The sequence below is a fragment of the Salvelinus fontinalis genome, chromosome 27 (assembly GCF_029448725.1).
Source record: "Salvelinus fontinalis isolate EN_2023a chromosome 27, ASM2944872v1, whole genome shotgun sequence".
Lineage (NCBI taxonomy): Eukaryota > Metazoa > Chordata > Actinopteri > Salmoniformes > Salmonidae > Salvelinus > Salvelinus fontinalis.
The window spans coordinates 14,834,067-15,122,424 of NC_074691.1; the positions used below are offsets into that span (position 1 = coordinate 14,834,067).

At 42.8% G+C, this 288,358-nt stretch overlaps 5 protein-coding genes across 23 annotated transcripts; 3 read left to right on the top strand and 2 right to left on the bottom strand.

Moving 5' to 3' along the window:
- Positions 1 to 83,368: 83,368 nt before the first annotated feature.
- LOC129825119 (neuromedin-B receptor-like) lies at positions 83,369 to 97,969 on the bottom strand. 4 transcript variants are annotated; one of them, XM_055884909.1, is made up of 4 exons: positions 97,435 to 97,856; positions 97,005 to 97,211; positions 92,945 to 93,290; positions 83,369 to 88,474 (listed from the first exon to the last, which is right to left on the bottom strand). In XM_055884909.1, the coding sequence occupies exons 1-4, from the start codon at positions 97,647 to 97,649 to the stop codon at positions 88,091 to 88,093; spliced, it is 1,152 nt and encodes a 383-aa protein (XP_055740884.1). In that variant the 5' UTR covers positions 97,650 to 97,856; the 3' UTR covers positions 83,369 to 88,090. The 4 variants fall into 4 exon arrangements, with proteins under 4 accessions (XP_055740884.1, XP_055740887.1, XP_055740886.1 ...); XM_055884912.1 differs by lacking the exons at positions 97,005 to 97,211; positions 97,435 to 97,856 and adding an exon at positions 97,864 to 97,969; XM_055884911.1 differs by lacking the exon at positions 97,005 to 97,211 and having other exon boundaries at positions 97,435 to 97,855.
- gje1a (gap junction protein epsilon 1a) lies at positions 97,494 to 112,639 on the top strand. 6 transcript variants are annotated; one of them, XM_055884919.1, is made up of 4 exons: positions 97,494 to 97,681; positions 108,808 to 108,899; positions 110,225 to 110,407; positions 111,164 to 112,639. In XM_055884919.1, exons 1-4 carry the CDS (start codon positions 97,603 to 97,605, stop codon positions 111,245 to 111,247), a joined length of 438 nt encoding a protein of 145 aa, XP_055740894.1. In that variant the 5' UTR covers positions 97,494 to 97,602; the 3' UTR covers positions 111,248 to 112,639. The 6 variants fall into 6 exon arrangements, with proteins under 6 accessions (XP_055740894.1, XP_055740889.1, XP_055740888.1 ...); XM_055884914.1 differs by having other exon boundaries at positions 97,498 to 97,681; positions 108,811 to 108,899; positions 110,709 to 112,639; XM_055884913.1 differs by having other exon boundaries at positions 97,499 to 97,681; positions 110,709 to 112,639.
- A 553-nt stretch (positions 112,640 to 113,192) lies between these two features.
- On the top strand, positions 113,193 to 160,440 carry vta1 (vesicle (multivesicular body) trafficking 1). Of its 2 annotated transcripts, none has more exons than XM_055884920.1 (8): positions 113,193 to 113,407; positions 130,758 to 130,852; positions 137,361 to 137,488; positions 147,491 to 147,566; positions 148,778 to 148,889; positions 155,017 to 155,232; positions 156,665 to 156,745; positions 158,854 to 160,440. In XM_055884920.1, the coding sequence occupies exons 1-8, from the start codon at positions 113,317 to 113,319 to the stop codon at positions 158,997 to 158,999; spliced, it is 945 nt and encodes a 314-aa protein (XP_055740895.1). In that variant the 5' UTR covers positions 113,193 to 113,316; the 3' UTR covers positions 159,000 to 160,440. The 2 variants fall into 2 exon arrangements, with proteins under 2 accessions (XP_055740895.1, XP_055740896.1); XM_055884921.1 differs by having other exon boundaries at positions 156,668 to 156,745.
- Positions 160,441 to 163,644: 3,204 nt separating this feature from the next.
- Positions 163,645 to 223,710, top strand: LOC129825122 (adhesion G-protein coupled receptor G6-like). 10 transcript variants are annotated; one of them, XM_055884929.1, is made up of 28 exons: positions 163,645 to 163,959; positions 167,844 to 167,932; positions 174,121 to 174,471; positions 176,563 to 177,165; positions 180,818 to 180,865; positions 182,649 to 182,714; positions 196,055 to 196,123; positions 197,093 to 197,158; positions 204,730 to 204,818; positions 204,917 to 204,969; positions 205,098 to 205,145; positions 207,273 to 207,415; positions 207,701 to 207,812; positions 207,952 to 208,040; positions 208,302 to 208,503; positions 208,752 to 208,917; positions 209,677 to 209,817; positions 210,140 to 210,256; positions 211,199 to 211,244; positions 211,881 to 211,987; positions 212,180 to 212,307; positions 212,496 to 212,764; positions 216,066 to 216,168; positions 216,443 to 216,726; positions 217,208 to 217,309; positions 217,800 to 217,955; positions 218,569 to 218,606; positions 221,369 to 221,457. In XM_055884929.1, coding segments are annotated over exons 1-27 (3,666 nt in total). In that variant the 5' UTR covers positions 163,645 to 163,957; the 3' UTR covers positions 218,586 to 218,606; positions 221,369 to 221,457. The 10 variants fall into 10 exon arrangements, with proteins under 10 accessions (XP_055740904.1, XP_055740897.1, XP_055740898.1 ...); XM_055884922.1 differs by lacking the exon at positions 218,569 to 218,606 and having other exon boundaries at positions 221,369 to 223,710; XM_055884923.1 differs by lacking the exon at positions 218,569 to 218,606 and having other exon boundaries at positions 174,124 to 174,471; positions 221,369 to 223,710.
- Positions 223,711 to 254,362: 30,652 nt separating this feature from the next.
- Positions 254,363 to 267,189, bottom strand: LOC129825123 (endothelin-1-like). The gene is made up of 4 exons (XM_055884933.1): positions 267,012 to 267,189; positions 256,692 to 256,860; positions 254,668 to 254,796; positions 254,363 to 254,559 (listed from the first exon to the last, which is right to left on the bottom strand). Exons 1-4 carry the CDS (start codon positions 267,175 to 267,177, stop codon positions 254,451 to 254,453), a joined length of 573 nt encoding a protein of 190 aa, XP_055740908.1. The 5' UTR covers positions 267,178 to 267,189; the 3' UTR covers positions 254,363 to 254,450.
- Positions 267,190 to 288,358: the final 21,169 nt, after the last annotated feature.

Here is a 288,358-nt window from a genome sequence, read left to right on the forward strand (position 1 = left end):
CTTTATTTGTTTTTTTAAACCAGGTTAGCTGTTCACTTGCACTATATAAGATGAACGAGAGTTCCATGTACTCATGGCTGTTCGAAATACTATACATTTCCTTGAATTTGTTCTGTACCTGGGGACTGTGAAAAGAACCCTGGTGGCATGTCTGGTTGGTTTCAGAGCTGTGTGTTGACTATGCAAATAATTTGACATTTCCAACACGTTTCTTATAAAAACAAGCAGTCAGTCTTTCTTCAACTCTCAGCTAAGAGAGAATGGTGCACATAGTATTAATATTAGCCCTCTGATTACAATGAAGAGCAAGATGGGCCACTCTGTTCTGGGCCAGCTGCAGCTTAACTAGGTCTTCTTTTGCAGAACTTGACCATATGACAGGACTATAATCAAGATAAGATAAAACTAGAGTCTGCAGGACTTTCTTTGTAGAGTGTGGTGTCTTTGTTATGGACAAACCAACCCTATCGTTACACCCATTGAATCTATATGTTTTGAGCATGACAGTTTACAATCTAAGGTAATAGCAAGTTATTTAGTCTCCTCAACTTGTTCAACAGCCACACCATTCATTGCCAGATTCAGCTGAGGTCTAGAACTTAGGGAATGATTTGTACCAAATACAACGCTCTTAGATTTAGAGATGTTCTGGACCAGTTTATTACTGGCCACCCATTCCAAAACAGACTGCAACTCTATAAGGGTTTTATTGATTATACGCTATATTGCAAATTGATCCTTGTCATATGTGTCCCCTGAATGAACACCTACCCTAAGTGTTATCATAGGGCTTCAGACGAACATTTTCCCTGGTGTCACTGGTGTCACTAACTTCTACAGTTGGTGGCACCAGCCCATGATTTGGTCTGACCCAAATCATGAGTAATCATCTTTTAAAGTCATTCATAGGGCTTTATTAAGAAGTGTAATAAATAGACTACTTAGATATTGAAGAAATCGGTTGTTTCATCTAACACGTCCAAGCAGGAACGCATGATTCAAGATATTTTGTGTAACCTAATGCAGTGATTGACTTGAATTTTGGGTTGACAATTAGACTATAGCTGTTATATTTTACTTTCAAAATAGGACTCCAGAATTTCCAGATTTTTTTATTGTTCAATAGAGATGAATTCCATGCATCTTTTTGTGGACTAACTCAGGGTTTCCCAAGCTTTTTCACCCAGGCCCCCCTTCCAGCATTCGGCAACATCTTGCACCCCTTCTATTTCTATGGGCACAAGCATGACACAAACTGTTCACACCCCTCTTGTTGGTGGAGAGAACATTTTGCAGGTTTAAAGCTTATTTCCTGCAATTCTACAATTTTTTTGCCATGTCTAATGTATATTCATGTGATATTTGAGTGACTCAAACATTACAAAAAAATCTATGGGCTAAAAAACCTAGCTAAAATGTTTTAATTGACATGGGCTAGCTGATCTGGACATTTCTGTCAGCTCTCTAAGTCAGGGTTTCCCAAACTGGGTCCTGGGGCTCCCGCTGGGTACACATTTTGGTTTTTGCCCTAGCACTACACAGCTGAATCAAATAATCAAAGCTTGGTGATGAGTTGTTTACTTGAATCAGCTGTGTAGTGCTAGGGCAAAAACTAAAATGTGCACGCAGGGGGGCCCTAGGAACGAGTTGGGCAAACCCTGCTCTAGGTATGCAATGACTGACATGACAAGAAGAAAATTGAGGATGCACTACCCAATTAAGAAATTCTACTATTACAACTCTTAAGCGTAAGTTGAAAGCCGGACTGAATGAAATAAAAAAAACGAAACAATTATTATTCAATATAAAAAAATATACTACCCACTTCTAGAAACCATGTATTCATTCAGCAGTAAAGGTAATGTCCTTAAAAAAAACTTTGCCGTTTTGAGTGAGGTGACAATGTAGAATGTGCTCTATGTGTTTATAAGCATACTTTCCGGACAGACCTCCCCCCATCTTAACACCCATTGAATCTATATGTACAATCTACGATCTGGGTTGTCTAACTGAGCAGGTCTCTTTGCTTGTGCCGCATTTGACTTTGAATGTGATAGGCTGAGCTGAGGTCACGAATATCAGCAAACAGGCCCGGGCCATCTTGGTAGGGGGGCCGGCAGTTGCCCACTGATCAGCCAAAGGCTCATTAAAGATTATTATAACAGAAAATATTCAAAAATCATTTAAAAAAAAAAAAGCTTAATAACAGGCCCAAGAGCCGCTGGCCATGTCACCTTTTCATTAAAAAAAAATATATATATATAAAATATATGTTTGTGTCAATTTCGACCAGCCATTTGCAAGAATTGCCAGCCGGCCAATCCGCTCCTGAACAAACAAACCAACAGCAGATGAAAGACCGAAGTGACTGGTGGTAACAACCCTCCAGCAGCATGGACTATATTTGTGACTGAGTGTATGGTTGGTGTGAATGAGTGCGTGAATGGTGTGAACCCAAGATTATCGTTGTGAATTAAAAACATATGAAACATTACGACCTTGTGTTTGTGGTGGCCTGCGATCTCCGAAACCTGTTTTTGACATTTCCATGGTAGCCAAGATCACTTTGGTGTTGTAACGCTACTCTCAGATGGTAAATATAGTTCTCCCCTAAGCAGACAGCAATTAAAGAGAGCAACGGTGAATCCATGGGTAAATGGTAAATGCAGTAGTATTCTATAAGAGGCTGGGAGATGTGCTCTCCCATACACTATGCCAGCTGTACGCTTAGAGAAGAGGTGGAAACAAACATGGTAAGATATGATGATCCATGTAACCGGGAGTGCAGAGAATCCTCAAAGCCACCCCATCTGTTATTGAGTTTAGCATGGGGAACACAATCATAAATCAGAGAAGGAGACATTGAAACGCGTACTGAAAGTGACAGGGTAGGTATAGGAAATGTTATGATGTATTGACATTTTGTCTCTTTTTCTCTCATCTCATCAATTGGTATTTTCTCTCTTCTCATCAATTGGTATTCAATAAACACGCTCATATGCCATCTTGGGAGATTATCCCTCTTGCCTGACTTGAGCTTTATTGAAAGATGTGTGTGACCTTGGGACTATAAGGTTCTATCTGTGCAAAGCATGTTCCTGAGATATTGAGCATCAATGTTTTCACATCCCAGATCTCAGAACTGTTTTGTTGTGAATTCCTGTTTTATAATTAAAGTTAATGGTAAAGTATAGAGTATCAAAATCCTTAGACATTTGTAAATCAGTTTTTTTTAGGATTCAATCACAGATAGAACCTTATGGCTCTGAAATGTCAATCTGGGTTCAACCATAAGGTTCTATCTGACAGTACTGAACTAGACATGTTCAGTATGTAGCCCTTTTCTGCAGTCAACTTACCTAGTGGCCCCATGGGTGGAAGGTTATTAATATCTTTCATCATTTCATAATTAATAAACATTATTTCAAAAAACCTGCAGAAAATCCGGTGTTTCTGCTGTATGTGAAACAGTTTAGCTTTATTTCAATCTTCTGTGATGTACAGTATATAAAGTGTAATTTTGGGATACAAACTCAAAATACATTACATTTCAACTCTATATCTGATATGATACAGGTGTTTTCTTTTTTTAAGCCCATAACCATGTGTGTGAGGTATGTACTTTTGTTTCAAAGTAGATTTGTTTAAGACTACCAAGAAACACTCTGTGTGACCCCGAGTTAGCCCACTGCAGTAAAAGGTTGTTAAGAAAACTGTAGCTATTTGAATACATAAATGATTGAATAACACTATTTTACCAAGATAATCAGAACACATCATCAAATATATTAAGAAATGTATTATGATCATCAGACGAATTAGAGTCATCACTGAACAACCACGTGACAGCCTAATTTACTTCAAGATTTCTGACAGTGTTTTCTTGTTGTTGCTTGCGAGCCGTTATTGCTGGCTAGACTAGCCTAGACCATACTTAGAGGGAGATGGCTAAGACATGTGTTCTGATTGGTCCATCTGTATTTGTTCAGGCTTGAGATTGGATTACAGATAGAACCTTACAGCACCAAGTTCAAATGGGTTTATGCAGATAGAATTTTCTAGTTTTTGTTTTATTTTCACTTAAAATTTACTTTTTACATAAATCGTACTTTACAGACATATGAAAACCATCTAAAAATCAATTATATGTTTTTAACTCAGATGGAGCCTAATAGGTCTCGATTAATGCATGTAGGGATCAATTACTCTCACATAGGGAATGCTAATAAAATGAATACTTCAATACTGTCTTTTAAACAAAATACCAGGAATACCATATTATATCAATTCTATTTACTCCTGATATTAACAATGTGTAGTTCACTGACACATACTGTATTTAGCAGAATGTCCAATTACATACTTCTGATGAGGCACATATTTTCACGACAGTCCAAACCATGCCATCACCATATCATACATCAGCCATATTAGATAAATATTACTAAACAATCCTTTACATTGAAACCATTTTCACGCTTCATTGTTAAGCTCATTGGTGGGAAAAGACTTGAAAGTATAAAAGAACATGCAAAATGATTTTAAGAAAGGCGTAATGATAAGGCGTAATGTATCTAGTTTAGTCCAGTCAGCAAAATCAGGTTGAGTACTCCAGAACAGCAAACAACCCTCATCTTATACATGCACTGCATAATGACAACGTTGGCACAGCCTCAGGCTTCTCATAAACTATGCTGTATAAGCTAGAACAAAAACAGTTACAGCTCCATTCCAAAATGCTTAAACATTTCAAACAGTTACATACTGTAGGCTCCTTATGGACATTGCTATTGCTTCCAACAATTAGGTCGTCATATGCCTTATTTGCATTACACTGGGCAGTGATTTGTTCAAAATCTGGTTGTTTTTCTTAAGGTGATATATTTCAGGAGCGTTTTGAAATTCCAGCAGTACTATTTTCTTCTAAATGTTGACCTCTTCTCATCCCCTTATTTTCTCTCAATGGCCTGTACCATCTTATCTACACCCGCGCTTATTGCAGCAAACCCCCAGAACGTATTGTCATCACTTATGGGAGTTCATTGTTGCACTACATCCAACATCTCTGAATCGTTGCCCTGACTTGCCATATGGACTTGTCATTGTTTGTTTCCAGCCGAACTCTGTTCCTCTGCCTTTAGTCACAGTCTGTCATGTTCACTCCTTAGTGACTGTATGGGCCGCTTGCCAACATTGACTCTGCTAATTCTGGAATGAGTTTATAAAATAAAACTAGGCCTCAGGATAACTATGGAAAACTCTGCATAATTCCGTAAATGGACATAGTGACAATTTTCAAACAGTTTCCCCAGTGACTGATTCTCTGTTTTTTAAGCAATGAATGTGATCGGTGGGAAATAAGCTGTGTGAAATCCTCATCTCGTAGTGCCATTCAAACTTGCAAATGACTACAATATCTATAACCACAGAGTTAACGAAATCCACACACCCTAATCTAAATGCAGAGAACTTTGCTTCAATGATTAGACGAGAAACATTTTAACAGTACAACACTTTCCTTTCAGTATCTAAATATGGATATTTCTTGTGATAAGACAGCTGTTCAACGTCATATTTGTTTCTTATTGTCCAAAATCTCTTCATTTGACCTAAATTGAAGCCTTTGAATAATATCTCTAAATAAATAAACAGAGCAGAAAGCTAAACTGAAGTAGCACTTAAAAAAATACCGAAGGCTTTCATTTACTTTCCTCACCTGCATAGTCTTGACAGGTACATTCATTTAGTTTCCATCCTCTCCACCATTTCAACCCAATCTATAATAGAGTTGTAATCAAGACTAGCTCATAGGGACTCATAAATCAAAATGTAGATGAAGTAAATTAACTCAATACAGACTCATATGTAGAAATTAATCTCTTTGAGAGACGTTCATTCATATTAATGACGCCAGATGCATATTTCTGTAGTTATTTTCAATATGAATTTGATTGGCAATTCTGTCAGGGTATTATTCACTTACGAGCTCAATTTCCTCATTAAAATGTTTTGCTTAATTTAGCTTTAAACCGATGTCTGTGGTTATGAGATAACATGCATGGGAATGTATGAGTTGCAATTTATCCCAAGGAGACATCAGTTAATATTAGCCCTACGTTAACTATGTAAATGATGTTTCAAATTGTATTCCAGCGACATAATCTGACACAGGGGAAAAACAAGACCTCGGGAGACAACGTCGTAGTGTCAACCCTCCTGTTCATTTTCTGTACATGTCAGCACCATTCGCATCTACCTCTAGGGTTTAATTAAAGTTGAAATGATGGAACATTTTTCAGAAACTGTGCAGAAGTTCGCAGAAGTCACAGAGGTGAGTCAAGATTGAACCGTAGAGTTTGGACACTTGTATAATGAGAACCATGCATACCCATTTATTTTTGACAAATGTGTTAGCATGGGCTTTGACCATTCAGGGATTTTTGCTTCAAATTGTTTTATTTCATTTGTGTAAAGATATTCCACCTTTGTCAAAGTCCAAAACCGGGCAGTATTAATGTATTGAAAGTGTTTGCAATGTTTCCCCCCTGATTTATTGTATTCCCAAGTATGGGAATAGAAGTTCAAACTGTTTTATGTATAAAGTAATACCTCCAAGGCTTAAGAGATTTTCAATTGCACTCCACTGAAATAGTTTCTTGTTAGGAGGTATCAAGGGAAGGAAAGCATTCCAAACTAAGCTCAATCAGACAGGAAAGGAAATGCAAGCCCAAAGCACCATCGGAGGTGACAATATATTGGCCAGGCATGCTTTTTCACAGGGTAATGCACTACTAAATGACTATACCAGCTCAAAATACAGCTTTTGACAGATCTCTGAAAAGGGGTTCAAGAGCCCATGAAATAGCTGTCATTCAGCCTTCAATAGGGTGACCGTGTCTCTCTGGTATCAGGCACTCCTCCATGTCACACTGTCTTCAATATGAGTAGCTCATTGATAGCAGAAAGTAAGACATTGTTATTTGACACGAACATCCCTTGAGTATGGTTAAATCACCATAACTCCACATCATTCACTGCTTCTCAGAGAAGAAAACATTTAAACATGGATACCTTAAGTTCACATGCTGATTGGCTCCAAAAAGAGATAGAGGGACCTCTGGTAAGGGAACGTCAATCCTTTAGGGGCCACATACAGCTAGAGATAAGCCTGTAGTGCTAGGCAAATACCCAATATCCATGTACCATGCAGTCACAGAACACCAAGAGAAATGACACACATATTTTTCCCAAAATATATTTTCATATAGAAGGGTAGGAGGAAACTTCACAGTGGTTGAACTATCAATTCAACCTGCACTATTGCTAATGTATGTTTTATTTAAATGTGGCGGTGATTAATAACATATCTCTGGACCTCCTGGAGCTGTTTAATTTAAACCCCCTAGAGTCGAAAATCGAATTAACATAATACACAAATCCCCATAAAAATCCATCTGTTTAAGCTAGAGATATCTGTTTTTTGCATGGGCTAAGTCTCAATCCACGCATCCGCCGATGTCGGCCTCCCTCATCTGCAGTGGAAGGTGGCAGAGCTACAGTGGTGTTTGTCAGACCAGGAGACATCCAGAAAATGTCAGTATTGTTCGAATGATCACAACGGTGTTCTCCGTTTTGCTCTACGACCCCCACAAGCGTCACTCGTCTGAAGTCGGTACCGCCAATCTGTCAACTTCTGTCTGTAGCATCTGAACAGTTTGGGCTATACATTTGACACCTCTATGGGAAGGTGAGACTCTCCCGTACTGTACATGTTGTACATGTTTTGCTCTAGGACGCCCACAAGCCTCACAAGATTCGTATGAAGGTAGCCCGGTACAAGTTTTTTTTAATGAATGGAAGTATATATGGAAGTAGTTTAGTGCCTACAAAAAGGGTGTTAAATATGGGTAGTAAAAATAATTTCCGGTACTTTCTTATATCTCTCAGATGTATGACAGACACAAACTTTCTTTTGATGTATTTTATGACAGTTTTTTCATGTATGAATCTGTTTTTCAATCACGTTTCTATGGGCTAACAGCAGTAAAGACAAATTCAATGTTTCATCAAATAATTTTTTTATATTTATTTTTATACCTAAAGGGGTCCTAAAATTCAAAATCATATAACGTTGGTCCTTGGTATGACCATTTAAAAAAAAGTCCATATGTTAGCTTAGTAGAACTCCCCAATCCCCACCCAGGCTTAGACTCTAGGGGGTTTAAGGTGAGTCTCAGAGCTGCAGCAGTGTCTCGATTGAAACACACTCCTGATGCTGCAGTCCCAACTTACTGTCTCAGAGCCTCAGGCTTTATAACATTTTCCACCAACCATGGCTCAACAGTGCACTTTCAAAACAAAGGCCGGATAACAGGCCTTCATTCAGGGTTCCAATTGAACGGACCCCCTCCCCATTAAAAATGAACTCAAGTGTTGTCAAACCCAGGTAATTGTTATCAGTTATCTTCTGTACTCTCCATTTTACCAATACAATAGTCTTGGTTCATCATAACAGATGTTGGTCATTTCGAGCTGATCATTTCAATTTACTCAAAGAGGTTTATATAAAGTGCTTATTAATAGCATAATAACTAAACAATTTATCCATGAATGATAGAGAGGAATTTCAGACTGGCTTTCTCATTAATGCTTCACAAAACAAGCCTCCGATGTTGACAATGAATACAACATGATAATAGAAAGATAGGGCAGCATTGATCATTGCATGCATCTAAAATGTAAAACACAAACCTGCAATGATACATTTTTAACACCTAAAACATTTTACCAAAGCTTGACCTTCTGTCCTGCTGTTTTTGAAGTCTGCCCTGTCCATCCCATGAGTGAAATCCATTAAACATGAAACCAGAAAACATGTTTGCTTTGAGGGCTCTAACCACTATTGTCATCAAATATTCCTCATATTCATTCAAGCATTCAGGATTGTGGAGTGCTGTTTTGTTGTCTATTGGTCACAAATGGAGTATAAAGCTTTCTGTGCGTACTGTCGTCCATATGTTTATTGTGTGCTAGAGGTCTATGTGCTGCCCTATCCCTGTGGCTACTGTGGGAGATAAGTTCGACCTGTACGTGGTTCCATCCCCATGTTATTTTCCGTTGTGAGAATGAATGTGAATCATGTTGACCTGTACTTCAGGGTTATTCGCTACAAAACTGCACGTTTAGTAACATTGTGGAAAACACTTTTTTTTAAAGTGGTTCTGCGGAACGTATCAGCTAGCAATTGCATAACAGAATGGCATTCATCCATATAATCACCACCAAAGGAACTAGTGCAGTTTTTTTAATGGTTCCTACTAACGTACAGTTGAATCTTCATCAAGTACCTAAACTGTATGCTTCATCCCTGTTGACCTCTGGACGAACTTGAATGGTTACAGAGGTTATGCCTGCAACTCTGTTACATTATTGAATTGATATACACTGTGTTGTTGAAGAAGTGACCTGTGTACAGAATGTGTGTGCATTTCTATTCATGATATTTCTTCAGCAGTGTATTTGTTGCTTACGTTTCCAGTCTGAGTCAGCAAGTGCTTGTGGGGTGACCTCAGGATCTTTTGGACACTCTGTTCCGTTTCCCTTCATCGTTTCTCTTCCACCCTGTGCATGGCCTTTCGTTTGTGAGATTTGAAAGAGATGTGAAAAAGACAGGATGTTCCTTTGAAAAGCAATGACCTCTCTCATCAATCCAAGGAGCTGGTCTTGATCATCACATTGTTAGTGAGGTTCAGCTCATTTCACCTAATTTATATTGTGCTGTATGTATGAATTCCAGGAATCCTTTCATCGCAATTCACAGGGTTAAATCTCCACTCAGAAGGAAATAGCAATGCAGAGGTGGTAAGAGGTATAGTTAAGGCTGTATGGAATGTAATTCCCTTTTTATGCACTTTTCTCTCTACACGTATTCACACCTTGAACTTAAGCATGAGAATAACATGTTACCCCACACCCACTATTTGTTTGGAGAGGAGATCAAAGAAATGAAGGTGTGGCGGAGGTGTCTACAGATACTCTGTATTCTGACCTTGACATAATTCCCTCATAATGCCACCATCTTTACACGTGAGGAAACCATGAATAAGGTCTAGCGAATCTGCCTGTTCCAAGTGGAAAAAGCATTCTCCATGCACTGTAATTTATAAATTCATAAGAGCTATTGATAAGAGCTAGGTAAATTTGTAATCCGCTTGGATAAGGGAATCGTAAATATAAATGGCTATTATTTTAGATCTAAACTCAGCAAAAAAAGAAACATCCTCTCACTGTCAACCGCGTTTATTTTCAGCAAACCTAACACGTGTAAATATTTGTACGAACATAACAAGATTCACCAACTGAGACATAAACTGAACAAGTTCCACAGACATGTGACTAACATAAATGGAATAATGGGTCCCTGAACAAAGGGGGGGTCAAAATCAAAAGTAACAGTCAGTATCTGGTGTGGCCACCAGCTGCATTAAGTACTGCAGTGCATCTCCTCCTCATGGACTGCACCAGATTTGCCAGTTCTTGCTGTGAGATGTTACCCCACTCTTCCACCAAGGCACCTGCAAGTTCCCGGACATTTCTGGAGGGAATGGCCCGAGCCCTCATCCTCCTATCCAACAGGTCCCAGACATGCTCAATTGGATTGAGATCCGGGCTCTTTGCTGGCCATGGCGGAACACTGACATTCCTGTCTTGGAGGAAATCACGCACAGAACGAGCAGTATGTCTGGTGGCATTGTCATGCTGGAGGGTCAGGATAAGCCTGCAGGAAGGGTACCATATGAGGGAGGAGGATGTCTTCCCTGTAACGCACAGCGTTGAGATTGCCTGCAATGACAACAAGCTCAGTCCGATGATGCTGTGACGCACCGCCCCAGACCATGACGGACCCTCCACCTCCAAATCGATCCCACTCCAGAGTACAGGCCTCGGTGTAATGCTCATTCCTTCAACAATAAACGAGAATCCGACCATCACCGCTGGTGAGACAAAACCGTGACTTGTCATTGTAGAGCACTTTTTGCCAGTCCTGTCTGGTCCAGCGACGGTGGGTTTGTGCCCATAGGCAACGTTGTTGCCGGTGATGTCTGGTGAGGACCTGCCTTACAACAGGCCTACAAGCCCTCAGTCCAGCCTCTCTCAGTTTATTGTGGATAATCTGAGCACTGATGGAGGGATTGTGCATTCCTGGTGTAACTCGGGCAGTTGTTGTTGCCATCCTGTATCTGTCCCACAGGTGTGACGTTTGGATGTACCGATCCTGTGCAGGTGTTGTTACACGTGGTCTGCCACTGCGAGGATGATCAGCTGTCCATCCTGTCTCCCTGTAGCGCTGTTTTAGGCGTCTCACAGTACGGACATTGACATTTATTGCCCTGGCCACATCTGCAGTCCTCATGCCTCCTTGCAGATGTGCCTAAAGCATGTTCACGCAGATGAGAAGGAACCCTGGGCATCTTTCTTTTGGTGTTTTTCAGAGTCAGTAGAAAGGCCTCTTTAGTGTCCTAAGTTTTCATAACTGTGACCTTAATTGCCTACCGTCTGTAAGCTGTTAGTGTCTTAACGACCGTTCCCAGGTGCATGTTCTTTAATTGTTTATGGTTCATTGAACATGCATGGGAGACAGTGTTTAAATCCTTTACAATGAAGATCTGTGAAGTTATTTGGATTTTTACGAATTATCTTTGAAAGACAAACTTTTTTTATTTTACCTTGTGATCCCTGTAGGCAAATGTGAAACCGGTAATATTTCCCCAAACTGAAAAGCATATCAACATGACAGGTATTTCGGTCTCTTTTCCACATTGAAGTATTCATAATTGTAATTGTAGGCCTATGGCTTAATAATTTGTGGGGATGAAATTTGGAGACCCAAGTTGTCACGCCCTGATCTGTTTCACCTGTCTTTGTGATTGTCTCCACCCACCTCCAGGTGTCACCCGTTTTACCCATTAGTCCCTGGGTATTTATTCCGGTGTTCCCTGTTTGCATTTTGCCAGTTCGTCTTGTCTTGTCAACCAGCGTGGTTTTCTGTGCTCCTGCTTTTTCTCATCTCTCTTTTGCTAGTCCTCCTGGTTTTGACCCTTGCCTGCCTTGATTCTAAACCCGCCTGCCTGACCATACTGCCTGCCCTGACCACAAGCCTGCCTGCCACTCTGTACCTCCTGGACTCTGACCTTGTTGTGATCTTTTGCCTGTCCACGACGATTCTCTTGCCTGCCCCTTGGATTATAATAAATATCAGAGACTCAAACAATCTGTCTCCCGTGTCTGCATCTGGATCTTATACAAGCCAAAGCTGTAGCCTATGGAAACCTGTGCGCACTGACAGTAACGCCGAACCTAGAGTTGATTTATGCTTTCTAGAATGTTTTGATTATATGCCAAGACTTTTCACAGCATTTTTAAAACAATTTGTATCATGTTAAAAATTAGCCACTATCGGTAGCAACTCACTGGACACAAACTGGTTGAATCAACATAATTCATTAACGCATTATGACATGGAAAATACATTGGATTTGAAAAAAGTCATAAACTGTTATTTTGAGGATGACATTTCAACCACAGGATTATGTTACCATGTTAACCAAATTTCAACAGACAAACCTTGTATAAAATACGTTGACTTTGTACCTTTAAAACAACAGCAGCTCCTCAACATTATATCCACTATCAGAAAAAAACAATAGGCTGGGCAGCACCTCCTACTGGATAAGCTACTCTTTGGTCTCCCATCCAGGGTTTTAACCAAGCCCAGTTTAGCTATCATATTAGTCACTGACTATTACCAATGTGCTATGGTCAGAAGGATTGAGAGATCTCCACTTAAACTGAATAGATTCACTGTTGCTATAGAAGTCATTCCAAAGGGTAGGTTTAACAGACCAAATTAAATGTGACCATACTTTGTCGCTCATCATCATGATGCTATTTAGGCCTATAGAGCATTCGAAAAGTCATCAACTGTCACGCCCTGACCTTAGAGATCATTTTTATGTCTCTGTTTTGGTTTGGTCAGGGCGTGAGTTGGGGTGGGCATTCTATGTTTTGTGTTCTATGTTTTCTATTTCTGTGTGTTTGGTCGGGTGTGGTTCTCAGAGGCAGCTGTCTTTCGTTGTCTCTGATTGAGAACCATACTTAGGTAGCCTTTTCCCATTTTTGTAGGTAGTTGTTATCTGTTTTGTTTCTGCACCAGACAGAACTGTTTCGGTTTCGTTCGTTCTCTTTGTTGTTTTTGTTATTCAGTGTTCAGTTTTATTAATAAATCATGAAAACTTACCACGCTGCGCTTTGGTCCACTTCTTCATGCAGTGATGGCCGTTACAGAACTACCCACCACCAAAGGACCAAGCAGCGTGGTGAAAGGGACTCCTGGACAGGTGAGCAGTGCTATCTGGAGTGTGAGACAACCTGGGAGGAGATAGAGGTGGTCGGTCGACCCAGGGAGAGTGCCAGAGCCCGCCTGGGATTCTCTAGAACAGTGCGAGGAGGGATACCGGAGAATAGAGTTGGCGACACGAAAATGGCTGGCAAGGAAGCCCGAGAGGCAGCCCCCCCAGAGTCAGGTAGTAGACCTGAGCCAACTCCCCGTGCTTACCGTGGCGAGCATGGGACTGGTCAGGCCCCGTGCTATGGGGTGATGCTCACGGTGTTGAGGCGGAGCATTCAAAGGCCGGTGTGCTCGGTGCCAGCATCCCGCGTTTGCTGGGTGAAAGCTGGCATCCAGCCAGAACGGGTGGGGCCAGCTCTGCGCTCGAGACCGCCAGTGCGCCTCCATGGCCCAGTGTATCCGGTGCCTCGGCCTAGGAAGAGGCCTCCTGGATGTCTCCCCAGCCTGGTGAGTCCTGTGCCTGCTCCCAGAGCCAGGTCTCCTGTGTGTCTCCCCAACCCGGTGAGTCCTGTCCGGCGCTGCCAGAGTCTCCCTCCTGTCCCCGCACCAGAGGCGCCACCGCGGATAGATGCCCACCCAGACCCACCTGTGTTTTGTGGGTAGTTTTCTGTTTTGTGTCTGCACCAGACATAACTGTTTTGTTCGTTCTCTTTGTTGTTTTTGTTATTCAGTGTTCAGTTTTGTTAATAAATCATGAATACTTGCTGCGCTTTGGTCCACTTCTTCATGCAACGATGGCCGTTACATCAACGTTATAATTCTACTAAAAATAGACAATGCAATAGGTTTTCAAGCTCTGGTTGATTTCAAATGTGATGATTTTAATAATTGATATGTTGGATTCATGTCTCCATCTCAACCTGAAAATATATATTTTTTTGAATAAAACTAAATAAAATCAAACCTGTATTTAAATTTTGATTTGATTTAGTCCTATTCTTTAACTTTTAGTTTTGGTTGAGTTGGAGACGTGAGTCCATGTAAATGATTAATTTCTAGCCAAACTGGCATTAAAGCCAGAGTCAGTATCTAGGTTTCCATTCAACCTTTTTATGCAATAATGTACAGATAAAAATGTCATGACAGACCTGATGGAAAAACAAACGGTAAAAGTTCCAATTGTCGACAAGTCAAAAGATGATAGACAAGGTGGGATCATTTGTGTCTGTACAATTAATTGTGCGAGAAATGTCGCTGGAAACTCATATGCTCAAATATTGAAATAATGAACATGATATCGAAGTAAACGATGTGTGGTCCTTCCCGACTAGTTGGAAAAGCATGCAGTTTATTAGGCTACAGATGAAATAAATTATGATGAACTTCACAGGGTGGTGAAAGTGCAAGGTGTTGAGCTCAATTGATGCTCCTTTCCAATAAATATCGAGGGTCTTATTCTGGTGACATGATCATCGATGCTTGGCTGACATTTGACAAATAAAAATAATCTAGTTTTTTTGTCCATAATAATCTCATAATGTAGATAGCCTACCTGCACTCTATCTGCGAGCTGTTTGCTAGAGTACGCTCGTGTCAGTATCAGTGGGCATACTCGCTATAAAAAATATATATATTTGAGAACTATCAGTTGACTTGAAAATGCGATGGTACATGGGAATTGAAGTATTTGTATGTGCACTACGTCATGCCCAGCTGGTTATCTGCAACAAGTCAATTTATTGGAAACGCATATTGTTTGTATGTGGATTTTAGAATATACACATGAAAATCAGTCGCCCATTGGATAGAAAACTAGCTAGTGGCACAGATGGAACTATCCAATAAGAACGAAAATCTTAAAATGTTGATTTTTAGTTGTGTTGACAACCAAACACAACTCAATATTACTTTTGTAATACAGTAAATAGCCAAAAGTTAAGGCTATCTTACAAACGAATGTAACATTTAACGTTTAAATGAGTAACACATCCATGGCCACATTGAGGTTACTGTTACTATACATTTCTTCTTATGTAACCATATAATGCATGCATGTTTAAGATAGCATGCACAGGTCTATGGAGATCTGCACAATTTCTGCAGAATCTCGAACGGCATTGATCACTTGCAACATGTACTTTTAGCGTAATCTCAAATGCAATCCAGGTCATTTGGTTCTGCTATCAGATAAGGCACATTGATAACACAATCTGTTTTATAAATGAACACAATATCTGACATTGTACTGCCATTTGAACTGTGCTGTGGTTTTAAATGGTTAAAATAAAAGCACAGTGAAGGACATTTGGGTGACAACTAAATCAAAAGTCAGACATTGTTTTTCATTGAAATTTGATTGTGCTTTTAGATGTTTGAAAGCATAGTGAAAATGCATTGGAAATTCAATATACTTTTTGCTGTCTTTTTGAGTTGGTGAATATAGGTTTTAATTTCACTGATCAATGTCTCAACCAAATATTACCCAATTATCCATGTTGAAATCACATGGTTTCCCCACTGGGCACCATCAGTTATATCACATACATTTATAGCTGTCACTTTAGTGTTAGTTTCCTTACATTTTGCATTATTCCATTACATCATTAGTTTACCTTTCTTTCCTCTGTCACATTCATGTGGTTGTTCCTGAGAATCTCTAGCAATAGTGGATCATATTAGGCTAACCTACAGGGTTAGAGAGCCTTTACACAAAAATATATATTGGTGAAAATATATTGGTAAACCCGGGGGTACCAAGTGGCACAGCAGTCTAAGGCAGTGCATTGCAGTGCTAGAGGCGTCACTACAGACCCAGGTTCAATCCTGGACTGTATCACAACCTGCCGTGATCAGTAGTACCATAGGGTGGCACACAATTGGCACAGCGTCGTTTGGGTTAGGGGAGGGTTTGGCAGGGGTAGGCCCTCATTGTAAATAAGAATGTTCTAAACTGACTTGCCTAGTTAATAAATACAAATGGTGGTTTGATTCCTCCTGAAAGTTACCATATTAAATTGTTCAAAACATATTGGAGTTTTTAGCCTTGTATGATGGTCAGAATTAGGGGACTAAATCAATGGAGGCCAGAGGAAAAAAAAGTGATAAAGAATTCAGCTAGGCTAGATGCTGTGCAATAATTAAACGGACACTTCTGTGTTTGGGGATTTTGGGTAATTTCCTACTTGCCGAGTCAGACAAACTTATGGATAACATTTTTATGACTGCATGTCACGACTTCCACCGAAGTCGGTTCCTCTCCTTGTTTGGGCGGCGTTCGGCGGTCGGCGCCGCCGGTCTTCTAGCCATTGTCGATCCACCTTTTATTTTCCATTTATTTTGTCTTGTTTTCATTTCCCTCATTTCATTGTTGTGTATTTAACCCTCTGTTCCCCCCCATGTCTTTGTGTGGAATTGTTTGTTGTTTGTGTATGACTGGTTTGCGCGGGGTTATGTCAACCCATATTGTGTTTAGTGTTCTTAGTGCCGTGTGTTTTGTGTTTTGTTCGCCGAAATAAAGGGCTCCATTGGCGACCCAACTTTTGCTCTCCTGTGCCTGACTCCCTTACAGCCAGTTAAGCATACCTAACACTGCAGTCCAAACATGTTATTTTTATCCCCTCAGCCCTTGCGCTAGCCACTTTCTCTCTGAGAATCCCAGTTAAAACCGGATGCAGTTTGATTGCCATCTTAAGTGGAGGTCCAATTCACTAACATTGCCCCCTTGGCCCTTGATTTAGCTCGAGGGAGCGAGTGAACAACTTTGGTCACTTACGGGGTTGGTTGTTTTTAAGCTCAACTTCAAGATTTCCACCCAGGACATTGCCTCTCCGATCATCACTCTCCCTCGCTTTGGCAAGGGACATTTAAGGTGCCCTCGGATGTGACGATGTAAAACGTCATTCAAGGGCTGAGGATTTAATTACTGAGGAGGAACTTGTGCAGTTGGATTCTGAGCGAGCACAGAGGGAGGCTGAGTCAGCGGAGTCGGTAGACGAGATACCAGGAGCAGTGGTGAGAGCCAGGTCCAGTGGTGGAAAAAGTACCCACATGTCATACTTAAGTAAAGATAGCTTAATAGAAAATACCTCAAGTTAAAGTCACCCAGTAAAATACTACTAAAATACTAGTAAAACTTTTAAAGTATTTGGTTTTAAATATACTTAAGTATCAAAAGTAAATGTAATTGCGAAAATAATTACGTATCAAAAGTAAAAAGATAAATAATTTCAAATATTAAGCAAACCAGACAGTATCATTTTCTTGTTATTTATTTATTTACGGATAGCAAGGGGCATGTTCCAACACTCAGACATAATTTACAAACGAAGCATGTGTTTAGTGAGTCTGCCAGATCAGAGACAGTAGGGATGGCCAGGGATGTTCTCTTGATAAGTGTGTGAATTAGACCATTTTCTTGTCCTGCTAAGCATTTAAAATGTAGCCAGTACTTTTAGGTGTCAGGGAAAATGTATGGAGTAAAAAGTACATAATTTTCTTTATGAATGTAGTGAAGTAAAAGTAAAAGTTGTCAAACATATAAACAGTTAAGTACAGATATCCTTAAAAAACAACTTAAGTAATACTTTCAAGTATTTTTACTTAAGTACTTTACACCACTGGCCAGGTCTGAGGGGGACTGAGGCGCATGTCAACCCATGGCAATGTTTGTGCTGCGCAGAGTAGGAGTTATTACTGCCATCGATTGGGGGGCTTGATATCTATGGCAAAGGAAGCAGCACACCCAGAGACTGTATAACAAACCCCAATAACTGTTCTGTGCTCATCAATTCTGGAATTACAGAGACATTCTTCCATATCCCAAAACTAAACTGGAAGAATCAGCCCATACCTGCTGGATGGAATGGATAGCTGTCTATTGAGTAAGTGACATTATTGTTGCTTGTCCCAGCACACAGTAACAAAATATAGAGAAGATAATCTATTGATAACTTTTGCTGTTTCACTTTGATCAAATCAAATTGTTTCTTGTTAGATTATTTGTATCTAGCCACTCATAAATAACAACTTATTTCTTCTTAGTCAATTTCAGGCTGATTGCATATCGACTGGTGTTGAATTGGGCATTGAATGGAGAGAGACTGGGACGAGGGAACAGAAGTCTTGCGTCATGTGTTGTTTGTGCCATTCGCTGCAAATATCCCTAGCCGACAGGAGTCTACATCGGATTGAAGGAGGCAGAGGATGTAATGGGCCTGTTGTAATTACACGCTGATGATTCAGCAGCACAGCCAGACATCGCCTAACCAATTTTGTCACTCTAATAAATGCTGTTTTGACCAGTACAACCTATTTTGTTCCAATTCTGTCAAATCAGTGTAATAAATGCCACTTGAACCAGTACCGTCTATTTTGTTACTATCTACTATAAGTGATTCATTACAGGATGCCACATGAGATAGTGTTGTGTATGAAATATAGCAGTCAGATCAATGTATCAATAACATTTGAATACTAAAGGTATTGGTAAAAGCCAACAAAACAGTGTAAACCAACAGCATATAATGGCATGACAATCGATGAACTGGCAAAGACAGATATTTATTTTTTTACAACACAATACAGATCACTGCACATAATGTACAATACACAGTATAGACAAGGCATTCAGACACCAATACAATCAATAAAAGGTTCAAATCTACAATAAAATAGACAGTATAACGTAGTCATGGCGGTGCTGTTATGTACAGTAGTTGCCTATAGTGAATGATAAATAAAAAATAAAAAAAATACTATAGACGCAAAGTGATAATGACCAGAGGCTAACAATTTCTGTTACAGTAGAGTGTGTTTGTATTAGGTAGCAGTGCAAGGCAAACCATGTCCGTGGATACAGCGGGAGTTGGGGGTGTCAGAATAGCCCCCAAGTGTCCTTGAATCTTGCTGTGTGTGCTGCAATGATCTTGATGTTTGTGCTGCAATTGTCTATGTGTATCAGTGTTTTGTTACTTGTTTTTTGTGGATCCCAGGAAGAATAGCTGCTGCTTCTGCAAAAGCAAATGGAGATGTGAATAAACCAATAATGACCTCCTCGCTGGGTTTTGGGATAGGGCAATGTTGGAAGCCAGACAACGGCCTCTTCCACAGGATTTGAGCTCCCAGTACTTGTCCTTGCGTCTCTGCAGGACGCACTCCATCAGGTCATTGCTGAATCCTTGAGTGGTGGGCTGATATACTGGCCGTGATTGTTCTGGGTAGATAACGTTGAATCTTGGAGTGCCATAAACGAAGACAGAGAAGAAAATCTAAACACAAGGACGTTGCCAGACGTATAGAAAGAACATAGGGGACACTTCTTGGTTTGCTACATTGAAGCAGTTGATCAGATGTGTGTGGTGTAGTGTAATGATTAGTGTAGTGGATATAGTCAGGCCGCACACTAGAAAAAGGGTGCCTCTGAGCACACTTCCACTCGTCCCCTTCCCATATCCGCACCAGGTGGTAGGCACTCCGTAGGTCCAGCTTGGAGAACGCGGTGGCCCCCTGGAGCGGCTCGAATGTCCGAGGAGATGAGTGGTAGCGGGTAGTGGTTCGATGTCGTTGAGGCCCCGGCAGTCGATGCACGGGCGCAGTGTTTTGTCCTTCTTCTCCACAAAGAAGAACCCTGTGCCGGCAGGGGAGGCAGGACTGGCAGGACTGATGAACCCTGCAGCTAGGGAGTCCACAATGTAGGTCTACATAGCCTTGGTTTCCAGACCCAACAGAGAGTACAGTCGTCCCCGGGGCGGAGTGGTGCCTGGGAAAAGGTGAATTCCGCAGTCATAGGGTCTGTGCGGCAGAAGCGAAGTGGCCCAGGCCTTACTGAACACCCCCCGAAGGGCTTGTTACTCTGCGGGAATGGCGGAGAGGTCCGGGGCAACTTCCGAGCCCGAAGAAGGCTGCAGCTTGAAAATGAGGGAGCACTGGGAGAGAAAAATCCTGGCAGGTTTTGGAATCTCCGCGTAGCGCTCTGGAGGAGGTAAGCGGGGATCTCGGAACACTGGGGTAGGATGGGAGATTACGGGTGTGACCCGCTGCCCAGTCGGAAATCCGCGGAATTGCTCCAGCAAAGTCTCGAACGCCTGGTCAAAAAAGTTTATTACTAGAACAGGGGGGCAGGCAAAACGACAGGTCAAGGTCAGGCAGAGGTCAGTAATCCAGATCAGAGTCCAAAAGGTATAGAACGGCAGGCAGTCTTAGGGTCAGGGCAGGCTGAGGTCAATAATCCAGTCTGGTTGTCACACCCTGATCTGTTTTACCTGTCCTTGTGATTGTCTCCACCCCCCTCCATGTGTCGCTCATCTTCCCCATTATCCCCTGTGTGTTTATACCTGTGTTCTCTGTTTGTCCGTAGCCAGTTCGTCTTGTTTGTAGTTGAGAAAATTGTTTATTTTTAAATAATGTTTTTCAAACTAATCAAAATATTATAATTTCATATATACTTGTAAATTATGGTTAGAGTACAAAGTGCTAACCCGGCCTTTGAATAGTTAGAAGGTCTATTTCCCTGCTACCTTCAACTTCATTCAAACTGCACGCAGAGACATAGAAATGGTATCCATGAGTTTTTCTGACTCTGGGAAAGTAGGAAATTACCCAAAATACAGAAGTATCCCTTTAAGGCTACCTGACAGGCTACAATTGAACTCATCATCTTTATTCTCAAATAAAACAATATAGAGGTAAGATAGATATCGATTTTGAGACATGACGTAGTATTTCATATTTTAGTATATGCTGTTCATATTAAAAGTTCCTGTTCTTTTTCGAAGACTCCTCACAAAAACAAGCATATCAAATCAAATCAAATGTATTTATATAGCCCTTTTTACATCCACTGATATCTCAAAGTGCTGAACAGAAACCCAGCCTAAAACCCCAAACAGCAAGCAATGCAGGTGTAGAAGCACGGTGGCTAGGAAAAACTCCCTAGAAAGGCCAAAACCTAGGAAGAAATCTAGAGAGGAACCAGGCTATGAGGGGTGGCCAGTCCTCTTCTGGCTGTGCCGGGTGGAAATTATAACAGAACATGGCCAAGATGTTCAAATGTTCATAAATAACCAGCATGGTCAAATAATAATAATCACAGTAGTTGTCAAGGGTGCAGCAAGTCAGCACCTCAGGAGCAAATGTCAGTTGGCTTTTCATAGCCGATCATTAAGAGTATCTCTACCGCTCCTGCGGTCTCTAGAGAGTTGAAAACAGCAGGTCTGGGACAGGTAGCACGTCCGGTGAACAGGTCAGGGTTCCATAGCCGCAGGCAGAACAGTTGAAACTGGAGCAACAGCACGGCCAGGTGGACTGGGGACAGCAAGGAGTCATCATGCCAGGTAGTCCTGAGGCATAGTGCTAGGGCTCAGGTCCTCCGAGAGAGAGAGAGAGAGAGAGAGAGAGAAAGAAAGAGAAAGAGAGAATTAGAGAGAGCATACTTAAATTCACAAAGGACACCGGATAAGACAGGAGAAGTACTCCAGATATAACAGACTGACCCTAGCCCCCCAACACAAACTACTGCAGCATAAATACTGGAGGCTGAGACAGGAGGGGTCAGGAGACACTGTGGCCCCATCCGATGATACCCCCAAATAGGGCCAAACATGAAGGATATAACCCCACCCACTTTTCCAAAGCACAGCCCCCACACCACTAGAGGGATATCTTCAACCACCAACTTACCATCCTGAGACAAGGCCCACAAAGATCTCCGCCACGGCACAACCCAAGGGGGGGTGGGGCGCCAACCCAGACAGGAAGATCACGTCAGTGACTCAACCCACTCATGTGACGCATCCCTCCTAGGGACAGCATGAAAGAGCACCAGTAAGCCAGTGACTCAGCCCCTGTAATAGGGTTAGAGGCAGAGAATCCCAGTGGAGAGAGGAGAACCGGCCAGGCAGAGACAGCAAGGCCGGTTCGTTGCTCCAGAGCCTTTCCGTTCACCTTCACACTCCTGGGCCAGACTACACTCAATCATATGACCCACTGAAGAGATGAGTCTTCAGTAAAGACTTAAAAGTTGAGACCGAGTCTGCGTCTCTCACATAGGTAGGCAGACTATTCCCTGCCTCCAGCTGTTTGCTTAGAAATTCTAGGGACAATTAGGAGGCCTGCGTCTTGTGACCGTAGCGTACGTATAGGTATGTACGGCAGGACCAAATTGGAAAGATAGGTAGGAGCAAGCCCATGTAATGCTTTGTAGGTTAGCAGTAAAACCTTGAAATCAGCCCTTGCCTTAACAGGAAGCCAGTGTAGGGAGGCTAGCACTGGAATAATATGATACATTTTTTTGGTTCTAGTCAGGATTCTCGCAGCCGTATTTAGCACTAAATGAAGTTTATTTAGTACTTTATCCGGGTAGCCGGTGTCACGTTCTGACCTTTATTTTCCCTTGTTTTGTCTTTATTTAGTACGGGCGTGAGTTGGGGTGGGCAGTCTATGTTATTTGTTTCTATGTTTAGGTTTGTTCATTTAGCCTGATATGGTTCTCAATCAGAGGCAGGTGTTTTGCATTGTCTCTGATTGGGAGCCATATTTAGGTTGCCTGTTTTCACTGTTGGTTTGTGGGTGTTTGTCTTCCGTGTCAGTGTTTGTTGCCACACGGTACTGTTTCGGTTCGTTCACATTTGTTATTTTGTTATTTGTGTAGTGTTCAGTTTATATTATTAAAACATGGGCACTTACCACTCCGCGTATTGGTCCTCCGATCCTTCTCGCCTCTCCTCGTCAGATGAGGAGGAAGGGATAGACAGCCGTTACAGCCGGAAAGTAGAGCATTGTAGTAGTCTAACCTAGAAGTAACAAAAGCATGGATACATTTTTCTGCATAATTTTTGGACAGAAAGTTTCTGATTTTTGCAATGTTACGTAGATGAAAAAAAAGCTGTCTTTGAAACAATCTTGATATGTTCGTCAAAAGAGAGATCAGGGTCCAGAGTAACGCCAAGGTCCTTCACAGTTTTATTTGAGACGACTTTACAACCATCAAGATGAATTGTCAGATTCAACAGAAGATCTCTTTGTTTCTTGGGACCTAGAACAAGCATCCCTGTTTTGTCCGAGTTTAAAAGTAGAACGTTTTCAGCCATCCACTTCCTTATGTCTGAAACACAGGCTTCTAGCGAGTGCAATTTTGGGGCTTCACCATGTTTCATTGAAATGTACAGCTGTGTGTCATACGCATAGCAGTGAAAGTTAACATTATGTTTTCGAATGACATCCCCAAGAGGTAAAATATATAGTGAAAACAATAGTGGTCCTAAAACAGAACCTTGAGTCACACCGAAATGTACAGTTGATATGTATGTGGTATGTTAATGGAGCACTAAGCATACCGCAAGCTTTAAATTCTCAAACTGTTCCAGTCCCGGTGGATTGCATTGATAACTCGTGGCTTTCTCATGGCGTTTTTTCTGTGCAAAATAACTATGAATTAGGGACGGATCGAAATTCACAGAATGGTTACCTGGAGGAAATTACATTTCAGTCAAGGGAAGCGTTTATTATTTTTAAAATCTAGTCCAGGGGAGGGTTATGTAATAAATGTCAATATTTTTCAGTGTTTTAGAATTAGTTGCTTATTAGGTTATATATCGATGTGTGCCTGATGCTGCCCCTCATCTCTGATTCTTCGCTGGGTGGGCAATATTAATTGCACCTACAGTATAAGCTATTTAGTGTGGTCTCAATCAAATGGTCCATAGCTTATAGGCTACGAAGTGCATGTTCGGAGAAGCAGAGCAAAGTTATATTACTAAGAGAGCTGCTGGGATGGTGTAAATAAAACTACATTTACATTTAAGTCATTTAGCAGACGCTCTTATCCAGAGCGACTTACAAACTAGGCTGCATTACACACTGCAATGAATTCTCCGAACCCTGAGCACCGGGCTGCTCTTGCTGATCAAAGACGATTTTGTGTGCTGCTTAATTAACCAATGGATGTGCTGCATAGGGCTATGACGGCAGTTCAGGAGGAGAGTCAAAGGTTTCTTCCAAAACGTTTTTGGATTAGGCCTAGTACAAAATAAAATAAAAATCACTATCTGGTGCGTGGACTAGCTTATAGCCTATGTTCTGTTCTGTTTGAGAAGGAGAGTGCAACGATGAGAAGGAGGACCCGAGGCCAACTTTGATAGCTTGCTACTACTATAATTGAATTTATTTAAAAACAATACATTTTTCTCCGTCGGTAGGCCTGCTATGTCTGGGTTGGAAAGGTATGCCTAACTTTTAAAAGTACCATGCTCAGATTCCTAATGATGTCTCAGATTTAATTATTTGCAATCAGCGACTGCTTGGTTGCAAACAAGACACACTGATTTGGCATTGAAGAAATATAATATTGTCACGATTCCCACCGAAGGTGGCTCCCCTGCCTGTTCGGGCGGTGCTCGCGGGTCGTCGTCGCCGGTCTACTAGCCGCCACCGATCCCATTTTCCTTTTCTGTTCGTTTGGTCTTATTAGTTGCATCTGTTCCTTATTGTGTTTCTTGATTTTTGTCTATTTAAGCCTGTTAGGCCCGCCTAGGTTTGTGCAGGATTGTTATTCTGTTAGTTTGTGGATGTTCGATTGTCATTTTATTTTTCCAGACATTTTGTGTCCTGTGTATGGGCCGGTCAGTTGATGTGCCTTGTGTTTGTGGCGTGACCGTTTTTTCCGGTAATAAAATATACATTTATTCAAACCCTCTGCACTCTGCGCCTGACTCCAACCCACTGTTCTTAAAGGACTTTGACAGAATCCCGCACCGTTAAATGGAGTCAGCAGGAGCAGCTGCACCTCCTCTCCCATCGATGGAGGAGCGAGTACTACATCATACGGCCATTCTCCACCGGATCGGGTCGGCAATGGACCAGATGATGGAGAGGAGTGGCCTCCCTACTTCAACCCCATCTCCGCTTCCGCCAGCACCACCTACCCCTCCTCCGGCATCCGGATCTGGTGCCCTTTGTCTGGCGCTCCCCAGGGAGTACTATGGAACGGTGGTTGGGTGCCAGGGGTTCCTACTACAGCTGGAGCTGTACCTGGCTACCGTTCGTCCGACTCCCTCGGGGGAGGGGGGGGGGGGTGAGCGTCCTCGTCTCCTGTCTGACGGGTCAAGCCCTGGAGTGGGCCAACGAATTGTGGAATGGCCCAGACTCGGCGAGGGATCAGTACCCCGAGTTCACCCGCCGGTTCCGGGTGAACGGCTGTTTCACCTGCGAAAAAAGACGAGGAGTGCGCAGGACTTTGCGCTACAGTTCCGGACCTTGGCCGCCGGGGCGGGGTGGAACAACAGGGCCTTAATGGACCACTAGCGCTGTAGCTTCTGGGAGGACGTCCGCAGGGAGCTAGCTTGTCGGGACACCACCCTCTCCCTCAACGAACTTATTGACATGTCCATCGACTGGACAACCTGCTGGCTGCCCGCGGGCATCCAGAACGGGCCCTGTTGATTCCACCTCCAGGCCCTCCCGCTCCAATCCTCATGGAGTTAAGGGGGGCCGCATCGAGGAGGACCGGAGGAGGAGGCTCCTCCTGCACCAGGTGTGGTCGGAGAGGACACACTGCCGATCGGTGCTGGAGGAGCTCGTCTGGGAGTCGGGATGGCAGGCAGAGCACTCCTCATTCACCCCAGGTGAGTCAGCACCAGACTTACCCAGAGCTCCCTGTTGGCCATATGTTCTTATTAATTTATTTTCTGTTTTTTTCTCCCTCTCTACAGCATAAGGCGCTAGTAGATTCAGGCGCAGCTGGGAACTTTATGGATTGTGGGCTCGCGTTAAGGCTAGGGATTCCCCTGGTGTCGTTAGACTAACCTTTCCCCGTGCACTCCTTAGACAGCCGACCATTAGGGTCAGGGCTGGTCAGGGAGGCCATGGTTCCACTGGACATTGTAACGCAGCGGAATAATAAGGAGTGCATTAGTCTCTTCCTTATTGATACACCTACGTTTCCAGTGGTGCTGGGAATTCCCTGGCTGGCTAATCACAACCCGGAGATTTCATGGAGACAGGGGGCTCTCCAATGGCGGTCAGAGGAGTGTTCAGGCAGGTGCATAGGAGTTTCCATTGGTGCGATGACGGTGGAGAGTCCAGACCAGGTTTCCACTGTGCGCATTCCCTCTGAATATGCCGATTTGGCTATCGCCTTCTGTAAGTAGAGGGCGACCCAATTACCACCTCATCAACGAGGGGATTGTGCGATAAACCTCCTGGTAAACGCTGCACTTCCCAGGAGGAGACAGTGGCTATGGAGACATACATCACTGATTCTCTGGGACAGATGTACATTCGGCCCTACACGTCACCCGTCTCCTCAAGCTTCTTTTTTGTGAAGAAGGAGGGAGGTCTGCGTCCGTGCATTGATTATAGAGGTCTAAATTCCATCACAGTGGGGTTTAGTTACCCGCTACCTCTTATCGCCACGGCGGTGGAATCATTTCACGCGGTGCGTTTCTTCACAAAACTGGACCTTAGGAGTGTGTATAATCTCGTGCATATCCGGGAGGGAGATGAGTGGAAGACCGCGTTTAGTACCACATCTGGCCATTATGAGTACCTCGTCATGCTGTATGGGTTGAAGAATGATCCAGACGTTTTCCAATCTTTCGTAGACGAGATTCTCAGAGACCTGCACGGGCAGGGGGTGGTAGTGTATATCGATGACATACTGATCTATTCTGCCACACGTGCCGTGCACGTGTCTCTGGTGCGTAAGGTACTTGGGCGACTGCTGGAGCATGACATGTACGTCATGGCTGAGAAATGTGTGTTCTCCAAACAAGCCGTTTCCTTCCTGGTTTATCGCATTTCCACCTCTGGGGAGGTGATGGAGTGTGACCGCATTACAGCCGTGCGTAATTGGCCGACTCCGACCACGGTAAAGGAGGTGCAGCGGTTTTTAGGGTTTTCCAATTACTACCGGAGGTTTATCCGGGGTTTTGGTCAGGTGGCTGCTCCCATTACCTCACTGCTGAAGGGGGGGGCCGGCGCGCTTGCGCTGGTCAGCAGAGGCGGGCAGAGCTTTCAGTTGCCTGAAGGAGCTGTTCACCGACGCTCCCGTGCTGGCTCATCCGGACCCCTCTTGGCGTTCATAGTGGAGGTGGACACGTCCGATGCTGGGGTGGGAGCCGTGCGATCACAGCGCTCGGGCACACCACCAAAACTCTGCCCCTGCGCTTTTTTCCGCGATAAAGCTCCGTCTGGCGGAGCGGAACTATGACGTGGGGGACCGGGAGTTGTTAGCTCTAGTCAAGGCTCTGAAGGTGTGGAGACATTGGCTTGAGGGGGCCAAGCACCATTATCTCATCTGGACTGACCATCTTAATCTCGAGTATATCCGGGCAGCGAGGAGATTGAATCCGCGTCAGGCCAGGTGGGCCATGTTCTTTACCCATTTTCGTTTTACGATTTCATATCGGCCAGGCTCCCAAAATACGAAGGCCGACGTGCTGTCCCACCTCTATGACACCGAGGAGCGGCCCATCGAGCCGACTCCCATCCTCCCAGCTTCATGTCTGATGGCACCGGTGGTATGGGAGGTGGACGCAGAGATCGAGCTGGCGTTACGGTTGGAATCTGCACCCTCCAAGTGTCCAGTATGTGTTCCGTACATGCCGCTTGGTGTCCGTGATAAGTTGATTCGATGGGCCCATACACTACCCTCTTCGGGTCATCCTGGGATCGTGCAGAGTCTTAGGGGGAGGTGTGCAGAGTCTTAGGGGGAGGTACTGGTGGCCCACGTTGGTCAAGGACGTGAGGTTTTATGTCTCCTCGACACCTTTCTAGAGGGAAGTTACAGCCCCTTGTTCCACAACGGCCGTGGTCGCACTTGTTGGTGGAGTTTCTCACCGACCTTCCCCCGTCTCAGGGAAACACCACGATCCTGGTCGTTGTGGATCGTTTTTCTAAGTCCTGCCATCTCATCCCGTTGCCCGGTCTCCCTACGGCCCTACAGACTGCAGCAGCTCTGTTTACCCATGTCTTCCGGCACTACGGGGTGCCTGAGGACAGGAAGGTGAGGTGCCGGAGGTTCCTCCGCCCCCTCTGGACATCGAGGGGTCCCCGGCGTACACAGTACATGCTATTCTGGACTCGAGACGTCGGGTGAGGGGCATACAGTACCTTGTGGACTGGGAGAGGTGCTGGGTACCGGTAGGGGACATTTTGGACCCTTCACTACTGAGGGACTTCCATCGCCTCCACCCTGATCGCCCAGCGCCTCGCCCCCCGGGACGCCCTCGAGGCAGGTGGCTCCCCTGCCTGTTCGGGCGGTGCTCGGCGGTCGTCATCGCCGGTCTACTAGCCACCACCGATCCCTTTTTCCTTTTCTGTTCGTTTGGTCTTATTAGTTGCACCTGTTCCTTATTGTGTTTCTTGATTTTTGTCTATTTAAGCCTGTTAGGCCCGCCTAGGTTTGTGCGGGATTGTTATTCTGTTAGTTTGTGGATGTTCGATTGTCATTTATTTTTCCGGACATTTTGTGTCCTGTGTATGGGCCGGTCAGTTGATGCGCCTTGTGTTTGTGGCGTGACCGTTTTTCCGGTAATAAAATATACATTTATTCGAACCCTCTGCTCTCTGCGCCTGACTTCAACCCACTGTTCTTAAAGGACTCTGACAAAGATGGACACATAGGTCTATCTCCTTGTCCATTCTTAGCCTGAAATTTCAGTAATTCGTGTTGTATTAAAAAATACATTCCAATAATATGTAAAATTACGTAGAATTTCATTAAATGTTTCTAATAGGCAGTGTTTTCTCAGACTGGAAAATACGATGATAGATTCATGCAATGCTTTTACAGTTGTCCACTATGGTCTGTGAACCTTCTGGCCTCAGCCATGGGCGCTGTCGAAATTCCTGCGTTGCCATGTAATGCCGACAGGACGAATAACAGTTTCTAAAACTGCATATCTAAGGCTATGGTCTGTCCAAGAATTGAGGGTAGACATATTCTCTGCTATCCACTTTGTTTTAATCATTATTTTGGGTATAGGGGAGGGACACTTTTTTCCCCAAGCATTCATGGAGCGTTTAGGAAAAATATATTTTGCTGAAGGGAGGGCCATCCATTTTCATTTCACAGAAGTCCGATTTTCTCCATGTAGCCCTTACTATAAATAACGTTCACTCCCTTAACGGACTTATTTTCAAATAATTGTCAACATATAACATCACATTATGTGTGGGACGTTCACTGTATTACAAGGAACAATAGCAGGTATATTTCGCTCCAGTAGCTGGCATATTCTGTCCGTTCATAATTCACCTGTGGGAAGACTAGGAAGGCTGAATCACTTTCCTTAAATGTATCCATAATGGAACTAAAATTGCATTTATTAATGTGTATGCTCCAAATTCATATGAAACTATGTTTTTTGGTTCACTGAAGAGCATATTGTTAGAACTAACTCATTTCCGTCTGGTTATTGGGAGAGACATGAATTCCATTTTGGATATTCGGGACAAATCTAATAAGACTAACTACAATACACACGCAACCAAGGCTCTCCAGCATATACTCTCTAACAACATTGATGCTTGGCAAGCCCATAATAAAGCAAAAGAGTACACGTTCTACTCAAACCTGCATAAATCATTCTCACAAATTGATTTCATACTATTTTCTACAATCAAGAAAATAGACATTTGACATGTGAGCTTATCTAACCAACTTTACATTTCTGCCAACTTTACATTTCTGAATCTCCTAAAAGAGCCACAGGATGGTGTTTCGACGTTTCGTTACTTCAAAATCCTACACTCTGTGATCAATTTGAAATTGAACTAAATTAATTCCTAATGATCAATAAAAGTTCAGTCGATGACCCCTGGATTCTATGGGATGCCACCATAAAGGTTTTATTAAAAAGAATCCAACCGCATTTGCATCTGGGTTGAACAAATCACAAATAAAGAAGATATCAGAATGTGAAATGTTGTTAACTGTGTTAGAGGGTTCTCAACAAACACTCTTTTCAGACCAGGTAGCTATTACTCTTTCCAATTTCAAAATATCAATGAATTATGAGACAGAGAGCAGAATTTGCCATTCATCGAGTTTTCTCAACAGAGGAAGCCACCTCGCTGGGAGCCCAAATATCTCTCAATGAACTCAAAACGTCATTGGATAGCATGAATATAGGCAAATCACCTGGATGGGATGGTATTCCTCCTGAGATCTATTTAACATTTCGGAATCAATTTAGTCCACTATTGCTCGAAATGATTAATACATCCGTTCACAAGGGTTAATGTAGGAGGATGTGAATACAGCACAAATTTTGTTTTTATTTCAAAAAAGGTGAAGATGCCACTCAGTGTTCGCACTATTGGCCCTATCTTTGATAAACACAGACATTAAACAGTTTTCCAAAATGTTGTCGTCCCTTCGAGACTTACTTAACCAAATTGATCCACACAGACCAAAGCTGGTTTGTTAAAAAGTGTTTATCCTCGGATAACCTCCATCGACTATTACTTATCTTAGATGCTTCATCAGAAACAACATATAGGAATTGGCTCCAATTTCATTAATATGATTAAAATACTATATGCCAATCCCTCATCCATAGTTATTACAGGTAATATCTACACTGCTCTGTTCAGAATCACTAGAAGCAGCAGACAAGGAGATCCAATATCGCCTCTGCTATTCCTAATATCCATGGAACCCTTGGCCCAGGCAATTCATCTATCAACAGAAATAACACAAATTTCTGTCAAATCTAATGATCACTTAATAATGTCATTATACGCCGATTCTATTTTCCTGTATCTAGACAATGTATCTCAATCGCACCCAAACTGTCATGTGTGCTCCCTCTCCGGCCTCTAGGTCACCAGGCTGCTCGTTATGGTGCACACCTGTCACCATCATTACGCGCACCTGGGCATCATCAGACTCACCTGGACTCCATCAGCTCCTTGATTACCTGCCCTATATATGTCACTCCCTTTGGTTCCTTCCCCAGGCGTCATTGTTTCTGTTCCAGTGTCATGTCTGTGCGGTGTTTGTGTTTCTTGTTTTGTATTTAGTTGTGTTTATTTATTAAAACACTCACTCCCTGAACTTGCTTCCCGACTCTCAGCGTACACGTTACACAAACGCATTGAAGATTGTAGATAAATTCAGCTTCATCTCAAGTTATAAAATGTATCTAACCAAATCAGCCTTACTGCCTCTCAAGTCCCTGATGGATGACTCCATCTCTATTTATGGAATCCCAATCGTTTCCCATTTTAAATATTTGGGAGTAGAGATATTTCATTCTTTAGATAAAACCATTGCCAGAAAGTTTAACAGAATGCTTAAATCAATTCAATCCGTCCTCAGTAGATGGAATCATGTCCCAGTTGCTTTAACCGGCAGAATATATGTTGTCAAAATGAATATATTGCCACGGCTGAATTTCTGTAGTTCAATGCTTCCCATGGCTCCCCCATCTGGCTATTGTGATCAAATTCATAGTGCGGTTTCAAAATGTACAGTGGGGAGAACAAGTATTTGATACACTGCCGATTTTGCAAGTTTTCCTACTTACAAAGCATGTAGAGGTCTGAAATTTTTATCATAGGTACACTTCAACTGTGAGAGACGGAATATAAAACAAAAATCCAGAAAATCCCATTCTATGATTTTTAAGTAATTAATTAGCATGTTACTGCATGACATAAGTATTGTAGAGACATGTAGAGAGAAAAGTACATAAAAAGGGAATTACGTTACATGTATGTGGCTTAACCCTAACTGACTATATTCTCCAACCATCATAGAATTTCTGAAGTGGGATAAATCATGTAGATATTGAATAGTATTGCCCCCCCCCCCCCCCCCCCCCGCATGGCATGCCAATACACTGTTAAACCACCTAGTCATTCCAGACAGATTCATACAGCATATTCCCCCCAGGCAAGAAACTCTAAATGTGCTTATTCTTTAGAGAAGGTGTTCTCAAACCTCCCTTTCAAACTCCCAGATGTTCTAAGTATTTGAATTATTCCAGAGCTAGCACACCTGATTCAATAATTCAAGCCCATGACTACTTGAAATTTGTGCTACTTCAGAGCTACAAAAAAATTGGGGTCCCAGAGGACAAGTTTGAAAACCACTGCTTTAGAGGAGATCCTCAGTTCCTATTCTGGGTTTGTACAGCCTTACTAACTTCTTATATGTTTAACTAAAGATAGTTATTCTATAAAATACTACCTTCACTTTCTCTCTGCAATTTTGCCCAGACATTGGCCAAATTTTAATGATCTTAGTTTAAGGGCTTTAGGTTTATTGTGAAAAAGGGAGCCGAGAGACATTTTCAAAAACTGTAAAACTGTACAAATGCTTATATATTTTTCAAAGAAACAAAGACAACCAAAAACCTTATAATAACCCAGGCAGTTCAGTAAATTGAGATGAGGCTTACAACCTTGGCAGGTAAGGTAATTTTTATATATCGTGTTATTAACATGCCTACGCCGTGAAATCCAGAAATTGTAGTAGACCTTACCAATTGATACAAATTGTGTTTAGCTTTGTCACCCAATGGGATTCATATAATGGGCACAATGAATGGAGATGAAAGCAGAGACTGCTGCTCGGGGTCTGTGCTGTTCTGATTGTCTGCCTGAGTAGCACAGCTGCTGAAGGAGTGAGAGGAGAGAGAAAGGCAGGTGCCGGTATGTGCTCAGAGAAATGACTCACCCTCTCACCTTTTTCCATTGAGCTGGTCCTTTGTAAAGAGCCATCTCTTAAAATGCTGTTTCCATCTCAATAGGTCAGATATCTTACAGATCTCTGGGCAGGCCATGCAGCCATACAATTTCCATTATCTTCCATCTATTTCACACTGTCAGTCTAAAGTAGATTTTTTCTGCTAAAATATTGGCAATGATTGGAAATTTTAAAGTGACTCTCTGCTGATATAATGTGCCTGCAGGGTTGGGGTCAATTCCATTTTAATTCCAGTCAATCCAGGAAGTAGACTGAAATTCCAATTCTTTCAAATGTTTTTCAATGAGGAAACGTTGAATTGCAATTTGTTTACTTTCTGAATTGACTGGAATTGAAATGGACTTGTCCCCAACCCTGGCCTAAAGTGATGAGTATAGTGTCACAAATTGATTCATTTCAAAACATCAATTGCATTTGCGTCAGTGCTCATACATGTGGGTAAATTAATTTGGAAACATTGCTTTTACAGTATGTGTAAAATCTCCAAATGCACAGTAACACTTCAAGCACCACACGTCACAGCAGTAACAAAACAGAATAAAATAGAATCCGGGTGAGCTGTTCACAAGAGGCAATTTTGCTAAGATTTCTTAACTGGAGGACAGTGGGCATTAACCAGTGGCGACCCGTCATTCAGTGCAGGTGGGGTGTTCTTCACGGGCAAATTTAGTGGGTGCCCATGGTCGGTCTCTTAGGTTCCAGTTGTTGTTGCTAGTCAACTTTCAGAGGACACCCCCATGAGTGTCTTTCAGAGCCCCTCCTAAAACCCCACCTGTTTTGTTTTGGTGGTTGACTCTTTGTTAGTTCCCCTTTCTGTTTGAGCAACTTTTTTTTTTTTGCTGCGGAAAGTTGCAAAATGGGGGCTCATCTGACATATTCTTCTCATGAGTATGGTAGTCACCTACTCTGACGCTCCGCCCAGATATTTGAGTGTTCAAAATACACTTTTGTGGTACAGTTTCTGTCATCCACCTTGAGGGGTTATAAGATTGAGGGAATTTTTAAAGTTGCATAAACACACAGGCTATTAAAATTAAAAGCCAGGGACTTTAACTTGGAGATATTTGTGGAAACCCCTACATGGGAGATGCTAGATACATGTACAAAGGCGAATCTGCTATTTCAAAGAATTGACATCAAGGTGGCATCTGGCGATCCAAAAGCACTAGTCAAAGAGTTGATCTGTACTGCTTTGGTGGAAGAGGAAATCCTTCCAGACGGGGATGATGAAAAGGGTCCTACGGGTGGTAGAGTACACCACATAGACGTGGGAACTGTGAGAGGTAGAACTAAAGGCAAAATGGGAACAACAGAAATTAGAGCTTGAGCACAAGGAAAGGGAAAGAGTGAGAAGAGATTGGAACAGAAATTAGAGTTGAAGCACAGGGAAAGGGAAAGAGAATGAGGAGAGATTGGAACAGAAATTAGAGTTGAAGCACAGGGAAAAGGAAAGAGAGGTAGGAGAGATTGGAACAGAAATTAGAGTTGAAGCACAGGGAAAGGGAAAGAGAGGTAGGAGAGATTGGAACAGAAATTAGAGTTGAAGCACAGGGAAAGGGAAAGAGAGTGAGGAGAGATTGGAACAGAAATTAGAGTTGAAGCACAGGGAAAGGGAAAGAGTGAGGAGAGATTGGAACAGAAATTAGAGTTGAAGCACAGGGAAAGGGAAAGAGAGTGAGGAGAGATTGGAACAGAAATTAGAGTTGAAGCACAGGGAAAGGGAAAGAGAGTGAGGAGAGATTGGACCAGAAATTAGAGTTGAAGCACAGGGAAAGGGAAAGATAGTGAGGAGAGATTGGAACAGAAATTAGAGTTGGAGCACAGGGAAAGGGAAAGAGAGTGAGGAGAGATTGGAACAGAAATTAGAGTTGAAGCACAGGGAAAGGGAAAGAGAGTGAGGAGAGATTGGAACAGAAATTAGAGTTGAAGCACAGGGAAAGACAAGATGAGCGTGCAGCCAAACAACAAGACCGTGCAGCCAGCCTAGAAAAAGAAGAATGTGCGCATGCCATTCGACTTAAAGAGATAGATCTGGAAGCACTCCGAATCCAGTCAGGCAATCCGGCACCCTCAACAGCATTTGATCTTGGTCGGAAAAGCCGACTTGTACCGCCTTTCAACAAAAATTAGGTTGATGTATATTTTACTCTGTTTGAGCGTATTGCCATAAGATATTTGGTCACTGCTCCTCCAGTGTTCTTGTGGTAAAAGGTCAAAGTGTACGCTGCTTTGTCTCTTGACCAGAGTTCAGATTATGACACTGTTAAAGCTGCTATCCTTGGGGCCTACAGACAACAGTTCTGTAAATTACGAAATACAGGACCTAGAGAATTTAATGACTCATACTTCTCAAGCAGTTCAATAATTGTTTTCATGAAACGGTTACTACCTACATTGATGAGCACAAGGATCTCACTGTTGAGAAATCTGCAGTTCTTGCAGATTAGTTTGTTGACACATTACCTTCTCAAACAACACACCCAATAGTTATCCCTATGAACAAAGCAATCCAGAGAAGTCACCTACTGTGAGGTTTCAGTCCATTTCCACAGTGCCCAAAGTTTGGCAGAAAACATTTTTTTTTATATCATTATTTCCGTGAGAAAGGACACATTGTCTCTGTGTCCTAAGTTAAAACAGAAAAATGAGAGAGAGAAAAAGCTGTTTATTTTTGTCAGAGCACTCCAGCCCATTAAGTCTCTAGTTGGGAATGGTGTATTTCCTGGATCAGATGTGTATGAACCCTTTGTTTCAGACGGGTGCGTGTCTCTGCAGAGCAGCAATGCTGTTAAGCAGCCGGTGAAAATACTGCGAAGCTGGGGCAGCCCAGTCCTTCATTGGAGGATGTTTTGCCTTTGTCTGAAACTTCAACTGGTTACAGTGTTAGTACAAGGTGTGGAGATGAGTTGCATGGAAGTTCCTTTGTATAACATGGAACTTGAGTCTGATGTTATTTCTGATTCCTTTGTCATTGGAGTGAGGCCTAAGTTTGTGTGCGTTAATTTGACAGAGATGTTCTGATGAGGAAAGGTGTTCTCATGCCATTTCTGGGCAAGACGATTGGCAGTGTATCAAATTGTTGTTCCAGTTACGTTTCAACAAGAGATACTGAGGTTGGCTCACAATGTTAGTATGGCAGGCCATCTTGGGGACAACAAGACGTATGACCTGATTGTATTGGTATTGGTCCTTTGGCCAAAGCAAAGAGTGTTAGTCAGTTTCTCTTAACCATCATGTGCGCGGCCACTCGTTTCCCTGAGGCCATTCCACTGACGAAAATCTCTACGGATATTGCCGGAGTTTCCCATTGAAATCCAACATGCCCGTGGTAAGGACAACGTGGTTGCTGATCAAATCAAATCAAATGTTATTGGTCACATACACATTTAGCAGATGTTATTTCTGTTCCTAGCTCCAACAGTGCAGTAATATCTAACAATTCACAAGAATACACACAAATCTAAAGTAAGAGAATGGAGTAAAGAAACAAATATAAGGACGAGCAATGTCAGTGGCACTGACTAAAATAAAGTAGAATAGAATACAGTATATACATATGAAATGGGTAAACCAGTATGCAAACATTATTAAAGTGACTAGTGTTCCATTATTATAGTCACCAGTGATTCCATGTCTATGTATATAGGGCAGTAACCGGGTGGTAGCCGGCTAGTGATGGCTATTTATCAGTCTGATGGCCTTGAGATAGAAGCTGTTTTTCAGTCTCTCGGTTCCAGCTTTGATGCACCTGTACTGACCTCACAATTTGGATGGTAGCGGGGTGAACAGGCCGTGGCTCAGGTGGTTGATGTCCTTGATGATCTTTTTGGCCTTCCTGTGAAATCAGGTGCTGTAGGTGACCTGGATGGCTAGCAGTGTGCCCCCGGTGATGCGTTGGGCAGACCGCCCTGTGGTTGCAGGCAGTGCAGTTGCCGTACTAGGCGGTGAAGCAGTCCGACAGGATGCTCTCAATTGTACATCTGTAAAAGTTTGAGAGGGTCTTATTAGCCAAGCCAAATACTGAATATTCAGTCTCCTGAGGTTGAAGAGACGCTGTTGCACCTTCACCACACTGTGTGGGAGATGTGTATGCCGAGGACCTCAAAGCCTTTTACCTTCTCCACTGCGGTCCCAACAATGTGGTTAGGGGCGTGCTCTCTCTGCTGGTTCCTGAAGTCCACGATCAGCTCCTTCGTTTCGTTGATGGAGAGGTTATTTTTCTGGCACCTCTCCGCCAGGGCCCTCACCTCCTGCTTGTAGGCTGTCTCGTCATTGTTGGTAATCAGGCCTACAACTGTTGTGTCATCTGCAAACTTGATGATTGAGTTGGAGGCATGCATGGCCACGCAGTCATGGGTGAACAGGGAGTACAGGAGGGGGCTGAGCACGTACACTTGTGGTGCCCCTGTGTTGAGGATCAGAAAAGTGGAGGTGTTGTTTCTTACCTTCACCTTAGTGCGGCCCGTCAGGAAGTCCAGGACCCAGTTGTACAGGGCGGGCTTCAGACCCAGGGCCCCGAGCTTAATTTTTCTTAGAGCATCTTATACCATTGGTTTTATACAAAGCAACTTCAATCTAGGCACTTTTTGCCAATTGCTTTTTGATGCTTGAGATGAGAGAAACAAACAGTATGATGGTTAAAGATTCAATCTCACCTTGACCCATTCTGAACTGAATATACATTTCAGTCAAACTGAATTTTGTTTTATTCTGAAACAGAGATGCATACTCAGATGCACATTGCAAGTGACCTAAAAGCACCAAGTACTGTTTAAGAGTTGGTATAGAATAGGATGTCCCTGAAGCAAACATTTTCTTCACCAGTACTGCTGTATACAAAATAAAAACTTAACACAATACATAGAATATACAAAACATTAAGAGACTGACCAGGTGAAAGCTATGATCCCTTATTGATGTCACTTGTTAAATCATTGTAGATTAAGGGAGGAGACAGGTTAAAGAATGATTTTTAAGCCTTGACCCAATTCAGACATGGATTGTGTATGTGTGCCATTCAGATGGTGAATGGACAAGACAAAATATTTAAGTGCCTTTGAATTGGGTATGGTAGAAGGTGCACACCGGTTTGTGTCAAGAACTGCAGCGCTGCTGGGTTTTTCATGCTCAACATTTTCCCGTGTGTATCAAGAATGATCCACCACCCAAAGGACATCCAGCCAACTTGACAGAACTGTGGGAAGCATTGGAGTCAACATGTGCCAGCATCCCTGTGGAATGCTTTCGACACCTTGTAGAGTCCATACCCTGACGGATTGAGGCTGTTCTGAGGGCAAAAGGGGAGGTGCAACTCAATATTAGGAAGATGTTCATAGTGTTTGGTATACTCAGTCTACATTGCATAATACTACCTATGCCATATACTGTTATATACATTGTGCACGTTTCGTATAGCCACAAGCATAATATATTTGCACACTGCCCTTACACATTCTGTCAGTGGCGTTACTAACACAGCTCAAACTTGTATCATTGCATCTATAGTGGAGTCCCAGGCCCCGAGTTGACTCTTGTGTTTCTGAGGAATGCTGAGTTCTGTGCTGCTCTAACATCTCCCATTCTGTCACACCTCTGGGAAGCAAAGGTTATGTTGTGATAACATCCTGTAGGTCTGAAAACTAATTGGAAGTTGAGGGGTAGATCAGATTTAATATTGCAGATAATATTGCTTCTATCAATATAATTGTCTGTGTGATTTCCAATCCCCCATATTTTTGTTGTAAACATATCTAAATACTTACCTTTATTTTCCCCTAACCCTGATTGGAGTAAACTACTGGACAATACTTAGGCTTCTACATCCAGCTTATACATTTTACGGACACAATGTATTTTACGACAGTTATCTTTTATTTGTTTTTAATCCCATCCTTCAGCTACCCTCAACCCCTCCATTCTATTTCTGAAGACCATTGTCACGTTCTGACAATAGTTCTTGTGTGTTTTGCTTGTTTTAGTGTTGGTCAGGACGTGAGCTGGGTGGGCATTCTATGTTGTGTGTCTAGTTTGTCTGTTTCTATGTTTGGCCTAATATGGTTCTCAATCAGAGGCAGATGTTTTGTGTTGTCTCTGATTGGGAATCATATATAGGTGGCTTGTTTTGTGTTGGGATTTTGTGGGTGGTTGTTTCCTGTCTCTGTGTTTTCTCTGCACCAGCTAGGACTGTATCGGTTTGCCACTTTTTGTTATTTTGTATTTCTAAGTGTTCTCTGTTCATCGTTTTATTAAACATGTTGAGCACTGGCTATGCTGCGTGTTGGTCCGATCCCTGCTACACCTCCTCTTCTCTTGAAGAGAAGGAAGGCTGCCGTTACAACCATCCAGATTGATTTCTATTTGCCATATATTCTAACTGTGCTGTTTCATAAGTTGTGAATCTATATACATTTTACAGACAGTATATTTATATGAGTTATTGTTGTTTTTAGTCCCATCTATCTCTTAACACAATCCATTTTTTATTTCAATTTGCCATGTTTTACACAACTGTTCTGATCCTTTCTATTCTCAGTTTCTACAGATAGTAAATTAAATGAAAAATGTTGCTAAAAGTTTCATTATACTATTGATCGATTGATTGACTTTTCAAATCACCCAGCAGTGCTACAGTATTTGCAGAGGAAGCGCCAGGTAAACGTTGGAATTCTTCAGCGACCAAAAACAAGCTACATATGGACAGTACCAAAACAAATTATCTAAAGATTCTGTGTCTTCACAGCAAGATCTGCAGAACTGGGATGGTTGCATCCCCCATATAACATTCTATTGGTTGCAAGAATTATGTATAATTTACATGGGAAAAATGTACGTTTTGAATCCACATGGGAAAAATGTACGTTTTGAATCCAGCGTTGTTTTCCGTATCAGTTCATAAACCATGTGCCATGGAATCTGAACATCAAATCTCTTCCCATCTATTTTCCAATCTGTCCATTTTTTGTTAAACTGGTATACCTTTTTTAATCAATGTTGGTCTTTAATGCAGGGCCGATAGACAAGTTCCTTACTTTTTGCGTCTCGCAGTAACGTTGAAAATAGTTGGTTGTAATTTTGGGTAGAGCAGAAATGTCAATATATTTTTGTTAGCTGCATGTGTGACATAACTGGAAGCTAACTTTACAGTAAGGCTATTGGTCAATACTCTGATTTTGATTCCAAACATGGTCAAATGGTTATCCTTGTGCCTTTCTCTTTGTTCCTGACCTGCTCTGGTGAGATTCTCTCTCCTCTCACAACTTTTAGTCTCTGACTTATCTCTCCCTCTCTGATCATGCCTAGATTATGAATGCAGTAATACCTTGTAACCTATGTTTATGCCTTGTAAAATGTATTCATTAATTTTACACTTGCATTTACAGTAGTATTTCATTTCTCAGACCTTTTCTTGATAGTCAATTCCTGTAACTCAACAAGATTCCTGATGCACAATGCTATTTATCTTATGGTCGCTTGAACTTCCAAAATCAACCTCAGTTAATTCCAGTGTCACATTTTATCATGTAAAAATATTGCTAACATTTGGGAGTACTGCAAAAATCCAAACAGAGACCAACCATATTCATGGCTGTGCGGGTGAATAATGAGAAAAGGTAGAGATCTGAAAAGGTTGTGTCCCTGCTGGTTACTGGTTAACACCGGGCCAGATCCCTGTGTAGGACAACACTTCTCATATCTGGATAGCTGCATCTCACAGGCTCAACAGCCAGACGCCAAATCTGACAACTATTGATGACTTATAGCTTAAATCCAAGCTGTCATCTGCAGTATGTGGGAATGAAATTTGATGACTTACAAGTCATCATTGTTGAAATTCTCCCCCGAGTAGTGCAGTTTATTTATTTACAGTCCAGGGGTACAAGTTCGTTGAGGTAGATATGTATATATGGGTAGGGGTAAAGTGACTATGCAACAGGACAGATAATAAGCAATAGCTGCAGCATATGTGATGAGTCGAGAGTTTGTGCAAAGGGGGGTCAATGCAGATAGTCCGAGTAGCTATTTCGCAGTCTTATGGCTTGGGGGTAGAAGCTGTTGGTTCCAGACTAGTTGCATCGGTACCGTTTGCCGTGCGATAGCAGAGAGAACAGTCTGACTTGGGTGGCTGGAGTCTGACAATTTTAAGGGCCTTCCTCTGACACCACCTGGTATAGAGGTCCTGGATGGCAGGGCCCTCGGCCCCAGTGATGTACTGGGCCGTACAAACTACCCTATTTAGCGCCTTGCGGTCGCAGGCCAAGCAGTTACCATATTAAGTGGTGATGCAGCCAGTCAAGATACTCTCAATGGTACAGCTGTAGAACTTTTTGAGGGCCGGTGCCACATTTTTCAGCCTCCTTAGGGGGAAGAGGCGTTTTTTTGTGTGTTCACAACTATGTTGGCGTGTGCGGTCCATGTTAAATCCTTAGTGATGTGGACACCGAGGAAGCTCTCGACCTACTCCAGCGATTGGGATGAGGCCATACTCAGCTTCCTGTAGTCCACGATCAGCTCCTTTGTTTTGCTGATGTTGAAAGGTTGTTCGAGGGCTCATATAACATACTTCCTTGTACTTGTCAAAGGAAGTGATGTGACCTTTTCTTTGCCTTGCATTTGGCTAATTATATACACTATTCAGACATCTGATTACAGTAATGGCACGGCACATTGTTACCTCTGATTTTCTCAGCATTTCCATGGTGGGCTGGTTAGATTAAGCACTCAGACTGTAGTTATAACACCATTCAAATATTTTATTACTTCTCAACGAGCACCATAGACAAGAAGTTGACACTCATGGGTCGTCTGACTTGCATTCGTTTTTTATGTAAATTAACAAATCGTCTTCAGAGATTAACCTCTCTTTAACCTCCCATCAGTCAGCTTATTCATACTCCCAAATTTACTTTTCATCATCTTCAAATGTAACCACTTAATTGTGAAGAAAGTCAAAACATTAGCCGCCATTCTTATGCATGCTCACACGTTGCCCACACACCACCTGGTGTTCGTGTGAATAGGCCTGGCTGCAGTCTTCCTGTACACTTATACTGTGTGAAAACACTTTAAAAGGTAAAATTAAGGCTGGTGTTTGTATTCTAGTACACTTCTGGAGGAGGTTATGCTCTACAGTTTAATCTCTTCTCATTGACAAACTGGGAATAGGATTTGCAGTTCGATGTTTAATTTGAATCTGCCTCAAATCGTATTTACTGTCAAAGCCCATGTTTACCTTCTACGCATCACTTATTTTTAATTAGTGGTACCATACACTTAATAATCTAATGATATGCTCAATTTCCTTCTATGGCATCTTTAAGGAATTGTAGTCTAAATTCAAATGTATCTAATTCCTTTTACCTGGCAGTCATTTTCATTTGGAGCTTTACCTGGTAAGGCACTTTGAATATGCCCTCATTCTTCAGAAGAATCTACACAGAACAAAAATATCAATGCCATATGTAAAGTGTTGGTCCCATGTTTCATGAGCTGAAAAAAAAAGATCCCAGAAATGTTCAATACGCATAAAAATCTTATCACAAATATGGTGCACAAATTTGTTTGCGTCCCTTTAAGTGAGTATTTTTCATTCGTCAAGATAATACATCCACCTGACAGGTGTGGCATATCAAGAAGCTGATTAAACAGCATGATTATTACACAGGTGCACCTTGTGCTAGGGACAGTAAAAGGACACTCAAATTTCACAATGCCACAGAAGTCTCAAGATTGGAGGGAATGTGCAATTGTCATGGTGACGGCAGGAATGTACACCAGAGCTGTTGCCAGAGAATTTAATGGTCATGTCTACCATAAGCCGCCTCCAACGTAGTTTTAGAGAATTTAGTAGTCTGTCCAACCAGCCTCACAACCGCAGACCACTTGTATAGCATCGTGTAGGCTAGCGGTTTGCTGATAATGTTGTGAACAGAGTGCCCCATGGTGGGGTTATGGTATGGGCAGGCATAAACTACGGACAACGAACACAATTGCATTTTATCGATGGCAATTTGAATACAGTGACGAGATCCTGAGGCCCATTTAAAAAATATACTGTATTTGACAAACAGATACATACAGTCCTGTGTCCTTTCCCAGTCCTGTGAAATCCATAAATTAGGGCCAAAGGAATATATTTAAATTCACTGATTTCCATATATGAACTGTAACTCAGTAAAATCTTTGAATGTTGCATTTAGTTCAGTGTAATACAGATGGCACAACATGAGTTCGTCAGTCTCTTCCCTTCTCCAGGTACTTGCTGTTACAAGGAGTTCAAGCCATTAACTTAGTTCAACTTTTTTTCACCACCGGCAACTTTCAATGTCAGAACATTGAGTATAACCACGTACGAGATGCATCTATCTCCTTAAGTCCTCTGGACTGTGTTCCTACAATGAACAGATACAGTACCAGGCAAATGTTTGGACACACCTACTCATTACAAGCTTTTTCTTTATTTTACTATTTTCTACATTGTAGGATAATAGTGTAGACAAACTATAAACACACATACGGAATCATGTATTAACCAAAAAAAGTGTTTAATAAATCTAAATATATTTTATATTTGAGATTCTTCAAAGTAGCCACCCTTTGCCTTGATGACAGGTTTGCATACTCTTGGAATTCTCTCAGCCAGCCTCACCTGGAATGCTTTTCCAAAGTCCAGAAAGACTTCCCACATATGCTGAGCACTTGTTGGCAGCTTTTCCTTCACTCTGCAGTCCAACTCATCCCAAACCATCTCAATTGGGTTGTGGTCGGGTGATTCCTCCAGTTCATCTGATGAATCACTCTCCTTATTGGTCAAATAGCCCTTACACAGCCTTGAGGTGAGTTGGGTCATTGTCCTGTAGAAAAATAAATGATTGTGGGACTAAGTGCAAACCAGATGGGATGGCTTATCGCTGCAGAAGGCTGTAGTAGCCATGCTGGTTAAGTGTGCCTTGAATTCTGAATAAACCACTGACAGTGTCACCAGCAAAGCACACCCACACCACCTCCTCCATGCTTCACGGTGGGAACCACACATGCAGAGATCATCCATTTACCTACTCTGCGATTCAAAGACACTGTGGTTGGAACTCAAAATCTAATTTGGACTCATCAGACCAAAGGAAAGATTTCCACCGGTCTAATGTCCATTGCTCGGGATTCTTGGCCCAAGCAAGTCTATTCTTCTTTGCAGCAATCTGACCATGAAGGCCTGATTCTCACAGTCTCCTCTGAACAGTTGATGTAGAGACGTATCTGATACTTGAACTCTGAAGTATTAATTTGGGCTGCAATTTCTAGGCTGGTAACTCTAATGAACTTTTCCTCTGCAGCAGGGTTAACTCTGGGTCTTCCTTTCCTGTGGCGGTCCTCATGAGAGCCAGTTTCATCATAGCGCTTGATGGTTTTTGCGACTGCACTCGAAGAAACGTTCAAAGTTCTTGAAATGTTTCGAATTGTCTGACCTTCATGTCGTCAAGTAATGATGGATTGTCATTTCTCTTTGCTTATTTGAGCTGTTCTTGCCATAATATGGACTTGATATTGTCAACGTCGTGTGTATAGGTGGCAGGGAAGTCAGGCGCAGGAGAGTAAACGAAGTGTATATGGAGCCTTTTAATAAATGTCCATGACATGCTCCAAACACGAGAAATATACATACATCAAAATAAAATGGGTACTAGGACCCGTCGCACACCTATACACTAATAAAACAACACTTGACATAAAACAATCTCTGACAAACACATGAAGGGAAACAGAGGGTTAAATACACAACAGGTAATGAATGGGATTGACAACAGGTGTGTGGGAAGACAAGACAAAACCAATGGAAAATGAAAAATGGATCGATGATGGCTAGAAGACCGGTGAAGTCGACCGCCGAACACCGCCCGGACAAGGAGAGGCAACGACTTCGGCAGAAGTCGTGACATTACCCCCCCCCCTGACGCGCGGCTCCAGCAGCGCGTCGACACCGGCCTCGGGGACGACCCGGAGGGCGAGGTGCAGGGCGATCCGGATGGAGGCGGTGGAATTCTTTTAACATGGAAGGATCTAAAACGTCCTCCACCGGAACCCAGCATCTCTCCTCCGGCCCGTACCCCTCCCAGTCCACGAGGTACTGAAGGCCCCTCGCCCGACGTCTCGAATCCAAAATGGATCGAATAGAGTACGCCGGGACCCCCTCGATGTCTAGAGGAGGCGGAGGAACTTCACGCACTTCAGCCTCCTGGAGCGGGCCAGCCACCACCGGCCTGAGGAGAGACACATGGAACGAGGGGTTAATACGGTAATTAGTGGGCAGTTGTAATCTATAACATACCTCGTTCACTCTCCTCAGGACTTTAAACGGCCCCACAAACCGCGGACACAGCTTCCGGCAGAGCAGGCGGAGGGGCAGGTTTCGGGTCGAGAGCCAGACCCTGTCCCCTGGTACGAACACCGGGGCCTCACTGCGGCGACGGTCTGCGCCAATTTTCTGGCGCCTTATGGCACGCTGAAGGTGGACGTGGGCTGCCTCCCAAGTTTCCTCAGCGTGCCGAAACCAATTGTCCACCGCAGGAGCTTCGGTCTGACTCTGATGCCAAGGAGCCAGAACCGGCTGATAACCTAATACACATTGAAAAGGGGTAAGGTTAGTGGAGGAGTGACGTAGCGAGTTCTGGGCCATCTCTGCCCAGGGCACGAACTTCGCCCACTCCCCCGGCCGGTCCTGGCAATAGGACCGCAGAAACCTGCCCACATCCTGGTTAACTCTCTCCACCTGCCCATTACTCTCGGGGTGAAAACCTGAGGTAAGACTAACCGAGATCCCCAGACGTTCCATGAATGCCTTCCAGACCCTTGACGTGAACTGGGGACCCCGATCAGACACTATATCCTCAGGCACCCCATAATGCCGGAAAACATGTGTAAACAGAGCCTCCGCAGTTTGTAAGGCCGTAGGGAGACCGGGCAAAGGGAGAAGACGACAGGACTTAGAGAACCGATCCACAACGACCAGGATCGTGGTGTAACCCTGTGAAGGTGGAAGATCAGTCAAAAAATCCACTGACAGGTGCGACCACGGCCGTTGAGGAACGGGTAAAGGTAGAAGCATACCTCTAGGCAGGTGTCTAGGAGCCTTGCACTGGGCGCACACCGAACAGGAGGAAACATAAATCCTCACGTCCTTAGCTAAAGTGGGCCACCAGTACCTCCCATCAAGACAGCGCATCGTCCGACCTATCCCAGGATGACCAGAGGAGGGTGATGTGTGAGCCCAATAAATCAATCGTTCGCGGACAGCAGACGGAACGTACAGACGACCAGCTGGACACTCAGGAGGAGAGGGCTCTGCACGTGACGCCCGCTCTATGGCCGCGTCCAGCTCCCACACTACTGGCGCCACCAAACACGACTCTGGGAGTATGGGAGTGGGATCCATGGGTCGCTCCTCTGTGTCATACAGCCGAGACAATGCGTCTGCCTTGACGTTCTGGGAGCCTGGTCTGTAAGTAAGCGTAAACACAAAACGAGTGAAAAACATGGCCCACCTTGCCTGGCGAGGATTTAGTCTCTTCGCCTGCCGGATGTACTCCAGATTGCGGTGGTCAGTCCAGATGAGAAAAGGGTGATTAGCCCCCTCAAGCCAATGCCTCCACACCTTCAAGGCTTTTACGACAGCTAACATCTCTCGGTCCCCCACATCATAGTTACGCTCCGCCGGGCTGAGCTTCTTCGAAAAGAAAGCACAGGGGCGAAGCTTCGGTGGCACACCCGAACGCTGAGAGAGCACTGCTCCTATCCCAGCTTCGGATGCGTCCACCTCTACTATGAATGGCAAAGAGGGATCCGGATGAGCCAACACAGGCGCCGAGGTAAACAGAGCCTTCAGTTTTCCAAAAGCCCTATTCGCCTCGGCCGACCACTGCAAGCGCACCGGTCCCCCCTTTAGCAGTGAGGTAATGGGAGCTGCAACCTGACCAAAACCCCGATAAATCTCCGGTAGTAATTGGCAAACCCTAAAAAACGCTGCACCTCCTTTACCGTGGTTGGAGTCGGCCAATTACGCACGGCTGTAATGCGGTCGCTCTCCATTTCCACTCCTGAAGTGGAAATCTGATGCCCTAGGAAGGAGATGGATTGTTGGAAGAACAAGCATTTCTCAGCCTTGACATATAAATCATGCTCCAACAGGCGACCAAGCACCCTGCGCACCAAGGACACATGCTCAGCGCGTGTAGCAGAGTATATCAAAATATCATCGATATACACCACTACACCCTGCCCGTTCAGGTCCCTGAAGATCTCATCTACAAACGATTGGAAGACTGATGGAGCATTCATCAACCCATATGGCATGACCAGGTACTCATAATGACCTGAGGTGGTGCTAAATGCCGTCTTCCACTCATCACCCCTCCTAATACGCACCAGATTGTACGCACTCCTGAGATCCAATTTTGTGAAGAAGCGGGCCCCGCGCATTGACTCCATTACTGTATTGATCAAAGGTAGCGGGTAACTATATTTTACCGTGATTTTATTAAGGTCTCGATAATCAATGCACGGGCGTAAGCCGCCATCCTTCTTCTTCACAAAAAAGAAACTCGAAGAGGCGGGTGAAATGGATGGCTGAATGAACCCCTGACGCAGGGATTCAGAGATATAATTATCCATAGCCACTGTCTCCGCTTGCGACAGAGGATACACGTGACTCCTGGGATATGCAGCGTCTACCAGGAGATCTATCGCACAATCCCCCTGTCGATGGGGTGGTAATTGAGTCGCCTTCTTTTTACAGAAGGCGAGTGCCAAATCGGCATATTCTGGGGGAATGCGCACGGTGGAAACCTGGTCTGGACTTTCCACCGTAGTAGCACCAACGGAAACCCCTACACACCTACCTGAGCACTCTCGCGACCACCCCGTGAGAGCCCTCTGTGGCCAAGAAACAGTGGGGTTATGAGTAGTTAACCAGGGTAGGCCTAACACCACAGAATACGCAGGGGAATCAATAAGGAAAAGACTAATCTTCTCCTTGTGACCCCCCTGCGTTATCATAGACAAAGGTGCGGTGACCTCCCTGATAAACCCTGACCCTATTGGTCGACTATCTAAGGCATGAATAGGGAAAGGCATATCCACAGAAACAACAGGAATCCCTAAACTATGAGCAAAATTTTTATTAATGAAATTCCCAGCCGCGCCTGAATCTACTAGCGCCTTATACTGGGAATGCAGGGAAAAATCCGGAAAAGTGACAGAGACAAACATAAGTGCAGCAGAGGGCTCTGGATAAGTATGGTGCCTACTCACCTGGGGTGATGCCAGAGTGCCCTGCCTGCCTTCTCTATTCCCAGAGGAACCAACCCGGCACCGATCAGCAGTGTGATCTCTGCGATCATAGATGGTGCTCGAGCGGGTACCCCCTCCGGTCTCCCTGCGCACCATCCCTCCCAATTCCATAGGTTCGGGAGAGAGAGTGCGGGAGGATGGAACAACCAGACCCCGATCTAGACGTCCCCGAGTAGCCAGCATGTTGTCCAGCCTGATGGACATATCCACCAGCTGGTCGAAGTTGAGGGTGGTGTCTCTACAGGCCAGCTCCCGACGGACGTCCTCGCGTAGACTACAACGGTAGTGGTCGATCAGGGCCCTGTCGCTCCATCCAGCGCCGGCAGCCAAAGTCCTAAACTCCAAAGCGAACTCCTGAGCACTCCTCGTCCCCTGCCTCAGATGATAGAGGAGCTCACCTGCTGCTCTGCCTTCGGATGGGTGGTCGAATACCTTCCGGAAATGGCAGATGAGCTCCTCAAAATGGTCCAACGCCTTATCCTCTCCACACACAGCGTTGGCCCACTCCAGGGCTTTCCCGGTAAGGCATGAGACGAGGGCGGAGCTTTTCTCACGGTCTGATGGTACTGGAGAGACCGTGGCCAGATACAAGTTCAGTTTTAGGAGAAAACCCTGGCAGCTGGCAGTATCTCCATTGTATCCCGTGGGTAGGGATAACTGGATCCTGTTCTGTTCCGGTGGAGAAAAAGCGTTCAAAGGAATTCCAGGTGGTGGTGGAGGTACTGGAAAAGCTCCCTGTCTCTCCCAGCGGTCCATACTCTGGACAATGCGATCCATGGCAGCGCACAGACTGTCAATCTCCTCTGCTTGTTCCATGACGCGTTCCTCAACCTCCATTAGCGAAGTGCCTCCTCCTGCTGACTTCATTTTTTAGGGTCAGAGATTCTGTCAACGTCGTGTGTATAGGTGGCAGGGAAGTCAGGCGCAGGAGAGTAAACGAAGTGTATATGGAGCCTTTTAATAAATGTCCATGACATGCTCCAAACACGAGAAATATACATACATCAAAATAAAATGGGTACTAGGACCCGTCGCACACCTATACACTAATAAAACAACACTTGACATAAAACAATCTCTGACAAACACATGAAGGGAAACAGAGGGTTAAATACACAACAGGTAATGAATGGGATTGACAACAGGTGTGTGGGAAGACAAGACAAAACCAATGGAAAATGAAAAATGGATCGATGATGGCTAGAAGACCGGTGAAGTCGACCGCCGAACACCGCCCGGACAAGGAGAGGCAACGACTTCGGCAGAAGTCGTGACAGATATTTTACCAAATAGGGCTATCTTCTGTATACCACCCTTACCTTCTCACAACAAAACTAATTGGCTCAAACGCATTAAGGAAAGAAATTCCACAAATTAACTTTTAACTTTTAAGGCACACCTGTTAATTGAAATGCATTCCAGGTGATTACCTCATGAAACTGGTTGAGAGAATGCCAAGAGTGTGCAAAGCAAAGGGTGGCTACTTTGAAGAATCTCAAATATAATACATTTAGATTTGTTTAACACTTTTTTGGTTACTACATGATTCCATGTGTTTTTTTCCTAGTTTTGATGTCTTCACTAATATTCTACAATGTAGAAAATAGCAAAAATAAATAAAAACCCTTGAATGATTTGGTGACCAAACTTTCGACTGGTACTGCAAATCAGGCTGTATGCCGAACAGCGATCTGGTGGAACACACATTTAATTGGTTGTGCAAGGATTGCTCGTTAGAGGTAGGGTAACGCCCCATTGAGCATTGGCAGGAATATTCTCTTTGCCCCATGAATTTATAGTTTGTGCATGAAATTGTATTTTATTGTGTGCAGCTCATTACTTAATAATGACAGCTACCAATACTAGCGTGGCAGGACATACAAATAACGGGATCCTAATGGAGGGCCTATATATAACACAGCTACTAAATAATGAGAGGAGCAGTTGTCCAAAAGTTAAGACTTGAATCTAGATCACGCCTTTTCCCACTGGGCACAGACGTCAATGTAACAATTTTATTGAAATGACATAGAAACAACGTTGATTCAACTAGTGTGTCCCCAACGGGTTGGTGCTATGGCTTTCGATTGGAATTGTCTTGTTGATGAGGACTGCTGCGTTTCTCTGTAATGAAAAGCTTTTCATTAGAGAACACCAAATGAACAAATTTCTGATTTATTGCAAGCGCTGCCATAAGCCGTATTCTTTCATTTCTGAAGCTTTATCCATAGACGCTAAAACAACTAACAATATTCGAGACTGGCAATAATTAGTCAATTCAACCCTGATGTCAATTGAGAGCTTGTAACGACTCCTACCGAAGGTGGCTCCCCTTCCTGTTCGGGTGGCGCTCGGCGGTCGTCACCGGCCTACCAGCTGCTACTGACTTTTCTTCCCCCTCCTTAATTGTTTAGTGGTTACACCTGTTTGTGGTTAGGGTGATTAGTGGGGCTTTATTACCCAGCAGCCCGGCCTGCTGAGTGTGCGGGATTGTTTTGTGTACAGGTTGTACATGCTTGTGTGTCACGGTTAAGTGTACATTGTCTCTTTGGATATTAGTGTTCTCGTTTATGTGGTGGAGCATTAATTTGGAGGGCGTCGTGTTCACCTATTTTTGTGTGATTAAATTAGAACGCTACTCTGAACTCTCTGTCTCCTGCGTTTGACTCCTTCCTCTACTACACCCCGGGCATTACAGAGCTTCAGCTTGGTTATAACATCTTGGTTATGCTGCTGTCGCTGTGAAGTGGAGGTCTCCTCAGCCACCATGTTTTAGTTTTCAAAACAAACGTTTACAGATTCTGATTACTTTCAGGGATACACACAACTGGGCGCTTGTTTTTCCCGTGATCAACAACATTGTCACAGTGAAAAATGTCTGCTGGATTTGAGAGGCGATTAAATCAGGATCTGGAGGAGTTAGGTATAAGTCTAAGACACCAGCAGGGAATATTACCAGCTTCTCTCACACAGTGTTGTTGATGCTAGTAAAGAATAGAATGTCCCTGAGTTCTGATGAATCCACTGACTAAGAATTTGAAATAAGTGACTGACTCAGAGGGCATATTATCAAGAATCAACTTTTGGGAGCAATTATAGAGTTGGTATTGGAACCAAAATACAGCTTATCTGCCAAAGATAATGTCTATTCTGGTGATATCTATAAAGGCGCCTTGAGTTTTGTGGGTCCTTCAGAAGATGAGTGATTTTGTGAACGGTCGGGGTAAGGTTATTAAGTGCTTCTAAAGTGTCTTTTGTCCGTTGTCTCAAGAGGAAACTGTATTGTTGTTTGAAGGAATGAAGTCTGCTTACACATCTGACCCTGACCGGGTGTCTAAGAACTTTGTCAAGGATTTGCCTGTTTTTCAGGGCATCATAGAAACCACTTCAAAGCATCATGTTTCAGTTTATATTTCATGTAGAGGTATATTCTGAGAAATATATTCTATTAATTCTGCACTGCAAGACACCTTCTGGCTTTGGCATCTGCATGTCTTGCATCTGTCTGGTGTTGCTGCCTCAAATAATCATTTGCGCACGTTACAGATGGCTAATACAGGACTATTAAAAGCCCAGTGCACTACTTTTGTAAGCCCTAGGGGTGCTGCAGCACCCTCAGCACCTTTACTTCCCTCGGCCATTTTAATGTGCATGAATGAGTCAGCTAATCCTCAACTCAGAGTTTTATGACAACCAAGACCCATTTCAATATTGAGTGTGGTGGGACGTATGGTCTTGACCAAGAGTACATGTGAATGGCCGTTAGACTCCACTTTTTATCTATCTACAGTAATATGCCTGGTTGATGGCCTATTCTGAAGACAAAGCTTTATTTTCTGTGGAAGAATCTTTAAAACAAAAAAGCAATTTACAGTATCAGTCACCAATTTGATTTGTAAGCTATTTTTGAACATTTGGTCTGGATTGTGGTTCTACAATAAAATAACACTTTGAATTTATCCACATTTTATACCATGCCAGAAAAGCTGTTGTTATGGTACAGCTGGTTTTGGATGGATGAATCTGCTGCCTAAATAAATAAGTGCATGCCATAGTTAAGTGACAAATACCTCGACACACACTGGTTAAATCAACGTTGGTTGTTCCACGTATTTTCAATGAAATTATGTTGAACCAACGTGGAGTAGATGTTGAATTGACGTCTGTGCCCAGTGGGAAGGCACATAGATCCTCAACTCAACCGCTTAAAAAAATGATTAAAATCTCTAAACACACCAAAGACAGCATATCAGGATAGGGGGCCGGCCCCTGACCCCAATTTTCTTATTTTATAATATTAAATAAATTAACAATTCAGTCAGGGTCTCAATTTGAGTTATAATAGTAGAATACACAAGGTGTATGTTTGAAATTTGGTTGTGCATCAGCAGTTTCTCTTGTTTTGTCAATCACTGACAGTCACTCAATTAGCCATGTCAGCCAGTGGAGACTGGTGGGAGGAGCTATAGGAGGATGGGCTCATTGTAATGGCTAGATTGGAATGGTATCAAACACATTAAGCATATGGCAACTACATATTTGACTCTATTGCATTTATTTCATTCCAGCCATTACAATGAGCCCATTCTCCTATAGCTCCTCCCACAAGCCTCCACTGATGTCAGCTAGCAATTTTTAGATTGGTAAATTAGTCTATTCGGTCTTATCATGACCGAATACCGACCGGGCACATGCCCAGGGCCCCTGACCTCCAGGGGATCCCCATAAAAAAATGTCACTCTCTCAGATATCACTAACATGGCATAAGTCATGTCAAAATGTGTAGAACTGTAGAAAACTTACTTTACAAGTGAAAACGTGTCTCTGCCCCATGGCAAAATAAGTAGACTTACATTACATTTTTTGTAAAATTGCCAAATTTGATCTCCACCCCATAGCAGAATGTGGAGAACTGCAGAAAAGTTGCTTTAAAACGACATTTTCTCTGCTCCACAGGAGGTTGGTGGCAATGGCTGGAGCTAAATGGTATCAAATACATCACACACATGGTTTCTATGTGTTTGATGCCACGCCATTCCAGACATTATGAGCTGTCCTCCACTGCCCTACTCCCCCATGGCAAAATATGGAGAATTGCAGGAAATGTAGGTGGGGGTGGCGGGGTCTTGGTGGGGGGTGGCGGGGTCCCCAAACCAAATCTCGCTCAGGGCCCCCCAAACAGCCCTTGTGGCTGTACCCTGTTTTCATCCCAATAACACAACTTTCAAAAGTGTCTACTACTACAGAGCACTGAGGAAAACACTATTTCCCTCAGTTTGATTGAGGAATTTAGAGCACAAGTCAATATTTGCTTTAAACAGCTAAATAAATAGGGCCATTAGGATTTAGTACAGCCTGGGATGATTGACCTATAGCTCAGAGGTTAAAATAAAGACTGCAGCTTTGAATATCCAACTGTACAGCTGTATTGACAAGTTGCCTAAAACATAGGGCTCTAGACAAAGTAGAGTACTGAATACGGTAGAATGCCATTTGAGGTGTGTAGGTATGTCTAAGTCAGAGCTCAGGTGTGAGAGAATAACTCCCTCCCACAGCTCAATCTCATTTCAAATACCAGCAAGGTCAAACAGACCAGAGATTGACAGATAAAGTGTCTTGGTCAGGCTTGTGATGGTATTTCTTATTCACACTTCAAGGATGCCGCTTCCCACTGCTATGGTGCAGATGAGGCTTTGGAAAGGTAGTGTTACAAAGCCTGTCACCTTGCATTACAACTAGCTACAATGCTTCAGATCATGAATATTGTAGAGCTGGGATGGGATCAGGCAGAACCCTGTCTTTGAATCATTAAGACAATACCTTTAAATAGACAGAATGACAATACCTTCAAATAGGCAGAATGGCAATAGGTCTGTCCATTAGCAGACTTGGACATTACCTTCTGTAGACTATGTGTGTCACGCCCTGGCCTTATTATTCTTTGTTTTCTTGATTATTTTAGTTAGGTCAGGGTGTGACATGGGTAATGTTTATGTTTTTGTTGGTTTTGGATGTTTATTTGGTAAAGGGGTTATGGGGTGTAAAATATGGTTTTGTGTTTAGTGTAGATGTCTAGCGTTGTCTATGTTGGTGAGTGATCTAGAAGAGTCTATGGTTACCTGAATGAGTTCCCAATTAGAGACAGCTGATGTCGGTTGTCTCTGATTGGGAGCCTTATTTAGGGTAGCCATAGGCTCTCATTAATTGTGGGTAATTGTCTATGTAGAACGTTTGTAGCCTGTATGTATGTGCACAACGTTTGTAGCTTCACGGTCGTTTTGTTGTTTTGTTATTTTGTATAGAGTTTTGTGTCGTGTTCATCTTCGTGTTGTTAAATAAAAGAAGATGGCTTATTTTCCAACTGCTGCATTTTGGTCCGTCAATCCGCCACACGATCGTGACAGAATTACCCACCATAGGACCAAGCGGCATGACCAGCGGCAACAGGAGCAATACAAGGATTTATGGACATGGGAGGAAATTTTAGACCGGGAGGTACCAGGAGAATATAACCGCCCCAAAGCTGAGCTGGAGGCAGCGAAAGCAGAGAGGCGGCGATATGAGGAGCTAGCTCGGAGGCAGGAAAAGGAACCTACAAAGGATCTGGGTTACACTACGTGGGAGGAGATCGACAGGTGGGCGATCAACCCAGGGAGAGTGCCGGAGCCCGCCTGGGATTCTCTGGCGCAGTGCGAGGAGGGATACCGGCGAATGGAGGCAGCACGACGAAGCGGTAGGAAGCCTGTGGGAAAACCCAAAAAATTTCTTTGGGGGGGGCTTAAAGGGAGAGTGGCGAAGTCAGGTAGGAAACCTGCGCCTACTCCCTGTAATTACCGTGGAGAGCGAGAGTACGGGCAGACACCGTGTTACGCAGTAGAGCGCACGGTGTCTCCTGTACGTGTACATAGCCCGGTGCGGGTTATTCCACCTCCCCGCACTGGCAGGGCTAGATTGAGTATTGAGCCGGATGTCATGAAGCCGACCCTACATATCTGGCCACCAGTGCGTCTCCTCGGGCCGGTTTACATGGCACCAGCCTTACGCATGGTGTCCCCGGTTCGCCTACATAGCCCGGTGCGGGTTATTCCACCTCCCCGCACTGGTCGGGCAACGGGGAGCATTCAACCAGGTAAGGTTGGTCAGGCTCAATGCTCAAGGGGGCCAATACGCCTGCACGGTCCGGTATTTCCGGCGCCACCTCCCCGACCCAATCCAGTACCACCAGTGCCTCCTCCACGCACTAGCTATATGGTGCGTGTCTCCAGCCCTTTACCACCAGTGTATAAACCACGCACCAAGCCTCCTGTGTGTCCCCAGAGTCCTGTGCGTCCTGTTGCTGCTCCCCGCACTAGCCCTGAGATGCGTGTCCCCAGCCCGGTGCCACCAGTCCCGGCACCACGCACCAGGCCTACAGTGCGCCTCAGCCGGCAGGAGTCTGCCGTCTGCACAGCATTGACTGAACTGCTCGTCTCCCCAGCGCCATCTGAGCCATCCGTCTCCCCAGCGCCATCTGAGCCATCCGTCTCCCCAGCGCCATCTGAGCCATCCGTCTGCAATGAGCCTGCAAAGCCGCCCGTCTGCCATGAGCCTGCAAAGCCGCCCGTCTGCCATGAGCCCACTGAGCCGTCCGCCAGACAGGAGCCGCTAGAGTCGCCAGCCAGACAGGAGCCGCTAGAGCCGTCCGTCAGACAGGATCTGCCAGAGCCGCCAACCAGACAGGATCTGCCAGAGCCGCCAACCAGACAGGATCTGCCAGAGCCGCCAACCAGACAGGATCTGCCAGATCAGTCAGCCAGCCATGAGCAGCCAGATCCGTCAGCTAGCCATGAGCAGCCAGATCCGTCAGCTAGCCATGAGCAGCCAGATCCGTCAGCTAGCCATGAGCAGCCAGATCCGTCAGCTAGCCATGAGCAGCCAGATCCGTCAGCTAGCCATGAGCAGCCAGATCCGTCAGCTAGCCATGAGCAGCCAGATCCGTCAGCTAGCCATGAGCAGCCAGATCCGTCAGCTAGCCATGAGCAGCCAGATCCGTCAGCTAGCCATGAGCAGCCAGATCCGTCAGCTAGCCATGAGCAGCCAGATCCGTCAGCTAGCCATGAGCAGCCAGATCCGTCAGCTAGCCATGAGCAGCCAGATCAGTTAGCCAGCCATGAGCAGCCAGATCCGTTAGCCAGCCATGAGCAGCCAGATCTGTCAGCCAGCCATGGGCCGTCCCTCAGTCCGGAGCTGCAGTCCCTCAGTCCGGAGCTGCAGTCCCTCAGTCCGGAGCTGCAGTCCCTCAGTCCGGAGCTGCAGTCCCTCAGTCCGGAGCTGCCATTCCTCAGTCCGGAGCTGCCCCCTACCCTGGAGCTGCCCCTTACCCTGGTGCTGCCCCTTACCCTGGTACTGCCCCTGACCCTGGTACTGCCCCTGACCCTGGTACTGCCCCTGACCCTGGTACTGTCCCTGACCCTAGTACTGCCCCTGACCCTGGTACTGCCTCTTACCCTGGTACTGCCCCTTAGTCCGGAACTGCCCCTGAATGCAATGGGGTTAAGGTGGAGGGGGGTCGTTTGGAGGAAGCCTAGGAGGTGTTTAGGTACTGTGGTGAAGTGGGGACCGCGACCAGAGCCGGAGCCGCCACCGTGGATGGAAGCCCACCCAGACCCTCCCCTAGACTGTGTATGGTGCGCCCGGAGTTCGCGCCTCAAGGGGGGGGTTATGTCACGCCCTGGCCTTATTATTCTTTGTTTTCTTGATTATTTTAGTTAGGTCAGGGTGTGACATGGGTAATGTTTATGTTTTTGTTGGTTTTGGATGTTTATTTGGTAAAGGGGTTATGGGGTGTAAAATATGGTTTTGTGTTTAGTGTAGATGTCTAGCGTTGTCTATGTTGGTGAGTGATCTAGAAGAGTCTATGGTTACCTGAATGAGTTCCCAATTAGAGACAGCTGATGTCGGTTGTCTCTGATTGGGAGCCTTATTTAGGGTAGCCATAGGCTCTCATTAATTGTGGGTAATTGTCTATGTAGAACGTTTGTAGCCTGTATGTATGTGCACAACGTTTGTAGCTTCACGGTCGTTTTGTTGTTTTGTTATTTTGTATAGAGTTTTGTGTCGTGTTCATCTTCGTGTTGTTAAATAAAAGAAGATGGCTTATTTTCCAACTGCTGCATTTTGGTCCGTCAATCCGCCACACGATCGTGACAATGTGATAAACCTGTCAAAAACATCCCATGTTTCATTTGAGAGGTCAGAGTAATTGGCAGCCGTCACTATACCTGATGAACTGAATAATCAAAAAGTTGTGAATATGAAGCAGACAGACAAACTGAGTGTACAAAACTTTAGGAACACTTCCCTAATATTGAGTTGCGTTTCACAGGGATGCTGGCACACGTTGACTCTAATGCTTCCCACAGTTGTGTAAAGTTGCCTAGATTTCCTTTGGGTGGTGGACCATTCATGATACACACGGGAAACTGTTGAGCGTTTGTCACGACTCCCACCGAAGGTGGCTCCAGAGCCTTCAGTCGCATGAAGGAGCTGTACACCGACACTCCCGTGCTGGCTCATCCGGACCCCTCTTTGGCGTTCATTGTGGAGGTGGACACGTCCGAGGCTGGGGTGGGAGCCGTGCTATCACAGCGCTCGGGCACGCCACCGAACCTCCGCCCCTGCGCTTTCTTCTCGAGGAAGCTCGGTCCGGCGGAGCGGAACTATGACGTGGGGGACCGGAAGTTGTTAGCTGTAGTCAAGGCTCTGAAGGTGTGGAGACATTGGCTTGAGGGGGCTAAGCACCCTTTCCTCACCTGGACTGACCATCGTAATCTCGAGTATATTCGGGCAGCGAGGAGATTGAATCCACGTCAGGCCAGGTGGGCCATGTTTTTTACCCGATTTCGTTTTACGATCTCCTATAGACCAGGCTCCCTTAATACGAAGGCCGACGTGCTGTCCCGCCTATATGACACCGAGGAGCGGCCCATCGATCCGACTCCCATCCTTCCAGCTTCATGTCTGGAAGCACAGGTGGTATGGGAGGTGGACGCGGAGATCGAGCGGGCATTACGGTTGGAACCTGCACCCCCTCAGTGTCCAGCAGGTGTTCAGTACGTGCCGCTTGGTGTTCGTGATCGGTTGATTCGATGGGCCCATACACTACCCTCTTCGGGTCATCCTGGTATCGAGAGGACAGTGCGGAGTCTTAGGGGGAGGTACTGGTGGCCCACTTTTGTCAAGGACGTGAGGTTTTATGTCTCCTCTTGTTCGGTGCGCGCTCAGAGCAAGGCTCCTCGATACCTGCCTAGAGGGAAGTTACAGCGTCTCCCCGTTCCACAACGGCCGTGGTCGCAGTTGTCGGTAGATTTTCTCACCGACCTTCCTCCGTCTCAGAAAACCGATCCACAACGACCAGGATCGTGGTGTTTCCCTAAGTCCTGCTGTCTCATCCCGTTGCCCGGTCTCCCTACGGCCCTACAGACTGCGGAGGCTCTGTTGACCCATGTCTTCCGGCACTACGGGGTGCCTGAGGACATCGTTTCTGATCGGGGTCCCCAGTTCACGTCCAGAGTTTGTAGGGCGTTCATGGAACGGCTGGGGGTCTCGGTCAGCCTGACCTCGAGTTTTTACCCCGAGAGTAATGGGCAGGTGGAGAGAGTAAACCGGGATGTGGGTAGGTTTCTGTGGTCGTATTGCCGGGACCGGCCTGGTGAATGGGCGAGGTACGTCCCATGGGCGGAGGTGGCTCAGAATTCCCTCCGCCACTCCTCTACTAACATGTCACCGTTCCAGTGCATGTTGGGCTACCAGCCGGTCCTGGCTCCATGGCATCAGAGCCAGACCGAAGTTCCTGCGGTGGAGAAATGGGTGCAGCGCTCGAAGGACACCTGGAGAGCCGTCCAGGAATCATTCAAACAAGCTAGTGGACGGCAGAAGAGGAGCGCTGACCAGCACCGCAGTGAGGCCCCCGTGTTCGCACCGGGGGACCGGGTCTGGCTCTCGACCCGAAACCTGCCCCTCCGCCTGCCCTGCCCGGAAGCTGGGGCCGCAGTGTGTGGGGCCACTTAAAGTCCTGAGGAGGATAAATGAGGTGTGTTATAGGTTACAGCTTCCTCCTTACTATCGTATTAACCCCTCGTTTCATGTGTCTCTCCTCAGGCCGGTGGTGGCTGGTCCCCTGCAGGAAGGTGAGGTGCCGGAGGTCCCTCCGCCCCCTCTGGACATCGAGGGGTCCCCGGCGTACACTGTACGTGCTATTCTGGACTCTAGACGCCGGGTGAAGGGCCTACAGTACCTCGTGGACTGGGAGGGGTACGGTCTGGAAGAGAGGTGCTGGGTACCGGTGGGGGACATTTTGGACCCTTCACTACTGAGGGACTTCCACCGCCTCCACCCGGATCACCCTGCGCCTCGCCCCCCTGCAGCATTGCAGTTCTTGACACACTCAAACCGGTGCACCTGGCACCTACTACCATACCCCGTTCAAAGACATCTTCTGTCTTGACCATTCACCCTCTGAACGGCACACATACACAAAATCCTTCTTTAACCTGTCTCCTCCCCTTTTACACTGATTGAAGTACATTTAACAAGTCATTGATTTCACTTGGATTCACCTGGTCATTCTGTCATGGAAAGAGCAAGTGTTACTAATGTTTTGTACACTCAGCGTATACGTATACAGAATAACGACACAGACTTGTGCTCTCATTTGACAGAAACGCATGTTCAGTCGTAATACAGAATGTTTTATTCATGCTATGGACTTCCAGAAAGTTCAAAACAATGTCAGAAATGAAAAGATGCAGTTGGAATATATCCGCAGGCCGTTGTTGAAACAGTGGGTGCCTGAATATTGAGTCTCAGTACGCAGAACACAAGAAATCATGCTGAGAGTTGCTGCTCTTACTGTACCTGAACCCTGACATCTCTTATTGCCTCTTATGGTACTTATAAATTTGCTCAAGAAGTAACTAACTGAAAGCCTATTAATGCAAAGCGAACTGTCTTGTGTTGACAAAACTGAGCAAACACACAGAGCCAACATTATGACCTAATTTATGCCTCACACATTATGGAAAGTGAAACCATAATGAAACGAGGTGCACCCTAATGTAAACAATTAAAGCTGAAATTAAAATGTACACCTTCAAGGAAAAATGTCATAATATTTGACAAACTGTAGGCTACAGTGACCTATAATTTCAACATTATGTACAGTTCAAGTCGGAAGTTTACATACACCTTAGCCAAATACATTTAAACTTAGACTTTAAATTGTTTCGGGTAGCCTTCCACAAGCTTCCCACAATAAATTGGGTGAATTTTGGCCCATTCCTCCTGACAGAGCTGGTGTAACTGAGTCAGGTTTGTAGACCTCCTTGCTTGCACACGCTTTTTCAGTTCTGCCCACACATTTTCTATGGGATTAAGGTCAGGGCTTTGTGAAGGTCTCTCCAATACCTTGACTTTGTTGTCCTTAAGCCATTTTGCCACAATTTTGGAGGTATGCTTGGGGTCATTGTCCATTTGGAAGACCCATTTGCGACCAAGCTTTAACTTCCTGACTAATGTCTTGAGATGTTGCTTCAATATATCCACATAATTGTCCTCCCTCATGATGCCATCTATTTTGTGAAGTGCACCAGTCCCTCCTGCAGCAAAGCACCCCCACAACATGATGCTGCCACCCTCGTACTTCACGGTTGGGTTGGTGTTCTTCGGGTTGCAAACCTCCCCTTTTGTCCTCCAAACAAAACAATAGTCATTATGGCCAAACAGTTCTATTTTTGTTTCCTCAGACATGACATTTGATCAGTCCCAGCATAAAGCACATAAGGTACTGTATTGTTGGTTCATTCATATTTATTTATTTAATTAATAAGGTCTCAGAATTCCAGTCAGACGTTTAATTAGAGCACATCATTCGTATTTGAATTCAGATTAAGCCTCTTGACCTTCCAAAGTATTTCCATTTTGATTAAACAGTCAGAAAATCTGGTAGTGCTGAGCGATTAACCGAAATGTCAGTTATTTTTCATTTTTAAACAACTAATTCACTGGCATCAGATCAATTATTTGAATTCCATTTCATCACCTTGTTTCTGTGAGCTCAATGCGCACATTGCACAGTTTCTCTAGAGATAAATCAGAATCAGCCTGAACTGTGCAATGTAATAGGGAGTTGTAGTTTCCAACAGGCCAATATTCTACATAGTTTAGCACATAAAACATGGTAATTAACTACAATGACCATAATCCATTGCGCATCTACTGTTTCTTCAATGCCTGATACTGAAGTGAGAAGAATGTGTGCTCGTGAGATGACAGAGAGCAGCTGTTGCTTAGTGAGGTATCTCTACCTGAAAATATATGATCCAACTAATTGAAAGTTACTATTCAGCAGTCATTTAAAAAAGTATGCCTTATTTACTTTGAACTACAAACTAGTGATATTGGTAGCAGCTCTATAGAGATGAGATTACTTAGAATTCAATAATAAAGTAATGCGATTAAATGATGGTTAACAAGTGAGAAGCATTAATGGGCAGTCTCCCATCATGGGACTTTTATTCTGTGTTACAGCATTAAAAAATATTGAAACAGTGATTATAGATAAATACTCAAAACGAAACCCGTCCAACTTCAAAAAGCACTAATGGCTCAGCCCTAAAATCTAGCAAAGGGAAAAATGCCCAGAAGGCTTCTTCTTCTCATAGAAATAGCAGTAATATACAGTACCAGTCAAAAGTATGGACACCTGCTCATTCAAGGGTTTTTCTGTTTTACTATTTTCTACATTGTAGAATAATAGAAGACATCAAAACTATGAAATAACACTTATGGAATCATGTAGTAACCAAAAAAGTGTTCAACAAATCTAAATACATTTTATATTTCAGATTCTTCAAAGTAGCCACCCTTTTCCTTGAGGACAGCTTTGCACACTCTTGGCATTCTCTAAACCAGCTTCACCGCGAATGCTTTTCCAAAACAGTCTTGAAGGAGTTCTAACATATGCTGAGCACTTGATGACTGCTTTTCCTTCACTCTGCGATCCAACTCATCCCAAACCATTGAAATTGGGTTGAGGTCGGGTGATTGTGGAGGCCAGGTTATCTGATGCAGCACTCCATCACTCTCCTTCTTGGTCAAACAGCCCTTACACAGCCTGGAGCCCTTACACAGTCATTGTCCTGTTGAAAAACAAACGATAGTCCCACTAAGGGCAAACGAGATGGGATGGCGTATCGCTGCAGTATGCTGTGGTGGCCATGCTGGTAAAGTGTGCCTTGAATTCTAAATATATCACAGACTGTCACCAGCAAAGCACCCCCACACCTCCTCCATTCTTCACGGTGGGAACAACACATGCAGAGATCATCCGTTCACCTACTCTGTGTCTCACAAAGACACGGTGGTTGGAACCCAAAATCGCACATTTGGACTCATCAGACCAAAGGACAAATTTCCACCGGTCTAATGTCCACTGCTCGTGTTTCTTGGCCCAAGCAATTCTCTTCTTCTTATTGGTGTCCTTTGCAGCAATTTGACCATGAAAGCCTGATTCATGCAGTCTCCTCTGAACAGTTGATGTTGAGATGTGTCTGTTACGTTAACTCTGTGAAGCTTTTTTTGGCTGCATTTTATGAGGCTGATAACTATAATGAACTTATCCTCTGCAGGAGAGGTAACTCTGGGTTTTCCTTTCCTGTGGCGGTCCTCATGAGAACCAGTTTCATCATAGCGCTTGATGGTTTTTGCGACTGCACTTTAAGAAACTTTGAAAGTTCATGACATTTTCCAGATTGACTGATCTTCATGTCTTAAAGTCCTTCAAGACTGTTGGAAAAGCATAGCAGGTGAAGCAGGTTAAGAGAATGCCAAGAGTGTGCAAAGCTGTCATCAAGGCGAAGGGGGGCTACTTTGAAGAATCTCAAATCTAAAATGATTTGTTTAACACTTTTTTGGTTACTACATGATTCTACATGTCTTATTTCCTAGTTTTGATGTCTTCACTATTATTCTACAATGTAGAAATTGTTAAAAATAAAGAAAAAACCTTGAATGAGTGTCCAAGCTTTTGACTGGTAGTGTATATTCTGGAATTTACAGAGGCTCACTTTTAGAATCATTTCCATAAAAATAACTAAAACATATGGCTCCATTAACTTAGAAAGTAAAGATATGTTGCATCCCAAACACCATCTGTCTCAATAGTTTCATCCTACTTGGGGTAATTTCTTAATGTTGGGCTGACACGGTTGCAGTATCTAGATGTTGGACTGATGCAAGGTTACAATATCTAGTCCTGCTTGAGCTGCGCCCAAATCAGTTTTGGTGTCAGTGGTGGGATTGTGCGACCATGGTTAATAGAAGTGTTTTATCTGACTGACCAGGAGGGAGATTATTATGAAAGATGGTTGCTTGTAGTTGTTAATGATGGTGTAATCAGTTAGACCTGACCCGTGTTATCTGCATGAACACAGGCATCCCTGCAAACAAAAATGTAATTTGGACGTCCCCGGAACATCACAAAATGGTCGTGTGGAGGTTTTTGTCTAGTTTCGGGGACATCGCCCCAAGAGGCAAACAAAATTAAAACCCAGACAAAAATTGGACCGGAAGCTAACTAAAAATAAAAACAGTGAAGAAAAGATAAAGGATCAGATAGTTTTTTTATTTTTAAGAAATATAATCGAGAGAGCCAAGTAAAGGTGTTAACTCTCCACATCTCTCAAGCCAACTGGAGTACTGGGCCAGCCACTCTTAAATATCACTTGTGCCAGCACAGGTGAAACACCTTCTGACTAACGAGATGACAAGCCAGCACAAGTGTAACACATACAGACTAACGAGGTAACACCAATCATGTGAGCCCAAAGTGCTAATGTCCAACCTCGAAATATACAGTACCAGTCAAAAGCTTGGACTCACCTAATCATTCAAGGGTTTTTCTTTATTTGTACTATTTTCTACATTGTAGAATAATATTGAAGACATCAAAACTATGAAACAGCACATATGGAATCATGTAGTATCCATAAAAGTGTTAAACAAATCTAAATATATTTTATATTTGAGATTCTTCAAAGTTGTCCCCCTTTGCCTTGATGACAGCTTTGCACACTCTTGGCATTCTCTCAACCAGCTCATGAGGTAGTCACCTGGAACACATTTCAATTAACAGCTGTTCCTTGTTAAAAGTTAATTTGTGGAATTTCTTTCCTTCTTAATGTGTTTGAGCCAATCAGTTGTGTTGTGACAAGGTAGGGGTGGTATACAGAAGACAGCCCTATTTGGTAAAATACCAAATTCATATTATGGCAAGAACAGCTCAAATAAGCAAAGAGAAATGACAGTCCATCCTTACTTGAAGACATGAAGGTCAGTCAATTCTGAACACTTCAAAAACATTGAAAGTTTCTTCAAGTGCAGTCACAAAAACCATCAAGCGCTATGATGAAACTGGCTCTCTCCAGGACCGCCACAGGAAAGGAAGACCCAGAGTTACCTCCCCTGCAGAGGGAACGTTCATTAGAGTTAACTGCACCTCAGATTGCAGCCCAAATAAATGCTTCACATAGTTCAAGTAATAGACACATCTCAACATCAACTGTTCAGAGGAGACTGTGTGGATTAGTCCTTTTTTTGGGCCTAAAATGACATACCCAAATCTAACTTCCTGAAGCTCAGGACCTGAAGCAAGGATATGCATATTCTTGATACCATTGGAAAGGAAACACTTTACAGTTTGTGGAAATGTGAAATGAATGTAGGTGAGTATAACACATTATATTTGGTAAAAGATAATACAAACAAAGAAACATGCGTTTTCTTTTTTTCATCATCTTTGAAATGCAAGAGAAAGGCCATACTTTGAGATAGGAGTCCAGGTGGAATTTGGATTTTGGCCACCAGATGGAAGCAGAGTGTGTGCAAAGTTTCAGACTTATTCAGTGAAGAATTACATTACTACACAGTATTTTGTGTCAAGTCTGCCAGGAGTTTGCCCAAATGTGCCGAATTGGTCAATTGATACATTTTCAAGTAGATAACTATAGAGAACATACACAAATGTTTACACCGTTTACACGCTCCCAGGAATGTCATACATGACGGACAATTAACTTATACACTAACTTTCACACATCTAGATGGCCGGGTGGGGTTGGTGTGGAGCCAGAGACAACAGTGTGGTGAAACTGTCGACCCCAGTTCCTACATTTGAACATAAAAATTGATTTTATCAAACAAAATTATGCTACATTTATCTCTGGGACCCTCAGGATGACAAATCAGAGCAAGATTACTGAATGTAAGAACATTATTTATCTTCAGAGGTGAATGTATCAAACCAGTTGCCTTGACAACATTTTTGTTGTTGTTGTGCACTCTTCTCAAACAATAGCATGGTATTTTTTCACTGTAATAGCTGCTGTTAATTGGACACTGCAGTTAGATTAACAAGAATGTAAGCTTTCTGCCCATATAAGACATGTCTATGTTCCAGAAAGTTGGCTGTTGAATACAACGTCATTCAAGTCACATTAGCGCACGTTAGCAACAACTGTCCTGGTTTAGGGACAGCCATCCTGTAGAGGTTAACACTTTTTTGGTTACTACATGATTCCATTTGTGTTATTTCATAGTTTTGATGTCTTCACTATTATTCTACAATGTAGAAAATAGTAAGAATAAAGAAAAACCCTGGAATGAGTAGGTGTGTTCAAACTTTTGACTGGTATTGTATATATACATTTTTATATTTAGCTCGACATAGAATTCTTGTCTCATTCCTTTTTAATCAACAAAAATGAAAGTAGTTTATACTAGTTATCATTTTTTCAGGACATCTCTCAGGCGGAGCTACCTCATCAAATGACCATGTTCACACAGTCAGCAGTGCAAGCAGAGGGACGTGAGAATAAAATCATTGTTTGTTTCAGAAATGTTTGTTTCAGAAATGTGAATGTCTCTTTTTTTAAAGTCCATTGTAGTTTTTAGCTTCTGAAGCCAGAGGGCTGACTGTGTGAACCATGACCGTTCCCTAATAGACATCAAACATTTATATCATTATACTGCAACCAAAAGGGGTCCTGTCCTTGTACGATTTTGTTTATTTGTTAGTTTATTTGCATTGTTTGTAACTTATTTATTTACTTATTTTCTACACAATGTTGCCACGAAAATAACTTCTGGACACAAGGACTGCGACTTCTTACCACAGACTGGCAGAATTATTTTTTTCTTTTAACGAGTCTGACGAGGCCGACGCAAATGATATTCAGCTCTCTCAGGAACAGGTATAGATCCCCATGATTTCCGTGAAGAGGAGACAGAGAAAAATGGGTCGGAGGGTGGGCTGCCTTCTGAGAATTCGTAGGTGATCGAATAAACCCCCACTTCCTTCCATTCTGCTACCAAACGTGTAATCTTTGGACAAGAAAATGGATGACCTACGTGTAAGATTAAACTGCCACCGGGACATCCAAAACTGTAATATCTTATGCTTCATGGAGTCGTGGCTGAACGACGGCACTATCAACATACAGCTGGCTGGTTATACGCTGCACCGGCAGGATAGAACAGTGGCTCCTGGTAAGACAAGGGGTGGCGGACTATGTGTTTTTGTAAATAACAGCTTGTGCACAATATCTAAGGATGTCTTGAGCTGTTGCTCGCCTGAGGTAGAGTATCTCATGATAAACTGTAGATCACACTATCTACCTAGACAGTTTAACTGTATTTTTTGTAGCTGTTTATATACCACAACTGTCAAAGGCTGGCACTAAGACAGCATTGAATGAGCTGTATTCCGCCATGAGCAAACAAGAAAACGCTCACCTAGTAACCGGAGACTTTAATGCAGGGAAACTTAAATCCGTTTTACCAAATTTCTATCAGCATGTTAAATGTGCAACCAGTGGGAAAAAAACTCTGGACCACCTTTACTCCACATACAGAGACGCATACAAAGCTCTCTCTTGCCCTTCATTTTGCAAATCTGACCATAATTCTATCCTCCTGATTACTGCTTACAAACAAAAATTTAAGCAAGAAGCACCAGTGACTAGATCAATAAAACATTAGTCAGATGAAGCAGATGCTAAGCTATAGGACTGTTTTGCTAGCACAGACTGGAACATGTTCTAAGATTCCTTCGATGGCATTGAGGAGTACACCACATCAGTCATTGGCTTCATCAATAAGTGCATCGATGACGTCGTCCCCACAGTGACCATACATGCATACACCAACCAGAAGCCATGGATTACAGGCAACATCCGTACTGAGCTAAAGGCTTGAGCTGCCGCTTTCAAGGAGTGGGACTCTAACCCGGAAGCTTATAAGAAATCCCACTATGCCCTCCGACGAACTATCAAACAGGCAAAGCGTCAATAAAGGACTAAGATCGCATCGCACTAACCCGGCTCTGACGCTCGTCGGATGTGTCAGGGCTTGCAAACCACTAGAGACTACAAAGGGAAGCAGAGCCGAGAGCTGCCCAGTGGCACGAGCCTACCAGACGAGCTAAACTTCTTCTATGCTCTCGTCGAGGCAAAAAACACTGAAACATGCATGAGAGCACCAGCTGTTCAAGAAGACTGTGTGATCGCGCTCTCCGCAGTCGATGTGAGTAAGACTTTTAAACAGGTCAACATTCACAAGGCCACAGGGCCAGACGGATTACCAGGACGTGTACTGCGAGCATGCACTGACCAACTGGCAACTGGCAAGTTTACTGACATTTTCAACGTCTCGCAGTTCGACTCTGTAATACCAACATGTTTTAAGCAGACCACCATAGTGGCTGTGCCCAAGAACAGTAAGGTAACCTGCCTAAATGACTACCGACCCATAGCACTCACGTCTGTAGCCATGAAGTGCTTCGAAAGGCTGGTCGTGGCTCACATCAACACTATTCACCATTATCCCAGAAACCCTAGACCCACTCCAATTTGCATACCGCCCCAACAGATCCACAGATGATACAATCTCTATTGCACTCCACACTGCCCTTTCCCACCTGGATAAAAGGAACACCTATGTGAGAATGCTATTCATTGACTACAGCTCAGCGTTCAACACCATAGTGCCCTCAAAGCTCATCAATAAGCTAAGGACCCTGGGACTAAACACCTCCCTCTGCAACTGCATCCTGGACTTCCTGACGGGCCGCCCCCAAGTGGTAAGGGTAGGTAACAACACATCCGCAATGCTGATCCTCAACACAGGGGCCCCTCGGGTGTGGGTGCTTAGTCCCCTCCTGTACTCCCTGTTCAGTCATGACTACACAGCCAGGTATGACTTCAACGCCATCATTAAGTTTGCCGATGACACAACAGTGGTAGGCCCGATCACCGACAACGACGAGACAGCCTATAGGGAGGAGGTCAGAGACCTGGCCGTGTGGTGCCAGAACAACAACCTCTCCCTCAAAGTGATCAAGACCAAGGAGATGATTGTGGACTACAGGAAAGAGAGGAACGGGCATGCCCCCATTCTCATCGACGGGGCTGCAGTGGAGCAGGTTGAGAGCTTCAAGTTCCTTGGTGTCCACATCACCAACAAACTAACATGGGTCCTCAGATCCTCAAAAGGTTCTACAGCTGCACCATCGAGAGCATCCTGACTGATTGCATCACTGCTTGGTATGGCAATTGCTTGGCCTCCGACTGCAAGGCACTACAGAGGGTAGTGCGAACAGCGCAGTACATCACTGGGGCCGATGCTTCCTGCCATTCAGGACCTCTATACCAGTCGATGTCAGAGGAAGGCCCTAAAAATTGTCAGACTCTAGCCACATTAGTGATAGACTGTTCTCTCTGCTACTGCACGGCAAGCGGTACCGGAGCACCAAGTCTAGGTCCAAGAGGCTTCTAAACAGCTTCTACCCCCAAGCCATAAGACTCCTGAACACCTAATCAAATGGCTACTTGTTGTATTGTCCCCCCCTTTTACACCGCTGCTACTCTCTGTTGTTATCATCTATGCATAGTCACTTTAATAACTCGACCTACATGTACATATTACCTCAACTAACCGGTGCCCCGCACATTGACTCTGTACCGGTACCCCCCTGTATATAGTCTCGGTATTGTTATTTTACTGCTGCTCTTTAATGACTTGTTACTTTTATTTCTTATTCTTATCCATATATTTTTGAACTGCATTGTTGGTTAGGGGCTCGTAAGTAAGCATTTCACTGTAAGACTATAAGGTCTACACTTGTTGTATTCGGCACATGTGACTAATACAATTTGTTTTGATTTGATTTATGGTCCTGAGGTTAACATCACATTTTAATGTTCCTAGAACTTTCTCAGAACGTCAGTGGGATAACGTCTCGCCGCAATCCTTAAAGGGACCTAATTGGAACATCGCCTAATGTCCTTAGATGTCCCATTTTTGCTGGGATGTCTAAACATTGACAGACCAGATCAGATCTTGACAATTACCCAAACGTGGAGCCATCAGGAACCAAAATCAATAGCCATCAATCAATTCCATTACCTTTGCCATTCAAAATACGGTGTACTCCAATTAAGGACTCCCAGCCTTTCCTTCCATTGCTAATCAATAAACGTTAACAAAGAAAGTGGCCTGTTTTCTCACTGAGCTGAGGCTTTCTGGTTAAACGAGATAGCCACACACGGTACACATGTCTCTCAAGGCAGTGGACACTGCATGCAGCGCTTCCTTTTAGTAAAGAAGAATCACAAAGATGGATAAAATCTTGGATAAATGGATGGATAAAAATTTCAAACCATTGAAATGGATATTTGACCAATACAATAACAGCTATGATGGCCTTATAAGCCACTGCTTCAACGTTCTCTTTTATACTAATTAAGCAACAGGAAGATATTACAGACAGTTTATGGATAAACTACCCGCTATCCCATTCAATGCCCCTTTGGATGTAGCAAAGCCATACAGTGTACACAGAGGCTATACTATAACGATATTATGGGTCTGTGATGCGGAGGATTAGGCATTTGTCACAGTTTTGTATTGTAATGGAACTTAAATCAGAATACATAGGAGCACCAACCAATATGAACTCCAACATCCCCCTGCCTCTCAATGACGTCCCCAACTCCCCGTCTTGGTCATGGAATATTTATAGCCTTTATTACGATGCTAGCATAATCTCCTGATGTGATACGGTGAAATAGGTAAGCAGATACAGCGCCCACCTCGCTGCTGGGGCATCAGTCCCTCTGCGACGCCCCTGATTGGGACACAATGTTCTGTGATTAGTTACACTTCTGAATGGAAGATGAAGAAAGTCACAGTGAGTCATGACTTTGTGAGCTGTAGACCCTGAATGGAGCATTTAATCGTTGTGATTACTGCTCAAACCTAATGTGAAAATGGTGTGTGTGCACTTGCAAATGAAAATGCTCTGTCTGAAATTGTTATCACAAAACTAAGGAAAATTACACCTCTAAAGGATGCAGAATTTCATGGGAACCCCGTTCTAGTGTACTTTTTTAATGACTATAAACTGCGATTCAAATGATCTAGCAGGCTATCATAACTTAGTGTGTTAATGAGGCGCTAGTGCAGGGGTCGGGCACCTTTTTGACTAAGAGAGCCATGAAAGCAAAACATTTGGAAATTTATTTCAGTGAGAGCCATATAATATATTTTAAAAGTGAATTCAACTAAATGTCAGTATAATAAGCCTCTGAATTTGTCGAAGTGCCGCTTTACATTCGACCGTTTCATCGATGTAATTTTGTCATTGCAAATTAGACACACCGCAGAACCTGCTCTCTCCACAAAGGCGAATTCTTCGGTCCATTCGTCCTGAAATGTACGATACTCGTCATCTTTTTTTCTTTTCGCCATCTTCTTCGTCGAAGGGTTAGCTTTGAGGTAACGACCGAGCAGACTGATTCAAAAGGAGGCGTTTAACTGTTTTACCTAGCAACGGCCAACGTAGGCCAGTATCATTTAATTAAAATAATGGACAATTGCTCCTGCAGCCCTGAACAGGACATGAGCAGTGAAAAATCGATGGATGGATTAAAACAAGTGAGAAAAGGCCTCCCGGGTGGCCCAGTGGTCTAGAGCACTGCATCGCAGTGCTAGCTGCGCCACCAGAGTCTCTGGGTTCGCGCCCAGGCTCTGTCGCAGCCGGCCGCGACTGGGAGGTCCGTGGGGCGACGCACAATGGGCTTAGCGTCGTCCGGGTTAGGGAGGGTTTGGCCGGTAGGAATATCCTTGTCTCATCGCGCTCCAGCGACTCCTGTGGCGGGCCGGGCGCAGTGCGCGCTAACCGAGGGGGGCGGGTGCACGGTGTTTCCTCCGACACAGTGGTGCGGCTGGTTGGAGGCGCGCTGTGTTAAGAAGCAGTGCGGCTTGGTTGGGTTGTGCTTCGGAGAACGCATGGCTTTCGACCTTCGTCTCTCCCGAGCCCGTATGGGAGTTGTAGCGATGAGACAAGATAGTAATTACTAGCGATTGGATACCATGAAAATTGGGGAGAAAAGGGGATAAAAAAATAATAATAATAAAATAAAAAAAATGAGAATATTTTGTTTTATCTGCGAGCCAGATGCAATCATCAAAAGAGCCACACCTGGCTCGGGAGCCATAGGTTCCCGACCCCTGCGCTAGTGGAATGAAGAGTGATTGAGTGAGTAATCAAACTCAAAAAGTGGAATGGTTATCCCAGGACAATGGACAGAGGAATTATTTTGAAGTCAAAGATCACAGTGGTCTGGAACCGGGAGCTGAAAAGTTGAAAGATAAAACCTCACTCCATTTGGAGTCTGACATAATGTAAACTCTGGAGGCATCCCTCCCCGGGTGCCAGTGAACAAAGAGAAGGGCTTACTCTTGATAAGAGGATTGCCAGGGTCTGATGCACACAACAGGTTGTGTCACCCAGACAGGAATCAATACACAGGCTTGGAAACAAGTTCGCAAGCCTTTAAATCCTGGACCACAAACCTCTAGTCGCCACAGACCTCACATCACACATGTCCTATACTGTGGCCTGTTATGCCAAATACTGTCCGCTTGCCCAATAGTGTCCCCCTCTGCATCACAATGGGATTCAATTAGCTCTTATCGTCTGTTGCTATTTCAATGGTGCAATGAGCTAATGCGTAGAATTTTGGAGAACTTTACAGCCAAATGGACATTCTTTTCATCCCAGCTAGCTAGATAAACAAACCTGCGCTCACAACAATTTCAATTGAATTTATCCCATTTTCCTCTTTCTTTCGACGGCACGCGCCTCTCTCAATCATAGCAATCAGGACATAGCAACCAGCATAGCAATGAACACTATCAATTTTTTACTATCGAAGTCCCTATCAACGGATGCTAATCCAATCCCGTTGTGATGCAGAGGTGGACACCATTTGAGTTACAGTACTTGGACAGGGACTGTTCTGAGCACTTATGACTTTGCCTTGATTCAGGTGTGAGGAGATGAGCCGGGGCCATCTTCCATAACCAAGGCCCCTCAGTCTGTTACTATACACTCTGATGCATAACAATGAGTCACTTATTTCCCACAGCTGTCTTGACTGAAGGAGCTGCTGATATCTTTAGCTGTACCACTGAAGTATAAGAGAACATGATGTGCACTTGTCTCTTTTGTTGGACAAAGTGTAGGACGTTCATCCAAACCCATACAGTTACAGTGTAATGCAATTTAAAAAATACATTTATTCAAATTAACCCTCCCTCCCTCAATGACGGCCTACACCGGGAAAAACCTGGATGACACTAGGCCAATTGTGCGCTGCCCTATGGGAGTCCCAATCACAGCCGGTTGTGATACAGATGGGATTCGAACCAGGGTGTCTGTAATGACGCCTCAAGCACTGAGATGCAGTGGCTTAAACTGCTGCGCCACTCGGTACCAATCGGTATCTCATCTGGTAGTTTTTCTTGTCAAATTAAACAAATGTGAATTCTACACTCAGAAAAAAAGGTGCTATTTAGAACCGAAAATAGTTATTTGGCTGTCCCCATAGGAGAACCCATTGAAAAAAACATTTTGGTTCCAGATAGAACCCTTTTGGGTTCCATGTAAAACCCTTTCCACAGAGGGTTCTACATGGAACCCTAAAGAGTTCTAACTGTAACCGAAAAGGGTTCTCCTATGGAGACATCCCCAGAACCCATTTGGAACCCTTTTCTACGAGTGTAGAATTTATATTTTACTAGCTATCAACTAACATTTTCCTTTTTAGAAATTCTTCCAGCATTGATTTTGTTACTTACATTCTGACTAAACTGCCTAGCATCTCCCTAACTCTCTTCACCCTAGCTTCCGTCCCTGCCCCATCTCTCTCGTCTCTCTTTTGCTCCCTCCCTCATTCTCTGTGACCAGACATCACAGTGTACCGGTAGTGAATCAGAGCATTGATTTAATTGTTTTTTTTAGCCTTTGTCACTTTAAATACGTCTTAACAGAAGGGCACTTGTTGAGATAAGATAAAGATAGTAAAGTTAGTGAGGATGTGAAAAGATGTCACTCAAAGTGGTAAAGCTTCGTTAGAGTGTTGGGTCTTTCCTCGTTAAGTCCCTGCAGGGACATGGCAGTGATGTCGTAATGTCTCAGATTTCTCTAAGTGACATTTTGAGGCTAGTTAGCCACAGGCTAATGCTATCAACAACAATCAGTTCACAGTCTGATACCTAGCAGGACCAAAGCATAGCACTTATTGGATCACAAAGTAACAGGCGTGACATTAAAAAACACTACACTAGATAAACACGTTTTTCCCAATAATGTTGATGCTGACTTCATCTATCCGGTGTGTGTATGTGTATGTGTGTGTGTGGTGGGGGGGGGGGGGGGGGGGGGGGCTCGTTGACATGTCCTATGTGTGTCTCCATGCTCGCACACATATACAGACACACTTTTTGCTTCTTTAACCAACTCTCTGCCTCAGGGTAGGTGGATCTACTAAACCATAAATAATTGCAGGCGCCTCAGCTCGGTACTTTCACAAGTAATGTCTGTGACAACTTTGACATAAACTTGGCACTTCATGTTTTGTCTATATTTTCTCATTCTGATGAGATGAGCTCATACTGAGAGTTACACAATAAGGTTCATTGTCCCCTTTTCTGATTTTATGCTCTGTTCAATTCAGCCCTTCTTCAGCCATGCTTTTTTTATGCTGGTGTCCTACAAAAAAGAAAAATGATAATTTAATCAAATTAATATCAAATCAAGAGATGAAAGTTTCCAACTACAGTTACCATTGTCAGAGGAAATTAGATTTAATAGACGACAGTGTCACCCTTCAGCATTATTTTTCATTAGATAATATTGCATTTCACAGATCTGCCATTGAAAATAAAATTCACAAATAATGGATTTCATTCATAAATTGAGAAAAATTCTGCAGAATTAACTTTAAAGTTTAAATCAGGTTAAGATTATTCTCTCTGTCTCTTTGAAACATTGGAATACTGTTCTCTGCAATGTTAATAGGGCAACAGTAGTGGCCATTTTGTTCCACTGGGGCCGCTAATATTGAAGTTTTGTTCACCATCCTTCAGTTATTTTATATTATTTGAATATGACTTGAATAAACATGACTTGAATAATAAGTACGGCCATGTCACAGGTTACTTATGTTCTGTATAGGTAAAGAAGGAGGAAAGACAAGTGAAATCTCATACACAAAAAAATGTTTCTCTGGACAAAATAGAATAGACATGGTTATGCAATGTAATACAAAGTAAATACTTTATAACAATGAGCTACTCAATCTTTGCTTTGAATTATAAAGCGTTTTATGTAAGTGTGACTGACTCTGACGTATCCCCTACTTATCCACTAAGAATTATTTCCAGACATAATAGCGGAACTGTCACAAGTCTGTAATCTCTATTCAGTGATGATAATGGCTGTCTTCTCTATCCATAATAATTAAGTTCACACAACATGTAATTTAGGTGTTGTTGAATACAACTGCAATCACTGTACACAACTGGAAATACATTCCCTATAGGCGCTGCCCCTGCAAACAATAATGAGTCGTGGGACGTCCCTGGAATGTTACGAAAATGGTCGCCTAAAGTCATCAGAACGTTGTCACGGTCCCTGGAGGTTTTTTCTAGTTCCTGGATGGTCCTGGGGACATCCCCAATGTCATTTTTAGGACGTTCTTGGGACGTTGTGTCATGGTCCACTGGAGGTTTTGTCTAGTTCCCAGTTGGTCCTGGGGACATTTCTAGGGCATTTTTTGGTACATTGTGTCATGGTCCCCTGGAGGTTTTGTCTAGTTCCCGGTTTGTTCTGTGGATGTCACCTGATGATCGAAAATAAATGTTTTCCCCTCCAAAAATGTTTTACCCAGGGCAATGGCACCCTACTTATATTACACATCACCACTTCTTACTGTTGCCAAGTCTCACGTTCTGACCTTAGTTTCTTTTTTATGTCTTTGTGTTAGGTTGGTCAGGGCGTGAGTTGGGGTGGGCAGTCTATGTTCTTTTTTCTAGGTTGTTTGTTTTCTATGTGTTTGGTCTGTTGTGGTTCCCAATCAGAGGCAGCTGTTTATCGTTGTCTCTGATTGGGAGCCATATTTAGGTAGCCTGTTTTCCATTGTGTGTTGTGGGTGGTTGTTTCCGTTTCAGTGTTTTCACCATTCGGGACTGTTTCGGTTTTCATTTTGATTCTCTTGTTCTTTTTGTATTTTGTAGTTCATTCTATTAAAATATATTATGGATACGTACCACGCTGCACATTGGTCCGATATTTCCTACTCCTCCTCAGACGAAGAGGATGAAAGCCGTTACACCAAGCCCATCAAGGTCCTGATTGGTGAACTACTGATCCAGTTGTTTGTCTTTTGGCAATGCTAGGAACACTCACACACAGTGCTTTTTACATACAGTGTTTTCAACTTACATCTTTGAGACACTTTGATTGTATTGTGTATGTTTATTCATACAGTAATTATTATTTAACATGTCCTCACCTGGGATTTGAACTCACAACATCTGGTTCACAGCATTCCAATATCCCTGCTACTCCATCTTGTCTGTATCAATTAATGATTTCCCTTGAAGACCTGTTCCTACACTTTGCACTTCAAAGTACAGCCCCCAATATAGTATGGCATTGGTTGAAGCTCAATGTTAAATTCACTGTTAAATTCAAATCTCCCTACCATCATGTCTAAGCCAATATGACACCAATGTGTTTTATTTTTTACAACCGTACAGCTGGCGCCCGAAGTCAGCGCGCATGCTGCTGGCCCGCCACAAAGAGTCGCTGGAGGGCGATGGGACAAGGACATCCCAGCTGGCCAAACCCTCTCCTAACCCGGACAACGCTGGGCCAATTATGCACCGCCTCATCCGTCTCCCGGTCGCGACCGACTGCGATGCAGCCCAGGGTTGAACCCGGGTTTGTAGTCACGCCATGACACCAATGTCAATGAAAATTTGCAAATCAACTCGATTGAACACAGCACACTCCCAGTCTCTCCCCTTGAGCTCTCCTGTTGTTACCGAGGACCACATACCGGATTAAAATGAGACTATAGCGTCCATAAAGTGACCCTTGGATTTAAAATTAAATTGACAAAACTGAATTGACAAAATGTATAGGTGCAACAAATGTGATTCAAATCATAATTTATCGCTCTCACGTGCTAATTTCTTATCATTAAGAACCAAAGGCGTGCTACATTTTGTAGTATTTCGGAAAAAAATATTTCAGCCGAATCTCAGAGTTCTAAAACTGGGGCCAACAACTCAGTTGCTGCACAAAAGCAGCAGCTAGCTAACAGCAGGCTAGAAACTGTAGCTAGCTAGCTAACACCAGTTCGATGAGAAGCAAGCTGCAAAGGAAGCTAGCTACCTTGATATATTGGGCTATGGAAGAGTTTTCACATGGCTGAAGTCATCTGTGTAACAAAATTAGAGCACAAACAAATAAGATAGTGAACGTACTGGGCTGCTATTAAACACATATAGATAGCCAACAACTATCCACAGGAACCGAGATTCTTCGGACCAGGCAATGTTTTTCAACACCTCAATTATCCAGTGTTGGTGATTGCATGCTAGTGTTGTCATCTGCTGCAATAGCCCATCAGTGACATTATATATATATATATATATATATATATATATATATATATATATATATATATATATATATATATATATATATATATATATATTGTAGAGGTTTCAGGAGTTGTGTGGTGGATGGGCGGTATGTGCCTGCAAGATTTCTGTGTTTTCTGGCTGCCTGGACCACGGACAGCAATGGGAAGTATTCCCCAGAGGCAGCACCATGGACAGCTCAGGGGCAAACTGCCAGACTGCAACAGAACAGCCACACCTGTCTCAGTTGTAATTAGAGACTAAACGGCAGACAGGTGAAATCAATCAGAGGCCGCTACTTAAACGCACCTTGGGTTTGCTCACTTTGACTGTTAAATTGTCATTGAGGACTGTGAATAATTTAACACATTAATATGAATTAAATAATTATTGAAATTATGCATTACTTCATTTGGTGTATCTACAGAGGAATGCTGTTTCTCAAAATACCCAGCTTTTGAAGTGCATGGTCTTATCTTTAGACTCAAGACATATGGCCCATTAAAATGGTAATTGTCATTAGAATGTGTAGATGCGCCAGAGCACCCAGGATCCAGAGCGCAGCGGATAAGAAACCTTGACATATGACAGTCTGTACAGGGCTTTCTTCAAGGTGAAAGGTGCTGTGATTGAACAATGTTAAGTGGAAGAAGTGTCAGTATGTTGTGACAGGAATCAAATGTAATTTCCTTCAATGAGGAAGTGGCATGAACACAGAGGGTGCATTTGGATTGTTTCTGAGATGTTACTAGATTAATGGAGTTGAGTTGCGATGAGTGTACTTCTGACTACATCAACTGTAAATTGAAACTTGTAAAAATTTAAATTCTTCAACCCTTACCGTGCACCTATGTTTGTACTGTGTAAAAGCGTGTCTTTGTTTGCTGAAATCCATACTTTTATAAGTTTAGTCAAATACAACTGACTGTTTCCTTGTTTCTGTTGCGCTAAGATGCCAACTTGGCTCTAATGTGCATTTGCCAATTGAATCGCAGATTACATAGGTCTACTGTACGTATTCAACAGTGGAGGCTGGTGGGAGAAGATATAGGAGGACAGGCTCATTAATGGAATAAATTTAACGGTAAACATGTTTGACTCCATTCCTTTTATGCCATTCCAGCCATTACAAGGAGTCTGTCCTCCTATAGCTCCTCCCACCAGCCTCCAAATACTCATTGTCCAATCAAATCTCACAATCTAAAGATGGTGTCGACCAATCAAAATTGCAGGTGTAAATAACTAAGTACTTGGCACAATATGTTATTGATTTGGTGCATTTTCTGCTGAGAGCAATGGTTGTGAGAGAAGTATTTGGAGAAGTCTTTATACAGGACAAACACAAGTAGGTCTACACATAAGGGTTTAAGAATATATTTTTTGATGTACAGTATATACCTATCATGTTCAGCTAAGATGAAACTAAACTGAAATATGAAGTCACATCGTAAGTATTTATTCATCCATATTTATTGAACAAAAGTCCAAATTTAGTGGCATCTACCCGTCAGTCTTTCAGCTAACCAAAGGCATTTGAAACTTTTCTTTGCCTCAAATTACTATTAGAATACAGCCATATCCTCGAGAAAAAAATATTACACTATACAGATAATGTAAGCCATGTGCTCTGTGGGATTACTCTACGTGATTATACAACACAAAATACAAGTCTTAATTCGCTTACCTTATATCTTGCCCTCTGATTAGTACAAATATCAAATATACTGAACAAAAATGAATAACAAAAAATGTTAAGTGTTGTTCCCATGTTTCATGATTTGAAATAAAAGATCCCAGTAATGTTACATACGCGTAAAGCTCATTTCTCTCAAGTTGTGCACAAATTTTCTTACATGCCTGTTAAGTGAGCCTTTCTCTTGTGCCAATATAATCCATCCACCTGACAGGTGTGGCATGTCAAGAAGCTGATTAAGCAGCATGATCATTACACAGGTGCACCTTGTGCTGGGGACAATAAAAGGCCACTCTAAAATGTGCAGTTTTGTTACACAACACAATGCCACACAACACAATGCCACAGACATCTCAAGTTGAGGGAGCGTGCAATTGGCATGCTGACTGCACAAATGTCCACCAGAGCTGATGCCAGAGAATTGAATGTTCATTTCTCTACTGCCTCCAACATCATTTTAGAGAATTTGGCAGTAAGTCCAACCATCCTCACAATCTGAGACTACGTGTAGCCATGCGTAGCCATGCCTGCCCAGGACCTCCACATCTGGCTTCTTCACCTGTGTGATCATCTGAGACCAGCTACCAGGTCATCTGATGATACTGAGGAGTATTTCTGACTGTAATAAAGCCCTTTTGTGGGGAAAAACAAATTCTGCGCGATGAACCCCATAGAACATTCTCTTGGGAACCACCAGTGGGAGGGCCTGGCTCCCAAATGGGTGGGCCTATGCCCTCTCTGTCACGTTCCTGACCAGTTTTCTGTTATTTTGTATGTGTTTGACGGTCAGGTCGTGAGTTTGGGTGGGTAGTCCATGTCATGTGTTTCTATGTTTGTTAAAGGGTGACCTGATATGGTTCTCAATTAGAGGCAGGTGGTTTTCATTTCCTCTGATTGAGAGCCATATTAAGGTAGGTGTTTTCACATTGATTGTGGTGGGTGGTTGTCTCCTGTGTCTGTGTTTGTCGCGCCATACGGGATTGTTTCGGTTTGTTTGTCAGTTCGTTCTTTTGTGTAGTCATTTTTCCTGTTCGTGAGTTCTTCGTTATATGTAAGTTCGCATGTCCAGGTCTGTCTACTCCGTTTTGTTATTTTGTTAGTTATTCAAGTTAGTTCGTTTTTTGTCTTGTTAAATAAATTCATTATGTCCTATTCCAATGCTGCATTTTGGTCGAATCCTTGCTCCTCCTCTTTGGATGAAGAGGAGGAGGAAATCTGTTACACTCTCAGGCCCATCCATTTGGGCTGCTCCCCTGCCCAGTCATGTAAAATTCATAGATTATGGCATAATTAATTGATTTCATTTGACTGATATCTTATATGAACTGTAACTCAGTAATTGTTGCGTTTATGTTTTTGTTCAGTATAATTAGTGTACAAACCATCCCATTTGTTGGTATCTCATCTATAAATTCCAGGTTGGTCTTTCGAGGACAATTGGATTTGATTCTGAAAGGATGTTTGCAAAAAAAACATGACACCTTTCGGTTTTCTCAATGACATTCAATTCAGCATTGAGAAAGGGAACATGGTTTAGGGCTCTATCCAGTCAGTATCGCTGAAGCACTAAAAAGGTCATTTCCGATTGAGCCAACATACGTAGCATTTCCATGAACGCAGTCTCCGCTAACGTCTGAACATTGCCTTTAAATTTCAATCACGCTGTAATGCTTTTAGACTAGCGTTACGAGTGTTGGGTCAGTAACTTAAAGGTCACTAGTTTGAATCCCTGAGATGAAAGTAATTAGATTACACTGCCTGCCTATCTATGTGGGATAAGCCACTTCAGGAGTGGCTCCCAGTCATCTCTAATAAGAGTGCTATTAAGTGTTAACTGACTGACATGACAGGAACAGGTTGGTTAGAGGCAGATAGAGGGAGTTAGGAAGCACACCTCCCTCATCTCCTCACACTACCACCTGTGGTGGACATTCTAGAACAGCACCTCTGGCAAGCCTCTGGTCCTGTGATGACAATCTTACTGAGTTAAAAAGTAATCCAAGAAGTAATCTAGTTTTTTGTTTCTGTAATATGATTACAATATTTTTTCTGGTAACATAACAGATTACAGTTAGTTTTTGGAAAATCAGATTACATGTAATCAGTTACTTCCCATCCCTGATAATCCTTTATATCCACCAGTGATCCAACCATGGAAGAGCATCAGTGAATGAGGACAGGAGGGTCCTCTAAGGATGGCTTCAACAGGCTCTCAGATGGATGGCATGCCAAGTCTCGTCACCCTGTCTCCACCCAGCAAACATGGCCTGCTGGAGGTCATTTTGCAGGGCTCTGGCAGTGTACCTCCTTGCTCAAAGGCGGAGGTAGCGGTCATGCTGCTGGGTTGTTGCCCTCCTACGGCCTCATCCACGTCTCCTGATGTACTGGCCTGTCTCCTGGTAGCGCCTCCATGCTCTGGACACTACGCTGACAGACACAGCAAACCTTTTTGCCACAGCTCGCATTGATGTGCCATCCTGGATGAGCTGCACTACCTGAGCCACTTGTGTGGGTTGTAGACTCCGTCTCATGCTACCACTAGAGTGAGAGCACCGCCAGCATTCAAAAGTGACCAAAACATCCGCCAGGAAGCATTACACAGGTGCCCATTTGAAGTTTGAGTGCACATAGATTTGGTGTGAGACATTTGTGCACTACAAGAGGCAATCGAGCAGGTGCACCAATACTTAACTTCTGAATGGACATGAAAATAGAAAGGTAATGAGAGTGACTGTGCTGGTGTCTTAGTATTGGACATAAGCAGTGACACACCTCATTAGCTACTTTAAAAGCCATGAAGAGGGGACCATGAATCAATAGAGGCCAAGTAATGATAACAGTACCACAAGCACAGCTACTCTCCAGATACTCTCCAGCACAGAAAGTTTGTGGAAGCTTAATTAGGGATAACAGGCTCGTGGAGTAAGCGGAATGGTATCAAACACATGGTTTGCAGGTCCATTTGCGATGTTCCGGCAATTATTATGAGCCGTTCTTCCCCCCCTCCGCAGTCTCCTGTGCCATCCAGCTTCTCTCCAGGCCAAAGGTATTAGTAGGTAACCACTGTTCATCACACAGGGCCAGCCACCTTCCAGGTCATCTTTCAGTGGCTGGTGTCACTACTGTTCAATATCGTTGAAAGTGTTTACAGTTGATTAGATTGGATAGAACATATGCAGATACCTTAATGAGGCTGCCATCGAGGAGATGTCTATGTTGCTGCTTGCTGCACGGTTGTCTTTTCTGCTGCCCGTGGCAAATTTTTTACTATTTTATCAAATGTTGAGAGTAAGAACACTTGAGACAAAATGATGCACATCTTGCGTCAATACATCAATGTGTTACATCAAACACCTAATTGTCGCACAATAATGATTCTACAGTATACTGAATATTGTACATATTTCTCCTGTGAACAATTAAGTAATATCCAGTGTATTTCCAGCAGAGTCATATTTCATGTGATAGATGCACAATAGTGTGGTGGTTCATAAACCATGTAATAGAGTAAAAGCTAAGGAAAACTGTCAGTTATGTTTCTCACTTTATGCCACAGATTTATACTGTTTAAATATCCGTGTCATGCAGGTATAACCTGTGTTGTACAAATTGTTGATGGATAAACAATTTACAGCACAATTAACATAATTCATCAGTAAACGTCCTTTATAATATGAGTCCATTTTCATTGAATACTCACCTCCTATGGCTATAAGCCCACCATGTTTGCGCTGTGAGCCACGCTATTCGGAATTCGATAATCAGGAGGAAATGAAAAGACAAACCACTGGGTTTTTCAAACCAAATCAGGCCTTGAGATGAAGCCAGCTTTTCAACAACAACAAATAATGATTAATAACAGATCCATTATCTCTACTGTGTCAAGTCTGACTGCATGTACTCTCTGAAATGAATAAAGACAGGTTGCTCACCTTATCATTGGCATGGTCCTGAATAAATAAGACTAATTAATGTTGGAATAAGTTAAGAGGCATGTCAAATATGCATGCAGACAAACATCTTGTGAGTAGAATTTATTAATGGGATCACATTTATATTATGTGCAGTAATGTAATAGCAACACATGCAAAGTAAATATTTCTGCATGTTAAATATCAATATTAAGAAAAACGCATCAGACCTGGGTTTAAATACTATTTATGGTATTTAATGTACTTTCAAAGACATGTTGAAGTAAATATTTCAATATTTTTTATTTGAAAAGACAAATAACTGAAAATTGGAATGTATTTGGCAATACACTTGGAAGGTATTTGAAAATACTCAAATACACACCCATGTATTTAACCCAGGCATTTGAAAAATATTATTTGCAAATACTTAAATAATCGGTTATTAGTAGAATTTTTTTTTAAATACTTTAAAATACTTCAAATAGAAATAGTTGATTAGGGCCACATTATTTGAAAATACTCCATTACACAGTAAATAAGTATTTAAATAACACAATCACATACACAGAACCCAGGTCTGAAAAGCATATGTATCATAACATTACAATTATTCACAGAATTTAACCTGGCAGTCGACATGACATTCTTTTAATATTGTTGTGATTATATTACATGCTGTGGATATTTATCACCCAGACACACAGCAGGAGCCTTGGAGGATCCCATTCCAATTCCCCAAGCATAGCAAATCCACAGTAATTAGGAGGCGGGCGTATTATCACATTGCATTGGTGGCAGTGAGGTAGGTCCATTATATGATGAAGAATTTCAAACACAAATGTATTTTACATTGTACATACCATGTTTCAAGTCATCACAAAATATGAAAGAAGAGAGAACTCTGGTAGAATAACACAAATCAATTTCCATGATGGTGGAAAATGGACAGACCATAGAAAGTAGTTGAAGACTCAGCCATTGAGTTTGCTTAGTGGTTACAGACACCTATCCCTTTTCCAGTGAGACACCTGTTGACTAATCACTTGAGATCAGTGTATTAGGACATATCACTAATAAACAGATAGATTGATTTGACCATTATCCTACAGAAATTATGTAAATTATAACTGCTTTCCTGATTGGGAGGATTAAGAGGAAGAGATAGGATTGGATTGGTTAATGTGAGTGGGTTTAATCCAATAATCATAATCTCTTGATAACTGTAATTAAATGTAATTGACTATAATTGATAGTTTGATTAATCCTGTTCAGAAAACACACTTTCTTAGAGCTTATTCATGTACATGTTCAATGAAGCTATGCTGTGCATGGAATTATCAAAGTTTGCAAAAGAAACCACACGATATATACAGTGCCTTCGAAAGTATTCAGACCCTTTGACTTTTTTTCCATGTGTTGTTACGTTACAGCCTAATTCTAAAATGCATTAAATAGTTTTCTCCCCTCATCAATCTACACACAATACCCCATAATGACAAAGCAAAACAGGTTTTTAGACATTTTTGATAATTCTTTTTTTTTAGCAAATATCCCATTTACATAACTATTCAGACCGTTTACATCTGTATTTGGGGAGTTTCTCCCATTATTCCCTGCAGATCCTCTCAAGCTCTGTCAGGTTGGATGGGGAGCGTCACTGCACAGCTATGTTCAGGTCTCTCCAGAGATGTTTGATCGGGTTCAAGTCCGGGCTCTGGCTGGGCCACTCAAGGACATTCAGAGACTTGTCCCGGAGCCACTCCTGTGTTGTCTTGGCTGTGTGCTTAGGGTTGTTGTCCTGTTGGAAGGTGAATGTTTTCATCAAGGATCTCTCTGTACTTTGCTCTGTTCATCTTTGCCTCGATCCTGACTAGTCTCCCAGTCTCTGTCGCTGAAAAACATCCCCACAGAATGATGCTGCCACCACCATGCTTCACTTTAGGGATGGTGCCAGGTTTCCTCCAGACGTGACACTTGGCATTCAGGCCAAAGAGTTCAATCTTGGTTTCATCAGACCAGAGAATCTTGTTTCTCATGGTCTGAGAGTCTTTAGGAGCCTTTTGGCAAACTCCAAGCGGGCTGTCCTGTGCATTTTACTGAGGAGTGGCTTTCGTTTGGCCACTCTACCATAAAGTCCTGATTGGTGGAGTGCTGCGGAGATGGTTGTCCTTCTGGAAGGTTCTCCCATCTCTACAGAGGAACTCTCGAGCTCTGCCAGAGTGACCATCGGGTTCTTGGTCACCTTCCTGACCAAAGCACTCCCCCGATTGCTCAGTTTGGCTGTACGGCCAGCTCTATGAAAAATCTTGGTGATTTCAAACTTCTTCCATTTAAGAATGATGGAGGCCACTGTGTTCTTGGGGACCTTCAATGCTGCAGAAATGTTTTGGTACTCTTCCCCAGATCTGTGTTGTGACACAATTCTGTCTCGGAGCTCTACTGACAATTCCTTCAACCTCATTGCTTGGTTTTTGCTTTGTCATGCATTGTCAACTGTGGGACCTAATCGATATAAGTGTGTGCCTTTCCAAATCATGTCCAATCAATTGCATTTACGACAGGTGGACTCCAATCAAGTTGAAGAAACATCTCAAGGATGGTCAATGGAAACAGGATGCACCCGAGCTAACTTTCAAGTCTCATAGCAAAGGGTCTGAATACTTTGATAAATAAGGTATTTCAGTTTTTTAAAATATATATACATTTGCAAACATTTCTAAAAACCTATTTTCCCTTTGTTATTATGTGGTATTGTGTGTTGATTGCTGAGGATTTTAATTTATTTAATCCATTTTAGAATGCGGCTGTAATGTAACAAAAAGTGGAAAAAGTCAAGGAGTCTGAATACTTTCCAAAAGCACTATATATATACTGCATATATTATTATTTTCATTTTTTACAGCAATGATATTGCAGCATTTGCAGTTCAACATTTTTTACACAACATGTTTTACTCAACAAAACAGCAAACATTTTTGTCACATTGAGCTTCTGAAGATAAACACTCAAACATAGCACAGGAAATGGCATTATCAAAGTGATCTAATAAACAAATTCATATGGCATTTATCCTCTTACTGTCCTGCAATAGTGGTGTACAGGTTTTCATTAACAGTTGGAAACCTGGATCACTGGTTTGAGCACTGTATGGGGTAGTTGGACAGTAGAGGAAGCTAAGCAGCACACTGATCACCAACTACTTCTCCGATAGAGTTCAGTATGTCAAATCGGAGGGCCTGTTGTCCAGACCTCTGGCAGTCTCTATGGGGGTGACACGGGGTTCAATTCTCTGTATACATCAATGATGTCGCTCTCGCTGCTGATGATTCTTTGATCCACCTCTACGCAGACGACACCAACCTGTATACCTCTGGCCCTTCGTTGGACACTGTGTTAACTAACCTCCAGACGAGCTTCAATGCCATACAACTCTCCTTCCGTGGCCTACAACTGCTCTTAAATGCAAGTAAAACTAAATGCATGCTCTTCAACCGATCGCTGCCCGCACCTGCCCGCCCGTCCGGTATCACTACTCTGGACGGTTCTGACTTAGAATATGTGGACAACTACAAATACCTAGGTGTCTGGTTAGACTGTAAACTCTCCTTCCAGACTCACATTAAACATCTCCAATCCAAAATTAAATCTAGAATCGTCTTCCTATTTCGCAACAAAGCATCCTTCACTCATGCTGCCAAACATACCCTCGTAAAACTGAACATCCTACCGATCCTCGAATTCGACGATGTCATTTACAAAATAGCCTCCAACACTCTACTCAACAAATTGGATGCAGTCTATCACAGTGCCATCCGTTTTGTCACCAAAGCCCCATATACTACCCACCACTGCGACCTGTATGCTCTCGTTGGCTGGCCCTCGCTTCATACTCGTCGCCAAACCCACTGGCTCCAGGTCATCTACAAGTCTCTGCTAGGTAAAGCCCCGCCTTATCTCAGCTCACTGGTCACCATAGCAGCACCCACCCGTAGCACACGCTCCAGCAGGTATATCTCACTGGTCACCCCCAAAGCCAATTCTTCCTTTGGCCGCCTCTCCTTCCAGTTCTCTGCTGCCAATGACTGGAACGAACTGCAAAAATCTCTGAAGCTGGAGACTCTTACCTCCCTCACTAGCTTTAAGCACCAGCTGTCAGAGCAGCTCACAGGTCACTGCACTTGTACATAGCACATCTGTAAATAGCCCATCCAATCTACCTCATCCCCATACTGTATTTATTTATTTATCTTGCTCCTTTGCACCCCAGTATCTCAACTTGCACATTCATCCTCTGCACATCCTACCATTTCAGTGTTTAATTGCTATATTGTAATTACTTTGCCACCATGGCCTATTTATTACCTTAACTCTTATTCGACCTCATTTGCACATGCTGTATATAGATTTTCCTATTGTATTATTGATTGTAGGTTTGTTTATTCCATGTTTAACTCTGTGTTGTTGTATGTGTCGAACTGCTTTGCTTTATCTTGGCCAGGTCGCAGTTGCAAATGAGAACTTGTTCTCAACTAGCCTACCTGGTTAAATAAAGGTGAAATAAATAAATAAAAACACAGGGACATAGATTTCCTGTCATTTCCTGTTGGGTTTGCAGTTTGGACAGCATGCTTCGCAGACAGTACATATCTATGCAAACTGTGTAAAGTGAAACATGTATCAGATTGACACAACAAAACATGAAAAATGGAACATTGTGGATTTATTGTATTTTTTATTTATTTCACCTTTGATATCGGAATCTCTCAAGAGATTTGTTGACAACATGTCCGTATACATTCAATTCATGGGTGATCATCTCATCAGCAGTGATATGTGGCTTTGTGGGGAATGTATAGACAAGACAGCTTCAAACAAAGCATTTTCTGTTCAACACACATGCATGACCTTTTCATAATAGTTCACCTTGTAAAGCTTTGCACGGAACTTTTTTTGGTGCCACTCCCACCACTTACATGTCATCAGGTGACATCCTAAACCTACAGAGTGACCTCCTGGCTGTTGCCATGTCCGTTGATGACAGTAGGGGTGGTCTTCTTGATGGAGGTCATTCTTATGGCCGAGGTGTGCTGCAGGTAGCTAGTGTTGCGTTCGTGGTGGGGCTTCCTCTTGCAGTGCAGTGAGCTGTTGAAGTGCCTGCGGAAGCTCTCGCTCAGCAGGTAGAGGGCAAACGGGTTGACACAGGAGCTGGAGAAGCTTAGCACCCGGGCTAGCAGGGTGATGATGAGGTGCGACAGAGAGGAGTCGATCTGACGGTAGTTGAAGGAGCGGTACATGTACAAGACATGGTTGGGGAACCAGCAAAGAGCGAAGAGGCCCACGAAAACCAGAACAATTTTGGCCAGCCGTTTTCTCGTCTCCATCTTGGAAAAAGAAAGAAAATAAATATGTAGTGTTTGAAAATACATGATGATATTCAACATAAAACCCTGTCAATCTTCCAGAAGGATTACAGAGTACAAAATACAGAAGGCCTCCCTCCAGAAGGCATACAGAAGGCCTACAAAATACAATTTGTCCAAATCACTCTCTTCTGTATTTTGCACAGGCTACAAGTAGTATGGCTATTGTCCTTCAGTTTCAATAGAGTATCAAACACACAAGCAAGAGCCACCAGTACTCCCTTAGAGAGCTGACTGAAGTGCAATCTAAGGCCTTCCCACACCGTACATAGGATTTAGCATTTTACAATTCTTACATGTCACACTGCAATGTTACCAAATTAAAATCTTGATTGTACTACAGCATGCGCTTCAGTTTTGTATCCACATTCTGCGATTTGTTTGAGGCTACATCAGCCGACATACTGTAGGCTACCTACACTGCAGAGGTGTAGGCCTATTCGTTCTCTGCATGTGCTAGCACCAGCAGCGCAAGTGCCCATTATTATGTGCAGAAACATCAAAAGAAATGAAAGGCGCAGAATGTGGACTCGCAAAATGTTGGGCAGATATGGAAAGTATGGACTTTCTACAGAGGGAATTGGAAGTAATATACCATGTTTTATTAAAGTTATAGCCTATAGTTAGCATGCTAGATACTTGCTATTCAATATATGTGTTGTTTGTGCCATGGTAGGACACAGAGGTAGGTAATACTGAAAAGGCAGTTGCGTTCTCTCCACAGCTCCAGCAATCTGACTTTCATCACCTCCGTCCGCACCGTGTGTGTTGTTTGTTGTTCCTTCTCGCTTTGCGATCATTGTTTTGGTATCACATGCTGAGTGCTCATTGGCTATTGGCAGTAGTCCTTGCCCAATCGCGTCGTAGCACTGCACATACTGCAAGATGCACGATCAAAATATTTCAGGACATCCGACAGGGGTCTGGAGAACGGAACATGTATCATCTGTGAGTCCTTCACCCGCTCAAACTACGCGAGTCGCGATATAATGATCCTAGCCCAATTTCATAGAATTTTACTCCGATCGTGAACATTTTCGGGGATGGCAAAAACGTGGCGAATTCGTGTAGTGTATCCCGACATAAGGGAGTGTCATAGATATCTTTACTGTGAGAACCTTTCACCGTAAGCGGAAATGTGAAAGTAAAATGTCCAGTCCAATCAATACTTCATTCCACAGTAGAGTGGCTGGCAAATAGTACTGATGGCAGGACTATTGCTTCTGAGTACTGCTAAGATTGTTTGAAAATAGTTTCAAGTCTACCTATTTGAACTTATCAGTGAGGTGAGCAGGAGATGGCGCTCTGAAAATCAACCCTGTGTAAGTTTAATAGCCTGGGTAAATGTCATGATTTAGCTCGCCAGTCATTGGCAGCCAGCTATCAAGTCAAGTCAAGTGATCCTGGCACTCTTCCCAAGATCCTTTTAGGTTTTTCAACAGAAGAAAACGGCACGATCATTTGACTTTATTTTGTTCATGACAGTATCTTGTATTGAAGTGGACTTCAAATTATTCAGAAGAGTATTAAAAGGTAAGTCAATAGCAAGCTGTTATATCTGGTAAGATAGTAAAGCTAACCATTGATAGGGATATCAAATTGATTAATTTTGTTTGATTTGGCACAGTATCAACAATCATTCATAGGTAAACTTAACATTTTCTGCATTGTCACATCACAGTTAGTTATTCATTGTTGTATTCGCTGGTCTCTGCAAGAAGTGTGGGGTATTAATTATAAATGAGATGCTCATGTTACATGAAGTAAAGATTTGAAAAGCAGAGGAGTAAACTAAGATTTCATAAGCTCTACATTTTTGTCTAAGTTGATGAGAACGTGGTGAACATTTCAATTGTTTTTAAGTGGTGAACATTTCAATTGTTTTTAAATGGATACTTCGGGATTTTGGCAATGAAGCCCTTTATCTGCATCCCCAGAGTCAGATGAACTGGTCTACCATGTTTATGTCTCTGGGTGCAGTTTGAAGGAAGTTGCTAACTTGCGTTAGCGCAATTCCTAACAAGCGTTAGCACAATGACTGGCCAGCTGCCATAGGCATCCCATCACAAAACTACCTCTAACTTACTGTACGCAGAGACATACTGTAGAAATGGTATCCACAAGTTCATCTGACTCTGGGAAGTAGATAAAGGGCTTCATTGAAATAGAATGTAATTGATGCGGTTAGTAAAACAGCTGTAGCATTGGATCAGTAGAAACTATTTTAATAACAGAGAAGTAGACGGAGATGTCATGCCCTCAGACCGACTGTTAGTTATCATAACAGCATAACACAGCCCCTGGCAAAGGGAGATGGTTGGACTGTATCTTTTAATTAATACATATCATGTCTGAAATCATATTCACTAGGAGTGTCTGCCTGGATAGCATTATTGTTCATATTAAATTGTAAATCTATGTAAAAAATTGGAGGGACCCATCTCTATTCCAGAGTAAATCAAAAGATTAGATGATATCTAGAAGCCCTATTTCTAATGCCTTTACTGAAAATGGACTGTACAGTAGTTAAGACCACTGTTACTATAACTATTCATAAAGTCATGCCTGTTAGATGTGATAGTGATTCAATACATATTTTGTAATGTCTTAAAAACTTACCAGAATCATGTTTAGTCTGCATATTCTCTCTCTCATCTTCTCTCTCTCTCTCTCTCTCTCACACACACACACACACACACACACACACACACACACACAAACACACACTCTCTAGCCTGTCTTTCATCAGGCTTCTGCAGCTTGTCATATAATTAATGTTAAATACATTTCTACTTTTCAATAGGGACTGATGCTATCAGAGTTTTCTTCTTAATGAAACTTGAGCCTCTACAGCCCAATCTCCATAGGGCATGTCTAATAGAACACAACCACAATGCACCACGTCAATAGTCTGTGTTGTCCTTCTAATCCAAAGGTACACCCAGATTATTAACTCATTTAATTTGATTTCAAATACAAAAAAAACATAAACAAATCTAGAGACAATAACATTGATTAGTTGGGATTACTGTGAGGCAGAGACAGTGGAAGCTTAAGTGCAATGATTCGGTCATCCTCCAGGCTTCTTGTATTTTTATGTGTCGCACCCAGTGAATCTAGTATAAATCTGTATCTGCTCTAAAAGATAGTGGGACCCAGCCCTCTTGTTGTCTAACATTATAAATGAGTGGACGGTTAGGGCTCCCTCAACTGGAGGACCTACTGACTGTAAATAAGACAACACACGGAGGCCTTCCAGCACCACTCATCACTAGTGTTTACTATGTATTGATCATTGTTGATGACAACCTCACATTGGTCAGTGTCAACAAGCTCCTGAGGCTACTTGAATATATTATGACTTGGGTTCAGGTCCAGGTCTGAGTCAGGATGTCAGTGATTGGAAGCTGGGTTTTGGTTTTGGACTGCATCTGTTTACTCATTGTTACGGCAGATTTCCTCCTCTTCGTCTGAAGAGGAGGTGTAGGGATCGGACCAAGACGCACAGTGGAAAGTGTTCATATTTTAATGAAAGTAGACTGAACACTTCAAGATACAAAAACAACAAACGTGACCAAACCAAAAACAGTCCCGTGTGGCACGAACACTGACACGAAATACAATCACCCACAAAAACCCAACACCAAACAGGTTACCTTAATATGGTTCTCAATCAGGGACAACGATTGACAGCTGCCTCTGATTGAGAACCATATCAGGTCAAACACAGAAATAGACAAACCAGACACAAAACATAGAATGCCCACCCAACTCACGTCCTGACCCACTAAAACAAACAATTAACACAATAACTAGGGTCAGAACGTGACACTCATGCTCTGGGTGGGTCCTGATCTGGATTCAAGCCCATTTGTTTGATGATTCATTGGACGTTCTTAATGGCAAAGAAGCATCTGATTTACTATGCTTTGGTCAATGGACTCTCAATTAAATGTAGTCGACCAGATCATTGCTTACATTTATGATTTACCTCACCCTTTCTCTGACCTGTCATTTATTACCCCTGTAGACAGTAAAAATCAAGCATCCATGCAACAATCAGTGATACATCTTGACAATGTCCTGTACTTGCCCTTTTCAAACTTTAAATATTTACTTGGTGTATTAGGCTACATATGGAAATATCTGCATTAAAACCTAGATAGAGCCTCCTTCCATGAAAACTCTGGAACCCTTGTTACAGGTTATGTCAAAAATAGTGAGAAAACGTGTGATGCAGTTCAGTTTCTTTGACTTCAAACGTGTACTCTCACTTAACATGCACTCTAGCAGCCAAAGACATCCAGTAAGTTACCTGATGTTCTTAATATGCCGTCCAGCATTCCAAATAACCACAACTGCAACAGCCAAACCTCATTTGTAAAATGTTTGAGATACAGGCAGCAACATGTTGCTGTTGTTGTTACCTACCTGTCTCTTCGTGTGCTCACTGATCTCCCCAGGCATGTCGTGAGCACTCTTGACCAGAGTCCTGGCGATGTGGAAGTAGTACACAGAGATGATCCCCAGGGGAATCAGGAAGTACACCAGGAATATGAGGATGGAGTGGATCTTGGGATGCATGTCGTTGGAAAGGGGATAGGGCACGCAGGCGGTGAAGGTCACGTTCTTGTCCTGGATGTGCACTACCTGGGAGAAGATGGCCTCGGGCACCGCCAAGAGGACGGAGATCACCCAGATGGACACGGCTTTCAGACATGTCCAGAACACAGCACTGGATGTCTGGATGTCCATAGGATTCACAATGGCTTTGTACCTGGAAACACAACAAAACCATAGAAAAATATTAGTGCTCCTTCATCTTGATCCTTTGAAATTACATTAAAAGCAGTCTTTTTCATGCAATTAAATGTCCAGCTGTCCTTACTGCTCTAATTTCCTCGTGTAAATTGAAATATCATTTACATTTACATTTTAATCATTTAGCAGACGCTCATTTCCAGAGCGACTTGCTATTGTGATTATATTTAATCAATATAATTAACTTTCTTCCTCTTTGCAAAATTAAGAGGCTTTGACAAAGACATGGCATCTCTGAGTCCATTGGCACAGAATAGTAGCTTCATAGATTGTTGGTGATATTGTAAACATGTAGGAGACTTATGAAGTGCATTATGATTGCACTAGCTAATTAATTACTGTCCTGACTACAACAAACCCACATTAATTACAATAATTGCCCCTGAATGAAATTATAATTATTCAACTGAAATAGCAATGTGTTCCTGCACTGCTCCCAAAGTGCATCTAAATGTTGAAACCAAAATGTTTACAAGCTGATCAATACAACTCATTTGAAGGTTAGACTTTGGACTTATCTCCTGTGTAAATCAACACTCAGTGCTATGTGCACAGAATAATCCATTCCTGCTAAGTCATATAATGGGAAGAAATATATTAAATTAGGTTGCAACAGAGGAAGTGTGCTCCACAGGGCATGAAGGTGTTTTTTATGCTTCAATGATGGAAGATTTTTCACCTTCTGACAGTTTTCTAAATGATATTTCTGCTGATAAATGTCTGGTTTGGAGGAGAATCTCCATTGGAAGCCCTTGATTGTGCTGTTACACCAGCCTCAGCTGCCCTCTGCCCCTGTATAAATCTCCCATAGTCAAAGACCATGCTGCCTCAGGCAAGAACAGACAAGCGCAGAAAAACTGACAGTCTTTGATATCTCACCAGATAAAACAAGGCTGGGCTTGTGCATTTATTGTAGTAAACCGCTGTAATCCCACTTCTTTGTGTTTTTATGCTTGAGAGCAAGCGCCCAAAGGAGTGCTAACAAGATTACATTATTTAAAGCCATCACATAGGGTAAGCATATAAATGGTGTATTTTCATTGCTGACATTACATGCTCAAATGGACTAGGCAGACCATAGAGAGAACAGCTGTAGACTGGAATCTCACCATATGGCTGTCCTAATAGCTCCTAGTGACAGGGATGACCAATGGTCATGGTCATTTCCGGTGAAGAGTGACACAGCCAAACATTTCCTCCAACTGATATCGCTCTGGGCTTACGGTCAGTGACATAGAAAGGCTAATTACAAAGCCCTGCACCATCTTCCGACCCCTATCATGGCCTGCACAATGGGGTATTATTTTTTATCAGAAAATCACATGGGCTTTAATTTGATAATAATAATTTTTTTAAATGTACTAAATCAATATTTGGCAGCCCAGGAATTTTCATTACATCAGTGAACTTTTAGCCGAGGAAGGAGCTCTTAATACCAGAAGACAAGCTATTTGTGGGGGTATAGAATGGTCACTTGAGAAGGTCAATGTCTCCAAGCACCAGTGGTCTTGGTGAGGGTATGTGGAGGAGAGGAAAGGAAAGTGGGGGCTGGGTCAAATTAAGGTCCCAAACAAAGATGCGGGCATGCTTGCCCTTTTAACCACGCAGACAGTAAATGATGCTCTGTGCAGATACTTCTGAATGTGACGCCTCCTGAATGTCTCATGTATCAATCTATTCCAATCTCAGCATTCATGCTGCTCCTTCCAGGGAAGATAAATGGCCATTTAACCACGTGTCTCACCTGAATAAAACAATATTACACAAACTGGGCTTATTGAAGTTAGTACAACCAGCAGGTGTACACTATTTGATCCCTTTAAAATAATTCTGGGGATACACTTGGTCTGTCAATCAAAAAATGAACAGATTTGTCAGTGACAATTGCCCAGCATTCAATTATGATAACACTTGGGGATGTAGTTTAGGGATCACACACTTGTCATTAAAAATAATCAGAGTCATAACAACTGATTAATCATTAATAATTACATACAGTGCCTTCGGAAAGTATTCAGACCCCTTGACTTTTTCCACATTTTGTTACGTTACAGCCTTATTCTAAAATAGATTTTTCCTCATCAGTCTACACACAATACCCCATAATGACAAAGCAAAAACAGGTTTAGAAATGTTTGTTAATTAATTAAATAAAAAACGAAAATATCACATTTACATAAGTATTCAGACCCTTTACTCTGTACTTTGTTGAAGCACCTTTGGCAATGATTACAGCATTTAGTCTTCTTGGGTATGACACTACAAGCGTGGCACACCTGTATTTGGGGAGTTTCTCCCATTCTTCTCTGCAGATCCTCTCAAGCTCTGTCAGGTTGGATGGGGAGCGTTGCTACACAGCTATTTTCAGGTCGCTCCAGAGATGTCCGATTGGTTTCAAGTCCAGGCTCTAGCTGGGCCCCTCAAGGACATTTAGACTTGTCCCGAATCCTGCGTTGTCTTGGATGTGTTCTTAGAGTCATTGACTTATTGGAAGGTGAACCTTCGACCCAGTCTGAGGTCCTGAGCAGACTAGAGCAGGTTTTCATCAAGGATCTCACTGTACTTTGCTCCATTCATCTTTCCCTCGATCCTGACTAGTTTCCCAGTCCCTGCCGCTGAAAAACATCCCCACAGCATGATGCTGCCACTACCATGCTTCACCATAGGGATGGTGCCAGGTTTCCTCCAGATGTGACGTTTGGCATTCAGACCAAAGAGTTCAATCTTGGTTTCATCAGACCAGAGAATATTGTTTCTCATGGTCAGAGTATTTAGGTGCCTTTTGGCAAACTTCAAGTGGGCTACAATGTGCCTTTTACTGAGGAGTGGCTTCTGTCTGGCCACTCAACCATAAAGGCCTGATTGGTGGAGTGCTGCAGAGATGGTTGTCTTTCTGGAAGGTTTCCCATCTCCGCAGAGGAACTCTAGAGCTCTGTCAGAGTGACCATCGGGTTCTTGGTCACCTCCCTGACCAATGCCCTTCTCCCCCGATCGCTCAGTTTGGCCAAGCGGCCAGCTCCAGGAAGAGTCTTGGTGGTTCCAAACTTCTTCCATTTAAGAATGATGGGGGCCACTGTGTTTTTGGGGACCTTAAATGCTGCAGACATGTGCCTCGACACAATCCTGTCTCTGAGCTCTACTGACAATTCCTTCGACCTCCTGGCTTGGTTTTTGCTGGCATGCACTATTAACTGTGGGACCTTATTTGTATAGACAGGTGTGTGTCTTTCCAAATCATGTTCAATCAATTGCATTTACGACAGGTGGACTCCAATCAAGTTGTAAAAACATATCAAGGATGATCAATGTAAAAAGAATGCACCTGAGCTTAATTTCGAGTCTAATAGCAAAAGGTCAGAATACCCATGTAAATAAGGTATTTATTTGTATACATTTGCAAATATATCTAAACTGTCTTCGATTTGTCATTATGGGGTACTGTGTGTAGATTGCTGAGGGAAAAAATATTTGATCCATTTTCGAATAAGGCTGTAACGTAACAAAATGTGGGAAAAGGGGTCTGAATACATTCCCGAAGGCACTGTATGTTAATTGTTCTATTACGTTAGCATGCAATTGCCATACCATTTACAATGACGTAAGTTAGGTACAGTATAAATAACAATATTGGCATTAAGGATATTTCACATTATCCTACTCTTCATCTTACCTGTCCGCGCTTAGTGCAGTGAGAGTGAACACCGAGACCCCGACTGAAGTGAGTTGAATGACCGGAATTAGTTTGCAAGCCACAACACCGAAGATCCACTCCTCATAGAAGTATCTGAACGCATCCACTGGAACACAAGTGACCAAAAGCAAAAGATCCCCAGCTGCCAAACTCGAAATAAATATGTTGGGGACGCTCCTCATTGCACTGTTGGTGATAAAAATCTTAACCAATGTAATGTTCCCCAACAACCCAATCGTTATGATCAGAATATACACAGTTGGTATGACACATCTTATGATAAAATCAATAGTTTCTCTTTCAGCAGGTATCCAATCGTCAGTAAAGTTATAAAAGACAGAATGTCCAGTAAATGATACGTTATCTAAAATATTATCCATTGCTTCTCAGGGATTTGTACAATAATCACCTTGATAAAATGGCACTGAAGATGACCGTTTTCCAAAGCAAGTCTGTGGCGCGGTAGCTGCCCCTCCAAGAAAGTGCTGAAATGTCAGTGTTGCGCGACTCGAGCCACAATGACTGAAGCGCAAAAGGAGGCACTTTTTCAACACGCATAGCGTAGCCTACAGCAACGATGACGGAAAAAGAAGTCACACCAGTTTTGCGTGTGATGTGTAGCATTGTCAATGCTACTCACATACTGTTTCATAGAGGTAAGTTTATCGAATATAAACGGAATAACTTATAGGCTATGCTAGGCTACTGAATTAGCACCAAATACAATTGTCACGTTTAGGATGAGAACTGTGCTTGGAAAGATGTGTGAATTAGGATGAGGTTTTCTTTGGGTCTACTAAGGAAAATCCAATAAGTAATTTTTCGAAACTGAACCCACTCATTGTTGATCTCACTCATTGTTGATCTCCTGTGCAGGTGTTTCATTATCAGCCCGCCGCATCTGTAAGAGCTGTATGGTGTCCTTCTTTGGGGAGAGTGAAGGGTTGTAGAAATGCCACAAATACGGAAAGCAGTGAGGGTGGTAAAGTTAGGGGACAGACTCAGAGGTAATTCGAGGGGCGAGTGAAGTAGCCTAAATCAGAACATAAACGAACGTTTCGCTGGCTTATTCCCCATACAGGAGTTAAAAGAAAGCCATTGAAGGCTGCTAAATGTTAATACCTCTGGACATGACTGATGTTAGGAACAATATAAATAGGCGAATAAATGAGTTAATAAGAGAGTTGGTCACATCTATCAAAGCGCAACTGAAAACGTAATACACATCTTATCGGATATAAAAACGGCCTATGTGGCATCGATATTAGTCAGAAACATTTATTCTAGTGTCAAAATTGACTGTGTAACTAGGATAATTTTGGTCGTAAAGTCAGTCTCGTCCAAAACAGAGTTTTGTCATGATTTATGCCTACTTTAGGGTTGGGTTTACATGTCGACAATGCTCACAGTGGCTACAGCTGCGGTGATTGCGGTCTATCCAATCCTACCACAGAACAGACAGAAGGCCTTTTCACGCGGCGTTGTTCTTAGCCTCAAGTTAAGACTGGCCCTGGCCTAGTTTATCCTGTGTTCACACAGGCATTTGTTGACCCTGGGCTAAGCTTTAGCCCTGGGCTAAGAATGCACACTTTTGTATTCCAAAGCCCTGCTAATGGACAAACACATGCAGCCAACATTCTATCTCTCACACATGACCAACTTAAAACAATAACACATTTATTAACACATTATTTCCTCTTGCTTCTAGGTTAGGTTAGCATTTTATTTCCAACAGTGATGGTTTGTATAAACCTTGGTGTCTGCCAGTCTGTCCTCGGAAACAAAGTTTAACTTTTGAAATGCCATCTCGCCCCTATACAGTGAATGCTGTGCAGGGACGAAACATCAACTTTTCTGATCCAGGCGATATCATGCAACAATATTATTATAATGGATAGCTATATCCAATTAAATGTCAAGAAAAACTATAAAAACAGATGAAAATTGAGCGTTTGCTGCCCTTCCAGCTGTAGAGTTTGTGGCTTCAGTTGAATAACTAAAGGTGCGTTCGTAAATTCACTCTGGCTATCTACCCCTGATGATAGAGCACTCTCCTCTGACTATGCCAGAGCGCAGAATAACTGATGGATTTATGAACGCTCAACACCGGTTGAATATGGCTGGTGTCAGTAAACGTCGGCAAAGAAGCATAATTCAATTGTTGCCAGCAGCACAGTTACAGTCACCAACGCTCTGGATAGCATGAAAACAGCCTAACCAGCTCTGCTAGGGCAAGTAAAATGGTCAGAGTGAGGTGTTCTCTCATTGTGTCTGGAAGTAGCTAGCAAGCTAGACAAAGTTAGCCAGTTAGCTTGGGTGCTTGACTGCCATTGTGAGGTCAGAACGGTTGGATCAACCTCCTTGGCCAGTGTCCAGTGTGCGCTCCTAGAGCGAAACGCTGCCCATTTAGTAAATTCAGAATCTGACAAGCTCTGAATTTACCAACGTCCAGTGCGCACTCTGGCACTCCAGAGTGAATTTACGAACGCACCCTTAGTGAGAACGTTAGCCAGCCTGCATAGCAACCGTTATTTTTCCATAGCAACCAATGTTTTGCATGGATGAAAGTATTTTTTTGTCAGAGGTTTTTGTCCTCAAATGTAAGTGTAGCGGGTTTTATATATACCTCAGGAGAACCAAGAATTGAAGAGCGTCACCACGGCGTTTTTTTTGGGCTTTTATGTTGATCTGCAATAGTATTGTGAAAAGACAGGACAGGAACACATCAGTCTCCAATGCACCATCTGACAAGTTGTTCTTTCTCTCTCAGAATTTTCTCGGACTCACACAAATCACATTCATACATAAAGCCATAATGTATAGAATAAAATAATAACCAGTCCTTAATACCACCAATGTATAATCTTAATTCTTAGACAATAGAACCATACCTGCAATAGTATTGTGAAAAGACATGACAGGAACACATCCGTCTCCAATGCGCCATCTGACAAGTTGTTCTATACAAGACCATGAACAAAGGTAAAATACATATCCTGTCTCACATCCCCAATACATTGCTAGCTGCTTTCAGTGTTGACAGTACCAAAATACAACAACTCATGTACAAAAACAAGTTACAATGTGAAATTGCCTCTATCCCGTTCAGACCTTAGAGGGCCAAAACTACATCTCCCATAATGCAACGCCAGCACCAGTCGGAAGCTCAGCTAACCGTCTGCATCACAGAAAGGCATGCTAGCTAGCAACAGCAGCACGTTTAGCACTCTGTAAACTATATTAATAACAATAAAACTCTGAAAGTTACATGTTTCAATAGTCTCACACTCCCTTATAACAATATCTACAGCATTAACCTTGGGATGTTCTATTTATTTGACGTTATGGACTTCTACAAAGGAGTAATCTGCAACACGTTCCTTTCTCTCTGTGTTTTCTCGGACTGAGAACGGGAGCTACGGGTAGTACCAGGGTGTTAGTAGGTGACGCAAGCACCCATTTGAAATAAAATACATTTAATGAAACAAAACCCGAAGGTGGTAACACCATTCAGCTACTGTAGCTGCCTACCTAACATCAACAGGCAGCACCAGTAGCGCAACAATTAAAAATAGACACCAAAAGTAAAGTTCCTGGCGATCATAGCGATCTGACTCCCCCTTTCTGTCTGAACTTGGAATATTCCTGTTCACGGGCTTGGGCGACTGACCCTCAACCTGGTTGTTCTGTTCGGCGTTGTGTACTATTCTAATAATTGAAGTTTGATTGAATAACCTTTTTAACTCTTCTACACACACCCCTTCTTAATTTCAGCAAACTGTAAGTTGATAGGGCTTGAATCAGGGCAGCTAGATGCTCTCTTTTGTCCGGCTCAGCAATCACTTGACTCATTGACTCTAAAAGTCTTCTGACAGGCTTCACAACTCTTCCAGTTCGAGTTCTCAAGGTGCCTTTACTGGGTCTCAGGACTGTATCAGTGAACTCAGACGTCTGGCTGTTTCTGAGCTCTGCCTCTCTCTTGTTACTCATTCTCTTCTTAGTAGATCTTATGCATCCAGAGCCGCTGACTGATGAACTTCTACTGCTGATGCCATCTAGACTGCTCACTGACGTTGCTTTTCTACTTTTGTCATCTTCAGAAGGATCACTTGAATCATCATCAGGCATCCTTGAGGAGTTTCCTGTGCTTGAGTTAGCTGCTTGTCCGGAGATCATGTCCTTCCCTGGGCTTTGAGGATCAGCCTCTCTCATGTTTACTCCATCTTCCAGTCCTGAAGATTTTTGAGCTTCAGCTTCCGTGGGCCCCTCAGGGTTCTGGCCCACGAGAATCCAGACAGCAGTCCTTAGACTCTCTGGATCCTCATCGAATACCGGTCTTTCGTCACCGCTGTCTGCGTTTATGTCCTCTTCTGAAGCAGTAGAGGCTACTGTGGACATCTCGTCTGTCTGTCCCACCGGCAGGAAGTTCACTGGCAGTATGAAGTTTCGATGAACTACCTTACTCTTCTTGGTAGTCGGATCTTTGACTCTGTAGATGTGCACAGACGGGTCTGTCCAAGTGATCACATAGACCGTTGAATCCCACAATTCGGCAAGTTTACCTTTTCCTTTTTCCTTTCGGTTTGCCAAGAGAACTCGGTCTCCAATCTCCAGGGCAGTGCCTTTCACTCTCTTGTTATACTGCCTTGCTTGCTTTTTCTGAGCTTCAGTGGTGTTGGCCTGAGCGATCCTGACAGCCTCTCACAGGTCCTTTTGGAACGCATCTTCGTTTTTCAAGGTACTTCCAAACATGATGTCCACTGGCAGCCGTGGGATTCGTCCGATCATCAGGAAGAATGGTGTGAATCCTGTCGTTTCGTGTGTGGTACAGTTGTACGAGAAGGTGAGTGTCTGTATCATCATGGGCCATCTTTCTTTTGCTCTCGCTGGCAACAATCGGATCATATTACCGAGCGTGCGGTTGAATCTTTCCGTCTGACCGTTGCCCATAGGATGATATGGAGTGGTATGGGACTTTTTGACTCCAGACTCTTGTAGCAATTCTGAGATTAAGTGACTCTCAATGTTTGTTCCTTTGTCAGAGTGTATCCGCTGGGGAAACCCATAGACACAGAAGAACTGGTTTCATAACTTCTGGGCAACCACCTTTGCTGTCTGGTTCGGGCAAGGAAACGCATGTGCCAGCTTCGTAAAATGGTCTGTGATGACGAGTACATCAACGCTCTCTCCATCCCTTCCTTCTGCTGACCAGAAGTCTATGCACACCAGTTCTAACGCTGTGCTGGTCTGTATAGATTCCAAAGGTGCCCTAGCCTCTGGCTACATTGTCTTGCCAACCACACAGCGCTTACAGTAGGAGACATACTTCTTTACTTCCTCTTCCATTCCAGTCCAGAAGAACCTTTGATGTACCAAATGGAGTGTTCTAGTCTGGCCTTGGTGGCCGGCTTCGTCATGGGTTACCCTCAGAACGATGGCTTTAAGGGAGTCTGACACCACCAGCTGGTACCTCTTCTTGACAACTCTGTCCTTAGATCTTCGGTAGAGGATCTCGTCCTTGATTTCCAGTTTATCCCAATGCTTCAGCATTCTCAACACTTGGGCAGTCTCATGAGCCCTCTCTCTCCGCGAAGGTCTCCTCCTCCTCTCAACAAAGTACTCTCGGGCCAGCACCTGATCCGCCTTCTGTTTTCTTCGTATCACATCAGAAGAAAGGACTGGAAGAGTAGCCGCTCCCCCTTCATGCTGAAGGATGCTGGCAGAATACTGGGCTAATTGGAAGTTGCGCACTGGCACACTCGCAGCCCACTCCAGACAGGATTCCAAAACTGCTTTCACTCCTTCAGAAGAGACTTGAGCCAGGATCTCAGCACCTTGGATATTGACTGACAGTTTGAATGCGTCCTGGATGGACTCTGAAGTCACATCCTCTGGGAACTCACTCGCCTTCCTAGCTCCAACGAACGGCTGTCGACTAAGCAGGTCTGCTGGGACATTCTGAGGCCTGGGGATGTACTTCAAGTCAAAGTCAAAGGGGGCCAGTTTAGAGACCCACCGTTGCTCACATGCGTCTAGCTTTGGTTTCGTCATTATATATGTCAGGGGGTTGTTATCTCTTAGGACTGTGAATCTATTCCCCTTCAGCCAATGAGTGAACTTGTCACACACAGCCCACATAAGAGCGAAGAACTCTAATCTGTGTGCTGGGTAACGGGACTGGGACCTTGACAGAGTCTTGCTTGCAAAGGCTACTGGTCTGGGCCTACTCTCACCCTCAAATGCCTGGCTAAGTACTGCACCTAAGCCACCCATTGATGCATCTGTTGGTAGGAGAAACGGTCTGCTAAAGTCTGGGTGAGCCAGCACAGCTGTTTGGGGGACTGCAACCTTTAGCTTCTCCAGCGCCTCCTCACATTCAGTCCAGTCTTCAGGTTTCAGATGTTTTAGGGCCCCGCCGTGAGGTTTTTCTCCTTTCCGCTTACTTTTCTGTCCTGCAGTCAGACGAAACAGTGGTTTGGCTAAACCTGAGAAACTCACAATGAAGTGGGAATAATAGTTTGCCATACCAAGAAATGATCTGACTTTGGTGGGTGAATGCGTTTTCCCATAATTTTCCATCAGGTCAGCTGCTGTGATGTCATTGATTGCAGACATGATTGCCGTGACGATATGGCTAAAAACTTGACAGATTTTCTGAGTAAATGTTTTTTTTCTCACTAGCTTCAGGTTGTGTTCCTTAAGGCGGGAGAACACCATTTCAAGACGGTCCAGGGCTTCTTGCTCACTCTTCCCGAAAACCAGGAGATCATCCAAGTAGCACAGGAGGGACAAGTAGTTCTGGTCGCCGAAGAGGTCATCATTCTGGCGAATGTTGCTGGGCTGTTACATAACCCCTGAGCCATTCTGTTATACTCAAATAAACCTGTGGGTGTTGTGCACACTGTGTACTTGCGGTCATCTTCATGTATGGTGATGTTGTAGAACCCTAAAGTCAAATCCATAGTACTGAAGAAGCAGTTCCCTCCCATAGCAGCGAGAGCATCGGCTTGATGGGGCAATGGGTATGCATCTTTCTCTGTCCTCTGGTTCAACCATCTGAAATCAGTGCAAATTCTCAACTCTCCTGACGGCTTCCAAACCAGGACAAGGGGGAGGCCCACTCACTACTGGACTTTAGGATGATGCCCCGCTCCTCCATTCCCTCCGTCTGCCTCAGTTTCTGGTAGTTGGATGGAGAGACCCTCCTGTACGGCAGCCTGAAAGGCTTTTCATCTTTGAGTCGGATACGGTGGATGATGTTCTTCGCTTCTCCACAGTTAAGTCGTTCCCTGGAGAAGATGCCTTCATACTGAGCAATAAGGCCCACTAGTTTTCCTTTCCACATGTCAGACACTTCACAGGACCCTGTCAACTTCTGTTAAGCCCAACTCTTCCAACTTTTGTAGATACTCCTTTGCCCTTTTCCCACTAACTGAACATTCTTCCCCAGCTTGGGTGACATTCTAAAGAGCAGACTGGACCTTACTGGGTTGGCATAGAGCTCAAGATCTTCTAGGGCTAGGCATGGGTGCACATCAGCCAACTTGGTGTTACGGCGGAGAACAATAGGGTGGTCCAACATGTTGATCACTTTCATGGGGACCCACTTGTCACCTCTCAAACGACATACAGTGCGTCCTACTAGGACATTTCTTGGTGCAGATCGTGCTATAGTGGCCTCTTTGACTACAGTACTACCAACTGATAGCGGCACCTTTTCTTTCAGTTTTCTCCAGACCAAATGTTCATGTTGAGGCATGAGAGTCACACTCTGCTTGAGCATTACAGTTCCCACTTTTTCTGGTATTTTGTCACCGTGCCAGCGGTTCACGTTGGCTAGCATGCTGAGTAAAAGTCCATGTGGATGTCCTTTGGCAGGTTTGGAGAGGCTGTCCCAATACCATTTTGTTTTCTTAACCTGTTGCATTATGTGTTGTATGGCGTTCTATCCAACTATCATGTCGTCTGTCTGTCCAGGTACAACTAAAACAGAAAGATCAATGTTCAAGTCATATTCATACTCTGTGGGTTGCCCCCACAGCCTACAAGAACTACTTAAGTTGGCTTTCTAGACTCTGGTTTTATCACATTACATCTCAGAAGTGTGTCTTCAGCTGACTCACTTAACGTGCAGGTCATAGACCCACTATCTATCAGAGCTTGAAGTTCTACAATTTCTTGCACCATTACTGGAACATAGAAAAGACTGTCATTACTCTCTATTTTTGGACAAATCGCCTCTGTTTTCATTGTGTTTCCAGTCCTTATATCTGTGGTTTTCTGTGGGGGTGTAACATGTTCACCCACACTGCCCCCCTCTTGGCGTGAGCATGTTAGTTTAAAGCAGGCCCAGGAGGAGCCTCGTAGTTGCCTCTCCAACTTTTCTTGCTGGACATTCAAAGCCTCTGTGGCCTGTTCTGTGACATTTGAAGCATAAACCCTCAAGCGTCGGGGGTCATCACAACTTCTACCTTGGCAGTACTTTGTGCCCTGTGTCTGGCTGACTGTTTGTCTCTGTGATTTGCTGTCAATCATTGCCTGCAAAACTCCAACGGTCCAATTTTCAATAGGCCTGCACCTAAGAAGGGCATATAGTGCTGGATCAGGGCAGTGCTTAACAAACATCATGGCCACCTCATGACCTGGATCATCCACTCTTTTTCCCTGTCTTTGCAAGCACTCATTGGCAAGGTCAATTGCTTTGTTCAGTCTAACCCAATAATCCAAGCAGCTCTCTGACTGTCTTCGTAAGGTTTCATAGAAGTATCCTAATGGAATTGTGGATGAGATTGCTTCTCCAAAGTGCTGCCTCAAGATATTGTATATGGCTTCAGGGTCTCTGATGGTTTCCACGGAGCCCAATTCTGACTATGTCTTTAGCCCGCTCCATCAGTCTATCCTGTATCTCTTGCCCCTGTTCTGATATACTGCATCCCTTCTTTTTCAAGTAAGCTTGCATAAGTTCTTGCCATTCAGTCACTGTGCACCGGTCTGTGCTATTACCCCGGAAGTGGGGTGGTTCTCTGACGTCTGACTTCAGAATTAGGTTGACCTTTGACCAATCGGGTATTTCTACTATTGGTTGGGGAGGGGGAGTGCTTGGACCAGCCCCTGCTAGACGAGCGGCAACTTGATTTCCTATTTCACTGTCCAGTTGTTTGACTAACTCTGCTAGGCCTTGCAATTGGGTTCGGTTTTCATTTTCACCCCATATGGCCTTCTGCACCCAGATGAAAGCACCCAGATGAAAGCACCCAGATGAAGCACCCAGATGAAATAAAATACATTTAATGAAACAAACCCGAAGATGTTAACATCATTCAGCTACTGTAGATGGCGACCTAACATCAACAGGCAGCACCAGTAGCGCAACAATTAAAAATAGACACCAAAAGTAAAGTTCCTGGCGATCATAGCGATCTGACTCCCCCTTTCTGTCTGAACTTGGAATATTCCTGTTTGCGGTCTTGGGCCACTGACCCTCAACCTGGTTGTTCTGTCTTGCGTTGTGTACAATTCTAATAATTTGAAGTTTGATGGAATAACTCTCCTACATAAGGATGAAATAGTATAGACCCCTTGGCAGTACACGACACACTGACATCATGCACAGATGCGCGCAAATCTTGGCTGCAGTAAGAAAGCCATCACCATCAATATAGCCTAGAGTTACATTTTTATTATTTGGGGTTCTCATATTCTTACATTTATGTTTGATTATTGCTTGAACAGTCGCTAAGATTATATTTGGTATTGATCTTTGCAAAATAACTTAATGCAGCAGTTGTTAGCTAGAATGCTAACATTCATTGACAGGCTGTAGCAAAATAGCCATTTTACTGATTGAGGTTGAAGTGTTTAAAATATATGTAATGCAGTTGATTTGCGATGTTGACACAACATTATATTAAGCAGGACGTTCATATGAGCCTTAAAATCCAATCAATCCAAAAGTAGTATGAAATGCACTCATAAGCAACATGTAAATAGAAGCTCTCTTTTGCTGGCATTCTATAAGAACTGTGTTCTGCCACCAACAATGTTTGCAAACACAGAAAGGGGTCTATACATTTACTTATAAAATAGCGTGCAGAACGCATCACAAGCATATGCAAATTGAGTGTGTAGCTTTTGTGATTCTGTGTGTTGTTCTTGACTTCGTTTCACACTGGCTATTTTGGCACTGTGTTTCTGGGGCTTGCCTGAAGTCTGTGCTAACCCTGCTCCAGAGCAGGGCCAGCTAGCCGTGAGCTAAGGTTGGTGCTAGCCCAAGAATGCACAAGTGTGAACAGACGCTTATCCCAAGGCTAAAATGTCCTTAGCCCTGGGCTAAGGACGTGCAGTGTGAACTCGAGACAGTCAGACAGACCTGCGTAGCGGATCAGACTTTGTTTACATAAGACAACACCTAATGCATTTTTTGAACTTAAGAAATTTGGCACCAAACACCTAAACTCCGTGTTCCCAAACTCGGTCCTGGGGACTACAAGGGGTGCCCTTTGGGGGTTTTGCCCTAGCACTTTACAGCTGATTCAATTAATTGACTCATCAATATTTGATTATTTGAATCAGCTGTGTAGTGCTAAGGCCAAAACCAAAACGTGTACCCCTTGGATTCCCGAGGACCGAGTTAGGGAAACGCTGCCTTAGCTATATGTAAAATTGCACCACTAAAAATGTCCAAATTAATTACAGCTTTCTTGAGTTATTCATTCTGACTATTTTGAGGAAGTGATTCTGGTTAGTTGCTATGGTGTCTCATGCGGGACAAATATCCAAAACTGCCACATCGAACCACCACACCCCCAAGACGGAAATTTAGTTTTTCATAATGGGCAACAGAGAAACACATGAGGAATCGGAATGTTCAGTCGTTCTTTAATGTGCTCGACTGTTGTATTTGTTGTGATGCTTTCCCAAATCGTGTGTGCTTGTTTAGTGACATCTACTGGCACATGCATCATATTAAGAAACATTTATATGGAGCATAGGCTACAGTGCAGTGCACTTGGGGCAAATCGATACTTTATAATTTACAATCAGGAAAGCACATTTGCAATTATGTAATATTCACAGTGCTTTGCCATGACTGATTAATACGAATGAAGCCATTTTATGCTAAACGTATTCGTCTCTGTCTATCCATGCAGAGCTCTGCAGTCTGCAGTGCCAATGGAAGTGGTTACAGCTGTGAGTTGCATTTGAACGTTTATTTAATAAATTGGCAACGACTGAAACCCCTTCAACTGTAGGCCTATCACAGAAACACCTGCTTTAAATGCCAATGTCTTGGAGAATGTCCATATCAATGTGGTCTACTGTTGTTTTCTATCAGTTTGTGCGTAAAACGGATTCCAATTCAGACCACTCATAGTTAATGCAGGTGTAGGCTATTCTATTTATTGAGCTATAGACCTATGCCTTGTCCTTATGTTTGTGTGTGTTACCTATCGAAGTTACCGCCTAGTGATATATATCACATATGGTATACGTCCGTGGTAGAGCAGTCATTTATGTCCCTCAGGTAGGATTTTGCTTTTTACGCTGACTGATGAGGACAGGAACAGCTGAGTGATTGCGTCGTGTGGGCCACGTGCTCTCTGGATGTTTGCGGGACTGTGTTATCTTTATTTAAGTAATAGTACCTCTGTCCATTATGCTCTCTCTCTATTGACAGATCCAAATGCCTGATCTCATTGATGCTTTGCTTATTGGTTTGTTGTTTGTGCTCTGACAGTACGCGTTCAGTAAAAGAAACGCATCCATCATGGTACTCTTCCAGCAGGTCTCTCCCTGGGAGTGCAAGAGTGGCATGAGCGTAGGACCCAAGCTCTGATTGAGAGGGGGAATGAACAGCACTCCGCCTGGATTACGGTTGGTGTGTGGACTTCATTTTATTGCCTGCTTTGTTTATTTTGTCGTGTTTTCCTGCTGTGTGTTTGCTCTAGCTTGTTGAAACTGAGACAACTTGGTGAATTATCTTTCAGATGTAGGCTACTTACAGTGCAGGGTGTGTATCGCGATGTTCCAACAAGGAGAAGTTCCTTTTGACTGCGTAGTTATATAAATTACTTGTTTGTGTGCCTCATGTCAGTTCAAATATGTCAGTGAAATTATTCCGAGTTAATTTACTCAAAGATTATAAAAGTTTCGCTGAAGTATGTATTTTATAAATGCTCCTTTGTCAGAAGCTGTTTAGTAGCTCCTAAATCACTTCTCTACAATTATCATTTCAAATGTCATCCGTGAAATTAAAAACTAATGGAGGTGGAAATTGACATGCAAATTCTTTAGATGGAGTTATAAAACTAACTTTTAAACACAATGTATCTCATATTGTTCAGTTGGAAGCTCAGAATAACACTCAAGTGCGACTATTGTATTTTACTATTTAGTTTTCTCTCCTATTGTGTTTTACAAATAATTTTTTTCGCTGACTTTGTTCAATGGGGATTATGGGCCGAACACATGCCCCGTGCCTTTGTTTTTCCTTTCTGTTGTCTTTTTTCTACTGAGTGGGTAAATTGATGAAGGCACCACGGATAAAAGACAAATATGCATTGACAAGGGCTTTCGGGCAAAAGGTCATTAGGAGCTTCAGACTTATAGTTGGCTTTGCCTGATGCCAGCAGATTGACAATGACCCCCAGGTTACAATAATTGAACTGGGAGAATAGCAGCCAAGTCATGTCTTTAAACTACATTAAGAACTTTTACGAAGGATGTGTAAGTATTGTGATACCAAGAATATATAGAATATTGGACGATGGTCGTGGTCACTTTGAGCCCAGTGAGTTTTCTGAATTATTCATTCATATCATCTACCTGTACAATAGAGTGGATAGACTGTTGCATTTGTTGATAGATGACTAAGTATTACATATAGCAAAGTAAATATCCTACTTTCAGAATAGGTTTGTGTTTGAAACATGACAGATAACCTATTACCAAAATACTCCATGCATTACTGATTAATAAGCATGTTTGAAATTGTTTAATTTAGATCTGATATTTGGTCCATCTGCAATTTTTTCATGAGGGTGGTGTATTCCAATGTGTCATCTGTTCACAAATGTTTGTGTAATTCATGAAATGATAATCATACTTCTGCTTCCTCAATCAGTTTTCACACAATTTTTTATCTTTTAGAAACAAATGCTGTTTTAAAGCGTTTTTCTGTGTCTGTGTGTTTGTTTTAGCTCAGGCCTCCGACAGTGATAGGCCAGTTCCACACACTGTTCTTTGGCTCTGTTCGGATGTTCTTTCTGGGCGTCCTGGGCTTTGCAGTCTATGGCAATGAAGCTCTCCATTTCAGCTGTGATCCAGACAGGAGGGAGTTAAATCTCTACTGTTACAACCAATTTAGGCCGATAACACCTCAGGTAAGACAGCTTCCTGCATTAACTTATCTGATATTAGAATACAAGCTAGACAGAAACTATTGGTAATATGTCAGGATCCACAAACAGTTGTGAATTTTCACTCTACCATCGTTATAATATTCTGATGATATTGTATAATGTGATTTAAACCCAACAGTATTCATTCCAATCATTAAGTTCCAGTTGAAGTCAATGTAAACAACAACGTCATTAACAGAGGGACTCAAAGTTGTGCTGTTGTTCAATGTGGACTTGTGAATAGGTTGTTTTTCCACTAGCCAGAATGTTATTCTGCTTGCAGGTATTCTGGGCATTGCAGTTGGTAACTGTTTTAGTCCCTGGAGCTGTATTTCATCTCTATGCTGCCTGTAAAAACATTGACCAGGAGGAAATCCTTCAGAGACCTACATACACTGTCTTCTACATCATCTCTGTCCTACTAAGAATTATTCTGGAAGTCATCGCTTTTTGGTTGCAGAGCCATCTCTTTGGTTTCCAGGTTCACCCACTCTACATGTGTGATGCCAGTGCCCTAGAAAAGACGTTCAATGTCACAAAATGCATGGTGCCAGAACACTTTGAAAAGACCATATTTTTAAGTGCAATGTACACTTTCACTGGGATCACGGTGCTGCTGTGTGTTGCTGAGATATTTGAGATACTCTGTAGGAGATTGGGTTATTTGACCAATCAATGACCTGTGTGTTATTTGCTACAGAGTAATTGGTCATATTTCAAATTTCTGTGTCTATCCAGGTCTCGCATGGACACCAAGGCCGAAAACTACATACCTCTGCTTTCTTTTGTTGGGAGTCGACACTCAGACACTTCTTTCCATAATCCCATTGTTTAAGTCAAGTCACACAGATTTAAACCTTATTTTGTCAATAGACTAATGATATTGTTGTGACAAATGCAGCTTTCAATCATTGGCCCACATAAGAAAGAAATGTGTTACCAGTAATTCTAATATTTTCCACATCCATACTTCAGTATTTGTACCCAGTGAAAAGTGTTATAGCATTGTTGTAGTCTTCTTAGGGGCCTATAGACAAACCTACATCCCACAGTAATGTAATCTAATTGTCCAGTACAACATATGGCCAATGTCGTGTCATCAATGGTAACATCCTGATACCCTACGACACAAGCTGAAAATGGGTCATTTTAAGGCATTTGGACTATGCCTTCAGATGAAAAAAAGGCAGGCAAAAATTTCACCTAATGAAGCTTAGATTTGATTTCAATATTTGGCCTTTATTATTTTTAGTTCATAATAAATTAGTAATTGTACATTTGTATGAATTGAAGTTCCGGACTATATAAAGGTTCTCAAATTAGTTTTAAATTTGAACGATTTTTTGCACATCCTTTGATTGTGAAATTAAGGTTTTGAAATACTATATATTGGAATGGTATCAATAACAGTTAAAGAAGATGGGTTTCCATGCTACCAGATTTATCATGCAGATTCTGCACATCACTGTAGATTTAAGTGTATATGCTGATAAGTTGCTGGTCACAGTGTGAATAGTTAACTCATATATTTGACTATTTTAAGACCCTTTTCATAGCTTGTAGTATTATGCTTTTGATTTTACCCTGTGCTGTTGCTGTACTGAAAATGATTACCTCTTTTGTTTTGTATCTGTAAGTTATTATCAGGCATCCATCCAACTTTTGTTATTATTTTCAGCTAAATGTATCATCTCAGGTACAATATGGCATACTGCTTTCTGGTATTTGTGACAGCTGGATAGTTTTAAAGTTTGCCTCTTTCATTTTGTATAAAAAGCTGCGGTAACTGTTAAAAGAAGCAATGACATTCATTTGGTTGTCAGTAAATCTGAGGAGTATTTTGGGGAAGTGGGATCAATTAGTTATCAAGCTAATTCCGGTATACACAGTCTGAAATTCTGCGGATTGTATTGTTGAAAGAGATGTTGAACTTGAAATAAGCTCAAATCCAGTTACCTTTATTAATCAGAAATCAGGCTTGATAGAAACTATGAATATCTAGCTCACAAAGTAATTAGTCTTGCATTCTGAAATACCCCACAAGGACCCATATCTGTTACGTAGGTTTTTTATTTTTACTAATGTTTGCTTGCAATGTTTACATTTCTTAGCGTAATTTCATTACATCTATTGTCTGTTTTGACTGAGTGTTCTTTATAAAATGCATAAAACTTCTCAGCTTTGTTTAATAAAAGGTGCACATTTTATGACCAACTCATATCTTAGGACAATATTGTTGTACAGTATGATGTTTCAAAAAAAAATCTGTTTGTGTTGCTTTTTAGCTCAGGATCAAACATTTTCTTACGTTTCAAAAGTATCAGTTAGATGATTTCTTTGTTGTTGTTAGAGGTGGTGCTATGCTGCAGCTTTTTTGTACTGACATTTTTTTGTATTGACAAAGCAATCCTACAATAACAGGACAGCTGCATCCCCAGTTTCAGTTGTTTTCTATACATACCCAGTGTTTATGATAGCCCCATGCTATCTCTTGGGGGGGGGGGGAGGTGAATATGCAGTGTAATCACAGCAGATCATTGTGGTGTCGAACAACTCCCCAAAACACAAGCTGCATGCAGTTCCTTGATGACAGTTTACTGCACAGGTATGCCATAATTCTCATTGATTGTTATTACATTCATATTATAATATTGTTGGCTACACAGCTCTTGAGATTACAAGTGGTATGCATTGCAGTACACAGTAATGAATATATCAATATGATGCTGTTTTGCTTTGATAGTCCTCCGGTCCTGGAGATGGCGCTATACGTATTGAACAAGGAGCAGAAGAATTCTTCGATATTAGGAACACTTTTTAGAGCTAACTAACGATCCACATTTCGATTGTTGGTTAATCTGTTATAGTTAGTGTTATTGATATTCTTAGAGATGGCTCTTCCACCACAGCTAAAAGCCATTCAGCACTATCTAAGAACTGCACAGGAACATGAGAAGAGGGATCCTGTCGTGGCTTATTACTGTGAGTTTGTACTAGCCAACTCGGCTGACGTTAGTTGCCAATCATCTGTAAACGTATCGGCATAACTATGCATCGTCAAGTCAAATAGCTAACGTTAGGTAACTAACTATTGCGAACATGTAAATCCGTAATGTTATGAGATACGTAGAGAGGTAGCTAGCTAACGTTAGCTATGGAATCATAACACCAGGTAGTTAATGGTAGCGGCTAACGAATTATCTTGCGAGCTACAACTTTGACAAGTTGTCTTGCCTACAGTCTTACTAGTGGGTAGCTAAGTAAACGCACTTCCTGGACCTTTGCTTGCCTCCGTCGGCTTTTTGCTTCCACAAAAGTAGTCGAGGTGCATAGCATTTATTACTAGTTAATGTTAGTTGTTAGCCAACTGGTTTAGAAAGGTCAGCTTTAGACAATGCTCAAAGTAACATTAGTAGCTAACGTTAGCTAGCTAACATGCTTTGCCACCTTTGCGAAAAAGCAGTTTATATGGTAAGATCATGGCTGGTTATTTGGCTTGCCAGACAGCGTAAGGAAGATATGTGCCTAACGTTGGGTACATTTTGTGACATTCCCTTTTCTCTAGAAGAATAAACATAACAAAACGTCCTCAAATTACTTGATTTAGCCCTCTCCTGCAACCTAAAATGCTTTCTGATGGATTGCCGGTAGTTTATTTACACAAATGACGTTATGCCTTCAAAATATTATGACCCACAGCCACCTAAATTTAAAACGGGATACTTCGGGATTTTGTCATTGATGCCCGTTATCTACTTCCCCAGAGTTAGATTAACTTGTGGATACCATTTTTATGTATCGGTGTCCAGTATAAAGGAAGTTGTTTTGTATGCTGATTATTCAATACAATAACAAGTTAAAGTTGATAAGAATGTCTTTACTTCAGCATCTTTGGGTAGCATGCGTACAGCTCCATTCAGTGCGTAAAGCCTAATTTAGCTCACTCCTCACTACAGTAAAATACACAACAGCAGCGCCATCTATTGGCGTGGCAATATCTCGTAACAGAAGTTAGAGGTAGTTTCGCAAACCAATGCTAACTAGCGTTAACGTACTAGCAGATACCCATAGACTTCCAGCAATTGCACTTACGCCAGTTAGCAATAGAGCTAGCGCTACTTAGCAACGTCTTTCAAACTGCACGCAGAGACATAAAAATGATATCCACGAGTCCATCTGACTGGCTGGGGAAGTTGCGTTAGGCTCTCAGGACAAAATCATGCAAAGTTTAGTAACCAAGATATATCCACTATAATAATGTATTACATTTGTAAAGTGCTTTTCATTACACAATAATATATATATATACAACAATTTTAAACGGTCCTTGGCTTGTGTGGTTACATGTGGTCTGCGGTTGTGAGGCCAGTTGGACGCACTGCCAAATTCTCTAAATGTATGTAGGAGATGTAGGAGTCAGTTTATGGTAGAGAAATATACATTCAAATCTCTGGCAACAGCTCTGGTGGACATTCCTACAGTCAGCATGCCAATTGCATGCTATTTTTTTTAATTTATTCATTTTTATTTCAGCTCATGAAATATGGGACCAACACTTTACACGTTGCGTTTATATTTTTGTTCGGAATGTGTGTGTCGACAATTCCATGGTAACAGAATGACGCCAAGACTTGAAAATGTGTCACTTTAAAATGATGCCAAACAAAAGCCATTGATTACAAAATTAAACAAACCATACAACTCTGTGCACAAGGACACATTTTGCTCAAGGACTAATTTAAAAAATGTCCAGTAAAAATTTTGCAAAAAAATACATTTACTCAAGGACAGGGCAGATGTAAAGTTTGGTAACAGAATGATGGTTAAATATCCCAAAATTTGATTTGACCATGTTTTCCAAAAACTGTTAAATATCTACTCCGAATCTAGATTCAAAGATGTCTGCAGAAGGAATGGGGAGTCAGCTATAATGACACCTTAAATTTAACTTCTTTTGGTTATTGAACACTCTATCAGAATGACATCATGGGTCCCTGATTTGTACTATACAGAAATGCATAGTTATGAATGTAATTTTCTTCATGGGGATGTGTCCTGAATAGCTACACAAACATTGAAAAATGTAATATCCTCCTTTGCATGTTTGGGTATTGTTACAAAACCAATAACTAGCCTACGGATATTGTTGCACTCGCTTTGTCTAGGACTCCTAGGCCTAGTTACGTGGTCTGTAACCTGAAAGAATGTGTGTGCTTTTATGAGAAATCAACGTTTGAGTACTGTGATGGATGTACATCTACCCAGGAGACAGCTACCTTACCTCAAGTCCAGGGCCAGCTCCGTCTTGACCTCTGGGTCGGCCAGTCCAAGTGCATTATTATTGTTCAGATGGGGACCATTCATATGTACAAAAACCAAACTACAGAAAGACTCGCTCTCACACACACACACCTTAATTGGCAGAACCTGAGTTCAGTAAATTATGGTGTACTGTACTCTACTGCAGGGATTCCCAAACTTTTTTGGCTCTCGGTCCCAGTACGCGCCTTCCCCCCGACACACATTCATTTATAATATCTATTATTGAAAGCCCTAAAACTTTACATTGATGTATACACAGAAATATTTGTTTGCATTCACTTCACACTTGTATTTGGCCATTTACAGTGCCTTCAGAAAGTATTCATGCCCCTTGACTTATTCCACATTTTGTTGTGTTACAGCCTGAATTCAAAATAAATTAAATCAAAAATCTCACCTGTCTACACACTACCCCATAATGACAAAGTGAAAACATGTTTTTAGAAGTTTTTGCAAATTGAATGAGAATTAAATTCAGAAATCTCATTTACGTAAGTATTCACACCACTGAGTCAATACTTTGTGGAAGCATCTTTGGCAGCGATTTACAGCTGTGAGTCTTTTTGGGTAAGTCTCTAAGAGCTTTCCTCTCCTGGATTGTGCAACATTTGCCCATTATTCTTAAATAAATTCTTTAAGCTCTGTCAAATTGGTTGTTGATCATTGCTAGACCATTTTAATGTCTTGCTGTACATTGTCATGTAGAACCATTCCCTGTCTTCTTGGTGAGCAACTCTAATGTAGATTTGGCCTCGTGTTTTAGGTCATTGTCCTGCTGAACGGTTAATTCATCTCCCAGTGTCTGGTGGAAAGCAGACTGAACCAGGTTTTCCTCTAGAAATGTTCCTGTGCTTAGCTCCATTCCATTCATTTTTTTATCCTGGAAAAACTCCCAAGTCCTCAACGATTACAAGCATACCCATAACATGATGCAGCCACCTCTATGCTTGAAAATATGGAGAGTGGTACTCAGTAATACGTTCTATTGGATTTGCCCCTAACAACACTTTATAATATTCAGGACAAAAAGTTAATTGGTTTGCCACATTTGTTGCAGTATTACTTTAGTGCCTTGTTGCAAACAGGATGCATGTTTAGGAATATTGTTATTCTGTACAGGCATACTTATTTTCACTCAGTCAATTAGGTTAGTATTGTGGAGTAACTACAATGTTGTTGATCCATCCTCAGTTTTCTCCTATCACAATCATTAAACTCTTAACTCATGGTGAAATCCCTGAGCGGTTTCCTTCCTCTCCAGCCACTGAGTTGGGAAGGATGCCTGTATCTTTGTAGTGACCGGGTGTATTGATACACCATCCAAAGTGTAATGAATAACTTAACCATTCTCAAAGGGTTATTCAGTGTCTGCTTCTTTTATTTATTTGTACACATCTACCCTTTGAGGAATTGGAAAACCTCGCTGGTCTTTGGTTGAGGGACCTTACAAATGTGTGGGGTACAGAGATGAGGTTAAACACTATTATTGCACACCGAGTGAGTCCATGCAACTTATTCTGTGACTTGTTAAGCATATTTTTACTCCTGAACTTATTTATGCTTGCCATGAGAAAGGGTTGAATACTTATTGACTTAACATTTTGAAAAACTATGACACTATGACATTATGGGGTATTGTGTGTAGGCTGGTGACAATTTTATTTTATCCATTTTAAATTCAGCCTGTTTATTTTTAATTAACCATTACTTAACTAGGCAAGTCAGTTAAGAACCAATTCTTATTTACAATGACAGCCTAGGAACAGTGGGTTAACTGCCTTGTTAAGGGGCAGAACAACCTTTTTTTTTACTTTGTCAGCTCGGGGGATCAACTCTAGCACTAACATCGAGTGGCTGCTGCCAACATAATGACTCAACTTCAGCTCACTTTAATAATGGAAATTGATGGAAATTGATCAAAAATGTATGACTAGCCACTTTAAACAATGCCACTTAATATAATGTATATACTGTACTCTATCATCTACTGCATCTTGCCATCTTTATGTAATACATGTATCACTAGCCACTTTAAACTATGCACTTTTATGTTTACATACCCTACATTACTCATCTCATATGTATATACTGTACTCGATACCATCTACTGCATCTTGCCTATGCCGTTCTGTACCATCACTCATTCATATATCTTTATGTACATATTATTTATCCCTTTACACTTGTGTGTATAAGGTAGTAGTTGTGGAATTGTTAGGTTAGATTACTCGTTGGTTATTACTGCATTGTCGGAACTAGAAGCACAAGCATTTCGCTACACTCGCATTTCGCTACACTCGCATTAACATCTGCTAACCATGTGTATGTGACAAATACAATTTGATTTGTTAGCAACCTTTCGATTTCTGTCTCAACGCTCTAACCACTAGGCTACCTGCCGCCCCAACGGAACAAAATCTGGAAAAAGTCAAAGGGTGTGAATTCTTTCTGAAAGCACTATACATGGGTAATTACCAGAATCTCTCTATTCATCAACCTATTCTTAATCCATCTATACTCTCTAGAATTAATGAGATGGCTGAGCCTGATGCTGGGAGCCTGATGCTGGGAAGACAGCATTTGTATGCTGGGCTTTATGCTTGACCCGGATAAACATAGTTAATCTTCCACTCGTGAGTCGTGATCATTGTTTGATTTTAATGTATGTAAGTGCGGAAAAAGTAGTTTCATAGAGATGGGTCGACACTGAAAGAATAAATTAATCCTATGCGATTTCAGATAATCCCGGGTATTCTCCTGCGATTGACAGACAGAATTCATCCAGTGAGACAAAAGCTGTGCACAGGGTCCTGCCACTGGATAGGTCCAGGAGTGAGTCTTGTAGCTCAGATGACCGGTAGATGACCGGTAGCTGGCAGCGATAGTGGCAATTAGCGATTGTTGGATCCAGTCGTGGTTTTTATGTCTCTTCAATTGAATGTACCTCCTGAAATGTCCAATAAGTCCCTGGAGGTGATGAGTGATCCTTGCTTTTGTCGCATCATCCTGGTGCAGTTCATTCTCAATAAACTTGTGGAGTCTAGTGAACGTCTCCCCACTCCCGTCCTCCACTCGCACTGCCCACCGCTCTAGCTTCTTCACAAACCCCTCGACTTTGTCGGCCAATGACATGTGGCGGCTTTTCGGGCCTTACAGTGACATGTTAAAGTTCATACAGCCTATCAAAAATGTCTGCCAGCCATTTAGTATCAGTCAAGCATTCTACATGGGGGGACTGTATGCAGTAGGAATAGGCACACTTAATCTCTCATTTCAAATAGACGCAGCAGCACTTTACCTTGCGACAACCACCTGACCTCTGTATGCAACCATAATGATTCATGCTCAGATCCCATTTCTTTGCACAGGACAAAAAAGTATTGTATTCATGGGGTGTGCCTTTATGAAGTTGACATTTTTATTTTGTAGCATGCTACTAAGCTCATTATCAAGGGCCTTGGAAGCAAGCGCTTCCCTGTGTATAACGCAATGAGTGAATACTACGTGTGGCACAATGGCTTGTACCTTTTGTCTTCAGACCCTTATGTTTAACCATCGTAGCACCAGCCCCATCTGTATACACGCCCACACAGTTCTCCCAACACAGCCCCTCATCCCACATATTTTCATCAAGGTTGTTGAATATCCTGTCCCGTGCATGTCCTCTTAAGCGTACTGCAAAATAACATATCTTCATGTACAATGAACAAAAATATATACGCATCATCCAACAGGTTCAAAGATTTACTGAGTTACAGTTCATATAAGTAGATTGGTCAATCGAAATAAATTCATTAGGTCCTAATCTATGGATTTCACATGACTGGTAATACAGATATGCAACTGTTGGTCACTGATACCTTAAAAAAAAGGTAGGGGCGTGGATCAGAAAACCAGTCAGTATCTGGTGTGACCACCATTTGCCTCATGCAGCGCAACATCTTCTTCACATAGAGTTCATCGGGCTGTTGATTGTGGAATGTTGTCCCACTCCTCTTCAATGGCTGTGCGAAGTTGCTGGATATTGGCGGGAACTACAACACGCTGTTGTGCACATCAATCCAGAGCATCCCAAACATGATCAATGAGTGACATGTCTGCTGAGTATGCAGGCCACGGAAGAACTGGGATATTTTCAGCTTCCAGGAATTATGTACAGATCCTGGCGACATGGCATTATCATGCTGAAACGTGGTGTTGGCGGCGAATTAATGGCACGACAATTCAAATTGCCATTGATAAAATGTAATTGTGTTTGTTGTCTGTAGCTTATTCCTGCCCATACCATAACCCCACCGCCACCATGGGGCACTCTGTTCACAATGTTGACACACAATGCCATCTGCACGGTACAGTTGAAACCGGGATTAATCCGTGAAGAGCACACTTCTCCAGCATGCCAGTGACCATTTGAAGGTGAACATTTCCCTACTGAAGTCAGTTACGACGCCGAACTGCAGTCGGGTCAAGACCCTAGTGAGGATGACGACGAGCACACAGATGAGACGGTTTCTGACGGTTTGTGCAGAAATTCTTCAGTTGTGCAAACCCAGTTTTATCAGCTGTCCGGGTGGCTTGTCTCAGACGATCTTGCAGGTGAAGAAACCGGATGTGGAGGTCCTGGGCTTGCGTGGTTACACGTGGTCTGTGGTTGTGAGGCTGGTTGGACGTACTGCCCAATTCTCTAAAATGACGTTGGAGTCAGCTTATGGTAGAGAAATTATTCTCTGGCAACAGCTCTGGTGAACATTCCTGCGGTCAGCATGCCAAATGCACACTCCCTCAACTTGAGACATCTGTGGCATTGTGTTTTGTGACAACTGCACATTTTAGAGTGGCCTTTTATTGTCCACAGATGCACCTGTGTAATGATCATGCTGTTTAATCAGCTTCTTGATATGCCACATCTGTCAGGTGGATGGATTGTCTTAGCGAAGGAGAAATCCTCACTAACAGGGATGTAAACTAGTGTGTGCGCACAATTTTAGAGAAATAAGGTTTCTGTGCATATGGAACGTTTCTGGGATCTTTTATTTCAGCTCATGAAACATGGGTCCAACACTTTACATGTTGCGTTTTATATTTTTGTTCAGCATCGGTGTCATTTGTCTTATTTCATGAAACAGTAAGATTAAGGCATCAGACAAGCTCAATGCATATAGTTCGATTTTTTTTTTTTAAACAAATGTGTCTATATAGAAAAATACACGTTTTAAAATTCAGCCCAAACGATTGGTCAAAAGAACAGACAACTTTCGGTCGACCAAGATTTTCTTTAGTCAGCGACAGCCCTAATTGACAGTTGATTAGATTGTTGTAATAGGGAAAGAAGGAAGTGTATTTAAAATGCTTAAATAAAGATTGGCAAAAGGTTTAGCTACCTAAGACTCTTCCTGCATGTTTATGGACGAATGAAGCTGTAGATCAGCACGCAATACGTGTGTGCGTTCTCATATCTCAAATTATGGGCAGATTTGAGTCATATTCATCTTTGTTGCTAGTCTTGCTCTTCTTGTTAGATGTTATGCACATTTTATGGCTTGGTAGCAAATGTCATTGAGCTAGTTTTCATAGTAGCAGTAAACAGCAGCAAGTGATATGAGCGATTGAGAGAGATGTGAAAGGGAGCGGAGTTACAGCCTCGCTCTATCCAATTGTAGCAGTAGGATCAAGTTATAACCCACCCATTTCTTGACAGATAGCTGAACTAGACAATTGAATTGTTTTGAATTTCGTCCGGGCAGCTGAAAAAAAAAATCACATTCTTGATCACGGAAAATGACATAAAAGGACTGCTTTCATAAGCATCTGTGATCACATCATGATGTTACGTTGTACCCATTTGCATTGAATAGATGTTGTTTTATATTCTCAAACCAACAGCAGTGCCTATATGATGTCCTTCCATACAGGCGTGGCATGCTGGAGGGGTGCTTCAATGCAAATGTTGTTGATCAGTAGACTAATATAAGCCCCAAATGGAAGGAAAACAGATTGTCATCTGCAGCACCATAGACTCCAAAACAAGCTCAATAACTCAATGCACACTCCTATTTAATATGCATTCACCTGTGTTGTGAGTTGGCCTATGCCCTCTTAATTTACCCAGTTTATCAAGAAATTTACAATAAAAAAATAAAAAAATACTGTTATGTAGTTTGGTAAAAATGAGGTCAAATGTATTGTTTGATTTTAAAATTGATACATTAATGCAGACATGGCTGTGTCTGAGAAATGTCAACAATATTCAAATGTAATGATTTTGAATATCGGCCCTCACCCTCCTTTGACTCCCAAAAATCGGTATCGGCATCGGCCCTAGCAAATGCACGTTTGTCGTTTCTACCAGGTTACATATAGGGAACCATGTGTAAAATGGACTGTTGGAGAATGGTTCCCTCACTGATCGAGTATACTGTGGCCTTGGTCCCTGCCTGGAAGCTGGAGCCTGATAGGCTCCCATTGAGAGGGGCTGCTGTCTGCGAATACAAGCTTTAACATGGCTCATTACAGAGATACAGTTGCCTGACAATGGCTGCCTTTGGTTGAATGGGATGTGCAGAACATGCTGTGAGGTGGATTAGCCAAATATGCTTGGAAACATGTTTTTCCAGTTTGGTACCGCTGCGCCGTTCCACGGCCCGCCTGGGTCCTTTATTCAAATTGGAATGGCGGGTGTGTTGGTAGAATTGAAAGGAAATTAGTAAAGTAATTGGTGTCCTTTGGATGATGTCTGTCCTGTTTGTTTTGTGTGTACTATTATGAATATTGATCTGCAAAAAAATAATGTTATAGCAGGGGGGATTGTCAGTTGATGGGGTTTAGACAAAGTGTAGTAGTGGTAACTTCGTTTTTTCTTGACTTCCAATATTGTCTGATTTTATTTAGGCTTGTTTGGACTAAAGCAAAGATGGTTGAATGTCTTTCAGCGTCAGAGCTCTTTGTTGCACGGCCAATGTGCGGCAGAGTGGACCATTAATTCAGCATGCCACTGGAGGTCAGCACCAACATGTCTCTGAATGACTCAACCATTGTCTTTGGGAGGCTGTAGAGCTGAGAGCCATAATCACTGACTTCTTCTCTCAAACTGATTCTGCCTTTTGTTTGGAAATCTTATGGTTGAGCAATCCTTCATTGTTATGAATCTATACTGAACAAAAATAGAAATGCAACAATTTCAAAGATTTTACTGAGTTCTAGTTCTTGGAAGAAAATCAGTCAATTGAAATAAATTCATTAGACCCTAATCTATGGATTTCACATGACTGTGCAGGGGTGGTCCTGGGATGGCATAGGCCCATCCAATCGAAATTCGTTTTCCCCACAAGGGTCATTATTGCAGACAGAAATATTCCTAAGGAGTTATAGGCCTACGTTGAGGCGCTCTGCTTGCTCCTCCCTTTTCAACTTCGAGGGTTATGGTAAATAGGGGTACCGACCGACCATCATCAACATCGCTGACTTCAGAGTCAAGCAAAAGCCTGCCCTGCATTAAAGACCATAATTGGTTAAAGAAAATGATGATAAATAAAAAAGTATACCAGTTCAATTTAAGGACCAAACAATTGACAGCCGTGCCATATAGATGGGAATAGATTTTTGACGTACCGATTCCATGGCACATGGTTTATGAAGGGATACGCAAAACGACGCCGGATTCAAAATTATTATACAAAATTCTTGCAACCAATAACATTTTATTTATATGGGGGATACAACTTTCCCAGCTCTGCAGATTTTGCTGCGAAGAGTCAGAATCATTAGATCATTTGTTTTGGTACTGTCCAAATGTAGCTTGTTTTTGGTCACAGGTCCAGGAATGGCTGAAGAATTGCAACATTTACCTGGAGCTAACCCTGCAGATAGCACAAATGGGCGATCTGAAAAGTAATAGTCAATCGATCAATAATATAATAATACTTTCAGCAAAAATTAACAATGAGAATAGAAAGCTTCAGAACTTTTGTGAAACATCACAGCAGTTAAAAAATATATGGCAAATAGAAATCCAATATGGATGGTTTTAAGAGATAGATGGGAGGGGTTGAATGGAGCTGAAGGTTGGGAGTAATAACAACTAATTTCAAGTAGATAACTAATGTAAAAAATACTGTGCCTGTAAAACATGTATAGGTTAAGAACTTTTTTGAAAGAGCACAGTTTGAAAGATATGGCAAATGGAAATCAAACCGGATGGACATCAGAAATTGATAGTTTAGGGTAGAGGAAGGACGAGTAAAAACAAACAAATTAGAACTATTGTAAAATAGACTGTGTCCATAAAATGTATGTATAAGCTGGAAGTAGAAGCCTAAGTGTTGTTATTCACTAGTTTGCTCCAATTGGGGGATGAATGGTAGGGTTGCAGGGTAATAAAGGAAATATATCTACATATAAAATAACTATATATATATATATAATTTTAAAAATGTCTTTCAAAAAAAATAAAAATATGGAGGATTGGAAGTGATGCAGACAATTAGATTGTACTTTCCATCATTGTATCTGTGCTATTAACCCCCCCCCCCCTCAAAACGTGCCAATTTAGCCACTTACAGTTAGTTAGCTGGTGTTCTAAATCCTAGTGTTTCCATTCCCCTTTAACCACCATTATTTAACCCAAGTGCCCCTTTTCTTGACTGTGGCACCTGTATCTTTCCTACTAGTGTAGACCCCTGCACCATGGCACTGTGCTACAATATTCATTTCTGGAAAAGGCTCTCTTTAACATTGTTTTCCCTCCCGCTTCCTGGAGTTCATCAAGCCTTCGGATTGAAATGCAGCTACATAATAACATCCTTGTAGTGAGGAGAGCGAGTACGCAGGCTAGCATTCCAGAATACACAATTCTGTTCTCACTGCAGATGTCAGTGAAAATACTTGGTCACGTCCAAACTGAGGTCTCGGCTCACACAGTTTTACATTTTATGTCTAACGTCAAGCTTGCGTAGGGGATGCATGCCAGGACAAGCATGTATTCTTCCCATTTATAACCATTTAACAAGGATGCTAGTTACATTCTAATATTTTTGAAACCCGAAAGGTTATTGATCGAATGTTATAGGCGGTTTTGTTGCTTCAAGATATATTGACATGGATGTCTTAGTGTAGGAAGGCGTAGTGGTGTTTCAACTACCACCCTCCTGTTTCTGTGAAAGAACCGTTGTAGGGGAAAAATATTAAATGACTGCTTGTAAGACTGGGAAGTATTCTTGAACATTCTCTTCGAAGAGAACTGTCTACAGTAGAGGACACTGATCCCGGGAAAATTGGCTACATAGTGCGTCATACAGGGATGATTTCTGTATTTTGACAATTTAACTATCTTGACAACTTGATTGCTGACAGTCACAAAATGTTTTGCTTATGTCAACAATGGACTAATGAAAAGAGTTATCCTTTAAGCAGCTTTCAATATTTATATATAATCAAAGTAGGCTAGAGGACGAATGACTGCTGCTGACTTGTCTAGTTTTGTGTCACTTTTTAAGTCAACATATCATTGGACACTGTACTTTGTCATTCTCCTACATCTCAGTCTGGGCGAGAGATGATTTTCAAAAACTTGTGAGAGAATGCTGTAACCACTCTGGCCATCCATGTTGTTCCCTTACTCAACATACTCACATAAAAAGTTCTGCCCGTGGCAAAATGATATTTTCCCCCTGAAGTACAGTTGAATTATGGTTTCTATTTTCATGGCCTTGTATCGTGAATGGTCTCACTGTTGCATTGTTTCACGGGAGGAAAATTGGATGTTAAGCTGTATGAGCGTAATGGCTTGACAAAGGATGAGATTGTGGGTGCCCACTGTGATGTGCTGTGACCAACATCATATGAGCAAATTGATCCCCATGGCTTTGGTTGTGGTTAACTGTTTAGGAAATATCGACAGGCATACTTTGGCATAGTTTTGCGAGACATTTTCATTCTCAGCTTGCCATTGTCTGTGGTTAAAGACAGCAAAAAAAATTTTTTCCCCTAAACTTTTTGAACATTGTTCTCAATTATGAATATTCTCCTGTTTTTTGACATGCTTTGTTTTGATAGATGATAGAGGGTGAAGCCCATTAACAATACATGTAATTATGGTGAGCATAGACAATATTTCATATCTAAACTGAACTCAATTGAATGAAATTGAATGCCTTCAGTAACCCTAAAGTAGTGACTGTATTATTATGTTCTGCTTCTGTCTCATAAGTCGGTGACCTTAACCCGTGTCCTTCCGGGGTTTTATGTTCAATTGTCATTTGAATTGAGTCAGTGTTATCGTTGGAGAGATGGAGATAACCATTTAACAGGCCCAGTCTGGCATTTTGGTTCCAGCCTCAGGCTTTTCCTTGTTCATTTTCAATGCCGCAGCATTCAGCCGGCCATACACTATGATGGCATTCCAGGTGGGGTACTGCTGTCAGAAACTTGAGAAACAAAGAACTATATGTATTTTCTCACTCTTTTAGGCCGTATTATTATATAGTTGCCTTGAATGCGGAATTTTGCCTAGATGGCCTAATTTATAATTGAAACAGACTTGCAGTGCATTGGGAAAGTATTCAGACCTCTTCACCTTTTCCACATTTTGTTACGTTACAGCCTTATTCTAAAATTGATTAAATATTTTTTTCCCTCATCAATCTACACATAATACCCCATAATGACAAAGCAGAAATAGGTGTTTGCAAATGCATACATTTTTAAAAACTGAAATATCACATTTGCCTAGTTAAATAAAAGTATTCAGACCTTTTACTCAGTATTTTGTTGAAGCACCTTACAGCCTCGAGTTTTCCTGGGTATGACACTACAAGCTTGGCACACCTGTATTTGGGGAGTTTCTCCCATTCTTCTCTGCAGATCCTCTCGCTCTGTCAGGTTGGATGTGGAGCGTCTCTGCAAAGCTATTTTCAGGTCTTTCCAGGGATGTTCGATCGGGTTCATGTCCGGGCTCTGGCTGGGCCACTCAAGGACATTCAGAGACTTGTCCCCAAGCCACTCTTGCGTTGTCTTGGCTGTGTGCTTAGGGTCGTTGTCCTGTTGGAAGATGAACCTTCGCCCCAGTCTGAGGTCCTGAGCGCTCTGGAGCAAGTTATCATCAAGTATCTCTGTACTTTGCTCCGTTTATCTGTCCCTCAATCCTGACTAGTCTTGCAGTCCCTACCGCTGAAAAACGTCCCATCAGTATGCTTCATCCTAGGGATAGGGCCAGGTTTCCTCCAGATGTGATGCTTGGCATTCAGGCCAAAGTGGTCGTTTCATCAGACCAGATAATCTTGTTTCTCATGGTCTGAGAGTCCTTTAGGTGCCTTTTGGCAAACTCCTAGCGGGCTGTCATGTGCCTTTTACTGAGGAGTGGCTTCCGTCTGGCCACTCTACCATGATTGGTGGAGTGCTGCAGAGATGGTTGTCATTCTGGGAGGTTCTCCCATCTCCACAGAAAAGAACTCTGGAGCTCTGTCAGAGTGACCATCGGGTTTTTGGTCACCTCCCTGACCAAGGCCCTTCTCCCTTGATTGCTCAGTTTGGCCAGGCGGCCAGCTCTAGGAAGAGTCTTGGTGATTCCAAACTTCTTCCATTTAAGAATGATGGCCACTGTGTTCTTGGGGACCTTCAATGCTGCAGACATTTTTTGGTACCCTTCCCCTAATCTGTGCCTCGGCACAATCCTGTCTCGGTGCTCTACGGACAATTGCTTCGACCTCATGGCTGGGGTTTTGCTGTGACATGCACTGTCAACTGTGGGACCTTATATAGACGAGTGTGTGCCTTTCCAAATCATGTTCAATCAATTTAATTTACGACAGGTGGACTCCAAGTTGTATAAACATGTCAAGGATGATCAATGGAAACACAGTGCACCTGAGCTCAATTTCGAGTCTTATAAAAAAAATGGGTCAGAATACTTATGTAAATAAGCTATTTCTGTTTTTTATTTTTTATAAAAAACTGTTTTCACTTTGTCCTTTTTGGGTATTGTGGGTAGATTGATGAGGAAAATGTTTTATTTAATCAATTTTAGAACAAGGCTGTAACGTAACAAAATGTGAAGGTCTGAATACTTTCCAAATGCACTGTAAGCTATCGGTTACTGCCTCACTGCCTCATACCTATCACTGTTGATCTGGACAAGAATGATTACCCAATTCCTTGGTCTGTAAACATTGACATTTACATTGAAACATTACATTTTTCCCACTCATAGGCTTCATACTGAGAGCAGCCTTGTATTAAAGACAGGTGCCTTTATTTAAATGAACCCACTGTATTTTTGCCATACTTAGAGCACTCCCAGCTGGGCATATTAGCTTTTTTCTTTTCTGCTGGGAATCACCGTGTTTTACAATGTAATGACTGGAAATGTGACTTTTGCTGATTTAGTCTAACTGAATATTTGATTTGACTAAAATACCTATTGATGCGCTGCTGAAATGGAAGCTGATGTTGGCTTGCCTACTTTCTGTCCTCTTCAGCTCACAGGCAGGTCTATAGAAGCCTGTTGCCTTTGAGGCAAGACAGTTGGCCAAGTAGTTGTCAAAACTTATAGGTCAGAATGACAAGTTCATCAGAGCTCAATAAAATACAGTACTTTACATTGTCATTTTTGTAACAAACATTAGCTGAAATATTGTGCTTGCTCATGGTTTGGTGTAGCCTATTCTATGATCTGCTTAGCAAATTGCATGGTCACTCTTTGAGGAATGGCAGACCCTTGTTCCATGTTCCTTGGCTAGACAGGCTATAGGCTACAAGCTGTTCTAGTGGCTCACCTTTTTTAATTTCCTTAGGGACAGCAGCATCCATCAACCTGTGTGCATTTAAATTGCCAGTGTGTGGTGGTGAAAGGTGTTATCTTCATTAAAGAGGAGGACACCTACATGGGTTCTGGGTAAGCAGAGTCCACATGCCTGCCTTTTGTCTAGCTAATGACTTTGAACTACAGCTGGAGCGATTTGTTGTTCTGTCCCGGTTGGAGACAGCACATTATTAAGGCTCTGACTGAAGTCCTTCAGGGACTCCGAGCCTCACACCTCAGGCTCTAGACTACCATTCAAAACAGTGGTATTCTGCTTTTTCTTCTACCTTTTCCTGGTTATACTCGTTTTCTCACTGGCTTCTTCCAAGTATTGTTTTGTATTATTGTTCTACAGCCTACATATGTAGGATCTTAATTTTACCAATTTCTGCAACTGGTTGATAAAATTTAAGATCCAACATAGTCATAGGTGTCACTTCCCACATCTTCATTCATGTATCACGTGTGAATAGAACTGTCAATTCGGTTGTTCCTGAATTTGCAGTAGTTATTTTTGTAAATTCAGGACCTCAATCTGCAGTAGATTTAATTGCCATTTTATTGGGGTTTATGATAGGCCCAGCCTTGGTACGAATGATGATGTTAGGCAACATGCTCTAACGGGACTGATAATGCTATTGTAGTGAAGTAGCATTGACGTTAGTTAAAATGTGCATTATAGTCGTTGATTCTTACCAGTTATTTATGCTTACTAAATATTGGTGGGTCGAGTTGTCCGTCATCATCATAGGGGTTAAGGAGAGGGGCAAAATGCTGGGGAATCATCTTGCATATCTTCTGGGGAAGAGGATCAATTCCCTTGGATGGAGGTCTCCCTCCGGTCTGAAATAACCCCCGCACTCTCCTATGCCACATCCTTTTTGGCTTTTACGTTTTTCTAACACGCCTTCATCTGATTTGTGTCCCTAGTCTCTTTAATCTGTCAATCCATTAAATATTTAGCATTAAACGACCCAGGTGTCTTCCATCTTTTTGACAGTCATGTTGTCAACTTTTTATCCTCCAGTATGTTATTTGCTTTATTATTTTTTATGGAATATTAAAACATACAATCTACTTGCAGTGAAGCCACTCAACATTTACATTACATTCAGTCATCTAACAGACTCCCATCCGGGGCGACACACAGGAGCCAGCAGGGTCAACGCCCTGCCCAAGGGCACATGGACAGATCTCTCACAAGGTCAAAAACGGGGACCCGAACCAGCGACCTATCGGCCACCGGCCCAAGCTCCCAACCGCCAGGCCACCAACCCTCCAAGATCCCCCCCACAGTTCCCCGAGAGCTGCCCTTCAATCACTCGAGCCCCCCCATACGTCACACGTCTCCCACCAAGTCAAAAAAAGAGGACCTGAACTTAGATAGTTCTTTGTTGGTTGGAAACTGCAGCACTCAAAACAGCTGTAAGCCCAGAGTTGTTGGACTTGGCAGTGATGTCTCAAACATTCAGTGTGCATCTAAAAGTTGCACACAGCGAAGACGTTAAGGCTCATGGGACTATCCTTCACCAGATGTCTGGCTGTGCGCATGTTTTAAATCTCTGAAAACTGAGAAGGGTGCTAATGGTCCAGAGTCTGGATGCATACAATTGAAGCATGCAAGGATCTGGCAACATGGAGGAGAGGGTGGACGGACAGTGTGTTTTTAAAAACATGAAAGCCAAGACTGTATATCCAGGCTGTTATGTGCTCAGTGGTACAATGCTAAGGAGACAACCGCAATAATGCTAATATTTACACAGCCTCTTTCACAGACTTGCACTGTTGAGAGGATGAATAATTTCACCCAAAGTGAGTGTCATAACTAACAGAGGAATGTGAAAACAATCAAGTAAGGCTCAAGTTTTAAGAAACTAGTAAGGCCTATTTCTAGAGGTTCTCAGACTGCATGCTTGACAAATTATTAGGGTACTTTAATTTGAAAGACCTCATCGTGAACGCAAAAATACATTTTTGATTTCCAAAACATAACATAAAGAACAATGTACCCAGTTCACCTTTGCTCTTACCATATCAACTTGGTGTTTTAAACTTAAAACATCTACGATAATCAAAAATCTCAAATGAAATACTTGACAGGTGATCAGATCTGGGAACCAGAGGGTGTTGACATTTTGATATTGTAGAGACATTTTCAGTGAAACATGAAGCATTGTGCTGAGATTAAATAGTGATACCTGTTTCCTTCTCTGTCAGGTCGGCTTTATGCCATGCAGACGGGAATGAAACTGGACAGCAAAACCCCAGAATGTCGGAAATTTCTTGTGAAACTGATGGGCCAGTTAGAAACGGTAAGATATCAGCTAGCTTACACTTTGCAATGTTTAAACAGGTTTGCTCACAATATAACAAGTCTATCTACTATTGTCCCATTGTATTCACATGATTATTTGTTGATTTTAATAGATTTTCGGTCAGATATCATAATGCACTAAACACTAGAATGTGAGGTAGGCTAGATGGAGAATGCTATCTAGTTCCACAACTCTACAAATATCCACTAAGTAAAACTTATCACACAACTTATGTCTGTGAGGGGACTCTAGTAATGAATATCTTCAAACCCATCCTGGCTGCTAAGAGCTCTTTAGGAGTATTGGCATTTAACTTTTTTTCAAAGCTAGTCAGGGACAGGCCTTCTAACAGATTCAATTTCCCTTCAGAAGTGGATTATGGCACTGCCTCACAAAAAGGCCATTAACGGCAGAGTGGCAGCCTCCCATGGTTGAGTTCTGCAGACATGATTGAAATGTCTGCACCTCATCATTTTCAATTATAGGAGTGAGATACTCTTTGATTCAACTAAACATCTGTAATGTACAGTCATTGCTGTATAATCCAATTTGAGGATGAATTCCTTGATTCACATTCGCAATGTTCTCAAAAGGCGAATGCCAAATGTTTTATTTCAGATGACAAATGTCCAGCAGTTATGATTTAGCTTTTCCATCAGGTATTCACATCTCTCTAAGATAAATAATGTAGCTCACAATTTGATTAGGTACACGTTTTAAAGTTATCCAAGGAAAATTTGGAATTTTTGAGAAAGTCGGCCCACGCATTTAGTCAAAGCTTATGGAATTTATAATAGATTAAATATTTTTTCCCCTCATCAATCTAAACACAATACCCCATAATGCCAGGGCTAAAACAGGTTTTTAGAATTTTTTGCAAATGTGTATATATTAAAGAACAACAAATACCTTATTTACATAAGTATTCAGACCCTTTGTTTTGAGACTCAAAATTGAGCTCAGATGCATCCTGTTTCAATTGATCATCCTTGAGATGTTTCTACAACTTGATTGGTGTCCACCTGTGGTAAATTATAATGATTGGAGATGATTTGGAAAGGCACACACCTGTCTATATAAGGTCTCACAGTTGACAGTGCATGTCAGAACAAAAATCAAGCCATGAGATCGAAGGAATTGTCCGTAGAGCTCCGAGACAGTATTGTGTCGAGGCACATGTATGGAGAAGGGTACCAAAACATTTTTGCAGCATTGAAGGTCCCCAGAACAAACCACCAAGACTTCCTAGAGCTGGCTGCCCGGCAAAACTGAGCAATCGGGAGAAGGGCCTTGGTCAGGGAGATGACCAAGAACTCGATGGTCACTCTGACAGAGCTCGAGAGTTCCTCTATGAAGATGGGAGAACCTTCCAGAAGGACAACCATCTCTGCAGCACTCCACCAATCAAGCCTTTATGGTAGAGTGGCCAGACGGAAGCCACTCCTCAGAAAAAGGCACGTGACAGCCCGCTTGGAGTTTGCCAAGGGCACCTAAATACTCTGGAAACAAGGTTCTCTGGCCTGATTAAACCGATATTTAGTTTTTGGCCTGAATGTCACGCCTGGAAGGAACCTGGCACCATCACTACGGTGAAGCATAGTGGTGGCAGTATCATGCTGTGGGGATGTTTTTCAGTGGCAGGGACTGGGAGACTAGTCAGGATCGAGAGAAAGATGAACGGAGCAATGTACAGAGTGATCCTTGATGAAAACCTGCTCCAGAGCACTCAGGACCTCAAACTGGGTTGACGGTTCACCTTCCAGCAGGACAACGACCCTAAGCACACAGCCAAGACAAAATAGGAGAGGCTTCGGGACAAGTCTCAATGTCCTTGAGTGGCCCAGCCAGGGCCCGGACTTAAACCCGATCGAACATCTTTGGAGAGACCTGAAAATAGCTGTACCGCCATGCTCCACATCCAACCTGACAGAGCTTGAGAGGATCTGCAGAGAAGAATGGGAGAAACTCCCCAAATACAGGTGTGCCAAGCATGTAGCATCCTACCCAAGATGATTCGAGGCTGTAATCGCTGCCAGAGGTGCTTCAACAAAGTACTGAGTAAAGGGTCTGCATACTTACGTATAAAAAAAAAAAAAAGAAGGAAATATCACATTTGCAAAAAATTCTTAAAGCCTGATTTTGCTTTGTCATTATGTGGTATTGTGTGTAGATTGAGGGGGGGAGGGGGAAACATTCAATAAATTTGAGAATAAGGCTGTAATGTAACAAAATGTGGAAAATATCAAGGGGTCTGAATACTTTCTGAATGCACTGTATGTTTTGAATAATGAATTCCTTCAGAAATGTACTTCAGAAATCCTTTGAGTGGAATTGTGAAATGGATTGAAAAATGCGTAATATCGACTTGAAGTTTCAAGCTCTGCATTTTAATGTAAGACCAGACCACCATATATTTTCCTAGAGATTTTCTAAAAAGGTTTTAATGCGCCATAGGTGGTCGAGTTGCATGAAAACTAAGATTTGGCATATGACGATGTAATGTTCTCTTTATCCATTCTCTGTCAAACATTCACTCTTTGATGTGCATCCTTGATTGAGGAACATTTGTTAGATGTCATGGAAAGGAAGCTCCAATAACAACCAATACGTTCTCATGTAAAAATTAACTGTTATATCATCTATTTACGTCATTATGAAAAAATTGCCATTTCTGAACATCTATCTTTTTAAATGGTTTCCTTTGAGAAATGTGGTGACCCCAACGTTTTGAGAGCACTGTATTCACATCAGAGTTCAAAGGACAGGGTTTATGGTGTTCCTCTAAGATGGAGTGCAGGAAGCAACGTCGGGATGCTGTTTGCTCCTGTGCCCAGGGATTTTTACAGACATTTTGGAACCAATTAAAGAAAGCCCTGGGATTTTCTTGTCCCCCGAGCCAGGTTTTACTGTTGCTGTAGTAAGATTCATTAAATGTCACAGCAACGGGATGTCTTAGCCAGCCCCAGTGGATACATCCGGTCTAAAGGGCATTTAAAAAGGTGGTGAAGAAAGCTATGAAATACACGTTTAACTTTTAACCCACTATCGCAAATTAGGTCAATATGGACTCGGTACAGATTGTAAAACTTGTCTTGCGTCTTGTATGATATTTCTGGAAGTGAATGTGGAACCATTGTTTTATTTTTCCTCCCTAATCATGGGAAAATGAGTAAGGAAGACTTTCAATCCATTCCAGAAGTGAATGCAGGGTATGAAACTGAAGAAACAGAAATCTTACACCACACCATGTGGAACTTTCTCATTTCACCAAATGACAGTTTAATTTCCACTAAAGCCACACATTTCTAGGTAAACAAACAACCAATTATTGTTATTTTGTGCAGAGAATGGATAATTAAGATGACAATCGGTATTTTGTTCTGGCATTGAAAAGCTTAATCTTGCCCGCAGCCCAGCCCTCAGCATATTGACCAGTATGGCTGGCATAGTGCCATCGCTCAGGCTGCTGATTGCTGTTTGGGCCGGGGTAGAAGCAATCTTGGCTCGTTCTCTGCATCGTTTAATTAGCTTTCGTAGAGCAGTGGATTAGGCAAGAAAGGTCTGGTGGAAGATATTGCCAGTAGTTAGGCTATACACTAATGGGCATCGGTTTCATGGAAACGGCTGTCGTTGTTTTCCTGATCGCAGCATTGGGCGTCTTCAACATTGCATGCCCAGTCACTTCAATGCACTGGCTGTTTTGTTTTTGTCCTCCTACAGTCCCTCTACAGGAGTGTCAATAGGTCTAGTTCTGTTCTGTTAGGGTTGCTTTAAGACACTTGAAAAGGGCTGCAAGAAAGACATGTCACTCAAACCATCAAAGAAGAAGCGGCCCTTCATGGAAATATCGTCCTGAACTATTGGAAATGGGTTTTTTCAAAGCTGTTCTAGTACCTCATGGATTTCTAGAGAACCCAGAGGAGTGGTGTGATCCAAACTGAATCTTTTGATTCAATTAGGAGTTTGATCCTTGACTCTTCTTTCTATAAAGTCGGCATGCTTCCTTCCAAGTTTGTTTTAAAGTCCTCCGCTACACTTTAGCACAAGTGATGTACTGTGCTGTGTATTGCCTTAAGGATAGGTTGAGATTTCATTAAAACGTGAACAGTACGTCCATTCAGAAGAGCAGAGTCCACCTGTTGAAATGTAACCAGTATTATTTGCTTTACTGATTTTACAAGGAAACCTGACGCTCTCTAGCAGACTGTAACATCTCAGAGAGCGGCTGCCTCAGCTGCAGTAAGTGAGCTTTGCAGATGCATTTTTGGGCACTGGCCACTACAAACCATTAAGACACAATAGCATTAAGACACAGCAATCATTTAATTTGTCAGGGACAAAAGGGTTGAACATATAAGAATGAAGACAAAATCAACACAATCACAATTCGGGTAGAGAAGAATGACTTCAGTTTTAAAGTCACTGGTATTGTCATAGATGACTCATTGCCATGTAAGAGAGGTGTAATAAAGTTAAGTGCCAGTTCTTGGCCACTGGCTTTGATGTTTCCGGTGAAATCCAATGTCCTTTTGGTCAGTGGTTTACTAGTGGTCTTCTGTACAAGGTTTATTGTCCAGCGTTGTTGAAATGAGTGCGGTAAAACCATCCCTTGGTTATTGTCCATGTTATTATCTGTTGGTACGTCTCCAGAGACCCTCCCACCCCACCATGCTATACTCTATTAATTATAAGAGTGTTCTGGAGTGGAATTAAAGTGTGTGCTCTCTGCTGCATCCCAGGAATCAATGAGTCACACATGGAAAGCCTCACTTCTCAGAAAAAACACAGCCATCGCAGATTTGTCACACGGTCCATGCACAGAACAGTACACAGGCTCCCTTTATGTATGCACTGCGTCTGTGTGTGCTGTTCAGCATCCAGGAATCTAGGAGGAGCACTTTGTGTCAGTTGAAAGATTTACAGTGCCTCCAGAAAGTATTCATACCCCTTGATTTATTCCACATTTTGTTGTTACAGCCTAAACTCAAAATGGATTGTTTCTTTCTCAACCATCTACACACCCCATAATGACAAAGTGAAAACATGTTTTTAGAAATGTTTGTGAATTTGAGAATGAAATATCTAATTTACATAAGTATTCACACCTCTGATTCAATACGTTGTAAAAGCACCTTTGGCAGTGATTACATCTGTGAGTCTTTCTGGGTAAGTCTCTAAGAACTTTCCACACCTGGATTGTGCAACATTGGCCCTTTAAAATATATATATATATTTTCAAAATCATTCAAGCTATAATAAATTGGATGTTGATCATTGCTAGACAACCATATTCAGGTCTTCCCATACATTTTCAAGTAGAGTTAAGTAAAAACATTAAATGTTGTCTTGGTAAGCGACACCAGTGTAGATTTGGCCTTGTGTTTTAGGTTATTGTTCTGCTGAAAGGTGAATTCATCTCCCAGTGTCTGGTGGAAAGCAGACTGAACCAGGTTTTCCTCTAGGATTTTGCCTGTGCTTAGCTCCATTCCGTTTATTTTTTATCCTGTAACACTACCCAGTCCTTAACGATGACAAACATACCCATAACATGATGCAGCCACCACTATGCTTGAAAATACAGAGAGTGGTACTCAGTAACGTGTTGTATTGGATTTGCCCCAAACATAACACTTTGTATTCAGAACAAAAAGTGAATTGCTTTGACACATTTTTTGCAGTATTACTTTAGTGCTTTGTTGCAAACAGAATGCATGTTTTGGAATATTTATATTCTTTACAGGCTTCCTTCTTTTCAACCTATCAATTAGGTTAGTATTGTGGAGTAACTACAATGTTGTTGATCCATCCTCCATTTTCTCCTATCACAGCCATTAAACTCTGTAACTGTTTTACAATTGGCCTCATGGTGAAATCCCTGAGCGTTTTCCTTCCTCTCTGGCACCTGAGTTGGGAAGGACGCCTGTATCTTTGTAGTGACTAGGTGAATTGATGCATCATCCAAAGTGTAATTAATAACATCACCATGCTCAAAGAGTCTTAGTGGTTGAATCTGTGTTTGAAATTCACTGCTCGACTGAGGGTCCTTACAAATAATTGTATATGTGGGGTACGGAGATGAGGTTGTCATTCAAAAATCATGTTAAACATGCAACTTATTATGTGACTTAAGTACATTTTTACTCCTGAACTTATATAGACTTGCCATAACAAAGGGGTTGAATACTTTAAATGTTTAATTAATTTACAAAATATTCCACTTTGACATTTATGGGGTATTGTCTGTAGGCCAGTGACAAATAATCTCAATTTAATCTAGTTTAAATTCAGATTGTAACACAACAAAATGTGGTTAAAGTCCAGGGTTGTGAATACTTTCTGAAAAACTTTCTAAGACCTGAAAAAGTAGTGAATGTGCATTTCCAAACTACTCTGTATTGATTGACCTTTTGAAGAATGTTTGCCGCTTAGAGCCTGTGGTTTTTCAGTTTGGATGTGCCTGCCTGCAGGACATAATTGTGCGATTTGATGCTGTTGTGTTTTTCAGATGAAGAAGGAGCTGACTGACAGTGACTCAATCACCCAGGAAGTGGTCGGCAATGCACACATCGAAAACTATGCCTTAAAAATGTTCCTCTATGCTGACAACGAGGATCGGTCAGGAAGATTCCACAAGTAAGGCTATGTCTTCACTCACCATTACTACCTGCGTAGCTTGTGTAGAGACAGCCTGCTGTACTGTAGCTGCAGGCCGCTCCCTGCCTCTTGAATTTCAGCATGGTAATGGACTGGTTCCAATATCGTTTTTTTCTTCATCTTCTTCTGGTTCCAATACGTAAGCCCTCATGATTACCATTTCCTTTCACTGAACCACGACACAAAATAATCACACTGTTGCTTTTGCACATGGAGTCCAGTCCAGAGTCTAAAATTAGCAACAATGCCATGTCTGTGTGAATATATTGCCACAGGGGCCAGATGATTCCTATTGGCCATTCAGGTGTAGCGTGACAGGTCTGGCTGGCATTATGAGTGTGTTGTGGGCACTGACAACAGCAGCAGGGCTGGACAGTAAAGCAGAGTCGTCCATGAACTGTGGGTGCCAGGCCAGCCAGGGTCTCCATTTATGCAGTCCGGGTCTGCACTGGAGTAGCTCCACTGCCTGTGAGAGATAACAGCCCTGTTTTACACAGCAGCACTCCCATTACTTCAGGAACCACACTCAACACTAATGCATACAGCAGGAGTTTCCAACAGGTCAATCGTGAGCTACCAGTAACGCGCAGCCCACATAGCGCTTCAAACAATTCTGAAAGTACATGCAATGGTCATGTGTGTAACGTCCTGACCAGAGTTCTTATGTGTTTTGCTTGTTTAGTGTTGGTCAGGACGTGAGCTGGGTGGGAATTATATGTTGTGTGTCTAGTTTGTCTGTTTCTGTGTCCAGCCTAATATGGTTCTCAATCAGAGGCAGCTGTCAATCGTTGTCCCTGATTGAGAATCATATATAGGAGGCTTGTTTTGTGTTGGGATTTTGTGGGTGATTGTTTCCTGTCTCTGTGTTTTGTCTGCACCAGATAGGGCTGTCTCGGTTTTCACATTTGTTATTTTGTTACTTGTATTAGTGTTACCGTTTATTCGTCTAATTAAACATGTTGAACACTAGCCGCGCTGCATTTTGGTCCTCTCCTTCATCCCAGGAAGAAAACCGTGACAATGTGTTTCACTGCAAACTGTCGTAAACGAATCTCAGAAGTATTCGCAAGCTACCATTCTAATCAACACAACATTGACATTATTCCACCCCTAGTTAGCCACTACTGGCTTAAAAAGCCAAACCTAACACAAAACGTGCCAATTAATTTCCAGCAATATTGCCTGTCTGTGTGGTGCACGCATTTGTCTCACTCCATGTGTCTCACTCCATGTGTCTCACTCCATGTGTCTCACTCCATGTGTAGCCAGTTGATGTGATAACCGTCTTGTGTGTTGACAGAAATACTTTCCTCAATACCTTCTCAATTAAATGTTAACTGCAAATGTTACCTGGCAGAAGTATATAATTTGTATGTATTATTTGTTATTTACAAACTTTGCCATGAAATGAGCAGCAGTACAGAGCCATCACTAGACCGGTACATTAGACACACATTCTTCTCTCGCTAGATGCACAATAAAGAGCCAGATGAGCAATTAAAGGGGAATTGCACAAAAAAATCTAAATGTATTAGTTTTCTTCCAGACCTAAAACAAGAATTGTTTTCAGATGTAATTCAAGCGTTGACTTGGACTTATAACATCCTATTTAGTTTTTTTTATCTATGAACAATTTACATTTTAAGAGCGATTTTAAAAATTATTATTATTATTTTTTTAAATAATATAAAATCTAAAACCAGCAAAAATGTAACTGAGAACATAATTTGGGAAAATATAAAACAGAAATGTGGGGGACAAAAACACAGATCTTATCAGGTATATTGACAGGAAAAAAACCTGGGCAAGAGTTGCAGTGGAGAGGGGAAGAAAATAATGTGCCAATTTATAAGTAGCTCTCATGCTAGAAAAGGTTGGAGAACCCTGGCGTACAGGATATTGTCTCCTATGTGGTGACTCCAGGCCCCAGATACAGTGCCAGCCACAGTCCTGAACACTGGAGAGAAGTTTAAAATGTTAGTTTAGCAGGTCTAATTAAAGACAATCCGTTTTGCATATGTCTATCTCCCCCATTCATCCTGTGCAAGGTAGCAATTTATATTTTAAAGACGTTGCGCCCATATTTTACGCTGACAAGTTTTCACTAATCCGCTCATTTTTTTCTAAGCAACAAGCAATGTTTTTATTAAAGCCTCATTAAACTCACTCATCACTTGAGTTGCAAGAAAAATCGACGGTTCTGATGATTCATATCCTGTTCTCAACAAGTTAACTGAAACAAAAGTAGCTTCCCTAAATGCATAATTTTAAAAATATTTTTTTCTTCTGTTGATTGCCATTGAGTGTGTACATAACTTAGTCTTTAAATGGTGGTAATTGCAGGAATAACAGCATGGTCAAATATTTTAGGGAATCCATTGAGTATAAAAGGGAAATAATTTAACAAGCATTTGACTGTTATCCTATTATGTTTCTGTCCAGTTATGGGCTTTGATTTTCAAAGGTTTATAATCTTGTCAGTACCAGTGTTAATCTCGCCCACCAGCTGGCTCTTTCTCTGTCAAACCGTCTGGTTTCACAATGCCTCAGAATGGAACTTGAATGAAAGCCTATGGCAGGAGTGGATGAAACAACTGCTGGTTTTAATTGGCTGATCTCGCAGTCCATTACCATCTAGCATAACCCTTAGAACCTCCCCCCTACTGTACAGTCGCGGCAAAAAGTTTTGAGAATGACACAATTATAAATTTCCACAAAGTTTGCTGCTTCAGTGTCTTTAGATATTTTTGTCAGATGTTACTATGGAATACTGAAGTATAATTACAAGCATTTCATAAGTGTCAAAGGCTTTTATTGACAATTACATGAAGTTGATGCAAAGAGCCAATATTTCCAGTGTTGACCCTTCTTTTTCAAGACCTCTGCAATCCGCCCTGGCATGCTGTCAATTAACTTCTGGGCCACATCCTGACTGATGGCAGCCCATTCTTGCATAATCCATGCTTGGAGTTTGTCAGAATTTGTGGGGTTTTGTTTGTCCATCCGGCTCTTGAGGAGTGACCACAAGTTCTCAATGGGATTAAGGTCTGGGGAGTTTCCTGGCCATGGACCCAAAATATCGATGTTTTGTTCCCCGAGCCACTTAGTTATCACTTTTGCCTTATGGCAAGGTGCTCCATCATGCTGGAGAAGGCATTGTTTGTCACCAAACTGTTCCTGGATGGTTGGGAGAAGTTGCTCTCGGAGAATGTGTTGGTACCATTCTTTATTCATGGCTGTGTTCTTGGGCAAAATTGTGAGTGAGCCCACTCCCTTGGCTGAGAAGCAACCCCACACATGAATGGTCTCAGGATGCTTTACTGTTGGCATGACACAGGACTGATGGTAGTGCTCACCTTGTCTTCTCCGGACAAGCTTTTTTTCCGGATGCCACAAACAATCGGAAAGGGGATTCATCAAAGAAAATGACTTTATCCCAGTCCTCAGCAGTCCAATCCCTGTATCTTTTGCAGAATATCAGTCTGTCCCTGATGTTTTCCTGGAGAGAAATGGCTTCTTTGCTGCCGTTCTTGACATCAGGCCATCCTCCAAAAGTCTTCGCCTCACTGTGCGTGCAGATGCACTCACACCTGCCTGCTGCCATTCCTGAGCAAGCTCTGTACTGGGGGTGCCCTGATCCCGCAGGTGAATAAACTTTAGAAGCCTTCTTCACAACAATTGAACCGCTCTCCTTGAAGTTCTTGATGATCCTATAAATGGTTGATTTAGGTGCAATCTTACCGGCAGCAATATCCTTGCCTGTGAAGCCCTTTTTGTGCAAAGCAATGATGACGGCACGTGTTTCCTTGTAGGTAACCATGGTTGACAGAGGAAGAACAATGATTCCAAGCACCACCCTCCTTTTGAAGCTTCCAGTCTGTTATTCGAACTCAATCAGCATGACAGAGTGATCTCCAGCCTTGTCCTCATCAACACTCACACCTGTGTTAACGAGAGAATCACTGACATGATGTCAGCTGGTCCTTTTGTGGCAGGGCTGAAATGCAGTGGAAATGTTTTTGGGGGATTCAGTTCATTTTCATGGCAAAGAGGGACTTTGCAATTCATCTGATCATTCTTCATAACATTCTGGAGTATATGCAAATTGCCGTCATACAAACTGAGGCAGCAGACTTTGTGGAGGTTAATATTTGTGTCATTCTCAAAACTTTTGGCCACGACTGTACATTGGGGACTTCAAAGTGGGCAGTGCAAGTGATTTAAACAAATAAGTGCGTTTAGAAAATCTCAAAGTACGCATCTTAGAAATATTTTTCACGTTTAAACTTTATATGTCCGAACTCTTGTGAGGATCTCTGTCCAGAGCCTTTGACATAATGCATGTAAATAGCCCGAGGCAGGCCCAATTCCTGTCCAATGTGCTGAACAGCCAGATAAAAGCCATGAAAGCGCACACTTGTGTTGAGAATATAGGCTGGAATGTGCTGTAAATGAACCTCCATGGTGTTTCAGCCCTTTCTGTTTTCACATTTACCTCCTCTTCCCCACGACCCACCCTCTGCGTCATGACATCAAATGCCAACGACGAACACATCTGAGAGTTGAACAATCTGCAATAGGCCTGGGTCTCTATTTGCCAACGTAGGCTAGTAGTCTTACTGGCAGCCATGAATTGTTCCTCAAGATGCATTTCGTTTTTCTTTTTGTCTCACCATCTTGTTTCCACAACACCACAGTGAGATGAACAACAAACCCACAAAAACATTGCACAACCTTCAGTTAGGTCTGCAGACGTAGCGGTCTGGCCTTGAATCGTCCTCTCACTGAATCCAATCTTAATTAACCTCAGGTTTAGGTGAGCCGGTGTGGAGGCATTTACTGTGATTGTTCCAGACATAAGGATGGTTTCCACGGCGCTGTGCAGGACTGGTTTTTAGAGAAGCAGTCCATTAAATGGGAATGGATGAAATGTGGTCAGCCTGGATTAATGATGGCCACAGACAGAGAGGGAGTGAGTGGCTGCTCTACACTGTATATTGAAGAAATATACTGGTTATACCTGGTTTCAGGGTCACACGTTTTTTTTATAGGAAATTGAAGACATTAAATGAACCCAGTGTCTAATAATTGAATGCACTTGAGGCCAATATATATATATATATATATATCTCACACACACAGTACCAGTCAGAAGTTTGGACACATCTACTCATTCCAGGGTTTTTCTTTATTTTGACTATTTTCTACATTGTAGAATAATAGTTAAGACAAAAAACTATGAAATAACATATGGAATCATGTAGTAACCAAAAAAGTGTTAAACAAAACAAAGTATTTTATTTTTGAGGTTCTTCAAAGTAGCCACCCTTTGCCTTGATAACAGCTTTGCGCACTCTTGGTGTTCTCTCAACCAGCTTCATGAGGTAGTCACTTGGAATGCCTTTCCAACAGTCTTTATGGTACAATGGCCAGACGGAAGGCACCTAAAGGACTCTGTAAGACCATGAGAAACAAGATTCTCTGGTCTGATGAAACCAAAATTGAACTCTTTGGCCTGAATGACAAGTGTCACTTCTGGAGGAAACCTGCCATCATCTCTATGGTGAAGCGTGGTGGTGGCGGCAGCATCATGTTGAGGGGAAGTTTTTCAGCAGTAGTGACTGGGAGACTAGTCAGGATCGAGGGAAAGATGAATGGAACAGAGAGATACTTGATGAAAACGTGCTCCAGAGTGCTCAGGACCTGACTGGGGTAAAGGTTCACCTTCCAACAAGACAACGACCCAAAGCACACAGCAAAGACAACGCAGGAGTGGCTTCGCGATAAGTCTTTGAATGTCCTTGAGTGGCCCAGCCAAAGCCCGGACTTAAACCCGATCGAACATCTCTGGAGAGACCTGAAAATAGCTGTGCAGCAACGCTCCCCATCCAACCTGGAAGAGCTTGAGAGGATCTGCAGAGAAGAATGGGAGAAACTCCCCAAATACAGGTGTGCCAAGCTTTCAGCGTCATACCCAAGAATACTCAAGGCTGTAATCATTGCCAAAGGTGCTTCAACAAAGTACCGAGTATAGGGTCTAAATACTTATGTAAATGTGATATTGCCTGTTTTTTTTTTTTTTACTGTTTTTGCTTTGTCATAATGGGCGGTCTTGTCTTTGGCTATGCCAGATTAATTGCGATGACATACTATTCTATAAAATAATTTCTCCGTAATTAATATTACCTGATTGAACTAATCATGTAAATGTAATTAACTAGAGAGGGCCACCACGAAAGAATATTTATAGAGCTGTTATCTTCCGAATAAACTCTTAAAGATTTTGTAATATTTTACGTCAATAGCAGTCAAAACTAATCGTCATCTCATTCAGTCTCATATTCTGAAAGTTGTAAACTCTTGGTTATCTGCAAGAATCCTGGCTAACAAGTTGAATCAGCAATACAAAATTGGGTTTAATTATTTATTTACTAAATACCTAACTAATCACACATACACAATTAAATCATAACTTGATTACAAATTGCCGTCATAAAGGAAAACGTCCCTAGCGGGCGGAACAGATATGACAGCTTGTTACACAAAGAAAAGGGGCGGGATTTTAGTGAAAGAGCGGGAGACTGGAACAGGGGCGAAGCTGTGCTATCGTCAATACAGTATCTTATGCATTCTAAATTTCCGCCCATTTGGAAAAGGAAAATGCAATAAATATTTACTCTGAGCTGCGCTTCAGTAGGTTGGTGGTAGATTGAAGACCGTCTTGCCAAACCGAGTCCTCTGTCCTTTGAAGAATGTCTCTGGTGGTCACTGGATACGTTGGAGTAACGTCGTTGTGTAGTAGACGGGATACTCTGACTGTCCTTCCTAACCTGCGTTTGTAGCAGCTGTTGCCAACTCAACGGCTAGGAGGTATCACTTCTGTAGTGAATACGAGTTCAAAGTTCATACCATTCACAACCAAAGTCCATGCTGATGTTGGCTTAGTTCTGTAGTTATTATCTGAACCATTCTGACATCGGATCGTCATCCTAATATACCCGGAACAGGAAGTTTATATTTTTGTCAATGGCTTTATATAGTGGAGGGAGAGGAGTGTGTCTGAAAAGTTTGTAACCCATGTCTCTTCACAGGGACGGGCCACTGGTTGAGCAGAGCCCTAAACTTATGAAAACCCAAATCTCTCATTTGGAAGCTAAAATTACATTTCATCTCTTCACAAATAATTTCATATTCAAACATTTGAATTAAACAACAATTCCATGTGAATCCGATACCTCTGATGTTTAGACTTTCCACAGTAGAGTTTATGTCATTCTATCATTGATGAGAATGTGTCAGAGGGCAACCGAACTGACATAATATACCTTAAGTACCACCGCATATGTTCAGTTGGTCGGATTACCAGAATATAGTTAATTTCCCTCCAACTTCTGATGTTCCCAGAATCTCTATGTTAACCAAGGGGTTTTGTCACATCAGTTATAGTAGGGAGAGGGAAAAAGAAGGAAAGAGGTATTTATGACTGTCATAAACCTACCCCCAGGCCAACGTCATGACAGGGGTATTGTGTGTAGATTGAGGGGGGGAAACCAAATTAATACATTTTAAAATAAGGCTGTAATGTAACAATGTGGAAAAAGTCAAGGGGTCTGAATACTTTCCAAATGCACTGTAGATGGAGATGGATGGGTATATGGATGGATAGATTGTCATAATTTCTGTCTGTAGTGAAACTGGTGCCATCAGTTATATGTAGAACCACATTTGGGAAAAACTTTGAAAATACATGTTGGTATTACGAGAATTAGGCTATATTAATATTCTACTCCGACACAAAAAGTCTTGATTTACAAGAAACTGGACCTATATAAACAAGCCATAAATGTTACGTTATGTCATGTGTGGAGGTGCAGAGTTGAATGTTTATGGGAACTAACCCTGAAATAAGAAACTTCCTTCAGCTTTTCAATACATTGGTCTACTTTCCGCTCTGCACTGCTCTGTACGGCTCCAATACAAGGCTTACATTGACATGACACACCTCTGGACTGGAAGCCCCCAGAAAGCAAGCCACTATGTTTCTGCATTTTTTACATGCCTGTGTTTATGCTTTCTGGAACCAGCTGTGGGATTTGATGACATGTTTACCCTCCCTGGTTCCGCTCGTGTGATCTACACTGAATGCCCACAAGGGGTGTCCTCTCTGAACTCTAGCTCCAGACCCACAGTCCTCTCTCTTAGTGGCATGACTAATGTTGTATCAGGGCAAATAGTTTGCTATTTGAAGCCCAAGACAGTTAGTTTAGTCATTCTGGACCTGTTTGGATCCTTGGATCCAATCATCATGCAACCACATAAGAGACAAACCCACGTAAACTCAGCAAAAAAAGAAACGTCCTCTCACTGTCAACTGCGTTTTATTTTCGGCAAACTTAACATGTGTAAATATTTATATGAACATAACGTGATTCAACAACTGAGACATAAACTGAACAAGATCCACAGACATGTGACGAACAGAAATGTAATAATGTGTCCCTGAACAAAAGGGGGGTCAAAATCAAAAGTAGCAGTCAGTATCTGGTGTGGCCACCAGCTGCATTAAGTACTGCAGTGCATCTCCTCCTCATGGACTGCACCAGATTTGCCAGTTCTTGCTGTGAGATGTTACCCCGCTCTTCCTCCAAGGCACCTGCAAGTTCCCGGACATTTCTGGGGGGAATGGCCCTAGCCCTCAACCTCCGATCCAACAGGTCCTAAACTTGCTCAATGGGATTGAGATCTGGGCTCTTCGCTGGCCATGGCAGAACACTGACATTCCTGTCTTGCAGGAAATCATGCACAGAACGAACAGTATGGCTGGTGGCATTGTCATGCTGGAGGGTCATGTCAGGATGAGCCTGCAGGATTGGTACCACATGAGGGAGGAGGATGTCTTCCCTGTAACGCACAGTGTTGAGATTGCCTGCAATGACAACAAGCTCAGTCCGATGATGCTGTGACACACGCCCCAGACCATGACGGACCCTCCACCTCCAAATCGATCCCGCTCCAGAGTACAGGCCTCGGTGTAACGCTCATTCCTTCGACGATAAACGCGAGTCTGACCATCACCCCTGGTGAGACAAAACCGCGACTCGTCAGTGAAGGGCACTTTTTGCCAGTCCTGTCTGGTCCAGCGACTGTGGGTTTGTGCCCATAGGCGACGTTGTTTCCGGTGATGTCTGGTGAGGACCTGCCTTACAACAGGCCTACAAGCCCTCAGTCCAGCCTCTCTCAGCCTATTGCGGACAGTCTGAGCACTGATGGAGGGATTGTGCGTTCCTGGTGTAACTCGGACAGTTGTTGCCATCTTGTACCTATCCCGCAGGTGTGATGTTCGTATGTACCGATCCTGTGCAGGTGTTAGACGTGGTCTGCCACTGTGAGGACGATCAGCTGTCTGTCCTGTCTCCCTGTAGTGCTGTCTTAGGCGTCTCACAGTACGGACATTGAAATGTATTGCCCTGGACACATCTGCAGTCCTCATGCCTCTTTGCAGCAGGCACGTTCACGCAGATGTCTTTTGGTGTTTTTCAGAGTCAGTAGAAAGGCCTCTTTAGTGTCCTAAGTTTTCATAACTGTGACCTTAATTGCCTACCGTCTGTAAGCTGTTTGTGTCTTAACGACCGTTCCACAGGTGCATGTTCATGAATTGTTTATGGTTCATTGAACAAGCATGGGAAACAGTGTTTAAACCCTTTACAATGACGATCTGTGAAGTTATTTGGATTTTTACGAATTATCTTTGAAAGACAGGATCCTAAAAACGGGACGTTTCTTTTTTTTGCTGAGTTTATTTGAGAATTATTGAATTATCCATGTTCTGTGAAGCAGCATTTCTTGTTGTAGACATTTGTCACAATTGGCTGGCAGGTTTTCAACACTTGAGTTTAATGGTCTCAGTATGCCTTAATTAAGAATCCAACAGTGTGATGAATTTTAACATTTATTAAAAAATATATTTGTCTTTCTTTGCAGGAATATGATTAAGTCCTTCTACACATCTAGCCTTTTGTTAGATGTCCTGTCAGTTTTTGGCGAGTTATCGGAGGAGGTAAGTCATCAATATAGAATACACTTATCCTACCCTATAGGCCCTATAGACTATATTGTAAATACATCTACCTTTTTATTTCAGCACATTAATACATTTACACTGTGTGAATGAGTCTGAAGTATTATGAACTGGCTATCCACATTTTCATCCTTCCATCAGTCCACAGCTGCTCTCAAAACCATAAAAAATCCAAGACATGGAAAGAATAAGAGGGAGAAAATAGTGAAGACTGTAACGTATAGCCTCTCCAGTCCAGGACAGTAGACAACTAGACAGCAGATGCCTTTTTTAAAGCATCTCCATGGGTCTCCATGGCTGCAGATGTACTGTGGCAGATGACAGACAATGTTTCATTGAATGGCTGCTCTCTCCCCCCTAAGGGCCAGGCATTTTCCCTCTGTAGAAAGCTCATTGGACAGGCTGCTTTAACACGGAGCTTTCTCTCTCTGTAACACTAACCCAGACAATGGTGCCTCAGAGTCCCCCACTCGCTGATTACTGGAGATACGTTTTTATACAAAGCATGTCACAATGCATTGTGGGAGATTGGATTTCTTACAAAAAAAGGGACATTTCAGCACCAGAGAGAGGAGGGACAAAACTTTTAGTGGATGGTGATCTAGAGAGCTTCCTCAGATTGTATGTGAGCCTGTTAAATCGTAGCTATCATCAGTCCTAAACCTTCCCTCAGGTCTAGTATATTGTCATCTCCAGGAGTAGATTAGAATTATGATAGTGTTAGTTGCTTTAGAAATTACTTGACTTTTAGTTTTCATTGTACCGTGCAGTTACGTCTGCGACCCTGTGCATGTGACTGATAGTCATTTAATGAATTGTGGTAAATCAGAAACTACCTGGATTTACTTGTTGACTAAAGTGAATCTGTAGTTTAGTGAAGTTTTTCACTAGCTCCTCCAAAGAATTTCCAGTTAATTAATCCACAGATAAGATTACCAAGGAGGGAACTTTCAAATGAGGTCCATAGAACTTCTAATGAATTTCGTGACCTGGGTGTTAGAAACCACAGCAATTTCTTCACCTTGTCCCCATCCCTCCACCGTAAACGAAAGGATAATCAAAACAGTCGTATCATAAGCCCTTTTCTCCGGTCTCCATTGTTTATCTAATTGCTTTTAATTCACTTCTCTTATCTTGATTATTTCTGTGTTATTCACCACCACCTCCCTCTCTCATTACCCTTTTTTCAGAACATCCAGCACAGGAAGTATGCGAGATGGAAGGCCACTTACATCCACAACTGTCTGAAGAGTGGTGAAACCCCACAGGCTGGCCCTGCTGGCTATGAAGAGGAAACATATGGTAAGGACTGATATTCTATCAGCACAGCCACCCAAACAAACTATGACCCATTAAGAAAATACCTCTTCTCCTGGCCTTTCCTTCAGGAGCCTTTTAGACCCGCTTTCCTCCGTCTGGGTGACGTGCTGCTTCAGTCAGTAAAGGTTGGCCGTCATTGTGTGCCTTATCAAGTCTGAGGGTGCAGCCTCGGAGGCTCGCTGTGGCTTTGTGTGTGTGTGAGAGAGAGCTGATATTTGTTTAATGATTTTTTTTCAACCCCTTATCCTTAGAGGGGCAGGAAGGGCCCAGGGTAGGTCGTTTTACCCCGTGGCTGTGGTGTAAGAAGTATATGTTACTAAACCTTTGGATTGAAGGTTGCGGCTGACATCCACTGGTTAAGAACAGTCTTAAAATTAGTGTGTATTATTGGGGTACATATGTCAGTCTTATGTTGGTTGTGTGTGAGGGGCCATGTGTGTCTGTCAGTGTACATTTTAACACCCTTTAGAGACCAAGACTCCCTACATCTCGGACTTAGAACTGAGTGGTCGGCCAGGTGGTACGGATGTTGCCTGTGGTGGACAGGGCCTGGGGACCCTCCTAACCACCGGTTAGAGTGTGATATGAAGCAGAGCATGGCGCGGTTAGATCACTGTGCTCCTCTCTGAACATCTGCTGGGCGTGATATTGTACGTTTGACCTGAGCACCACGTGTCAGCGATGAAGTCATCTCTGGAGCCCTCCACTCTACTGCGACCCAACCCGCAGCCAGACTGAAACTATGGGGACAGGGTCTCTAAATCAACATGCGCCTGGTCTGTCCCCTATTTCATCTCTTGTTTTAGCCACACGATTGAATAGAAGTTACAGTATGACTGTCTGAAGGCTAGTTTTAGACGTAGCCTACTTTCTGGTGTAGTTCAGCTCTTTGTGTGGGGAGAGTAACATCGCTCCCCTCCCTCCCGCCTGTTTTGAATGTGGGCCTCCCTCTGTAGGTGGTGACATCATGCATGGTTATTCCCACTGATGTGTAACATTGCCAAGAAAAAGCTGATATCATACTCGCTCCTCTCCCTCGTATTGAGTCTAACTCAGTCCACACACATCAGGATCTTATCACTGCATCTCACTGTTTCCACATGTCTGTCAAACAACTCAGGAAGAGGGTGGCCCGTTGCTCATTATTACATGAAAACAGAGTGTAAATGGAAAATAAAATAGGATGTGTTACAATGATGAGCAGAGACTGTACTTTGGGTGTTAATTTGGGGATTTTTGGCTTTTTACTCTTGATTGGTTTTACTGTATTTTGATATGGGATAGATTTTCAGATTTTTCTATTAGCTTATTTTAGATTCATAGCCATTTTGACATTTTATTGGTTTTACTGTCTTATATTTGACCTGTTTAGTAGGTTATTGAAACCTACGTGTGGGAATAAATCTTGCTTTGTTTCGGGCCCACAGTGACTGCATTGTCTCAGATACATATTTGCTTGACTTTCCACTTCCAAGGAGGAAGAGATGATTAGCAAGGGGAACGGAATGGAGGAAAACACTGTTGAAATGACAGAGAGCCAATAGGAAGCAACTTTGTTGATTAGCATATTTTCCCCAAGCCTCAACCGTGGTGCTGAACCCTGTCCCGATTGAAGAGTGAGCCAGAGGCAGAACAAACAAGTGCAAGCTGCTTGCCATGTTGCCCACAAGTCCAGTCCAGTCAGTGAAGGCACGCTTATTTTGTAGCCATGCCACCAAACGATGGAAACTAGTACAGACGTATTTGATTCCTTAACATTTCGCGAAAAATAAGGTCACATCTCAAATAAGCAATGTGTTGAGGGCAAAGCATGGAAAGTAGTGTTTGACTCCAATTCAACTTCACAAGCTACAAATACAGTCAACGTTTTCTCACAGGGCATCAGTAATGTGCTGAAGTGTCTTTTTCAGTCTATCATTAGGATTAGGGACTCTTTCAGAACATTCAGTACCTCTGCAGTCGCCAATCAATTACATTATCCATCATCTGCCATGTTTGAGAGTTGTCCTTTTGGCCAAGTAGAAGACTGTCACCAGCTCAACTCTGATAAGAAGCAGCACAAAAATTGCCTTGCGGCTACTTTGTTTGAATCTTATTATTGGTTTAAAATATATATAATTTCGGAGTGTCATTACGAGGAGGAAAGTTTTTATGCAGTGTTTCACTGGGCTGTGACTGTAGGACTGAATTTAATGCATATCCTTTCAATCTTTGGGATTGTCTGTCCTATGCACAAGGCAGCATTCTGAGCCTTGAGACTTGCATTCGATAAAATCTTTCCATCTGTTTACTATCCCTTCTTCACAGTCTCTGTCACTCATTATCCCTGTGCATTCTTTCACCCTGCTGGCCATTTATTGGGTCCGACTGAACCAAGCCCTTGTGCTAGAGTCACTGTCAACACCCATTTAAAACGCCCATCACTCCCAACTGTTATTGGCACAAATCAAGATTAAGTGGGCCATTGGCGAAACGCTCAACTACAGCTCCTGTCTCTGCTCCTTTCACTGATTCAGACATAATGTGAGACTTTCTCTTTACTGTCTGTCTCTCACGTGGCTCTAATCGTGGGTGTTTCATCTGATCCAAAGAGAGGAGCGAGGTAGGGGGGGGGTTTATCTCGGAGCAATCAAGATCCCCCTCTGTAAGTAAGTAGGATACAATGCGGCTCAGTGTGTGAGGCTGAGGCTGTGCAGAGCTGGGCTGTGAGTGACCAGAGCAGAGCAGGGAGAGTGTCTGCAGGGAAAATACCCGGTTCCTGTTACACAGCTCCATAGTTCTCCATATCTCAGAGAGTTGTTCTGGTACCAGGCCTCCCCATCCTCATGTGGCCTACTCCCTCCAATTAGCCCCTCAATCCTCTGGGTCTTCCCGTAGACTAACGGCCTTTCGCACCACGACAAATGCCGACGTTGTCACATAAACCTAGACGGTTTATTTGTGTTAGGCCTCCTCCAGCCATATAATTTCACCTTGGGTCTGGGGGAAAACGGGACAATATGCTAGAGAAACACTAATATTGGCAGAGGAAATGGTTTTAAGACTGACACAGAAACATCTATGAAAATGTGTTGAGGTCTGTTTTTCATAATGTCATTTTATGGAGGTTAGGGATCTATGTCCAAAGTGGTGTCAAATATAGCACATGTAGGCACATACAATGTATGATTTTTTATCTCAGAAAATAAGTTTGGGATTAATATTTTCTTTAAATTAAATCTGGTCACTCCAAAATATGTTTTGAGCGTAGTATTAATTTTAATGAGTCTAACAAACAGGCGCCATACCCATGAAATGGAATTTCCTACTTTTTTTCTCTCTGCATTACAGGATTTAAGCTTGTTCTTCTGGGATTTGGCTCAGTGTGCTTTAGAAACATATGGTGTATATCGCAGCTTAAAGACTGAGTAGATAACCTTTTCCTGTTAAGCCCATTGAAGTTCAGTACACACAAAACACTTGACACTTTTTGAAGTCTTGTTTTTGTCTGAATAGTCTTTTAAAGTCAAATATGTTTAGTCTTTTATATGTTGTCATTACTCAAGTACTTCTCTTTCAATCTTAGGTTTCATCTTTGCATAAGAAAACTTAGGCTCAATGCCTGGTATGTTTCTCCACAACTTAGTGTTCACATCGTTCCGTTTGAGCAGTATGTCGGCACTTGGCACATTGCCCCAAAGTGGCCATCTCTAATTCATCTCAGCCAATCCATGCCAAGAAGCTGTCCTTGTGTGTTGGAAGCTCAGATCCACTTCCATGGCTGTAAGGTTTCCTGTAACGTTCCTTTGCATCACTGGTTGCATGAAGGAAAAAAGGGCCTCCTTGGTGACTCATTCCTCCTGTTTGCACAAGACGGCGTGAGGAGGGGATGGCTGGCCTGGGACCTGGTGGTGCACGTAGTTTCATCTTGAAGCATACCCACGCCACGGTTTCCACAGTGACAAATGAACCAATCATGGTCTTCGGATTAGATTTAAGCATATTGCGAATTGAAGCTTCAGAAGTAAAATCCACGTGATTGGAGAAGAAACAAAATGTGTGAAATGTTTTTGAAAGGGATTTACCAAGATAAAGTGTAGCATCCTGTTGTGCTTTGATGAAAAAGTGTTTGTGACCTATTTGGTTGAGTTATTGTTGTACCCTACAATCTTGAGTCAGCCTCTAATATTGTTGCCACAGCAAGGAAATGATGTAACTCAGTGGGCAGTATATCTGCATGTTGTCCTCTGACTTCATCCGCCGTAATATATTTTATTGGGTTGTTTATAGATTTATACCTCATATCAGTACTTAACATTCAGTCTTGCGTAAGTTCAGTCTTATCAGGTGATAACTGACGGGATATGGGGGCAGGCCAGTTGTCCATTGTCAACGTGAAAGTTTAGTATAAATCTGTGTGCAAACAACATGAGCTCCATGACTGAGGTCTGAGGGACTGCAAACTACATACAGTTGAAGTCGGAAGTTTGCATACACCTTAGCCAAATACATTTAAACTCAGTTTTTCACCATTCCTGGCAGTTAATCCTTGTAAAAATTCCCTGTCTTAGGTCAATTAGGATCGCCACTTTTATTTCAATATCGTGAAATGTCAGAATAATAGTAGAGAGAATGATTTATTTCAGCTTTTGTTTCTTTCATCACATTCCCATTGGGTCAGAAGTTTCAATACACTCAATTAGTATTTGGTAGCATTTCCTTTAAATTGTTTAACTTGGGTCCAAGCCTTCCACAATCTTCCTACAATAAGTTGGGGGAATTTTGGCCCATTCCTCCTGACAGAGCTGGTGTAACTGAGTCAGGTTTGTAGGCCTCCTTGCTTGCACACGTTTTTTCAGTTCTGCCCACAAATGTTCTATAGGATTGAGGTCAGGGCTTTGTGATGGCCACTCCAATACCTTGACTTTGTTGTCCTTAAGCCATTTTGCCACAACTTTGGAAGTATGCTTGGTGTCATTGTCCATTTGGAAGACCCATTTGCGACCAAGCTTTAACTTCCTGACTGATGTTTTGAGATGTTGCTTCAATATATCCACATCATTTTCCTTCCTCATGAAGCCATCTATTTTGTGAAGTGCACCAGTCCCTCCTGCAGTAAAGCACCCCCACAACATGATGCTGCCACCACCGTGCTTCACGGTTGGGATGGTGTTCTTTGGCTTGCATGCCTCCCCCCTTTTCCTCCAAACATAACGATGGTCATTATGACCAAACAGTTCTATTTTTGTTTCATCAGACCAGAGGACATTTCTCCAAAAAGTGCAGTTGCGTGTGCAGTTGCAAACCGTAGTCTGGCATTTTTATGGCGGTTTTGGAGCAGTGGCTTCTTCCTTGCCGAGTGGCCTTTCAAGTTATGTCGATGTAAGACTCATTTTACTGTGGACATAGATACTTTTGTACCTGTTTCCTCCAGCATCTTCACAAGGTCCTTTGCTGTTGTTCTGGGATTGATTTGCACTTTTTGCACCAAAGCACGTTCATCTCTAGGAGACAACGCGTCTCCTTCCTGAGCGGTATGACGGCTGCGTGGTCCCATGGTGTTTATACTTGCGTACTATTGTTTGTACAGATCGACGTGGTACCTTCAGGCATTTGGAAATTGCTCCCAAGGATGAACCAGACTTGTGGAGGTTTACAATTTTCTTGGTCTTGGCTGATTTCTTTTGATTTTCCCATGATGTCAAGCAAAGAGGCACTGTGTTTGGAGTTAGGCCTATAAATACATCCACAGGTACACCTCCAATTGACTCAAATGATGTCAATTAGTCTATCAGAAACTTCTAAAGCCATGACATAATTTTCTGGAATTTTCCAAGCTGTTTAAAGGCACAGTCAACCTAGTGCATGTAAACTTCAGACCCACTGGAATTGGGATGCAGTGAATTATAAGTGAAATAATCTGTCTGTAAACAATTGTTGGAAAAATTACTTGTGTCATGCACCAAGTAGATGTCCTAACCGACTTGCCAAAACTATAGTTTGTTAACAAGAAATTTTGTGGAATGGTTGATAAACGAGTTTTAATGACTCCAACCTAAGTGTATGTAAACTTCCAACTTTAACTGTATCTTAAATTCCTCCCTTCTTTTCTCCCTCCTCGTCTCTCCAGAGGAGGAGTATGGTGCTGAGGGTGGAGGGGGACCCTCCTCCCAGTCTGCTCAGCCCCAGTCTCCACCTCATTCCCAGCCCGGCTTTGGGGATCCAAACCAGGGGCCTGGGTCCATGGGCGGTCTCCCCTACCCCCCCACCAACTACAACAATATCCACATCCCCCCTGGAGCCCATTGCCCAGCCAACACACCTGCAGAGCTCCCTCCACCTGCAGGTACAGTATAGTAGCTTTACACACCACCCTGTCATCCACAACACTCATCAGAGCCTTTAGATTGCTACTCATGAGCTATTCATATCTTTAGATGGATCAGTGCAGTTTTTCTTTGTGATTACAAGCATGATCAGCTCTAGCAGAGAGACAGAATGGTCATGATGAAAACTACATAGACTTGACTAATTATTTGCCTGCTTAGTTTGACTAGGCTAATTCTTCATCTGACCATTTTTCGCAAACTTCTCCTGATGTATAAGAGAGTGGTGTTCCCCCTGGCATAACTTGAGTACAGCTCTGCTCAAGCCTATGGGATACACTTTGCCATTATACCCATCTTGTATATTTTGGCATTTTTCCTTGGCAGGTCTTTTGTGAGCGGAGAGACAGGATTGTGTAATGAACCCTAATGACTGCTTTCTTTGCGGCTGACTTGTTGTGTCCCATATCACCCAGGGGACAGTTGCCTCACACAAAGCAGCCAACACTCAGTCATTTGTAACGGCCCCACCAGACAAAGACCAACGAGATATGTTTGTTTATTCATTCTTTAGTGGTTTTTATTAATATGCCACAGGCTCATTAAGGTTGCTGTTGAGGATAAAGGACATCAACATAGGTTGTGGATGTAATATGGACAGTTGAGATTTATCATAGTTTCCTTTATTGACTCAGTCTTGGCAGGCCGTGGGCGGCAGAGGTCTGTCCTGGTCTTGGCCTTGCTGACTTTACCCTGCGTGTCTTCCTGTTTTCCCTGCTATCACTCTCTCGCTCTACCTTTTTAAAGATCAGAGCCAGAGCAGAGCCAGGGGTGAAGGCAGGGGGTCAGTGAGAGCAGGGTCCATTCTGAAACCCTGATAGGGTGCTTTCCCCCGGAGGCCCAGGGCCTGCCTGTGTCCTCTGTGATTAGCCCATTGGCTCCCAGGCACAGAGGAAATGACTGGTCTCCACCCAGTGACCCCAGAGGTGTTCAGGCGCTAATTGAATCGGGGGCGGAACGCCACGCTGCAAACTCCAGATCCTGCAATACAAACACATGAAATATAGCTGCACAGATTTCCCCCAGGACTTTCCTTGTTTTTTTGGACCAATGTAGCTGGAACCTGTTTCAGGAGTCTATACATTGGCTGTGAGGAGAAAAATGAACATTGTTCCAGGTTATGATCATCAAATGTGACCTTGTTTTCATCATAGATCAGCAGTCAATCATCCGTTTGGCTGGAGTGAATGGACTGAGGACTGGTCTCCAAGTGCATTCAAACCACTTGTCTTTATACATCATAAAGTCATAACCCAGCGTTAGCCAACACATTTCTTGGTTGTGGCGTAGCAGAAGTTGAAAGTGCCCTGTGCTGTTTTTCCTGGACTCTAGAGGTTCTGGGTGGACTAGAGAGGTGGACTGGACTAACTCTGCCCTGTTCCCCTGTGTTAGCAGGAGAAGCCATTAAACCAGTGCCTGTTCCCCGAAGTATTCCAGCGGTCGACCCCTCACTGCGGAGTGCCACTCAGGAAGGTAAGGAGTAAGAGCAGGAAGGTAAGGAGTGAGAACAGGACAGGGACCGCATAGTACCCCCTTCCCTTCACCAGGCACCCTGGGGCTCAACTCGCCTCACCCACACCCCAAAACCACCACCTCCTGGCTGTGAGGAGATGAATGGTGGGGGGGCGTGAGGGGTGGAGAAAGACTGGCACACGGCAGGTCTCCTCATAAAATGCTTTATGGAAAACAGACTTCGGGCTCTTGGTTTCCAGCACTGGTGGGAAAAATATGACCACAGACAAAACTCAAATAATCACTGGCTGATGAAAAGAAATTGACTACATTACCAATTGCAGTGTCATGACAATGCAGCCTTAATAAATGTTAATGAATAGAGAGCAGAAAACACAGTGTTTGGTTGGCATGAGAGGTGATAATTACAGAGCCAGTGTGATAGTGTTACACAGGACGTACGGTGCATTCGGAAAGTATTCAGACCCCTTGACTTTTTCAACATTTTGTTACGTTACATCCTTATTCTAAAATGGATCAAATTAATGTTTTTCCTCATCAATCTACACACAACACCCCATAATGACAAAGATCAACGTTTTTTTGAATTTTTTGCAAATGTATTAAAAATAAAAACCGCATACCTTATTTACATAACATTACCAAATACACTGAGGCAAAACATTATCTGCTGGAAGTTTATAGAATAAAAGTGTACAGTATAATATTTACACAATGCTGTACACCTGTGATTTGGCCTGATCTATTCCTAGCACTAGCGCAATTGCTAACTCGCGTTAGCGCAATGACTGGCATGCTAGCAGATACCCTTAGACTTCCAGTCATTGTGCTAATACTAGTTAGTATTGGCTCGCGAAACTACCTTTAACTTCCTTTAATATTGGACACAGAAACATAAATATGGTATCCACGAGTTAATCTGACTCTAGGGATGTAAATAAAGGGCCTCATTGCCAAATTCCTGAAGTATCACTTTATTTTCTGACCTTCAAAGCCAAGCAAAATAAGAAGAAACAGATAAACATTAGAATATTGACATTCTGTTTCTCTATTTGAGGAGGCTTTAGGCGATGTTTTGAAAACAGTTGAGAGGGCAATGATGGTCTTTGACCAGACCATTTAACCTGCCCCTAAATATTAAGTAGAGTAACCACCCTCAGAGCTGTGCAAATCTTTCCTCAGATGGAACATCATTTGCATAGTGGTATATTCTGAAGGGCCAAGGTTATAAAATTACCTTAATGCCCACTGCCTTGATTTAACACAAGTGTTCAGAATCTACCCAACCTCAGCCTAACCCTATCATTTAAATGCCTGGTGGTAAATGGGAGCTTCTTGTGGCAAGCCACAAATGTATCCCTTGCCATGTGGCTAATACATGAATACTTTTTGCCCGTAATGTTTATTTAATTTTTTTTGTAAATGGGACAGTCACCGGTAGACAATGCAAGATTGAGGAAATTTGGTCCATGATCATCATATTTTAGTATATCACTCACTGTAGCGGAGTGAAAGGGTAAGCAATTATCCTGAATCATGTTATTTTTCACCTCAGTTTTTCCTCCCTCTAGTTTTTAACAAGTTGCAAAACCACATGTTCTTAGTCATTGTCCATACCGATAAATAGCCATTAACATTACTTAACATATACACAAGAAACCTATCATTTTGAAACACACCATTCAATGTTTATGTTCATGTTACCACAAATGTGCTTTAAACCATTTTGAATTCTGAAGAAATTGAAAATGCTTAGCATATGTGTCTAGACCGACATGGTTCTTTAAGAGTTTTAAATAGTGTCTTATATTGTTAAAATGGTCATGGGACTCATGGCCAGTGTCTCAAATTCTGGTGATATTGCAGAGTGTGGTTGGATTTGTGAAATACGTTTTGAGTTAAGGGAGAAATCGGAGAGCTGTTTCAGGCTGGTCTGCCTCAGACAATTTATGACCTAATAGGGCGGGTCAGTGAGGGAGTAAAATAGGAGCGGGGTGTGTTACTCACACACAATCTCTCTTAATTAAGAGATCACATTATAGAATGTAACTTTTGTTTTCAATAGTTACACTTGTCTCAAAGGAACTCCTTATTCTTTGTCTCGGCAGGTGACGTGCACCTCACACCAGAGGACTACACCAGAGCTCAGAAGTACTGCAAGTACGCCGACAGTGCACTGCAGTATGAAGACGTGGGCACGGCGGTGCAGAATCTGCAGAAGGCCCTGAAGTTGCTTACCACTGGCAAAGAATGAGACCCATTGTCCCCCGGCGTCACTGTATCACTATATCGCTGATCTGGCCCAGAAGAACTGAGACCGTTACCCTATAATCTACAGCAACCCCAGCTGTATCCGTCTGAAGAAAGCAATTCTGTCCCAACATAACGTAAACAACAATGACATCTGTGTCTCCATATTGGACTCCTGCTGTGGAGCTTCCAACAAGGCTGTCCATAACTAGTGAGTTGCTCATTAAAGACTTCCTGAGCCTGTGTTAAAACAGTGCATTTATCCCCTGCTAATATACTGCTTATATTAGTTTACACAAACAGCCTGTTCACCTTAGTTTGATAACACTTTTGTGGAACACACATATCACCTTTTGTATGCATGCACGTTTTGGGAACGTACTCATTTTGCAGTTCAAAAAATACCACATTTCTCATCAATTTTACATACAGTAAGTAGCCCAATGCTTCAAGTAGACAGTAGATATAATCCCCTATTTTCAGGCGACATTGATCTGCCCTTTACTGTGTTTTCAATACAGTATCTATTTGTCTTATTTTCTCGGGTGAAAGGACTGTCATTTCTGCATCAACACAATTTAAATAAAATGTGTAAATTGATTGATGGTTGGTGACCTGTTTGTATATACTGATACTGTCTGCTTTAGTAAACAAAACTGTCCAAGCTAGAGGAGGACTTTTGTTTTTGTTCAACAAGAAGGGGACATATACGGTTAGTTTCTTGTACATAGGTTTAGCCTAGTCCTAGACTAAAAAGCTATTTTAATGGAGATTAGCCATTGTGCATTCTTTTTAGTTTGGGACTAGGCTTAATCTGTGTCCAGGAAACCGCCCATAGAGAAGTAATGTCACTTTAGTTGAAAGCCCTTCCCTTCACGAAACTTGTACTTTTGTATGCTCTTATCTTTGACTGAGCAGTAGATCGGTCCATCCTCAAATATGCAGAATTTTCTGAGTGAATGTTGTGTTTCTAATATTTCTAAATTGTTCATTTAATTTATCGATGTGTACTTAAATGAAGGACTCATTTCCCTGTTATTAAAACACATCAATTAAAGTATTTAGGTCATTGTTCATCATTTTATACATTTCCATAGTGATGTTGAACTGGGAAATATTGAAGCATGCCAGTGCTCCACACCGTAGAGACAGCAACAGTCTGAGTTTTTTTTTTAATAGATTTATCCAGAACGCAACATCCCTCTCGACTGCTGTCTCCACTTGAAATGTATTTAACTAATTTGCTCTGTTTATGTAGCCAAGCTTTGAAGATGACCTCCTCTTCTCCCTTTTAGTGTTCGTTTGATAACAGTAATTGAACTGTAATGTACAGCCATTGGCGATTATTAAAATGTGCTGAAACTCTAAGAGCAGATAATTGAGTGGACCTCACTGTGGAATGTTCACTCTGAAGGCTCATCATATTAAATAAATGTTTAAACGTGTATATCAATGAGATGAAAGGAGTGAACAATTACATTTAGAGCATTTGTAATATCACCAGGTAGTCCCCTGCTGCATTACAAGGGCCATTGAAATAAAATGCAGGAAATTAAGCCTTTAATGAACTGCATGATCCCTGACTGACATTTTTGAGTCCTGCATTTCCAAAATACCACACTGATACCTTCCAGCACATTTAGTTTATTCAATCAGGTTACACTCCATTAAAATATGAATGTGACAGGAGAAGTACCATGAATACCATGTCCTTTGAGTGTCCTTAGGCTTCTACTCATTCAGGTAATAAATATTTAGTCGTCTGGGGTGATGTTCAGGTTTGCTCAACCTGTTCAATGTGATTACTATGCGTAGTTTCTTGCTGTCATCACGCTCATTGTTCTTCTTCATTGCCTGTTGCCTTAAGAGTTATACAAAGGGCATTGGCCCTTTATCTCTCGACTGGCTGAACTATCACCACCAGCATCTGTATTTGCCTGAGTCCCTTCCTTCCTTGTTGATAGGCATGGTGTTGATGCAAATGAAAATCAGGTGGATTCCTTCTACCTATTTTTTCTAGCTGTAAAGTTTATGGGGGAGAAAAGTCACACGTCAATTGAAATCGGTAATATTCTCTCTGTGACCGTGAACAACTGCACCTTAAATCTGTGCACCATGTCCAGTCAGCCAATGAGTGGCTTGAGTTATGGTAAGTATTGGAGGTGATGGGGACAAGATGCGGACATGTGTTGCTTTCCACAGTTATTTTGCAACATTTCCATTTATATTGTTGTGATGGTTAGTATACCACCCGTACACACAATGTAAACACTGCTCACATGACATCAATACTGGCCCTATTTAGCTCACATGACAGTACTGTGGGAACATCAGCTGGGTTTGATCATCCCTTTGTCATGATTCATTATGTACTGGTAGGAGAACAGCTACTTCTTTGGCTTTTGTAATAGTTTAAAGCCTCCCCGCCGTTATAAAACAGCTGTGTCCCCAGCTGTAAAGGTCACTCACAACTGGAAATGGAATCACTTTTGCCAGGCTATTGTCCGTCATTTAGGGAACCATATCTGAAAGTTAGTATATAGCTGTATTGTCACCCAATAAAACTCTCAATGTTCTATTCTATTTTGGGATGTTTTGGAAGATGGGATAAAGTGATTCCCATAGTTTCATTCAAAGATCTGTCATGTCTAAGTATCTTAATAGAACCTTCCGACCCAATTAAGGAGCTACAATGAAGTCAATAGTTTTATCAACAATAGAATACATATGGTTTTGTATTTTGGCTGTGGTTATAGCTCAACTACACAAAAGTGATGGCTTTGGAGAACGAAAAGATGAAAAAGTGTATAAGGCATGCAAATTCAGCAACCTAGACTAAGCATTTTGTATTATTCTGTACGTGAATCCAGGACACTCCATTTAGTATGATTTATTATGGTTCATATGGTAGGTATTCATTTGTGGATGTCCATCCATTTTGTACACTATGTTACAAATTACAATTCGTATGATATATTACGAATTTGCTGAACTTATATGTTATGAATTCTACTTTGTTGTGACTAACGTTAGCTAGGGTAGAGGTTAGGGTTAGGACATGGGTTAGCTAAAAGGGTTAAGGTTAGGGTTACGGGAAGGGTTAGCTAACATGCTAAGTAGTTGCAAAGTAGCTAATTAGCTAAAATTATAAAGTTGTCCGTGATCAAATGTGGATTGCTAGATGTTCACGTAATAAAGACACCCACCCTCCTTTCGTTTTTGCCTTAAGTAACCTGTCTTATGTAACCAAACATAACATATCGTACTAATTTGAGTGTCCCAGATGTATGTTTACTATGTTACATCTAGTCTATGAGACCAGGCTGAATTCACATATCCAACCCTGTTAAGTTATCTCAAAGGAAGATCATTTTAAACTGCCATTGAAAGTAAATTACTTGGATCATTCATGACCTACATACTAAATTCCACCACGCAGGAACTTGTTTCAGTCCTGTCCTCCCTCAGTTCAATAGATTCCATAAAAGATGCACTGTGCAGAAATCACTCAGCAATTTCATAGTTACTAAAATTCTAATAGTTCATTTCAGTTTATGTTGCAAAACAAGCAAGTATAGTATAGAAAATCATTGTACCATCTAAACCGTGGTGAAATATATTTTCAATAACCAACAATATTGTATTTTCAGCTGTTTGAAGCTGGTGTAAAGTAAAACAGGCGAAAACTTAAGAACGGGAAGCATAGAAATAACGCACATAGAATGCTACTTAGACTTGCTTTCAATGAGAATGACAGAACTATAACACAAGTTTTGGGGTTTTGGGTTCTGATGGTGTTAGACGGTTGAACTAAGCTCATTAAGCATTTATAAGATATTCTTCAAAACATTAGGAACATGCTATATCCATGACATAGACTGACCAGGTGAATCCTGGTGAAGCTATGATCCCTTATTGATGTCACCTGTTAAATCCACTTCAATCAGTGTAGATAAAGGGGAGGAGACAGGTTAAAGAAGGATTTTTAAGCCTTCTGACAATTGAAACATGGATTGTGTATGTGTACCATTCCGAGAGAAAATGGGCAAGATAAAATATTTAAGTGCCTTTGAACGGTGTATGGTAGTAGGCGCCAGGTTCACCAGTTTGAGTGTGTCAAGAATGGCAAAGCTGCTGGGTTTTTCATGCTCAACAGTTTCCCGTGTGTATCAAGAATGGTCCACCACTATTCTTGATACCATCCAACTTGACACAACTGTGGGAAGCATTGGAGTCAACATGGGCCAGCATCCCCGTGGAACGCTTTCGGCACCTTGTAGAGTCCATGCTATGACGAATTGAGACTGTTCTGGGGGCAAAAAGGGGTGCAACTCAGTATTGACTACTCTTTTTATAATGAATTTTAAAGTAAAATAAAATATGTAGCAATCGCAGATTACCCCTTTAAAGAATGTTTACTTTCTTTGTGGCATGGCCTACTGTCAGTCCATGCTGCAACAGTAAGCATCACAGACACAGAATAAAACAATTATCATGGGACCTAATTATGTGGAATCTGTGAATGTCCAATTTGTCAATTTTCACAGTGTGGTGGAGAAGCAACTGCTGTAAAATTCTGGATGGGTTTGCAGCATTTTGAGCACATTTTCTTAACCCCTGGGACTTGCCTGCCTGGCTTTAGTTGAGGGTGGGGCGCCAGAGGGAGAGAGAACGTCCTCTAGCTGTGTGCAAGGACACGGCCCTGAACGGTAAAACAGCTTTCAAGCATCTTGCGGGACGGGGAAAAGGTTCATCAATCGATTTGAGTTTCGACTTTGGGATAGGTGCGTGTTTGCGTTTATACACTGAATTGTGATTGACTGAATTAAGTTTTCAAACGTCGGCGTCTCACGAATTTGAAGAAGTTTCCAAAAGTTTTCCAAAACTGCAAACTCCAGTCGGACGACAGGAGAGGAGATAATATGATTCTTCAAAGAGACCAGCTCCTTCTCCAATAAGATCATGTAAGTTATTTAAAAAAAAATATTGCTCATGGCGTTATTGTCAATGCTTGACTTTTTCATTGTCTTAGAGATTGTTCTGAGTGTGACCAGCGGATAACTTCATGGATGTTACATTGTTACACTTTGTGTTTATTTACTAAATGTATTAATTAGCCTATTGACTTTGAGAGTGGTCATAACGTTTTCAAAACACAGTCAACAACTTGTTCTGTATAGTTAACCCATTTGACTGCTAATGTAACGCCGCTGGCCATATTGCTATAGGGTTTTCATAAATTCATGTTTAGTAGCACTCAAGACCTGGTAAAGTATTACATGCTAAATGCAAATTGCATGATTATGACACAAAGTAAACTCAACTACTTTAGAGGAAGTGAAAGTTGCTTACATTATAGGGAACAGCTTTTTCACTAACATGGATTTTCTGCCTAGCTACTGAACACACTACTGACATTACTGAACAATAAAATGAGTGAAATTCCTATTATTTCCTCATCTCTCTGGATGCTGTATTGATGTATACCACGTAAAAAATAAAAAAATAAAAACATTTCTACCAGATGTTGTATCTTCATAAAGACTATACATTGACATGTGCTGTCTTCTGAAGTGTAATCAGCATGTGAGAAATTGCTGTTGAATGAGTGTTCTTATAATGTTCTTCACTGGTGTTACGCAACCCTAGAATGTGTTCCAAAAGGTGATGTAAACTGAACGATTACAGACTAAACTCACAGCTTCCAGCCAGTTCCACCAGGTCCTCAATGTGGGACTTCTCTGACAGGACAGCAAATATTAAGAGATGTGAAATGAAGTCACAGAGAATCTGTTGAAAAGAAGATGAATAGCCTATACCTGCCCCAGGTGGCTGATGTCAGTCACTCCAATAAACTGGAGGATTTAATTAAAAATCAAAGTCTTAATCTGATGGCTCTCATATCCTGAGACCCACAGCTCAGTGATGACACTATACCATTATAAGGCATCCTCAAAGGAGAGCTCTGTGAAGGGTGAGAAAGACAGGCCTTTAGCTATCATAATGAATGTGTCTGAAGATGGTTCATGACTCTTGTTCAACCAGTCTTCTCTACTATAAGTACACTTTAAACATGTATTCCTACTAGTTTGGATATTGATAATACCGTCTTCATCTATGTTACTACTGCCCATTTTTTATTATGAGGGCCTGGCATCATGGATGTACGTATGTACAATGAAATGGATGGATGGATGTACGTACAATGAAAATCCACCCTAGCCATCAGATGAATCAGTCTTTATGTGTTCTCCATGGGACCCAAAGCACTGACCTCTCTCTGCTTGTTTTGCATTCATATTTACATATTTTGAGAGAAACAACTTTCAACAAAGAACACTTTTTCTCTAATGTCAGGAATTGCATGAATTAATGTAATAAGCAAGCAATTAATTGAGTCTTGTTCTCTAGGCCTAATGCTATAAAATATGTGTAAAGATGTAATTCACTTCCTTATTTTTTTCTTGTACATTTGAAAGGCTACTGTCTACTTGACTGTTTAGGCTACTAAATTTAAAAAAGGGGATTGTTAGAAATGTCAACTTTATGAAGGGGTTTCCTTCCTTTGTACAACACACAATCATATCCAATCATTTCCAATAACCATATTGGTTACTATTTGAATAGTCAAAGTAACAATGGATGACTTTAGAATTATGAGAAAGTATATACGTGGCTTTTTTTGTGTGAAATTTGAATAGTCTACTTTGCCATATTTTTACTGTTTATACTGAGTCTGTTCAGAAAGAATATTGACTGTCCTATGAGATAAGGTCGTGGAGTTATAAGGTCGTGGAGTTATAAGGTCGTGGAGTTATAAGGTCGTGGAGTTATAAGGTCGTGGAGTCGTAAACACGCCAGTTCTTCACTACTGAGTATTGTTTTCTGAATGACTGTAAGATACGATTTTCCTTCCTTCTCTTGATGAGATCACCTCTCTTGATCTTTGTTTCCTGATAGCCATGATGAACGGGATGGGGTAAAATACTGTTGTCTGAATAAAATATGACCAGGGATCATGGCCTTTGTGTGGTTGGCCTATATATATACTCCATATCACTTCTCTCGGTGCTCCTTCTGCTTGCGAGGAAGTTGAATTGCAATACTCATCATCTTGTCTGAGTTCCCCGGCAGGGCTTTGAGTTAGGACGCAGTGAACTTGGGAGGGCACACAGTGAACAAAACAACAGTGGGTCAAGTTTAGTGAATTTTGTGAATATAATGATGTTATTTAAAGTCTTCATTGAAGCAAGGGAGAGGGTTTGCTATTTTTCCATACTCTGATGCTGTCGCTGCGAAGATGCTCTGAGTCACCAGAATCACATGGATGTCAGTAAATTACTATCCCGTGACTACAGTGATTGCATCTCTTGAGGAATCATTCACTGGGTGATACCTACTGCCTACTGAGAAAATGCAACATAGAAAGATTCACAGAAGCTTTGAAATGTTATTTTGAATCTTCCTCCAGCACCACCCAGAGCTCAGGCAACACCTAGAGTAATTGGTATCAATTAAGCCCAGACCAGACGTGGCTATTGGCTAATGAAGGTAGTGTTTGGTGAAGCGGAAAAGCAGTCCGTCCAGATAGAGTCTTGCTCAGTGTAGTGGAAGTTAACAGAGGAGGCCCTTTCCTCTCCAAGATTGAGGAGGCGAACAGGGCCTCTTGGCAGATGCTCCATCCTGTCCATTATAGTTTAGGACCACAGCAGCTCAACCATATGAATAGCTAATAGTAGCTAACCCAGCTCTGTGAAATGACTTGGGTTTGGAGTATACTGTCATTTCCTGACTGACTGAGAGGGTTGTTTGTGTGGCCTTGAGTTGATTGGGAGAACGTTAGAAAATGAGGTGATATAGAAATGTTAAAATTACTCAGATTCAGATTCCGATGGGGTCATGGGTCACGTGTGAATTAAGAAAAAAATGACACCTAGAAACCAAAGAGAAACATCCTCACATGACAAGAGGTTGATTTTGTAGTATCTCTGTAATAATCCCACATCGATGGACAGTATCTGGACAGCAGAGACCCAGCAAAAAAAATGTGTTAAGAAGAATGGAATGACTCTGCTTGCTATTTTTCTCTCCTCTGTTCCCATCACATTGCATTTTTCATTCTGTATTCTTGCTGTGAACCTGGTTTAGATTTGTACTGTTTGATTGTTTTGTTAGTGATTTATCGAATTCACTTCCGTACATGTTAGATAAGATTACAGTGAATTTATGCTGACTAACTTGTGTATACATTTTTATGTATCGATGGTGAACTCCTCTCAGACAATGTGGATGTTTCATATGTAATTGTTTTATTTATTTATTACATTTTAAAGACACAGCTTTTATCCATTAATTGAATGATATTCCTGGAATGTAAAGTCTACAGGCAAGAGGGTTGTATATACTGTATGTACCCAGAGATCAAAACAGCCACATTGGTTATTATGGACATGGCTAATGACAGTAATTGGTGTATTTTCCTTTCGTTATTATAATACAATTTTCATGTTAAATTCAAACAAGGAGCATTGAATGAACCACCACACTGATGCAGTCTGTCGGATACTTACCACTGGTGCTGTCTAACTGGAAGTCATTACAACTGACATGGGATAATTATTTAGCATTATAAAACAAAACTGCATCTGCTTCGCCGTGGTCCCTCGTTGTGCAGAAAAATATGTTTCCATACCACAAATACATCATTTAAACTTTCAAAGTGGACTCAAATTGCAGACCCATCAGTATGAATAAAGATACTGTAAGTGTGTGTGTATTTATGTCATTTGTATGACTATAAGACGATAACCAGTATGTCTCCGTCCTAATTGTGATTTGTGATTGACAGGGAGTCTTACATCCGTGGAGGATGGTGGCGATGGAAGTTCCGTAACGTCCTGCCAGTTGCCCTGCTGTTGATGTCTGTGCAAAGACAAGGTACACATTGATTATACTATTGCCATCGCTTGTGTTTTCTTATGTTTTGAATAGTATGCCTCCTGAAATAAAAAATAAAAATGGATTTTGATTTCTGATTGTTTCATTATGATTGTTAAACTGTATACATTGCTTTCTCTCAACATTGCCCTCCTTTCATTCTGTCTTTTTTTCTGTTTCAATGATTGTGCTTGTTGCGCTTCTGCTTTCTCATGTTCGTTGCTTCTGTTAACACTGGCACTCGTTGTTTCACATATGTACCTTCAGAATGATTGGACACCGAAAGGCAATTGTTATCCACAGTACAGTAGTTTGGTATCAGTAGCTATCAGGCCTATTTGAAAAATTTGTTGCAAGTCAAACTATGCATTGGGCAGAAACATTGGTGTTACCTATTAATCCGTTCATTGGTGATAACTAATATACGAGTAATGTAGATTCCATGAAAGCACAAGACAGTCATGATATCTAAAGAAATGTCTTACAGTACATGGGCAGTTAAGTCTTGGATAAATACTTGTGGCAGTACCCGTGATGGATAAATGCAGTCATTATGCAGTATTGGATAGTGTCACTTTAAACAGATGACAAGACACTTTTTATTTATCACCACCAGGTAATCCCAAAAGGGGATTTAAATATGTGTTTCATTACCCTAACAGACTCTGAAACAGGGTGAATGTTTCCCAAATGACAAATAAAAATGTTTATGACTTCGCTTTAGTGCGTTTTCATTTTGTCACGTGCGATGCTTGACAGCAAAAAAATATATATAATTTTGCCCGAGAGTGCCGTTGGACGTTCTGCTAAGAGTCTTTAGGCTCAGGATGTGTGTAGGTCTTGGCTAATGTGTTTACCACGCGAGCTAGCCCTGTTGAAGCCAGAAAAAGGCCTCCACTCTGTTCCAGTTCAGGCTTTATAAAGCTCACACCACTTCTCTCACCTAAGAGATAAAACATTGTTTTCCTGCATGTTGTAAGCCTGACTGACTTGGGTATTTTATGCAGTTCTGTGTGTTCTGTAGTTTTTCTTTTAGAAAGCATAGTCTTTTTTCTATTTGTTACATGTCATAGCTGTCTGTGTTGGTTGGTATTGGCAGGCAGACCTGAAGCAGAGACATTCATATTAATAGTTCTGGTTGGTGTTCAGATAAGGCTTGGATCATAGGAGATTCAGTGGCGGGAAACAGGGCGTGTTTTAAGTGTTTTTGGTGCCAGAGAGAGAATCAACAGAGTGATCTCAACTCACAAACAATTATTATCATAAAATGCTGCCCCATTTTTACTATTAAATATATACCATCTATCACAAGAAACAGGGGAGAAAGATATTTACTCACAAAAAAGAAGATTCAATTGAAGATACAAGGAAAATGTCAATCGAGTTCCTTTATTAAGTAGGACATCAAGAGAGGAATTTTGACTCAGACATGTCAACAGTTTATGATTAAATCCACATGGGTATCTGACACCACAGGGCAGAGAACTCCCATTTCTGTTGTATTTGGATTGTGATAGGACACTTCTTACAACCACAAATGAACAGAACGTCAAGTTTCCCCCCATCAATTGGCATTCCACAAAATATGATCTATGCTATGTTAAAGTTTTGACATTGTCATAACATGCGTGGGTGTGTTCCTGGTGATGAGCTATGGTCTCAGCAGACCTTTGAAAACAAAATACAAATTGGCAGAACTGTTCTGTGCTCCGCCATGTTACAGCAGCACTGTACTCCCGTGTGTTAAGAAGATGGGGTCATATGTGATTAAACTGCATGGGCCTCACTCCCCCACTCAATTAGCCCTCTCATGAAAGACAGGGGCGGGACAGAGACCAGCTGAGATACAGGTATCCCAGGTGTGCTGCCAGGAGACCAGGAGGGGGCCACTTGAAAGCAGCCGAGTAATCTGGAGGATTAAACTTTCCTCAGAGGTCCTCCATCTGAAAGAGTCTATTTTTAGGCGGTGGGAGTGTCAGTGAATGTTTGAGCCCCTTTCTGCCCGTCTCTGCGTATCTGGCATTCCATCCCTTGGCACCATCCCACTGCAGCCTGCCCTGCCGCCTCTCAAAGGAGCTTTCTGATCAAACCCTGTTTTTTAGGAGCTCTCTTCACTGACCTTCATCGCCCTTCACATTTCAGTCATGCTGCAGCAACAACACCGTACGCATTTCATTACAGGTCAGCGTCTTCAGGTTTATACAGTAACAATGGGGTTTTGTGTTCTTATGCTAATGTCTCATTAAGATTAGAATGCTTTTAATCATGGAAATGCAGATTCCCATCTCTTTGAAAGTTAAATGTATGCAAATGTTGCTCTTTTAAATTCTGTACTGTACACATTCACTTTTTGAAACCCGCAATTATTGAACACATTGCCAGTCAGAATGGAAAAGACTTTGAAAATTGAAAAACAAAGATGCCTTTTTTATTTAACATAAAATTACTTTCCAGGAGTTGCTGCACATGATGTGCTGAAGCCAGCTATAGTTGACTCTCACATTGGCAGAAATGAGTTGTAGTAATTATGTTCATTGACTTGCTTCATAAACTGTATTAACTGAAAAATAGATACTTCGATGTGGGTCTAAATGTGTACGTGTGCATGCGTGTGTGTGGATGTGTGTGTACTCTGGGCCATGTGAGTACAGAGGGGCCTGGTCAGTCCCTCAGCAGCGGTCAGGGCTTGGTGTTTCTAGTGTTTCTTTTTGACATACAAACTGAGTAAACATCATTTGGCATGTTGTTTTTCCTTTTGCGCACCACACACACACCACACCAGTGGCTGACAGCATCACACACACACACACACAAACACAGACCCAGACCAGTTGTCAAACGTTGATCCCATTACTTGTTTATTCAACTCCTTAGCGTGAAGGGAGTTTGTTCATGCTGTTGTTTTTTCTCTGGACCCTGCCAAATGTTATGAAAATGCCACCATTTTGTTGGGAGGGATTCTAGTTGACTCCACTTAATTATAACCACAGTTCTGTTGGTATTCTTGTTGTCTATGTTGTATCATATTCTGAGGAATCACTCTTGTTGTTTAATGTATCTTCTTTTTGATGTTGTGGAAGTAAAACAGAGATGGTTCGTCGGGACGTCCTGGCACACTCTCCAACATGTGTTCACATTTTCAATAACATGATTTCATTACATGGAGTGTCTGTTTTGCATTAGTTTAGTTAAAGCTTTATACTTCATGTTATTCTCATAACATGGAAAAAGGGAGAAAAAAACCATATTCAAAGCAGAGTGGATCCAGGTAATTAATCTTATGGCAAACCACTGTGTTAGAACTCCCTACTGGTGGCAGAATCAAGAAAGACGTGCCAACGTGCTAAGTGGTACATTTAGGAGCGAAGGGTAATACAATAAATGACCTTTATTCCTTGCAGTTGTGCTTGTTCCAAGAGTGTCCAAAATCAGTATTTTAATGTTTACACACTTTTTACTTTTCTAATTCAGTCGTATTTTAATCTTATTCAAGTGCTGGCATGACATGTGGAAATAAATCAGACTGATACTGCTTGTCAAATGTTTTATTAAAGTTGTATGATTCTCAGAGGCCAGTTTCCTATTACATAGAAATGTGGGGATCCCACATAATGTAACCTACAGTGTAGCTAGATACTGAGGCTAAATGCCTTGTGCAATTGGAACCACAGAAAATACCAAAGCCTACATTCTGAGAGTAAATTTGCGAGGATAAATCATTAATACTTGTTGGATTAAATACCTCTGGGACTTATCTCTTTTAGTTAAGAACAACATTTACATTTAGATGTGTTTATGTTTGGTTTACGAAAGAGATAATGGAATTTCATAGCATTTAAAAATTTGAATAAATAATTAATACATGTCATTGTGACAATTGTGTTCACTAAACAGTTACCTACAAACACGGATCACGCTTTTGTTATGGCAAGTATGTAAAAAATACCGGTCTGTCATCATTGAGGTTAAGAACTTGGTTGTTTCTCCTTAGATCAATCTAGAAACCATTTTGCAAACCCAATCACAACTCCTGAGCTCACACATGTGCGCCATTGTAACCTTAATTCCCTTTTTACATGTCTCCTATCGATGGCTATCACGGTCATCATTTGCATTGGTGTTACTTCCTCACCACTGTTTGTTCATCTCACTGTCCCTTTGTAGCAGTTTGTGTCATTGTAAAGTCATATCACAACACCCAATGTCATCCTTCGTATTTCTCTCTGTTTGGGCATAGCTGGTAAATCACTAGCGATTCTGACTGGTTAAAAGAAGACACCCAGCCACTTTATTACGTCACTTATCTTAGATTTGTGGGACTGTGCCCAGGGTTATGACCCTGATGAATCATAGAGGCAAATGAGAGGGGCTCTCGCTTGCTCTGTCTTTCATCTTTCACTCAAACACTACTAATGAAACCAGTGCACAGCGCCAGTATGCCACATTCAATTATGTTTAGGACGTTAATTGGACTGTTTGATAATCCCTTACATCCATACGAATATAATATCTTTCACTTGAAGCACTATAATTGTATCAATCTGTGTTTATTTTGTAGATACGTGTGGCTGTTACTTAGTAGCTAGTCTGGCTAGTCTGCCATGATTATCTATCATGTGATATGTATGAGAATGCTTGAGACGTTGTTGGCTGTAATATTTTTTTCTTTGACTAGGCCTCACATATTAGGAGGTGTTTTTAGACAAAGGAACAGCCACTCTATGCTGTAATTCGGTCAGCCTGAGTGAGTGGATTTAGTTTTTAGGGCTCTCTTGACCCTCTCAGCTGAGAAGAGGGCACATGTTGGCAGGTATAACAGTGCCACAGGAGGACCAGGCTGTAATCTGAACCAGCATCAGCCATCCATTGTGGGGTGCATAACACTTCTAATGAGTCGATTTTCTGAAGCAAGAACAACTCTGGCCTGGAATCAGGTGATAAACAAAAACGTGTGGTTTTGGTAGGAATTGTTTCCAGTAATTGGAGATTTTGCTCTTACTGTTATAGAGAATTCCCTCGATCCTCTCCAAGGGTAGAATTCTCTGGATTGTTGCCATCCAGGTTTCCTGATCCCTGATTTGATTCAGTTTGTAGAGAAATGACACCGCAAAGGTAGCATTGTTCCTGCCTGTAAGCCATCAGCCACCAGAATCAGAGAGTTAGGCGAGCAAACGAGAACACCCAACATAACCACTGCTGATTTCCATTGTATGGGTTTTGTCCACGGTTTGGCTTTTGATGTGTAATCCACATTTTACTGACATTTCATAGAGAAAGACTTACAGTTACAGAACATTTACTGTTGCTCACAATCAAGTTCAAAAGTTGGATCAAGAAGCTTATGGAGAAGAGACAAAAACGATTACTGGCCATATTGAGATTGCGGAATTTAATTCTGTCTTATTAAAGTTCTAGAAGACTGTATTACATAACCGAGTTAAATGACTGTTAACAGTTCTGAAAGAGATCCCGTCATTATGCAGGCTTTATGTGTTTTCTGACTGTACTACTTGTTTGAGTTGCGCTTATGTTTAGATGTCTGCAGACCGCTCTCATTTTTATTCACATTTAATGTTTGTTTATGCTAAATAGAATAGGCGGTCTTGTACTTTGTGTTGGATGCCGATCAAGAACGCCACTTGACCAACTTTAATTGCTCCGCAGTGGGTTTTTGCTCTTGAATGTTTCTGCCCCACTCCAATGTTTGCTATGGTTTTGGCTCACATATTAGACTGGCCTGGGTAAACAGGAGTCATTGTTTTCTGAGTGAAGATTTCTTTCCAGCCTATTAAACATTTTCTCTGCGCATAGTCTTCAGGTTACCTTTAAATCATAGCTTTGGTATTTTATAATCTCAACATACATTTTTTCAACTGCATGTGTAGTATGAGAAGCTTTTTCTACTGACTTACTCTTGAATCTTTGCTACTCCTAATCGAAATCTCCTGTGAGTCTAAACCTGAGATGGTCCCTGTTGTCTGACTCTGTTACTGGTCCACTAACACAGTCTCTCTGACCTCTGACCTTATTACCTGGCCTTGCACTGTTGCACTACTGACCTGACTCCTCCTCCACTGCCTTACTTGTCCCTTGTCCTGTCCTGGTGTCCTCTGGTGTCTCCTGGTGTCTTCCTGTCCTCCCTGGTGCTGGGGTGTAGTAGTGACAACATGTCCCTGTTTTTGGTTCAGCAGTGTTGAGCTGTAGTAACTCCAACTGCGTTGTGGTGCTCACGGACTCCCAGGGTGCATTCACCTCCCCCTGCTACCCACAAGATTACCCCAGTAGTCAGGCCTGCAAGTGGACTCTGCAGGCTCCAGCTGGATTCATTGTGCAAATAACCTTCCTCGACTTTGAGCTTGAGGAGGCCCTTGGGTGCATCTACGACCGCATCATTGTCAACACGGGCAACCAAGATGTTAAGTTTTGTGGCTTAACAGCCAACGGACTGACGCTAAACTCCACCGGCAATGTGATGGAGGTGTCATTTAACTCAGACTTTAGCGTCCAAAAGAAAGGATTCAGTGTCAGTTACAGGCAAGGTATGTTTTAAAGCAGGCAAGTTTTCTTTTCTGTTTACTTACTTCTGTTTTTACAGGTATATTTTTATGGCTATTTTGATTGTTTAGGTTATTATGATTATTATGATTCTTCTTATGTTTGTAGTTTGAATGTTTTTACATGACATTTTCTTCTCTATTTTCACCATGCTTATTTAGATGTTAATGTTTAGCCGTGTCCTATGACTGTTAGCTTCATGGTATTTATAAGTCATTCCCCAAAGAAACATTACGCAAGCATCAAACATCTCCGCCCTTCTACTAACCAAACAGCAACATGGCTCGGGACAAACATGTCTTCCATCCACTATGCTAACTTTAAAAATTACACTTTTTCTCTGACACAATGCTGTGCTTCTCCCTTCTATAATATTCCGTTCCCTTTTCTCAAATAGAAAGAACCCCAATAAGCACAGGTGACATTCTCAATATAGTAGTCAGAGAAACCAATGACAGGGTGAGTGAATTATAAAATTGAGTGTTTTATAGTGTTTAGCCTATGCTTAGTTTATAGAATCCCAGTCCAGCCTTTATCTAGGCACCATAAACCCTCCACATCAAAGAGGTACACTAAACGTAATCACACATAGCTCCTCCACCACATTATCCCTTCACATGGCCTAATCAATTAAAATCCCTCCCAGCGTGAATAGAACCTCGTATTCACAACGAGTCCAAGTGTGAATGAAGTGTCAGGGAATGGTACCGTAGCTTTCCAACGCCTTCAAATGTTTCAATAACATTTTCACAACATTTTACTGTGAGAGATTTTCAGCCAGCCATGTTGGAACATGGTATGCTTTGATTTATGCAAGCAATCTTGCTGTGAAACACCAGGGAGGCTAAGGAAAACTGGCATTGGGAGGTTTCCACAATGCTTGGTTCTAGTTGGCTCCTTTGTCATCGCCAGGCATTGGGTATCAATTTAAAGCCTGGACATTAGATGAGTTAGATTGAGTCATTTATACACCGCATCACATTAACCTATATTCTCCCACACCCATCAGTTGGGGTCTAAGCTCCTATTGGGTTTGGGCTCTGTGGTGGTATCCCAACAGGCAGGCGAACCTATTGAACTTGGCTTTCAACCTGTTGGCAGCCCAATGTCCTGACTGGAGCTCTGGAATCATATGACGTTGTCACAGTAAGCCCTGGTCTTTCCGTACGGCTCGCAAAGCAGATCGGAGATCAACAACACAAACAAAGCCCTGCAGGACATCAAAAAGGGCCTCTCAGCTGTGTCAAATCCTGATACCACATTCAAAGCTGAGCTGTGTTTTTCCATTCCAAATTGGCTGTCACTCTGGCAATGGGATGGCCAACAGCAACAAACCCGCCGACCAAATCTGAGCTTCATTAAATGAAATGTCAGAAAGTATGGCATGAGCATATGTACATTTAAAAAGGAATAGAACACTATTCTTCCTGTTGAAAAGCCTCATTGACTGGTGGGAATGTGGAAATGGAGTGCTGGTTGACATTTAATCTTAGTGATAAGAGGTAGGCCTGAGATGTTAGAAGCTGAGGTCCCTGCCTAACTGGCACCGTTCATCCTCTGGGCTGTGGAACACTGTCTGGAGTCAAACAATGATGATGTGGAAACGGTGTCTCGTTAGATGCAAATAGTGAATAATGACAGACAGCAGGAGAGTGACAAATGAGATTTATTCAACCTGTAGCCTTTGGATTCACACAGCATGAATTGGCCTGATCATTTGTTTTGAAGTCAATCAGAGTATAGCAATAATGGCAGGTAAGTGGTGTGTTTACCAAGACATACTGTATGTTATTAGTCGCATCGGGTTTTAGACAAGATGTCCTGTACAGTTTGTTAGAGCCCCTGGTTCTACTGAACATCTGACAGTCATCTAATGCAGTGGTTCCCAACTCCAATCCAGGAGAACCACAGTGCTGGTCTTTGTTCCAGCCCAGCACTAACATTGATTCAACTGATCAAAGGCTTATGATTAGTTGATGACTTGATTGGTTGAATCAGGTGGTTGTGAGTCCTTAGGCCTGTATTTGAACAACACTTTGTTCTCTAATGCTCTTCTTTCTACCTGTGTGCTGTAGTTGCCGTGGCGCTAAGGAACCAGAAGGTCACAGTGTCCAACGGCGCAGGCAAAGTGGTCCAAGTCTCCAACTTGGTGACCATACCTACCCTTCAGCAGTTCACCGTGTGCTTCGAGATAGCCCAGCCTAACCAAAAGAGCAAGGAGACTATCTTCTCTTACACCTGGCAAGAGAACAGCAGTGGTGAAGCAGCCCTCAGTTTCGGAAATAACCAGGATGGAGTGGCGCTGGTCATGAGTAACGAGACATGTCTGCTAGACTCTATCCGCAACGCCTCGGACTTCACTTCCACCATGAAGCAATTCTGTCTCACGTGGGCCTCCACCACAGGCAAAGTGACCCTCTACTACAACAGCAACTACAGGGTCAAGACCTGCTCCAACACGATTGGGCGCTCAGTGGGGGCTGGGGGGCTCTTCAGGCTGGGGTCCCATAGCAGCTTTGATGGGACCATCTATAACTTCCGCCTGTGGGATTACGCCATGGACATGAGACAGCTGGTCTCCCTTACCTGTGACGCCGTCGGCAACGTCATCGACTGGGACAACAGCTTCTGGGACATCCCCTCTTCACTGGCACAGACGGACAGCACACTGAGCTGCAGTAAGTATTCCAATATAGTCATCCTCAACACACTGGTCTATTGTATTTATGATTACTGATTTCCAGTCAGCAGAACATCTGAAAATAATATTTGTTATTATTCAAAAGAGTTTGACTGACAATAGTCTTTATGTTGTTATTGGGACAATTTCATGGTTCGTTAGTAAGAGTTAATGCATACCAGTTATGAGAGTGACGAAAATGACATCAAAATCCTTAGTAACTCAAACAGTCCAAGGTTATCTAAACTGCTTAGGGAGATGAAAGCAGCAGGACAAAGATATGCTCGATGTCTCTAACAATGATAGTATTAGGAATCTGTTTGTAGCGATAGGAGGGTAGCCACAGCGAAGGAGCCAAGGGTGTCGGGGTATGTCTGCCCAACCGCCCGGAGCCGACTAGAAAATGGTGCTGTGTGTGGTTTAGCTGGGGAAAGTATGAAGTGCAGAATCATGCATTTCTCCAACCCATTGTAAGGCTCACAGGAACACACACACATAGGCCCCATGGCTGAGGAAACGTTTTACCTAGCCCCATTCCTAAAACACTATCTGCTCTGCCACAGCTTTGGCCTGAGAGCTTGTGAAAGAGAGGGGTGTTCAGAGGACTTTTAAGACCAAATGGTAGGAGTTCCCTTCCCAGTGCTAAGCTCTCCCTTTCACAGAGGTGCACAGAGAAAGATGCCTGTCTCTCTGAACATTAGCTCGCTCTGTGTTAGTCTTGGAACTGCTCATGGGCGTGGATGATCTGGAACAACCAACTCCCCTTGGGTACTCTTTGAGTTTACATCTCTGCTGCTGCTCCAGTTGAAAATCATACATACCAGATGTTAAAACCGACAGGCTAGTTCTACTATACTGTACACTGTTTAGAGGAGTAGGGTAAACAATATACTGTTGTTAGGGCTGTGACGGTCATGGAATGTTGGATGACGGTAATTTGCCAGCCAAATGACCGTGGTCACTGTTATATCCGTTTGAATAGCAAAAAAATATATAATAATTTAATAAATATATGTTCTACTTTGGTCTTGACTGCATGTGCCGCCATAGAAGTATAATTCATAATTTGGGCGTCCCCATTCTAGTCAATGATGTCATAATGGGTGGATTGGTGGCCATTCCGAGTGTACCCATAGGAGCAAAGCAGGAAGTAAAAGCAGGAAATGTACCCATCATGTGTGCTGTGATTTGTTGATTCAACTGACATTACAAAAACTACACTCAATCGCATGAGCCATCAGTTCGCATCAGTTAACATCATTTGAATGAACATTCTACATTTCAGCAAGGAGCAACAAAGTTTCATCAAAGATGATATATTATATTGACAAGATTGCCGGATGACCGCTCTAGAAATGGAAATACATGCTCTCAATGATTTAAGGCAGGCGAGATCAGGTGGGACCACTCTAGCCAATGAGAGGACAGATACACGTGTGAACAACAGGCAAAACGAAGTAATTTTTCTCAAAGTTGCCAGAATGCCACGTGCATCCACTTACAGTATATCAGTACATTTGTGATAGCCTAAACATTACGAAATGTATATTCATTCTTATAAGCCTCAAGTAAGTCATAGACCTCCATACAAAAAAGGGGCTTATCTCACGCAGACAGATTTTGGGTGGAGTAAATCCTCTTGCTTCGCCTTTTCCTCTCTGATTTCATCAAGTTCTTAAGAGTCCATGTTACTGCAGAAACGGACTCAACCGCACTAATGCCCCGCCACCTGTCTTCAGTCAGCTGTTCATTTCACACAAAAATAACAAAATAAGCGGTTATGACGGTTATTTATTTTCATGACAGTCTTTTTTCATAACCGTCGGTTACACAGTTATATTGTAATTGTGCCAGCTCTAACTGTTGTTTGAGTATTGTCGTGGAAATTCTTACTCAGGGACAGTCGAAGTCAATCTTAATGAATCATTGTTTATTTGTCAGCGCGCTGGAGAGGTTCCAACCAACTCAATGCACCATAGTACACATGTCAATCAGGAGCTCTGCCTGGGCAGACCCAGCAGTTGTCTTATATTAGCTCTATACACAGTGAAATTATAGTTGCATGGTTTAGCATACATTTACATTTACATTTAAGTCATTTAGCAGACGCTCTTATCCAGAGCGACTTACATTTAACCTTTTTTTTTAACTAGGCAAGTCAGTTAAGAACAAACTCTTATTTTCAATGACGGCCTAGGAACAGTGGGTTAACTGCCTTGTTCAGGGGCAGAACGACAGATTTGTACCTTGTCAGCTCGGGGATTTGATCTTGCAACCTTTCGGTTACTAGCCCAACGCTCTAACCACTAGGCTACCCTGCCGCCCCGGCAGCATAATTAATGAATCATTACAGTTTTGTTTCATTCATGTGACAGACCAACACCTCACAAGGCTTCTTCTCTCTAAGCCGAGACCTTGAATCTGAGATATCTTTCGTTCGTTCTCAAAACAAGGTCTGGGCGTACTGCCAAATTGCAGCTACTGATAGTGAGGATTTGTACAGTCGCCACTTGCATGAACACAGAAATTGGTTTATAAAACAGCACATGAATAGAACACAGAAATGAGTTATAAGAGAAGCACAAACATTAGTAGCGGACTAAACTCCCCTCCATGGTAAAGGAAGTTTCAGAAGGGAGCAGAGACAAGGCTTTGTGGAATTCAGCTCCAACTACATCGCCAAAGGTTAATAATTCAAAAAATGTAAATTATGAAATACCCACTGTAGTTGTATGCCTTTCTTTGTTTGCTGAAATACATACTTTTTCTATAAACGTTAGTCAAATACAACCACTGACCGTTTGCTCATTGCTGTTGCTCTAAGATGGCAACTCAGCGCAAAAACGCATGTGCCAATTGAATCTCAACAAGGAAACTGTTGCAACCCCGGTTAAAGGAAGCGGGTTATTTTTAGTTCTTGCAAAGATAAACTCGACAGTATAAAGCATTAACATCACGAAGATGGTTATTTCCAACATGACAGCAGATTCAACATAGCCTGTTCCAAGCTGAGTTCATCTGCACCCTCTCAAAGGTTGAATACCCTGGCCAACAACCAATGAGGACCTGCCAATTAAGCTATGCATATCCAATCAGATACATGTTTCCAATATCACGCACTGAACACGCGCATACTATTTTAACCAGATGTGCATAATAACATGCTGCTTATCTCTCAAACTCTACACAAACAGTCAGTGGTTATATTTAATTAATATATATTGAAAAGGTATGGATTTCAGCAAACAAAGAAAGGTACGCAACTACAGAGGACAAACAGGTAAATAGTAAGAATTTCATAATTTACATTTTTTTTAAGTATTGACCTTGGGCAAATCAATGTAGTCTGAGCTGAATTCCAAAAAGCCCGGTCTCCGCTCCATGAAGTCGGTGGAGTTCATCAGAAACTTCCTTCACCAAGGAACGGAGTTTAGTCCTTGTGTCCTTGTTTGTCTTTACATAAACACCTCCATGTTTCATTGTGGTCCATTAGATTATTAAACATGTATTAACTTATTAATTAGTCAATAAATGCTTTGCTCTGCCCACATGAATTTGTTTACATGTCATTGGCTGATGCAGCTGCTGCTTAATAATTGCCTGTGTCTGATTGCTACGATACCTACTAATGTCAAGTCTTCTCTTTACAGTCTGTTTCCCACATTGCATACACTTAACAACGGCTGCTCCATCTAGTGGTGAGTGTGCTGCTAACAACCTGATTGCTTCGTGAAAGCTGCTTGCTTGAGTACCATGCAAGAGGATGCATGTGAAATACGGTGCTAACCACTATAAAGTGTAGACTTTAGGTTTCCCAGGAAACAGAGAGTTGCATTAGTCATATTATGGATTCACTTTTTACCAAGCCTCTGGACGTAACATGTCAATGATACATTCTAAGTTTGATTCATCTACAGTCAATAGGCCAAATCTATACACAAATAGACGATTACTTAGTCTTGTGTCATGCATCGAAAGCCTCCATTCAAGACCAACCAGGTAAAGTTATAAGTGTTTTTTTGCTTGCAGACTTTGTGTCGTGACATAACAAGGCTCTTCTGCATGACGCAAGTCGACCAGCAGTGATACTCTTGCTTATTGTCCGTCCGTCCTTGCTTTGAATAACATCAATATACTGTATCTGCCTGCCTCATCTTTCCAGGGCTTCTCCTGCTGGAAGAACATTTACTTTTTACAAGACCAGACAGTGACTTCTTAGGAACTAGCATGTAAACCCCCCCCTGTACACTGTGAACGTCAGTAGAGGCCTATGATGTTGGCAGGAGGCTGAGGGGCCCAAACTTTAGTTTAGGTAGTCTGGTTGGTAGTCTGGTTGGTAGTCTGGTGGCGCGCAAAGCTATAGCTGTAGTCTACCTGGGCTAAACTATCTCTGGGCTAATTATCAGGCTTGTGAAGAGGACTGGCCCAGTGAAGCTCTTTGGGTCTCCTTTCATCTCTCTGTGAGGTCAGTGGGGGAGTGACTGTCTGCATGGCTACACTCTGTCAGAGATCCATTACCCGCTGAGTCTTCACATTCCTCACAGTTCTGGCCCAGGCACGATGTGGTAGTTTAGTCTTGTGGGTCTACTAGTTCAGATATATGGAATAGCACTAGCCATTCATCCACATTCCCTAAAGGCACAAGACCTTTTGGGTGGGAGTTATGGGTACTGGCCTGGGAGTGACAAGTGAGAGTAGTTTCTTAAGTTTCACTTCAATGATTGCAACTCAGCAGTGCATGAGGTAATAGTTGAAGATTGAAGACTGGAATCCACGGTCCACCAGAACAATGGTTCACTGGACCATAGTACAGTCCCAATAATGACAACTCACATCCACTAACTGATATTAAAGATGCCCTCTCTCTCCTCTGACAAGTCATTACTTTTCATTGCCAGCGATTATCATAGTTATTAGCCATGTCCATCGAGTCCAGGTGGGTCTGTCTTGCAGTGTTCTGCTCTGAACACTTTTGTGTACAACAGCATTAGCAAAAATGTGAGGGGGGGCAAACAAAGCAGCATTCATCGCTGTATCACAAAGTGCTGCATATTTTATACGACAGAGGAGGTGTTGGCGGTAGGAATGGGCACAGCTTCAGAACAGTGGGTAAAAGATCAAACTCCCTGCCCTTTTCAACAAGATGACAAATATTCAGGCTCATGAAATTCCAACATTTATTTGGCAGATCATACTGAATATTTATTAAGATTTCTGGGTCCCATACCAGCCTGAGAGCATGTAGCTAGCTGAGCTGAGCAGCTGCTGAGAATACTGTCAATCCTGTTACAATGGAGGTACCTAATTCCCAGGGCCGAAGTCGTGCCAAATCTTTATTTTTCATGAATTTATCATGTGTGGGATTGTACTGATATTAATATAAAACTGCATAGAGTTGTTTAGGTTCTCTTTAACGTCTTACCATTGGAAATGCTGTTGATAATGGTGATTTAACATGTTTATTTCCAATCCACTTTGAAGGTACCTCTGTACCCGTCAATACATCACAGACCACCAGCTGTGCCTCTCCTGGACTGGGCTGCCCAGGTAGGAAACCAATGACTGTTACACATGTCAATCATTTACAACAGACCGTACAATGGTTATTAAGCACCCCCCAATCATACACTATCATTCTTATTAAATATGAGTTCATATTGATTAACAACCAACAGACATACCATTTTACCCATCTCACCTCTAATATGTGTTTGTGTGTTATCTCCCTTTTTCTCTTTTATTCATCATATTATCTTAGACATATTGACATACAGTATGCCATCGTGTTAATAGGCACACGGTACATCAGTCTTTCTCCTCAACGTCACTTTGCAGTCTTGACCACGGTATCGATTCCATAACATGACTTTGACGTCATTTTATGCAGTCTTTGTGAAAAAACGACACCTCTAGCGTATCAACCCACTATCTCATTCACCCAGTAGTGTGTACACTGGAAACAAAACTCTTTATATCCATTCACCCAGTAGTGTGTACACTGGAAACAAAACTCTCTATACCCATTCACCCAGTAGTGTGTACACTGGAAACAAAACTCTCTATACCCATTCACCCAGTAGTGTGTACACTGGAAACATACTCTCTGTACCCATTCACCCAGTAGTGTGTACACTGGAAACAAAACTCTCTATACCCATTCACCCAGTAGTGTGTACACTGGAAACATACTCTCTGTACCCATTCACCCAGTAGTGTGTACACTGGAAACATACTCTCTGTACCCATTCACCCAGTAGTGTGTACACTGGAAACATACTCTCTGTACCCATTCACCCAGTAGTGTGTACACTGGAAACATACTCTCTGTACCCATTCACCCAGTAGTGTGTACACTGGAAACATACTCTCTGTACCCTGGTCTCCTTGTTAAGGGACCCTCCAAACCTTGTCATTTGCCATAAAGCTTCCAAATTCAACTGAAGAACCATGAGAAGTAGACCTTCCATTCCGTGGGGAGAGAGAGGGAGTAGCGGGGAGGGAGGGAATGGGGAAATTAGTGTTCCTGTCCAGTTTGACCCCTGTTCTGGATGAGGTCGCAGCTGCAGAGATGATGCAAGGTTTATGGCCTCTGCTCTTCATAGACATCAGCCACAGATGCATGTTGACTGATAAGAGACACTTCCCCAAAAGTAGGTTCTCTCCCAGGCGAGCAAATCTATTAAGCGCTGTGAGATGATGGATTTAGACAGCTATTTGAAGGTTAACTCTTATATGCTTTGCTTACGAGAAAGAAAGACCCCTGTGACAGACTTTGCTGTAGAATCAACAAGGTGATTGGATGGAAATAAATGAGACTAGGAAGGAAGAGGGTGACCTGTTTAAGACCAGCACTGTGGCTTATGATGGCCCAGAATATACAGTTGAAGTCGGAAGTTTACATACACCTTAGCCAAATACATTTAAACTCAGTTTTTCACAATTCCTGACATTTAATCCTCGTAAAGAATCACCACTTTATTTTAAGAATGTGAAATGTCAGAATAATAGTAGAGAGAATGATTTATTTCAGCTTTTATTTCTTTCATCACATTCCCAGTGGGTCAGAAGTTTACATACACTCAATTAGTATTTGGTAGCATTGCCTTTAAATTGTTTAACTTGGGTCAAACGTTTCGGGTAGCCTTCCACAAGCTTCCCACAATGAGTTTGGTGAATTTTGGCTCATTCCTCCTGACAGAGCTGGTGTAACTGAGTCAGGTTTGTAGGCCTCCTTGCTTGCACACACTTTTTCAGTTCTGCCCACACGTTTTCTATGGGATTGAGGTCAGGGCTTTGTGATGGCCACTCCAATACCTTGACTTTGTTGTCCTTAAGCCATTTTGCCACAACTTTGAAGGTATGCTTGGGGTCATTGTCCATTTGGAAGACCCATTTGCGATCAAGCTTTAACTTCCTGACTGATGTCTTGAGATGTTGCTTCAATATATCCATACAATTTTCCTCCCTCATGATGCCATCTATTTTGTGAAGTGCACCAGCCCCTCCTGCAGCAAAGCACCCTCACACCATGATGCTGCCACCCCCGTGCTTCACGGTTGGGATGATGTTCTTTGGCTTCCAAGCCCCCCCCTTTTTCCTCCAAACATAACGATGGTCATTATGGCCAAACAGTTCTATTTTGTTTCATCAGACCAGAGGACAATTCTCCAAAAAGTACGATCTTTGTCCCCATGTGCAGTTGCAAACCGTAGTCTGGCTTTTTTATGGCGGTTTTGTAGCAGTGGCTTCTTCCTTGCTGAGCGGCCTTTCAGGTTATGTCGATATAGGACTTGTTTAACTGTGGATATAGATACTTTTGTACCTGTTTCCTCCAGCATCTTCACAAGGTCCTTTGCTGTTGTTCTGGGACTGATTTGCACTTTTCACACCAAAGTACGTTCATCTCTGTTCAAATATTTTGTATTGAACACACACAAGAATGGTGTATAGATATAAAAGACAAGTATGCAATTCTTATCTAAACATAAAAGAGCAGACAGAAACAACAAGACCCAGAGTTCTGGGTACAAAACAAATATTACAAAACAAGACATACAGAACATGGACAGGTAGAAAGAAAGAGGGTAGATGTCACCCCCTCCATCCCCCCCAACTGCTCGGGTGCCGGGGCAAGCACATGCTGCCCAATGGTAGATTAAAATATTACAATTGAGAGTGCGTTAAAATGTACAAATTCACAGCGCCGACTGGTCCAAGTAAGAGAGGAAAGGCTGCCAGATTTGTTCAAATGTTGATAATTTATTGTTCAGATTATATCTAATTCTTTCAAAGTGTACAGTGTTTACCAGAGGGAACATCCCTCCTTTTCCAAAACAACAAGATTAATTTCTTTGTCGAAATGAGACTGTAAGAGATTAGTTGTTTTGGGGGGTTGGTTAATCCGTTTAGGGAATCAGACACTCCCAGGATTATCAGAAGCGGGTCTGGGTCAATTGAAGTCTCCAGAACTTCAGAGAGGATCCTAAAAATTCCACACCAATAACCATACAAGTTAGAGCATAGGGCAAAGCAGTGGAGTAGTGTACCCTGCGCAGCCTGACATTTATCACACATAGGGGATGTATCAGGAAATATCCTTTGCAGTTTAGTTTTGGAATAGTGTAATCTGTGTAATACCTTGAATTGTCTGGAGTTAATTGAGCAGGTGTGGATATACTCCAAGCCATCTTCCCAGTCTGCCACAGAAATGTCAGTCCCTAGTTCTTCCTCCCATTTTTCCTTAATGGCATCTGTAGAAGGTATGCTAACAGATTGAAAAGCGTCATATAGACGAGATATCAGTTTGTCTGAGGTGGGGCATATTTTTATGCATCCGTCAAACATGGAAGGTTTAGCATTCCCAAATGTTGGGAGGTGTTTTCTAACATAGTCTCTAATTTGTAGGTATCTGGAAAAGTTACTTATGGGAAGATTATAAATTTCCCTCAGCAACTCAAAGGAGGCAAAGGTCCCTTCTACATATAGATCCCCTATGGTATTTATCCCTAGCTCTCCCCATCACTCAAAAGTGTTGTCAAGGTTAGAGGGGGCAAAGGAGGGATTCCTCGCAACAGGGAGCATGAATGGTATTGGTCTATGGTCAAAGTGGACTTTAATTTACTTCCAGATCCGGATTGTGCTATGTATAATAGGATTGTTACTATAAAGTGACATCTCCAGATTGACAGGCGACAAAATCACAGTGCCAATAGAGAAGGGGTGACACTCCTCCCGCTCCATACTAAGCCAGCTGGATGACGGAGGTGCGTCATCCAGCAAAAACATAAAAGCGCGGAGCATAGCGGCCCAATAGTAAAATATACAATTTGGGAGAGACAATCCTCCTTCCATCTTGGATTTGCAGAGGTGTTTTTTACCTATCCTGTGTGTTTTATAATCCCAGATGAAAGGATTGATTATTGAGTCCAGTTGTTTATGAAAGGACTTAGGTATGAATACTGGGATGTTCTGGTATAGGTAGAGCAGTTGTGGGAGGAAGACCATTTTAATGGCAATAATTCTTCCGAGCAGGGAAATTGGGAGTGTTCTCCAAAATTGTATGTTTGTCTTGAGTTTTTGCATCAGAGAGGGGAAATTCTCCTTAAATAGTGAGGAGTATTGTTTGGTAACTACAATTCCTAGGTAGGTAAAGTTTTCTGAAGATAACTTAACTGGAAGATATTCTAGCCAAGAGGTGTTTTGCAACCGTATGTGAATTAATTCGCTCTTATTCCTGTTTATTCTGTAACCCGAGAAGGTACCAAACAAATTAATCACATCAAGAATGGCTGGGATACCAGTTTGAGGTTCTGTTACATAGAGGAGAATGTCATCTGCGTATAGGGAATTCTTTTTAGAGTATCTTTAGTATTATAGCCGTGTATTGCTGCATGAGATCTGATCGCCTGAGCGAGAGTGTCACGTTCCTGACCTGTTTTCTGGTGTTTTTTATGTGTGTGATGGTCAGGGCGTGAGTTTTGGGTGGGCAGTCTATGTTTTCCGTTTCTATGTTGGTTTTGGGTTGCCTGGTATGGCTCTTGATTAGAGGCAGGTGTTTTGCGTTTTCCTCTAATTGAGAGTCATATTAAGGTAGGGTGTTCTCACTGTTTGTTTGTGGGTGATTGTCACTGTGTCTGTGTTTGTTGCACCACACGGTACTGTCTCGTCTCGTTCGTTCGGTCGTTCCTGTTTATGTGTTCCTCGTTTCATGTAAGTTCATAGTTTAGGTCTGTCTAGTTCGTTTTGTTGTTTTGTAAAATTATTCAAGTGTTCTTCGTGTGTTTAGTTTCGTCTTGTTAAATAAAGTTCATTATGTATTCACAACCCGCTGCGCCTTGGTCAACTCACTCACCGAAAGAGAGCCGTTACAGAGAGGTTCAATAATTAGAGCAAAGAGCATAGGTGACAGCGCACAACCCTGCCTTGTCCCTCTATAAAGGTTAAATCAGGGCGACAATGATTGGTTAGTGAGTATTCTCGCAAAGGGCTTCCTATATAAAAGCTGGATCCAATTTATGAACCCATCTCCAATATTACATTTCTGTAGGACCTTGAATAGATAGGACCACTCAACTTGGTCAAAGGTATTTTTGGCATCAAGAGATATAACGGCAAGGTCCAACGTTAGGTAACCTCTGAGAATACATAATGTTGAAGAGGCGCTGTTAGGAATAAAGCCGGTCTGGTCTGAATGGACCAATTTGCCAATTAAAGTGCTAAGCCTGTTAGCCAGAGTTTTTGCTCAAATGTTTTGGTCTGTATTAAGGTGAGATATTGGTCTATGACCCTACCTCTTCTGGATCTTCACCCTTCTTATGTATAATTGTAATGAACGCCTCATCCAAAGTAGGTAGGAGAGCTCCATCCCCATGGCCTGAACCAACATTTTGTGCAGGTAGGGAGAGAGCATGTTGCTGAATGTGTTATAGAATTTACCAGGGTATCCATCTGGGCCTGGGGTCTTGCCACTCTTTAGAGATGTAATTGTTTCTCGAATTTCTCCAAGAGATATTTCCTTATTCAGGAAGTTAGAATCTTCCTGGTTCAAGGCAGGGAGATTACAGTCCTCCAAAAAGTTTTGCATAATTAAGGGGTTAGGATCCGCTTTAGATGTATATAGAGTCTCGTAACACTGACGGAATCTGCCATTGATGTTTTTGGGGAAGAGAGTAATTCCCCAGATGCAGATTTAACTTTGTGAATCATTCGGTCACTCACATTTTTTCGAAGTTGTCTGGCGAGTAATTTGTGTGGTTTGTCACCATACTCAAAGTATTTTTGCTTGGCATAGAGAAAAGATTTAGAAATTTTAGCTGAGAGAATCTGATTATATTCAAATTTTAAAGAGGTCATTTTTTTATGTTTCTCCATAGATGGATGGCTAGCATTCTCCCTATCCAGTAAGTGAATTTGTCTCTCCAATTCTACCAATTTTTCTCTGTTTTGCCTACTCCTGGCAGCCTGAAAGGAGATGATACAGCCTCTCAAATAAGCCTTCAGTGTTTCCCACAATAATGCTGGGGAAGTCTCTGTGTTGTCGTTGGTATCAAAGAAAAATTTAATTTGGTCTTTAAGATGTTCACAGAATGTTGGTTCTGTGAGGAGCTGAGGATTCAACCTCCAGACCCTCTCGTTTGGTACGATGTCACCCAATCTCAGGGAGAAGGTGAGTGGACTGTGGTCAGAGATTATAATATCATGATACCTCACATTACAGGTATAGGGGAGTAATTTTGCATCAACCAAAAAGTAGTCAATTCGAGTATAAACATTGTGAACATGAGAGAAAAAGGAGTATTCGCTACCCGTAGGGTTAGAGATCCTCCATATATGAAATAAGTTAGAATTTTTTATGTAGGTTTTCAAGAATTCGCTTGAATAGGAGGTAGGGGTACGCCGGGTAGAGGATCTATCCAAATATTGGTCTAGCACACAGTTAAGGTCCCCTCCAATGACCAAATTAGTATGGGAGATATCTGAAATCAAGGCAAGGACTCTTTTGAAAAAAGAGGGGTTATCGATGTTTGGCCCGTAGATATTTAGTAGAGTTACAGAAGTAGAGTGGATCTCTCCTATTACGATCATATAACGACCCTCTTTATCCGCAATAGTGGTTTTATGTAGAAAGGGAATTCCTTTCCGTACCAGAATCGCTGTGCCTCTCGTTTTGGCGGAGAAGTTAGAATGATACACTTGACCCACCCACCTACATTTAAGTCTGCTATGAGAATTGTTTTTTAGATGGGTTTCTTGCAAAAATATATCAGACGAGAGTGCTTTCAAGTGGGCTAGGACCTTGCCTCTCTTAATTGGTTCGTTTAAACCCTTGACATTCCAAGAAGTAAATGTAAGCCTCTCGTTTGTAGTTCCTATGGTGGCCTGCATAACATGTAACTCACTAAAAAGGTAAGAGAGCGCACCAAATCATCACGATCAGCATATGTAGCACCTACACCCGAGCAGTATCCAACCGACCCCTCCCGATCCCGGCAAGCACCTTTGCTCTCCACCCTGTCCCCCAACTTTCCCCAACCTTTACCCCCCCCCCCCCCAACCCACATTTAATAGGCATACACAAATAGGAGAGAAAAAAAATGAAAAATACAACTAATAAACACATTGTCTGGCCGATGCCAAAAAAGCACAGCGCGACCTCAAACGAGGTAAAACAAAAATAAAATCCCAACTATACATTCACCTCTCACTATCCTAGCTGAAAGTCCGTATTGCCCAGCGACAGCCCCGAAACCTGAAGGATCTGGAGAAGGTTTGTATGGAGGAGTGGGCCAAAATCCCTGCTACAGTGTGTGCAAACCTGGTCAAGAACTACAGGAAACGTATGATCTCTGTAATTGCAAACAAAGGTTTCTGTACCAAATATTAAGTTCTGCTTTTCTGATGTATCAAATACTTATGTCATGCAATAAAATGCAAATTAATTACTTAAAAATCATACAATGTGATTTTATGGATTTTTGTTTTAGATTCCGTCTCTCACAGTTGAAGTGTACCTATGATAAAAATTACAGACCTCTACATGCTTTGTAAGTAGGAAAACCTGCAAAATCGGCAGTGTATCAAATACTTGTTCTCCCCACTGTACATACACACATACATACACACATACATATCTACATACACATACATCCATATACATACATACATCTACACAAACATTCATGCCCCAAAATAATAATCTACACTAATTTATAATATACACATACATAATAATAATAAAATGCTAAGAGAAAAAAAATATTATAATAATAAAGTACAAATAATAATTATATGTACGCACATCTGCACATAGACACAAGCACCACAGAAGGCTGGGGGGAATCTAATTGGGAGAGCGGCCCACGGCTATGACAGAAGCAGAACAGCACAAAACACCAACTTGCTATCCGGGTGTCTGTGTCTGCCCCTCCCCAACCACCACCTCCAGTCCCCTGCAAGCAATAAATAAATGGTATGGTAAAAAGAATAATGTAGAAATTGAGAAAGAAATAATGAAACAAAGCAAAAATGGTGGAATATAAGTATATCCATCCGAAAGTGTCAATGATCAAACCTGGATGGCCACCCAAAACAGGCATCACTCTGAACTCCAATGACAGGTCAGTCGTCCAGCCGGAATTAAAATGAAATTAACGTTAAATGAGAGCTCTGACCGCCCTCCATTGGTCGGCTCAGCGTCTTACATGTTCGGTAGCGACAATAAACCTTCAGTCGGTAGCCCTTGCTGAGACACTTTAATAAGGTTTCACCCGTTATGGTATAGTATGGATTCGAGTACATGAGCAGACCCTAACACACAATGACAAGGCGCTCTAACCCGTACGGGTGTCACGATCGTGTTGACATGAACGAGAGGACCAAGGCGCAACATGATTTGGATACATCTTCTTTTTAATAACGACGAAGATGAACACGACACACTATTACAACAATAACGAAAAAACAACAAACGATCGTGAAAACTTCAAACGTAAGTGCACACACAAACTACTTACGTTGAACTATACATATACACAAACAATGACCCACAAACAGCTAAAGCCCATGGCAGCCTTAAATATAGCTCCCAATTAGAGACAACCGAAATCAGCTGTCTCTAATTGAGAACCCATTCCGGCCACCATAGACTTTCCTAGAACTACACCCAACATAGACACAGCTAGACACATACACTCAACACCAAACCCATATACTACACCAACAACCCCTTTACCATAGAATCACCCAATACCAACAAAACACAAACATTCCCCATGTCACACCCTGACCTAACTAAAATAATAAAGAAAACAAAGAATACTAAGGCCAGGGCGTGACATAACCCCCCCCCCCTTAAGGTGCGAACTCCGGGCGCACCATTACACAGTCTAGGGGAGGGTCTGGGTGGGCTTCCATCCATGGTGGCGGCTCCGGCTCTGGTCGTAGTCCCCACGTCACCACAGTCCCTAACCGCCTCCTTAACTTCCTCCAAATGACCCCCATCCACATTAACCACACTGCATTAAGGGGCAGTTCCGGACTAAGGGGCAGTACCAAGGTAAGGGGCAGTACCAGGGTAAGGGACAGTACCAGGGTAAGGGACAGTACCAGGGTAAGGGGCAGTACCAGGGTAAGGGGCAGCACCAGGCTGAGGGACTGCAGCACCGGACTGAGGGACTGCAGCTCTGGACTGAGGGACTGCAGCTCCGGACTGAGGGACTGCAGCTCCGGACTGAGGGACGGCCCATGGCTGGCTGACTGATCTGGCCGCTCATGGCTGGCTGACGGATCTGGCTGCTCATGGCTGGCTGACGGATATGGCTGCTCATGGCTGGCTGACGGATCTGGCTGCTCATGGCTAGCTGACGGATCTGGCTGCTCATGGCTAGCTGACGGATCTGGCTGCTCCTGTCTGGTTGGCGGCTCTGGCAGATCCTGTCTGGTTGGCGGCTCTGGCAGATCCTGTCTGGTTGGCGGCTCTGGCAGATCCTGTCTGGTTGGCGGCTCTGGCAGATCCTGTCTGGTTGGCCGCTCTGGCAGATCCTGTCTGGTTGGCGGCTCTGGCAGATCCTGTCTGACGGACGGCTCTAGCGGCTCCTGTCTGGCTGGCGGCTCTAGCGGCTCCTGTCTGGCGGACGGCTCAGTAGGCTCATGGCAGACGGGCGGCTTTGCAGGCTCATGGCAGACGGGCGGCTTTGCAGGCTCATTGCAGACGGATGGCTCAGATGGCGCTGGGGAGACGGATGGCTCAGATGGCGCTGGGGAGACGGATGGCTCAGATGGCGCTGGGGAGACGGATGGCTCAGATGGCGCTGGGGAGACGGATGGCTCAGATGGCGCTTGGCAGACGGGCAGTTCAGTCATTGCTGTGCAGACGGCAGACTCCTGCCGGCTGAGGCGCACTGTAGGCCTGGTGCGTGGTGCCGGGACTGGTGGCACCGGGCTGGGGACACGCATCTCAGGGCTAGTGCGGGGAGAAGGAACAGGGCATACTGGACCCTGGGGACGCACATAAGGCCTAGTGAGTGGGGCCGGAACTGGTGGTACCGGACTGGGGACACGCATCTCAGGGCTAATGCGGGGAGCAGCAACAGGATGCACAGGACTCTGGAAACGCACAAGAGGCTTAGTGCGTGGTGCCGGAATTGGTGGTACCGGGCTGGAGACACGCACCATAGGACGAGTGCGTGGAGGAGGAACAGGGCTCTGGAGACACACTGGAAGCCTGTTACGTGGTGTATGTACTGGTGGCACTGAACTGGGGCGGGGAGGTGGCGCCGGAAATACCGGACCGTGCAGGCGTATTGGCTCCCTTGAGCATTGAGCCTGACCAACCTTACCTGGTTGAATGCTCCCCGTTGCCCGACCAGTGCGGGGAGGTGGAATAACCCGCACCGGGCTATGTAGGCGAACCGGGGACACCATGCGTAAGGCTGGTGCCATGTAAACCGGCCCGAGGAGACGCACTGGTGGCCAGATATGTAGGGCCGGCTTCATGACATCCGGCTCAATACTCAATCTAGCCCTGCCAGTGCGGGGAGGTGGAATAACCCGCACCGGGCTATGCACACGTACAGGAGACACCGTGCGCTCTACTGCGTAACACGGTGTCTGCCCGTACTTTCGCTCTCCACGGTAATTACAGGGAGTAGGCGCAGGTTTCCTACCTGACTTCGCCACTCTCCCTTTAAGCCCCCCCCAAAGAAATTTTTTGGGTTTTCCCACAGGCTTCCTACCGCTTCGTCGTGCTGCCTCCATTCGCCGGTATCCCTCCTCGCACTGCGCCAGAGAATCCCAGGCGGGCTCCGGCACTCTCCCTGGGTTGATCGCCCACCTGTCGATCTCCTCCCACGTAGTGTAGCCCAGATCCTTTGTAGGTTCCTTTTCCTGCCTCCGAGCTAGCTCCTCATATCGCCGCCTCTCTGCTTTCGCTGCCTCCAGCTCAGCTTTGGGGCGGTTATATTCTCCTGGTACCTCCCGGTCTAAAATTTCCTCCCATGTCCATGAATCCTTGTATTGCTCCTATTGCCGCTGGTCATGTTGCTTGGTCGTATATAGGTGGGTCATTCTGTCACGATCGTGTTGACATGAACGAGAGGACCAAGGCGCAACATGATTTGGATACATCTTCTTTTTAATAACGACGAAGATGAACACGACACACTATTACAACAATAACGAAAAAACAACAAACGATCGTGAAAACTTCAAACGTAAGTGCACACACAAACTACTTACGTTGAACTATACATATACACAAACAATGACCCACAAACAGCTAAAGCCCATGGCAGCCTTAAATATAGCTCCCAATTAGAGACAACCGAAATCAGCTGTCTCTAATTGAGAACCCATTCCGGCCACCATAGACTTTCCTAGAACTACACCCAACATAGACACAGCTAGACACATACACTCAACACCAAACCCATATACTACACCAACAACCCCTTTACCATAGAATCACCCAATACCAACAAAACACAAACATTCCCCATGTCACACCCTGACCTAACTAAAATAATAAAGAAAACAAAGAATACTAAGGCCAGGGCGTGACAACGGGGGATTGGTGTATATTCCTGGATAAACTTCTCTGCATCCAAAACCGAGCAGAGCCAAATCTTCTCACCGGAAGGAGGGTTAATTCTGAGTTTAGCAGGGAAGAGCAAGGCTGGGCGAAGATGGAGTTTGTAGAGTTTGGTCAAGTCATCTCTGTAGCCGGCACAATGCTTTGCCACATCGGGCACATAATCCTCAGAGACACGGAAGGGATGTCCTTTATGTAACAGGTTACCCCTCATTCGAGCCTCGCGATGGATAAGATCTTTGGTCTTGAAACTGTGACAACAGATGATTACTGGGCGACTGGGACAAGAGTGCGATGTGCACGGTCCAGCTGGGGATCCGAAGCCAAAACATCCGATCCCAAAGTATTCCCTCAATAGTTTGACGAAGAAGTCGGTGGGGCGAGAGCCAGCCTGCACCCCCTCTGTCAGACCAACAACGCGAAGGTTATGACGTCTGGATCGGCCCTCTAGGTCGACCACTTTCACAGAAAACCTCTGCACACTATCCTGCAAGGACGTGCATAGCTTCTCTAACTCGTCGATCCTACCAGCGTTGAATTCAGAAGCTTTCTCAAGGTCCACAATACTCTGGCCCTGCGATGCAACCGTTCGAATGGTGCTCTCGATTTTGGTGTCCAGTTCAGCAATAGTAGCCTTGAAATCCTCAGCTATAGCAACATGTAGTTCTCCCAGAGCCCGGGTAAGTTCTGTAAGTGTCACGTTGTTACCTGTGCCTTCCACCATGTCTGTCTCGTTGTTTGGTGGGGAGGAGGCCTCCGATGAGGATTTATTGTCCTTTGGTCGCTTATTACTCGGCATGTTCACATAGAAAGTCACAATATTGTATTAGAAAGAGACGTTTGTTGTAAAAAGTGCCGTAAAGTAGGTTAAGTTAGATTGTTTAGCAAAGAAGTTGCAGGAGCCTCTCACACACAGACGTTCACTCCAACATGCTATCTCCGCCCTGTGTACGTTCATCTCTAGCAGACAGAACGCTCCTCCTTCCAGCTGCGTGGTCCCATGGTGTTTATACTTCCGTACTATTGTTTGTACAGATGAACGTGGTACCTTCAGGTGTTTGGAAATTGTTCCCAAGGATGAACCAGACTTGTGGAGGTCTACAATTTCTTTTCTGAGGTCTTGGCTGATTTCTTTTGATTTTTCCATAATGTCAAGCAAAGAGGCACTGAGTTGGAAGGTAGTCCTTGAAATACATCCACAGGTACACCTCCAATTGACTCAAATTATGTCAACTAGCCTATCAGAAGCTTCTAAAGCCATGACATCATTTTCCAAGCTGTTTAAATGCACAGTCAACTTAGTGTATGTAAACTTTTGACTCACTGAAATTGTGATACAGTGAATTATAAGTGAAATAATCTGTCTGTAAACAACTGTTGGAAAAATTACTAGTGTCATGCACAAAAGTAGATGTCCTAACTGACTTGCCAAAACTATAGTTTGTTAACAAGAAATATGTGGAGTGGTTGAAAAACGATTTTTAATGACTCCAACCTAAGTGTATGTAAACTTCCGACTTCAACTGTATTTGACAGAGAAATATATTTCATCTCTTCATCTGGTGATCCTATCCTGGTAGAATCCACATTATACTGAATATTATTACAACTTGTAAAGCTTTTAATCGCTTTTAAATCTACTGCATTACACAACTCCACAAGATTTCTCTGCAAATTTGTATTCATATTCCTCATGCTACACTTGTATTCATTGCCTCATCAGTCATCTTGCATTTGTGTCTTCTCACTCGACACCCAGTTAATCCATATGTAACCTTTCTCCATCCATCCCTGCAACCAGCAACATTAACTTCCACCAGCTCATCCATTGTCACCACTAACATGATTGCTACTAATTCAACAACCCACGGTAAGCATCCATCCCTCATCCCCATTGTTTGTAATGAGCACATGTTATTTTCAGCCTGTCTTGTTATTGTGAAGGTAAACCAATACTATCTACTCCACACAGAGTGCAGCTGATGGGTGTTCTAATCAATATGGAAAATGGCCACTCTAACTGATTGAGGGGATATTGACAGGTGGCCCATTAAACTAGAGATATTTCAGTCTTATCCAAAAATGGTCTCAGTGATTGCTCTCATGGCTCCCTCTAAAAAAACGCACAGCCATTTCCAGTCTATTACACCCACATAATACTGACTCCACTGTTGGCGGCATGGAGGTGCATTCACTTAAACTTCTACCTAACCTAAGAAAATGAGTTAATGAAAAATATTTGTGATTTGATTAACCCCGCCAGAGGCGCATCTGCAAACACTTCATTCGTTTCTAAAATATAGTTAATTTCCCAGCCCAAATAAAATAAAGATTTATGAAAAGCAGCCACCAGTTTTAGCATGTGGGATTCCATACTGTGGGAAGCCTCTTAATAAAACATGTTTGATGAAAAAATTAATTGGCCATTTGGTGTTTTGGAGGCCATATAGTAGGTAAACACCATGCCTCTGATACTGTACTAGCTAATAGTTTTGCGGCAGAAGATATTTGATCTCCATCTCTCTCATATCTGACCCTTCCTTGAAGTAAAGCAAACAAGGTCCTGGGGTTTCCATTTGAAGTTTGGAGCCACTATTGGCATGGCATCAATTGTATGGAGGAACAAGATTGATTTAACTCACTGTAGCTAAGTCCCTATCCAAAACGGAGTACACTGGTTCATTTGACAGTCAAATGTGTAACTGGCCTGATAGTTGATCAGATGTGGATGCCTCATGGCCAATTCATAACTCCATGATCTCAACCTCAGCTCTCAATACTTCACCTTCCTTTACTCATCTCATCTCATACTGTGTCTGCTGTCCATCCTTTTCACCAGTTCTCTCTGCTACCACTTCATCTGCCACCACTACTAGCATGCCTCTATCTACCAGCTCATCAACTGGTAAGGTGTCATCTTTAGTTCGCAACATTATTTCCCCTCATTATCTAACCACTGTGTTATTATACCTTATTTTTGCTGACTTGTGCTGTAAATGTCACCAGTTCAAACCACTACCACGACCACTACTGCAGCTACAACTAATGTGCCGACATTACCCAGCACAACCACTGGTAAGGTATCTCTAGCAATGGCTAGATTAGAATAGAATGGATCTGATCTCAGTTGATGACAATTTGATCTGATTATCGTTATAGTGCAAATATCCTTTTTCTGAATGCTTCAATTTGATACCTTCGTATATGTCTACGGAGTTTAGTCTGATCACATGACATTTGGCAGTCACTGCATTGTCATTTACCTTCAGGAGAAAAGGTAGAGATGAGAGATCTTGCCAGTGGTGTTGTTTGTTGTTTTTTCCATTTGCGTCGTATACTTGAAAATTGCATGGCAACGTGTTGACCCATATAAACCCCATGCATACTCTAGAGCATTGCTTATTGTTTGTGTGTGTGTTCATTTCACTCTTTCAAACCATTTAGTTCACATTTGCTGTCCTTGTCACCAGTTACTCAAACCATTATCCCATCTGCAGCAGCCGCTACTAACACAACTCTATTCTACAGCACAACCAATGGTAAGATGTGTTTTTGTTTTTCCCTTGTTTTGTACTCATGGAAACATCTGCTTGTGGCATTTTTCTTTATGTGTGGGGAATGGGTTTGAAAGCGGTTCCATCCTTGACCAACTTGGAACTTTCCAGATGGATTAGGCTGAGAAGCAATTGTCATGGCTTCTCAATGGGAGTATGGTATGTTTGCTCATGTAGCTTGCTTTAAACAATGGACTCAGTAGTGAATGCTGTCTAAGTGGTTCTTGATACGGCTTCTATTTTTGAAAACACCTATAGTAGCCACCTATTGGAGCCCTGTACCATGTGTTTTGCCGTTATTGCGTTCCATTTTTTTTGGTAACCATTTTGCACCCCCCATGTTCTACCAGCACTGACAGCTTCTGCTACAACCATTGTTTCAAACCCAGCTACAACTAACTTGCCTACCACTAACAACACAGAGCATGGTAAGACACCCCACTTTTCTCTTTTGCCTGTTATTGACTAAGGAATGACTGGGGAGAATTCCATATTTTTTGTACTTTTTTCTCAAATGTGTTATTTTTCATTTTGAATAAAATGTTCTGTCCCTTTTCTCTTGCTAACAGTAACGACTACTCCCCCATTATCCCCTACTACTAACACCCCAGCTAACATCACCACTACCCCGGGTAAGACACACCTGCTGTCTTTGTTCAGTACAATTTGCATTTGTCACTGTAACTTTCAAACACATTGTGCAAACAGATCTCAAAGTGTAGGAAATGGACTGTCCATTTTTCAACGTTTTGCATCTATGATACAACTATAGAATTACTAAAATAACCAAGGTAGGCTACCCGATAGAAGGGTTTAGTAAGTGTTTAAAGGTTCACAACTTTCAACTTGTCATCTCCAGCACCACCCCAATATCAACATGTGTGACAATGGTGCATTTCTATGTTTAGTAGGAAAAAAGATAGAGGAACTGTTTCCAATGACATCATCAACCACCAGTGGTGGAAACAGTATCCAGCTTTCTTTATTCAAGTAAAAGTAAAGATACCTCAAAAGAAAATGTCTCAAGTAAAAGTGAAAGTCACCCAGTAAAATTCAACTTGAGTAATAGTCTAAAAGTATTTGGTTTTAAATGTACTTTTACTATCAAAATTAAATGTGTAAATCATTTTTTATTCCTTATATTAAGCAAATCAGATGACACAATTTTCTTGTTTTTTAAATATACGGATAGCCAGGGGCACAGTTTGTGTTTCGTGAGTATGCCAGATCAGAGGCAGTCGGGATGACCAGGGATGTTTGGTTGATAAGTACGTGAATTAGACAATTTTCCTGTCCTGCTAAGCATTCAAAATGTAATGAGTACTTTTGGGTGTCAGAGAAAATTTAAGGAGTAAAAAGTACATTATTTTCTTTAGGAATGTAAGTGGAGTAAAATATATAAATAGTAAAGTAAAGTACAGATACCCCAAAAAACAACTTAAGTAGTACTTTCAAGTATTTTTACTTAAAAGTACTTTACACCACTGTCAACCAATTAGTAGGCAATTCCTACTCGTAATTGGTTAAAATCGCATGATGCACACCAGTGATGTAATTGGAAACAGTTATCTTCCTCTATCTTTCTTCCTACAAAACATAGAAGTGAACCATTTTCACATATGTTGACGTTGGGGTGGTGCTGCGATGAATATGAATTTTTTTGAATTTTTTTTAAATGTCCCTTTACGTATTTCAGAAAGGCTTATGAGTAGTTACTGTACACATCTTCAAAAAAAGAAACGTGATTAATCACACATATAATAACTACACTTTTTCAGTAGTTGAAGTTTTTACATTATTGTTGGTTTCTTCTACTGGCATGTCTTCTAACATTGCAAAAAATTCTGCTCAGCTGGGTAAGACGTACACATGGGACATCTTGAGATGCTCTCCTTGCTGACTTAGTTGTATTGTCACTCTTGCTAACAGTGTCTGAAGCCACTACTACCCCACCGTCCTCGACTAACATGTCTCCTACTGTCATGTCCACTAACATCATCAAGCTGGGTAAGACACACACACTCACTAAGCTTGTCCTTGTCTTGTCTGTAATGAGACTCTGCAGCTTCCTGTTCTCTCTCTCAGCCTGCTTCCACCTGTCTGCTTCCCTCTCACTCCTACTCTATCCTATTCTCAGCCAAGATGATGTTAACAATATCAGGGAAGGCCTAGTTGACTGCTGTAAATATAGGTGATCCAAATACTGTATTCTTCCATGTTTTGTATTTGTTTATTCAGCTACAGTATAAGCTAGAAGACCCTGTTTCTAAAATCCGTCTGTATTTAAAATATGTAACCTGCTTTGACCCCTCCGTTTTTATATTGACTGGACTGAGGCGCCACAGAGAAGGAGAGAGCGGTGTATCTGTGGTCTGTGCTCCGGCTCACCCCCCGTCCAGTGACCTCCTCCACCACCACCACCCCCCACACCAGGCCTCACGTCCTGCCTGGCCCCCGCAGCTCTAAAACCTCCCTGGGCTACATCTCCACCCCACTCATCTGGCCCGTGAGGAAGAAACCTGAGGCCTCTGTTACCCGCCTCCCAGTCAGACCCATCCTCTATCTAACCAAGCCTCATCCTGTACCAGCAACAAATATGTCTCTCAGGCCCAAGGTGACTACAACAACAACAGCGCCCGTGGCCAGGAAAACACATGCCGTATCCAGGGCCGTGACCAGTCCCCAGGGGTTGTTCCCATGGCGACCGGTGGATGTTGGGAACAGTAGCGATGCGGAGGACGTGGAGTCATTCCCAGCAGCGGCGTCAGCATCACTCAGCAACCGTAAGAAGAATAAGCCCTTGGCTCCCCCCCACTGGATCCCATTGAGTCCCAGCAGAGAGAACAGCAACAGCAGCACTGTGAACTGGACTGAGCCCCTGGAGGAGTACACATCAGGCTCTGAGCCATTCATTTACGACCTGGACCTAGGGGATGACCCCTTTAGCCTTTTCCAATATGACTCGTCCTACTCCCTGGATGAAGGCCTGGCTCTGGCCGCCTCTGGCCCACAGAACCTTTCCCACGCTGGGACTGGAGTCAGTACTGAGGGCCCAGGTCGTGTGACTGTGAGCGACCCTGTTACCGCCGTGGGTGGAGGGGAACATTTACACAATCAATCAGAGCCCAGTTTGCCCCAGGAGGCGTTGGCAGGAGGCGCGCTGGCAGAGGCTGGGAGAGAGGCTGGGAGAGAGGCTAGGACCGGGGAGCAGGGTGTGGTGGTGGCAGCACACAGCAGCTGGGCTCAAATCCCTCCTTTCAGCACGACTCCAGAGAGGACAGGTGTGCAAACGGATCAGGCCCGGCCCGGCAGCGGCTTCAGTGAACAAACAGCAGAGAGAACCACTCAGTCCCTCTCAAACATCTCCACACAGTCTCCCTCATTATTAACAGTAGCCAAGCTCTGTTTCTCTGAGAGGGTCGGGATTACCACTGACAATGACCCCACATTGGAGGTCTCTATACCTAAAGACTACACACTCACACCCAGTCCCATATCCATACCTACCATATCCATACCTACCACGTCTGCTATGCCAGATAGCCTATGGACAGCTGTGATCACAGAGATACCGGCCCCTAACTCCCTCCCCACCACTCCAACCATACCTCTCCCCACCTCTCCCCATCCTGCGTTCTCCCCCTCTTCTGTTCACAGTATGGAACAAAGTGATGTTAGTCATTCAAGACACGTCAGGCCAGCTGCCACTGAGACAGAGACATCGCTCCCTTCCATGGAGGTTCAAAGACATGTATTAATGCGTGAGGGCACAAGGCTCAGTCCACTGTCTCTGTCAGTCCCTACTGATGCCGCTACAGCTCTGACACCCGTCCTTGAGAAAACATACCTCTCTTCCTCTGACAAACACCACAGTGACCTGGTTTTACCCTCTTTGAGGAATCAATTAAGTTCCTTCTTGACTAACTCTCATCCTGTGGACGGTATGGTTCCCAGTGAGAGTATTGCCTCTGAGTCAGGTAGCCAGAGTGAGTGGATCAGTTTATATTCACCTCTGGCTCTGGAACCATCGTCGTATATGAGCAGTGTGTCAGACAGTGTGTTGTGCAGCTCAGAGGGGCAGGAGGGCTTTAATCCACTCAGTTCTAACCTGAGAAGTTTTTCACGTACATCCCATCTTTCTGTCACTCCTATCACAGAGCAACTACACCACCAGGACCTCCTCCCAGCCACCGTGATGGACGAATGTACTTTCTCCCAGTCCTCACCTCCTAATAAAATCTCCCCAAGCAGACAGGAGTGGAGGGATGCATTGCACACCACGTTCAGCTTGGTCTCTCTCAGCTCTGACCTCCTGTCTGTGACAGACTTGCCAGAGCAGCTTAATATCAAAACGGTTACTGAATGGGAAAGTGCAGATGGGATAGAGAGACACTCGGCTCGACCGGAAGGAGAAGAAGTCCACATGTCACCCATAAGTGCCTCGTCCTCCTCGCCATCACTGATCTCGCTCTTTCGCCCCAGCACACAGAGCGAGCCATCTGTAGCCCAGCTTGGACACCATGGGACCTCACACATCAATGATGATGGATCTGAATATCTCTCCCAGACCAGCCTCCACCTCTACTCCTCCCTGCTAGCCCCCTCTCGTCCTCTGGCTCTGCCAGCGCCACTCATCAGCAGCACAGCTTCAGAATATGACAGTGTTGTTACTCATGAACCCAAGCGGCATGCTTACATGCATGAATTAGGCTGGAAACGGCCGGTCAGTGGTCTTGGCATTGTGATTCACACAGACACACACATCCCAGTGTCTGAGCCGCTCTCCACCATGACCTCCAGGGCAGACCAGCTCATGTCAGACGCTTCTGAAGCCCTCTTATTCCACAGACCGATGACAACAAACCCTCCTCGTATTAGAGAGGAGAGGCTGCTCCCCGCCCCTACCCCGACTCCCCTTCCCACCCATATCCCCCCTCTGAGTGGGACATTGTCTGCCGGAGCAGCCAACATGGCTGATTCGGGAGCTGGCGCCTCACTGCTCACCCGATCAACGGCTGCATTCCAACAATCCTCCACACTCATTGGCAGCCAATCAAAGCCCACTCAGCCTGCTGGAACTGACGGAACACTGGCCTGGCATGGAGAGAGCAGAGAGAGCACAGTATCACCCGCTGCCCCAGACACACAGCTCACTGCTGCTGCCTCCAGTAACCCCACCATTAGTGCTGCAATTATACAGCCCACCGCTGTTACCAGAAATATCCTCCCCCCTTCTGCCTCAAACATACAACTCACCACTGACAACAAACAGCCAACTCTTTTCCCAAATATCCAGTCCACCTCTACCTCCAACAGCCAGCCTCCTATGGCCCTAAACACTTACCTTGCTGGGGCTGGCCCTTTATCAGTCCCCTGGAGGTACAATCACAGTGAGGACACACAGGGTGGTAAACATGGACCGGCCCTCATCGATCACCCACCCTCCCCTGCTGCAAGCACGTCAGTAAGCAGTATGGGCCCTGGCAACAATGTGACTGTGAATCAGAACACCAACACAGACCGAGAGACCGAGACACAGAAAACTCCCGTCATTGGCATGGATGAGCAGTCTTTTGTAGCCACAAAGGGCCCCTACTTGCCTCTTACCACTCCACATAGAGGGGTGAATGCAGGCAGTGGCACAGTGTCCACCACACACCCCACCCCACGGACCTCAGCGGGCACCCCTGTTATTGCCCCATGCCAATGTAAAGCTCGCTTTCATTTATCATGTCTGTGTGGACTTTCAACCGGGAACAGTATGTTTTGCAATAACAACGTAGATGTAGAAACAAAAAGATAGAGAGCCTCTCGACCACCTAATCTCTGCTTTGAATGCTACTGTTGTAGTGGTGGTATGTTGATAGGGGAAAATCTAATCTGGTGAAAATGGGGTGCCCTGTTGGAGGAGGTTGATGATTGAGGTTGTGTTGTGATTTTGGATGGGGCGTAGAACATTAACACAGGCGTGTACTGTAGTTTACCAATCATTAAGCTCTGTAGTGGCCTCTGCTCGGCTGATGGGGCGTCCCTCATGGGGCGCAGCTCTCTTGTGATTTTAAGTTTTCAATCATTCCTGTTTCTTGGGAGACTTCCAATGCTGTTATCATTTGATTTTAGTGTAAATAACTGCTCATCTAAATGTAATCTGTTATTGCTATACTATAGCAAATCAAAGGAAAAGAACGCTCTTGATCAACAAAGATTAACCACATACATTTTGGATACTTCAAAACATTCTGAGGCGGCCTTCCTTCCTGATCGGCAATCACTGGAGTCTCTTAAGAACAGTCTTGGCATGGAGTAGAAACAGTATCGTACTGTAGCTAGTTCAGCACTAACAACAGGAGAGGCTTGGGAGCCATCTTGTGGTGCCTGTGAGGCATAGCAGCAGACCACCAACAATCAAACAGAGTGATGTACCACACAGTATATGCTCCACGGGAGGTTGGTGGCACCTTAATTGGGGAGGGTGGTCCCGTGATAATGTCTGGAGCGGAATAAGGTTTGGTTTCCATTCCATTTGATGCCATTCCATTTGCTATGTTCCAGCCATTATTATGAGCCGTCGTCCCCTCAGCAGCCTCAACTGATATGCTCCCATTTACAATCACCCATTTGGCCCGTGAATACACATCAGTCAGCCATTAGTTCCATTTTGTGTCATCTAGGATGATATCCTCTAGGATGATAACAGAGTATTTTAATTGATCCTTTTCCTGATGAAACACTCCCCCCACATGTTTTATCTGTGGAGTAGCAGCCTTTCAACATCATTTATCATATGAAATTGGATTTTAAATGACAAAATTATGTCTCAACCCCTGCACTCCTGCTATGCAGCACAGACAAATGTTCCATTAAGTGTTGTAAATTACCTGTGTCAAATATAGATCGTTTTTTTTCTGCTTTTCAATTGCAGAGGGTCTTTTCTACAGGATCTCCTTTGTTGTCAATGACAAGGAGGCCAAACTAACGGAGTCTGATGTTGAGAAAACTGTTGCACAATGGGTAAGGCTTGTTGTCATGTTCAATTCATCTTGGATCAAAGCATGGATAGAATACCAGAGGACCTCACTGAATTGACTGATTTACTGATTCATTAACAGCTCAATCAAACATTCCAAAACTGGACACATGTGGTCTATGTCGATCATTTCAGGTAAGCAATTAGATATTTGTACCATCATAAAATGCACCTACCTCCATGCCCATTCAATGTATTATTCTTTAGAGTTGTATTACAGGTCAATAATAATGTCCACCCTAATTTGTTTATCTTGTTTCCAGTATCCAGCCTAACAGTGACTCACAGCTTAAGAGGAGTGCCAGTAAAAAGTAAGGCCAATTTTTACTATGGTATACAGTAGTAGGTAAGGATCGGAGTTTTTCCTGACCACGTCACGTGACAAAAAAATTATAGTAATTTATTAGGCCTGCCTTCCATGTGTGTTAAGTCTCCTGCTATTCTTCCTCCTCTTCCTTCTTCCCCACCCCTCCTCCTTCTTCCCCACCCCTCTTCCTTCTTCCCCACCCCTCTTCCTTCTTCCCCACCCCTCCTCCTCTTCCTTCTTTCCCACCGCTCTTCCTTCTTCCCCACCCCTCTTCCTTCTTCCCCACCCCTCTTCTTTCTTCCCCACCCCTCCTCCTCTTCCTTCTTCCCAACCCCTCTTCCTCTTCCTTCTTCCCAACCCCTCTTCCTTCTTCCCCACCCCTCTTCCTCTTCCTTCTTCCCCACCCTTCCTCCTTCTTCCCCACCCCTCTTCCTTCTTCCCCACCCCTCTTCCTTCTTCCCCACCCCTCCTCCTTCTTCCCCACCCCTCTTCCTTCTTCCCCACCCCTCTTCTTTCTTCCCCACCCCTCCTCCTCTTCGTTCTTCCCCACCCCTCCTCCTCTTCCTTCTTCCCAACCCCTCTTCCTTCTTCCCCACCCCTCTTCCTCTTCCTTCTTCCCCACCCCTGCACCTCTTCCTACTTCCCCACCCCTCCTCCTCTTCCTTCTTCCCCACCCCTCCTCCTCTATCTTCTTCCCCACCCCTCCTCCTCTTCCTTCTTCCCCACCCCTCCTCCTCTATCTTCTTCCCCACCCCTCTTCCTTTTCCTTCCCCACCCCTCTTCCTTCTTCCCCACCCCCTCCTCTTCCTTCTTCCCCACCCCCACCCCTCCTCCTCTTCCTTCTTCCTCACCCCTCCTCCTCTTCCTTCTTCCACACCCCTCTTCCTTCTTCCCCACCCCTCCTCCTCTTCCTTCTTCCCAACCCCTCTTCCTTCTTCCCCACCCCTCCTCCTTTTCCTTCTTCCCCACCCCTCTTCCTTCTTCCCCACCCCTCCTCCTCTTCCTTCTTCCCAACCCCTCTTCCTTCTTCCCCACCCCTCCTCCTCTTTCTTCTTTCTACACCCCTCTTCCTTCTTCCCCACCCCTCCTCCTCTTCCTTCTTCCCAACCCCTCTTCCTTCTTCCCCACCCCTCCTCCTTTTCCTTCTTCCCCACCCCTCTTCCTTCTTCCCCACCCCTCCTCCTCTTCCTTCTTCCCAACCCCTCTTCCTTCTTCCCCACCCCTCCTCCTCTTCCTTCTTCCCAACCCCTCTTCCTTCTTCCCCACCCCTCCTCCTCTTTCTTCTTTCTACACCCCTCTTCCTTCTTCCCCACCCCCCCTTCTCTTCCTTCTTCCCCACCCCTCTTCCTTCTTCCCCACCCCTCCTCCTCTTCCTTCTTCCCCACCCCTCCTCCTCTTCCTTCTTCCCAACCCCTCTTCCTTCTTCCCCACCCCTCCTCCTCTTCCTTCTTCCCCACCCCTCTTCCTTCTTCCCCACCCCACCTCTCCTCCTCTTCCTTCTTCCCAATCCCTCTTCCTTCTTCCCAACCCCTCTTCCTCTTCCTTCTTCCCCACCCCTCCCCCTCTTCCTTCTTCCCTACCCCTCCACCTCTTCCTTCTTCCCCACCCCTCTTCCTTCTTCCCCACCCCTGCACCTCTTCCTACTTCCCCACTCCTCCTCCTCTTCCTTCTTCCCCACCCCTCTTTCTTCTTCCCCACCCCTCCTCCTCTTCCTTCCATCCTCCTCTTCCTTCTTCCCCACCCCTCCTCCTCTTCCTTCTTCCCCACCCCTCTTCCTTCTTCCCCACCCCACCTCTCCTCCTCTTCCTTCTTCCCAATCCCTCTTCCTTCTTCCCAACCCCTCTTCCTCTTCCTTCTTCCCCACCCCTCCCCCTCTTCCTTCTTCCCTACCCCTCCACCTCTTCCTTCTTCCCCACCCCTCTTCCTTCTTCCCCACCCCTGCACCTCTTCCTACTTCCCCACTCCTCCTCCTCTTCCTTCTTCCCCACCCCTCTTTCTTCTTCCCCACCCCTCCTCCTCTTCCTTCCATCCTCCTCTTCCTTCTTCCCCACCCCTCCTCCTGTTCCTTCTTCCCCACCCCTCCTCCTCTTCCTACTCCCTCCTCCTCTCCCTCATCCTCTTCCCCCTCCAGATTCACTTGCCAGGCCCTGCTGGTCTATCAGACCACCACCAATGTGACCCTGGGAGAAGTAGCCATCTCCACCAAGATGGTGGGAAGCAGCCCTAACATTGGCAATGGACTGGAGCTAGAAGCTGTCGCCGTGCAGTCTGTCGGTAGGACATGATCTCACCCAGACCCGCTTTAATCACTTCAATGCCTCTCTTCTTACTGCAGAAAGTGACTGTGGAAAAATACACTCCCACAGCCCAGATTATTATTTTTTTTTTACGGTGCACTGTCGCACCACGGATTCTAAAGCACCTCCTAATTCGATTAGGTTTGAAATGTGAATGCCTCTAACGTTTCCCAACTTCCTCTTGTAGTCATTGGACATTAATATATTGCTGATGTGCGGTGTTAACATTTTGAAGTTGCACGGTTTTCTCTCTCTCATTCAGAGAACTGCCCGGAGGAAACTCCCCTCCATTATATCTGGCCAGAGAGCAGACCAACGGTCACTCAGTATGTCCCCTGTTTCCCCAACAAAGACCAGACTACATCCAGAACATGGTGAGACTGACACATCTACTATATCAAACTATGTCAAACTATTGATATGCTGACATTGTCTGCATGAACTTGTTTGAGGTAATTCATCTTGGATCAATCTTAAAATACTAGATCTGATTTTGTGTTGATTTGTCCCCAGTGAGATCAGCCGCCTGAATTACACAGCGTTTTGGGTCGGCCCAGACCTCAGTAATTGCACTGATATCGATTCCATCAATGTTTCAGCAGGTAGGCCACCGCCATCTTAAATCACTTTAATGATTCCACAGCAGATAGAATCAAAACAGCTGCAAGAATGAATACTTGAGATATATTTGATCTCAACACGATAGAGGGACAGAGATGCCCACTGAGATGCAGTTTTAGAGATAAAACGTGTTTACAGCCTCACCATGGCAGAGAGTGGACAGTCAGCAGACAACTAATAATGATTATCTATTGACAGCCCTCATCTAGTTGTTTTCTCTCTGCCTAACTTTCCCCAAACAGAGAACGCTGCTGAAGTTGCCGACCAGCTTGCTGACATCACCAACAACGAGCTCTCCGTAGACGAGGTGTTCAAGGTGGTGGGCAAAGTGAAGCAGCTTGTCAACGTGGCCAAGATCAACACCACTCTGGCCACCACCGTATTGAACATCATCTCCAACGTGATGACCAGCTCTGTGTCAGCCCTGGCTGTAGCCTCAGAGAGGTAAGATACCTTCTTCTCATCTTCCCCCTGTCTGCTCCCACTGCCGTGGTCTCTCCTCTTCTCAGAACCCACCTCTTACTGTGTCCAGCATGCTGGGAGTAAGCATAATTGAGTTATGACTATATCTCCCAGGTAGATGTACTGTATGTTCACTTTGTGTTGTTTCTTTGTACCAAAGTAAAGCACTGTGAGACCCTAGTGAAAGTCACTATCCAGTCCATTAGTATGATAACTCTATCTGCGTGTAGGACATTGAAGACGGTGGATGAGCTGGTTCAGAAGTTAGAGTTTGATGGGCCTTCAGTGAGCATCACCTCTAAAAATCTGGCTCTGGGCATCTCAACACTGAACCATGGCAAGTTCAACGGGACCTCCTTCAGTGCCTTCATACAACCCAACACCACAGACCTCCAGGTACGGTCAGTTAGGGTCAGTGTTATACATAAGTGTTATACAGAAATCAGTGTTATCTGCTGCACTGCACTGTACTGGGCAGTGTGGTACTATATATGCAAGGACTGTTCATAACATACATACTTGCCAAGATGAGAGCTGAGGTTATTGTCTCATTCAATGTGCCTTGAGAGTAAATAGGGTATGTTAAGCCTCGCTCCTACTGTGTGTGTGAGCCAGTCCTACCAGTCAGGCAGGGCTTCCAGGAAAGCCTTCCTGTGGAAACTCTAGTTGTGTGTTAAAGGTGACTCACAACCCATCAGGCCTGTTGAGTCCATTCAACATAAATGGCAGGATGTCTATTTGTTTAAGTCGTTAAGAATGTTTTCTGTACCCACAACACACTCGCAACCTTGTGACACACATGGACGGAGTGGGAGTCCTGTCATTTATCATTCTGCAAGGTTTGTAGAGTTAAGCGAACACGATACAACTGACTAACGTCAAGTCCACCACAGCCTTCCCTCTCGCTCGGTTTCATGTGTTTTACCCTATGCCCCTGCCATACGTGTCAATGCTGTGCCAGCAGAAGGGGCACGCTTTAGTCATAAGCCACCTGTCCACCACAGAGGTTTGGAAGTGACCTCCAGATGGTACAGCAGGGGACTCATTATATAATCAGCATAATAATCAGCATACCTCTGTCTACGTTGAATAATCAAATTCAAATTGTTAATGGCAAACTAACTAACTTAGTCTAACTAACTCCTCTCCCACCAGATTGACTTTGAGTCTAACCAGCTGAATCCCCTGGCTCAGGTCACACTGCCAGCTACTTTGCTCAGAAACCTGACCGACGCTGAGACCGCTGCCATCTCCAGGATTAACTTCATGTTCTTCAGCAAGATAGGACTATTCCAGGTTTCTACCTCTTTTTGGTGGAATGTATCTGATTTAGTGTCTTTTCAGGATATAACAGTATGTCTTCTTTTCTCACACATCCTTTCCATGGATGGTGACTCATGTGTCTGGTATGTGAATCTATAGATTTGAGTGATATTTTCAGGTTTATGCCTCTTTCTGATGCAATTCAACACTACTGGTGTGTCTGCTTAGCGTGTTGTGATTTATTTTCTTGTTTCCTACTAATGCATGGTGATTCGTATGCCTGGTATGTGCATCTATAGTTTTAAGTGTTATGTGTTTATATTTCAAAATCAAACTTTTCTTTTATCATTCTCAGGATGAACAGGACGGGTTGTCTCTTAACAGCTATGTTGTGGCCAGCAGTGTGGGCAATTACTCCATCAGTAACCTGCAGGATCCCGTGGAGATTGAGATAGTACATCTGAACTACCAGGTAGTCTACCCGCCCTCCTCCTCTCACCTCTATATGAAGAGTTTCATTCCAAAATGATATATCCATTTTCAGAAAATATTGGTAAATTAGCTTATTTGGTTTAAAGAAATTCTTAAAAACATTGGGGGTTTTTAATGACATATTATGTAACTTATTTGGTTAAAACCTATCACTTGATGGTTTCATTTCAGAGAGGCAAATCATATTTTGGGGTGCAAAATACTATATATCCGCCTCACTCTCAGAGAAATGAGTAGTACTGCTAGGCTTTGCACAGTCAAATGTAACAAATAACTACATTTTTAATAAAGAACTGTGCAAATGATACATTTTTGACATCAATATTTAAACCATTTCAATACAGTAATATGAAAGCTGTATGCAAAACATTTACATTAGACATTTTAGTCATTTTAGCAGATGCTCTTATCCAGAGCGACTTGCAGTAAGTGCATTCATCTTAAGAAAGCTATGTGAGACAACCACATATCACAGTCAAATATACAGGATACGAATATTCCATTCCATCTAAACAATGGATATATATAACGTTTAGAATTTTTAAAAATAAATTCATCCACATTTAAAATCTAGGAATTATACATCTGAGAACAGTAATACTTTACACACACATAAAGGTACCCATAAGCAATAATTTGGATGAAAAAACACAAATGTGAAAAAATAGCATTTTGGAAATAAACTTCATATAATCTGTTCCTTTCTCCTCTCTTTGCTTCCCTCCTATCCCCCTGTTGTTTACTTTTTGTCCTCCCTCTCTTCTTCTTTTATCATTCCACTTAGGTAAAAACCTTTTGTCTGTAACCACTCAGTTGATGATAGTTGATGCCTGATGGTAGTTCAACAGTTAAAGTCGTAAGTACAATACAAATTAACGCCTGGAACATCTACCTGTAATCAGACAGTGATTGTGTCTTTCAGCCAAAGCCAAAGCCAACCTGCATGTTCTGGGATTTTACCATGAAAAGTAAGTTGGGGAAAAAAACTAATATTTTGCTTGTTGAAATATACACTGAGTGTACAAAACATTAAGAACACGTTCCTAATATTGAGTTGCACCCACTTTTGCCCTCAGAACAGCCTCAATTCGTTGGGGCATGGAAAGTGTCGAAAGCGTTCCACAGGGATGCTGGCCCATGGTGACTCCAATGCTTCCCACAGTTGTGTCAAGTTGGCTGGATGTCCTCTGGGTGGTGGACCATTCTTGATACACAAGGGAAACTGTTGAGTGTGAAAAACCCATCAGTGTTGCAGTTCTTGACACAAACCGGTGCGCCTGGCACCTACTACCATAACTCATTGAAAGGCAATTAAATATTTTGTCTTGCCCTCTGAATGGCACACATACACAATCCATGTCTCAATTGTCTCAAGGCTTAAAAATCCTTCATTAACCTGTCTCCTCCCCTTCATCTACACTGATTTAAGTGGATTTAACAAGTGACATCAGTAAGAGATCATAGCTATCACCTAGATTCACCTGTTCAGTTTATGTCATGGAAAGAGCAAAATGTTTTGTACACTCAGAGTATGTCAATCTCAATTTAAGTTAAAGCCTTACAATTGTAGAATACACCAGAGAGTTTGTCTTTGTCTCCACAAGATGGTTCAGGTGGCTGGAACAGTAAAGGCTGCAGGGTTAGTCCCATGTCCAATGGAAACAAGACTATCTGCCTCTGTGACCATCTCACACACTTTGGCATCCTAATGGTAAGACTTGTGTTCACATTAAACCAGTTGGAGACTCTTTCCCCTTATAATTGTGACTCTCTGATTCATTTAAACCAGCAGTTTGTCCTTGTATAGTATGAATCTTACAGTATAACTTGGAAGTATAGCTTGCAAGTCGAACTTGACTTGCTTGTTTGGTGGATACTTTTATTTTCTGTATTCTCTGTGAAGGATATCTCTGGATCTGCTGAACATATTGATGAGAAAAACACCAAGATTCTTACCTTCATCACCTACATCGGATGTGGCATATCGGCCATCTTCTCTGCTGTAACGCTTCTAACTTATATTGCCTTTGAGTGAGTATATTGCCATTTTGGACAACTCCAACATGTGACCAGGAAATACTCCTATAACTAGTCTTATGAATTCTTCCTGTCTACGTCAGGTGGACTATTGATCCTAGTCATTGGCCATGATATTATAAGAAAGACAACCAGAACTGTAGTAGTCAGACAGTGTTATTCAGTGTCTGCCCTCTCTACAGGAAGTTGCGTCGTGACTACCCGTCCAAGATCCTGATGAACCTGAGCACGTCACTGCTCTTCCTCAACATGTTGTTCCTATTGGATGGCTGGCTGGCCTCCTTTGAAATGGACGGCCTGTGTGTGGCTGTGGCTGTCTTCCTCCACTTCTTCCTGCTCACATCCTTCACCTGGATGGGCCTTGAGTCCATCCACATGTACATCGCCCTGGTCAAAGTGTTCAACACCTACATCCGGAGGTACATTCTCAAGTTCTGCATCGTCGGCTGGGGTAAGTGGCACTAAAGTTGGATAAACTAATTACTATGCAGTATGCTGGCTATGTCATAGACCAAATTCCTATTAAAATGCAAACGCATGGTATGCATTATTCTCGCTATACACTGAATTTCAACATAGTTTGTACCTAGGGTTGCAAAACTACCGGTAATTTGCCAAAGTTACCAGAACTGTCTCAAATGTTTTTAATTAACAGGTAATCTATGGCAATCTATGGTAACTTTGGTAATGTATTATTGAAAATACCTTAATTAATGAAAAAAGCATCTAATCAACAATGAGTCATTCCACCTCAAAAAGCACATGAAAGAGGATTTCAATACCCACCATCTCAGATTGTTCTGAAACGGTTTCTATAGTTAGAAACAGATAAGATTATAATTCCTGAAACATTATTTTGTTGAAAGACAATTGAACCCAGATTGGTTGTTTCAATTTATAGGATTCATCTAATATTCAATAAATGTAGTACCCAATATCCAAAATGGACCAAACCTCTTTTTAACAATAAGTAAGATGTGAGGAATCCAAATAAATGGTCAAAAGCCATCCACGAACCCCCAAATGCCACATCCCTCACCAAGCCCACCCAAAATACCACATCCCACACCAAGCCCACCCCAAATACCACATCCCACTCCAAGCCCACCCCAAATACCACATCCCTCACCAAGCCCACCCCAAATACCACATCCCACACCAAGCCCACCCCAAATACCACATCCCACACCAAGCCCACCCCAAATACCACATCCCACCCCAAGCCCACCCCAAATACCACATCCCACCCCAAGCCCACCCCAAATACCACATCCAACACCAAATACTACATCCCACACCAAGCCCACCCCAAATACCACATCCCACCCCAAGCCCACCCCAAATACCACATCCCACCCCAAGCCCACCCCAAATACCACATCCAACACCAAATACCACATCCCACACCAAGCCCACCCCAAATACTACATCCCACTCCAAGCCAACCCCAAAAACTACATCCCACACCAAATACTACATCCCACCCCAAGCCCACCCCAAATACCACATCCAACACCAAATACTACATCCCACACCAAATACCACATCCCACCCCAAGCCCACCCCAAATACCACATCCCACCCCAAATACCACATCCCACCCCAAGCCCACCCCAAATACCACATCCCACCCCAAGCCCACCCCAAATACCACATCCCACCCCAAGCCCACCCCAAATACCACATCCAACACCAAATACCACATCCCACACCAATCCCACCCCAAATACTACATCCCACTCCAAGCCCACCCCAAATACCACATCCCACACCAAATACTACATCCCACACCAAATACCACATCCCACCCCAAGCCCACCCCAAATACCACATCCCACACCAAATACTACATCCCACACCAAATACTACATCCCACCCCAAGCCCACCCCAAATACCACATCCCACCCCAAATACCACATCCCACACCAAATACTCCATCCCACCCCAAGCCCACCCCAAATACCACATCCCACACCAAATACTACATCCCACCCCAAGCCCACCCCAAATACCACATCCCACCCCAAGCCCACCCCAAATACCACATCCAACACCAAATACTACATCCCACACCAAGCCCACCCCAAATACCACATCCCACCCCAAGCCCACCCCAAATACCACATCCAACACCAAATACCACATCCCACACCAAGCCCACCCCAAATACTACATCCCACTCCAAGCCCATCCCAAATACTACATCCCACACCAAATACTACATCCCACCCCAAGCCCACCCCAAATACCACATCCAACACCAAATACTACATCCCACACCAAATACCACATCCCACCCCAAGCCCACCCCAAATACCACATCCCACCCCAAATACCACATCCCACACCAAGCCCACCCCAAATACCACATCCCACCCCAAGCCCACCCCAAATACCACATCCCACCCCAAGTCCACCCCAAATACCACATCCAACACCAAATACCACATCCCACACCAAGCCCACCCCAAATACTACATCCCACTCCAAGCCCACCCCAAATACCACATCCCACACCAAATACTACATCCCACACCAAATACCACATCCCACCCCAAGCCCACCCCAAATACCACATCCCACACCAAATACTACATCCCACACCAAATACTACATCCCACCCCAAGCCCACCCCAAATACCACATCCCACCCCAAATACCACATCCCACACCAAATACTACATCCCACCCCAAGCCCACCCCAAATACCACATCCCACACCAAATACCACATCCCACCCAAGCCCACCCCAAATACCACATCCCACACCAAATACCACATCCCACCCCAAGCCCAACCCAAATACTACATCCCACTCCAAGCCCACCCCAAATACCACATCCCACACCAAATACTACATCCCACACCAAATACCACATCCCACCCCAAGCCCACCCCAAATACCACATCCCACACCAAATACTACATCCCACACCAAATACCACATCCCACCCCAAGCCCACACCAAATACTACATCCCACACCAAATACTACATCCCACCCCAAGCCCACCCCAAATACCACATCCCACCCCAAATACCACATCCCACACCAAATACTACATCCCACCCCAAGCCCACCCCAAATACCACATCCCACCCCAAATACCACATCCCACACCAAATACCACATCCCACCCCAAGCCCACCCCAAATACCCCATCCCACACCAAATACCCCAAGCCCACCCCAAATACCACATCCCACACCAAATACTACATCCCACCCCAAGCCCACCCCAAATACCACATCCCACACCAAATACTACATCCCACACCAAATACCACATCCCACCCCAAGCCCACCCCAAATACCACATCCCACACCAAATACCCCAAGCCCACCCCAAATACCACATCCCAACCCAAGCCCACCCCAAGCCCACCACAACGGATATTTCATGCTGAAACTCTCATATTAAACACCAATGGTATTCACTTAGTTGATGGTTTATATCTAGAATAATATTTTAAAGCTTTGTCATTCAATTTATTTTATTTTCAAATAATCTCATTTAATTATTTTAAACAAGATGTCCAGAGATAATTACAGAAACCTGTTATAATCTGAAGTACCCTAAAAGGCCGCTATATGTCATGTGATACAATAAAAAAATTACAATTGAAAGTTACCAAAATTCTGGTAGTTTACTGGTGAACTTTGAAAGTTACCAGTAATATACCCTCTCTTTGCAACCCTACATATACCTGAATGTTCAAAATATATAATTTCCCCCCATGTCTCACTTCCAGGTCTGCCTGCTGCGATAGTTGCTACAGTGGTAGCTATTGACAAAAACTCCTATGGGAAAATGGAGTATGGAAAGGGGGAGACTGGACAAGGCTCTTCTGAATTGTAAGTCCCGCATCAAGTTCAAGAGATAGCAGAGAAATATATGACATTCTGTATGTAGATGTAGTCTTAGACTTGTGTAATCCAAGTTTATGTCTTCCCATATGTCAGTTATAGGACCAGGACTATGTACTATAGTGCATAATGTATGTAATATATGTGATATTGGCCCAGCCTTCCAGCTAAAACATGTAAGTTAACCAACGGCAACCAGTTTTACTAATGTCTCCTCTCTTGGCCCCTTCCTCCTCCCCTCTTCCTTCTCCTCTCCTCCTAGCTGTTGGATCCGGAGCCAGGTGGTGTTCTATGTGACGTGTGTGGGCTACTTCTCTGTCATCTTCCTCCTGAACGTGGCCATGTTCATCGTGGTTATGATCCAGATCTGCGGTCGTAACGGGAAGCGCAGCAACCGCGCGCTGCGTGAGGAGGTGCTGAGGAACCTGAGGAGCGTCATCAGTCTCACCTTCCTCCTGGGCATGACCTGGGGCTTCGCCTTCTTCGCCTGGGGACCCGTCAACCTGGCCTTCATGTACCTCTTCTCCATCTTCAACTCACTGCAAGGTACAGGGCCACCCTATGGTGCGCTGTGCACCTTAAAGGAAAATACACAGTAGTATTGGTTACTAATATGTGAATCGAAGGTGTATTTTGTTTGTTTTTAAACTCTTGTACGAAGCAGGTCTCTAATGTATTATATGTTAAGACCAAAGGGAGGTTGGTGGCACCTTAATTGGGGAGGACGGGCTTGTGGTAATGCCTGGAGCGGAATAGGTGAAATGGTATCGAATTCATAATGCCATTCCATTAGCTCCATTCCAGACATTATTACGAGCTGTCCTCCCCTCAGCAGCCTCCTGTGGGTAACAATAATAAGTCTTCTACTCATTGTCATGTCATATACTATTTGTTCCACCAGAGGTCTCATTGGTACAACATCTGGCAACTGAAGACGAACCAAACTTGCTCTCTTATATTTGTCCTCTCTGTCATCTTCCTTGTTATTAAACAGCCTTTTCCTCCATTGTTCTTTTCTGGCTAACAGGTTTATTCATCTTCATATTCCACTGTGCACTGAAAGAGAATGTCCAGAAACAGTGGAGGAGATACTTGTGCTGTGGCAGATTCCGCCTGGCAGACAACTCAGGTAAAGATCTAACAACAAACAGACAACAAAGAGACTTCTCCCTCTCAGGAAAAATATCTGGCCTGATATTCAGAACACTACTATCATAACTGGTTTTAGGATTTGAGGGGCGAAGTTGCTGTACTTGTACATTGCTAATAAAAGTCCTATGTGATTGTGATAAAGATTATAAGCTAAAAATCTTGTTGAAACATTTTCAGTTGACATTTTACATTGCATCTTGTCTAATGTTAATAGAATTCCTATTGAAGTGAAAGTCACTGGAATATAAACTAGTACATATCTGCACAGGAGCCCGTTAAAAGTGCCCTGTGGACTCACAGTAACAAAGAAAAATGGTTATTAAAGTATACAACCCGGGAGGTCTTAGCTTTATACGCAGTCAAATATGATACACAGAAACTCCATAAAACCCTGAAGTATCAAAGATCACTTCACTGTTAATTTTGACTGAATAAGTATGTGTGAAATGTTTCTTGTTGCGTGGCAGACTGGAGCAAGACGGCCACTAACAACACCAAGAAGGTCAGCTCAGACACGGTGGGGAAGTCCCTGTCCTCCAGCTCTTTTGGCTCCAGTACAGCAAACTGGACTTCCAAGGCCAAAGCAACTCTAAACCCCTTTGCAAAGCGCAACAGTAATGCAGGTAAGACACTATGGGAGGGTCTAATATTGAGCGGCACACAGCGGTTTGTTTACTTTCAGTTGGTCTGTTTCATTGAACCACATTTTGTTCATACCAAAGTTTACTTCTTGTAGTTATGCAAAGAAGAATACTTTACATTACTTTTTCTCCCCTTCATTTTTATTCACAAAAAAATATACAGTACCAGTCAAAAGTTTGGACACGCCTACTCATTTTCTTTATTCATTTATTTTGACCATTTTACCATTTTCATTGTAGAATAATAGTGAAGAGCCAAGAATGTGCAAAGCTGTCATCAAGATAAAGGGTGTCCTACTTTGAAGAATCTCAAATATAAAATATATTTTGATTTGTTTAACACTTTTTTGGTTACTACATGATTCCATATTTGTTATTTCATAGTTTTGATGTCTTCACTATTATTTTGCAATGTAGAAAATAGTAAAATAAAGAAAAACCCTTGAATGAGTAGGTGTGTCCAAACTTTTGGCTGGTACTCTATGTCTACAAGGACTGTGTGAAACATTTATTTTCTTGCTTTTAGTGTACAATAGTTATTCCTGGGCTACATGGTGGCTGATCTCCTGTATGTATTTATGTTTGTGGTGTGTAGATGTAGCCCAACAATAGCACGAAGGAAAACCTCCTGAGGTAAACTGAACTGCATCAAAGCTAGCCTGACTCCATGCTTCCTCACAGTGTGATGTGATGTTGTGTTATTGGCCTTTCCCCTTTTGAACATGAAGGCCTGGATTCAACCTAACAGCTGGCAGTTGCACTTTTCCTTAACACTGGTGTGTCTCACAGAACAATAACAAATTTTACCGTTTAAAACAGAAATATTGTGTTGACATTAACACAAAAATTGGCATGTGTGCATTTAGTTTCGATGCCAAATGCTTCCTTTGATAGTTAGATTGAATCCAGACTGAATGGTGACATGAAGACCCTGTATGACAAAGACCTCTATTCTGCCATTGTTCTCTCTAAAGTCATTGAAAAACATTTAGAGATTTGCAGCAAAGATAATATGCTATAACAACTTAATAACATTCATGTTTAACTTGGTTTAAACATGGACATGAAGTAATATAAATACAGTTGTAGTAATATCATCTGACCAATAAGAGAGTTTGGCAGATGAGCTGCTTTGCCTTCTTCTCAGTGGTTCTGGATGTCACTCTCATTCACTCATACCACACTAATTCCGCTCCCCTAGGATGCCTCTGTTTTCTGCTAGCAGCAATGATACCACAGTTAAACACACAGCTTGCATTTCAGCATTCAACTGTCACATGGAAAACTGTAGACGTGTGTATGTGTGTGCATCCCTGACCTATTGAATGGAGATAGTGCTATCACCCTCACCTATACTTTACAACCAAATGCACAATTCAAGCATGATGTTTGTGCCTTATTACATGTGTATACACAGACCTTGTGATAATAAGATGATTAATGACCTAATTTATCTAAGTTTCACGGAGATCTCAGGTAATGTGAAAGATACTTTGTCAAGAGAAAATCATTGTGCATCCGTGTCAGGCGTGCAGTGCAGTGCAGTGCACTATCCTATTGCTTCCAGATGTGTGCCTTGGTGAGATAATCTGCAATTTACCCTGTGATGTTGTCATATTGGACTGATCCAACGATTAATGGCATCCCTCGGCTAATGGACTAATCTAGTCTGACAGAGCCTATAAAGCAGTGGGTGAGAAACAAAGGGGTGAGAATCGTGCGTGAAGCTGCCAACGAGGTGTCCTCCAATACCTTACTTGACATAGCAGCTCAGGGACTTAGCAGAATAAACTTTGTTTTATTGTGGACACACTTTAAGGAGTAATAGGATGGGCTCAGTGTACACACTTTAAGGATGACCTTACATTACCTCATCAAGAACACATGTGCAATGTGAGGACTAATGAGTGTATGAGATGAGTTGATAACTGGTTTGGTGAAATAACAGTGGGATCAAAGTGAGGATGCCATTTCATGATTAACCAGTGATTAATATGTGATCGTGATTATAGCTGTTTATCTCTCAAACTGAAAATAGACATACATATTGTGTCAGGAGTGAGGAGGCAGCCAGCGCTTCTGTTACTAAAGATGCCAAAGGCTTTGCATAGCCTGTGTTCGGTGCTTAATTGACCCACTCAAGTCATTCTATTCAAAACTGCAATGGATGTTTTAGCCCTGACATTATCAAATGTCAAAGACCAACCCAATGTATTATCACTTGGCAAACAAAACAAGAATAAGACAAAAACAGATGAAAACGGCTCAAACATGTCGGAAAGATACACAGATATGTGTAGTTGTCCGTTGTGTCAGGTTGAATTTCAAGATTGTTTGAATGTGCATGCATGTATAGGAATGAATTCTACAAGAATGCAGAGATGCATGAGAATTGTTGCTCAGAAAATATTGGGACTCCATTTAAACAATAACTAGACATAAACCTAAACTTTAAACATTTTCTAAGCTAAAGAAACATGCTGTGTTACAGGAAAACACAGGCAAATCATCTTGGCAAAGCCTATGCATTAGAATTGTTTAAAATGAGTGCCACATATTCAACCTACAATCATATATACACAATCATTGTATATAGATTTAGGGCCCAATTCAATCAGATCCGCTCTGGCCAACATCCGCATAACTGATGTTTTGATGGTGTCGGAGGTGGAACTGCATTAGAGCTGTCAAATCCACAAGCGGCTCCAGGCATTATACCTAAAGAGGACATTTCCATTGGCTGCACAGAGTTGCATTAAGAGAAATCTCATGCAGCCTTGTTTACAAGTTCGAACAATGGTGTAGATTACATTTCACATTTCAGTGTTCGAACTTGTAAACAAGGCTGCATGAGATTTCTCTTAATGCAACTCTGTGCAGCCAATGGAAATGTCCTCTTTAGGTATAATTTGTCAAAAGTCAAAATAATTTGTCTCAAATTGAAAAATCATTAAACTCATTTATAAGGATTTCTATGATTTTTCAATTTGAGACAAATTATTTCTATATAGCATACACTTTCTTGTTCTGAACTTCTACCGCGAGTGAGCGGTGAGCGGCTTTGTGACAATGATGCAAGAGCAGCTGCTCACCGATTTGACAGCTCCAACACAGTTCCACCTCCGACACAGCCAAAACATCTGCTAATCGGGTGTCTGCTATCGCCGGTCAACGCTTGATCTGATTGAATCTACGCCTAAGATCTACTTTGTGTATGTGTCCAGTGATGTGGTTTTCACTTGCTTATTTTTCAATTGACTTTTGCCATTAGTTTTGTGTCATTGTGAGTTTAAGGAAAGAAAATAATGAAATGTACTGTGCACTATTGTTAAAGAGCACAAAGATCAGTGTGTTGTTTCTGAATCTTGACATTATCTCTCCTCACCTTTGGACAGGTAAAGGTTACTCCAACCAGACCAATCCTAAAAGTGTCTCCTTGGATGGTGAGGCCTCCTCTTCCTCCTCCTCCATCATCCCAGTGCACCAAGTCATTGACAAGGTCAAGGGTTACTGCTCGGCGCGCTCTGACAACTTCTACAAGAACATCATCATGTCGGACAGCTTCAGCCACAGCACCAAGTTCTAGCCCACCCAGCACTTCTCTTCCTCCTCCTGCTTTTTCTGCTAGCCCCTAACCAGTGGTGATCTCCCCAGTCCACAGTGTCACCCCAGGGTTGTAGCTTCCAGAGCAACAGGGCTGTATTGTTTTTACTGTACAATATTTGACTTAATCAGCTGGTCCAGTCAGTGAGATGTACTGAAAAGGGAAGTGAGGAAATGCATAGTTCTGTAGAAAAGGGAATGGCTAAGCGGAGAATGGAGTTTGGGATTTACATACTGTGACATTAATCTTTAACTGGCTATGTGTTGTGTAAATATTTATGGTATATCTAATACGCCCCCTATAATTGATTCTCAGTTGGTGTTGCACATGCCTTGGGTTTTCAGTAGGGTCACCTTTCCTGTACAGAAATATCAACAATCTTAACTGTTCTGTTCTCATTCTGCAATCTGTAGAAATCCAGTATGAGCAACAGGGAAGCAAAATCCTCCAATCTGGACCAAATATTCAGGCTTAGGCCTATATTTCAAACCCAAAGACTACCAAACATGAGGGAGTTTGTAAAAGCTGTAGCGTTGTCAATGTGTGCTCAAAAGGAACAGGTTGAGGTGTAGTTCTGGTTTTAGTCATCTATTTGTGAATCCTGTGTGTGTTTATTTGCTGGAAAGAAATGTTATGTTCCTTTACAGTGCCTCGCATGAGGAGGTTTTGCATAAAGTACTTTATCTTGGTCAGCCTACCAACATCATCATCAAGACTATGTTATATTTGTCATGTATATATTTTTTAAACCTTCAGATGCTCTACTACTGAATAACACATGCAGAAATGGATGTCTGGTATTGGTCCATTCACTACTACTTCATTTTGGTCACTTCGATTTAGGACAACCTCTGTGGGTGATCTATGTTTAAAGTGTCATTTAGTCTGACTCTTCTATGGATAGAGGTTACCAGAGCCATGTATTCACAATAAATATATGTCTGTAGAGGTTACTAAACCCGCAGCCATTAAACTTACATTTGGTAAGATAGTTTCATAAACATTCCACATTGAATTATTCCACAATACAGCAACTCACAACAGACTGTAATGATTGAAAAGGGACGACAAACACTGGCATTATTTGTTCATGCACGTTCATGCCAACATTTTAAAATGGCAACATGTTAATCTGCTCTTCAGTGTTGCTTTAGTTCACTTAATATGGTTGTCTTATTGTCCCACCAATAGGGGAACTGAATATATTGCATTGTGTTAAATGTTGCTGTGTGAGCTATTGTTGTTTGTGTTTGTGAAGCGATGGAACAATGTTGTTTAAAAGTGTCTTTATATTTATTTCTATAGAGCTTTTTGCATTTGTTGTTCCTCTTGAATCCCCAATGCCAGTTGATCAGGACTATGCCCCTGGATAGATAGATATACTGGTTTTGGAAAGATGTAACTTGGTGGGTAAACAAAGCATCGCTCTTGACCTGGGCAGGCGAATAGGGTCAGTTATATTTTGGAAGCAGTCAGTGTTCTCAACTGTTCTTTTCCAGCATCAGGAAAATAATTGGAGCATCAATGAGAAATTCCCTCAGGGGCCAAAGTTCAAGAGGTAATGTGGTGTTGAACAGATTTGGGGTCTTCATTTCAAGAACGTGTGGGAAGGGATTACAGTGGTTTGAGACCGTAAGATGGAGTTCTCATCTTTACAATGAATTGGAAAATGACTGCTGGCATCATCTTTATACATATTTGAATAAGATATTCCAAAATACACATTTCCAAATATTCAAAAAAGTAGTTATCAACCTTTATCAAGTAATGTTATTTGTTATAGGCTATTATTTAGAGGTGCACATTGTTCTATCAATGCAGAGAGAATCCAGACATCATTTTCTCTGATTCATTTGTACATTTCCCTAATAATTAAATCATGTTTCCAGGACAAAGAGCAAGGAAATTACGATGCTTAGATCCAAACCAATATTCTACTTAAGATGTATCACTGATTTAATATGGATGGTCTGGGTCTATTTGACAACATTCTCCAAACCCTGTTTATTAGTTTTTCCACAACTTTTGTCAATAATATATTTTCTTAAAGCTGTCTCTGTATGTCTCAACACCATTGATGAATTGTGTTTCACCAATAAAGGGAATTAAAAGAACTGAAATGTACAAAGGTGACTCTGGCTAATTGTTTTAATGATAACCCTAATATTTGTCATATACGGTCAAATACAGTGCCTTGCAAAAGTATTCATCCCCCTTGGCGTTTTTCCTATTTTGTTGCATTACAACCAGTAATTTAAATCGATTTTTCTTTGGATTTTATGGAATGGACATACACAAAATAGTCCAAATTGGTGAAGTGAAATGGAAAAAATTACTTGTTTTAAAAAAATTCAAAAACTGAAAAGTGGTGCGGGCTTATGTATTCAGCCCCTTTGCTATGAAGCCCCTAAATAAGATCTGGTGCCACCAATTACCTTCAGAAGTCACATAATTAGTTAAATAGAGTCCACCTGTGTGCAATCTAAGTGTCACATGATCTCAGTATATATACACCTGTTCTGAAAGGCCCCAGACTCTGTAACACCACTATGCAAGGGGCACTACCAAGCAAGCGGCACTATGAAGACCAAGGAGCTCTCCAAACATGTCAGGGACAAAGTTGTGGAGAAGTACAGATCAGGGTTGGGTATAAAAAAAATATCAGAAACTTTGAACATCCCAAGGAGCACCATTAAATCCATTATAAAAAAAATGGAAAGAATATGGCACCACAACAAACCTGCCAAGAGAGGGCCGCCCACCAAAACCAGGCAAGGAGGGCATTAAATCAGAGAGGCAACAAAGAGACCAAAGATAACCCTGAAGCAGCTGCAAAGCTTCACAGCGGAAATTGGAGTATCTGTCCATAGGACCACTTGAAGCCATACACTCCACATGGCTGGGCTTTATGGAAGAGTGGCCAGAAAAAAGCCATTGCTCAAAGAAAAAAATATGCAAACATGTTTGGTGTTCACCAAAAGGGAGATTCCCCAAACATATTGAAGAAGCTACTAATCACATTAGACTAAAATTGAGCTTTTTGGCCATCAAGGAAAACGCTATGTCTGGCACAAACCCAACACCTTTGATCACCCCGAGAACACCATGTTTTTAATGGGCAGGGACTGGGAAACTGGTCAGAATTGAAGGAATGATGGATGGCACTAAATACGGGGAAATTATTGAGGGATACCTGTTTCAGTCTTCCAGAGATTTGAGACTGGGACGGAGGTTCACCTTCCAGGAGGACAATGACCCTAAGCATAAAGCAACACTTGAGTGGTTTAAGGGGAAACATTTTAATGTCTTGGAATGGCCTAGTCAAAGCCCAGACTTCAATCCAATTGAGCATCTGTGGTATGACTTAAATATTGCTGTATACCAGCAGAAAATCATCCAACTTGAAGGAGCTGGAGCAGTTTTGCCTTGAAGAATGGGCAAAAATCCCAGTGGCTAGATGTGCCAGGCTTATAGAGACATATCCCAAGAGACTTGCAGCTGTAATTGCTGCAAAAGGTGGCTCTACAAAGTACTGACTTTGGGGGGGTTGAATAGTTATGCATGCTCAAGTTTTCAGTTTTTTTGTCTTCTTGTTTGTTTCACAATAAAAATATTTTGCATCTTCAAAGCGGTAGGCATGTTGTGTAATTCAAATGATACAAACCCCCCAAAAATCCATTTTAATTCCAGTTTGTAAGGCAACAAACTAGGAAAAATGCCAAGGGGGGTGAATACTTTCGCAAGCCACTGTACATAGGTACCAGTTTAACTTGATGCAAAACATAACAACTACGAAAATGTCATTTATTTAGTCCTTTTTTGTCTTTTTTAATTCAATCCTTTCTCTCTTTACTCTTACTGTCTGCTCTTCTCTGCACAATCAACAGTCTTTACAATGTGGTTTACTCAGAAGATCCAATATGTGGTTTGGTGCATACAGTGAGGTCCAAAGGTATTTGGACAGTGATACATTTTTTGTTGTTTTGGCTCTGTACTCCAGCACTTTGGATATTAAATGATACAATGACTGACGTTAAAGTGCAGAGTGACAGCTTTATTTATTTTTTATTTTTTTATATATATTTTTTTATTTTATCCCCTTTTCTCCCCAATTTTCGTGGTATCCAATCGCTAGTAATTACTATCTTGTCTCATCGCTACAACTCCCGTACGGGCTCGGGAGAGACGAAGGTTGAAAGCCATGCGTCCTCCGAGGCACAACCCAACCAAGCCACACTGCTTCTTTAACACAGCGCGCCTCCAACCCGGAAGCCAGCCACACCAATGTGTCGGAGGAAACACCGTGCACCTGGCCCCCTTGGTTAGCGCGCACTGCGCCCAGCCCGCCACAGGAGTCGCTGGAGTGCGATGAGACAAGGAAATCCCTACCGGCCAAACCCTCCCTATCCCGGACAACGCTAGCCCAATTGTGCGTCGCCCCACGGACCTCCCGGTCGCGGCCGGCTGCGACAGAGCCTGGGGGCGAACCCAGAGACTCTGGTGGCGCAGTTAGCACTGCGATGCAGTGCCCTAGACCACTGCGCCACCCGGGAGGCTAGTGACAGCTTTTTTTGAGGGTATTTTCATCCATATCAGGTGAACCATTTAGAAATTACAGCACTTTTTGTACATAGTCCCCCCATTTTAGGGAACCAAAAGTATTTGGACAAATTCACTTATGTGTGTATTCTAAATGAAGGTTTAGATATTAGTAACATACACTACTAAACTTTCATACATGTACATAAGTATGGGTGGCCTATAGCTCTCCAGTTATCTGCCTGTTGTCCTGACTTGTTTTACAGTAGCCTACCTGAGACTGGAGGGTGGCTCCCGGAGAACAAACAACAATGACAAAAGGCAGTCAACATTGTCGGGTTTTAAAATAGGTACCTAGAGCTGTGGAAACATTTAGCCTTCCCCATTAATCTCAACCATAATTTTGCTCCTGTTTGATGCCAGGGCTCCTTGGCACAGACACTTTTATTGGCCTGCAGCAGCCCTACCTACTCTTCCCCCTCCTCTCCTCCACAATGTGGAGACAGGGTTCACTCACAACAATTATCTGTAATGAATTCATTCCCCGACAACTTCAACTGGCTGTGTGGGAGTATGACGGTGTCTGTTCTTCCCCAGACATGGCACTGATGTGGTAGGTGCAGTCAGAGTCAACAAAGTATCAGCAGCCAAAAAACATCATGGAAGAAAGGAACTCAGAGAAATGGAAGGGTAATTACACAACCAGATGATTGGGCCATTTAGAAACTCAGACTGGCTAGACAGACAACGTTACTGGTTACACTGATCTGCAGGTCACATGTGTTACTCACCAAGGTTACTACAATTGTATGTACCGGTTGTAACATTCTATACATGCACTCCAAGATGTATTTATTTGGACAGTGAAGGTTAAACTTTTAATTTGGCTCTATACTCAAGCATTTTGGATTTGAGATCAAATGTTTTATATGAGGCAACAGTACAGAATGTCACCTTTTATTTGAGGGTATTTTCATACATAACTGATTTACCATTTAGAAATGAATGCGCTTTAGTCCCCCCAGTTGAAGACTCTGACTTAGGAAATGTACGCCTTTCTTACGTAAGCCTTTCCTATGCACCTCTCAGTTGGTATTCAGACTTACCTTATGAAGGTGCATAACAGGCTTTGTAGGCGTGGTTCCATTGCGCATGCTGAATACTTTTAATTTAGCTGCTGAAAACTCTCCCACTTGATTGCCAACAGATTTTATTGTGTAGTTTTCATTCAAATAGGGGTTTCAGTACATTTATATTAAGCCAACCCTTTATTAAATATGGTGTATCTCATGCTTAAGTTCTAGGTCAGAATAGGCATAGAGAGAAAAGTTAATACAACTCGGGTTCAAATCGGCCCCTTATAGTGTATTAAATTTAGTCAAAAGTTGTATTTGGTCCCATATTCCTAGCACGCAATGACTACATCAAGCTTGTGACTTGTGGATGTTACTGTACCATGATTATGGATAATTCTGAATGAATTGTGACTAATAATGAGTGAGAACGTTACTGAGGCATAAATATCATACCCCCCCAAAAATGCTAACCTCCCCTGTTATTGGAAATGGTGAAAGGTTGGCATGTCTTGTTGTAGCCTCTGTTATTGGAAATGGTGAAAGGTTGGCATGTCCTGTTGTAGCCTCTGTTATTGGAAATGGTGAAAGGTTGGCATGTCCTGTTGTAGCCTCTGTTATTGGAAATGGTGAAAGGTTGGCATGTCTTGTTGTAGCCTCTGTTATTGGAAATGGTGAAAGGTTGGCATGTCTTGTTGTAGCCTCTGTTATTGGAAATGGTGAAAGGTTGGCATGTCTTGTTGTAGCCTCTGTTATTGGAAATGGTGAAAGGTTGGCATGTCTTGTTGTAGCCTCTGTTATTGGAAATGGTGAAAGGTTGGCATGTCTTGTTGTAGCCTCTGTTATTGGAAATGGTGAAAGGTTGGCATGTCTTGTTGTAGCCTCTGTTATTGGAAATGGTGAAAGGTTGGCATGTCTTGTTGTAGCCTCTGTTATTGGAAATGGTGAAAGGTTGGCATGTCTTGTTGTAGCCTCTGTTATTGGAAATGGTGAAAGGTTGGCATGTCTTGCTGTAGCCTTTGTTATTGGAAATGGTGAAAGGTTGGCATGTCTTGTTGTAGCCTCTGTTATTGGAAATGGTGAAAGGTTGGCATGTCTTGTTGTAGCCTCTGTTGTTGGAAATGGTGAAAGGTTGGCATGTCTTGTTGTAGCCTCTGTTATTGGAAATGGTGAAAGGTTGGCATGTCTTGTTGTAGCCTCTGTTATTGGAAATGGTGAAAGTTTGGCATGTCTTGTTGTAGCCTCTGTTATTGGAAATGGTGAAAGGTTGGCATGTCTTGTTGTAGCCTCTGTTATTGGAAATGGTGAAAGGTTGGCATGTCTTGTTGTAGCCTCTGTTATTGGAAATGGTGAAAGGTTGGCATGTCTTGCTGTAGCCTTTGTTATTGGAAATGGTGAAAGGTTGGCATGTCTTGTTGTAGCCTCTGTTATTGGAAATGGTGAAAGGTTGGCATGTCTTGTTGTAGCCTCTGTTATTGGAAATGGTGAAAGGTTAGCGTGTCTTGTTGTAGCCTCTGTTATTGGTAATGGTGAAAGGTTGGCATGTCTTGTTGTAGCCTCTGTTATTGGAAATGGTGAAAGGTTGGCATGTCTTGTTGTAGCCTCTTTTATTGGTAATGGTGAAAGGTTGGCATGTCTTGTTGTATCCTCTGTTATTGGTAATGGTGAAAGGTTGGCATGTCTTGTTGTAGCCTCTGTTATTGGTAATGGTGAAAGGTTGGCATGTCTTGTTGTAGCCTCTGTTATTGGAAATGGTGAAAGGTTGGCATGTCTTGTTGTAGCCTCTGTTATTGGTAATGGTGAAAGGTTGGCATGTCTTGTTGTAGCCTCTGTTATTGGTAATGGTGAAAGGTTGGCATGTCTTGTTGTAGCCTCTGTTATTGGTAATGGTGAAAGGTTAGCATGTCTTGTTGTAGCCTCTGTTATTGGTAATGGTGAACGGTTGGCATGTCTTGTTGTAGCCTCTGTTATTGGTAATGGTGAAAGGTTGGCATGTCTTGTTGTAGCCTCTGTTATTGGTAATGGTGAAAGGTTAGCATGTCTTGTTGTAGCCTCTGTTATTGGTAATGGTGAAAGGTTGGCATGTCTTGTTGTAGCCTCTGTTATTGGTAATGGTGAAAGGTTGGCATGTCTTGTTGTAGCCTCTGTTATTGGTAATGGTGAAAGGTTAGCATGTCTTGTTGTAGCCTCTGTTATTAGTAATGGTGAAAGGTTGGCATGTCTTGTTGTAGCCTCTGTTAATGGAAATTGTGAAAGGTTAGCATGTCTAGTTGTAGCCTCTGTTATTGGTAATGGTGAAAGGTTAGCATGTCTTGTTGTAGCCTCTGTTATTGGAAATGGTGAAAGGTTGGCATGTCTTGTTGTAGCCTCAGTTATTGGTAATGGTGAAAGGTTGGCATGTCTTGTTGTAGCCTCTGTTATTGGTAATGGTGAAAGGTTGGCATGTCTTGTTGTAGCCTCTGTTATTGGTAATGGTGAAAGGTTGGCATGTCTTGTTGTAGCCTCTGTTATTGGTAATGGTGAAAGGTTGGCATGTCTTGTTGTAGCCTCTGTTATTGGTAATGGTGAAAGGTTGGCATGTCTTGTTGTAGCCTCTGTTATTGGTAATGGTGAAAGGTTGGCATGTCTTGTTGTAGCCTCTGTTATTGGTAATGGTGAAAGGTTGGCATGTCTTGTTGTAGCCTCTGTTATTGGTAATGGTGAAAGGTTGGCATGTCTTGGGGGCATGATCGTTTTGCATCTGTTTCATCATTATTCACCATTTATTATCCGTAATCATGTTAGCATCCACAATAATGTACAATTGTTCAGAAACATATTTTTTTTCTTATTTACAATAAAAGTGACTCCAAAATGACACAATACATTATTTACCATGAATTTCTATTAGGCACAAAATAATCTGAAACACAACCAAAACAAACTGCAGATGTGATTTGTTTCAGGAAACTAGGCATATAATGCGCGTCACTACTTCACAGGAGAGTCATTTGAACGTAATTTATTTAAATAAAAATGCCCCAAAAAAATAAAAAATTGGCAGAAATGCCTTCTGCAACATGTGTACTTTCATATGACTTAAAGCAAATCAATCAAATGTTATTGGTCACATACACATTTTTAGCAGATGTTATTGCGGGTGTAGCGAAATGCTTGTGTTCCTCGCTCCAACAGTGCAATAGTATCTAACAAATCACAACAATACACACAAAACAAAAGTAAAAGAATGGAATTAAGAAATATATGAATACTGGGACGAGCAATGTCGGAGTGGCATTGACTAAAATACAGTAGAATAGAATACAGTATATACAAGTGGCCAGTGATTCCATGTCTATGTATATAGGGCAGCAAGGTTGAATAACCGGCGGGTAGCCGGCTAGTGATGGCTACTTCACAGTATGATGGCCTTGAGATAGAAGCTGTTTTTCAGTCTCTCGGTAAAAGCTTTGATGCACTTGTACTTACCTTGCCTTCTGGATGATAGCGGGGTGAACAGGCAGTGGCTGTGGTGGTTGATGTCCTTGATGGTCTTTTTGGCCTTCCTGTGACATCGGGTGCTGTAGGTATCCTGGAGGGCAGACAAGCAGACCGCACCACCCTCTGGACAGCCCTGCGGTTACAAGCGGTGCAGTTTCCATACCAGGCAGTGATACAGCCGACAGGATGCTCTCAATTGTGCATCTGTAAAAGTTTGTGAGGGTCTTAGGGTCCAAGACAAATTTCTTCAGCCTCCTGCAAACTTGATGATTAAGTTGGAGGCGTGCGTGGCCACGCAGTCATCGGTGAACAGGGAGTACAGGGAGTACAGCTGAGCACGCACCCTTGTGGGGACCCTGTGATGAGGATCAGCGAAGTGGAGGTGTTGTTTCCTACCTTCACCACCTGGGGCTAGCCCGTCAGGAAGTGGAAGAATCGTGTCAGGATTAAGCTGTCCCACTTTTTGCATTTCCGTCTTCAGTAACCTCTTTCGACCTTTATCCGGCATAGTATTATCCCAACACAAGATGCATTTCTGAAATCCTCAAGATGATAATATAACAACAAAGTGTGAATTGAATTGTCATTGGGATACAATTAGGACTATATTAATGGTGACCCAGTTTATTACCCTGCTGTCCCAGTTCACTAAATGCAAACTGAAAATATGATTTTGGCTAAGTATACACAAATGGGTGTGTAATGCCTCTTGTGAATATGATATAAACATTTGATATTTTTGTGTGATTTGGCAACAACTTGGGCATTTCAGAAATGTATCTTGTGTGGGGTTCATTTGTTGGATAGATGTCAAAAGATGTTCGAGAAGACAGAAAGGCAAAAGTGTCACATTTTTTCTGAATTCACCCTACTGCGTTGACTGCATTCACAGTCAACGCTGTATACTGTACGTAGGCTCAAACGGAAATGACCATGACAATTTAACATGGATCGTCTGCGATACTTTGGCAATACGGATGGAATCCAGCCCTTAATGTCAGCTCTGTGTTGGTGTTGTAAAAAAGGAATAATTTCCAGACAGTAAAATATAATTATCAGCTTAGCTGTCTCAAGAGAGGACGTCACCGTAGTTCATAAGGGTGAGCGATTGCTGTCTGGCTGCAGTACTGTGCAACATGATCATAAGGACTTGACATTTGGGCAGTGGAGTATATTCATAGATTTGAAGGGAAGCCAGGCTTCCCCAAAAAATTGACAAGAAAAATATATAAAAATATACAAAATAATTTTGCTTTTGTCTCTGTGTTTCATAAATGTCCTTCAGTTCGCAAGAAGCTGAATATACAGTTGAAGTCGGAAGTTTACATACACATTAGCCAAATACATTTAAACTCAGTTTTTCACAACTCCTGACATTTAATCCTAGTAAAAATCCCCTGTCTTAGGTCAGTTAGGATCACCAATGTATTTTAAGAATGTGAAATGTCAGAATAATAGTAGAGAGAATGATTTATTTCAGCTTTTATTTCTTTCATCACATTCCCAGTGGGTCAGAAGTTTACATACACTCAATTTGTATTTAGGAGCATTGCCTTTAAATTGTTTAACTTGGGTAAAACGTTTCGGGTAGCCTTCCCACAATAAGTTGGCTGAATTTTGGCCCATTCCTCCTGACAGAGCTGGTGTAACTGAGTCAGGTTTGTAGGCCTTGCTTGCACACGCCTTTTCAGTTCTACCCACAAATGTTCTATAGAATTGAGGTCAGGGCTTTGTTATGGCCACTCCAATACCTTGACTTTGTTGTCCTTAAGCCATTTTGCCACAACTTTGAAGGTATGCTTGGGGTCATTGTCCATTTGGAAGACCCATTCGCGACCAAGCTTTAACTTCCTGACTGATGTCTTGAGATGTTGCTTCAATATATCCACATAGTTTTCCTCCTTCATGATGGCATCTATTTTGTGAAGTGCACCAGGCCCTCCTGCAGCAAAGCACCCTCACAACATGATGCTGCCAATTTTTCAGAACACAATGAGAATTACTCAGAATGACAGTTTGTTTTACACCACCGTGCTAGTACAGGATAAAGTTGAGCTGAAGGGGATGTTAGATAGTGGGTCCATGGCTACTACTCTGCACGCAGATATTGTACCTCGGGTGAGGGAGGAAGGAGTGGTAGAGGGAAACTTTCTAGCTCCTTCAGACATCATACTGGTGGGTTGTGGTGGGACGCAAACTAGCCCAGTGGGCATGTGTGACTTAAAAATACAGCTTTATGGCTTCGGTTATGCAGTCCCAGTGCTTATTGTAGATGGGCAGGTTGATTAACTCATTGTGGGCACTAACGTGTTGAAGTCTCTGATTAGACAGTTCAAATCAAATGACAGCTAGTGGCGGGTGGTGGGTACGCCAGGTCCTTCTGGCCAGTGTGATGAAAGCCCGTTCCTGCATCTCCTATCAAATCTGGAGAGATGGAGAGGAGACTCCATCCCAGATAAAGTGGGCACCATTAAGTTGAAGAGAGCAGTAACGCTCCAACCCATGAGTGAGCATCTGGTGTGGGGCCGCCCACCCCCAAAGACAAAACTCTCTGTGGGCAGTACTGTTGTTGTCGAGCCCAGCACGTCTCGTTGTGTGAATCGACACATACTAGTAGGGAGAGTAGTTACGCCTCTGTGGGGGGATGGATGGCTCCCTGTGAAGATTGTGAATCCAACAACTTCGCTAGTTACCCTGAGACGAAATGCTAAAGTGGAGGATGTGTACCTTTGCATTGCATTGGAGGATTTTGATGATGTCAAGCAGCAAGCAGCTTACCAGAACGTGGCAAAAGTACAATGTGACAGCTCATATAGCAGTCTTACAGCTAAGAGTTCAGTTTGTGGCAGTGTAGTTAACGGCAACAGTACACTGAGCAATCTTGGACTTCAAGGCCTGTCTGTTGAGGAGTGTCCAGTTTCACAGTTCTGGAAAGACAAACTTGTCGGTTTAATTGAGAAGTATGACACCGTGTTCTCTAGACATAGCCTGGATTGTGGAGAGGCAAAAGAGTTCTGCCATCGCATACGGCTGACTGATGACCGCCCATTTCGATTACCTTATCGTAGGCTTTCTCTAGCTCATTACCAAAAACTCAGGGAAACACTGGATGATATGGAGGAAAAGAAAATCGTCAGAAAATCCAGCAGCGAGTATGCCTCACCATTGGTGCTGGTATGGAAATAGAATGGGGACTTGCGTGTATGTACTGACTTTAGGTGGTTAAATGCCCGCACAGTAAAGGATGCTCATCCCCTGCCTCATCAGGCTGATGTACTGGCGGCGCTGGGAGGTAATGCCTTCTTCAGCACAATGGACTTGACATCAGGGTACTACAATGTGCCACTGCATGAAGAGGATAAGAAATACACTGCCTTTTCCTCTCCTTTAGGTCTGCACGAGTACAATCGTTTACCTTAAGGCCTTTGCAACAGCCCAGCTACTTTTATGAGAATGATGCTGACCATCTTTGGGGACCAAACTTTTCTAAGTCTCTTTTGCTATTTGGATGATCTGATGGTTTTTGCTAGGACGGAGGAAGAGAGTCTGCAGAGACTTGAGATGGTTTTTCAGCGGTTGCAGGAGCACAATCTTAAACTGTCTCCGTCTAAGTGCAAGTTTTTTAGGAGGTTTGTTAAGTTTTTGGGCCACATCATTTCTCAGGAGGGTGTAGCCACTGACCCTGCTAAGGTTCAAACCATTTTAAATGTGACTGAGAGTGAGATGATGGAAGCTGATGGTGTCACTCTGTCTCCTAGCAAAATCTGTTCATGCCTTGGTATGGTAGTATACTATCAACACTACATTGAGAATTGTTCCATGGTTGCTAGGCCATTGTTTCAGCTGACTACAGGTCAGGAGAAGCCTAGGAGAACCAAGGGCAGAAAGAGGCCTGGTCCCTCTCGCAGGCTCACTGCTGTGGACTGGACTGCCGAATGTCAACTCGCTTTTGAAGCTTTGAAGGCAGCACTAGTTGACCACGCACTGCTGGCTCATCCAGATTTTTCTCAGCCATTTTTACTTTCTGTTGATGCATCTAGTAGTGGTTTGGGAGCTGTACTATCCCAAGTGCAAGATGGGAAGGCCGTAGCTGTAACGATAATCCTCCTCCTCTTCATCCGAAAAGGAGGAGTATTGAGGGAACCAAGGTGCAGCGCGTTGAAATGACATGATGAATTTATTTAATAAGACAAAACGAACTATACTTGAAAATGATACAAAATAACAAAACGAAAGTAGACAGTCCTGAACGACGAACTTACATACAACGTGACGAACGAAATGAACAGGAACAGACTACATGAAATGAACAAACCGTATACAGTCCCGTATGGTGCAAACATTGACACGGACACAGGAGACAACCACCCACAAACAAACACTGTGAACCGCCTACCTAAATATGACTCTCAATTAGAGGAACGCCAAACACCTGCCTCCAATTGAGAGCCATACCAGGCAACCCTAAACCAACATAGAAACAGACAACATAGAATGCCCACCCAAACTCACGTCCTGACCAACTAACACACAAAACTAAACAGAAAACAGGTCAGGAACGTGACAGTACCCCCCCCACAAGGTGCGAACTCCGGACGCACCAGCACAAAGTCTAGGGGAGGGTCTGGGTGGGCATCTAACCACGGTGGTGGCTCAGGCTCCGGGCGCGGTTCCCACCCCACCATAATCCATCCTAACTTCCTCCCACAAAGAATGTCCACCCTCTTTCTTCCCCCACACAATTCTCTTAATAATATATTAAATAAAGATAACACCAGGACAGAGAGATAAATCAAGATAGAGGGATAGATAAGACTATAGAGATAGATGAAGATAGAGAGGGAGATTAGGATAGAGGGGCAACTCTGGACTGAAAGGCAGCTCCGGACAGAGAGACAGCTCTGGACTGATGGGCAGTTCTGGGTATCCAGCCTTTTCAGGCTGAAGGGCAGCTCATGGCTGACTGACGACTCTCGATGCTCATGGCTGGCTGACGGCTCTCGACGCTCATGGCAGGCTGACGGCTCTCGACGCTCATGGCAGGCTGACGGCTCTCGACGCTCATGGCAGGCTGACGGCTCTCGACGCTCATGGCAGGCTGACGGCTCTCGACGCTCATGGCAGGCTGACGGCTCTCGACGCTCATGGCAGGCTGACGGCTCTCGACGCTCATGGCAGGCTGACGGCTCACGACGCTCATGGCGCTCTGACGGCTCTGGCTGCTCATGGCTCTCTGACGGCTCTGGCTGCTCATGGCTCACTGACGGCTCTGGCTGCACATGGCTCTTTGACGGCTCTGGCTGCTCATGGCGCTCTGACGGCTCTGGCTGCTCATGGCTCGCTGGCGGCTCTGGCAGATCCTGTCTGGTTGGCGGCTCTGGCAGATCCTGTCTGGTTGGCGGCTCTGGCAGATCCTGTCTGGTTGGCGGCTCTGGCAGATCCTGTCTGGTTGGCGGCTCTGGCAGATCCTGTCTGGTTGGCGGCTCTGGCAGATCCTGTCTGGTTGGCGGCTCTGGCAGATCCTGTCTGGCTGACGGCTCTAGCGGCTCCTGTCTGGCTGATGGCTCTAGCGGCTCCTGTCTGGCTGACGGCTCTGTAGGCTCATGGCAGACGGGCGGCTTTGCAGGCTCATGGCAGACGGGCGGCTTTGCAGGCTCCTGGCAGACGGATGGCTCAGATGGCGCTGGGGAGACGAATGGCTCAGATGGCGCTGGGGAGACGGATGGCTCAGATGGCGCTGGGGAGACGGATGGCTCAGATGGCGCTGGTGAGACGGATGGCTCTGGCCGGATATGGCGCACTGTAGACCTGGTGCGTGGTGCCGGAACTGGAGGCACCGTGCTAATGATAAGCACCTTCCTACTAGTGCGGGGAGCAGGGACAGGGCACACTGTATCCTCAAAGCCTACTCTACCCCTGATGCGTGGTACCGGCACTGGTGACGCCGGGCTGAGGACAAGCACATCAGGATTAGTAGGGGGAGAATATATAGTGTGTACAGGGCTCTGGAGACGCACTGGTAGCTTAGTGCGTGGGGCCGGAACTGGAGGCACCGGGCTAGATGCACGCACTACAGGGAGAGTGCGTGGAGGAGGAACAGGGCTCTGGAAATGCACTGGTAGCCTAGTGCGTAATGTAGGCACTGTAGGTACTAGGCTGGGGCGGGGAGGTGGCGCCGGAAATACCGGACCGTGCAGGCGTACTGGCTCTCTTGAGCATTGAGCCTGCCCAACCTTACCTGGTTGAATGCTCCCGGTCGCCCTGCCAGTGCGGCGAGGTGGAATAGCCCGCACTGGGCTATGCAGGCGAACCGGGGAAACCATGCGTAAGGCAGGTGCCATGTATGCCGGCCCGAGGAGACGCACTGGAGACCAGACGCGTTGAGCCGGCCTCATGACACCTGGCTCAATGCCCAATCTAGCCCTACCAGTGCGGGGAGGTGGAATAACCCGCACTGGGCTATGCACACGTACAGGAGACACCGTGCGCTCTACTGCGTAACACGGTGTCTGCCCGTACTCCCGCTCTCCACGGTTAGCCTGGGAAGTGGGCGCAGGTCTCCTACCTGCCCTTGGCCCACAACCCCTTAGCCCCCCCCCAAGAATTTTTTGGGAATTACTCACGGGCTTTTCGGGCTTCCGTGCAAGACGCGTCCCCTCATAACTCCGGTTCTTCACTCCAGTAGCCTCTGCTCTCCTCAGTGCCTCCACCTGTTCCCATGGGAGGCGATCCCTTCCAGCCAGGATCTCCTCCCATGTGTAGCAACCTTTACCGTCCAATACATCGTCCCAAGTCCATTCCTCCTTCTTGCGCTGTCCCTTACTCCGTTTAAACCGCTGCTTGGCTCTGGATTGGTGGGTGGTTCTGTAACGATAATCCTCCTCCTCTTCATCCGAAAAGGAGGAGTATTGAGGGAACCAAGGTGCAGCGCGTTGAAATGACATGATGAATTTATTTAATAAGACAAAACGAACTATACTTGAAAATGATACAAAATAACAAAACGAAAGTAGACAGTCCTGAACGACGAACTTACATACAACGTGACGAACGAAATGAACAGGAACAGACTACATGAAATGAACAAACCGTATACAGTCCCGTATGGTGCAAACATTGACACGGACACAGGAGACAACCACCCACAAACAAACACTGTGAACCGCCTACCTAAATATGACTCTCAATTAGAGGAACGCCAAACACCTGCCTCCAATTGAGAGCCATACCAGGCAACCCTAAACCAACATAGAAACAGACAACATAGAATGCCCACCCAAACTCACGTCCTGACCAACTAACACACAAAACTAAACAGAAAACAGGTCAGGAACGTGACAGTAGCCAGGACAATAGCTTTTGCTAGTAAATCTCTTAATCATGCACAATCCAAGTATCCTGCTCACCGGCTGGAATTTCTAGCCATGAAATGGGTCATTCATGATAAATTCAGCCATTGGCTCAAATATATTCTTACAAAGCCGAAACTTGATGCCTGCAAGCAGAGATGGGTTGCAAAGCTGGCACCCTTTGATTTTGATATCCAGTACATACCAGGGCCCAAGATTGTCGTTGCTGATGCTTTGAGCAGAGAGCCATTTGTCCGCTCCAAAGTTCTGCACCGACTGACAAGAATTCCATATGATGTCCTGCTGGAGGAAGCCAGAAGTCTTCGAGTGGATGATGTACAAGACATGTTCCGCCTCTCCTGTGAGCAGCCCGAGGCTGGCTGTAGAACATCTATGGCTCCTGGAAGTAAGTTGAGTAGAGCTGGATACGATGTCAGTTGGTTGGATTCCTGTGAAGAGGTGTCTGCTGTCCTCCATGCTCACCAACGATGGGATGATGGTGCCACAGTGAGGGCAGTTTCACATGTGCAGCATCTTGAGAAGTTGATGTCTATGGGTCAGAGCCCTTTACCTGTCCTTACACACAAGGAGCTGTATGATAACCAGTCACTGGATCCTATCATCAGCAGAGTCATGTCCATTGTAGATAGAGAACGGCGCCCATCTAGGAGAGAGCGAGTCCTTGAAGCTAAAGAAACAGTTTATACTCTAAGACAGTGGGGAAAACTCACTATGCGGTTAGGGATTCTGTATCGTGTCTCAAAACACCCAGTGAGTAAGAAGAAAATATTCCAGTATGTCGTACCTGTGTCTTTGAGAGGCCTTGTGTTGAAGGGAGTTCATGATGATGCTGGTCATCAGGGTCAGCAGCGCACATTGTGGCTCACTAGACAGCGGTTTTACTGGGAATCTATGGAGAAGGATGTCAAGGAGTACGTGGCCCACTGTAAGAGATGTGTGTTGAGTAAAGCACCTGAGCCTGAAGCAAGAGCTCCACTTGTCTCCATTGTGACAACGACACCTTTAGAACTTGTGTGTATTGATTTCTGGACTGCAGAAGATTCAAACAACAAGTCTATTGATGTGTTAGTAGTGACTGATCACTATACTAAGCTGGCCTGTGCATATCCATGTCCAAACCAGCCTGCTAAGACTGTTGCTCGTGTTCTCTGGAATAATTTCTTCTGCATTTATGGGTTCGCTGATTGTATCCATTCTGACAGGGGTGCTAACTTTGAGAGTTCACTTATTGCAGAATTACTTCAGTTAACTGGTGTTGAAAAGTCCCACACCATACCTTCTCATCCCATGGGTAACGGTCAAGCAGAACGTCTGAATCGCACACTGGGTGTGATGATTAGAGCTCTGCCAGCTAGGTCCAAGGCTAAATTGCCTCAGATGTTGAACACATTGACATTCTCCTATAACTGCACTGTTCACGAGACTACAGGGTTTCCGCCCTTCTTCTTGATGTTTGGACACACCCTTAGGTTGCCGGTAGATGTTATGTTTGAAAGTGTGCTGTTGGATGGGGACACAGTAGATGTGGATAAGTATGTCCAGTCTCTGGGTGAGGATCTGAGAGAGGCCATGACATTGGCTCAGCAGCATGCCAGTAAGCAACGAAAGAGACAAGCCGAGGTCTACAACAAACGGTCTATGGGTCACTCGGTGCAGAAGGGAGACAGAGTTCTACTTGCTAACAAGGGAGAGGGGCAAGAAGAAACTGGCTGATCGCTGGGAGAGTGTGGTGTACATAGTTATTGTGAAGAACAGCTCACTGAACACATATTGTATCCAACACCATACCACTGGACGCATCAAAACTGTGCATAGGAACCTGATTATGCCAGTCAACTTTCTGCCTTTGCCTTCGTGGGGGGAACCTGAGGGTCACGGATCTCTATCGAGTGGTGACATGACCTCTGAGATGTCTGCAGAGTCCAGCCAAATGGATGGGAGTTTTGCCAGGATTGTCCACTGGGTAGCAGGCCTTCCTGAGTCTTCTGGGAGGATACTCCAAGAGGATGGTGAAGTCCCAGCTGATGAAAGTGAGGTGGAACAACTGTATGAAGTCCTCTTAAGTGAGGTGTGCTCAGCAGAAGTGGACCAGAGAGATATCCCCGAAGCCTACAAGAGTTCTGATTGCGAAACTCCATTCCGTGTGGATGATGCTGTGACAGATAATGTTACCTTGGTTGAAGATGCTTCGTCAGTGTGGTCTGTGACAATCTACCAGGATTCTGATCAGTCGTCTGACACTACTAGTGTTGAGTCGGTAACTGAAAGTGTGCTGGCTCCGGATATGCGGATCTGTAGTACTCCCCATCCTGAGGTCAGACCTCTGAGCAGGGTTAGTGCTGTCTGTGACATTCTTGCTAGGTTTTTGGGTGAGGGTGTTTGGACTAGACTAGGTAGATTTATTAAGCCAGTGAATAGGCTAATCCAAACTATGTCTACACAGGAAATGAAACAGTTCTTGGTTTCTCAGTGACAGTAGGATATTGCCTACCTTTTTTAAATGTTTTATATATGTAGTAATCTAAGCGTGTTTTAGAATGATTTGTAGGTTTGTCTAATATTTTTGATAATTCATGTAACTTTGTGTCTAGTCCATCGGCATAAAATGTACATGCCATTTATCGTATACGGTTGAATAAGGGATTAGCTACCCCTTATTTTTCCTAATCCTTCGCGGGATAGCTTTTCAGCTGATCAACCATTTGTGGGTCTAGAATTAAGGGACTACACTGGGTTACTCTGTCGCCCTGTGGGTGTGAAATGTATTTTTTTTTCTTTGCTTTGTTACTTTCGAGGTAATGTGTTTTGTTTTGTGCCTATAATCTAGTGTAAAATATTGGGGCTGAATGTGTAGCAGTGTGATGTTGTTCCATTAGATTATGCACCAAGTTGCACACAAGGACCAATTCAAATAGGCCAGGTCAAGAGGGGATATTAATAATTTAATAATAATAATAATTCAGTGTGTTTTTTAAATTTAATTACAGCTGCATAGCTAATGTTATTCTTTGGTGTACAAACACTTTTTCATATCAATATCCCATAATCCCACTCCCCCTAATATCCCAGCAGGCCAGGCTCCTCAGCAGCCTGGCCTGCTGAGGAGTGACGGACTCCATTCTAGCTGGAGGGGTGCTCTCATCTTATCTACCAACATAGACAGGGCTCTAACTCCTCTAGCTCCACAATGAAATAGGGTGCAGGCCAGGCAGCACGCTGTTAGCCAGCCTGCCAGCTTAGTGGGGTCTGCCACTAGCACAGTCAGTGTAGTCAGCTCAGCTATCCCCATTGAGACCGTGTCTGTGCCTCGACCTAGGTTGGGCAAAACTAAACATCGCGGTGTTCGCCTTAGCAATCTCACTAGGACAAAGACCTCCTCCATTCCTACCATTATTGAAAGAGATCGTGATACCTCACATCTCAAAATAGGGCTACTTAATGTTAGATCCCTCACTTCAAAGGCAGTTATAGTCAATGAACTAATCACTGATCATAATCTTGATGTGATTGGCCTGACTGAAACATGGCTTAAGCCTGATGAATTTACTGTGTTAAATGAGGCCTCACCTCCTGGTTACACTAGTGACCATATCCCCCGTGCATCCAGCAAAGGCGGAGATGTTGATAACATTTACGATAGCACATTTCAATTTACAAAAAAAAAAAAAGACGTTTTCGTCTTTTGAGCTTCTAGTCATGAAATCTATGCAGCCTACTCAATCACTTTTTATAGCTACTGTTTACAGGCTGGGCCATATACAGCGTTCCTCACTGAGTTCCCTGAATTCCTATCGGACCTTGTAGTCATAGCAGATAATTTTCTAATTTTTGGTGATTTTAATATTCACATGGAAAAGTCCACAGACCCACTCCAAAAGGCTTTCGGAGCCATCATCGACTCATCGAGTGGGTTTTGTCCAACATGTCTCTGGATCTACTCACTGCCACAGTCATACTCTGGACCTAGTTTTGTCCCATGGAATAAATGTTGTTTTTCCTCATAATCCTGGACTGTCGGACCACCATTTTATTACTTTTGCAATCGCAACAAATAATCTGCTCAGACCCCAACCAAGGAGCATCAAAAGTCGTGCTATAAATTCTCAGACAACACAAAGATTCCTTGATGCCCTTTCAGACTCCTTCTGCCTACCCAAGGACGTCAGAGGACAAAAATCAGTTAACCACCTAACTGAGGAACTCAATTTAACCTTGCGCAATACCCTAGATGCAGTTGCACCCCTTAATAACCTGTTGAGGCTGGGGGTGCTGTTGTCACTATTTATGGTAATCTTGTAATTTTTGAAACGGCTTCCTACAAAACTCTTGATCGTACAATATGCATATTATTATTATTATTGGATAGAAAACAGTCTATAGTTTCTATAGGAGTTGAAATTTTGTCTCTAAGTGGAACAGAACCCATTCTACAGCAATTTCCCTGACATGGAGTCAGATTTCAGAAATTTTGGCCCCTGATCTGGAGTCAGTTAAAAGGCCACTGTTATTGCTATGAGTATACGGACACTGCTTACGTCTTCCCCTGGATGCCTTTACGTGATGCGATTTGAATGGGGTCGATTGCGCGTTCACAGGCACTATAAATTAAAAAACCCTGTAGCTAGTCACTCTTTTGGAGCTGCGTTATGCGCGTGGAGGACACCGACCCGCACCTGTTCCAAGCATTAGTGTTGGGAGTAATCTTTCTCCGGTCATGTTAAGACTCGTTATAGGAGTTAAAAACATCATAAGGTAGTTAATTTAAAGCGTTTTATAGCAATTTATATCCGTTTAGTGCGATTTTGGGACATTTATTTCTGAAACGCTGTGAATCGCCGGGCACGCTTCCAGTTCATGCTGAACGCAGTTGGCATTTCCACATGGCAAGAGGACAGCTTTCCACCAAAAGACGATTAGACCCAAGAAAGGATCCTTTGCCCAAGATACTGATGGAAGAACAGCTCAAAGTAGGACATTTTTATTATGATAAATCGTGTTTCTGTCGAAAAATGTTAGTGGCTTAGGACGCCATGTTTTTTGACGTAGCTTCGCTTGGCGCAAACTGTATTGAAAAGTAAGGATAATTTAAAAAATGTAATTCCGCGATTGCATTAAGAATTAAATTCTGGATAAGAGCGTCTGCTAAATGACTTAAATGTAAATGTAAATGTAAATTGTCTATCAATCGATGTCCACCCTATATTTTTTAGTCACGTTTATGAGTATTTATGTATAAGAGTAGATCACTGTCTAATATGGCGCATGGACATTTTCTCACCAGCTGGGCTACTTTCCCCATTGTCTAACCATGATTTTGGTGGCTAAATATGCACATTTTCGAACAAACTGTATATGCATGTTGTAATGTGATGTTACAGGGGTGTCATCTGAAGAATTCTGAGAAGGTTAGTGAAAAAAATAATATATTTTGGCGATGTTGACGTTATCGCTCACTTTGGCTAGAATTAATGCTGGGGTAATGTTTGCACCTGTGCTATGCTAATATAACGATTTATTGTGTTTTCGCTGTAAGACACTTAGAAAATCTGAAATATTGTCTGTATTCACAGGATCTGTGTCTTTCGATTAGTGTATGCTGTGTATTTTTACGAAATGTTTGATGATTAGTAAGTAGGTAAACACGTTGCTCTATGTAATTATTCTAGTCCATTTGTGACGGTGGGTGCAATTGTAACCTATGCCATCTACCTGAAATATGCACATTTTTCTAACAAAACCTATCCCATACCATAAATATGTTATCAGACTGTCATCTGATGAGTTTTTTTCTTGGTTAGGGGCTATAAATATCTTAGTTTAGCCGAATTGGTGATAGCTACTGGTGTTGGTGGACAAATAAAAGATGGTGGATTATGCTAATGTGTTTTTAGCTAATAGATTTACATCTTTACATATTGTGTCTTCCCTGTAAAACATTTAAAAAATCGGACATGTTGGCTGGATTCACAAGATCTGTGTCTTTCATTAGCTGTATTGGACTTTAATGTGTGAAAGTTAAATATTTAAAAAAAAAAAAATTTGGAATTTAGCGGCTCTGCCTTTTCAGTGGGGGGGGGGGGAGTGCCGCTAGCGGCACCCTCATCCTAGACAGGTTAAAACAAAAACATTTGTCATAAGAAACTAGCTCCCTGGCATACAGAAAATACAAGCTTCCAGAAAATTGGAACGGAAATGGCGCCACACCAAACTGGAAGTCTTCCGACTAGCTTGGAAAGACAGTACCGTGCAGTATCGAAGAGCCCTCACTGCTGCTCGATCATCCTATTTTTCCAACTTAATTGAGGAAAATAAGAACAATTTAACATTTATTTTTGATACTGTCGCAAAGCTAACTAAAAAGCAGCATTCCCCAAGTGAGGATGGCTTTCACTTCAGCAGAAATAAATTAATGAACTTCTTTGAGGAAAAGATCATGATCATTAGAAAGCAAATTAAGGACTCCTCTTTAAATCTGCGTATTCCTCCAAAGCTCAGCTGTCCTGAGTCTGCACAACTCTGCCAGGACCTAGGATCAAGAGAGACACTCAAGTGTTTTAGTACTATATCTCTTGACACAATGATGAAAATAATCCTGGCCTCTAAACCTTCAAGCTGCATACTGGACCCTATTCCAACTAAACTACTGAAAGAGCTGCTTCCTGTGCTTGGCCCTTCTATGTTGAACATAATAAACGGCTCTCTATCCACCGGATGTGTACCAAACTCACTAAAAGTGGCAGTAATAAAGCCTCTCTTGAAAAAGCCAAACCTTGACCCAGAAAATATAAAAAACTATCGGCCTATATCGAATCTTCCATTCCTCTAAATTATTTTTGAAAAAGCTGTTGCACAGCAACTCACTGCCTTCCCGAAGACAAACAATGTATACGAAATGCTTCAGTCTGGTTTTAGACCCCATCATAGCACTGAGACTGCACTTGTGAAGGTGGTAAATTACCTTTTAATGGCGTCAGACCGAGGCTCGGCATCTGACCTCGTGCTACTAGACCTGAGTGCTGCCTTTGATACCATCGATCACCACATTCTTTTGGAGAGATTGAAAACCCAAATTGGTCTACACGGACAAGTTCTGGCCTGGTTTAGATCTATCTTATCTGTCGGAAAGATATCAGTTTGTCTCTGTGAAGGGTTTGTCCTCTGACAAATAAACTGTACATTTCGGTGTTCCTCAAAGTTCCGTTTTAGGACCACTATTGTTTTCACTATATATTTTACCTCTTGGGGATGTCATTCGAAAATATAATGTTAACTTTCACTGCTATGCGGATGACACACAGCTGTACATTTCAATGAAACATGGTGAAGCCCCAAAATTGCCCTCGCTAGAAGCCTGTGTTTCAGACATAAGGAAGTGGATGGCTGAAAACGTTCTACTTTTAAACTCGGACAAAACAGAGATGCTTGTTCTAGGTCCCAAGAAACAAAGAGATCTTCTGTTGAATCTGACAATTAATCTTGATGGTTGTAAAGTCGTCTCAAATAAAACTGTGAAGGACCTCGGCGTTACTCTGGACCCTGATCTCTCTTTTGACGAACATATCAAGACTGTTTCAAGGACAGCTTTTTTCCATCTGGCCCAGGAGTGTGAAGGTGAACGGAAAGGCTCTGGAGCAACGAACCACCCTTGCTGTCTCTGCCTGGCCGGTTCCCCTCTCTCTGTTTCAAGGACAGCTTTTTTCCATCTACGTAACATTGCAAAAATCAGAAACTTTCTGTCCAAAAACGATGCAGAAAAATTAATCCATGCTTTTGTTACTTCTAGGTTAGACTACTGCAATGCTCTACTTTCCGGCTACCCGGATAAACCACTAAATAAACTTCAGTTAGTGCTAAATACGGCTGCTAGAATCCTGACTAGAACCAAAAAATGTGATCATATTACTTCAGTGCTAGCCTCCCTACACTGGCTTCCTGTTAAGGCAAGGGCTGATTTCAAGGTTTTACTGCTAACCTACAAAGCATTGCATGGGCTTGCTCCTACCTATCTTTCCGATTTGGTCCTGCCGTACATACCTACACATACGCTACGGTCACAAGACGCAGGCCTCCTAATTATCCCTAGAATTTCTAAGCAAACAGCTGAAGGCAGGGCTTTCTCCTATAGATCTCCATTTTTATGGAATGGTCTGTCTACCCATGTGAGAGACACAGACTCTGTCTCAACTTTTAAGTGTTTACTGAAGACTCATCTCTTCAGTGGGTCATATGATTGAGTGTAGTCAGGCCCAGGAGTGTGAAGGTGAACGGAAAGGCTCTGGAGCAACGAACCGCCCTTGCTGTCTCTGCCTGGCCGGTTCCCCTCACTCCACTGGGATTCTCTGCCTCTAACCCTATTACAGGGGCTGAGTTACTGGTGCTCTTTCATGCCGTCCCTAGGAGGGGTGCGTCACTTGAGTGGGTTGAGTCACTGATGTGATCTTCCTGTCTGGGTTGGCGCCCCCCCTTGGGTTGTGCCATGGCGGAGATCTTTGTGGGCTATACTCGGCCTTGTCTCAGGATGGTAGGTTGGTGGTTGAAGATATCCCTCTAGTGGTGTGGGGGCTGTGCTTTGGCAAAGTGGGTGGGGTTATATCCTGCCTGTTTGGCCCTGTCCGGGGGTATCATCGGATGGGGCCACAGTGTCTCCTGACCCCTCCTGTCTCAGCCTCCAGTATTTATGCTGCAGTAGTTTATGTGTCGGGGGGCTAGGGTCAGTTTGTTATATATGGAGTACTTCTCCTGTCTTATCCAGTGTCCTGTGTGAATTTAAGTATGCTCTCTCTAATTCTCTCTTTCTCTCCTTCTTTCTCTCTCTCTCGGAGGACCTGAGCCCTAGGACCATGCCTCAGGACTACCTGGCATGATGACTCCTTGCTTTCCCAAGTCCACCTGGCCGTGCTGCTGCTCCAGTTTCAACTGTTCTGCCTGCGGTTATGGAACCCTGACCTGTTCACCGGATGTCCCAGACCTGCTGTTTTCAACTCTCTAGAGACCGCAGGAGCGGTAGAGATACTCTTAATGATCGGCTATGAAAAGCCAACTGACATTTACTCCTGAGGTGCTGACTTGCTGCACCCTCGACAACTACTGTGATTATTATTATTTGACCATGCTGGTCATTTATGAACATTTGAACATCTTGGCCATGTTCTGTTATAATCTCCACCCGGCACAGCCAGAAGAGGACTGGCCACCCCTTATAGCCTGGTTCCTTTCTAGGTTTCTTACTAGGTTTTGGCCTTTCTAGGGAGTTTTTCCTAGCCACCGTGCTTCTACACCTGCATTGCTTGCTGTTTGGGGTATTAGGCTGGGTTTCTGTACAGCACTTTGAGATATCAGCTGACGTAAGAAGGGCTATATAAATACATTTGATTTGATTTGATATTGTACATACATGTGATTGTAAAAGTTTTGTATATTTTGGTTTGGCCCATCGCGGGTTATCTGTATTTCCGTATCCCCTCTTTTGCCTGACCTTCGGCATAGCAAGATATGTTGTCCTTGGCTCCGAAATTGTTCAATATAAAACCGTGGTAATGTTACACAATGTGCTGTTATGTAACCATACGTTTGTTACAATGTGGACAATATAAAGATTTATGTTAACAAGTTTCACCGAGCTCGCTAACTAGGGTACCTATTGTAACTTGTGAGTACTTGGGACAGTGTTTGAGTGAGTGTCCATGTGCTTGCGCAGGTGCCAGAGAGCTATGACTGCGCCAAGGGCTAACATATTATGTGTTGTCTCTTCGTGTGCAGGGCAAATAAAAATAATTCAACCAGCAGACTTCCAGTTGTGGCAGTGTCCTAATTAAAAGTACACAACGCAGAACAAAGCACGCTACACATGCACAAAGTAGATGTCCTAACCTGACTTGCCAAAACTATAGTTTGTTAACAAGAAATGTGTGGACTGGTTGAAAAACGAGTTTTAATGACTCTAACCTAAGTGTATGTAAACTTCCAATTTCAACTGTATCTCCCCTGGAGAAAACATCCGAGCGAACGAAACAGTGCCCCTCTGTCTCTGTATCTATAGCCCATTTATCTGATTCTGTCTGGTCAGAAGAGTATGACATTGTTGCCGCCGTTACCATTGAATGCAAGGGAATCCAGCGAGCATTTGTGACCCACTGCCCCGATTCGGTCTTATGTAGCAAAATTTGAAATTGTGTTTATTACTTTGGATAAAAGTAGAGACTCAGAGTTACAAAATGATATATCATACACTGCAGTTGAGGAACAATGGGAAAGTAATTCTGCTTTGAAAGTTTATAAACTTGAAACCCCACTTTTGAGAAAATGGCCCTTGAATGTTTTGGTACACTTATCGGAGAGCTCTTCTTTGTCTACACCTATTTAGCATTGTTCACACCCTCTTAAGCCTTAGCCCCACCCATCTCCTCAAGATTCGCACGTGAGGCCATGTGCTAAATAGAGTGAGTAAAGTAGTGTAGTAAACAAACAAAGATTTTGAGACTAAAAGTGGAGGAAGTAGTAGCCTACACTAAGTAAACATACACTTTATTTAGTCCTTGGCCTATACCCTAATCTGACTTTAAAAGTGTCCAGAAAAAATATTTGATCATTATTAGATGATGCTTACCCAGACACACATTTCTTTCACATGATGGGTCATGTGAAAGAAATGTTATAACCGCCCCCAGCCACATCTAGCTAAGAGGGTGGGTCACTATTGTCTAGACATGTACTCATGGAATACAATAGAAGGCCGTAATCACCCCCAGACACACCTGGCTAACTTGATGGGTCATGTAATCATTCTCTTGCGAAGTGGAGTCTTGTGTTTAGATATGTACTTAGTTAGCTAGTTAGCTAAACAATTAACCATAATTCCAACCCATAGCTACAGTACAAATGGATTATCATAGCTAACCACTATGCATGAAATTCTGTAATATGAATCTGCAGGTAGCTTAAGCTTAACCAACAAGGTTCAAGAAGGTGTAGGTAACAACACAACTGCCGCGCTGATCCTTAACATGGGAGCCCCTCAGTGGTGCATGCTCAGTCCCCTCCTGTACTCCCTGTTCACTCATGACTGCATGGCCAGGCATGAATCCAACACCATCATTAAGTTTGCCGATGACACAACAGTGTTAGGCCTGATCACCGACAACGATGAGACAGCCTACTGTATAAGGAGGAGGTCAGAGACCTGTCCGTGTGATGCCAGGATAACAACCTCTGCCTCAACGTGATCAAGATAAAGGAGAGGATTGTGGACTACAGGAAAAGAGGACCGAGCACGCCCCCATTCTAATCAACTAGGCTGTAGTGTGGCAGGTTGAGAGCTTCAAGTTCCTTGGTGTCCACATCACCAACAAACTATCATGTTCAAAACACACCAAGACAGTCGTGAAAAGGGCATGACAAAGCCTATTCCCCCTCAGGAGACTGAAAAGATTTGGCATGGGTCCTCAGATCATCAAAAAGAATTACAGCTGCACCATCGAGAGCATCCTGACTGGTTGCATCACTGCCTGGTATGGCAACTGCTTGGCTTCCGACCGCAAGGCACTACAGAGGGTAGTGCGTATGGCCCAGTACATCACTGGGGCCGTGCTCCCTGTCATCTAGGAACTCTATACCAGGCGGTGTCAGAGGAAGACCCTAAGAATTGTCAAAGACTCCAGCCACCCTAGTCATAGACTGTTCTCTCTGCTACTGCACGGCAAGCGGTACCGGAGCACCAAGTCTAGGTCCAAAAGGCTTCATAACAGCTTCTACCCCCAAGCCATAAGACTCCTGAACAGCTAATCAAATGGCTACCCAGACTCTTCCCGAAGTCCAAACATATTTAAGCACTTATATTACATATAAAACAAAAGATAAAACAGTACATCATATAACATTATCACACCACTACATATCTACAATACAACATGTTTAGTACCACCATACAACAATATCACAATGTATGCGTATGCATGTGTCTGTACCTTTGTGTGTGTCTTTTCACAGTCCCCGTTGTTCCATAAGGTATATTTTTACAAGTTTTTTAAAATCTGATTCTACTGCTTGCATCCGTTACCTGATGTGGAATAGAGTTCCATGTAGTCATGGCTCTATGTAGTACTGTGCGCCTCCCAAAGTCTGTTCTGGACTTGCGGACTGTGAAGAGACCTCTGGTGGCATGTCTTGTGGGGTATGCATGGGTGTCCGATCTGTGTGCAAGTATTTTAAACAGACTGCCCGGTATGTTCAGTTTGTCATCACCTCTTAGAAAAACAAGTAAGGATGAAGTCAATCTCTCTTCCACTTTGAGCCATGAGAGATTGACATGCATGCCATTAATGTTAGCTCTCCATGTACTTTTAAGGGCCAGCCATCCTGCCCTGTTCTGAGCCAACTGAAATTTTCCTAAGTCCCTCTTTGTGGCAGATGACCACACTACTGAACAGTAGTCTAGGTGCGACAAACCTGCCAAGTTGATAGTGTTGTTCAGAAGGCAGAGCAGCGCTTTATTATGTGAAGACTTCTCCCCATCTTAGCTACTGTTGTATCAATATGTTTTGACCATGAAAATTTACTATCCAGGGTTACTCCAAGCAGTTTAGTCACCTCAACTTGCTCAATTTCCACATTATTCATTACGAGATGTAGTGGAGGTTTAGGGTTTAGTGAATGATTTTTTCCAAATACAATGGTTTTAGTTTTGGAAATATTTAGGACTAACTTATTCCTTGCCACCTTTTCGGAAACTAACTGCAGCTCTTTGTTAAATGTTGCAGTCATTTCAGTTGCTGTAGTCGCTGACGTGTATAGTGTTGAGTCATCTGTATAGATAGACACTCTGGCTTTACTCAAGGCATATGAATATAGAGCAAACAACGCATAGGTTGTAATACTGCGTTATTATGTATTTTTTGTATCTAAGGCCTGCATTTAAAGTGCTGAATAGGCCTTTCTCTTCGTCTCTGAAGCACCTCCACGGGATCGGTGTCCCTAAACCGGGACGGTTGTTGCTAACGTGCGCTAATGTGACTAGATTGACGTTTTAAGTAACAGCCAACTTTCCAGGACATAGACATGTCTTATATGGGCAGAAAGCTTCAATTCTTGTTAATCTAACTGGACTGTCCAATTTACAGTAGCTGTTACAGTGAGAAAATACCATGCTATTGTTTGAGCAGAGTGCACAAAAACAACATGCTTTTATCACGGCATCTGGTTTGATATATTCACCTCTGAAGGTAAATAATGTACTTACATTCAGTAATCTCGCTCTGATTTGTTATCCTGAGGGTCCCAGAGATGAAACGTAGCTTTGTTTTGTTTGATAAAATCAATTTTTATGTTAAAGTGTAGGAACTGGGTTCTACAGTTTGAACCCCTGCTGTCTCAGGACCTGAAGCATATCCTTGCTTCAGGTCCTGAGCAACAGGCAGTTAGATTTGGGCATGTCATTTTAGGTAGAAATTGAAAAAAAAGGGTCCAATCCTTAACTGGCATCACCTGCTAAACAACTCCCTGGCACTGACAGCATAATATGCAAGTGATTTTATAAAGCATTGCATTTTGTTTAGCTAACATTTACATAAAATCATAGCATTTTAAATGATTAATGCCTTTGCATTTATAACGGTGCAATATCCAAGAAATCTGGTATTGGAAAAACCTTGGCCAATTTGGTCTGATAAGAAGCAGATGTGAGTTCTAGTTTCACTTAAGCTCCCTGGGCACACTATAGATCTGACCCTGAAGACCCATCTGTAATATATGGCCCGATGGGATCTGTCGACAGGAGACATTTGTTTCCACCTCTCCATTTGTACGATTTTCTGAAGGTACAGTATGCAATTCTTTCATTTTCCAAGGAATTGTTCAAAAGAAAAGGAATTATCATGGTGCATTCAGAGAAAATTGAGAGGCTTCTGCTTTATATTAGGTATAAATTGTGTTGTGTGTAGAATTTGTCCTACTTGATTATTCTCATGGGACGATTGGATGTACCGCAGTAATCTAAAACAAAACATTGCAAACAACACTGTAAACAATATGAGCGCAAAGTCGAGGAAATTGCAGTAGCATAAAGCCATAAATCATGCATTGAGACACCATAGGTCATTATCCATCGGAACAGAGTTATTTTCCTGTGAGCGGTGAGCAGAGCATTGTGGGAGAAGACTAGACAGGGCTGAGGGTGTAATCATGTTCAATCCAGCGGTTCTGCAGGCTTCTTCAGGCTGACAGAGCAATGGTCTGCAGGGAGCACAAAGAGGACAAGGTCCATCTCTGATCCCCAAAGCAATGGGCGACCTGACCATAAGGTGAGCAGAGGAAAGGAGAGGAATGATGATTGGATGACAGCCACTCTTTTCTTCTCCATAAATGCTGGACTGACTAGGGTGTTCAGCCAATGAGTTCCTCCATTGTAAGGTATGCATGCTGTACATACCACACACACACACACTTCTTAGGCTGTGCCTAGAGGGAACATTTCACAGGCAGATATAAACTCAAGGGGTTGATGGAAGATCACTGTGACAACTAAGGTACTGTGTAATAAAACCGCAAGCATCTAGGGTATGTTGTCATGTATTAGCTATAAAATCATCTTTGAAAGAATATACAGTTGAAGTCGTTAATATACAGTTTAAAATTCCCTGTCTTAGGTCAGTTAGGATCACCAATGTATTTTAAGAATGTGAAATGTCAGAATAGTAGTAGAGAGAATGATTTATTTCAGCTTTTCTTTCTTTCATCACATTCCTAGTGGGTCAGAAGTTTACATACCCTCAATTAATATTTAGTAGCATTGCCTTTAAATTGTTTAACTTGGGTCAAATGCTTCAGGTAGCCTTCCACAAGCTTCCCACAATGAGTTGGGTGAATTTTGGCTCATTCCTACTAACAGAGCTAGCGTAACTGAGTCAGGTTTGTAGGCCTCCTTGCCCCCACAACATGATGCTGCCACTCCTGTGCTTCACGGTTGGGATGGTGTTCTTCGGCTTGCAAGCATCCCCCTTTCTCCTCCAAACATTACAATGGTCATTATGGCCAAACAGTTATATTTTTGTTTCATCAGACCAGAGGACATTTCTCCAAAAAGTACGATCTTTGTCCCCATGTGCAGTTGCAAACCGTAGCCTGGCTTTTTTTATGGCAGTTTTGGAGCAGTGGCTTCTTCCTTGCTGAGCGGCCTTTCAGGTTATGTCGATATAGGACTCGTTTTACTGTGGATATAGAACATATTGTACCTGTTTCCTGCAGCATCTTCACAAGGTCCTTTGCAGTTGCTCTGGGATTGATTTGCACTTTTCGCACCAAAGTACGTTCATCTCTAGGAGACAGAACGCGTCTCCTTCCTGAGTGGTATGACGGCTGCGTAGTCCCATGGTGTTTATACTTGCATACTATTGTTTGTACAGATGAACGTGGTACCTTCAGGCGTTTGGAAATTGCTCCCAAGGATGAACCAGACTTGTGGAGGTCTACAATTTTTTTTTATGAGGTCTTGGCTGATTTCTTTAGCTTTTCCCATGTTGTCAAGCAAAGAGGCACTGATTTTGAAGGTAGGCATTGAAATACATCCACAGGTACACCTCCAATTGACTCAACTTATGTCAAATAGCCTATCAGAAGCTTCTAAAGCCATGACATTTTTATGGAATTTTCCAAGCTGTTTAAAGGCACAGTCAACTTAGTGTATGTAAACTTCTGACCCACTGGAATTGTGATATAGTGAATTATAAGTGAAATAATCTGTCTGTAAACAATTGTTGGAAAAATGACTTGTGTCATGCACAAAAGTAGATGTCCTAACCGACTTGCCAAAACTATAGTTTGTTAACAAGAAATTTGTGGAGTGGTTGAAAAACGAGTTTTAATGATACCAACCTAAGTGTATGTAAACTTCTGACTTCAACTGTAAATGTTTTACTTTTGGATATGTCATACAATAACCCACCTGTCCTAGATCACACAGCTTATTTCCTGTCTGGTTTGGCATATAACTCACTGTGAAGAACAATGAACAGCATTGCTTTGCATCTACGGCATCTTTCACTTTCAAACTTCATGACAGAAAACATGTCCAAAGGATGTAAGTGGTCAAAACATGTTAAAATGACAGATACTTTTGACAGAGATACAAGACATTTACATATACTCTCTTAATACTGATCATTTCTGCATTAATGTAACAATATCTGATTTCAAAATGATGTTTGTACTGTATGTTGTAAAGTAGAAATATATATGTACAGCAATAAAATCATATAAAAATTATTCACAATGACAAAAAGAAGGCAAAGTTACGGCATAATTTCATAAATACACTTCAGACACAGACCACCATTGTACAATGTTCTTTTGCATCGTATTGTAAAAGACACCAATGAAAGTGGATGACACATGGAACTAGGATGATATCCATTCTCTCCTTTCAGGTTTCTTGAATTAGTGTGTGTTGCTTCCTTTCATCCGAGATTCCAGCCTTATATCGCTTCTTAAACTTTGTCGCAAACCTCCTCTTGACCAAATCATTTTCACCTCTATGGAAATTAGGACAAAAATGACAATTTAAACTCCTTTCCTCCCAACATTTGACATGGCATAGCAATGATATTAACACACCTGAAATGTGATTCAAGAACACTTACTCTTTGAGTGTACGCAAGGCAGAGCAGAAGTGAAGACACTCAAAGTCATTTCTCTCCGCGCAGAAGCATCGTCCCACCTCTCTCCTCAGTCGAACAGGGAAAGAGCCCACTCCATATGGCACTATCTGACTAGAAACAGAGTTAGGGGATTGATGAGCACATTTTGTACATGGAAGGATTAACAATATCTTTGAATTGAATGGATGTGTTTCTTAACCTACAAAGGGTACTCAGTGTTTTGTTTTATTTTATCACAGCACAGAATGTCTGGAATTTTATCTTGAAGCTCTCATAATAGCTCAATATCCTATCACTATTGGCACTCACAAAATGCTTTCACAGAACCAATTAAGCAGATACCATATACTGTATACAACTGCATGGCCCTGAAAAGCTGGGCAAACACTGGTGTCTAATGAGCCTCGAGAGTATAATGTAATAAAACCTGTCTTACAGGACACAGAGAGGACGGCAGTCTGTAATAACCCATTTATATCTCCTGAAGCTGCTCTTTCATTGCTCTGGGAATTAACCTTTATCCTGATGCCAACCAGAGCATGTCTGCCTGCCCGCCATTATGGCTCGATGCCCATCTCATGCCTGGAACATGTTAACAAGACCATGCACACCGTCAACTGATTCCAGATGCCATGCACGGCTCAAAGCATCCCCATCAAACAGGGTCACCTCCTCCCTGTGTTCTCCACACACCATCACACACATGCACTCATCCCTCGCACGCTGACGTACACACTCACACACATGCTCCCATCTATCTGTCTGTCTGTTGGTCAGTCGGTCGGTCTGTCTGTCTGTGTCTGTCAGAGCAGCCTGCTCTTTAAACACTAACACATCTGCATTCCAAACTGTGTTTTTGGCAGCTGTTGAAAGGTGACCCTTTTTTTTCTCATCTCTTTCTCCCTGTTGTAGTTTTTTGGACGGTGAATGCCTGTCTCTATGACTGCCAGTAAATGTCCCCAAATTTTTAGGAACTGTGACCTGTCGTAGTTGCTAGAGTTGGCGTTGGAAGTAGATAGCTTGAGTCAACAGAGTTTAATAGAAACCACACATGAGTTTCATAAAACCCTATGCTAATTTTGGAAATGAATGGTTATTTGCGAACTTTTAATATGAAATGTAATATCAGTTCCTAACTGCTGATGTCCATCCCTTTGTCTTAATAATGTTTGGTAGGCGGACGTGTGGTATTACCAATGATATGATAATGATAACAACAAGGGATTACATAATTGCATACTACTACTGTGATTCCATGTTTAAACATAGCACAGTACCTAAAATGTATAGGCCTTAGTCTTTAGTAGCTGTTTTTGGCTAACCATGGGGAAGTACAGCCTAGTGGCAAACTTATAGAAACCTGGTACTTCCAGAACACATATGAAAGCTCTTTTGAGGAAACAAGGAATTAACAAGAGGACAGATTCCCTAATCACTGCTCCAACTAATTGGATGTGGGATATTTGGGTCAGGAAGTATTTTCAGATACATCTTATTGTAGGTTGACTAGTAAATGTTGAAGAGTTACACTACTTGTTTTTGGAAAATGTGAGTAGATATCTTTTTTTATGTTACACAAGAAGCTTCAGCAGGAAAGAGTTGAGAGACAGTCTGAGTTGATGATAAACAGTAGCTGCCTCTTATTTTACATTAAATCCTTGACACTTTGCGGTTTTGAGATTTACAGAGTACCACAAATCATCCAGCTCCTTACACCCTGATGTGATAATGAATCGCAAAAAAATATTAAAAACCCTGTGGCTTCTCATTGCGCTGTCACAACACACCATGGCTCAATGCAAAAATATGATACAGCATGAGAATTTATCATTCAAATGTCACGCATTTCCACCTTTTCAATCCAACAAAACTATGTAGAGATGTAGCTCTGATTTTACAACACAGAGATGTGTCTTCAAGATCTTTCTAGCTATGGTATGTTTATGAGGGGGTGAATTGCAGTTTTGCTGTGTGATGTTCGTGTGTGATTGTGTCGATGGACTCACCCAGGAGTGTTGACCCAGACGATGCCGATGTGGCAGAAGTACACACATTCTTTATCTTTCAGGTTCTCACAGGAACAACGCCTCTCCCGCCGATGGGGCCTGTGGTTAAGCAGCTTCACGGGGCCCTCCTCTGGACCAGTCCCAGGGATAGAGGTGGAGTCTGAGTATGCTGGGAGAAAGGGAAAACCCATGAATGAAGCATTATATCAATATAAGAAACGCTAATGAAACTTTTACAAGGACATAGGGTACAGAATTGTGAGATTGCGGTCACTCCATTTGTATTCGTTTCTGAAGAACAGTGTGTACTGTAGCTCATTTGGCACTGCTAATGTGGTTATAATCGTGACACATCCATCCTATTATGTGCTTCTCATAGGGGCCAATAGTCTATAAAACAATTCACTTATTGAGTGTCCTCCAGCCCTCTCACCGTCTATAGGCCATCTTACTGCCACTGGGCTACACTGGGCAACAGACAGGCTTTTATCCAGCCCTCAGAAAGACAATGATCAGCACTGGTTATTCATTTGATGTCAGTCAGACACACAGTTGAAGTCGGAAGTTTACATACACCTTAGCCAAATACATTTAAACTCAGTTTTTCACAATTCCTGACATTTAATCCTAGTAAAAATTCCATGTTTTAGGTCAGTTAGGATCACCACTTTATTTTAAGAATGTGAAATGTCAGAATAATAGTGGAGAGAATGATTTATTTCATCTTTTATTTCTTCATCACATTCCGAGTTGGTCAGAAGTTTACATACACTCAATTAGTATTTGGTAGCATTGACTTTAAATTGTTTAACTTCTGACCCACTGGCCAAATTGTTTAATGTTTCAGGTAGCCTTCCACAAGCTTCCCACAATAAGTTGGGTGAATTTTGGCCCACTCCTCCTGACAGAGCTGGTGTAACTGAGTCAGGTTTGTAGGCCTCCTTGCTTGCACATGCTTTGTTCAGTTCTGCCCACAAATGTTCTATAGGATTGAGGTCAGGGCTTTGTGATGGCCATTCCAATACCTTGACTTTGCTGTCCTTAAGCCATTTGGCCACAACTTTGGAAGTATGCTTGTCCATTTAACTTCCTGACTGATGTCTTGAGATGTTGCTTCAATATATCTACATAATTTTCCATCCTCATGATACCATCTATTTTGTGAAGTGCACCAGTCACTCCTGCAGCAAAGCATCCCCCACAACATGATGCTGCCACCCCCGGGCTTCAGGGTTGGGATGGTGTTCTTTGGCTTGCATGCCTCCCCCTTTCTCCTCCGAACATAAAAATGGTCATTATGGCAAAATAGTTATATTTTTGTTTCATCAGACCAGAGGACATTTCTCTAAAAAGTACGAACTTTGTCCCCATGTGCAGTTGCAAACCGTAGTCTGGATATTTTATGGCGGTTTTGGAGCAGTGGTTTCTTCATTGCTGAGCGGCCTTTCAGGTTATGTCGATATAGGACTCGTTTTACTGTGGATATAGATACCTTTGTACCTATTTCCTCCAGCATCCTCACAATTTTTGTTTGCTTTTGTTCTGGGATTGATTGGCACTTTTCACACCAAAGTGTGTTCATCTCTAGGAGACAGAACGCTTCTCCTTCCTTCCTGAGCGGTATGACGGCTGCTTGGTCCCATGGTGTTTATACTTGCATACTATTGTTTGTACAGATGAACGTGGTACCTTCAGGTGTTTGGAAATTGCTCCCAAGGATGAACCAGACTTACGGAGGTCTACATAATGGGGGGACCTGGATCCCAAGTGTGTGGGCTCAAGTGGGCCGTCACAGGCCCACCCAAGGCTGTGCCCGTGCCCAGTCATGTGAAATCCATAGATTAGGGGCTAATGAATTTATTTAATTTGACAGATTTCCTTATATGTACTGTAACTCAGCAAAATTGTTGAACTTTTTGCATGTTGCGTTTATATTTTTGTTCAGTATAGAAAGCTGTGAAAACGACCCAACATGTTTCTGATCAGATTTCAGTTCTGCTTGGATGCATATTTTATGTGGTTGAAATACGATCAGCTTTTATGATGCTGATAAAGGAATCACCTTTACAGAAGGTATCTAACTGCGCATTCATTCATATTCACAGGATTACCGGGGATATAATCTGTGGTAGTTCATAACGCTACATCCAGAACTAATCTTGTTAAAACAGGGCCAGGGGCTCTGACAATGTTGCCTCAACATTCTGCCGGAGATCGCTTCTCACTTAATGGGTTGGTATGGATTAAATAGTAAACTCATGGATGTCTTTGGCAATCAACTGAAACGCTAAAGCAGTGAACTCTCACTTCTCCAAACAGGTCACTAAATAAAATGTAATCTCAGGAGGCACGCAAGGCTTGTATTGTAACATTTCCATAGTAAATGCCAATACAGTATAATCCATGGTCCAGGCTCTGTTTGGCGGAGTCTGTAAGACCCCAACCTTTAATTTCCTTGCTATAAGTCTAAAGCAAGATATCCACCATTAAAACAGTTCCCTGATCAAAAGATGATTTACCTTTAACTATTTGCATCAGTCAAAGCTACTTATGTAAATCACTCGACACCTGTATGATCAGACTCTCTGTTGGGGCATTTTCCCTGAGACTTGTTAATAAAGAGCTGAAGAGGACCGCTTTGGTGTACAAGGGAAATCTGGTTTCCTTCAAGTGATAAAAAGTCAAACCCCAACCCAATTATCAGAAGCTGCACTCGTGGCTTGCCCCAACAGACGCCTGAATGCACTGCATGAACTTGCAGGGAACACGCATGGTACAATGTGGTTGGCCACTGATTCATTGGAGTGCTTTAAACCCAAATCCACATGGCATTTGGGATTCTCCACCACTTGAGCTTTGTAGCACATGTATTAAACTATTGACCTTTACAGGGTGTAACAGTTTGATACAATTTACAAAATAAAATATAAAGCGTAAGAAATATATTAGGGTTAGATGTGGGAAACATAAGAACGTAGCTATGTGTAGACAGTGTCATTATCAGAAAATAAATCCCTGTCTATACTGGACATACAGTGGCAACCTAATCTAGGCTTCATCTGGGCTATCAGACTGTAATAATACAGTTGAAGTCGGAAGTTTACATACACTTAGATTGGAGTCATTAAAACTCGTTTTTCAACCACTCCACACATTTCTTGTTAGCAAACTATAGTTTGGCAAACCGTTTAGGACATCTACTTTTGTGCATGACACAAGTAATTTTTCCAACAATTTTCTACAGACAAATTATTTCACTTATAATTCACTGTATCACAATTCCAGTTGGTCAGAAGTTTACATACATTAAGTTGTCTGTGCCTTTAAAAAGCTTGGAAAATTCCAGAACATGATGTCATGGCTTAAGAAGCTTCTGATAGGCTAGTTGAAATCATTTGAGTCATTTGGAGGTGTACCTGTGGATGTATTTCAAGGCCTTCCTTCAAACTCAGTGCCTCTTTGCTTGACATCATGGGAAAATCAAAAGAAATCAGCCAAGACCTCATAAAAAAAAATTGTAGACCTCCACAAGTCTGGTTCATCCTTGGGAGCAATTTCCAAACGCCTGAAGGTACCACGTTCATCTGTACAAACAATAGTATGCAAGTATAAACACCATGGGACTACGCAGCCGTCATACCACTCAGGAAGGAGACGCGTTCTGTCTCCTAGAGATGAACGCACTTTGGTGCAAAAGGTGCAAATCAATCCCAGAGCAACAGCAAAGGACCTTGTGAAGATGCTAGAGGAAACAGGTTCAAAAGTCTCTATATCCACAGTAAAACGAGTCCTATATCAACATAACCTGAAAGGCTATGAAGAAACCACTGCTCCAAAACTGCCATAAAAAAATCCAGACTACGGTTTGCAACTGCACATAAGGACAAAGATCGTACTTTTGGAGAAATGTCCTGTGGTCTGATGAAACAAAAATAGAACTGTTTGGCCATAATGACCATTGTTATGTTTGGAGGAGAAAGGGGGAGGCTTGCAAGCCGAAGAACACCATCCCAACCGTGACGGACGGGGGTGGCAGCATCATGTTGTGGGGGTGCTTTGCAGGAGGGACTGCTGCACTTCACAAAATAGATGCCATCATGAGGAAGGAAAATTATGTGGATATTGAGGCAACATCTCAATATATTGAAGCAACATCACAAGACATCAGTCAGGAAGTTAAAGCTTGGTTGCAAGTGGGTCTTCCAAATGGACAATGACCCCAAGCATACTTCCACGGTTGTGGCAAAATGGCTTAAGGACAGCAAAGTCAAGGTATTGGAGTGGCCATCACAAAGCACCGACCTCAATCCCATAGAAAATTTGTGGGCAGAACTGAAAAAGCGTGTGCAAGCAAGGAGGCCTCCAAACCTGACTCAGTTACACCAGCTCTGTCAGGAGGAATGGGCCAAAATTCACCCAACTTATTGTGGGAAGCTTGTGGAAGGCTACCTGAAACATTTGACCCAAGTTAAACAATTTAAAGGCAATGCTACCAAATGCTAATTGAGTGTATGTAAACTTCTGACCCACTGGGAATGTGATGAAAGAAATGAAAACTGAAAGAAATAATTCTCTCTACTATTATTCTGACATTTCACATTCTTAAAATAAAGTGGTGATTCTTTACGAGGATTAAATGTCATATATTGTGAAAAACGGAGTTTAAATGTATTTGGCTAAGGTGTATGTAAACTTCTGACTTCAACTGTACATCTGTGTTTCATTTTCAATAAATGCGCAAACATTTCTAAAAACAAGTTTTCTCTTTGTCATTATGGGGTATTGTGTGTAGATGACTGTCCCACAACAACATGTGGAATAATTCAAGGGGAATGAATATGTTCTGAATGCACTGTATATGGTACAATACAATATAAGGGTGGCATGTTACCATAAGCAACAGTTTTGCTGTGTATAATGGTTTAAATGGATTCCAGACATTGCTGAACTAACAGATGTTAAACTCTTATTATCATATATCAGAAACAATAAACCATAGAGTGTACTTTAACAACACCCATAACACAGGACATAGTTTTTAGAAGTATCTATCTAATAAAATCCATCATAATAATCCACAATAATAATCCATGTTTAATTTGTGTTATCAATTATTATTTTTTTGCTTTCATAAAGTCTTGACCTTGATAAATAGTCTACAAGGTCTCCTTCCCCATACAATTAGGATTGACGTTAATAGAGAATGTTTTCCTGGTTCAGATCATTGGGCGGTTAAATCTCAGCCCACCACCAGAGCTGAATCCCTGTTTCCTCCAGCTAAAGCCCTCTAAACCAGTGAGGTGTTGCCTGGGGGTCTCCATTATAAAACTGACTTACTGTATGCTCTATGGTTCCGAAGGGAATTTGCAGCAGCAACACATGACGTAGAAATATTCAGACCAAAAGAACAGTATATTTTTTATATTGGGCTAAATGAGTTGTCCAAATTCCTGAAAAGAACTGTGTGATGTAATGCAACAGCCCCATTGTGAACACCTGTTGCATTGTATCTTTTGATCTAGAGATATTACAAATCTCGAGGAATCTATAGAAATAGTACACATCTATAGAGAGTACGTATCTCTAGATAGTTACCTCTTACTTTCATTTGTGTCCTGACCTAAACTTATCCGTTTTTTCCTTCTTCAATCAAGGAGAACGTAGCTAGGTGGTTTGAACTTTTCCCTCAGATTCAAAAAAAAGATGGCTATTTTTTAACCCCTTGTAATTAGCATCAGATGTTTGGCTACCACAGCAGGAGAGTGGTTAAGGATTCTTCATGTATAAAAAACACACTCATTTATGTAACGGTCCTGACCTGTTTTATGTTGTTTTTGTATGTGTTTAGGTCAGGGCATGTGTTTTGGGTGGGCAGTCTATGTTATCTGTTTCTATGTTGGTTTTGGTTGCCTGGTATGGCTCTTAATTAGAGGCAGGTGTTTTGCGTTCTCCTCTAATTAAGAGTCATATTTAGGTAGGGTGTTCTCACTGTTTGTTTGTGGGTGATTGTCTCCTGTGTCTGTGTCGATGTTACACCATACGGGATTGTTTCGGTTTGTTCGTGCGTTTTTGTAGTAAGTACTTGTTCGTTCGTTCTGCGTGTGTTATGTCAGTTCGTCGTGCTAAGTCTGTCTACTTTCGTTTTGTTATTTTGTTAGTTTATTCAAGTATAGTTTGTTTCGTTTCGTCTTGTAAATAAAATTCATCATGTATTCACAACCCGCTGCGCCTTGGCTCGATCACTACTCCTCCTCTTCTTATGAAGAGAGAGAGGAACGCCGTTACAGAATCACCCACCATTCCAGAGCCAAGCAGCGGAGTAAATGGAGTAAGGGACAGGAAAAGAAGGAGCAATGGACATGGGACGATATATTGGACGGAAAGGGTTGCTACACATGGGAGGAGATCCTGGCTGGTAGGGATCGCCTCCCATGGGAACAGCTGGAGGCACTGAGGAGAGCAGAGGCTACCGGAGAGAGGAACCGGAGCTATGAGGGAACGCGTCTGGCACGGAAGCCCAAAAAGCCCGTAAGTAACACCCAAACATTTCTTGGGGGGGGGCTAAGAGGTAGTGGGCCAAGAGGTAGTGGGCCAAGGGCAGGTAGGAGACCTGCGCCCACTTCCCAGGCTTACCGTGGAGAGCAAGAGTACGGGCAGGCGCCGTGTTACGCAGTAGAGCGCACGGTGTCTCCTGTACGAGTGCATAGCCCAGTGCGGGTTATTCCACCTCCCCGCACTGGTAGGGCTAGATTGGGTATTGAGCCAGGTGTCATGAGGCCGGCTCAACGCGTCTGGTCTCCAGTGCGTCTCCTCGGGCCGGCATACATGGCACCGGCCTTACGCATGGTTTCCCCGGTTCGCCTACATAGGCCGGTGCGGGTTATTCCACCTCCCCGCACTGGTCGGGCGACCGGGAGCATTCAACCAGGTAAGGTTGGGCAGGCTCAATGCTCAAGAGTGCCAGTACGCCTCCACGGTCCGGTATTTCCGGCGCCACCTCCCCGCCCCAGCCTAGTACCTACAGTGCCTACACTACGCACTAGGCTACCAGTGCGTCTCCTGAGCCCAGTTCCTCCTCCACGCACTCTCTCTGTAGTGCGTGTATCCAGTTCGGTGCCTCCAGTTCCGGCACCACGCACAAAGCCTCCTGTGCGTCTCCAGAGCCCTGAACACACTGTATCTTCTCCCCCTACTAATCCTGATGTGCTTGTCCTCAGCCCGGTGTCACCAGTGCCGGTACCTCGCATCAGGTATAGAGTGGGCTTTGAGAGTACAGTGTGTCCTGTCCCTGCTTCCCGCACTAGTAGGAAGGTGCTTATCCTTAGCCCGGTGCCTCCAGTTCCGGCACCACGCACCAGGTCTACAGTGCGCCGTATCCGGCCAGAGCCATCCGTCTCCCCAGCGCCATCTGAGCCATCCGTCTCCCCAGCGCCATCTGAGCCATCCGTCTCCCCAGCGCCATCTGAGCCATCCGTCTCCCCAGCGCCATCTGAGCCATCCGTCTCCCCAGCGCCGTCTGAGCCATCCGTCTGCCATGAGCCTGCAAAGCCGCCCGTCTGCCATGAGCCTACAGAGCCGTCCGCCAGACAGGAGCCGCTAGAGCCGCCCGCCAGACAGGAGCCGCTAGAGCCGCCCGCCAGACAGGATCTGCCAGAGCCGCCAACCAGACAGGATCTGCCAGAGCCGCCAACCAGACAGGAACTGCCAGAGCCGCCAGCGAGCCATGAGCAGCCAGAGCCGTCAGAGAGCCATGAGCGTCGAGAGCCGTCAGCCCGCCATGAGCGTCGAGAGCCGTCAGCCCGCCATGAGCGTCGAGAGCCGTCAGCCTGCCATGAGCGTCGAGAGCCGTCAGCCTGCCATGAGCGTCGAGAGCCGTCAGCCTGCCATGAGCGTCGAGAGCCGTCAGCCTGCATAGACCTGCCAGAGTCCCTCAGCCAGGATCTGCCAGAGTATATCAGCCGGGACCTGCCCCTTGTCCCGGTGTTGCCCCTTGTCCCGGTGCTGCCCCTTATCCCGGTGCTGGTCTTTATCCTGGTGCTGCCCCTTATCCTGGTGCTGCCCCTTATCCTGGTGCTGCCCCTTATCCTGGTGCTGCCCCTTATCCCGGTGCTGCCCCTTATCCCGGTGCTGCCCCTTGTCCCGGTGCTGCCCCTTGTCCCGGTGCTGCCCCTTGTCCCGGTGCTGCCCCTTGTCCCGGTGCTGCCCCTTGTCCCGGTGCTGCCCCTTGTCCCGGTGCTGCCCCTTGTCCCGGTGCTGCCCCTTGTCCCGGTGCTGCCCCTTGTCCCGGTGCTGCCCCTTGTCCCGGTGCTGCCCCTTGTCCCGGTGCTGCCCCTTGTCCCGGTGCTGCCCCTTGTCCCGGTGCTGCCCCTTGTCCCGGTGCTGCCCCTTGTCCCGGTGCTGCCCCTTCTCCTGGTGCTGGCCGTTTATTTAGGGGATGTGAGTTTTAGGGTGGTCATTGGGAGGGGAGGACAGAAACGGGGAGTGACTATGGTGGTGTGGGGACAGCGTCCAGAGCCGGAGCCACCACCGTGGTCAACTGCCCACCCAGACCCTCCCCTGGACTTTGTGCTGGTGCGCCCGGCGTTCGCACCTTGAGGGGGGGGTTCTGTAACGGTCCTGACCTGTTTTATGTTTTTGTATGTGTTTAGGTCAGGGCATGTGTTTTGGGTGGGCAGTCTATGTTATCTGTTTCTATGTTGGTTTTGGTTGCCTGGTATGGCTCTTAATTAGAGGCAGGTGTTTTGCGTTCTCCTCTAATTAAGAGTCATATTTAGGTAGGGTGTTCTCACTGTTTGTTTGTGGGTGATTGTCTCCTGTGTCTGTGTCGATGTTACACCATACGGGATTGTTTCGGTTTGTTCGTGCGTTTTTGTAGTAAGTACTTGTTCGTTCGTTCTGCGTGTGTTATGTCAGTTCGTCGTGCTAAGTCTGTCTACTTTCGTTTTGTTATTTTGTTAGTTTATTCAAGTATAGTTTGTTTCGTTTCGTCTTGTAAATAAAATTCATCATGTATTCACAACCCGCTGCGCCTTGGCTCGATCACTACTCCTCCTCTTCTTATGAAGAGAGAGAGGAACGCCGTTACAATTTAGAATGTCCTGCAGACCAATACTAGTAGGTCACACAATCAAATGTTGTTTGGTTGATGAACGTAGTCCAATTGAGGATATGTTACATTAAAGTAAAATGTTATGTAATGAGAAATGTGGAAGTTGTGATTGACGGCTTATCTGTGAGCCATTTTATTAATTTACTTGACCTTATTTTACCAGGTAAATTGATAAAGCAACAACCTGGGCAAATGCTATAGGGAAATTGAAGGAGTTGCCAACTGGAATGTGGAGGTGTTAAGGTGTCCTTGAAGTTTAAGTGTTGGAAAATAAATCAGAACACTATGGTTTACATTAGCTGGCATCTAACTCTTATGGTCCATGACATGGGCCTCAAGAATAGATAAGGCCTTTGGGTAGTCAGAATGTCCACATTTCTCCCCTTTATATGTACGTATATAATACAATTCTAAAGTGGGATGCTGCTTTGCTAATACTGTAGTTTAAAGTATATGTACATTTCATCCATTGGAGTTTTTTGCTATTTTTACACTTTAGTCTTTTAGCAGATGCTCTGATCATGAGTGACTTACATTAGTGAGTGCATACATTTTCATACCGGTCCCCCGTGTGAATTGAAATCACAACCATGGCAATGCAAGCACTATGCTCTACCAACTGAACCACGCAGGACCATGTTTTGATACTTGTAATATATAACACTCTCCTCATTCGACATCAGCACAAAAATTAGATCAGTTCACATTGCATCAGCAGCAAAGATTATATCAGAGGTAATTTTTATGCAAACAATTTCTTTCTAATCTCGTACAGAATATTGTGACTCTTGAGCAGGGGATACAGACATCTCCTTCATAACAACTGTAGTAATGATATAAAATAGGCTTTTTTGTTCCCAAGTAGATTCAATAAATCAATTTAGCACACTGCTCATTTGAAGAACATATCAAAACAGACAGAGATAAAAGCACACAGTTAAAGCTGACAGCTGACCCTGGTATCTGCTCACAGGCATGACCAACATGAGCGCTCGCAATCACCGACTACATGTTATCTCTATTAAACCACAGCTCAGGTGCAACAAGTATACCCCACAGGATAGTAAAGCACACTTTATGCCGGTTAAAACAAAAAGTGCAAGCTTCTCATACGGTCTCAATAATCATTGTAAATTAGAATTTGTTCTTAACTGACTTGCCTAGTTAAATAAAGCATAACTAAAATAAAACAGTAGGAGAAAGGTCTTTACCTTCATGCTCCAGTATCAAAACCAAAGTAGTGGTCAGGAAGTAAAAAGTGGTGAGATCCATTATTCTGTTCCAATGTTCCAAACAGCTGTGAGTACAAACAGCTCCAAATTCAAAAATAGTAGTGACAATATTTCCAGAAGCAGGGATCAGTGAGAAGTGAAGCATGGAGAAGTTCTACAGTCAGTCCCAGACACTGGTCTGGAGCAGCAGCACCTCAGACACCAGTACACCCTCCCTTCCTCCTCCCCAGATTCTGTCTCTGTCACTACTTCTGCCTCTCCTCTCCCCCACAGTCCCACACATGGACAACAGCCCTACACTTGTGTGTGTGTGTGCGTGTGCGCAGCGATACACTACACTAAGTGTATACATCTCTGCTATGTGCTGCAGGCCTGCCTGTTACTGATAACATACAGCAGGAAAGAGCTGCCTTGAGAGAGGATTGTTTCTGACCACATCCCGAAAGGTGTGCTGAAGGTGTTGTCACAGGACCAAGCCAGTTGGGATTAGAATAGAGCACTGTGGTGAGTCCAGCACCAGAGCACAAGGAAAGCAGATGTTTTAGTGGGAAGGGAACTGGGGGAATAATTGGTTGTCAGATTCCCAGCAGGCAGTGGATTTTGAGGATATGTTTGGCATAAAGAGGTCTAAAGAACAAGTCCATGGAGCTAGAAAAAAAAGTATTTTGGAGGAAATCCTCAACTTCATATGGGGAAGATGTTTAGCACCATGTCTTTTAGCCAAACCAAGGGAAACCCATTGTGGCAAACCAACATTTTAATTAAAAGAATAAAGAGTCCATTGAAACATCTCAATTAACGCATCTGTGTGCCAGACATTTTGTTAATTGCTCTAAGCCAGGGTCCTGTATTGGCCTTGTATTAGGTAAAGTTTTGCTGCCTTCAAAATAGTTTACAGTACTCACATATTCCTCTCTCTAACCTGTGCTTTTTGTTTGTTAGAGTGTTTATTTATTTTCCATCCTTTGGCTATACCATTTGCACATCACATTTGGATCCTATCTAAGCCCAGATGCACTAACATCATCGTTGTGGTTTGTGTTGTTGGAGGTTGTGTGTGATATCTAGAAACTGTGAAGGTGAGTGAGTAACCTAATGCTTAAAGACCCTCCGTGTGAAAGTTTCCCTGAGCACTCTTCATTGGGGCTTGTAACATGATCACAGTAGGTATACTGGAGAATTCTGAGTCCCACCACAGGGGCTATTTCTTCCTACCCTCACTCCCATTTAGCAGAGTTTTAGACTTCTCATTAGTTGAGATTAGGCTTAGTTTTGCATTCAGGAGAGATAATTAAAGGCTTGGTGAAACACAAAACAACATCTTTGCTCACTGTGCCCCTGGCTACAGCAATTAGATACTTGAGGTGAGATGGGGTGGGAATGGATGAAGAGGAAAAAGGGAGACAAAAAAACTTCAGAGACTTTTCAGCCCAACTTCTCTCCCGCAAAGTCTGTGGAAGATTTAATGAACAGGTTGTCATCAACTGTCAGTAAATATGGCCACTCACTCACTAGGGCTCCCAGGGTTCGCGCTGCAGGAATATCTCAACAGTGCGTGCAGAATGTAAAAACTAAATTTACCCTACAAGTCTCTCTAAAGTAAAGGGCATAGCTTACTGGTACGTTTTGATCAAAGGAGGGGCAGTAAGAGACATTTAATTTATTTTTTAAGAGGTATGGGTGAGGGGCAATTTTGTGTTGTGACTCATAGGTGTGATCCCTTGGCTACGCTTTCTACTGGCTCAGGAGACATGACTTCACGGTCCATTTCTCATCATTTCAGAAATTGTTTGACACAATACAGATTTTTTTTGTAAGATGTTTTTGTCTTTCTCTCCTCCTCTGTTGAATATGGTTTTGTCTGAATCGTTAAAATCACAAAGGCCATCTTGTAAAATGTCAAATAGAACTTTGACTTCAAGTTTTAAGTCAAGATAAAACGTTATAATTTCTTATTGCCATTATCCAGACTTAACTGACTTGCGGAAAAACAAGAACAAGAACCTTGTGGATGATCATTAGAGCAATGAGAACAGCATGACTCCACCCTCCATTTCACCCTCCAACCATCCTATCAGGGCTACACAATGTGCATTATGAACCCTAACCCTAGCTTCATGTCCACACCCCAGGCTCAACCAAAATCCTAACCATAATTCTAACCTTAAACCAAGCTAAATGTCCACACCCTCGCTAAACCCTATTTCTTGCCATAACCCAATAACTACATGTATCTAATTCTAAGGACACTTACAGTAAGTGTGTTCCCAACACAGATGGTTCCAACTAATTTATCTTGGCACCAATGCTACAGCTGGAGCTTCATTCTTTCTGCATCGATACTTAGATAACAGGAGCCAGTTCCTGAAGTGTGACTAGGAGTGTAGGGTCAGCTGAGGGAAATGAATGCTAATTATATCATATTTTCACCTTCTTACCTCCTTCTCTGGGGGCAGATAGACTGCTAAACTTTCAAATTTGCAGTGGAAAGTTGATCTATGAATAGACTGAAAACATGAGCGTCACCACTAGAATACTAGACAAAATGGTCCAAAGAATGTAGATTAACTGCCTGGACTGACATCAGAAAGCACAAAAGGACACTATTGGAGAGCGATTCAAGGCAAATAAAACAGGCGAATCATGTCAGAAAACAGTTGATAAATAATGTAATCTACAAAGGGAAGGACTAATCCTTAAATATGTGACATGTCACAAAGGCAGGACAGCCATCGCAACGTGTGCCAATAGTTTAGACAGATGTGTTTTAGTGACCAGGCAAATGGTCTCATAGACTAGACGTAACATAGAAAACGTAAATCCGAGAAACTCGAATTAGTATGATATGTTACATTTGGTATGGTTACGTAAGACAGAAGTTAACAGAAAGGCACAAACGAAAGTGGGTAGGCTTATAATGTGAACCTCTAGCAATCCAAAGGTTGCGTGTTCGAATCTCATCATGGACTTAAGCATTTCAGCTAATTAGTAACTTTGCAACTGCTTACTACCTTCTATCTACTTTGCAACTACATAGCATGCTAGATAACCCTTCCCCTAACCTTAACCATTTAACCTAACCCTAACCTTAACCGTATGGGTGGGCGTATAATGTGAATGTCTAGCAACCCAAAAGTTGCGTGTTTGAAACTCATCACAAACAACTTTAGCATTTTAGCTAACTAGCAATTTTGCAACTATTTACTACTTTTTAGCTACTTTGAAATTACTTAGCATGTTAGCAAACCCTTCCCCTAACCATAACCTTAACCCTTTAACCTAACTCCTAACCCTAACCTTAACCCTAAACCTAGCCCCTAGCCTAGCTAATGTTAGCCACCTAGCTAACGTAAGTTACAACAAATTAGAATTCACAACATATATGTTTTGCAAATTCGGAACATATTATACAAATTGCAATTCGTTGCATATTGTACGAATTACAATTTGTAACATATTATACAAATTATAATTTGTAACATATCATACAAAATGGATAATGGACAGCCACAAATGAATACATACTATATGAAACGTAACATACTGTATCATACTAATTGGAGTGTCTTGGATTTACGTCTACACCGACATATAGGTTGGATGGGTGTGTGTGCCTGTGTGCCTGCGTGTGTGTGTACGTTCCTGCGTGCGCAACACACTATCACAGAATATCGTGAAAAATAAACAAATTACTTATATGATATATATGTGACAGGCACACGGTTTTCTTCATAATGCATTCTGTCCAGTAGGGGAGAGTATGGTAAATTGAGCCTAATGGGTTAGTTGAGCAACCCTTGTTTCTAGGAAACCATACACAAAATGTATAATTTTACCAAATATACAGGAAGAGATCATCATTTCATGGAGTCTGTAAAGGAAGAAACCACATGGACAAGTTAGGTTCAAAAACCAATTTTTAACAATTCAAATTAATTTATTGTGTTATCAATTTATTGAGGTTTCATGATCCTTGTATCTACACCAAAGAAGATAATTTTAAGATTGGGTTCATCAGTTGGCGTCTCTATAAGTTTCAATATGAGGTCCTATACCTAGCATGAAAGTGCATCCTTGTAGCTGTGTGGGGTAAAATAGTCAAAATGGTTGCCTTGGGGTAAGTTAAGCCAGTGGTTGAGCTAATGGCAAGATGAGCAAAGTGTTTTCTTCCTAGGCATTATTGTTGGGATATGAGATAACAACAGGGCCTGGCCTATTCTAAAAGTGTAAAAAAAAAAGTACAAAGTGTTTGTTAGGTGTTAAATGTGTGCTAAAAGATACATAAAATTATTAATTGACAAAAAATGTGATTGTGATTGTGTTGAATTGTGTTTGAGAAATAAAGATATACATGGTTTTAAAAAGGTAGTGGTAATATTTCATTCAGTACAGAAATTTGTAGGTGGCTTAACTTATCTTGTTCCGCGGCTCAACTTATCTCATACCCGGCATAAATTGTGCCAAGAGACCACTTTTTTTGGACAAGCTATCTTTTCAAAACTGTAATCATTTACATGAATTCTGATCATTTCCAGGAATTCATGTAGATGTATTTGTTAGAAAGAATAATATATTTTCATTGACGGAGTGATGCTGAATGTAAACAATGGCTCCACTCTTGTTGTGGCTAAAGGCCTCCCCATACTAGGTTTGGTTTACTCCAGGCAGAGCTCAGCTAGGCGACATGAATGTCTGTGCCTCCCATTCTTCCTCAAAAAGACATTCGCTTGTCTCTCTTGAGACGCCGTAGCAACAAGATACAGTCAGAATCAATCTAAGATAAAATCTAAGATAAATCGAAAATCTGTCATTCATTTTGATGTTTTTTCTGAGGTCTTAGTCACAAAATGTTCCATCTAACGAAGATGTTTGGTGGAGTATTTCTCAAGAGAAGAAAATTGCATGAAAACTGTCGTTGAACAAAAACAAACACTTAATTGAAGAAGCCCTACTGTTGACCAATCACTGACAAAGTGGCGTAGACTTTGACTACTGAACTTCGGCTTGCCCCAAGAAAAACGCTGGTAAAAAACCCTGCTGAACACTGCCGAACACCAAAACCACCAAAAACGTCAGTCTCAAATTAAGATAATAAAAATCCACAGCTTTGACTGTGCTCACCAAAAAATATTCAAGGGTAAAATAGTTTTCCACATATTTCTTTGACACCCTTTTCTTGGCAGACGTTTCTAGAATATAAGCCAATTTAATTGGCTTCTACAAATCACCTCATGCATTTGAAACTTGCAGGGTTCATATTGAGAGATTGAATACTACTCACCTCCATACTGCCACAAAGCTTTGATCTTAAAATCACGAAGGCCATCTGGTAAAATGACAAATAGAACTTTGATTTCAGGTTTTATCTCTTTGGCATCTCTTAGGACCATTATCCAAACTTAAAGGGACAGTTCACCCTAGCTCTGACACAGCATATAGTCATTTCATAAACATCACAATGATCCAAACCACCAGCTGCAATGAGCACATTTTAATTTCACTGGTAAATCGGGAAGTTTCGACTTCCTGTGTATTCCTCTGCTCATGGTGAACCACATTCATAGTGCCGGCAATCATAGTGCCCACAAACTTGGATGATGGTGTTGTTTACTTTGAACGAACAACACAAAGTCATCTTAGAACTTCTCTAGGTAAGATTTTTGTTTTTCACTAACGTTTGTCATCATGCCTGTGTGGTGTTCTGTGGCTGGCTGTGCTAATTACAAACAAGCGCAAAAAAAAGTTGTATTTTTCCATTCTACCTACTACAGATTTACCCCGATGCTGTCAGTGGGCTGCAGCTATCAAGAATGATGCTTATGGTGACCAAAGATTATCAGGGATTTTCAGATTTTAAAGTGCCATGTGTTCTTTTCTGCAAAGTCCTCGAGAGAGAAGATTTGATAAAGCGTAAGGACCAATTTCCTCCAGTTTCTTCACGTTTTCACTCTCAAAACTTATTTTGACTTATTTTGTAGAAAAACAACGACAGTGGATGTTCTAAGTCTACAAAAATGCTTAAAAGGAAATGTAAGTTTTTTTTTTTGCATGTCAGCAGTCAAGTTACCAAGATATTGGACTTTTACGAAGCAAAGTGTCACCAGCCAGATCATCATGATGATGCAAAATGGATCATATGATGCAAAACGCATCATCATCATGACGTGGCTGCTGACACTTAGAAGTTCTATTGCTCCAATATAATTATTCTGTCATTTGATTTCTGATCAGTTTTTATGAGAGATGTTGGTGTTTTCGTTTGTTTCCCAACGTTTGAATTGAAGGCTGTTGTGCTGGTCTGTTGCACTTGTTGCGGTAAAACCATGTGTGGTTATTATGAGCAAGACAACCGAATGTTGGCTTCAACTTGATTTTCATATTTTTTTTCATATTTATAATTTTTTACAATTATAGCCATTTTAAATTTTCATAAATCAACATGGGTTTGAATTAGAACCACAGTAATACAGTGGTACAGTAGCTTTGAAATGGTCCTAATCCTTGGCTAATTAAGCTATAAGACCCACTTTAAAACATTCAGGCTATCCTAACTTCAAATTATTTAAGATCTCTATCAACTATAACTATAGACATTTGCACAGATTAGCAAAAACTTACTCACAAACAGTAACTCTTGAACTCAAGTTAGAGATACCAAACCAACGTTCACATGCTCAGGCTATCCTAACTTCCAATTCTTTAAAAAATTGTTGTGATGATATACATTTGCATAAATGTGCATCAAATAACTCACCAATAGTAACATTTAAACCGTTCAAGCTAGAGACACCAAACCAACTCTCTCATATTGAGGGTAAAATGTAAATGTAATCAATTTAGTCTACCTCGATTCTCATTTTACCTTTTAAAAGGGAAATATAATATTTTTTCTAACAAAGATATCTACATATATTTCAGGATGTTGTGTATCCCTGGAAATAATCAGAATTGATGTAAACTTTACAGTAAAGAAAACATAGGTTGTCCAAAAAAAGGGGAATCTTGGTATAACTTAGTAAGGGTGTGGGGTAAATTGAGCATAGTTACAGGGTAAGCATAGGGGCACATTTCTAACACTTGTACAAAAAACATTTAACATGGGTTCAGACCCTGGGGTAACCCAGCGATAATGCCTTACATGACACTTTGGATGAAAACACTTCAATTGTGTACCCAAAAGCAACCATTTTGATTATATTGTATTAGCCCCCACAGCTAAATGGATTCATATTTACATTTAGGACCTCATATTGTAGCTTATAGAGACCCCAACTGATGTATAAAACATTCTTAAAACTATCTAATTTGGTTTACATACAAGCATCATGAAACCTATAACACAATACATTATTTTTACTTTGTGAACATCTATTTTTTGGACCTAACCTGCTTACCACCTTTTCCATGTGGCTTCCTCCTTCACAGACTCCATTGAATGATGACCTCTTCCTAAATATTTGGTCACATGATTCATCTTGAGTATGGTTTCCTAGAAATTAGGGAGCGGGATGACTTGCTTCCTCTTCTGTTTCTGGATTGAACAATACTCACCTCCACACCACCACAATGTTGGCATACTGAACAACACATCAAAATAGAGAAGAGTTCAAAGTACCATAGCAATAATAATATTATCAGAGCATATGCAATTATCTGATTTGCAATTATTGTTAATGGAGATTTGTACAGTTATGCAAAAATGGTTCAGTTCCACGTAAATAGTTCAAAAGCAATGGCCAACAGGGATTTTTGCCACTTTTACTTTCTGGCTATAGTGGAAACTTGGATAGAAAACCCAGCGCTGTTACTGACTCCCTTTGAAGAGCCATCCATGGCCAGGATGAGAGTGTGCTGACTGTGCTCAGGCTCCAATACATCTCAGTAGAATTAAATGGCAATGCTCCTTTATTTAGTGAGACAACTCCAATAGTCAGACAACTCCACCTAGCTGACAATATTTGTAAGTGCATAATTTCATTTTTTTTCTCTCCAGGTGCTACTGTTTCACACGCCATACTATTTTTAAAGACCTGTTAAAAATCATGTGATTCTGGTTTGCCAGTGTTTGGTTTCAAGTCTTACAGTTGCTGCTTTAGGTGAGACTGGTGTAAGCTGATGTAACTCTGACCATTATGGCAATACATGTCTTTTGGAGGGGTTGAGTGTTTGTTTTGAGTGGAGTGTCCCTTTAATATCTATAACAAATATTCAGCTATTAGTCCAACATAGAGATTAGTACAGCGATTCAGCCAGGATTATACATTATTCACATGTAGTTTATGCTAAAATGATTTTCCTTTCCTTTTTAAGGATCTAATGCGCTCCTTTCCTTTCCAACACCCACACACTACCCTGTCTCCCATGTAATATGAACAGATGATTATAGAACAACACATGGTGTAGTTAGACTTGAAATGTGCTCATGTGCCTCTCTATCTGTCTACTGGGAGCTACCAGGCCCTTCATGTTGAAGGATTCAGACTAATGGAGTTCCCAAAGCCAGTGCCACTTCTTCTTGCCACAATCAGACGAAGCACTGGGAGAGAGACCACATTCTAATGTGTCTCAGTGGCCATATCTACAGGGGCCTCACCACATCCTGCTTCTCATGGTCCACTGTGGGGTTTGGAAGCCATGTGGGGAGAGAAATCAAATGTGATTACTACTGATTATCTCCTCTGGAAAGCACTGGGTGGAGAGAGAAGAAGAGTGGAATTGCCAGTAAATGTTTTTTGTTTAATAAAGTCATTTTTGAGTAAAAACACACTTTGTAACTCGTCCTGTTGAATGTATTTGAAAGCAGTTAGCTCAGAATATACGTAAGTGTGAATACCTTAGGAAAGGCCGATGGATCTGCAATGGCATCTTAAACACTACATACTGTACAGTAGGAAGCATAGACCTATTAGATTAGATTAGAAAACGGTATTGTCCATTAGGTTTGCACAAAATGGATAATTTGTTTTTGGCGCTCTTAGCATTTAAAGGATTAAAAGAGACATAAAACATACATTAAAAGGATAGAAAAGACATACAAACATCAACATTACACACACTGAGCATTTCCATGTCAGTTCACCATAGTCTTATTGAGGATTGACACTGCAGAGGGGATAAAGGATTTTTTTTACATAAATTGGTTCTGTGTGAGTGACACCTGTAATCTCTGACAGGACGGAAGGATGCGTGCACTGGGTGGGTGTTGTCATTGAAGACCTGGAGTGCTTTACTTGTAGTGTTCTGAGTGAAGAGATCTGGGAGTTGTGTTCTTTAGTCTTGATGACATTGAGGTCAAGGAAGCTTTTGTCAAACAAGTCATGAGCGGGACTCAGTAATGGTGCGTGGGTAAAATCAAATCAAATTTTATTTGTCACATGCGCCGAATACAACAGTTGTAGACCTCACAGTGAAATGCTTACTTACAAGCCCTTAACCAAAAATGCAGTTTTTAGAAAATACCCCCCAAAAAGAGATAAGAATAACAAATAATTAAAGAGCAGCAGTAAATAACAATAGCGGGGCTATATACAGGGGATACCGGTACAGAGTCAATGTGCGGGGGCACCGGTGTCGAGGTAATTGAGGTAATATGTACATGAAGGTAGAGTTATTAAAGTGACTATGCATAGATAATAACAGAGAGTAGCAGCAGCGTAGAAGGGGGGGGGGGCAATGCAAATAGTCTGGGTAGCCATTTGATTAACTGTTCAGGAGTCTCATGACTTGGGAGTAGAAGCTGTTTAGAAGTCTCTTGGACCTAGACTTGGGACTCCGATACTGCTTGCCGTGCGGTAGCAGAGAGAACAGTCTCTGACTAGGGTGGCTGGAGTCTTTGAAGATTTTTAGGGTTGACACCGCCTAGTATAGAGGTCCTAAAATGCAGGAAGCTTGGCCCTGGTGACGGGCCGTACGCACTACCCTCTGTAGTGCCTTGCGGTTGGAGGCCGAGCAGTTGCCATATCAGGCAGGATGCTCTCGAAGGTGCAGCTGGATGCTCTCGAAGGTGCAGCTGTAAAACTTTTTGAGGACCCATCTGAGGACCCATGCCAAGTCTTTTCAATCTCCTGCGGGGGAATAGGTTTTGTCGTGCCCTCTTCATGACTGTCTTGGTGTGCTTGGACCATGTTAGTTTGTTGGTGATGTGGACGCCAAGGAACTTGAAGCTCTCAACATGTTCCACTACAGCCCTGTCGATGAGAATGGGGCGTGCTCGGTCCTCCTTTCCTGTAGTCCACAATCATCCCCTTTGTCTTGATCACGTTGAGGGAGAGGTTGTTGTCCTTGCACCACACGGTCAGGTCTCTGACCTCCTCCCTATAGGCTGTGTCATCGTTGTCGGTTATCAGGCCTACCACTGTTGTGTTGTCAGCAAACTTAATGATGGTGTTGGAGTCGTGCCTGGCCGTGCAGTCATGAGTGAACAGGGAGTACAGGAAGGGACTGAGCACACACCCCTGAGGGGCCCGTGTGTTGAGGATCAGAGTGGCGGATGTGTTGTTACCTACTCTTACCACCTGGGGCGGCCCGTCAGGAAGTCCAGGATCCAGTTGCAGAGGGAGTTGTTTAGTCCCAGGGTCCTTAGCTTAGTGATGAGCTTTGAGGGCACTATGTTATCCATGTCGTCGTTCAGCCACGACTCAGTGAAACATAAGATATTACAGTTTTTAATGTCCCGTTGGTAAGATAGTCTTGATCGGAGCTCATCCAGTTTGTTATCCAATGATTGCACGCTGGCTAATAGGACTGATGGTAGAGGTGTATTACCCACTCGCTGTCGGATCCTTACAAGGCACATCCCGATATCTCTGTCTCTTCTTCATGTGAATGACAGGGATTTGGGCCTTGTCCGGTATCTGAATTACATCCTTTGCGTCCAACTCCTTAAAGAAAAATCTTTGTCCAGTACGAGGTGAGTAATGTCTGTCTTGATATCCAGAGGCTCTTTTCAGTCATAAGAGACGGTGGCAGAAACATTATGTAGAAAATAATGTTAACTCCAAAAAACACACACAATAGCACAATTTGTTAGGAGCCTGTAAAACTGCAGCCATCTCCTCCGGCACCACATCATGTGGCTGTCCATGGTACTGATTTCTGAAAACAAACAAAGATTCCAAAAATGATTTATTACAATCAATGTTGCTAAATGTCATGTGGCTGTCAATGGGACTGATTTCTGTGTGTGTGTGTGTGTGTGTGTGTGTGTGTGTGTGTGTGTGTGTGTGTGTGTGTGTGTGTGTGTGTGTGTGTGTGTGTGTGTGTGTGTGTGTGTGTGTGTGTGTGTGTGTGTGCGTAAGTAAAACATTTTTGGGGGACTGATCTCCTTGTAGACTAGTTAAACGCCGATGTCGTCCTCCTCTCTTTCATGTTGGCAAAACGGTCTATGGCTCTGTACTCTTTTAGCTTTTGTTTTCATAGGCTACCTAGCTAAAATGTTTGCTAGCCTAACTTACTCACATAGGCAACAATGGACCGCCTAAGTTAGCTAGCTAGTTAACTAGGTTACATACTGAACTTCGATCGTCACAGGCCAGTGGCACAATATATGAATTTATGGTTAGATCAGTATCACCGTCATTGACACAACCAAGGTGATCAGATAGGGTGCCTTTAACACTGACACTCTAGGGTCGCTCCCTCAGGAACTCTCAGATACACGGCACCAGGCCCAAGTTGACATTTAGGTCACAAAGCCGTTTTAGTAGCAGGTGTGGTTGCACTGTGTTAAAGGCTGATGAGTAAGACCCTGACATATGTGTTGGCTTTGTGAAGATGGGAGTAGACTTTGTCCAGGAGTGAGGCACCCTCTGCACCCTGGTTTGCCCGATAAGCAAACTGAAGAGGGTCCATTTGCACAGTTAGTTATTTGACAACCAGTCTTTCCATGCCCTTGCTGAATAGTGAGGTCAGGGCAATGGGTCTAAAATCATTGAGGGATTTGGTATGTGTTATCTTACAGGAATTATAGTAGACACCTTCCAGGCCTCCGGAACAAAGGTTCTTTTCAGAAACAGTCAGATGAAAACATTTCCCAGTTGTGAAGCGCATTCCTTCAGGACCTTCCCCTTTAGGCCGTCTGGTCCAGGAGATTTGCGTGGGTTGACCCCTCAGAACACAGAAGTGACATCCCTCTCCTCTACTGAAAGATAGTGTGGCACTCCTCACTGATGTCATGTTTGTCAAATCTGCTTGAAACAATTTATTATAATGTTGGCTGCAAGGACGTTTGTTTGATCAAATCTGGAGTAAAATATGTTCAGTTCTTTTGCAAACTTGAGGGGGTCTTCACATTGAATGCTTGGTTTCTGTGCCCGGCCCATCATCGAATTCAGTCCTCTCCAACCTCTCTTGCATCTCCAGCACTGAATTTGAACCTTGTTTTTGAAGTAAATTTTAACTGTTCTTATTTTGCATCTTTTAGTTTTATTAAATGGATACTTAGGGAGTTTGGCCTTTTATCTACTTCCCCAAGCGTCATATCAGCTCATGGATACCATTTTTATGTCTCTATATCCAATATGAAGGAAGTTAGAGGTACACTACATGGACAAAAGTATGTGGACACCTGCTTGTCAAACATCTCATTCCAAAATCATGGGCATTAATATGGAGTTGGTCCCCCCTTCGCAGCAATAACAGCCTCCACTCTTCTGGGAAGGCTTTCCACCAGATGTTGGAACATTGCTGCAGGGACTTGCTTCCATTCAGCCACAAGAACGTTAGTGAGGTCGGTCACTGATGTTGGGCGATTAGGCCTGGCTCGCAGTCAGCGGTCCAATTCATCCCAAAAGTATTAGATGGGGTTGAGATCAGGGCTCTGTGCAGGCCAGTCAAGTTCTTCCACACCGATCTCAACAAACAATTTCTGTATGGACCTCACTTTGTGCACGTGGGCATTGTCATGTTGAAACAGGATAGGGCCTTCCCCAAACTGTTGCCATAAAGGTGGATGCACAGAATCATCTACAATATCATTGTTAGCTGTAGCGTTAAGATTTTCCTTCACTGGAACTAAGGGGCCTAGCCCAAACCCTGAAAAACAGCCCCAGACCATTATTCCTCCTCCACCAAATGTTACAGTTGGCACTATGCATTGGGGCAGGTAGCGTTCTCCTGGCATCCACCAAACCCAGATTAATCCGTAGGACTGCCAAATTGTGAAGCGTGATTCATCACTCTAGAGAATGCGTTTCCACTACTTCAGAGTCCCATGGCGGCGAGCTTTACACCACACCAGGTCTTAGGCTTGTGTGCGGCTGCTCGGCATGGAAACCTATTTCATGAAGCTCCTGACAAACAGTGATTGTGCTGACGTTGCTTCCAGAGGCCGTTTGGAACTCGGTAGTGAGTGTTGCAACCGAGGACAGACGATTTTTACTCGCTACATGCTTCAGCACTTGGCAATCCCGTTCTGTGAGCTTGTGTGGCCTACCACTTCACAGCCGAGCCGTTGCTGCTCCTAGACGTTTCCAATACATAATAACAGTACTTACAGTTGACCCGAGGCAGCTCTAGCAGGGCAGAAATTTTACGAACTGACTTGTTGGATAGGTGGCATCCTATGACTGTGCCATTGCATGGCTGTGTGCTCGATTTTATACACCTGTCAACAACGGGTGTGGCTGAAATAGCTGAATCCACTCATTTGAAGAGGTGTACACATATGACACTTGGGCACATATGCATTCTCCACATTGCCATAGCACATATCCGTGGTCTTATCTAGTCTAGTTGAGCACTCTTAGTAAGTTAGGTAACTGTCACACAAACACATCTTTGAATATCAGCTGAAGAGGCTTGCCATTACTCATAAGTTATAACCATTAGAACACTTCTGTTTTGATTTACTGAACTCTAACCTGATCAATCTTGTTAGCTACACATAAAAAAATATATATTACTTTTAAACGATTCATAGATATGAAAAGCATTGGTTTAGCAATGGCATATTTCCACTTTCTTTTTCAGGATCAACAAAACAACAAAGACATTGTGTGTATACTGAAACAAAGAATCCACTGTCTGTAATGATTTGTTTGCCTGGCGTCAGCACAGCAGAATGCTCTGCGGTGTCATGGGATTAACCTATTTGGATCGAACAGATTTTTGTCCAGATGTTTTCTGGATCCATAGTAAACTTACCACATCCACCATTTATGAATGGGGTACAATAACAGTACTAAGCATATGCTAAGCAAATGATCGGTGATGTTGTTTCTTTGTAGAATCATGCAATTACGCAACCAGAAAAACACACGTTTCTCAATTGCTACTTAAAATGTTTTACAACTTTTCGGACTATATTTAGAGGTTTGGATTCATGAAGAGCACTTGGGAGTTCTTGGACGATTGCTTTGAAGCTAAATTGTATCATTCACCAAAAATGTACAGAAATACTCGTGTTTGGTTGTTCGGGTTATCATTTAGGATACTTTTCTTTAATGAATACAATTAAAAAATCACAAATTGCCCTCGTTGGTTTGGCTTTGGAATATCAATCAACTCAAAATGTCAATTAGGTCGTTTAACATTTCCATGAGCATTCGCCCATAGAGTTCATGTAAAAATGTACAGTACCAGTCAAAAGTTTGGACACACCTACTCATTCAAGGGTTTTTCTTTATTTTTACTATTTTCTACATTGTAGAATAATAGTGAAGACATCAAAACTATGAAATAACAAGTAGTTAAACAGATCAAAACATATTTTATATTTGAGATTCCTCAAAGTAGCCACCCTTTGCCTTGATGACAGCGTTGCACACTCATGGCATTCTCTCAACCAGCTTCATGTCACCTGCATTGCATTGAAATTAACAGGTGTGCCTTATTTAAAGTTAATTTGTGGAATTTCTTTCCTTAATGCTTTTGAGCCAATCAGTTGTGTTGTGACAAGGTAGGGGTGGTATACGGAAGATAGCCCTATTTGGTAAAAGACCAAGTCCATATTATGGCAAGAACAGCTCAAATAAGCAAAGAGAAACGACAGTCCATCATTACTTTAAGACATGAAGGTCAGTCAATCCGGAACATTTCAAGAACTTTCAAAGTGTCTTTGCAAAAACCATCAAGTGCTATTATGAAACTGGCTCTCTTGAGGACCGCCACAGGAAAGGAAGACCCAGAGTTACCTCGGCTACAGAGGATACGTTCGTTAGAGTTATCTGCACCTCAGATTGCAGCCCAAATAAAAGCTTCACAAGAGTTCAAGCAACAGACACATGTCAACATCAAATGTTCAGAGGAGACTTCATGAATCAGGCCTTCATGGTCAAATTGCTGCAAAGAAACCACTACTAAAGGACACCAATAATAAGAAGAGACATGCTTGTGCCAAGAAACACATCAATGGACATTAGACCGGTGGAAATCTGTCCTTTGGTCTGATGAGTCCAAATTTGAGATTTTTGGTTCCAACCGCTGTGTCTTCGTGGGACAGAGTAGGTGAACGGATGATCTCCGCATGTGTGGTTCCCACCGTGAAGCATGGAGGAGGAGGTGTGATGGTGTGCCAGTGCTTTGCTTGTGACACTGTCTGTGATTTATTCAGAATTTAAGGCACACTTAACCAGCATGGTCGATACGCCATCCCATCTGGTTTGCGCTTAGTGGGACTATCATTTATTTTTCAACAGGACAATGACCCAAAACACACCTCCACACCTGTAAGGGCTATTAAATAGACATTCATTTTGACCAAGAAGGAGAGTGATGGAGTGCTGCATCAGACGACCTGGCCTCCACAATCACCCGACCGCAACCCAATTGAGATGGTTTGGGATGAGTTGGACCGCAGTGTGAAGGAAAAGCAGCCAACAAGTGCTCAGCATATGTGGGAACTCCTTCAAGACTGTTGGAAAAGCATTCCTCATGATTGAGAGAATGCCAAGAGTGTGAAAAGTTGTCATCAAGCAAAGGGTGGCTACTTTGAAGAATCTCAAATATAAAATGTATTTTGATTTGTTTCACACTTTTTTGGTTACTACATGATTCCATATGTGTTATTTCATAGTTGTGATGTCTTCACTATTATTCTACAATGTAAAACCCTTGAATGAGCAGGTGTCCAAACTTTTGACTGGTACTGTACATCAAAATGATGTTGGCACAAGTGCATAAAACAATGTTTTTTTTTCATCCAGTCTCACTAACGTGTCAGAATAAGCAAATGGTTTTAAATGTTGTGTTATTGCTAATAATCGTAACGTCATTCCATATTCACGATGTATTGCACCCTTTCATTCTTGTTTTATCCAGTTCTCTCATTGAGATCAGATCATTGTTTGGAGGTGGCCTCAGTCAGTATGCTGACGTTCTACAGTTTGCAACAGTGTGACATTTTAAAACGCCAGAAACGTGGAGCGGATGACGACAACGTGGCTCTAAGAATAGCAAACAAACAGACGCGGGCCAAGTCCACCCTGTACCCCAGCCCAAACACACGTCAATGACATGAGACCTACCATGTCTTCTTCCCTTTCTCCCTGACACCCCTCCCTCCTCCTTCACTCGCTGGAAATACTTCGGCCAAAAGTGACCTGAGGAACAGATTTTTCAACCATATGTCTCACTGAGCTCCATCGTTCCCGCTGCTTCATCTCTTGCCTGTACCCCCCTCCTCCTCCTCCATCCATCCCGCCATTCCTCCCACCTCTCCCTCTCCTCCTTTCCCTCCATCCCGCTCTGGGCAGCTCATATTACTTGCCCATCTATGTGTTGGCACTGTTGTTTCCTGCGTGTCATGTCTATCTCCAGAGATGTGGCGTGTTCTGGCCACCTCTCTTGAGGTTAACCGCTTGTCTGCTCTCCCCTCCCTTCTTTCTGACCCAACTGACAGAGCTCCAGGAATCCCATCCCGTAATACTGTAGCAGACTACAGAGTAGAAGATAAGGTCTTGCAAAGGCGGTTAAGAGCGTTGGGCCAGTAACCGAAAGGTCGCTGGTTCGAATCACCAAGCCATCTAGGTAAAAAACAATGCCAATGTGCCCTTGAGCAAAGCACTTAACCCTAATTGCTCCTGTAAGTTGCCCTGAATAAGAGTGTCTGCTAAATGTAAATGAAAGTTTTGCTGCAACACCCTTTTCACTTTTAAACACATTACATTTTCCAAATAAACACCCCAGCATGGACCTGTCACAGGAGAGAAGAAAAGGTTGATGTGTGACCTGGAGCGGTGGCTGTGGGGAGAGAGAGCCAGACAGCATGGTGATGGTGTGGTGCTGATGACTGATTTATAGAGCTGGATTAATGGAGAGAGGGTCATCCCGGTGTGGAGCAGACACAGCCCTGTCCTCCACAACCTCCCTCCATCTGATGGAAAAGTAACCTCTCAGTATGTTCAGCATGCCCTTGCCCTTTCTCATGCCCATCACAGCAGAATTGATGTTGTTCTTTCACCCCAATGTTTCCAAATAAATCTTCCTAATGGTGGCAGCTGTAATCACAATTTAACAGGGCCTGACTCAAACGCAAGGCATTCTAGGCCATCTTGTTGTCCTTAAATATCTTTTGCACGTGCTTAGTCAGTGCGGTGAGTTATGGTGAAAAGCCTGGCAAAGTACTAGCCAAGGAGTCTTCCCAGGCCCAATAAGGGGGAGTAACTATCAGAGATAGAGATAGAGAGAGAGAACGTCATCTGGCGTGACTGGAGGCTATCAGGGTATGGAGAGGATGAGCACAAACTCAACATTACAAGCCTGTGCCCAAGGGAGAGGCCATCACTCCAAACCCATCATTACGCTGTACTACCATTTCCTAATTACAGAGTAATTAACTCATTACCGCACAGCATTTTCTCTAGAACCGGGTCCCGCAATACTGAGTGGGACCAAAAACAGCTCTCCTTCTCACAAAGAACCATTAAATATCTCTATCCCATACCCAAATTAACCTAAAAGATTGACATGATGGAAGTTGGAATCTACGTATATATACAGTAGTATGTTCTAACCTACGCATGTTTTTTCCCTTGCTCTCAGGGAGCATTTTTTATCGAGTGGTGATCGTCAACGGCTGTGTGTGGTCGAGGTGCTGGAACACGTGACGAAACACACAGTTGGTAGGTACGAAATGAATCATCCACCGGTAGGTACGAAATGAATCATCTGTGAGGGTTTGCATAAGGTTTGAATAACGTTGAGATACAGAGGAACATACAGCATCCTATTTACAGAAGAACACAGCATCCTATTTACAGAAGAACACACAGCATCCTATTTACAGAGGAACATACAGCATCCTATTTACAGAGGAACTTACAGCATCCTATTTACAGAGGAACATACAGCATCCTATTTACAGAGGAACATACAGCATCCTATTTGCAGAAGAACACACAGCATCCTATTTACAGAGGAACTTACAGCATCCTATTTACAGAGGAACATACAGTATCCTATTTACAGAGGAACATACAGCATTCTATATACAGAGGAACATACATCATACTATTTACAGAGGAACATACAGCATCCTATTTACAGAGGAACATACAGCATTCTATATACAGAGGAACATACATCATACTATTTACAGAAGAACATAAAGCATCCTATTTACAGAGGAACATACAGCATCCTATTTACAGAGGAACTTACAGCATCCTATTTACAGAGGAACATACAGTATCCTATTTACAGAGGAACATACAGCATTCTATATAAAGAGGAACATACATCATACTATTTACAGAAGAACATAAAGCATCATATTTACAGAAGAACATACAGCATCCTATTTACAGAGGAACTTACAGCATCTTATTTACAGAGGAACATACAGTATCCTACAAAGAGAGTAACATACAGCATCCTACATAGAGAGGAACATACAGCATCCTATATATATATATATAATATATTTTTTAATCTTTGGTTGTTTAGTAAGAGGGTGTGAACAATGCTGAATAGGTGTAGACAAAGAAGAGCGAGTAGGTGTACCAACACATTCTAGGGCCATTTTCTAGGGCCATTTTCTCAAAGTGGGGTTACAAGTTTATCAATTTTCAAAGCAGAATACCTTTCTCATTGTTCCTCAACTGTAATGTATGACATAATTGCTATTATTTTATTTAACTCGGCAAGTCAGTTAAGAACAAATTCGTATTTACAATGATGGCCTACCAAAAGGCAAAGGACCCCTGCGGGGACTGAGGCTGGGATAAAAATAAATAAATAACATATAACTATAGGACAAAGCACACATCACAACAAGAGAGACAACACAACACTACATAAAGAGAGACCTAAGACAAAAACATAACAGGGCAGCAACACATGACAACACAGCTTCGTAGCAACACAACATGACAACAACATGGCAACAACACAACATGGTAGCAGCACTAAACATGGTACAAACGTTATTGGGCACAGACAACAGCACAAAGGGCAAGAAGGTAGAAACAACAATACATCACGCAAACCAGCCACAACTGTCAGTAAGAGTGTCCATTATTGAGTCTTTGAATGAAGAGATTGAGATAAAACTGTCCCGTTTGAGTGTTTGTTTCAGCTCGTTCCAAGTCGCTAGCTACAGCTTTAACAGAATGTGACTGGCAGAACGGGTGTTGTATGTGGAGGATGAGGGCTGCAGTAGATTTCTCATATGGGGGGGCTAGATAGGGGGGAGTGAGGCCTTTTATAAATGAGCATTAACCAGTGGGTTTTGCATCGGGTATACAGAGATAACCAGTTTACAGAGTAGTATAGAGTGCAGTGATGTGTCCTACTGTATAAGGGGCATTGGTGGCAAATCTAATGGCCGAATCGTAAAGAACATCTAGCTGCTCGAGAGCACCCTTACCTGCTGATCTATAAATGATGTCTACGTAATCTAGCATTGGTAGGATGGCCATCTGAATCAGGGTTAGTTTGGCAGCTGGGGTGAAAGGGGAGCGATTACGATAGAGGAGACCAAGTCTAGATTTAACTTTATCCTGCAGCTTTCATATGTGCTGAGAGGAGGACAGTGTACTGTCTAGCCATACTCCAAAGTACTTGTATGAGGGGACTACCTCAAACTCTAAACCCTCAGAGGTAGTAATCACACCTGTGGGGAGAGGGGCATTCTTCTTACCAAACCACATGACCTTTGTTGTGGAGGTGTTCAGAACAAGGTTAAGGGTAGAGAAAGCTTGTTGGACACTAAGAAAGCTTTGTTGTAGAGCATTTAACACAAAATCCAGGGAGGGGCCAGTTGAGTATAAAACATTATCATCTGCATATATAGTTGAAGTCGGAAGTTTACATACACTTAGGTTGGAGTCATTAAAACTCGTTTTTCAACCACTCCACAAATTTCTTGTTAACAAACTATAGTTTTTGCAAGTCGGTTAGGACATCTACTTTTTCCCAACAATTGTTTACAGACAGATTATTTCACTTATAATTCACTGTATCACAATTCCAGTGGGTCAGAAGTTTACATACACTAAGCTTTGAAAATGGTGTCATGGCTTTAGAAGCTTCTGATAGGATAACTGACATCATTTGAGTCAATTGGAGGTGTACCTGTGGATGTATTTCAAGGCATACATTCAAACTCAGTGCCGCTTTGCTTGACATCATGGAAAAGCTAAAGAAATCAGCACGGACCTCAAAAAAAAAAAAATTGTAGACCTCCACAAGTCTGGTTCATTCTTGGGAGCAATTTCCAAATGTCTGAAGGAACCACATTCATCTGTACAAACAATAGTACGCAAGTATAAACAGCATGGGACCATGCAGCCGTCATACCGCTCAGGAAGGAGACGCGTTCTGTCTCCTAGAGATTAATGTACTTTGGTGCGAGAAGTGCAAATCAATCCCAGAACAACAGCAAAGGACCTTGTGAAGATGCTGGAGGAAACAGGTACAAAAGTATCTATATCCACAGTAAAACGAGTCCTATATCGACATAACCTGAAAGGCCGCTCAGCAAGGAAGAAGCCACTGCTCCAAAACCACCATAAAAAATCCAGACTATGGTTTGCAACTAACTGCACATGGGGACAAATATCGTACTTTTTGGAGAAATGTCCTCTGGTCTGATGAAACAAAAATAGAACTGTTTGGCCATAATGACCATCGTTATTTTTGGAGGAAAAAGGGGGAGGATTGCAAGCCGAAGAACACCATCCCAACCGTGAAGCACGGGGGTGGCAGCATCATGTTGTGGGGGTGCTTTGCTGCAGGAGGGACTGGTGCACTTCACAAAACAGATGGCATCATATGAGGAAGGAAAATTATGTGGATATATTGAAGCAACATCTCAAGACATCAGTCAGGAAGTCAAAGCTTGTTCGCAAATGGGTCTTCCAAATGGACAATGACCCCAAGCATACTTC

Coding starts and splice junctions, on each gene's coding strand:
- LOC129825119 (XM_055884909.1), bottom strand. CDS start 97,649: ATGCTACACATCACACGCAAAACTGGTGTGACTTCTTTTTCCGTCATC. Junction 93,291..97,004: donor ACTGCACTAAGCGCGGACAG/GTAAGATGAAGA, acceptor TTGTGTTTCCAG/GTACAAAGCCATTGTGAATC. Junction 88,475..92,944: donor GTGAGCACACGAAGAGACAG/GTAGGTAACAAC, acceptor TCTTTTTCCAAG/ATGGAGACGAGAAAACGGCT.
- LOC129825122 (XM_055884922.1), top strand. Junction 204,970..205,097: donor GTCTATGTCGATCATTTCAG/GTAAGCAATTAG, acceptor TCTTGTTTCCAG/TATCCAGCCTAACAGTGACT. Junction 208,041..208,301: donor TTCCATCAATGTTTCAGCAG/GTAGGCCACCGC, acceptor TTCCCCAAACAG/AGAACGCTGCTGAAGTTGCC.
- LOC129825123 (XM_055884933.1), bottom strand. CDS start 267,177: ATGCTTCACTTCTCACTGATCCCTGCTTCTGGAAATATTGTCACTACT. Junction 254,797..256,691: donor GTCTGGGTCAACACTCCTGG/GTGAGTCCATCG, acceptor CTCTGTTTCTAG/TCAGATAGTGCCATATGGAG. Junction 254,560..254,667: donor GCCTTGCGTACACTCAAAGA/GTAAGTGTTCTT, acceptor TAATTTCCATAG/AGGTGAAAATGATTTGGTCA.
- gje1a (XM_055884913.1), top strand. CDS start 97,603: ATGACGGAAAAAGAAGTCACACCAGTTTTGCGTGTGATGTGTAGCATT. Junction 97,682..108,807: donor TCACATACTGTTTCATAGAG/GTAAGTTTATCG, acceptor GTACTCTTCCAG/CAGGTCTCTCCCTGGGAGTG. Junction 110,408..110,708: donor TTAGGCCGATAACACCTCAG/GTAAGACAGCTT, acceptor TTCTGCTTGCAG/GTATTCTGGGCATTGCAGTT.
- vta1 (XM_055884920.1), top strand. CDS start 113,317: ATGGCTCTTCCACCACAGCTAAAAGCCATTCAGCACTATCTAAGAACT. Junction 147,567..148,777: donor TTGGCGAGTTATCGGAGGAG/GTAAGTCATCAA, acceptor CCCTTTTTTCAG/AACATCCAGCACAGGAAGTA. Junction 148,890..155,016: donor CTATGAAGAGGAAACATATG/GTAAGGACTGAT, acceptor TCGTCTCTCCAG/AGGAGGAGTATGGTGCTGAG.